This window comes from Netta rufina, assembly GCF_964035555.1.
Source record: "Netta rufina genome assembly, chromosome: 5".
In the NCBI taxonomy this organism is placed as follows: Eukaryota; Metazoa; Chordata; class Aves; order Anseriformes; family Anatidae; genus Netta; species Netta rufina.
This window is the reverse complement of record NC_140128.1, coordinates 9,673,085-9,961,442: the sequence shown is the minus strand read 5'-3', so window position 1 is coordinate 9,961,442 and position 288,358 is coordinate 9,673,085. Positions and strand designations below refer to the sequence as shown.

The 288,358-nt window shown below is 35.6% G+C and overlaps 1 protein-coding gene across 1 annotated transcript; it reads left to right on the top strand.

The window, feature by feature from the left end:
• Positions 1 to 104,298: 104,298 nt before the first annotated feature.
• Positions 104,299 to 288,063, top strand: LUZP2 (leucine zipper protein 2; the record flags this gene model as incomplete). The annotated part of the gene is made up of 12 exons (XM_084287250.1): positions 104,299 to 104,360; positions 185,251 to 185,368; positions 186,858 to 186,928; positions 189,650 to 189,731; positions 198,010 to 198,072; positions 227,130 to 227,192; positions 229,223 to 229,285; positions 243,068 to 243,142; positions 247,193 to 247,363; positions 276,443 to 276,529; positions 287,201 to 287,278; positions 287,956 to 288,063. 12 exons carry the CDS (start codon positions 104,299 to 104,301, stop codon positions 288,061 to 288,063), a joined length of 1,041 nt encoding a protein of 346 aa, XP_084143376.1.
• Between the last annotated feature and the right edge of the window lie 295 nt (positions 288,064 to 288,358).

Sequence of the window (288,358 nt, the reverse complement as noted above, 5' to 3'; positions counted from 1 at the left end):
TAATAATGGATGCACAACAGCGTTAGCATAAGGTTATAGGAAGAAAAGAGAAACTGCTGAAGTATAATAGTAGTTTCTTTCAGAAGACATCACCTTCCTTTGAAGGGAATGGGGGAAAGGGAATGGGAGGGAAATGCATTCCTTCTTATCACTGTTAACAAATTCAAGATGAAATAAATGCAAAGCATTTCATAATATGAGAGCTGGCTACCTTTGTGTTTTGTTTTGCTGGCTAGGGTGAGGTAAAAATACAGCCTTCTCCTAGTAAAACCATACTGCATCCTGAGCCAATTAAGTCTTTCCCGGTCCAGAAGATTCAGGGAAGGAGAATGAATGGGAGAGATAGCTGGAAGAGAAGCATAGAGGGGGGTGGAAAAAGTACCTAACATAGTCGAGATGTTCCCAGATACTAATTCATCCACTGGAGAATGAGTAAGAAAAAGTAGCACTTCCATTGATCCACTGTTTTTTTTACAGTCCCTTATTTTACTAATTTAACACCAAATCTACCCAAAGTGTGTACGATCAATCAGAACCTAAATAACAGGAGAAAAAAAAAAAAAATTCTGTTCTGTGCAGAATGAATCAAATAGTCAATTTTCTATCTGTTTGGAAGAGAATTGAAGTTTTCTTAACTTCATACTTGGACTCAAACTCAGAGAGACCTATCTTAAAACTCTTATGCTTTTGGAGAATACTTAAGTGTTTTCTCTTCACAGAGTTTTTCATGTGAAGTTGAAGCTGTACCATAACACGTTACTATAATTACCCATGTGGGATTTATTCCTAGGACTGGAAATAACTGGAAAATCTCCTGGTACTGCAAGCTAGCTGTGTTTCGTGGTACTTCCAGGAGGGTGGTAGGCAGAATATTAGTATAATAATGTGTTTTTCATAGTAGGGAGAAGATACATTGCTAAATTCAAAATTGCACCAGAAATCATTAATCAGATGCTGAGTTTAAATTGCCAAGTGTTCTGTGTGCTCAGGCTTTAGTTTTGGACCCTTGAAGCTGGGTTCCAAGTACCTGAAACATTTGTAGAAAGTAAAGTAAAACATCTTGGGAAGCCCGTAACTTTAATCTGAAGTTTGTTTTTCTTTCCTTCAAAGAAAAGAAAAAGAAAAGGAAATAGGTGGGTTTTTGTATACTTCTATAGCCCTCAAGAGGTCATATATTTGGATGTCAAGTGTTCTGGATATTTCCTTTTTTTTTTCTTCTTTCTTTTCTTTAAAAAAAAACAAAACAAAAAACAATTTCACATCAAGTAATGTAGTAGGAAGGATTGCTCTTTTATATTACTTTAAACTCCGCTGTGCCATATAAACTGACCTTCAGCTAGCACAGCAGAAAAGATTCTGATATACTCTCCAATTCTAATATTCTCTCCCCCTTCAGGTTACCTCCGGTGGTAATATTTTAGGACTGAGATACAACTTGGTGTTAGTTGCAGTCTCAAAATAAAGCTTTACAGTAGACAAATACTTGATTGAATCAAGTCCTAATGCTTTCATTCATCTTGGACTATATATATATATATATATATATATATATATATATTTAATGAAAAATATCTCTCATTTCAACACAGCCAATTTTAAGTAGAAGTTGGAATATGAGCAGACATAAGTAGTCCTGAGTGAGTCTCCAAAGGATGTCTTAGTGATAGAAATTCTCTTGCAAATCAGTGCCAAAATACTACTTCATAGCCTGTCAACTGTTTAGCCATAATTACAGCTTCTCTATTTGGTCCCTACATGAGAATTTTTCTCTTATAATTTTTAATTTCCCAGGAGCTCTCATTAACGGTTGAAACCATTTGCTTGATTTCCCTTTATTAAATATACTGAAAAGTCAGCTGTCTTGGGAATAAAATACAATTTCATAATTAGGAATACGTGTTTATTCCCTGTGCTGCATTTCTGCTTTATTCTTGTTTACTTCTGTTCTCTAAAGTCCAAGTTTATTTACAATGCTAAATGTTTAAACAAACAATTTTTTTTTTTGCTGGATTTTTCTCCCAATTGTTTTATTTTTTCCAGTGTAGTAGGCATTTTTGTTTGAATTATTTACAAAATTAGCAGGGTAATGAAGTATAAATTTAAAGTATATGGTAATTTTTAGTCTTATATTGAGGGCTATTCATGATGGCAAAAATCTTTTCTTTTTTTTTTCTTCTTTTTTTTTTTTTTTTTCCTTCAGAGTCTAACATAGTCCTTTGTTTTGAAACAGTAAATCCCACCCCACCCCCTCTACCTTTTTTTTTCCCTTGGTCTAAAGAAGATAGAGCATAGCAGTAATGAAATAGCCAACTGAGCAGCAGATTCTCATGATGTATCTTTATTCTTTCTATCGGTATCTTTTATGGAGTTTGAGACTTCTTTCTCCTCTAAGTTAATACTGTTACCACTTCTTATTTATATTCCGGTATCATCCATAAAACCTAATGTAGGCTGTTTGTCCTACTGTGATAATACTGCGTGTGGACAGTGATCCACACCTGGAAATTATAGTACTGAGAACTGAAGTCACTTGTCCAGGGTGACAAATGTAAGTTAAAAAATTAATCTTGCTTAATTACACCTTCATTACACAATATGTCAGACTGTACTGCCTATTCTGGTCAATGACATGCCTTTATTTTGAAGTTCTGTTTTGTTCCAAATATAGCAGTTGTCTTTTAATTGCAAACTCAAAGTTTTACTATTTTCCTGTTGACAGGAATGAATTCCAATTATTCTGATGATCAGTATAGCCTTCATCCCTTTCCCTGCTGCTGCTTTGTGACTTCTTGTATGCAGATCTCTGCCTTCTTCACAGTTAGGCAGTTGCTTTTTTATTTATTCATTCATTGATTCAGTAACACAATAGAGATTTCAAGTGCAGAGATTGTTGTGAGAATGAATAGGAGACCAGAGGCCCTGAGGACAGATGGTTTGTTTTCTTCTTTAGACTTTTGGACTGAGCATGCTTGGAAAGGCGTGACAAAAATGGATCCAAAAACACAAGAGGAGAAAAACTCTAGCACATTAGCCCAGGTTTTAGTTTTATTATTATTGTTACTATATATAAAAACCTAGAAGAGGTCAGTTTGAGACATACATTCAATGCTCTCCTCTGCCTGGTGAAATACCTGGCACAGACTTCTGCACCAGAAGAGACCTCTGCGTGTCTGTGTGATTGAATGCCAAGTCACTTTCTGCAGGAGAAGTCAGTTGGCAGCAGGGAGCTAAAGCAAGTATTGCAGCTTCCATGAGCTCCCTAAAGAAAACCCATGGTGTGGGGCACATGTTACACTTCTTTCTGCCCTGTAATATCTATGAGAAAACTGCAGATTGCCTTGCAGTGGGAGCCTGGAAAAAAGGCTGGGTCCTTCAGGAGCACTTTGTTTGTGTTGCTCCATTAAGAAAGCTGAATTAATTTTCTGTTTCTCTTTGGAAGTTCCCATCTGGTGTGTGGCTGTGAATAGCAGCAATGGGGAGAGCCAGAGGAGCGCTTTGCTAGCCGGCTGAGCAGGAAACCTTGGAGCGCAGGTTATTAAGAGAGGTTGCTGTGCAGCAAGAGCCTTTTTGCCCTCCTTGCCCTGAGCTCGGACAGCTGGAGCAGGGAGCTCTGACGGATCTGCTGGAGGAGGTCTGAGGAAGTTTGTGATAATTAAGTGCTCTTTGGATTCCCTTGGGTCTGGCTTGCAGCACGGAGTCTTTGCCAGCGATATGTGTGGATAGGCTGGGAACAAACGATATGTCAGTAAAAAGGATTGCTGACACTTTCTACAGTCAGTGGACAGATTCCTGGAGATTTTCTCACCAGCTCTGCTATATCATGTGAAGTTCTTCTAAATACATGTACAAATCCCAGTTCTTGTGAAGACAGTTTATCCTTTCCTTTAGCACTCATCATATCCAAATGATAGTTTCGGCATCAGAGATTCAGCATATCTTTCTTTTGGTGAAGCTATTTAAAGCTCTGGATATGACTGTTTTCCTCCTGAGTGAAACCATTCTGTGGTAGAGCTCAGAGTACCCTGCAAACATAAGCTTTTTATGATATTCATTATACCTGTAATTTAGGCAGGGTAAACGATGCATAAAATTTACATGCAATTAAATGAAGGTCAGGAAGTGCTTCAAATGACTCAGATTGGTTGGGAAGAGATCCAAAGCTGCTGTCAATCAAAAAATGAGACAAGTAATTATTATCTGCTGCAATACCTCCATATTGGACACCTGGCAATGGAGTAGACTTGAGAGTTATAACTGAGGTGCCCAAACCCCTTTAGAGAGCGAAGGGGAAAGAAACTAGGGATCCATTCGGAAAACAGTGCTGTGAAGTTCCTGTTCCAGGCTGTTCATCAAGGGGTATAGGATCTGTATCTTCAGGATTTCTCTTTATAATTGGATTTGCAACCTTAAATGAGGACAAATATGTATGAGATCTTCTGAAGACTGTAGCAAAGGAAACTCTATGCTTTTATTTTACTTGTCATCTTTTTAAATAAAATGACTTCCCTCTCATCCTGTCCCTGCCTCACTGCTACCAGGAGGTTGGAGTGGAAGAGGGGGCTCTGCAGTGCCTTTCTGTTACAGGACAGCTTAAGTTGCTTTCTGCTGCATGGCCGTTGTTCACATTTGCCTGAAATCTCCTCATTAAAGCATCTGTGGGAGGTAGATGGCATGTGTTCCCTTTCTGCCAGGCAGAGATCAGCATCTCACAGGCTCAGGGTAAAGCAGACAGGCTTGCCACTGTGTAGTAGGCTGAGGAGATGGCAGTCTCAAAACTGTTGCTGGGTCAGAGATAATTCAATTTGGTTGATTTTTGTTGAGTTCTCTGAAGATGTGTGATGTCCTGATTCCCACAGTGGAAGAAAGCCTGTATTGTGTGTGTATGTATGGTGTTTTTTTTTCGTTTGTTTGTTTCTCCCCCTCTCCATTAAATTTAACCAGTGTTAACCTTAGTGTTAACATTTTCAGCTCTTACTGCTGATGTATCTTGCGTGTTTACACAGCCTTTGTGACTGTATCACCTGCAGAACTGAATTTCAGCAAAGTGAGCTTGCAGTCTCTCGCTTGGGCAGCCTGCCTTGTGATCACTACGTGTTTGGTGTTAGTCACATATAGGCTCTGACCATCAGATACTGCTGCTCGGATGTCCTTTATCTCCTCATCCATAGCCTGAAATTTTCAGTTAAGCTTCTAAAATTAACTTCCTGGGTGGCTAAAAGAAATGCTGACTTCACTGCTTCCAAAACACATCTATATCCCTGCTGTGACTGTCTATTTAATATCCTAAGGGGGCAATGAGATGATAATAAAGCGTATCATTCACTTGAAAAGGTATGAGAAAACACGTGTAATTAGGATCACCAACTTTCCCTTATTACCAATGAAGCATGGCGAAAGTAATAAAAATAGAATTGACTTAACAGATCTTGAGATTTCGCTGGCTTTGGATCTGGAAATCAGATTTTGTGAAGTGCAGAAGTAGAATTGTGTGAATTGATGCAAAGATCATCAATAACAGAAAACTCACAGGATGTACTCTTAATAAGCCTTGTGAAAGCTATAACAATATTTCTCCAGGTGTAGTTAGCACCAGTTACCTGTTCCCCTTATTATTCAGGGGAGTAAAACTGGCTTCGTAAATCACATTAGAGGATGCATCTGCTTTCTACCGCATTTTGCAAAGTAATAAAATAGTTGCTGATTGAGGTTTTAGAGAAAATGTTACTAATAAATGATGCCTAAATTCAGAAAACTAAGACCTCACGAATTCAGACTTAACCTTTATTTGTGTGTCTGGGATGAAGTCGGTCCATAAATCTGTAAGGTCCTGCTCTCATATTCAGTCTGTCTTTTGGAAAGTAAACCTGAAATGAAAACACAACGGTGAGCTTATTTGTGTGTGTGAGAGAGGAGTGTTCTTGAACTTTGTTCTGCTAGTGGTTCTGTCCTGGTTTTGGCTAGGATAGAATAAGTTTTACTCCTACCAGCTGGTCTGGTGCTGTATATTGGTTTTGGGGATGAGAACAACGTTGATAACACGCTGATGCTTTAATTGTTGCAGAGCAGTGCTTACACTAAGCCAAGGACTTTTCAGCTTCTCACTCTGTCCTGCCAGTGGGCAGGCTGGGGATGCAGCAGGAGCTGGGAGGGGACAGACCCAGGACAGCGGACTCAAACTGGCCATTCCATACCTTATGGTGTCATGCTGGACAATTAATATGGGATGGCTGGCTGGGGTGGGGGCACCGGCTGCTCAGGGATAGGCTGGGCATTGTTCAGTGGATGGTGAGCAATTGCATTGTGCATTACTTGTTAGTACACGTTACTAGTAGTAGTATTGTTATCACTATTATTATTATTTTCCTTTTTTTTTTTTTTTTTTTTCTGTTCCGATGAACTGTCTTTATCTCAACCTACATTTCACTTTTTTATTTTTTTTTTTCTTTTTTCTTCCAGTTCTCTTCCCCATGACAGTAAGGGACGTGGGGGGAGAGGGTGAGCAAATGGTTGTGTGGTGCTTAGCTGCCGACCGGGTTAAACCACAACAGGCTCACATCAAGAAGCACTGGATTGCATAAGCAACTGCATTAGAATAGTACTTGTGTGCTGAGAATTGTAAAGGTTTTCCAGTTTTGCACTGCTTTTAACAGGAGTATAGAGACTAGTTTATTTTGATGGAGCACACAGAATGTTTATAATGGAGACAACATCAAATCTTTGGTATCCTGTTGTTATTACAGTGTATTCCTGTTTTGAGGAACTGAATACATGATACATGTGCTTATAACTTTTGCCCTTCAGAAATTCCTGTGAGAAAATGAAAATAAATGCTTTCTCCTTTTATTGTCAGGTATGTGATCAGGCAGAGGCATTGAATCTCCCCCCCTACCCCCCCAAACAAACAAAACAAAACAACAAAAATTTTGTCAATAGAAACTTATGCTAATGATTGCCTGGAAATAAAACAAATATGTATAAACACTCCCTGAATTGGAAGGGAATGTGTGTATGGTCCTAAATATACAAAGCATTGAGGCATAAGATATTGGTTAAATGCTGAAGTAAAGCTGAAACAGCTGATAGCTGCAAAGCTGTTTACTGCTAGACATATTCCAATGCAATGAACATTACACTTGAAAAGATAAAACAGTACAATGTGCTATAACATAAATGAGAAAAAAAAATACATTGTTTTGTTCTCCCATGAGGTTTAACAACTACTGTGTTCCTATTTTGTTAGGCTATTCAGACACTTCACTTGGGGGAGGGGGGGGAAGGATGAATGAGGCTGGATCTCTATACTCCTTACTGCATGAAATTATCCAGCTATCCAGCTGTCCCTTTAGAAATTATCCAACTGTCTCTTTAGATGAACTACAACATCCAGCTCAGTATAGAGACCTATAGCATATCTCCCAGGAAAATGAAAACTAGAAAAATATCTAACTTTGGGACTTATATTTAAATCTTTCTGTTGTTAGTTCCTTCATGTGAAATGTAGAATGAGGAATTTTTTTATTTTTATTTTTTTGGAGTTGGCATTTTAAAAGATAGAAAATATACAGCTGCTGTAGTGCTTTTTAGGTAAAGTATCAGTTCTCAATAGAGAAGTGTTTGAAAGATTACCTCTCTGCAGATCTGCAGCTATTTTGGATGATGGTTGGATGGAGGTCTCCTTTTTCCCAGGGAATGCACCAGCCCATTGAAGGCAGTTCAGACTTGCTCTCATGATTATTTTCCAGCAACCGATGTACAACATCTTCTTGTGCAGTTAAATATTAATACCACCTCTTGGAATGCTTCATACAGTTTCTTGTGTCCACATCAGCATCACATGTATCATTCTTCCAGAGAAATAAAATGTCAAGTGAGAAGTTACTGAGAGCTTTTGTCAAGTGAGAAGTTACTGAGAGCTTTTTGGTACTGGCAATTTATTATTTTCCTTAGATATACCTTCAGTACCTGGGTTAAGAAGTCTTCCTTTTTCATTGATTGAGGAATACAGGTTAGAAGCAAGTCCAGAAAGAGGCATATAATGGGTATTAGAGCAGTGTTTCAATACTGCATGAATCCATAGTATCTATGTGCATTAGGTAAGTGGTCTGAGCAGGTTAGCATTCCGGAATGTGGCATCTGTCATAGCTCAGTCACAGGACCTCTAAAATTGTCTATAATAACTACATATTGCTCACTTCTGGGTTTCATTAGGTGATATTCTTCTGTTACATAGCATAAGAGAACTGTATGCAGGAACCTTGAAAAATGTTCCAATTTTGGGTTTGTACCTTATTAGTGCATTTTAACCCATTCTGATGCTGAACAAGATTAAAAAAAGGTATGAAAAATATTGCAGTGATTACTGAAGCAAGTTTCATGCTGTGGATTATGCTCATTATTCATAATTATCTCTTCACAATTAGTCACCTGAATGATATTGTTTTTCGTCTCCAGTTTGGATGATTAGAACTGTAAGAAAACAGAGTGATAAGTATTAACCAATGGAATTGTGATTCTCCCAAAGAAAGGGATATAGATAGTTTTGGGAGCAGAATCCATTAATCACAGCAGGGTTCAGGAGCTACGCATTATTTTTTCTCCTTTTGAATAGAAGCTTTTGCAAGGAAATAAAAAATTACTCCTTGGGAAAAAAAAAAAAAATAGAGGGAGGTAATTAGAATTCAAACTTAATTCTCTGTATGCTTCTCTATGAACAGAACATAATTTATCTAGCATTAATATAAAGTGAAGGGAGGGAAAGGACATAACAATGTGATGAATCTGATTTTCTAATTAATCTAAATGTTGAGAATCATATTTTTGCACTTCAGACTTGACTTCTGTTAATAGCATAGAATCATAATGGTTCAGTCAGTGAAGAAACTTTTATTTAAAAAGCAGAAGGTATTTTTGGGAAAATAAAAATCAAATAGGTTAAACATGAGGAAAATGGGAAGCTAGTTTATATATATATATATATATATATATATATATATATATATAAGTATTGATATGATCTTTTCCATTACGGGAGAATTTGATATCTAAGACTTTTCACTTATTGTCCCTGCTATTTTTCCCCATCCCATTCTTTGTCTAGAACTATAGTTTCTAGCTCCACAACAGTGAACAAATAAACCTGGGAACAAAAATACAAATGTAGAATTTGCAGCAGCTTTAATGGATGTAACTTCAGAATTATTAGCTGTTGGTATTTTGGAGCATTTACTTTAACCCAAACATTATAATCCTTATCTACAGGCCAGTGTAAAAGCCTCCTGTAAAAGCCCTAACTTTACCCAAAAGCCAGGAGTGTAATCACAGATCCAAATATGTTTCATCTGATTGCAGAGGCAGAACTGAAGTGTTTAGATGGCTCACACCATCTCCATGGTGGTTTCTCGGGCTCACCCTCAGCTCCCAGGAGCTGGTGGCAACTGCCTCATCAGCTGTAAATGCTGTGGTGTTTTCAGCCTTAGGAGATAGAGGTAAGGCAGCAACAGGTCTTTGGCAATTTAAAACCATTTCTTAAGGATTCTTTTAATTAATCACTCTGCATGCAGATACTGGGGCAATCATGGTGCAATGTCAACTTGAACGAAAGCTTAGAAGCATTTACAGAAATCATTGATGATATAAGCATGAGCAAAGTTTGTAGGCTTGCCTTTTCCACCTCCAATAGAGCTATTACAGCCCTGTCATCATATGGTATAAATCTCTCCTTCATATAGCTTTGTCTTTGCAGTTTTATTAGAATTTTTAAATGTGTGGAGTGGTGTGATTGTGTTATATCAGTTCACTGCAGTCTCCATTTTTGGACTATTTGCCGAGTTTCATCTTCATTCTTTGCCTTCACAATGAATACAGCCTGATATTATTACTTCAGTCACGTCTTTCTCCATTAGATCATGGTGACTGTCACTTCTTTTTAATTTGAAGAGCTGTTTTGGACACTGGAAGAGAGTGGCTATTATGTTTCACACAAAACCAATTTGGAATTTGGTTGTGAAAGGATATTTTAGTCAAACAGCGTGATAATGCAGGAAGAAGATGAGGGAGAATGGAAAACTCGGCAAATAAAATAAAATAATGTAGCCCCCAAACCAACATTATGAGAAGAATGTGTAATTGCAATTATGTGGTGTGCAATGTGCTCTGGAAAAAATGAGCAAATAATTTGCAATGAATAATTCATTGTACTAATTTGGCTGTTTATCGCTCTGTGGAATATTTGCAAGCAGGTTGTAGTGTCCTCAAATCTTAACTGCCTGGGAATGAAGTTTCTCAGGGAAAAAAAAAAAAAGATCGAGTTCAACATCAATTGGTTAGAGAACGAAGACAGGTAGGATTTTGTGGGCCCCTTCAGTGAGGCCAATGCATGCTGTTATTGAGACTACTTGAATTTGTTCTTCAGTAAGGAGAGACTGAGGTGATTGTGAGAAATGAATAACTGAAGAGTGTTTCTCCACAATATATATATATTTAAGGTAACTCCTAAGTTCTAAAGCTTAAAAATATATATGTTTAAATAAAAAGGGAAAATACATTGGGCAAGCTACAACAAGGAAGTCTGTTAATTAGCAGCAATAAAAATAACCATGCTTTTCCTTCAAAAGTAATTATATGCAAAAATATAGTTTGTGTACAAAGGAATAATTAACATAGAAAATGTATAATTGCATTACATACACAAGAATAATTAAATCTGAAGACTTAAATGCCTTATGAATGACTTCTACAAGAAATGGCTACATTTTTGGTGCCAGTACGAATAGCAAATTTCATGGTGAAACTATTCATGCTTATCTGCTATTGCTGCTTTCCCTCTTAGAAGAGAAACTGAATCAGGAAATTGTCTGTATGAAGGGATTCAGGCACATTAGCAAGGTTATGTGAGATAAAGATGAGCCAGTGAATGCAGATGGCTTGGTATCTCCTCCAATGTTGTATAAATCTTTCACTTCTTTTAGAAGCTAAACCATGTTAAAATGAAAAGCCAGTGCCAATGGAGCCTACCACCAACTCCACTGCTGTCAATGGGAGTTACATATCAGGTTCCTGTTGAATCTGTTTGAAACTGGAGCTAGGCTTAATCTTTACTAGGCAAAGGCTGCCAGATCCTCGGGAGTGAGATGTCAGCATTGAGACTGCAGGTGGATCTGCTGGGGGTTCAGCCCTGCTCACCTGGAGGAGCAGCCACATGGTTTGCGGTTTGCATCTAGATGTTTTCAGAACCCTGTGCTCATTATGGTGGGCTAAGTCAGCTGATCAGCATTTCACACGATGGAGACTTGTAAGCAAATCTTGAAGCTGGCTTGCTACAGCGAAGTGAAACAGTTCCAGGCAATGGATTATGAACAGTTTCCATACACTAGATTTCACTTGGTTGCTAAAAGTAGCTCTGGAGCGTGCTTTGTACTTCAAATTGCAGAGCAAGATGTGGCATTGCTTGTTAATTTCAACAGGATATTAGCATGAGCAGAAAGAAAGTTTAATCTCTTTGTGAGTGACAGAGAATGACTGATTTAAAAACAAAGCCAAACAAAAGTGGAAAACAACACTTCCCAGCCAAAATTCTTAATGTTCAGGTAAGCCATTCCTGGCAAATATTGACAAATCTAAAAAATATTGACAGATCATAATCTGTTGAAAGATGAAAAATCAGTGGTAGTACTCATAAAATAGATGCCAGTGCAAGGATTTAATTTATTCAATCAGAAAAAAAAATGAGTTTCAGTCTTTGAAGATACTTAGGTAGCCAATATCTTTTGGATTAATGAGAAGTAGAAGCATGAAGTTGATTTAGACATCTTGCAGTATTGGGATGCTTATGAACTTGTGATTTAGTAATCTTTGGATATCCCCAGACAATTTAGTTTAATGGATTTTTTTTCCCTGAATATCTCTGAGTCCTAGAAACATTATTCTATTGAAATTGTTCTTCATCTAAGACTCTGATAGAAAAATAAATGAAAATGTACCTTATGATACACTCTTTAAATCTCTACTATAAGAACGAGTTATTACACAATTTTAAAGCCTACTTTAGTGTGTAAATTATGGGGTTGAATGGTGTTTGTGTGTTTGTAAAGTACTCTGTTCATTGCTTGGTAATCAAAAACTATAGGAAAATAATAGTTCAGAAACAAAAAGAGAAATAGATAAAGTGGAAAAGGCTTCATATTACCTATATGATCTTATGTGATTACAAAAATCTTTCTTTCCAAATAGGTGTATTATTGTTACAGGTAAAAAGGCCACATTAAGGGGAGCTGTAGGCAAACTATAATGTTTTCTTTTACTAATACCTATTTATCCGAATACATTTTATTAAACATTCATGAGGCACAGGCAGTCTGAAACAGCAAATCTGAACTAAAGGTTGCCTTACGGCTCAAACTGACAAGCTGATACAGTTCCTCTTTCTTGTTTAACTATGCAATCATAAGTTTTTCAGATGACTTAACTCAAGATAAACACACAATCTGCATGTTCTCTGTGTTTGAGTTCTATACTTGACAAGTATGCCGTGCTAGCCTAGGACCACCAACAGGAATAGCAGCACTAAAATTGAGGAATTACTGCACAGCAAGGTTGTGATGATTTTGCTTTTGCACTGTTCGTACTGGCATTAATGTTGTTAGATCCAGCCTTAAAATCTTTAGAAATTAGATGAAAAGATATCAAAACAATCTCACATCATACTGTTTCTCAGTGATTTTGCGGGAGGTAGGATATTTATTTTTACCTAGCTAATCAATGCTGAACATTTTAGTTTGTAATTCTGTAAAAGTAATTGCCAGAGCATTGCTGCTGCTGAAACAAGATCCTGAGATGTATATAATATCTTACAAATTTTAGCTAGAAACCTTCAAACCTAGAAAAAGCTCCGATTGTAAAAATATATGGCTGCTGCAAATCAGTGATATTTCCTACAAATACTTAATTTGGATGCTGTGTTTGTGCAAAAAGATTTAGTGGAAGGTCAACTTAATTTCATAAGGTTTTATCTAAAACCCTTGTGTGATCTTCAGCTCCATACATTGTCTATCATTTTAATAGAGTTCAGCTTCTGCAATAAAAATAAATAATAATAAAAAAAAGGAACGGGCTTCTGGGGAATAAATGTGTTGGGAGACTGACAAACAGAAGTGAAGAAACACAGTAAAACTTGTCCCAGGGGGCAGAGGAAGTGGCTAACTTGCTCTCTATTAAAAAGAAAGTGATAATATCAGCAACTGAGGCAGCTAGTGGGGTCGTCTGGGTTATTTTAATGTATATTTGGACAAGACTATAAAATTCAGCACAGATATTCCAAATATTCAATGCAGAATAAATGTTGATCACAAGGATCTTATTGTGGGTGATAAGATCTTATTGGATATTATGATTAAGACTGAAATGCAACTTTGAGAAATAGCACAGACTTCACAGAAGTTTTAGAGAAGTACACTTTAGATACCAGACTTTCAAGCTGTTCTTGCGGTTTAAGAGTATCAAGTTGTTTCAGAAGGCTAACTTACTCTACTAATACTTCAGGTAAATACCTCATTTATAACACTTGGTTCAGGAAAGGACTAAATGCACCCCAGTAGTGCATGGGAGTAGTCTGAATAAATTCTTCAGAATTATTGTGTGTGGAGTGACATAAATAATGAATTCATAGTTTCATAATTCATTTATACATTACTCACTGCACACGGAAACACTGCTGAATCAAAGCTTCAGTTCCTCTTAGTCTGAACCAAAACCCTCTCTGATCTCAATGGTGCAAAATGATAACTTGATGTCCTGCCATACTAACAGCATGTTAGACAGATTGGTTTTGATTTCTTCTTAAATGTTTCATGTTCTAATTGGATGGTGATGGCACATGATTAGTACATTCTTCCTACTGCCCTTTTCATGCTGTCTTCTACTTTTCAGTGCTTTCTTTCAGGGTTAGGCTATCATCCTGAAACTGTCTTTCTTTTGTTGCATGAAGGATCTTGTGCAGTCATTTAATGTTATATGAATCTCCATATCCCCTCACATCTTAGCATATTAACAAATTTGTGCTACAGCCTGTTAAATTCAAAGAAAGTTCATTTACTTTAGTGGATTTCAGGTGACTGAATTGCTCCTTCTGGCCTACCCAGTCATAAGTACTATAGGTGATATGTGGATGGCTGAGACCTTGCTTAGGGTAGAGTTGGTTTGCAAGGATTTATATTTAAATAATTGAACCTGAGGAATGGAGTCAAATATTGCTACTATTTTACACTCGATGATGCTCTAGACCTGCCAGGACAGAAGATGATTGGGTTATTGCCAGCTGGCTTCTGCTCCCCTTCTGTGTCCCCTTGAAAATGCTAGAGGACTTGCCAGTGGTCTTCAAAAATTGGTAGGGATGAAATAGTCATGAAGTACTTAAATAACAAAGCTTTGTGAGAGTTAGCTTTCCACATTGTTGCAGAGTGTTCTTCCAAGTTGTTTTGAAATGGGTGTTTTCCAGCACTCTTGCTTCCTACCCACGTCTGTTGTTAAGCTCAAGATGCAGAGTGTTGTGCAAGTCAGAGGCGTTTACTTTTCTTTCCCATTTAGGCAAGAAAGCAATAAGTGGTAAAATCTGGCAGAAAGATTGGTGGCTTATTCATAACTTTCTTGCAATAGTTGTGAATATTCCTGGAGCCTTGTGAGTCTGTCACCCTTTCATATATATATATTTAATGATTTTTCTTCTGCTGTATTCATTGTAGTACAGTTCTGGTAGCTCCTTTTAAATAGAAGAAATGAAGAAAAGACTGGAAGGTAAAGAAAAGGATGGGTTCCTAAACATATCCTATGTCATAAGAACTCATTTTTCTAGCAAACACCTCCCTGAAGTTTTCCTGATCTTATACTGGGTTTTCTTCCTTCAGACATCAGTTTGTTTTCGTCAAAATAGACTAACCTGTCCTCGTTGTGGGCAACTGTATTTTACTTCATTTTTTCCTGACCTGCTTTTTGGTTTTGATGTTCACTAGAAAGAGAGAAAGAAAGAATGAGTGTACACTGTATGGTCTGAAGTTTAGAGCAAGATGAGTGTGAAAAATGAACCACATCAGGAGTGAGAGATTGCATCCTTAATTTCTGAAGGATTATCTTGTTCAAGAATAGATTAGGAAATGATATTAGACTGACTTAAGCCTTCCCTTTTTTGATATATCTCACTGGATGCAGTATTGATATTACAGCATGTTATTAAATGTCATGTTATTCTTAATAGTTAGTGATAATTACTTCAGAATTTCAGAGTTGAGAACACGCTAACCTTTCAAAAATATTATTTCCTTAAACAACCAGGCAAGCTGCTAGACCTTAAAAGTAAATGAATGCAGTTATAAACCCATACAATTTTGTAGAAACAAATCTAAGATTACCTGTCATAACTGATGAACAATAGCGTTTGAAATCAGACTGGCAGCCCGAAAAGAACAATAGATCTTTAAGATCTCAGACATTTTGCATATTAACGTGATTCAGAAGGTTGTTAACAGGGCAAAGCACTATCAATACAGACAGATGGTGGGTTACATGGACTGCTCCTCTTGGCTGCAAGGCCTGCCTAGGTCTTTCAGATGTGAGAGGCCACTGAAGGGCTTTATTTTTTTTTTATTTTTTATTTTATTTTTTTTTAATAGAGAGCTTTCTATAGGTGATAGAGACTAATAAAAACAGCCCTATTTAAAGCTAAGGAAATTTCTAAGAATTCAGATGGTAATTATCCAAAGGTAGGCTTCAGTGTCTAGTAAAGCACGATCCAGAGAACCCTTGAAGGCATGAAAAAATTTCCTCCAAATGTACCACATGTGAATTCAGTGGTCTATTTCACTGGACATTTAAAGTTTTGTAACAATTGCTTGAAGACCTGTTCTGCATGAACTTACTGAACCAGTCATTTCAGTTGTGTGGCTCAAGTTTAACATGTGCTGAACTTTTCTGCCGAAACCCTAATCCTGCATAACTGTTACTATGGACATCTTATGTAAATCCACCCAACTGAATGAGAGATTCTTAGGACTGAGGTCTGAGAGGAAGATTCCATGTGTTATGTAACATTTCTACTTTAGGAAGCATATTTTATTTAATTGTCCAATCTTACTAAATCATTGAACTGAGCATTAGACAGGTGCATCACTGGGTCAACCACACCTGTAAGGTGAACAGGATTCTCTAATTCTGTATACACGGATATCTGAGTTTCAGAGAAAAACAACAGGAAAAAAATCTATGAATCTAGGATTCTACTGGTAAAATTGTCAATTATTTCATGCTAAAATGTGGTTTCTGGGGGACAGTGAATGGTATAAACTTTTATTTAAGCTATAATTTTGAATTTACCTTCATGTGCCATCGTAACATCTAAATTTACCAAAGAGAAATGCAGTGAGTGTTACAGATAATAAATGCATGCATTTATAACCCTTTTTTTTTTTTTGGCTCTTCATCCACTGAATGTCATCCTGAGATTTGTTAAAACCTCCACGTAAGTATGCATATTTCATTATAGAGCTCATCCAGCTCTGAGCTAAAGACGCTGGCCTGTTTTCTCATTTTTTCCCATTATCCTCCCTCTAATGCTACCAACTTATTTACACGGCTTCTCTTTAAATTATCTCTGAGAGGATACAGAACTTAAAAATGGGATGTAATGTCTGAAACTTCATGTTGTCAACATAATGCCAAATAGCCTGAGAGGCACTTCTGAGAAATGAAGAAACCCATAAAAAAAGATGAAGCTCTTACGAGAAAGAAGAAAGTCACAAGTAATAGCCTAGGTAATTTTCCACATTTTTTATCCATAGATAGGCAAGAAAATCAAGTAATCAAGTATTTAAGTAAAACAAATAAATAAATAAAAATCTAAATTTAATACTGGTTATTGTTGCCGGTTGGAATTATTTAGGAATATAGTTTCTTCATTTTTGTTTAAATGTGTAGTTGCACATTTCTTGCTTTTTCTCTAAAGCTTATATTGTTTCATAATAGGATGCATTATAATAGTTGCAAACATTAAGTGTGACTGGAAACTTTAAGCATATTTATTCTAAAGGCTCTTTTAATTAACTCAGTGACATTGCTGCTAAATATCAACAGTGAGCAATAAAGAATGTCTTATTTTGCTTCTAAAGTTTCCTTGTTTCCTTCTAATAGTATAAATTGAAAGAGGAAGCCAGCTCCAGTATTTGAAAACCAGTTTATGTAGCATCCCACTGAGTTCTGGCCCGTGTGAACAGGATTTTTATGATAACATACAGCAGGTTCAAGAACCCAGGTTCAAAAGAGGTTGAATAAGGTTCAGCTATATTCCAAGCATAGAATTTGGTCCAAAACATTTTGGTCCAAAACTCTGTCTCTTCAGTACCACTTATTTCTGTGGATGAGCTCTAAGAATTGGCAAGGCGTTTGCTTGGCAATGAAACCAATTACAAATGCTTTACTCTTATTGGAGAAAAGCTACTCAGAGAAGTAATTCCTCCAGTTCAAACCCCTTGGGTGAGTTGAATATAGAAGACATTTGCAGTTGAATTATTGGGTGTATGAATACAATATGGCCATCTTTATTGTCCCTCCTTCTGGCAGCATTCATTTCGAGAGCTCAAAACTCCCTCAGATCAGTATGTTGCTGGTGCTCAGCAACTGGTTCTAGTCACATTCTTTTCCAAATTTCCATAGGGCCATTAGCTTTATGAAAGGTCTTCTGGTTCAGCTCAGCTCAGCTGAGGCTTAAACCAAAGGAAGCATTCTTATTTAAAACAGTGATCTGCTGCTTTGTAAAAAGACTTTTAATTAACAGGAATGTAAACTCTCTGGGTCACTTTCTTGAAGGAGGGCTGGTCTTAGTAGCCTCTGTGACAACTGGGAATTGAAAGTAGGAAGTCATTATGTTGCTGTAGTATAGAGATGGTGCCCACTTAGGAATTTGCTCTGGGAGGCTGATGCTCCAGTGCTATACAGCTTCTCCTTCCCATTAAAATAAGATTCACTCAGTCTAGCAGACATTCATTAGCATAAACCTTTGATCAGTGTAATTATCTCTAGGCAAAAAAAATACCTTTTTTTTTTTTTCTTTCATATTAAATAATGAGCAGAATATTGTCATTTCAGTAAATGTACCCCCAACCTCATTTAAAAACTGTACCTAATACATGCTGCAGAGTGCTGACAGAGTAATCCTCTTTTGTAAATCCTCTTTCTGTCATTGATTTGTCACAGGTTTGTTTTCATCAGTCTCATAGCCAAGGTGAACCTTTACTTCAATGATTTTTTTCTTGTTTTATTTAAAATGACTTTTTTTTTTTTTCTCCTTTCTTTTTCCCCTCCCTTCTCCCCCACTCCTAGATTCACCTCTGGAGCAAAGTTAGTGAAGTTATGAATGTTAGATCAGGGACAAACTTGGCATGATGTTGCTTGTATTATTTGATACGAGTCAAAGTGAGCATACAAAAAAAAAAAAAAAAAGAAAAAACAAAATCAACAACGACAAAAAAGACACTTCTCATTGAAGTGTTCAAACCCCTTCAAGCCAACTGTATTGCTTTCGTATGTTGTCATTTTATGCTGCTTGAGAGAAAAGAAAAAAGCAAAAAAGCTGGACTATGGTGGGGCGGTGTCAATGGCAAGACAGTAAATTCTGATTGCTAGAATGTGCAGAGAAGGGAAGAGCTGTACCTTAATCTGGGCTTTAATCTCTGCTTCCAGGGACTACTTGTTCCGCAAAAGAAAAAAGAAGACTTTGTGAGTCTCCTTCTTGCAAGAAAATATGCAATTATTATAATTAAAAGAAAAAAAAAATCATTGACTCTCCCCCTTCCTTTTGTCAGGAAATTTATTTGCACCACTTTACTTGTTTATTTAAGGCAACTCCCGTTTCTTGCGTGTTTCTGAATTGCCTGTATCCTGACAGCATTTATTCATAAAAATCATGAATCGTCTAGGTTGGAAAAGATCTTCAAGATCACCAAGTCCAACCATCAACCTGATTAAGTCAGATCACTAAACAAATTTAATCTTTTTTTTTTTCCTTACCTGCTCAGAGTTGCATACCCCTGCATTCATATCTTGCCTTGTGAGATGTTTCTTATAACTCATGTGCAAGGCTATTGGATTTATTCCCAAGAAAAGTATTGTATATTTTTTAATTTCACCATATGTTTAGGTAAGAGAAATACATGAGTCTTTTTTTATTTATTTTTTTTTTTTTTTGTTCCACTCTCCTGTTGTGATCTAAGAGATCATTCGATTTAAAATATTTCTAGAATTTCTAAAATATTTCACAGCTTCTCTGTGCAACCTGACTCAATGTTTAATTATCCTCATTATTAAGTGTTTTCCCAATATCCAGCTGGAACTTGCTGTCAGCTGTGACTATGGTTTCTAGTTCTGTAGCGTATATTTTCCATGTGTTGCATTATGGAACTTGTGGGTAAATAAGTGTAATGAGCATGATGAATATGTGCTATGACACCGCCAAATTGTTACCCATCCTTCCCCACTCACGTCCCTCAAAGCTTTCTTACATTACTGATGTCAGTTTGGAGCTTTAAGCATCAGTGCTAGAGAGATGTGGAGAGAAGTAGGCTTGTGCCACGGACTGGGGGGGGCAACACACGTGGTGTTTTCAGGCCAAATAAATGTGCTAGCCAGTAACAAGTAAACTCTCTTGAAAGTCTGTCATGCAGAGCCATCATCTAAAAAGAAATTGAGTCACCAATGCACAAGTAATATCAAGGCCAACATTTTCAGGAATGACCAGTATTTATATGTTCTTTGGAATGTTTTTTCATGTATTCATGAAAATGAATACATGCTTTTTTCATGTATTCATTGACAAATTTAGTTCGATGAGTAATTTTGAAAATGCTGTTCTATATTTCTTTTCAGTTTCAGTTGTCTCTGCACATAAAGCATGAGCCATGGCCACTGTTACAACAAATCAGTGGAAGTTAGCCAGAGCAGTGGCCTAGCTGGAGGTCTGACTGAATTAAAAATAAATCAGGAAGCTTTTTATTCAGATGAATGAAAATCTTCAGTAAGCAGAATGTGAGGAATTTGTGAAATGCCTAACTATAGAAATTATGTATAAAAAATAAAAAAGCATGGCAGAATTTATGCTAACCATGCATTTGTGAGTAAACTATCTTAAATTTCCAACTACTTTTAATAATAATAATAATAAAAAAAAGTGAACTAACCAATGAGAATGAAGAACTCCAAAAGGCAATTTTAGTGTCTAGTTTAGAAAAAAGTAATATAGGTTTGGAGCTTCTGGATTTTGAGTTCTGGCCTATTCTGCTCTGTTCTCAAAGGTTGCTTCAATATAGCAGAATCTCATATTTTTCTCAAATACAGATAAAATGAATGAAAAATACAAAAATAAATATTTACACAGTCTCTGATATGTATTTTCTATTTGACTGTAGAAAAACTATGAAGCTATTTTTCTGAAAGAAAGGCTTACATATATTTAAAATGGTGTAGTCTGATTTCATGTTTTAGCATGTAGTTCATGAAATGATTTTGTCTAGGAGATTGTTTTACAGAGACCTGTGGAGATTGGCTCTACACAATATTCTCTACTTTATAAAGAACTTGCTGAAGAGGCAAGAAGAGTTACCAGGGATTCAGTAACCAAAAGCAGTCTAAAATTGTGGCATCAAAACAGAGTTTGTTGTTATATTATCCCCAGAGAGCACTAGGCACAGAAATAAAGGCTGTAATGCAATTCAAGTCTAAACAATGACAACTCTCACTGATTTCAGGGAGTAACTTCTACTTACGCCAGGGCTGTATATGCTTATTTGACGTTGTATTACTGACAGTTACTTTCCTTGAATGTACTTGTCACACAGCAGAGAAAAACACAACTGTAGGGGAGAGAAGATTCCATATTTCTAAATGTTTTTTGTTGTCGTTTTTGTTGTCCTGAGAAAAAATGAGAGGAAATTTCCAGAAAGTTTTTCATATGAATTGGTCTAAAAAAATATTATTTATTTACGTTTAACACACTGATTTCAACAGAATAGGCCTGATTCTGGAAAACATTTAAGAAAATTAATACCTCTAAGCATATACTTCAATCCCATGGTATTTTTGAACACAGATTTTCAGCATCGGTGATGTCAAGGAAGTGTATTATGCTCATTTTCTGTCATTTTCATTAGGTTTGACCAGAAATCCTTCATGAGTTTTTGTGTGGTTTTAGTTTGATCTCCTCTTTTTTGCTGGATGCATTGCTTACGGCCATTCTGAGCGTCGTTTTCCTTTGATCTGTGTGCTGCAGCACAGGCTCTGTGCATCACGCGTAGACAACTCTTATCTTTGCCAAATGCTAATTTACAAACTTGAATTTGTATACAGGAATATCTTAGAGGAAGATCAGAGCTGAGCATATGCAAAGGTGACAGAGAAGAGAGAGGACAGCTTGAATTCTGTCTAGGAAGCAGCAAAATAAATCTATTGCAAGTAGAGACTCCCTCAGTGGTCAAAAGGGTACAGAGCTCAGAGACAAAGACATATCCATATGGAAACTTGATCAAAATATTTATATTGAGGTATAAAGTATCTTCATGCTATTTATTCTCTACGAGAATGGTGTGTACTGATTGAAGAAAATATCATGTAGTTCATATGGGTAGGTTTTTCAAAGGTACTTCACACTGTATTAACCTTGCTTTTGCCTAAGGGATTTTCTCAGAAAATTCTCATAATTGGTGGAAAATTTCCCAAATTTTTGCAGTTGTAATCCTTGTTTATTAGCAAAAACTAGCAGAACTGGAGCGTAACCTCCTTGAACAGAGACTAAATTGGACCCAGTTCCAGTTATATCTTCTGTGAGTTAATCCCATCATGGAAGAAATAAACAAATCAAGTCGAATATGATTATAATAATCATTATGTTTAGTAAATCAAACTAGCCCCACTAATCCAAGAATATAAATAAGAGGGAAAGTCTTTTCTCCTTTGAGGTATTAAATTACAAATATTTGGCTTCTTACACAAAAGCAGATCTATGAATTACTTAATTCAAAGCACTGTGTGCTGACAGTGGGGAAATGGTCATCAGCTCTTTGCTACATTTATTGCTGGAAGTGGTCATCAGCTCTTTGCTACATTTATTGCTGTTCCTGTATAGAGCAAACTATTAGTATTATCACTTTATGTACTATTTTTGACATATATAAATGTGGAGTGTGTTTCTTGGAATTGTGCCCTGCTTTGAAATGTTGCTTTTCAAGTCTTGTCCTTCTGGATATAAGGAAGTACATAAACTTTTATTTATTTATTTTAATGATCATAAAATATTTTGCCCAAACACTTCAATTCTACCTCTTTTTTTTTTTTTTTTTTTTTTTTTTTTTAATAAATATAACATGACCAAAATATAATATGACCAAAAAACCATCCAACCAACCAAAAACCGAACCTACCAATTTTCAAGTGGCATTGCTGAACATTTTCAGGTGAACTGATGACATGCTGGTACTTCTCAGACAGAATGCAAAATTCATGTACTGAAAAGGGGAAGGATTTCCTAAGAACGCTATGTGAAACCAAGAGCACATCCATGCCACCTGTGTAGATTACCTGATTTTGATTTGAAAGGTAGCTGGGCCTTCTCAAGGGCAAAGCTGAAGGTGCTTGAAAACACTTATGATATTATAACTGACATCTAGGTAATATGCTGCACACTTAACCTTTCTTCATCATCCTGTGTAGCAGCCAATATAAAGTAAGCTGTCAAAAGGTCAAAGATGTAAATGCGAGAATTCAATCTGAGTAGATTTTAATTGCCATTTCTGCTAATATCACTTGACATTTGTGATTATTTTTAAAATGTATTATATTGTGAAATTCAGAGAAATAGATGTAACAAGAATTCAGTTCCAACATCATCCTTGCCAAGGGCTCAATTCTCAGCAGGCACTAGTCACACTGTTCTGCTGCCTGCCATAGTGTGGGCTACTCATAACCATGCAGCAGACCTCTACTGTAAGGTACTGAGCAACAGCTTGTGTTTTAAAACTGGCATGATTAATGGTGAAGCAGTTTTGCTAATTGTTGATGAGCATTGCATTGGAAATGGACATTTCCACACATGTGGTAACTCCCAGTTGTAAAATGAAGCATAAGAAAAAACACAGATTTAGTGGCATCAGCTGTGTACAAGTGGAATGAACTGAGAGAGAAACAGAGAGCTCTGAAACCCCATTCTTCTTGCACATGAGGTATTGTCAGTTGACAAATGTTTTGCTGGAGAAGGGATGATCTAATTGCAACTCTCTTTTATTTTTATTTTTTTGTTGGTTTGTGTATACATATATTCTTATTTACACATCTGAATTAATATGTATGACTTCGTGCCATTTCCTCTTTTCCACCCTTCACATATGGATGTGGCTCCCTCTCTGGTTAAGATCAGAAACGTTGCCTCTTGAAGACAGGGCAGTTTACACTTGCTATGAGGGACCTAGAAGAAATTTTGTTACAGGAACTGAAGGAATGTATAATGCACTTGAGTTGTACAAACTTCTTACTGTCGAAAAATTGGTGTTGCTTTTCCTCATCTGAAATTATTGCCAGATGACCCATTCCTACAGTTTATGAAACAAGCTGATATGCCAGCTGACCTCTCCACCTTTCCCCCAGGGGAATGAGATTGCAAGGGAAAAGATGTTGCTCTGTATCATTCTTTCTATAATTAACATATGTGATAATGTGGGTTACTTTCACAGCTGTCATTTGAAGCTGTGAAATTTCCCACTGGAAATGACTAGTCCTTTATCTAGTGAGAAGAGTTCTGCATAAAAATTAACAGCAATGGCCCCGAGATCTCATGAAAGAATTGAACTGTTTCACAGATACTGCTTTATGCAATCTACAGTAAGTGTAACTCCATCATTTTGGACATGTGCACTCAGGCACACGTTACATATGTTAAGTACAAGTATGAAGTTATTTTGGGTCATTTGTCTGATTCATTGCTAATTCCTTATTTCGGGGCCTTTGAGACTGGCTACTTCTGTAAGAGCTCCTTCCTATCGAGTAGTGCATGAAGGAAATCAATTTCCATTCTTAAATTCTTGCTTTCATAAGCAATAATTAATCATGTCAAACTACTGGTATTAAAAATAGATGATGTGTAAAATAACTTCTTAATTTCCCTCCAGGTCTGTTTCTACTTTGCATGGAATTTAACTTAATTTTATGTTACTGGAAATTTCTTTCATGAACTGGTGTGATTACTTCCTCCACAATAATAGTTTAACAGTTTTTGATGCATTTTACAGTTTTTGCTGCACAGCTTCTCCTATTTGCAGTCTTTTATTCCTCCAGGGATGCAATTAGTGTCTCGTTAGACCCAATCCATTCCTTCTCAGTGATGCAAATGGTTCTTTTGAGCTGGGATTTTAGAATTTATCTCACCTAGATCTTCAGATTATGTTCTTGTTCACAGTGGAATTTCAAACGTTGTTGGACTTGGGAATTTCAGTTTAAACTGGTGTTAAAATAGATGCTTCTTAATAATACAGGTATGTAATAAGAATCTTCAAGAATATTTAGAATTGGGTAACTTGGTTTCCAATCACCAGACTGGATTGTTTTCCACATCGATTTTTTTTATCTGGATTAGATTGTGTTAATGATAGGAGCATACCTCAAATTTGTGAAATTCTCTTTTCAATGTTGTTGATTCATCCTGAAATACCTTTTTAGAATTCAATAGTAGGTGATAAAAGGATCGCTCAAAGAACACCTCTGTCTTTTTACAAGCTGAACATTTCAGGATGACTCCAGGAAATCCGCCTTCTCTCTTTTTTCCTCATTTACATTTCCATGAAGGAGTGATGAGCCAGTTGTTAGTTTAATACCTTTACTGAGTTGGCAAGGAAGATTCTTCTGTGGTTATACCCAACAAAAAGGGCACGACAGACCACAAAGCCTGCTATCAGATGCCACTTTTTTCTTTTCCAGTGTTTAGGAAATAGCTGTGTATACATATATGGATCTATATATCTACAGACAAACATAATGAGATTTATGTAACAACTAATTTCAGACTCTTTTCATCATCCTTAATAGATTTTGAGCTGCTCCTTTAGTCTAATGTTGGAAAGAGATTTTATTTTTCTCTATAAATTATATTAGTCAGTACAGGACTTTTTTTATATTTTATTTTATTTTATATTTTATTTTATATTATTTTTTTTTTTTTTTGGGGGGGGGATGCTTTCTGGTTCTTTTTGTTTGTCTTTGAAAAGAGAATTCTGACTGCATGTAAAGCTATAACATTTTTTGAAAATTCTGCTAAATCAGAATTTAGCCAGTGGGTTAATTATCATACACACATAAAACGCTCATGAAACACAAATACATTATAATCCCATTTTATCTGTAATGCTTTGTCCAAAGTGTAGAATGAAGCCTGTCTGTTTTATAGTGCAGTTTTGATCATGCTCTGATCTTGCATATTGAACCATCGATTGTTGGATTCACAAGTTTTTGTATTTTTTTTGGTAATATTTTATGTCAAAATCTATCACATAATGATTTCTACTTTGCTTGAGAAAGGTGTTTTTATTCATTGATATAATCGTGGTGTAAAGTAATTGATCAGTTAGGCTGAATTAAGGACTAATAACTTTTTGCTGTCCTCATCTGTTGAAATGATGCTATTAAGATGTTCTGTTTTGTTCTGTTACTAACCATGAAAGCATGAGCCTTTTCTGCTCTCTGTGACATATGCTGAAACCACATATATATGAGATACGCATTTTCTACATAAAAATGAGCATGCTATTGGTTATAAAATATAATGCTGAAATCTCAAATCAGATTAATATTCTGCTATAAATAACAGTAAGTTGAGGCTATGCCAAGCCTTTCTCTGAAGAACTGGAGAGCAAGTTGTGTGTCTCTTCTGTGTTTTCAGCTTTGCAAGGCACAGGCAGAAATTTGATTTTCAGTATTGATATACTGGGGACTTAAAGTAAGAACAAAACAGAATGTCATGGAAGTTACTTATAGATCATGACTAACTCCTTTTAGCAAAGGAGCACAAGTCAGACTTTGGTCCTCTCTTCCATTTCCTGTAGTGCAGGGGGTTTCCCACTGTTTTCTTTTTCCTGCTTCTGTATTCTGTTAGATGTCACTAAATGATTTCTACCATGTAGTATCTAAGAAGATAGAAGATATATATAATTCATCAAATCATTCCTTTCAAAAATGAATAAAACATTCACATCCAAGTAGGCATCAAAAAGTTTCCTATTCTCTTGAAAAGCTAACAATTACTACCTCTCAAGAGGTCTGTGCAGCAGTATTGGATGGTGAGATTCCTCTTTTGTGTACTATATATTTTGTTCAGCTAGAGACCAAAGAACACTTTTTCCACATTTTCTTATCAAGGAGTAAAAGAATTCCATTAAACAGAATGTTTTTTTTCCTTCCTTCCTTCATTCCTTCCTTCCTTCCTGTGGAGGTTCTGTTTAGAGAACTACTGAAGAGAAAATACAGCAAAAAAAGAGTATAACTACATTTTGTATGATAAATGAACACTATTGATTTTCATATAGGGCTTTTCATAATGATCATCTTAATATAAATAGAGTCGATTAAACATGACATTAAATATAAAGGTTTAAAGATGTTATTTAAATTGACAGATTTCACAGGAAAGACACATAGAAAGCAGCTCAAATTAAAGTGTATCCCCTCCCAGATATGAAGATAGATATAGAAGGCTTAAAAAAAATAAAAGAAATGTAAAGAATCACAGTAAGCAGTCACGATTAGTCAGCAAGTAAAGCCAGGACGTCCCCAATGGTTTGAAAATGTTGTAGGAACTTTTTCACTCAGATTGGTTAGTGGAGAAGTTAGAGGAAGAGAGAATGACAGAGAGCCATGTAGTTTTGTTTTCCTGAAACTCTGAGATAAAACTTTACCTGTTCTACTGCAATGTGGTGGGAAAGATGATGGTAAGAAGCATAAGTACAGTTCTGGGAAGGAACAATTTTCAGTCTATTCAAATAAAGTGTCATAGAGAGAAATAATAAAGGCTGCTAACCTTTGTGTACTATTGGTACTGTAATTATTATAAATGAATACATTATAAGACTTTGTAAGAACACATTCTGGAAAAGAAAACTGCTTATTAATTTCATAAAATAGTTTCCATACTGGTTATTTGAAACACAGCATTAGAGCTTCCTTCTCATTTCTAGAAATAACTTAGGTGCTTTGAAGCCTAAGATTCATTTTTACTTAGGTTTTTGCTTAAGTCACTTTTGAAAGTGAAGCACAGCTTTCATCTTGCCTAGCTTTAATGACAGGAAGAAAAAAAAACAAAAACAAAAACAAAACCTAGTCTAATCTAGTTTTTAGGGTTCTTGTGTAACGATTCGACAAAGAGGGGCCTTTTTATCTCAATTGTTACAAGCCCCTTTCACCCCAAGATCTCTTTATCTTTCTGGTCATATGGGAGAATCCTTTATAATAAGGTTATTATATCTGTCATGTTTTATAGTGGCTGTATAATAATGCTTTGTATATCAGTTCAACACTGCATTCTCTGTGGCTTGCACTCTACGGGAAACTAAAGGCTCTGAATCATGTAGATTTGCAAAGGCTTTCAACATTCATTCTCCCTGGATGATGGTGAAAATTACAGACCTTTTTAATAATTTGCATCATTAAATTCCTACATTTAGAAAATGACAGTAAAAATGTATCTGTGCATCTCTACTTGCACTAACTTCAAGAAATACATATATTTTCCTAAGGAATAGAAATCATGTGCTAAATAATGGGAGTCAGCTTATCCTAGTGGGAAATTTTTCCTGTGTTTAAAATTGCTCAGTCCTTTGGCACATTCACCTGACACATCTGACTGAGGAAACTGAAGAGGAGACTTATCTGACCTGGTACATATGGCAATGGTTGTCTTTTATAATTATTTTATTGTAGCTAACAAGGTTTATGCATTTACATTGCATAACCCTCCTTTGAAGATTTTCTCTGCTTTGGAGGGGAGTCCATCAGTATTTGTAACCATCTCATGTATAATTCTACTTTTTCAACTTCCTATTTGCATATTATATTTAAAAACTTTCTAAGCATACCTATTAATTTAAGTGCCTATGACCTAACTCTGATTAAAGCATTTTAAGAGGTATTTTGTAAACACTTTTTTTTCCCCATTAGCATTTTTTTCCCCATTATTTTTCCCCATATCCTTATAATCTCACTTATAAATAGCTACATGTGTTAAATCTGGATTCATTTGAATTATGCAGTAGAAAGCATTACATTCTTGTTTCTTTAAAATTTTCATTTAGATTTATTTCTGATTGTAAACAACCCCTCGAAGTCCAGGTATGTGATGCACAGCATCTTATTAGTTTTTCATATAGATTAAGGAAGGAAAAAAAGTCTTTTAAAGTATTACTGAGAGATGCACGGATAGTAGATATGTTACTAAGAAGCAATTGGAATGTAATGATTGATGGAGTAAAATAACTAATGCAAAACAGAGAAATTTGGATATAACCCTGTCGCAAACCTTACCCCAAACCTTACTATGTCTGCAAATCCTGCAGCTTTCAACACTTCACAATACCCTCATTTCACTTCTACTTTAGAGAGTTATTGACTCCAGGGTTTTGTAATACAGCTTCAGTAAAAGTTGGCACTTGAAAAACTTTCCAGTTTAAATGAGAAATTTGCAGTCTCTCTAAAAATAGGTATGACTGTAGTAACAGGAGTACAATCTTGCTTGTCAGTATTTTGCAGTGGTTCAGCATTCAGAAGTTAAAATTACAATGAAGCAATGTTAATGGAAGAGTGCACATCCCAGTTTCCACACTCATTTAGTATTAGCTCCTGACAGAGCAGGTGTGCCAGTAATGGCAGTGTTTTCTACATCATGATAAGTATTAGCAGCTCATAAAGAGCTAAATGCCATAGCCAAAGAGTTGTAATCTAAGTTTTTATTTTTTATTTTTTTCTCAATAATTTCACTTATTCTAAGTGAATGATGCAGTTTGGCCAGATCCAGAGATGATTTGAACAGCAGAAGAGGTTTATCTGCCCAGTCTCTCCTGTGATGTGACTGGAGTTAATGCACACCCTCAGTGCAGCTGTATTCAGGTGCCCAGTGCTTTCTAGAAGTGACAAGTGCAGGCAGTGATGCTCTTGCACAACATTCCCTTTGCAGAAAGGATGTAGCTGTCATCTCCCATATTTTCCTTTCCTAGGGAAAGAAATAACCCAAAAATATCCTGCAATTACCATGTCAGGTCTTTTTGTCAGAAGAAGTTACTGTGGCTTGCGCTTAGCAATTGCACAGTAGCTGCAGAATGACTTCTAGATATGACTGCTTTTTCTGGCAGCAGCTGCTTCTTCAGCTGTCATCATACCTGGAGATCTGGGGACATATTTTTGTTCTGCAGCTGGGCACGTGTGAAAAAACATGAAAGTGAACGGGAGATGCCTGTCTCCGGCGTGGACCCCAGGAAATAAGTTTTCCAGGAATGGAATATAGGGCAGGGTTCTTAGAGGTTGAAAATCTCTCCCTGAGGGACATTTTGGAAAGAAGATAGGGACAGCCTCTGTGTCACATAGATTACACCCGTGGGAATTCTACTCTAGAGCATTTAAAACAAAGGTGAAATTGAACCAAAATCTCAGAAATATACTCTGTCCTTTTTTTTTTTTTTACATTATTAGCTCTCTCAGTTTGCCACTCTGGATATTGTAAAAGGTCAGTTGCCTTGTCTGATAACTTTCCAGTATTGCTTTCTTCTTGTCAAGCAGAAAGGAATATTGGCTTTATTCATTCCAGCTATCAACCTTGCAAATATTGCTACAATCTCAAATGATATTATTTACTGATGATTTTTTTTGTCCTTTGAATTGATGAAAGGGGTATTTACAAATGATTCAATTTATTTATTTTAATTTCTAAAGGATGTTCTGGTTCATTCTGCTATGAAATATTTTGAGGGAAAAAATCATACAGTTCATAAGAGTTTATGTATTCCTGCTCTATATCAAAAAGATTCATTTCTATAATCATTTATTTTGAGCAGAAGTGACATGCAAACATTTTTATTTCATATACTAACTAGTTTTCAATAAAAAGTGTAAGAGTTCAAGAGTAATATGAAAGTAAAGGGAATATTATGACACTTCTATCCAGTTCCTCTGAGGAATTTATTCTATTTTTATTCCACTCTTCCTATTGTAACGGGATTCATCTAGTCAGGGGCAGATATATACAGTGTTGCTACTTCTGAGTTATTTGCCTGTATTTCCTTCAGAGTTGATTGAGACAAACTTGTGTTTCCATGGCATGTTATCTTATTTATAAAATCTAAAATAATTCAAACCAGGTTTTTCATATTCTATTTTATGAAGAATGCTAACAGGATTTGTTAGATATCATGGATCTCGAAAATTCCTTAGGTGACAGCTGACTAGCCTAGCAGCCCACCTACACTGCTGTGCACCCAGACTGGAAATCTACTTTCAAAGACAAGTGAATGAACGTTTTGTTCATTTACATGTGAATTCTGTCTTTGTATGCAAAAAGCAAGAAACAGCTTTTCAACTTATTAATGCTGAGAAGCACAAAATTTCACATTTCTAGGAGGAGAAATATCTTCATATGTAATACCTACGTGTATAGGTAGGTGTTCACAACATCCAGCCTAGATATCTGGTATTTCCATTAACAAACTATAATTGCCATAATTTCCTGCAATAAAGATGCCATGGATTATAACATTAAAAATAAATCAGGAGACTGGGAACTTGGTCATTCACATGCTTGTTTTGTTTTCCAGCGTGTCATGATGAGGCTTTAAATTTTATTTGATTTTATTTATATGTGGTTTGTTTTTTTTTTTTAGAAAAAAAAAAAAAAAGGAAAAACAAACAAACAAACACTGTTGCATTCTTAATGGAATACAGGGAAAATATAATCCTACACCAAAAAAAAAAAAAAAAAGAATTCCTATTTCCACTTTGTATCATCAGAATATTTTCTTTAAATTATAGCTTTCAAGCCCTTGATACTGTATTTTCCCAAGAAATATGTATAATACTTTCTTCTTTTAAATGCACTGTATATAGTAAAGCTAGGAATCAAATGAGTCTGTAACTAGCTGAGTGAAAAACATCATTCTAATTTTATTTATTTATTTATTTATTTGCATTTTGAATCATTATCTTATTCACCCTTAAAATAGTTCTTGCAGTGAAGAATAAAACTGGACAATGTAAGAAATATGATTTGATAGTTTATTTCTAAAAAAAAAAAAAAAAAAAAAAAAAAAAAAAAAGAAACAAAAACATATGGTGTAAGAGCAATTTCAACCTATTCATTACATTTAAAATATACTTAAGAATATTACATCAGTATCACACTTCTGGAGATGAATGGCTTCTATTCTTAAAAAGTAAATTAAAAAAAAAAAAAAAAAAAGTCCATTTTGCTGGGTAGGAATTCATGCTATTCCAAATTAGGGGCAGTTTGAGCTGTCTGTGCAGTTTTAATGAGAATCCACCAGATGGCATGGGAAAATGAACCTCATTAACAGACTTTTGTAAATGGTGATATTTCAGGTTTGCTGGCTTACTTTATCAAAAGTCTTGTTTTGAGGCAAAAAAAATAAATCATGTGATACTAAAATGTTTTAAAATCAAGCATTGTCTTAAAAAACGTCACAAAATCTGTTTTTTTCCTGTGTCATCTTGCAATTTTCATTTTTTTTTTTTTTTTTTTTTACTATAATGTCTTTAAAGGCATTTTGTGTCACCAAAGTTCTGTTTAAGTTCTGACTGAATATATTTAAGCATGTTCCTAGCTTTAAGTACTCCAATGTGAAGCTTATGTTTAACAACATTGTTGAACTGGGGACCCAAATGGTAAAATCTTCACATCAGTGAGCTCATAAGTACTGTCTTAGATTTAAGTCATAGATGATGGTCAGAAAAGGGCTGTGGCAGTCATTAACACTTGAGATTATTGTGTTAACTTCAAGACAGATGTAAAGTATTAATATTGAATTGGCATCCTTCCAATGTAACTATAGAAAAGTCTTTAAAAAAAAAAATAAAACAAAATCTTGCAAGAAACCACCTGTATTGATCTTCCATCACTGCATTCAGTGATTTTAGAAAGAAGTGCAAGTGCATAAAATTTCTACTTTTTTTTCTTCATTTTTATTAATTCTTTTAACTTTTTTTTTTTTTTTTTTTTTTCCCTAGAGCTGAGAAAAGCCTATGAAATGGAATTACAGTGAGCTAAATAAGTACAGTAGCCTCAGGAATATATTAATTTTTATCATTAATATATCCCTATAGAAGTCACATTTAATTGTTTCTAAGTTCACTCTACATCATTTTTACTGAAGCTAAATAGGGTCAAGATTTAAATGTATCACTTTTTCAGGTTCATCTGTAATTAAACCTAAAATACTACACTTATGACCACAGTGCAAAAACATTACTCAAAGCTTGATCTCCCTAACCCTAATGTCAAGCAAAAACTCCTTCTGACTTTACATGGAATACTATCAAATATCAACACTCAGCAAAAAATTCTTTGAATTCAATACAACAGTATTGGCCATTCAGGCCATATCTACATGAGCAAATAGAGAAGCACAGTAGGAGGAGATCTCCAAAGCAAAGCAGTTGGTGCTGATGACTCAAAATCCCTAGATTCTGCAGAATAGCTCTGGCTCAGTTCTGTGTGTTCTGGAGCCTTTGACAGGTGGCATGAATTAATCAGTTTTGGTGGTACGTTCTCCACTGGAGTTTTTTCTTCAGTGAGGTTCAGGCCACTTTTAAAGCAAACCTGTTAAGAAAGAACTAACAGGGGACTTGCTTCAGAAATGTACTCTAGAGCTGAACTAAAATGCGGGTGTGAATGAACTGCTTCAGAGGACATTTGGTTTGGGTAAGCAGGACTGACAGAGTTTTCTTTATTTGCCTTACAATGATCTTCCAACTTCGAAAAACAAAAAGAAAACAAAACAGAGCAATCCCCACAGGTGTATTCTGTCTCACCTCTGACTTGTTATGAATATTTTTATGACTCTAAATTTGATAACATAATAAGATTCTCATACACTTTCTTCCCATAGATATTTGTCTGAATATTAAATAAGAAAGGTCAAAATTTTCTGGCATCTTTCCTTTTCTCTTTTTCTGTTTACCTCAGAAGGAGTTGAATATTACAATTGAGGAACTTAGATGGAAGTCCCGATGCATTTTTTAGTTTTACTTCTGAAAGATGTACTCATCTTTGGTTCAATGTAGATAGCTACAGTCATCATTTCTGGAGAAATACAGCCCGAGCTTTTGACCCCCATCTCAATGAAAAATTGATGTTCTCTATGTTCAAACACATTTTCCCATATTCCAACTTAAGTCTGCTGCCTCTCATCCTCCCGCTGTCTATATTTGAGAAGAGCGTGGCTGCATCTTCTTTCAACCCTCCCATTACATTGTTTCAGATAGGGGGAATTCTCTGAGCTAACTTTAACCCAACCCTTCCTCAGGCTGATTGACCCCAGCCCTTTCTACAAGTGCTTCAGCCTCTCACCTTCTTATTAACCCAATAATGCTAACAAGACTGATGTGCTCCATTATTCCATTGCACTGGGGAGACCCAAACTGGATGCAAAGCTCCATATGTGGTCTCAGTTCCAGAAATATTGTCTTTGATTGATTGAGATGATATATATAGAAAAAGCCTTGGGTGATGCACATGCAACTTTCTGTCCGATGACATCTCTGCACTAAGTATTGCAGCTGACTGGAGCCATGATTGTATTTTTTTTTCTGTGAGTGTAGGTATCTCAATGTAACTTAGAGATTGCCTCCTGAAGTTTTGCTGCAGTCCTTTCTCCTTCTGCTCCAGGCAGCTCTACCAACCTTTGTTAAACTAACAAGGATCAGGCCTTGTGGTGATATTATTTATTTTTTTCTATTTTTTTTTTTCTGCTTTCATAAAGAAGACAGCTTGGCTGAACCTCAAAGTTACAGGATGAACAAAAACTCAAGATAATTGCAATTTTAAGAAGACATCTGACAAAGGTTATGGTATGTAGATAAGGATTTCTGAGCCTGAAATAAGTGAGTGGGTTCAGTCACGTCTCTTGTGGATTTTGCATTACTTTGTTGTATTGCTGTTATGACTTTTCAAGGGAAATAAATTACTATGTATGGTTTTTTTGTTTGTTTGTTTGGTTGGTTGGTTTTTTTGAAAGGATCAGTAGGCCCAACAGCAGCTGTGAATGAGTCCCATGGTGTTTCTGTGCACACACGTGCACGTATAGTAGAGTGCCTGCCCTCAGTTTCTTAAAATCTAAATTACCAAGGAAGCTGGCAGGTGGAAAAGGTGAGTGGGGTGCCTTGCATGACCAATGCCAAACTTTGTACCTTACCCTGACTAAAACTACAGCACAGTCTACCTACATATTGGAGAGTCTTCCTCTTAATCATACTTTAACTCTCACATGGATGCAATGACAGCAAGAAGTCAAAAGGTCTACTCAGTTCTGTTAAGCGCATAACAGCTCTTGCTGTGTTGTGAATTCTTCAGGTAAAAAGTTAAATTCAGGATGAATTTTAGTCCTCAGTGCAGGAGAACGTGTAGCAGGATAAACATAGCAAAACAGGCCTACAGAAATAACTCAAATAATCCTATCATCTGATTGTATAAATTAGGGCACACACCAAGTAGGAGATGTTTTTTTGTTTGTTTTGTTTTGTTTTTGATAGTCAGTTTTAGACAGATGAATTTGTCATGATTTGTCATGTGATAATCAGGACACTTTTTTTTTTAATTTAATTTTTATTTTTTTAAGCTATAAAAGTGATTTGTAAGGAATTATTACCAGTTCTTTGCACAGATAAATGCACATATGCATATTTTTTGCAAACAATGACAGTGGCGCAGGTGTATCTTATACATCACTCTTCATCAGCAACAACTGATGAAGGCATCAGCCCACACAGAAAGTTTAAAATGCACATTGAGGGCAAAAAATTAATGTGCAGTAGTAAAAAATATAAATCTCTCAGATCAAAACAAAGTTGTATGTTTCTCTATTTTGATGACCCTTAAAAACAAATACACACACACACACAAACAAAACAAAACATTTTTTTTTTTCTCCCAGTTCTGATTGGGATAAAAATATAAAAGTTTGGAAGTTTGGTGGAATGAGAAAATAACTATTTGGATGATTGTACTTTCCTGATTGTGGCTATCTGTGCTGCAAATTTCAAGTTGAGAATAATTTTCTAAAGCAGAAAAGCAACTTGCTGCTTTAACTAGTTTAAAGATAGATATATTAACTGAAATAGAGCTTTACAATGGGGGAATTCATCATAGTTCAGCAGTGCTTAATGTAATGGTTTTGTTTTTAACCAAAACAGGGAAACCCAACTAATAGGGAAAGCTGCTGATTATAGAAGTGGGACTCTGTTATTGATCACAGATGGAAAGCTCATGACATTCACAATTGCTGATCCTAAATTTAAAGTTGCTAAGATTATTATCAAAGAACAACAAAAAAAGTCAATTTCTACACCGTGTTTCTTCATTTTCAGCTCTTATTTATGATTTTTTGTATTTTCACATCATAGTATTATTTTTTGATGTTTTCTTTGGGCATCTTTCACAAAAGTTCATCAGAAGATGAAATGTTTTTCACCTTTGGAATGGCACAGTAAATTAAAAAATTACTAATACAGTTAATATCAGCAATTTCTAAATGGCACTAATCCAACATTTTGACATCAATTTTCTGTCATGAGTCATGCTGAAAGTTGACATGACAAATAAATCTTTGTTTTCAGTTTTAGCAAATGAGAGCAATGTAAGAACAATGAACTGTGGCACCAAGACTAATCTTTGGTTTAGCTGTCTGTCTCCCAACAGTCTTTAAAGCATCAAACGCATTTCTTCCCAGTTACATGACTAATAGTCAGCTCCTGCAGAGAAAAATTATACTCTGGGACAAATCTACATTTATTTACAGCACTCCAAACAAAAAATAAAAATAACCCCTCCCCCCAGCCCTGTTTCTACATATCACCATTAGAGAAAATAGAGTTTTCCCTACTGAGATTTTTTTTTTTTTTGAAAGAACAGACTGGGATTTGTCTCAAAATTATCATAAGAAACACTAAAAAAATATTCTAAATCACGGTTTAAGTAACTAGGATAGGGTTTTTTTCAAATTTTGTTAAGGAAAGTCAATTCTGATACTGAACCAATTTTGAGGAAGAAAACCCTTCTAATATTAAAATTGCCATTTACCAAAGATAATGAGGCAAATTCTGCTTTCCTTTTATCGGGTTATTTTTCTCTAAATCAGGAGAATTAAGAGAATACTTCCCATCTCAATTTAAAAACCTGATTTTAAAATACAGTGCTAAGAAAAAATTTAATTTTTTTAAATGACTTTTTTTTTTTAATCTTAGTCTAGTATTCACGTCAAAATTTGGAACACAGTAGATCTTTCTTTAGATTTAGAGAGATATTTTCAGATGTGCCTACTCCAAGTAGTTAATTGTGAACAGTTCTTGATTGTCCCTTTCCTAATGTAAACATGTTTCTTTAGTCTTTCGCTTCAAGCGATTATGTCCTGATATGCAGTTGTGTCTGTAGTTCTTTTTTAAACTTTTTCCCATGTATCTAGTTCCTATACCTGAGAGCTGCTTCCCCACACCCCCCCCAGTAACTTCTGATTGCAGAAACTGATAACAGACCTCTCTTTGTCTGTGTGACTAAGCATATTAAACCTATGGTTTATGCTGAAAAATTGGTGAATTCCTGTTCAGTATTCCAAAAATATTGGATGCAATCAGCATATTTTTGCAGTAGTTTAGAATAGCAAAAGCAATTCAAGCAGCGTTAAGAAAAAATAACTTATTTTTTTCTTATGTGACATGGATTTTTATTCTGGTTATTCTACACTATAGTATAGATCATGCTGATCCATAGAAATTTTATGGAAATACTTAGGAATATTTTAGGGGAATGATATTTTCCGGTGTTATCTGATTTCTTTTGTAATCAGACAGTGGCTGAGGACCAGGGCACTTGAAATGTACATTTATAATTTCCTAATTCTCCACTTCCTTTTCTTTCAATCATTTATGCCCAGTAATTATCAGCATATCCTTCTGAAGATTTCCATCTATTCGGTACAAAAAAATGAAACCTTCATCTTGAAGCATTTCTTAAATGTAAATTACTCATTTCTGTCAATAACACCTTAATTTTGTCTTTATTTTAGTTTTAATGCTTTTCATAGCATTACTATTTTCAGCTATTATCTGCCTGTCATATCCGGCTTTCTCCTGTGTAATATTGTAATTGTATGTGTAAACTAAGATTCTTACAAAGCGATTGTTCTGAATATTTAATTATAAATAACGTACAACTTTGCTAGAAGTAGAGTTGACAGGACATAGGAAACGTTGACTGTCCACATATAAGCACTTGTATATCTCTGAAACTTGTTACTGAGTTGTAATTTTAAGAGGAAAGCATGGGTATCTGTGCATCTGGAGACCTGAGTATATTTCAGACATTTCAGAGAACCTTGGCACCAAAGCAAGGTGTATTTTCACTGTGTGCATTCACATCCATTGCCATTTGCTTATAGACACTCTATAATGTATTGTGTGTTATAATAAAGTGATTATTGTATGAAATCACACTTTATCAAGGACATATTCTAATTATGTGCCATAAACTGGTTAAAAATTTATTTTATTTTATTTTTTAATCTGAAGTATATAGTAATGCTCCTACTGACTTGAAAAGACTTTTTTTTTTTTTTTCTATTAATATTATTATATTTTTAGACTACAAAGCTCAGTCTAAAGTCAGTAGCATTATGACACAGCCGCAGAGGATTCAGGTTTTGTAATGCAGAGATTTTACCTGCATCCCTTCAGTGTTTTAATGGTTGTTTTCTCTCACTTTGGTCAATGATATGACTCAGCTCATGTCAAAATTAGTAAGAATTATTGTTTGCATTTAATAAAAAATGTTCTTATTTCTACAACTGTTTTTATTTTCTATATCTCAATAAAGCACTCTGTGGCCACCTTGATACCTGTTAGTAATAGTGAAAATACATAACAACAACAACAAAAAAACACTTTTGTTCTTTACCTATGTTTTTTGAGTTAATCCTGGGTAATCTAATAATTCAGTGATTTAATTTTAATGATAACATTCAGCTTCGGAAAGGACAGATAATTCCAATGACGAGTGCAAAGGATTTTTTTTTTTTTTTACAGATTTGGTCAATGGACTAAGAAATGAATTTTGACAGAACAGAAAACTACAAGACACTCATCAGTCTTCTGATCACTCTGAGTACATTTCTTGTTTTTTGTAAATGAATAGCTCAGGCAATTTGCCTCTGACTTATAAAAATGATACATTAGGCTTAAAAGTAAAAATGTTGTCTTTTTGAAAAGATATTTAATTTATGAGGTTAACTACAATGAAATATAAATATTTGTCTGATAAAAGAACAAGCACTTCCCCATGATAAAGCTATTTGCCACAGGGGCTCATAAAAAGAATACCAAAAACTACTAATAGGTAAGAGCATACATTCCATAAATTAAAGCATACCTGGTCTCTTTTTCTGACAAATGTTCTCGTTAATGCAATCTTTAGAGAGGATTCTCCAGAAACAGTCCAATTTTTGGCACAGTCCACAGAGAAAGAGAGATGCTCTGTGGTTGGAATTCATTCATTTTGTGTCATTTGAACAGTGAAAATTAGGCTGGTAGAACAATCAATCCTTTGCTTAACAGAAAAATGGACAGCAACTTTGACGTAGCTTAATCGCTTTTCTATAATTTGGGCACCCCAGTTTCCTCTGTCAAAAGCCTATCACCCATAATTAAAACGGCGTCATTTCTCTGTTTAATTCATTCTTAATGGAGTAATAGAAATATAATTCCTATAAAAATCAATAGGGCTTGTGTCACCAGACCTCAGTACAAGCTGGATTGTGTCCTTGGTGTTTTCATTAATAAGAATCACTACTTGCTTATGAAAACCACAACATGTTAATAAAATGAAAAAAAAAAAAAAGAATGCAGCAGTTCAAGGTAATTTAGTGTAAGTAAACCTTTTCTTGAATGAGAAATGCATAAACCTTTGCCAGATAAAAAATCTTGCTCTGCTGTGTCATGCTGCAAAGTATATTAAGTTTGGTATCAGGTTCACTTGGAAATTGCTGCAGTCTATGAATGTGAAAGTAAGTATAAACTCTCCATTTGTTTTGATATATTAGCATGTTATTTATTTCAAGGAAAGAAGGACAGGAAAATAAAAGGATGATGAGTACAAGTAGTAACTGTGAGTAAAAAATAAGAAGTGCGTTCACTATCATGTGGGATACCATAGATATTACTCTACATTTCAGTGTATAGGTCAATTAAAAAAAAAAATAAAAAAAAATCACACATTCTGAAATGCCTGTTTATAGTAATATATTTATTCTTTTGCTTAATTATTCATCCTGGAATTTTCACAAAAATTAGCATTTTGGTTTTGGCAATTCTAGTTATTTTTGAATACATACAGTTTCTGAGAGTTGCTTGTTCTTGAATGACTATCAAAATCCCACCTACAGAAATCTGCTGTTATGTTATTAAACTGTTTGTGATGAAGTTTATGTTCTATCTCATTGTCCTTCAAACAAACAAGCCCCCAAAATGCCCAGGTGAATCCATCTAGTTCAGTAGTCTTTCTTTAGCAGTGGAAATAACAGATGTTTTTTTAGACAGAGGATATTTTGCACATAAGGTAGCTCATCTTATTTGATCAGTTGCCCTCTTGCTTTCACCACATTCACTGTTTCGGTATTTACCTGAATGTGTAACCTATAGTTTGTGGGAATAGACTTTGACAGTCTCCTTATCCTGATTTACTCTACACCCATCCGTTGTGTGAACATTACTGTAGATTACATGGTTGCTTATATTTTAAACAAAGCATGAGATTTACCGCCCTTAAGAGAAGCAGTACTTTGCTGCATTCAGAGGAACCCTTATGCAAGTTTCATGTCTTCGGCCTCTCCCATTTGTGAGCTCTGAAATCCTTGCAGAGACCAGGAATATGAAGCTTGATCCCACAAGGAGCAAAGGGTTCACTTCTGGGTGAAATAGAGAGCTTATCGTTAGCTTATTTCACTTCAGTATATTTGATCAGGTTAATGTAACTGTTCACGTATTTAAAGTTAAATATGTGCTAAGGACTTTGCCACACCAGTACTGGAGTGCTGATTAAGCCCCTGATTATCCTGCATACCCAAGCACTGGTCTGAGAAATAAAGTTGAGTTTTTGCAGTGGAAAATTCCACTAACCTGGCACAATCAAAAGTGATTGTGCAAGCATAACAGTTGTAAGTATGTTAAGCAGATAAGGGGAAGGTCCCACTGTCCCAAAATAAGGAGGATAGCTACGAAAAACAAGACGAGCAGCGAGAAATCAGTAAAAACTAACAACCATGGGCCCTCTAGTCATAAGAGAAAAAGAAAAAAAAAAAAAAAAAAAAAAGAGAGAGAGAAATTAACGGTTGATCAAATAAATTTGTACGTATATGGTATAGTAATAAACATTGAGTAGTCTGTGAACCTGTAGTACTCAGCTATTGAGGAAACAGGACAAAATAAGCGTTGGGCAACAAGGAATATAAGGTTATGATATACTTTTGTTCTGTGCTTCTGCTCGCAGGATGCCTGCCATTGCAATTGCAAATAAAAATGCTACTTCACTGAGATCCTTGCCTGTGTTATTGGCTGCAGAGTGCTTTTCACACTGGGGGCACCCAGGCCTGGAGATTCAGCTGAGATAGCAAAGCCAGTTGATCACAAGCAAGATCAACACATTTTCCTTCCTTGCGGTCGCTTTAGTGTCATTCCTTATTTCAGTATAACAATAATTTAAATTATCCTCTGAGGAACTGTGGATATCCTTTCTGGAGCCTGACGTGATGCCACTAGCACTCTCACAGGAAAGGGCTGGCAGCAAAAGGAGTCCCCAGGTGCTATGTGATTTCCTTGTCAGGTTACCTTTTTTACTACTCATTTGATAACCTCTGCTCCCTAGAAGAAGCATCTATAGAATAATAGCATTTGACAGGTAGGGGATAACATTGATACCACCACAGCTGTGTAATTTCTGGTGTTCTTTCAAAACATATTCTTATTTCCTAACTTAGGATTCCTGCTTCCCGCTGCTGCCAGGGCTGGTGTCCCACATGCTGGGCTGCCAGCCATGGTAGGGAAAAATTGGTGGCAGTAGCTGGGCTGCAGTCAGTGATTTGCCTCATTAGGGCTGAGTGATGATCAGAAGGGTGAATGACTGAGGCAGGGGCAGCTGGAGGCCCAGTGCAGGGCAGTGAACAGGCTGAGATGGCAAGCCGCAGGTGGGGCCTTGCCAGCTGGGCTGGCACCACACCTGTGGCACATTTCCACATCAGCTTTTAATGGATCGTCAGAGGCAGGGGGTGTTTCTGCAATTTGTCAGGAGAAAGGAGGATTTTTGTGGGAGAGAGCATATAGGATACTGCTGCAGTCCTCTTTGATGCATTGTTTTCTTTGTTAAAGTAAATCCTCCGTCTCTGGCAGGGCCCTGGAAGGGTGTGCGTGGTCAGCAAACCAGTCAGAGGTAGGTTTCTAAAAAATGTTTTAGTGTTTCTGCTGTAAGGTTGAGAAGAGTAACAAATGACAGAGGGGTATTTTTGAACTAATGAAATGAGGGAGTCATGGACTGTGGTTGTCAGCTCAACAGTGAGCTGCAAAGGTAGCATGAAAAGCCCTTTTTACCTGGGTGTAGCAGTCCTGCCTTGCCTAGTGTATGTGGTCCTCTGTTAGGGCAGGAAGGCCTCAGCTGAGATGCTGCTTTTGTGAAGGGTTTTGGAATACAGCCTGTGTTGCTGGGCTTGCTGGAATCCGTGTAAAATGTGTGTGTTTGGCTCAGAAGGGCTTCTGCTGAGCTAGAGATCAGTCAGCAAGTCCAAGCAATAAGAAAAGGTGTTAAAATATTCTTGAAATCCTTAAAGAAAGAGGTGAAGCCTAGTCACGAAGCATGAATTTTACTGTCTTCAAAAGATAACCAACCTTGTCTTAAGAGCTGAAGGGAATTTCATTAAAGTAGCAGGTTGTTGCTGTTTGCCAACAGCACACAGTATTAGCTGTAAGCAACAAGTAAGGTGGTGCTTCCATCTCAGTAGTTTTGTGTCTGTCTGATGTTTGTCTTAAAGAAACAAACAGTAAGTATCCACAGCACCTACAAATGGGAAGAGAACCACCAGTTTAAGATAAATTCTAACATAAAAGTCTGTGTTCAACGAGCATATAGAAGAATTTATGTTCAGTAACAGTATTCAAGCTCCAATATGGCGTAGATCAAGAATTGTACTGAAGGGAAGATAAATGCTTGAGACTTGGATTAGATGTAGTAATACATATTTATCTTGACTCCCCTTCTGCTTGAATGGGTACCATCCCAGATTAAGTGGGTGAAATCACACTACTGTTCAAGTGTGAGCAGAGTTTTATGTACTTAGAGTAAGGGCAGTGAATATGTGAACTATGTGATGAAGCACCACTTATAAAGGGTGTATATTTTCTCATCAGTAGCTGTCTTCGATATCAAAACCAGCAAGATCTGAACAATAACAAGGGATTTTGAACTGTGAAGAAATAATTGGTATTTTATTACTTATATTGGAACATCTTGAGTATGTGAACAAAAACGAAAGGGCTCATAGAGTGTACTTACATTGAAACGAAACTGAATTAATTTCTCTACACTCACATATCCAGTCAGGATTCAGGTTAGACATGGAGGAGACTAGGAAATACAGTTAACGCAAAACTAAATGTGGAGGAAAATCAGAGAGCATAATCACTCTCAGCAGGTAACCACAAATTTGCTGCAAATGTATTTTCTGGTACAAAATATTAAAATAATATTTTCAAGTATGGAATATTCCAGGAAGTACTACTCCTGTAGATAACTATGTTTCTTCTTACGTAAGATTAAGGACGTTCATTTATTCCTCCCCGCCCCCCCCCCCCCCCCCCCCCAGCTTTGGTGAAGTGCTTGGTAAGGTTTTTCCACTTTTTGTTTTCTTATTCTTTGAAGCACGATAATCCTGACTTTAGAGGGAGTAAATACAGTAGATTGCTAAGGATTGGAAACCTGTTTTTAAGAAAAAATGACAAAACAAAAGCAAAAAGAAAAATTATTAGCATGAGGGTAATAGAGTTGTCTTTGGTGTGGGGGTTCATATGTTCTAATGAACATACAAAAAAAAACCCTGTGTGTACATAGAACACCATAGCTAATTTAAACAACTCAACACAGAAGTGCTGTTAGTTTGAACAACAACAAAAAAAGCACATTGACAAAATCTCATTACAAGCTTTGCCTCTGTAGTTACAGTTGTGCTAAGTTGGACTGCTTAAAAATGTATGGAAATTACAGTGTATTTTGCTAGTACGCTATCCCATAATTATTTCTGTGGTCAATGTTTCTAATGTCTGCAGAATCTGTTTTGAGAGGCATTGCAGCTCTTATCCAAGGTTCAACTGGCTATTGCTCTTGATAAAATCCTGTTGGTTCTTGTGGTGGTTTTACTTTGGTGGGCGGCTGAGCTCTACCACAGCTGCTCTCTCAGTCCTCCTGCTCAAAGATGAAGGGGCAGAAAATACAATGAAAAGGGCTCAAGCATTGAGATATGGACTGGGAGATCGCTCTTTATAGGTACCTCAAGGGAGGCTGTAGCGAGGTGGGGGTTGGCCTGTTCTCCCACGTGCCTGGTGACAGGACGAGGGGGAATGGGCTTAAGTTGAGCCAGGGGAGTTTTAGGTTAGATGTTAGGAAGAACTTCTTCACTGAAAGGGTTGTGAGGCACTGGAACAGGCTGCCCAGGGAAGTGGTGGAGTCACCATCCCTGGAAGTCTTCAAAAGACGTTTAGATGTAGAGCTTAGGGATATGGTTTAGTGGGGACTGTTAATGTTAGGTCAGAGGTTGGACTCGATGATCTTAAGGTCTCTTCCAAGCTAGAAATTCTGTGATTCTGTGATCACACAGTAATTATCGTGACAGGCAAAACAGACTCGGCATAGGGAGATGGTAAGATTTATTGCCTATTACTAACAAGCTAGAGAAGTGAGAAACAAAGGAAAGAAACCAAAAGCACCTTTCCCCTCCCCCCATCCAGCCTCTTCCACCTCCTCCCCTCAAGTGGCACAGGGGAATGGGTGTTATGGTCAGTCTACAGTGCTTCTTCTCTGCCTCTCCTTCTTGGTCACTCTCGCCCCCTGTGCTGCGGGGTCCCTCCCACAGGATGCAGTCCTTGATCTTATGTGGGTTGCCCACAGGCAGCAGCTCTTCAAGCACTGCTCCCACACAGCTCTGTACCACGGGGTCCATCCCTCAGGAACAAACTGCTCCAACCTGGGTCCCCCACAGGCAGCAGCTCCTGCCAGACCCCATGCTCCTGCATGGGCTCCTCTCCACAGGCTACAACTCTAGCCCAGAATCTGCTTTGGCAGGGGTCTTCCACAGGCCACAGCCTCCATTGGTGGAGGCCCACCTGCTCCACTGCAGTCTCCTCCATGGGTTGTGGCGTGGAACCCTGCTCCATGTGGGACCCATGGGCTGCAGGGGGACATCCTGCTTCACCATGGTCCTTGCCACAGGCTGCAGGGGACTTCTGCTCCAGAGCCTGGAGCACCTCTCCCGCTCCTTCTTCACTGACCTTGATGTTTCTCACTCCTCTCACTCTCTGAGCTGCTGTGTGGCACAGTTCCCCCCCCCCCCCCCCCCCCCCGTCATAAACATGTTCTCACACACACAAGTACAACCACCACCACTTATTGGCTTGGCTCTGGTCAGTAGTAGGGCCCTTACCTAACATGGGGCAGCTTCTAGATTCTTCTCACAGAAGCCACCTCTATGGCCCCCTGCTACCAAAACCTTGCCATGTAACCCCACTACAGTTCTGTCTTTAATGTGGCTGCAGCATGGAGCAGTGTGGTTTACTGCAGTTTAAAAAAAAAAAAAAAAGTTGTTTATCTCAGGTATACAGACAAAATATACCCTGAGACTTGATTGCATTAAAATAATTAGTTTGTATTTATGTGGTATTTGCACTTAAATTTCCAAGTTCTGACTACCAGAAGGAAACAGATGTAGTGTAGTCTAACAACTCAAGAAGTAATGTATTTTTTACATTATCACCTACTCCTACAGACAATAAATAAAGGCTTTGAAAGCTAACAATTGTGTAAAGCATTCCTGGTTGAATGGGCTACTGCCTCTCTTGAAGATATACTATAGAGAAAGCTGCTTTTATATCATCTGGTAAAGCCTAATTGCATCAGTTGCATCTCACTCCTGTTCCAGATGGGAAACACCTGACATGCCCATTCCTTGGGTGCATTATTTATTAGGTGGATGGATGGTTAGGAATGGATGAACTAGAGAGTTTTCTCTCTCTTTTTTTTTTTTTTCTCTTTTTTTTTTTTTTTTGCAGTTACACAGGGTTGCTTTTTCTGATGATTATTTTTTGCTTCTCTATTTCTGATGTACTATGGTATGAATAGAACCATCTAACCATCTGTCTATAAAAGAGTGGCTACAGGCTTCTCAATTTTTCCCATGTATTTCAAACTAAAATTTAATCTGAGTCTTTTTTGATCTGTCAGCAGTGCTGAAAAACTTGAGCTGACAGGGTGGTGCAGGCAAAGCTCAAAGAGTTACCAAGTTTTCTACAAACCAGCAGCAGAAACTCTGCTGTTCTTGTCTCCCATTGGGAAAGTAAGTACTCGAAATGCGGTCTTGTTTTAAGATCATGGTGTAAGATGGGAGGAAGTAGCTGACTGTGGTGATCTGAATCACTGTGAGGAAGGCAGAATTCCATGCTTTACATGGATGCTTCAGTCCTCTGTATTTCAGTACGATTCTTTAAGAGTACAGGTTACAGAATGTGGCCATCATGACAAAACCCCAGGAGCTGTTTTAATGGTAACTCATGTTGGAACATGTGAATATTATTTAACAGTGACCCCAAGTAGAGCATATTGTAGTGACAGAACCTAGAGGTCACAAGAGGTGAAGTCATGTCGCAAAATTTGTTCAGAAAGATGTCCAAGAAGTCTTCAATTATCTGGTATTTTTCCATAACTGTGACCTTTGAAAGGAGCATGTGTGGTAATACCATGATAGGTGGCTGTAGCCATTCAGTGAAGCACTACTGTATCCATGATAGAGAACATCAAAGAGTTTCTTGGAGCTTTCAAGGTCTTTGTAGAGCAGATGAGCATTTTCAGGCAGTTTAATAACCTTAGCACATCTTTCACATAATCATTCCTTGTCTGGCTCTTAGCTCTCCTCAATTTAAGGGCACAGCCTTTCATTAAATAGCAAGGCTGCTAGCTGAGGATCTGGAGCTAGCAGGTACGCTGTCCTAATTAGTAAGGGAGCAAATGTATAAAAATTTCATCTCCACTGCATCCAGATGAAACAAGATTATGGCAAATTACTGAGGGAAGAACAGACATCAGCGTGTGTGTATAGGTAGATTATGATGCTTGGGGGAGTGAACTGCTTGTATATGCTGATTTGCCTCTGGCCAACAGTTAATACTTACATTATGCCTTGTACAATTGTATTGTATAACAGCTGATTTTGAGATGTGATTGTAGTCCAAATGTCACTAGTTTATAAGGTAACTTGGATACACAGTGCAGTCATGGCTCTAACTGCATTGTATACTGAGATGAAAGGGGGACTGCTTCACAGTGCTTTCCAGCAGGGTCAGTCATAGTGTTGTTTCTCTCTGAACGTGTCACTTGTATCAGTCTTCTGATGTGATTTATTTTTCCTTGATAAAGAAGAGAATAGCTGAGTGTAAAGTCTTAATATGTTCTTAAATTGAGAATGTTACAGATTACTTAGGAATAGCTCTATCCTTATCTGTGTGCATGCTTAACAAGAAGGAAGAGTTATTTTTATATACAAATATAAATATATGGGGTATTTACTAGTCCCTGTTACCTAGGCAAAGGAAAATATATTCAGACCCATCAGTGCTGGCAAACATCGTTGTCAGTTTAGGGTAGGAACTAATGGCAAAAGAAGCAAGTGGAACGATTGGTTTAATAGAGTCAAAAAAGAGATTGTGAAGAGACCATGCAGTCTTTATATGTATTTACATATATATAAAATTAACCAAGCAAATGTTGCAAACCAAATAATTTAAATCCTCGATTTCCATTTGTTATTTTAAAATGTATATATTTCCTATATTTCCTCCTGTATATATTTCCTCTATATTTCCTGTGTAGTAAATAAAGTGTGTTCATGTAGTGTCACTCTAATATTGTGAAGATACTCTAGGATGATTTGAATGATAGAATGATATGTCTACCATCATAGATCTATCTCATGGTGCCATGGAATAGCATAGTATTGAAGTGTACATGCTGATAAAAAACTTGAAATCAGGGAGAAACTGCTCCACTGTTGATAGGTCTTGGTCAAGTATGCTACATTGTGTTTGGTTAAAATATATCTATTACCCTTATCTTACTGATAAATATAAATGTGTGTATTATTTGGTGAGGTTTAGGCCAATTATTTTGCTTGGAGGGACTTTAAATTGTCTATTTCCTGGTTGTTGAGGAAGCCTAAAGATGCCATATAGGCATTCACAAAGGAAAAAGGTGGGTAATTTTTCAGGAAGTCGAATCATACAATGTACCCTTGCAACAAAGAAGGCTGAATGGTATTGTAGACAGCTTTAGGAGTGTAGCCAGCAGATCAAGGGAGGTGGTCCTTCTCCTCTGCTCAAGGATGTTGAGGATGCAGAGTCTTCCGTTCAGGGTTCCCCACTACAGGAGAAAGGGGCCCCTAGTGAAGGGCCACTGGAATGGTTAAGGGGCTGGAGAAGCTCTTAGGAGAGAGAGCAGGGACTGTTGACTCAAGAGAGAAGATTGGGGGACATCTCACAAACGTACACATATGTGAAGGGACTATATAACAGAAATGGAGCTAGGCTGGTTCTCAGTTTGACAAGGAAACCTGATAGTCAGCTTTTTCAGGTGCTCTTGTGTCTGCTCTAGCTGAAACTTAGCAGTGCCCTGAGATGTGCACTGGTCAAAGGAGGTCACATGATGACTAGTGAAAATGACCAAAAGTTGTTTCTATTACCTGAAAAAGATGTTTACTGGCACCACGGTAGTCATTGGTGTAATCTAGGTAATTGACTAAAAAGTCTCAAAGGGAGTGAGAATGAGACTTTACTGAACAACAAAATGTAATTCAAACAGATTTCCGTATTCTTAGGTTGTGAGATGTGGCAGGATCACACTTTTACCATGTTATTGCATCTGATTCTGATGTATTACTTCTCTATGAAGTGTCTAAGAAGTTTCACTAATGCCTGAAATATCATCTCACCAGCCATCAAGAACAGGTGTAAGCTGAACATAGGTTGCAGGTAAAAACAAGTCACTGGATATTTTTGAACACCGTTTGAGGAAGTTAAGCATTGCTACTTTAGGACTGTTCTTCCAAAAAAAAAAAAAAAAAAAAAAGAAAATCACTTTTGCGAGGTTAACAGATTTTAGAGAACAATGAATGAGAGTGAGTGTATTATTTCATGAAAGAATGAGCTACTGTGTTAAATAAAGCATCAAGTTGTATTGTAATGGTATGTTCTTTCTGTCTCTCAGCAAAAAAAGAGCAATTGGTTGACCTAATGACTAAAAGTAACCAGTGTATCCTGACGAAAAGGAAGACATGTTTTATTTTCCTATTAAAAGATTGTAGATGGTTTCATTCAAGGTGGTGTAAATAGAATGAATGGTGTTTCTGTTCAACAAGTTGGTCTTCCACATGTATATCCTAAGGCTGCTGAAGTACTCTTTTTTTTTTTTTTTTTTTTTTTTTTTTTCAAAACTAAAGAGAAGGGAGAAATATTTTAGGCTTGCAACTTTGCATTGTGTAGTTAAATAAACAATACAACTTATTAATATTACGCTTAGTTTAGAAAACAAGCATGTCACTCTGAAATGCAATTTATAAATATACAGATCTTAAGGAAAATTGCTTTAGTATTCATCAGAAAATAATTTGTTGATACAAAAACTTTTCTGGTAGGTACTTAGTCTAAAAGATACCTTTCCAGTGAAATTCTGATTGAATAACTTTTCAGTGATGCTTACCTTACTAATGCAGAAATATTGCTCGCCATTCTCTTTGTGAGTGGTTCTTGAGACGCTTCCAGCTGTGGTAACGCAACTTTTCACTAGAGTATGTAACCCAAACCTTCAATTTATATTTAGTGTCAAAGTTTATTGTGCTCAACTTATTCAGAAGAATTAACACTTTTTTATTCTTAAGAATTACACTTAAGGAGGGGGCTGAGATTCTGGCCTTTGTCTTCTGTCGTATAAGCTAACAGGAAACCAGAATAAAGGAAGTAATGGATACAGAAAAGATGTGTAATACTGATTTCTTTTAAACAAACATGGGGAAAAAATAGATAAATATTACTTGTGATGTATAGAAATCATTGAGGGGCACTGACTTTTACTAGCACAATACTGAAGTGCTATGCTTATTCCAGGTACTGAAATAGTTCTTAACTGTCAGTGTCACAGGGCAGTAGATCTGAGTGGGTAATTCAGTGACTAAATTATATGCATCTATTTTAAATATCCAAGAGGGAAAAAATATTTGTATATATCGCTTTGTGGTTTTAATTCAGAGAATTTCTTTATTTGTGTTGCTGTTGATATCCTCTGCTGTGTGCTCAAAATTTAGTTTCAAAGGTGTTCGGTGACATGACCTGCTATGGCTGTTGAAATGAATGATGCCTGCCCCTTGTTGTTATGCTTGATGTATATCTTGAATTAGGCTTAGGTTAACAGCAGCAGATCCTGAAGTGAGCACGCTTAAGAACTTGATTGATGAACCATTTAAAAAAACAAATACTCTGAACTATATCGTCAAACCCTATAGGTAAATACACTGGTGTCAGCTAGAGGGCTTTGTTGTAACTTTGGTAGCAGTCGGAAGGTAACTAAGATTTTTCTTTGTGTTGTGATTTAGCCAATATGGTCAGAAAATGATGATTAATACCTGTGTGTGTCGGGGGAAGGGGTCAATGACCTGAGGAAGTATGACTTTTTGACTGCTGCTTTGACTGGGCCTTGGCAAAACATCAGCTTCTATGAAGCAATCCCCGTTGTATCATACAGGCAAGTTCTAATATGGGTATTAAAGTCTACGAGCCCAACTTTTCTATCAGAATGACTTAAGTTCACTTACCATTCAAATGATAAAGGGATAAAAGCTCAGCCAGCATTATTTAACTGTTAAAATGTGATCCAAGGCTTGAAGTGTGCTCTTCTTGGGGAGCAAGGAGGGCATAAAAAGATGTGGGTCTGCTGCTGAACTTTGAAGGATCAAGTCTTGTGAAGTAAATGATCTTGCTGAAGGAATCAAGTCCCTTCATTACCAAAGCTGAGTCTGTTGAGGTAGTGAGTCCCTCTTTCTCTCCTTTTCAGGTTCCTGATCTGATGGTGCCTGGGGGGGATATGCAGTTGATGGTGTGATCCAAAGTGACACTGGTGAGCTCTTAGCTTGCTGCTGTTGGTGGCTGTGTATCTAAAAGCACCTTTTGGATGGGAAGTTTAATCCCTTCCGAACTGTGTTGCTGCCCAAGTGCCAAGGATCATAAGATACAGTGCTCGGGGCTTGGAGGGGAAAAAAAAAAAAAAAAAAAGGGTGGTGGTGGGTGGCTAGGGGTAGGGATGGGTTATTAGCATACAGAGAGAACTACGTTATTGTGTTGAGTAGGGGGCACAGAAATTTTCCTGAAGGCTCTTGAGAAATACATGTTAGTATTACCGTAGATAATGTCAGTTGGTAGCCAAGTACAATGTGGTTTTGAGAGCTAGTTCTTGGTTCCTCAATGTGCAGAAAAAGCACTATGATGCTTGCATTTATTGTTGGTCACATGCTCAGAGTGCTGCCTTTGCCTTGCTTGAACCCTGAATTTCTAGCTATGTATCTGGATTCCTACATATGTACTGGTATGGTAAAACCAGTTGTAGTTCTGGCGTGGTGCGTGTGCTCTGTACTACTCTTATTCAGATCTTGTTTGTTATACAGTATACTTCACTAAAATATGTTAAGAATGATTTTTCTGTTCAAGCGAAGAACCCGTTCTAAAATGAATATCTAAAATATTGAGTTAAGTACATCTTCAGTATTCAACGATGAATTGAAACTACTGAAATGCTACATCTGTCCACCCAAGTGGTAGCTAGAGCTTTTCAGGTATCATTTTATTGCTATGGATTCTTCTATGAATCAATTGGTTTCTTTTAAACGCTTGCTTCAGAAGGCTTGATTGTTAAACATTCCAAAGTACCAGCATATGGAGCCAAAATAAGGATAAAAATTTCTGTTCTTGTAATCAGGTTCATAAATGAGACATCTATTTCTAGAAACCTGCTTATAATTAAGTATTAAAATAGGCATTTTCTGAGATGCAGTGCTGCTTCAGAAAGAGAAAATATTTTTCAAGATCATAGTGTTCAGAAAACAGTCCTATTAGATGGAAATGGAAAAGAACAAATAATTAAGTAGATTTCTTACTAGTTGTTAATCAGTAAGAAAGCTTCAAGATCAGGGAGTTCTGCTGTTTCATTCCAGATAAGAAAGCAGGTCAAGACACCTTCAAAATACCGTTGTTTCATTTTGGCACCTAAAAGAAATTCGTTAGGTATAGCATGCTTATGAAGGTAAGAATACTCAGTAGTTTACACCTTCTGCACGTACATTGAGGTTCTTATCTCTGAAAGTCCTGCTTGCAAGCAGCAATACTCCTGCATTTGCCTCAGGTTGCCACTGGGTATAGAGTTCTCCCTCATTAGTCCTCCTGGGGGCATTCAACTGTGTAGTGGCACTACTGGTGCTTGCCTTAAAGGAAGCTCTACAGGGAATCGTGGTATTTTTGTATTTACATAGTGCATGTGCTTTGCTTGTTGTAAAAAGTCTGGATAGATTTTGTGGTGAATTCTGCTTCATTACCAGTGACTCAGAATGATGCTAAGTGGGATTTGGCATGTGTTATGGTTTTACTCGTTGAACAAATTACTTCAGTCGTGGGAAGGGAAAGAGTTAACCAGTGGATGTTTATTGTGAAGGTTTTCTCCCTACTAGATAGCTCTTCTGTTGCAGACCTTTGTGGGACTTATGAACTGTAGCTTCTCCCTGCCCTGTAGTTGTTTGAGTAGTGGTTTTGTTTTTTTTTGTTTTGTTTTTTTTTTTTGTTTTGTTTTGTTTTTTCATGGCTGATCAAATAGTGATATGAGGGTACTACAGGTTGTGTTCTGTGGTTATAGGCAGCAGAATAACAATCATGGAGTCTCTAGTTGGAAGGGACCTTGAAAGACGATCTGGTTCCAACCACCTGCTATGGGCAGGGACATCTTGTACTAAACCAGGTTGGACTGATCTGTCCGTGAAAACCTCCAGGAATGAGGCACCCACAGCTTTTCTGGGCAACCTGCTCTAGGGCCTCAACTGGTCCTAAAAATAAAAAAAAAAATAAAATAAAAGTAGTAATAATAATAATAATAATAAGGCCAGGATCTCTTTTTGAAGTAGTAGAATAATACTTAGAAAAAAATAATCAGAGTAATCAGAAGTGAGCTTTACAATGCTAAGTAATTTTAAATTGTTTTTGTGTACCTCCTCTTAGCTTGTTGGCAGCTTATGCTACTACAGAAAGTAAGGTCTGGAGTCCAGAGGAAATTAGAAAAAGCTTCATGAGTAGGTCATTTTGTATCATCGGGAAAGGTTATGATAATGTTACTGCTGTAGTTGTATTAGATGGATGATGAAACCATTCCTGTGAAGAACCAACTGAGGACAACTGGGGTATTTAGGAAAGTGGAGGCAGTATCAGAGAAAAAATAGGTGGGGAAAAAAAACACAACACTGCAGTTGCAGACAGTATACTAAAGGATATTCCAGGAGGCTGAGAAGGTAATAGTTTTTCCTGTATGCTATGGCAGCGCTTGAGCTACAATCCTCTTAGTGTTTTTAAATGAAGTTCATCTAAATGTCATTTTCCTTCATTAGGAATGGGGGTGCTGAAGGAATATGTGAAAATGGCTTTGTAGATGACAGAGGAAGGATTTTTCTGGATGGTACTCCTTCACGTTGCTCTTCATTATATGAATGCCTGATATAGAAGGAGCAAGAACTCGTATAGCATGGCAAATATATAATTAGACTTACATACAGAACTTTTTTCTCTGCTTCTGCATTGTCTGAAGCAAAACCTGTAATTCCCTTATGGAAAGGGGAGCTCCTCAGTGGTAAAAAAATAGTTGCTTAGGCTTGAACAGCAGGGAGCTGCATGAAAATCATTAAATGATAATTGGACAAACTGGAAAGGTGGATCACTGGAAAATGGAGGGGGTGGTAATAGAAAGCAAAATAACTATTTGACAGCAGGTGTTCTTCTCCCAACAGGACAGGAGACCAATCTTTGTTTCCCAACAAAAAATAGAATGGAGTGCCAGATCATAAAAATCTAACAAATGAGGTTGTGACGTGTCCTAAATAGATAGAGAACTTCTTCACCATATAGAAGGAACTGGTGTTGTATATTGTACAATTGCAAGTGAAAATCTTGTAGAACTAATCCTTTGCAATAGCTCCATCCATATAACACTGTGTTATTGACCAAACTACATATAAATAGCTTTTGATGTTAATCCAGCTGCTGAAGAAACAGGAACCAATGTGCTTTTTCCTTTTATTCAGTTACGTGGCTGTATACAAGAGTTGGTGCAAAACAATCTGCCAAATCCAAGATGGTGTTTTTTCACAAGAATTCTTCTGTATTAAAATGACTGCAGAACTGTCTTTTGCAGAACGCTACAAACAGTGTTCTGCTTGTGGAACAGTAGCCTTAGGAGGGATTTGTTGCCTTCAGCTCTGGAAGGCCTATTCATTTATGCAAGTAACTTTAATGCAAGCCTCTTGGGGGAAAAAATGGCTAACTTCTTGTGTTTTTTTTTTTCCCCCCCCCCCCCCCCAATGAAATTAGTGTTTCATTGAAGAACAAGAAGGAAAAGAATACATCTTAGGCCCTGATTTACTTGTATGTGTTTCTTGATACTTGTGTTTCAGTTCTGAACATTTTCTATTTAACTGAATTTGTTAGCAATCATATGAAGCAAATAAAGTCCTCAGGTCCTAAGCTTCTGCAGTCGGAATGAATTTCTATCTGTATCGTTTTGCACATGGCATGATGTACTTGTAGGGGAAAAAAAAAAGTAATAATTTGTTTTCTTCTTGGTCTTTATTTTTGCTTTTGTATTCCATCATCAGGAACTTCTAGTGATTGATTGGCTGGTTTATACCAGCCATACATGGTTTTATACAGTATGACTGTATAAATTTGCATGCAGTTTATTTTTAAACATAATAACCTATTTCTCAGATTATCTACGTTAAATAGGTACATTGATCAAGGAATGTATATTGACTTAACTGCAATAGCCACTGGCTAATCTTTGAGATAACTAAGTCTTTTGGTATTTAATACTAATAGGTTCAGTTTTTCTTTATTAGCTCTAAACATGAAATTCCGAGTAATTGAATTCTTGATTTTTAGTAATGCTTAAAGCTACTATTGATGATACGGAGCTTTTATTTCTGTGTATATGTGCTGTGTGTGTTCTAAGTAAATAAGAATTGGAGGGAAAAAGTTGACAGATTACCAGCCATGTTTCAAAACTAAATGAAGGAAAAGTAGCCTGCAGATGAAAAACTAAAAAATTCTTACCGATGTTTTCCCATGTTTAGTTTTAATTACCTTCTGACTCTTATTCTTGTCTGTCCAGCTTGTTGGAATGAAGCTCGCTACCTGTTTTTGCATTGTTGCCCAAGGTGATATGAAATAAAATAGTGCTGACATAATTTTGTCACCACCCCGTCGTGAAATAATACAGGAAGGTTAAGAGAAAAAGAGCTTAGAGGTAATTACTTCTGAAGCTCAGCATGTATTGGGTAACCATTGGTTTTTATGCTTATAGTATGCTGAATATTTTCTGGGCTGAAATGGGTAATCCTTCCAATTCCTCTGATTCCTGCCTTGTTTCTAACAGCTATTTCCATCAAAGAGATGGGATGGAAGGTGAACAATGAAAAGGGGGGAGGGGGAAATTGGTGTGCTATGAATCTTTTATTTTTTTCTACCTCTACTAAAAAACTTTGTAGTGGGAGGAGGGTAAGAGTAAGATAAGGCACTGACAGAGCAAAGAAGAAGAGCTTTGCTACCATTATCATAGGTGAAAAAAGAACTCTCTGACCTGTTCTTCACCCATTAATTTAGACTGCTGCTACTGCAGTACCTAAGGATTTGGCCAGGTTTTCTTAGAACATCTATCTGAAAGTGTAAATTTCATCACACTGCCTTGAGCAAGATTATTTATTGTAAACCATTATATTCCTGTGTACTTTCTAGAATGTGACTTCAGTTCCAATACGCAGTACTTGTACTGGTTATATAAAAACTGAAATAGCAATAGAATGATGAAGGTACCGACTTTCTCAACTATAGAAAAACATTGAAGGGAAGAGAAGCCTCTCAATACAGACATAGAGAAACATGCTGTTATGAACATCCATAGCAATATGTGGAATGGGTCTGCAACTATTTCAACTCATGGGTGTTCTTGTTGTAGTTTTTCTTTTTTTTTTTTGGATGAGCTTCCAGAGCTGTAAAAAATCTTTCCTAGTGAGCTCTTTATGTGGACATTAATGAAATATGCGATAATGAAAGTAAAGCATTATGACCTTTATAATGGGAGACCTTCACAGATATAATGGTAAAAGGCAGAGCAGTATAGCATAATTTTACTAATGAAAATATCTTTTACCTCCTCTTGAAATACACAGTCACGATTTTATTTAGACAATATAAATAAAACTCTGAGAGCACAATGCTATCTCTTGTATGTTCTTGCAAGGCTGGTTATTTCTGAAAATAGCCACTGAAAACTTGGAAATTTAATTCTGCATTATGATCTGTTCCTCTAGACTCAAGGAATCATACAGGTTAATATGCACATCTGAGGAGAGTCTGAAGTTGTTTTAGTTGTTCTTTGCACTCTTCTCCTATCCCAAAGTTTAAGTGCATTCTCTAACTGTCTCCAACTAGCTTTGCATTCAGTCAAGGTCAAATACTGATTACTCTATTGCCAGGAATTTCATGAAAAAAAGCATGAAATAATCCTCGGATAGTGATAGGGATTTGTAATGGAAATGCTATATCAAGTAACAGAATTGATTACAGATATTCTACCATGGAATGAGGAATAATGTGCTAATGTGTATACATCATTTAAATATCAAACTTGGAGGATAGAATAAGCTCTTGTAAATCATAAGACTTCTATAAGCACCCTCAACCCTTATGTAAGAAAAGCTTCCCAAAATGGAAATGTCAGAGTAGTATATTTTGCATAGTTAGCATGTTATTTGATAGCTGTAGTTAATATCCTTAAAGCATATTATGTTCATCTAATAGCTTGGATAAATTTGAAGTTGGTTGATCTGTTTCAAAGGCCTTTAAAAAACAAACAAAAAAAAGTTTGATCTTGTAATAAAAATACTCATCTCCTAATGCATGGAAAGTTTACTAGCCCATGAAACAGATTGACCTCTGATTCAAAAGGTGTTTGGCCAGCCTTGCATGGGCTTGTGTTTTCAAACTTCACAGTTACATTTCAATAGGTGTTTCTGACTGTAGAAATGAAATATTTTGCTGCAGCAATTGTTTCTTTAATACACGATACACTGTTATGGATCATAAAACATAGCTTTTTGTGTTTGTGGTGCTTTTAACTTGCTGAATTCTCAAGTAATTGCTCAACTAATAATAATACGGCATATGTAATCTGAGCTCCTTGTAATTAAAAATACTTTCTGTTTAAGTATGTGTACTCTGCATTTTCAGTTAAGACTGTTAGAGGGATCTCAGCATTTTTATAAGCTATAATGCCGTACCAAAGAAATTTGCTTTGTCAGTTTGAGTGCTGTTGTAATAAATGATTGTTACTTTTTGATCCTTTCTGCTGTAATTAAAAAGCAGCCCATCAAAATACTGACAGTGTAAATGCTCAAACTTAGTAATTATTCAGTAGTAAATGACTGAGCCAGTTTTCAAAGAAGAATACAAAATGTAAATTACATAATGTTCTCAAATTTTTAAAGGCTTTCAAAGCTTGTACTGCAGCAGTGAAGCTGGTTTGAGTTATTAGTTCTCTGAGCTACCACGCTGCAACTGTTGATGGGCTGTGCTGTCTGCACCCAAGTGAACTTGATTCTTCGTGGTTTTTCTGAAGTAGTTAAGATGTGCTGACATAGCTAATTCCTTGAAATGCTCTGTAGCTATAACTTGCAGAAAGAGCAAAAGAAAAAGCAAGAAAGAGTTTTTTCTAGCGTTGTTGTCCAAGAAATCTTGTCAAAGATCTGTGCAAGGATGCATCTCTTAATAACTTATAAACTATTCCCACAAGGTCATTGGACTTGAGAGTGAATCTGTATATGTGCACAGTTATAAAATAGGATAAACCCTGAAGCCCTCCCACTGTCAATAGATGAATTTCATAAATATCAAGTATATTTGATTATTGTGCAGTTTCAAATGTTTTTGCCCCCATATGACAACTGAATTAACAGATAGAATTTAAATGCTGTTTTCAGTTGCTACTGAGATGACTTGAAATTGCTCTGCTTGGTTAATCTATTTAATGCTGCTTTGGCTGTAACCAGACAAGAGATTTTTCAGAAAGGTGGGAGTCTGAGGAGGTTGGGAAAGGGGAAGCAGAGATGTAGATTATCCTTGACCTGAATTTCAGGGTTTGACTGTATAGTAAACCTGCAAGTGTTCTGGCTGAGAATGGGAAAATGGGACCACTTGAACACTTTGTCCTATACTCAGTTTCTCAGAGCCTATAATTTAAGTTCACAAGAACTTGCAAAACCCATCGTTGTAGCTCTTCTTCTTGTTGCTGTTCAGATCTCACCTCTGCTTCATTTCATTTGTCTCCTGTCAAGCACATTTGCTACTTGGATCACCACCTCACAGTTGTGAGGGTAATTCTTCTTGTGACATTTCTTCTTTTTATATCAATAGAGAATTTTACAGCTTCCATAATCTTGCTGCTAATCAGAAATGAACAAGTCAATTGCAAGTGATACAAGGATCGTTCAGTTTAAAGGCATAGGTTGTTGTGTTTTACAAATGATGTTCTGCGGTTCTTACCCTCTCCTAATAACAGAAAGCATGGAGGTACAGAATCTGTATCTGCTTTCTTTTAGCTTGAGAAAATAATGTTTTATTGCTTAATTGGAAACTTTTATGTGGAGGGAAGGAGTAGCAGAAGATATGTCACTGGCTTCTCTTTTTTGCTTCAGGCTGTTTTCAGTTAAAGCAAAATATACCTCTCGGTGATGCAAGAAGAATTACAATTGTAGACTTCCTGTTTCCACTGAGAACTGCTAAGAGGAATAGTGCCTTAAATCTCAATTGCAGGGGTAGAGAGAGCAAAATCGTGAGCTGCAACTTCTGATGCATGGCTGAGATAGTGTAAGTAGAGCTGCAAGTCCTAAATCCCTGATAGCAGAGCTGACTGGGAGACTTTTTCTTAAAGTCCACCCCATTCAGAGTGTGTTCATCTACTGGGGCTTTGCGGAATGCTGAAGTAGCTAAAGATGGAGAAACTACTGGGGAGTTTTCACTCAATCAACAGAGGTTCCTCTCAGGATTTTTCAGCAGCAGAAATTTAGGTTACCATCACACAAATCTGAGGCTGAGGATCTGGTCAAGGGTGTTTCCCTTGGATTTGGCATATTATCAGTTCAGCTAGGATAAGAGTATGACATGAACCCATACTTGACAGATGAGTCAATGACTCCTGCTTCTCAAAGGAACAACAAACTTCCTCTGTTGTTACAAGAAAAGAGAATGGTGTTATGGAGGTTGTAGAAAGTGTGTGATAAATGTGATTTTCCCTCTATGATTTGGTTACCATTTGCAACTGTAGCAGCAACATATATATATCTATATAGGAGCTGGATGAATGTTGAATACCATTAAAATATGTAAAACGTTGAAAAGTCTTGACTGCACAATGGAAGAAGCAGGGTATATAGGAACTTTGAGAGTTTCTTTTTATTATGGTTGGTCAAGGTAAACTTTAGGTATTTCCCTGATCACATGTCAGACAGCAATATTGTACCTAAATACATGGTATAAAATGTCAATGCAGCAAGGAAAGCTGTGTATTGTATGCACCTTCTTATCAAGAGTAATTGGTAACCAAATACAGAAACACACAACCATATTGTATGTTTTTATATAAATATTTTTAACTTTGCTCTATTCTATTGTAGTATCATGCCAAAAGCTGTTTTGTCTGAATATCACACTTAGTCTTTTTAATATCTACATAGATAGATATGGAGTCAAGTGCTTAGTCTTGCGTGCCATCTTAAGTCACCTTATATGTACTCATAAATGTAGCATTTTTTTCATCTTTTCATTTTCACAAATGAAGTTGGGCTTGTTTTAGGCTATCTACTTGCACGTTGGCTGTTGGATTTCATTATGCATGACAAAACTGATTCTCATCCTGCTCTTGCATAGGTGTAGTCTGTTAAAGACCTGATTAAACCCAAGCCCCAAAGAACTTCAGCTGCAGCATGAGGGTTTGTGGCTTTCTTTGGGTTTGGATTCCCCCATGATGTGTACACGTTGTTTTCCAGGAGAATTGTGTGTCTAGATGAATAAATGCTAAGACTCAGCATTCACTTGCAAGAACTGTTGACTATTTGCAAGAAGCAGGACTAAAGTAAAATGAAGTGCCAGAGTTAATTACCTGCCCAAGTTATTCATGCAGGGAGAAGGTTTGCACAGTTAATTAGTTTATTTTTTGAAGAGGCATTTATTGTTTTAGGAGAAGTGTAGAGAGCTGCATTGCTTAGTCCTGAGAATGGGTGGATTAGAATCCTGTTGATTTTGATAAAACTTCATTTATTATATTTAAAGATATATCAAATGACCTTCTCTGATTAGCCCTAACACCATCGCAGAGGAAAAAAAAATAATTATTATTTGTGCCACTGATTAGATGAAGCCCCAGAAAGTAGGGCTCTCCTGAACATACTTTGAACCAGAATTACAGGATGAACAGAAGAAGCTTGTGGATAGGAAAAGCTGTTCAGCAAAATTAAGTAATAGAAGTTATCAACCAACTTCTGGCCTTGGTTTAAAAATAAATAAATAAATGTGAGTTGATTAAAATTACTATAGTACGCTATGTTAATCAATAGAAAGAAGCTGGGCTATGAATATGCAGCAGACTCTAAGGTACTCTACATATGGTTTTGGTGCTCACCAGCAATTATGATGAATAGTTTTAGTGACTGTTAATGAAACAATAGTTCCATACTACTTCATAATACACAAATCTGGCCAGGTTTGGAAGGTCACTCTTTCCACAGCAGCAAACTACTTATACTTCCTGTACACATGGCACACGTCTAATTTACCATCCCCTTCTCTGCAGCATCTCCCTTCAGTCTTGAACTTTTAGAATTCATGAGCTTTGAGTGAGTGATGGCTTCAAAAGTAGGTGAAAAACATCTTGGTTCCAGGCATTGGAGTACCTGTAGCTTTATGCTCCTGGGATATCTAGTTTTTTGTAGTTGAAGTATTCAGTGAGAAGCATAATAACCAATTACTGAATCAAATACACTGTCTCTGCATACTATATGGTAATAGACAGCATGTTTAGATGCTTTTAGAGCAGAGTTCATTGTACAAAATACTGAGACATTTTCTCTCCCGAAGTATTTATAAACCAAACCCATCTCTGTTCCCTTAACAGGGAAAAAGAAGAAAAGAAGAGGTATCTGGTTCCAGCAGAGTGAAATTGATTTTGTTTTGAGGGTCAAAGCCTACAGTCAGTAATCAAACCTTAGTCTGAATTTGTTTTACTATAGTCATCTTCTCCCACTTAATGATATGCTGAAGTTTTTTCTTGAAAGTTATCCCTCTTAGTAACTTTGAAAAGATTTCAAAAAAAAATTAATGTTGCAGGAAAACTTTAATTACTGTTCAATTAAGTCTGGCAATGACCCCTGAAGGCTTGAACAGGCTGTATTTAAATGTGCGTGGCAAATACAGCTCCATCTTCTGCAATTTACACAGGGTCAATGAGTTGGAATAGATGACCTCTATGGGTCTGTTTGAAGCTAAATTATTCTTTGAGACTCTTTTTGGCAAATATTTAAAACATGGCATGAAAATTGTGGCAGTTGATCTCTACCTTTTGATAGTTAGATGATTTACAATTGCCTGCATCAGTCTTTGGGAGAAACTGCGATGTACCACTACGTGCTTTCTAGAAGACCAAATTTACAAAATTGCTTGACTGATTTACTCATTTTCTAATGTAATTTAGACTAAATGGTTTTGTGGTCTATTAATCTTAGTAAATTTTCTTTAGAAGATGTGAGGTCTTTCAGAGCCTTTTCAGGGAACAACTTGGCTTGTGAGCAGATGCATAGATTCGCTAATATTGAAAGCGAGTGTGAGATGGGTGAAGGCTACCCTTCCCCATGGGAAATTTTCTGGCATATTTCACGAGCAAGACTGAACTGAGGAGGACTGTTCAGTGGGAGAACAGGAGGAGCAGAGCATCCTTCAATGTGCAGATATGGCAGATAAAGTTTTTAAATCATAAAGATTCTTTGATAGCTCTGATTATTTTTTTTTTTTTTTGTAGGTCTTGTTAAGCAGGGTTTGCAGTATATCTGATGAATGAAAATGGAGATCTTGCTAAAACTGAAGGGTGAGACTTGTTCTCACTCTGGAAATGGCATTTGATGAAGACAGCTCTGAGCTGGATTTGAACTTGTGGTGCTTAGTGCTGTCTGTCCTAACACTTTTTTTCCTTTTAATGATATAAGCTTCTAAATAGTACTATGTAATATTGAAAACCTGCTGTGGCCCTTGCTCTAACAGCTGTTCCTAGAGCTGTGATTTCTGTGTTTCTTCTGCTGCAAGGTGTTTAGTGGCTGCAGAAGGACATGGGAATGCATGTTAACATACTCTGGAAGTGTCCTACAATTAATTTGCAAAACACTTGCATATCAGATTTTCTGATAAAAGGCTAGCTCTTTGCTGCTTGGCTTCCTGTATGTTGCTAGTCCAGTTGGAAATGACTTGTGTGGCTGAGCAGTAATGAAGGTTTCTTTGATAATCAATGAGCTAATTCAGTTTGCTACCTTCATATTGACTCTCCTTTGAACTTTAGTGCAAAGAAAGAATGATGGTGAGGGATTATTCAGGAAGCAATACAATTTGTGCAACATGTTATTGTAGTGACTACACCTCACCATCAGCAAAGGTTTTGCTCTGACCATGCGTATGCATCATTTGCACTGAGCAAGTGTCTCTGGTTTCTGGCTTTCCTCAGTATTCATGCTTTTCCCAACCCTTGCTTTGCTCGGTCCTCTGCGTTTTTCCCCTGCTGATTAGCCATATCTGCAACAAGGGATGTAAAGACTATGTTTCAGGAGCTTGGACATCTGAACATCTTTTTCAGTATTCTATGGTACCTTTTTTTTTTGTTGAGGCAATATAAATTTGTAATAAGTAAATTGTATGATTAGTACTTTGTCTGTCTTCCAGACAGTTACAGGCACCTCCCATCTTTCACTCTGACAGTTCCAGGAAAAATTCTGATTGTGACTGTTTGTCAGGTAAATAAATAAAAAATCTGAGACTTGGGAAAGTTTGACAGGTGTGGTGTAGATTTGGAAAAAAAATAAAATAAAAAAAGTATCTGTGAGTGCGTATGTTGAGCTGACTTCATCCTTGTGCTTTGTGTAAATTGGGAAGTCTTCTATTGAATTAAAAGTTGGAAGGGGGGTGCAGTTGAAATCCCTTTAGGTAAGGGAATCTTTTATTTAGTGTGGCTGGCTAGCGTGCTTTGTTGGGCCTAGAGATAGTAAGATGCACTTCAGCTTTGACCCTGAGCTTCACCTTCACTGTGTGAGGGTTTTCAGGCTGCAATGCTATCCTGAGCTCAGTAGTGGGATGGAAGAATGGGTGGGGAGCAAGTAGCAGATTTCTCTCAGAAGCCTTAATTAAGGGGGAGGTATATGAACCAAGACGCCCCTAGCGCAGTTGCATTTCCTTTTGTAGAACCTCTTTGTGGAGAGGTATATCTCCCTAGACTCACCAGCTTTATTCTGAGCTCTTGTGAAAGGTTCCTTTGCTCCCTTGTGTGAATTTATTTCCTGGTAGGATGGGATTAAATGAAATACTGAGAGAGGTGTGTGACCAAGGAGGAGGACACTTGGATTAGTATGTGCTGTGGAACAGGGAATAAGAAGTAAAGGAGTGCTTTTTATCTGGATGACAACTTTGTTAGTTTCCCTGAGAAATGGGGGATCGATTTCAGGAATTATAAGTAAGACTGAACAGCTGATATAGGATATTGTATAAAGAGAATTTAAAAATAAGCCTGGTTTAAGTACTTTACCTAGCCAATTCCTGGATTATTTTTTATTACATTTTAAGACACACACATACGTGTGTGTGTATGTATGTATATATATATATATATATATTTGTTGGTTTGTAAATTTAGGGAAAATATGTCCATTTACCCTGCTTCTCAGTCTCAGCTGTGCCCTGTATTTAAATACAGAGTTGAACTCAGTGGTCTGATGATCGTATTTGGAGTATTTGAATAAGTTGAGCAAGGTGCTACTTAACACTGTTGATGTACAAGGATGAATGTCAGGTATGTAGATAGGCAAACATACAGCATGTGTAACTGAGATGGGCTCCAAATAAAAATTCCTCATAAAGTAATGTTTCAGGTGGCTTTGTATGAAGCTGAATGTATTGAGAAGTACAGATGCCCCAGCTGGATCCTTAGCTTGAACCACTGTCAGGCCCTCAGGGCATGCATTTTCAGCAGGTGAGCCACATGTCATTCTTAACTGCCCTCATTGCAGCCTTTTGTGAACCAAACCATATATCCTACTGGTAGCTTTGTTTTTGAGATTGCAGATCCTTCTTATTAAAAATTCTTTTCATCAGCTGAAGACTAAGCTAATTAGAGGAATCCAATAGACTGATACCTGGCTGGGTGGCTGGGGGGAGCAGGATACTGTGAACTTGATCAGCTTCTTTCCTTCTCAGCTGTCTTCATCATAGCTTTAAGTTTTCTTATAAAAATGGTGGATTTTCTGCTCTTAGAAAGCAGAATAAGTACTCAGTATTTAGGGCCATGTATTTTATTGCATTATACATCTCCTGGTATCATAGTCTTAAAAGAAGTCACTTAATATACATAAACAGTATGCAATAGCCCCAAGGTTTGTACTGCTTTTTATAAAGGAAGAAATGAAAATCCCAGTTAAATATTTTTGCAGTTGTTCAAACAGTCATTGTCTCTGTAGTAACTGAACATATGTTGCTGGAATAGCTCATTCTTATCAGGGCAGCTGCAGGAAAGATAAGGGAAAAGGAGTGCACTGTTATCTTTTGGGGGATGGGTTAGATACCCATTCTTGATGGAAAACTAGTCTTGCTACCATTATTACTAACATGCAGAGCATCAGTAAGTTAGACTTGTTTCTCTGAAACATGAATTAAAAATATCTGTAGACCATGTGTAAAATCAGCCCACATTCTTATAGTCCTGACTTAGTTGGTTTTTTTTATGTCCAATTCTGTCAGTCGTAAAAATGGCTTCTACTACGTGGACTAGTTATCTGAGACAGTGTTCAGGTCTGTTGTTGCCTCTCATATAGCACTACACTCAAAGTTGCAGCAGATCAAAAGCTTGTGATTAGGATTTTGGTGTTTTGTATCTGTCCTGGAAGCTTCTTCACATGGCACATAGCTCTTTGGTGGTTTGTGTAAAGGTTTGCTTACAGAAGTTGTGAAGCTTAATGCACTTGTTAGCACCTGGTTGTACAATGGGTTTTTTGGTAGTGAAAACATGGAGCTTAAAAGCTTGTAAACAAGCATAAAACTGATTCTTGTCCTTATGCCTTGGCCAAATGTTCTTCTTTGTCTGTCATTGTTTGTTCTTTCGACCACAGCTATGCAAGTCTTTAGTTCGGTCATTGCTCGGAAGTTCCATCATCTGTGTAAGGCGTGATTAAACCTCTTTTAAAAAGTGTGTGTGTGTAAGGAGCATTAACCTGGAGATCCTTTAGGACCCCAGATTCTAATAGACTGCAATTGAAACTTGAGGTTATGCAACCATTTTCAGAACCTTTCTGTCTTTCGACAGAAATAGGTCAATAATTATTAGAAGTATTAATTCCATTAATATTAGAACAATGCTCAGGATATGTTGGGTATATAGGAAATGAACTTGTATGTAATAGTAGACTGAAGTGTCAACACCAGAACTGATATTCATGCGGAGGGCTAGCACTGTTCTCATTTGCATTGGTTCTACATTTGGACACTTTGAATAATGCTCTGTAACCCATACTCAGTTTGTCATAGATTTTCAACTTTGATATCATACTTGACTGTTCCTTGCTTCTGACCACAGTTAAAGGTACTGAAAAAGAGTTCAGAGGGTTCAGTGTTGGGACATACCAGAATTACTAAACATAAAAGCACCCTTAATGAGAAACAAATTTCAGTTACAATGAAAACACTTTGTCCCTGATTAGCGTGCTGCCATGCTCTGAGCTTTCCAGTTGAACTGAGAAAATAATAAATTAGATGTATATGCATGAGTGCCTGCGCATGCATGTTTAAAGAACAAAACAAAAAACAAATGAAAAATCAAGAGCCAAATTGCTGCTATAAATGACCAACTAGAGAGGACTAAAAATACTACAGAATCAAAAGACTCAAAAGGAGAATAAAAATACAGAAAGCAAAGGTGAAAGATGAAAGGAAAGTTGCAGAGAAGGTTATGGTAAATAATAAGAAATTTATAAGCAACAAAAGGTCAGTGAAGAAGACAGCCAGGCCTCTGTTCGATAGCGGCAGTAATTTATTGACAAAAGAAAGTACAGTGCTAAGAAATTAAATGAATTCTGTTTCACTGCTTGCAACGGAGAATCAGGGTGAGATGCCAGATCTAGTAATAAATTTTCCCAGAGTGTAGAGAAGTAGTGAATAAAATACGGGCTGGGCAAAAATACGTGCTTTAGAAATAAGTGTCTGATCCAGATACTTAACTAGATGGCACAGCTAAAGGTTGAGAGTCTACTTGTGAGCTGTACCTAGCACTGCTAAGGAAACCTTTGCCTTTTTCATGATTTTTTTTCTTTTTCCCTGGGAGGGAGCGCTACTTCGTTAGAGAGAAGGTTCTGTAGGGTCTTCGGTTTCTGTAGAGTTTTTTCCACTCATCTTCCCCTGTTTTCAGCACCCCGTGTCCCAAGTCACTGGTGAATAGTGTCTGGAAGAAAGAAGAAACCAAGTATGGTCACAGAGGCTAGAGATGCTTGTTGCAAATGAGTATTGGCAAATGAGAAAATGAGGAAGACACAGCATTTGGGAAATGCTTTAGATGAATGGCACACTGTACAAAATTTGTGATCTGTTTGAACTTCCTGAGATGAAGCTGAAGGACAAGTAGGCATTACCTTTGCACTCTGTTTCAGCTGGACTTAGCTGCTATGGGAGAAACGCAGATGGCAACTGCAAGTCCATCTTGCAGAAAAAATGGTAACTGCAGGAAGAGGAAGATGATGGTGAGTGAAGCCCTGGTGGTGACAGAACGTGAAAGCTGTCCTCCCTTCAGCAGTTAGTTAACCTCTGCCTTGACCTAGACCTGGAGAGATTAACAACTGAGGGAAGGGTACTTTGGTCCATGTTGTAACTTTGCTCCAGACAGAATTTTTGTAGTTTCCATCTGGATGCCACCAAACAAAAACATTCTGATATTAGGATATTTTATGTGAGAGATGAGCATGTGTTTTTTATTTTTTCCTGTAGTAGTGACTAGTGCCAAAGTGACCTGCCATATGTGGTGGCCTTCTTGGACTTGACGGTAACTAGAACTTCTCTGGGGAAGTGAAGGAAAAATGAACATACATGTCTGTGAGAGAAATGGGAGCAGAAGCTGAAGATCAGAGTAGGGAATGTGAGTGTGTTGAACACGGTAAAAATGAAGTAGAATTTCAGAGAGGTAGAAAATGTATTGATAGTTAGGGGAGGGCAAAAGTTTTCCAGGATGAATGACTTCTGAAGAGGAAGGAGATGATAGGAGCAGATGAAATGCTGCAAGTTCAGAGTCTTTTTGCTACTGTTATTTTTCACCTTTTTTGTTCTTGAACTGTAACAGAGCTGCGCAGGCTTATGAGAGTTTCTTGGCAATCTGAGGCTTTTCATCACTAGCCTTCCAAGCCTTCTGCTTTCCATGACTGGCTGCAGAGAAGTGCTACGAGGCTTTCATTGTTGCCTTCAAAATCGGTGTACTACCAACTGCGAGAGAAAAGAGGTATCGAAGGACTAAATGATTGTTTATGAAGTCTTCATAATTCATTTCCTTTTCTTATGTCAAGTAGTTTTTCAAAGTTATGTGTGCAAACAACCTAAAATACTTTGATCTTTACTTGTTTCCCGTGTGAGTTTGAATATATCTGAATTGACAAGTAACCTGTGATAAAATCTGATAAGCTAAGAGCCGTGCATAACTTGATCTCTGGAGCACAGACAGCTTCGTTACATAAAGCTTATCCATGCTTTGATAAGGTACTTAGAGGGAAAACACCAAAATGATTTAACTATTTCGTGCACTCAGGAGCTTCTAGAATTCCTCTTATAAAACTTGAAGTTACAACCTGCTATGTACAGGATTTGTATCTAATAATACAAAAAAAAAAAATCTTCATGCATCTTTTAAATGTAGTCTGAATTTATTAGATTGATCCCATGGTATCTGATAGCTCTAACAGTGAATTCAAATATATTTGGCTGGGGGGAGCACTTCCTTTTGTTTAGCAAGAGACCTCTGAATTCATTTTAACACTGGAAATGCGAGCTACAGTATATAAAATATTATTCCACATAATGTTAATTAAAACCAAGACTGGACCATCATGATGAGTTTCTCGAGTATGGAGGTGGACCAGGTATACCTGTGGTACTGTTACACACCTGAAGCTGTATCTCTAGCCTGTTTTGTGTAATGTTCCTCACCAGGCCATGCATCGACAATGGCAGCTGAAAAAATTCTGTTATGTTATCCCTGTTAGTATTCAAGTATTCACTTTAATATAATTATGTTTATATACGTGTGTTTATAAAGTAAGTGTAAAGAAGTGTGTACCTGTGTCTTATAGGGCTCTTTTTTAAGAGCAGTGATAGCATAAATCACTGGTCCAACACCTGGGGCAATGTTGGTTCTTACAGCCTATTATCTTGTTAGGTGATAAGAACACTGCTATTCAGTGAATGAAGTGTGACCTTATGTTGGAAAGATGAACTTGATGGGAATGAGACAGGAACTCACTGCTCTGTCTTGTTGATGCTAAACAATTTATTTATTTTAAAGTTGCTGCTTAAACTTCTGACCCTTGCAACGTGCAGAACTAAGTTCATGCCAGTTATCTAGACAGCAGAGTTGGTGCTCTAGGTTTAGGGATGCTATAGAAAATGAGGTGTGTTTGCCTGAGACAGGTTTGTATGCGAGAAATGAAGTTATCTTCCGTGGATGTTTATTTTCCCTGCCAGTATTAATTACAGCAAGGCTTTAGACCCACCTTTTAGATGTTTATGGTGTCTTTACTGTCTCCTTTGAGCTAGGATAAATCTCACAGTAGTTTCCCCTTTTCGGATAAAAGGAATATAGTTTGTTTCTCCATTTAAACTGAGGCTTTTTTAATGACTGCCTTGCTTCACACAGACTGTGTGTCTAATGGTTATTAACTAGGTAAAGAAGATGAGACCAGAGGAGGATTAGCAAGCGGTGGTGTTTTATTATTATTATTATTCCTTGAGTAGCACCCACACATTGAGGGAATTGAGTGAAACTTGTTTTTCTTCACTTTTTTTTTTTTTATTTCTGCGTCTGTCTTGGTTTTCTTCCCTCTGTTCTTTTCTGTCTTTATTCCCTTTTTACCCCCCAACCCTCTTATTACTTTTGCTAGCTGGAACATCTGGAGAGTTATTCTTAATCAGCAAGGAATTGATAAGTAAAATGCAGGCTGTTCTCTGCGAAATCAAAGACATGCATATGTGTATGTGCCATAAAGGAGAATGCTGGGAAGACTGTGGATGCTATTTCAGTCAGTGTTAAATAAATGCAGCTTTGTGTGCAGCTAACGAATGGCTTGCATTTACTTCTGGGCACCAAGAGGAAGGAGACTTAATTGTGCTGTGTTTCTTCCCCCAGGAACAGCTGGAAGACCATAGTATCTAATATTTGAATTTTATCACACGTGCTTAAAAGCTCTTACTTGTTTTAATGTTGTTATGGACACTGTTTTCTGAATGGAAGAATTTATTCAGCCTTTTTTTCTGGTACTTTTTATTTTGGCAACTGGGCATGTAGCTTCAATTTTCTTTTCACAGCATTGATTGGGAAGTTGCTGCCCCTACCACATACTAATGCCTGTCAAACACTCGGTTCATTCTGCAGTCTGAAAAAGTTTGAGCTCTGCTGTCTGCCAGCGTTACCGGAGCGCTGTGGGCTTGCGTTCCAAGGAGCTGTCACGCCGTACATTGCTTACAGCTCTCGTGCATCCAGCCGCTTCCCATGTGATTGTCTCCTTTGAGAGTGAGCTTCCAGTTGGCAGCACCTGGTCCTTAGCACCAGAGGCTCCGCTGGGAGAAAGCTGGCAGGGAAATATTTGCCAAGAGTTTTAAATATGGAAACTGTAACTGAATTAAAGAGTAAACTATGCTCAGATAATGAATAAACCGTTTCATTCCAATGCAAAATGTGTTGCCTTACTCTCATCCCTAAGGAAGGTGGTGGGTGCCAACAAACTCATTTGAATGGAGAATGGTGTATATAACTCCTCTGAAATCAAGAACTGGGAGGAGGGCTGGAACTTCACAGTGTTATTTGCTGTCATGTCTTATGTGCAGCTAGGATAGATAGGCTTGAGGGGTTTTACCTGCAAGAAGGACGAAGTTTGTGTTAGTGTGATGTGAACTTCTCCCTAGAAAAGCAATTTACCCACCTGCAGCTTTTTAATGTTAGTTTATTTTGTGCTGTTAGTGTTTGATTTTGTCAGCTTAGTATATTGTTTCTGTCTTGCCCAACATTTTCAGAGCTTACTGCATTTACTGATGAATAGAATAATCCCTCTAACTTTTTAATCCTTAAAGCTTTTTTTTTTTTTTTTTTGTGAGCTTCAACTTCTTAAGGCCTGATCAACTGCAACAATTAGGATTTTTGCTGATTCAGGTGTTGAGCTATATTAGTGGCTAACTTCCTTAGCCTTTGTAAAATATCTCAATATTACTTTTTCAGTAAAGATATCACAGAAGTGTTAAATATTGCTGCTCAATAGCAGAAATATTTTGTAAAGCTAATCCTGTATTTGAATTCCTCAGTAATGATATTTCTCTACCTATATAGTAAGGGACTTGAAAGCAAGTCCATTTATCTCTAAAACTGTCAATTTAACGACAGTAAGCAGAAGGGTAGAGAAGGAATACTAAGGAAAAAAAGCTCTGCTTGAGACAGGATAGCTAATAAGAGTCTTTTAAAGCTGGTGATAACTACTTCTTTTGTGTAATGATGCCAAACAAGAAAGTGGAGTTACTGATTAACGACTTGGCAAGGTTCTACTGAGTAATACACAGTTCTGGAATTTCATGTGTGCCAGATCCTTTTGAATCCGATTAAAGAACAAGCTTTGATTAATGAACAGTTGTTTTTTTTTTTTTTTTTTTTTTTTTTTATTAATAAATGGTCCCTTCTCTCTCTACCCCTTTTTCTTCAGCAGTTGCTGGCTTTAGTTCTCCTTTGATTGGCACGTTGTGAGCTGATAGCATTGAGTGAGGACAGCAGAGAACTTATGCAGAAGCTATATATCAAAGCTGTCAACGGCTTCTGGATATTCCTTAGGGGGACTTCTTTCCCAAATTACTTTCAGTGTCAAAGAGGGCAGTACTGCTTTTTCTCACAATAGTTTTTGTTGTGTAATGATGTAAATAAGCTACCGAATTCATATACATGGGGCTAAACTGTCTGGTATGAAGTGCTTCCCTATGCCTTTCAAAGTGCTTAAAACATGGCATCATTGGTTTGTTTGATATCTTGGCTAAATTAGGTCTAAAAATACCTCTTATGCTGTCAGGTCATGTCCAAAAGGACATGGATTGGTTTAAAATAGAAAATAAGAAGTTCTGAAAGCTGTTATGAGGTTATGGTAAATTCACTGTGAAAGTCAGGGAAGAACTTCATTAGGTAAAAGTTGGACATTTCAATGTCATTCTGACAGTAGTTTCTGGCTCTGTATAAGGGACTTAAAAGATAGTGTGCTGAGAGTCAAACTGAGCTTAGGTTGTGCTCAGCTTTTCAACACAAATGTGGCAAGAAGTACGTCTTTGGTGTTCATACAGTGAGTCTCAGTGATACTGTAAGTTGTGATGGCTGCTGGCTAATGTGTCAGATGAACTGAGATCCTCACGGTCCTAGATTTAAATGACTTAATTTTAACCCAAATTTGACTATTGGTGTTCCTTTCAAGCTATTTCTAATCTCCATCTATTAGAGAGCTGTATCTTAACCTGGAAGTAGGCCTCTATTTTTTTTATTATTATTTTTTTTTAGTTTTACAGCAACAATGTCAACATGAGTTGAAGTAGAGAGCTTTCTTCAACTAATCATATAGCTTATACTGAAACTATGTGAACATGCAGCTGGCTGGCTGAGCGGCTTGCTCGCTATGTGTAGCTTTTTTCAGGCTCTTCCTCTGTCAGTTTAAAAGCAGTAATGAATTCTAAGAAGATCTGTTGAACAGAGAAGTACTGTGTTGTGCATCCCACATAATAAATATCTAAGTTGTACATTGCCTTCTGGCTTCTTAGACTTGCAATCTTTCCTCGGCAGACCTATCCCAAGTGGTCTAGGACTAGGAATACTAGTATGCTTAGGAGGCATGGTTTGAATAATGAACACTTATTTTGAGTTACTTGTTAGACTTCTTGCCTTGGAGACTGTATTAATTAGCTTAAATGCAGAGGCTCTCCTATCAGTACACAGACAGATTGTGATATTTCAAAAACAAAAATAAGATAAAAAGGATGTTAATCATGTTCAAATAACTAGTGAAAGGATGGCAGATTGTTCAGGATGTTATTCTGCTGGGACATTTTGTTCCACAAAGCTTCTTTGCTGTTATGCGTGGCTCATGTATAAATGGTTACATGTGGTATGGTGTTTGAGGTAAGTGACTTGTGTCATAGAAAGCTGCTGGAAAAACTGGGGTGCACTTGAGATGTCTGGAATTTTCCCAAAGGTGAAACCAGATCTAAATGACTGGACCAAGTCTTAAATCATAATGTAAGTACAGACGTGCAAACCTGACAGTAAGTTCTGAACAGTACCATGCTTTTCAATGTTGTAAGTAGGGTAAAGGTAATCAAAATCCATTCTAGCTGGTAATTTTACTTAATGATTAAAATCAGGGCTGCTTTGGTATTAGACTTGATTGCATTTACTAACTTTGATTATTAAATCTAGTCTCTAGTTCTTCTAAGTAGGACAAAGTTTTTATTCCATGTGGCCTTCTCAGTGCCCTCTTCATATTGAGAGTATGTGTAACTTCAGTACTTTTTTTCTAATGCAGAAGTGAAAATTTGAAGAAATTTTGAAGGGTTCCAGCATTTCTAGTCACCCTACACAATTCTAGGGGCAAACCAGGGCTATTTGAGCAGAGATTCCTGTCAAGCTGATTCCCAGGCATTTACAAGGTGTGTTTCTTTGTATAAGCCTTTATCTTCTAGATTTACCTTGTAGAACAACTCTTCACTGTAACTCTGTTTTATTGGTTTTGTTATACCTACACGTGCAACAAAAAATCTCTGTACAGAATAATCTGTAGTTCACTGCAGCTTGTACATTGCTCAATATTCCCTCAGTCAGTTTTGATTTTTTTAATCTTATCAGTTTTGAACTCCATCAATTAAACTGGCTAAACTGGCACAGCAATTTCAAACACATCCAGTATTGTAGTAGTTGCCAAAATCTTCTTTTTAAAATTTGTTTTTCTTCACTTATATTCATGAAAGAAAACTAATTTAGGTAAGTATGCCAGAAACTTAGGTAAAGTTTCTGGTGAGCTTATAGTTTTTAACTGCAGTTGAGCACCTTCTTTGAAATCCAAGTCTTTGGAAATAATAACATCAGAATTGAAAGCAAAACATTTGTTGCTTTGCACTTGATTAGACTAAAGGAGTTTATCTTTCAAAGAATTATCTTCTGGTTTCATCTCTTTTTGGAGCTGGAAGAAAGCTAAACTGTCAGACTTCTCTTAAGGTGTCATCTACCACCATTCTACCACTAATGCTGTAAAAATAGTACAGTTCTGGCTCTAAGTATAGTTGGAAGAAGTGTAGGGATCTTGTTTCATGTTTTCTTAAATCAGTTGTATTGAGGTGCAGAACATGTGGAAATGTTTTAACAGTCTTTAGGTCACTCTAGAAACTATGCAGTGAAGAAAGAGCCATAAGGCGTTCAAAATTAACCTAAATTTTTCATTACAGATAATAATAATGAAAAGCCCAATGAAACTGGCTTCTGTGTGGAAGAGTACAACTTGATAAACTTCAGAAATGTACTGGTGTTTAATAATAGGCTTTGAATAACACACTGCTTTTAGTCAGGGAGTTGTGATTGCATGTTTTTATTTTGATGAATATTGACATTTTCAGCTCGAGAAATGAGTCATTGAATTATGTCCAACCATGTCTTTTTCAGTTGCTTCTTTTTCCTGAAGTGCATACGTGCTTTTTGCCATGATGTTTAGGTTAGGTGCTAAGAGCTCTGTCAGTATATCCTCTGTGCAGCTTAATAAGCTTCACTTGCCTAAACTTAAGAGTCTAGAAACCCTAGAAACTGAGAGTCAGTCACTGCTCAGATGTGGTTGGGGACATCAACACCCATGTCTGTGTCCTAACAGAAAAATTTAACCCTGTTGAGGTCCTGATTAAAAGTCCATATCCATAGTCAATCTGCAGACTTTGCTGAATGGTGTCTTTTTGTTCTGAGGAATTAGAAAACACTCAAAATCTTTCTGTTATTCAAGCTGCTTTTGAAAACTGTACGTCTGATTTAATTGATTGGTTTGTCTGCTTTGAGGAATATATAGTATTTCTTATTAACTCCTCTGGTAGGTATGGCTGCCTTTTTTAAGGACAAGGGAGAATAGAAAACTGCAGGTATAGCATATAGCATTACGTACATGTCAAGCATTGTGCAAGACCAGGGTTGATTATCAGAATGGGAAGTCTTGCCTATACTGGATTTTTAGGTTATCCTAATGAAAAGGTTTTAATTGGTGCTTTTGTCCTTTGTTCTTCCATCAGTTCTTCAATGCTGAAAAAAATAGCCCCTAACCTTAGAACCGTTGTGCACCTACACTAGATTTTGAATCCTTATTATTACTAATGCTAACTGTGTGGTGCTGACAGGTGCCCGTTGTGAGCACAGTAATGGTTAGGAAGCCTGTATGTGCTGTTTTCACGTTTTCAGGTCTCTCCCAGTGTGTGGAGAGAGGGTGTGAATAATGAGCTGAATTACGTCGTTCTTTTCATTTTGTAGCTTGAATTTTTATCTGCTACAGTTAGGAGGGAGTTGGTGTTAACGTGGACATGTAGGAATACTTGAGGTGAACAATGGCACATTCCTCAAGCTATTTTTTGAAGTGAGCTTTAAAAAAAAGACAACATATGCAAAAACCTTTTAAATTTTAATGTAATTAGTATGAAATAACAGGGGCATAAATGTTTGGTTGGGTTATTGAATTAATTTTCTTCTAAACCTCCAGGTCCCCAGTAATTAATATTGTTGTAGTTATTTGAGAAGACAACCATCTTCTGTTCCCAATTTCCTGGAGTCTTTGCCATCTTGTTAAATTTCTCAGTGTTCCTAAGCTGTGCTGGGTAACAGTGACAGATGCTCACCAGCCTTTGCAGAGTTCATATTGTAACAGGTCAGTTATCCTCAAGTACCGGTGCTACAAGCCGCGTTTTACTTTCATTTGTCTTGGATGTGGTACATTGCCAATGAGAGTCAGATCATTAGTTGGGTTTACGGACCGGCAGCATTTTTAAAGCCAGAATTAAGTTACTTTACTTTCTCTTTTGAAACTTGGTTCCTTTTGAACTGTTGGAGTACGCTCTACTAACACTAACGGTGGAGATGATGGGGCATCATACTTCTGGTTTAACTCTGGGGGTTGTTATTGAAGCAGTAAAAACAGACTGATACCTAAGAAATCATTCCAATATTCCATTGGTAATACGGTAGTTAGAAGTTTAAAAAATAAATAAAATGATGGCAGCTTTCTATGATGTTTAGCACATGCTAATTAAACAAATGACTCATATTTCTTGAAATTGAGCTGAAATTGTCATAAGCACAAATGTTTAAGAAGAGGACCCTTGTTTTCCCCATCTCTAGTCAATACTTGTAACTTACAATAGACCAAAACTTGTCCTTTTAGTAAACAAGTGTTTAGACTACTGGTAGTCCTCCTATAAGGTTGCAGCATTTCCCAGCTATATTTGTAGTTACTTATAAACAAAACCTAATTTTGAAGCCCTGGACTTGGATTAGGTAGTGTGATCAATGTTAGCAGATTCTGAGACCTAAGAAGTGGTAGTCACTGAGTTGATATTCCAACTGTTATTTTAAGAGCCTGTTTAAGAAATGTGTCAGCATCTAGTGCAGTTCTGAAGCATGGGTCACATTCTCCAGCAATCTTAGCAGGCTTCACATTCAGTAACTTGAATTTGTTGTTCACTGTACCTTGCAGTGGCTTTGACAGTACATGTGATTGGCAAAAATTAGAACAACGGAGAACTGTCGATGTGGGTGAATGCTCCAAAACGGAGCTTTTCATGTGTTAAACACAAGTCTGCTACCTTCTTAGTTGCAGCTGGTATGTAGTGGTTGTGAGCTTGGACAGCACTTGATCAACACCTGGTTTCCTAGTAAGACACTTATGGTAAAGTGTGATACAGAGCCACCAGTCAGAGGCTGGCCATGCACTGTGCTTCTTCACATCAGCTACTTTGAGTGGGAAAACCAGGAGGTTGAAGACCCAGATGAAGGAAGTGGCTGGAAGAAAAGCATCTGCAAGTCAGGGAGATAGGGGAAGACACATGGCGGGGGATGCTCAGGGGCCTTAGTTGCTAAGTCCCTGGACTAGTTACTGTACAGTGTGAACCAGTGTGACTTTCTGCCTGACCTTTCTGGTTCTGCAGTAAACAAGTGGGAATGTAATGCTGCAGGGGGAAGAAGTGGGGCACAAGCAAGCTAGTGAGTGTTAAATAGTCTAGTGAAATAGATCTCATCTCCACGACCTTTTAATCAATGCCAGTGGATCACTGTTCTCTGTGTCACCTCTGACAGCAATGCCTAGGCATGTGGAATCTTAGGATGGCATTGCACGTGTTGCAGTAAGGCTCTTGGTGTGAAAAAGGAAAAAATTCATCTTGCCCACTTGTGTGCATGTGTCAGTGGAAGAGCTGAGAACAGAGTCCATAAGGAGTTTTCCTACATGACATGTGCTAGATTATTCCGGTGGTATGTTACTGCAAAGCTGCTTGTTTTAGAAGTTGTCAACAACATAAGCTAGCCCAAAGTCAAAGGAATTCTGAATAAATAGCTGCATACATTAGGCACTGATCTAGCTACATGCAGATGGCAGAGGCTAATGGAGAGATGTTCTGATTATGGATACTGGTTCACAGACAATCTGGATTCATATGCAGTTACCCACAGAGACAAAATTAGGGTTTTCTTAAGTTCAACAGTATGAAGAAGTTTTGTATTTCTTGAAAGACAACAGGTGTACGTGCAAAAAAAAAAAAAAGTAAATTCCACTTGCTGTAGAGGAAAAGCATGGTTGCAATGAGATGTTTGTATGTAATAAGTAGTGACAGTGTTTTGTGGCTGAAACTGTCCAGGCACTGAATTCACAGCTGGTTTCTTAACCCCTGTGCAGCAGGGTGTTGTTAATGCTTTTGAAATGTTGCCTTGGCTAATAATATGTATTACTAAAGTCAAGTTTTGTACGCAAAGGAGTAGGTAGACTTGTGTGATAACTTGGTTTAAATGAAAAGAAGTTAGCCATAGACAGCCTGACAAGCTGCTGGTCTCCTTACAGTCATCGAGGAGAACAGCAATTGTTTTGCTGGCTGTAAGGAAGTTAAGAGACCAGGATTACTATCACTCTTCTGGTTACCTATACATGTAAAGGAAGTGTAAGATGTAGGCATTTAGGTGGCATAACAACATGCATTCTGATAGCTGACAGATCAGAACATGCTGTAAAGTAGTACAGACCTGATACTCATCATCTGATTTGGAAAGCAGATCACGAACTCCTTTAAACACTATTCTCATTTAAAAAACAAACAACAACAACAAAATGTTACTGTAAACAAGATGAGGCTAGAATTGCTACCACCCCCAATTCCCATGACACATTGAGGACTATAACAGCTGTCTTCAGATCACGGTTTACTAAATCATTGAAGTTACAGAAGCTCAAAACCTTGATTTATTTCAAAACATAGCTAAACTGAATATATATGCAAATGTCATCATTATAAAATCTCCATTTTCTGGAGATTTTAAACAGTCAAAAGGAGTTTGAGGCATAATTTTATGATGCATCTTTATTACATAGATGTTATGAACCATGTTACTGACACTGTCATTAACAACAAGTGCACGAAAGCTACTTAGAGCATCAGGTAAAGCAATGCTCCAAGCAATTTTGAGTATCCTTTGATTTCTTCAAAAATTATTTTATTGTTTCTCCAACACTTAAATAACCATATTCCAGTATGGTTGAAGAAGCAAAGCAGGATTAATCTATGTATCCGCTTCACAGATGGATAGTCAGAGTGCTAAAGAGTAGGTGATGTACTGGAAAGCACTGTACAAGCTGGTATCCAAATGAATTCCTGGTTATTATAATTGGGTTGCTAAATATGCTGCATCTGAGGACTAGTTGTTCCTGGAATGGAGTGTGGGTTGGTTTCTTTGCTTTTCGTTTTGGAAATAAGGTCTTGGAGTCTTTCCTAGGTACTTAAAGCAGGATTATACCCTCTAACTTGTTTTTCCCTAGTTATTTACTGTCTATATTAGCTTTTTTTTTTTTTTTTCTTTTTTACTCTAGCTGTCAGTGTCTTCTTTTTCTTTGTAGATAATGTGTTGGAAGTCAGGTATCGTGAGGGGCTGTTATTCCTGTTACTTTTATGCTTTAGCATGTGGCTGACTAGGTGTCATGTGTGCAGTGCTAATTATTTGTTGTTGGCTCTGCATGAAAAACTGAAGTTAGACTCTTCTATTATATACAACTAAACATGCAAGACTACATAAAACTTTGCATGTGGTAAAACCAAGCAATCTGAAAATGACTTTTTTCCTAACAGAAATCCTCAATTAGAGATAAACCTTATCTCATTACTCCTGTGCGTAGTGAAAGAGAAGCAATTATAAAAGGGAATATATAAGAGTGGTTCTGCCAGCACCAAGTCTTCATGTGCTGTGATGTTAGTGCAAGGAAGAACACTAAGAAATGTCCCCCATATAAGTTTGCTCTCAAAAGCAACAAAACGTTTTAAGGGAGCTGTACCACAGAATTGGCTTCTACCAACAGAAATGAAGTTGAGGGGCAAACAAGTAGCATTGAGCAGAAGTCCTGGCTAGAGCTGAAAGAGGTGTAAGGTGGATCCTCTGCCCGACTACTGTGCTGCTTGCCAGCAGCTCTAGCTAACATTCTGTAAGTTGGAAAAAAAAAAAAAAAAAAAAAGGGGGGGGGGAGATGGGAGGATTAATGTTACATTTGTATGCAAGAGAATCAGCTACAAAAATAAATTAGATCAGATACGATCAATGGGTATTGCGTACAAAAGATGAGTTGAGAAACACTATGGGGGTTGACTTGTTTTTGAGCATTTTTTCGTAAAAGTGAACATCAATATCTTTTCACTTCTATTTTTCAAATCTGATCTATTGTATTTGGTTTCAAATACAAGATAAAATTAAATTATGTGAAAAAATGTAAATGACAATTTGTGACTTGTTTCTGGTATAGTAAAGATCGTTGTAACATGCTAATTGTGAAGGGTAGACTTCTAAATTCTGTATTGTTAACACATTTCTAAACTAGATGTACTGAAGTGTATTATTAGTATATTTCTCATAAGTACAAATAAAATAGAGGATGACTAAAGTGACAATTATAGCATTTTAATACATATTTCTCAGTGGTCCACAGAGCAATCTGCTTTGAAGGAAATTAAGGTATAAGAGCAGGGTTTGCTCAAAGAAGAACAGCAAGGATTTTGTCAGATGTTTTTAGTCTCAAGAAATGAAATCTACCGAGTCTCTGAGTGACTGAACTCTGTAAAGGGCTTGATTCTGCACACAGACAGTAACCAGAGTAAGATACCGCGGTCATTTGAATGCAGCCTGGTGCTTGTTCTGAACAAGTCTGCCATTTATGTCATTACACGTGGTGACTCATCTGCACGACATCTGATGATGTACTGATGATGCATGCATCTGACTTCGTCAGATTGCCTGAGTGTTTCCTTTGAGCACCAGTAGTCTTTATATATGTGCTTCCCCCTGTTGAAATTGGGAGTTGCAAATTCCCTAAGCATCCTAATGATAGCTGAAGCAAGTAATACTTGTATTTCCTTTATTTAACTCCATTTGCAATATCTAGTTGGCTGCTATGTGTCACTGGGAGTTGTAAAACAAAACAAGAAAAGCCACAAATGAAACACCCACAAAAATGTAACATCTTTTGCATCACAAGGGTTTTTCTCTTTTTTTTTTTCCTTTTTTTTATTTTTTGTTTTTTGGACAAAAAAAACAACAGCAATACCTTTCCTGAAAACTGGACATGCATGTAATGAAAGATGATACTGCTTCCATCAGCTGTAGTTTTCTCAGGGCAAGATCAGCCTAGCTTTATTTGTCGAGTATTTAGTCAGCAGTTACTTGCATTCGGTATCTGCCACTTACAAGAAATAAAAGATTCCAAATGCCGTAATTGAAGGAAAAAAAAAAGGGGCTCTACTATTCTAGAGAAAGGGAGGGGTTTAAAACTGAGGCCAAGATAATGCATTGAAACTAACACTTAACTGTTTGGTTCTTCACGGGGGGGGGGGGGGGGGGGGTGGGTAACTATTGTACCTTAAGCTCTGCAAACTGCAATCTAAAAGTTGTAGAAGGCTAACGAGGTTTGGACAGGAAGTTAGCAGTGTCACATGTGGTTCACACTTCTGTAAATCAAATTTTTTCTGGTTGTGGTCATCAGTGATTTGATCTAGTACTACTGAAACAAACCGCAAAGCTCCCACGGTAGGTGAAGTGCTTGGGTAGAGCTTAAAAGCATTCTTGTTGGCATTACTTCAGTTTGATCCTGACTGACTTGAATAAAAAACACTGAAACAAAAACCTCTTAAGGAAGTATGAGTTGGGACTGAGTACTCTCTGAGCGTGGAGGCTCTTCTGAATCCCACTTTGTACACCCTCCTGAGTTCTTTTACTATTTTCATAAAGACAGTGATAAATTTCAAGACATGGAAATTCACATGAGCTCATCAACTAATTCTTGGAATATGGATATCCTGAGTAACAACTGCTTTTGCAAGTCTCAAAATACCTGAGTTTTCCTTATGCTCATTACAGTCCAATAACATTTATTTTCTGACTGGGATTGCTACCTCTGAAAAGGGACGCATGGATGTAGAAAGACAAATTGAATGCTTGCAGCAAAAAACTTCTCTGTGGTGTTTTACAATATGTAATAGAGCAAGCAACATGCATTTATTTTCAGGAAGTATAATTGATCTCCCAGACATCCATCCTGAATATTGGGGAATAGATTGAAGTTGACAGTTCGTTCGGGTGAGTTATTCAGTTCTCAGCTGCTCACAGTAGAGGGACAACTGCTGGAATTGCAGAGAGCCAGCTTCTTAATTGCTCAAGGCTGCATTAGAAGAATTCATCACTACCTCCAACAAATTGTTTTTGGAAGAGAAGCTACTTAGGCTTGTGCAACAACATATTAGTAAGAGTAATCAATAGTGAAATACACTGTTAAATAAAACCAATTAGAACCCATTAAACTATCATTTCACAAGGAATATCCTATCAGTATTTAAGCAAGAATTGGAGGCTTCTTTGTGAACTGAAGCATTACTCTTCAGAAGTAACAGAAATGTGTGAACATATTTACTTTAAAGACTTTCAGCCCATGTGCACACAGAGCATTGGTCTGTATTAGAATGAATGAGATGTTCAGTTATACTCACTATCCTGAGAAACTTTTCTGCTCTGCAGATTTTATATTATTTTATAAATGGACCTGTACACTAGTTGGCTTTCCAAGTCTTGCAGAGATCTCAATTTCTGCAGAGCCCTCAGGCTATCTGACTTGCCTGGAAGTACATGCTGTGTAGAGGTTCAGCTAGCTGGGGTAGTGGCTGTGCTTCAGTGTGGCAAAGGAATGCTTCAGGCAGTTTGATGCAAAATGAGGGATTTAGCATAGAGGGACATGCTGCTTAGAGTAGTATGCGCTCCTATAGCGAGACAGATTTTGGAACTAGAGCTCACTTTGATGGGCTGCTCTGCAGGTGGGTATGAACAGATTTAATATTGAACCTGGGTAAAGGTAGACTTCAGATGGTGAAACGTGACTTGTGCTTCTGTTTAATCTAAAAGTCAAACTTCCCACAGATGGTAGAAAACAACAGTTTTAGGAATGGAGTGCCTCTACTGTGATCTAAAGCTAGATGTTTTTGTCAGTCTTCTCAACAATATACAATACTGAGAATGTTTTGTTCAGTTGTAGACAGTGTGCTGTTTGTCTTCTTTTCATGATGAGGACAGTCATAAAAAAAATTGGTCACAGTGACTGTTGTAGTAATTGTACAGCCTAAATGGCTGATGATAATTGCTCCAAGATAAATTAACTCTGTGTGATTGTCTTCTGTGTGTGTTTTTTTTTTTTTTTTTTTTCCCTGAAGAATTCCCTGGGAGTGTTATTCACTGGAAAACAGGGCAATTCTGACCTCGGGATGAAATTCAGCGAGTGGTTTTGTGATGCTGTGGTTCTGTGCTGGCCTGCTCTTGAATACATTAATACCTACAGTTGGAAAATTGAGCACCCTTTTCAGTAAATGAAGGATTTCACTAAACAAAAATAAAGATCCATCTGTGAATAATAATAAATGAAAGCTTATGCCAAATGAATAAGAAGTTTTATTGTCACTTATTTTTCTTGCTGCATATGCACTTTGGTTGAGTGGAGATGTTTCTGTAATGCTTACCTATTCTGACAGGTACAAACTCATTTCCTCTAATGGTATAAATAAATAAATAAAATAATGAGAATACTCTTGCTTTTGTGAACTGCAAAAAAGTACAGGCAACACAATACCAAGTACACCATATGGCAAGATGAAGCACAAGTCACTGAAATAAAATATGTATGTATCTTTTAGGTATATATTGCAAATTATCAAAATTACAAGGCAGATTACTTTTGATAATGGGAGTATTGCTCTCTTTTTATACCATGGAGATCATATTTTTTTTTTTTTGTTATTGTTGTTCCCTTCACCAAAATGGTACCTTGTGTATCTTCATGTTAACAATAGAAAGAATCAATATGGGGGCAGAATTGCTGAAGATCACCCAATTCTGTCTTCAGAACTTTGTGTCAGCTTTACAATAGGTAAATGTTAAAATGCTTAGTCCATCTTGTGATGTCTCTACTTTTCTTGAAGCAGAGTCTTGTTATTGGGGGCAACAAATGAATGTATTCAGATGAATTTATTGGAACAAAATTTTGGTTTCCCATCTACTTGAAGGAGAAGCAGTAAGTTTCAGTCATGCTGACAATATATGCAAGCACAAGATGAGGCCAGGTACTGTTTAAAAGTAACAACTGACATGCTGGAGAAGTATGCATACGTGAAGAATGGAGGAAGAGGAATAGGAGAGGGAAGGAGATGGTGGGTAGAGATAATGTGACATGGAAAACTTGATATGCTTTTAAAAGTAGAGAACGAGTAGAGATGAAGGACTTTGATAAGAATTGAGTAGTTATTTGTAGGTTTAAACTTGTAATTAGAAGAAAAAATATTAAAGGAGGGGGGTTGAAGGTGAGAGCTGGGTTTCTATTTCCAAAATGACTCCAAGATAACAAAAATGAAGTTGTCTGTCCTAGTCAGAGTCCAGATGGACAGTATTACAAGTTGATTATAGTGATTGCTATTTTTCTTTATGAATCACAAGCCATGAGTAATAGCTGTTATGTCACCTTTCCATGCAAGCATGCATAACACTCTTCCATATGCATATATTTCATTTTACCTATAGTCATATATAGTCATATAGGCACATACTGGAAAATTTTGGAAATACCAACTGTCCTTTCCAAAAAAAATATCCCATTTCTTAGGGTTAATGGTCTTGTCTGCGACACTTCAAAGGGAAATGCAAGCTATAGAATAGTTTAATAAACCTATAATATAACAGATAGGTGAGGTTTTGTTTTTTCCATTTTTTTAAATTTAAAGGATAGTTGCAGAGAAAGTACATTAATTGTCAGTGATTGTTGTCATTAGTTTCTGTTAGAATTCTAACTTGTTAAGATATTGCCTAATAATTTTTTAAATTAGCTGCAGAAGGCCAGGCTGTTCATAAAAGAACAGCCCTGACCCAAAAAATTTGGCAATGATAGCTTTGCTTACCAATGACATATTAGACTGAAATACAAAAGAAAATGTAGCTGTGTCACAGGACTTGAAGTAATGAAGATGGGGGAGAGGATACAGAAATGATAGTGTACTGAAACTGAAGCATGACATCAAAAACCCTGTGGTTCATATAGCCATGAAAGAAGCATACTGATTGTTAGAATCCATGCTCCTTCAGGAAAAAATATGATATAGATAACAACTTCCAACTTCCTCGGTAATTATTTGAAGTTGCTTTCCATCTAGTTTTGTCAACTCTATTTGACTTCTGTATGGGCGTTTAGAGAGAAAATGGATCTTTGTTAGTCTGAGATAACTTTGGAACATAGTTCTTCAACAACTTTGCTCATTTCCTCTATGGTCTGTGTGCTTGATCAGCATATTACTTCTGCCTGCTTAGGTGTGTAACAGTGACTTAGTCAATGACAGTATTTAAATTTATGAAGACCCTGGCTCCCAGTAGCTTTTCCCCATTGGGTCTCACAGAAGGCAATGTAAGATTAACATTCACAGGCCCCTTTTGATCCTGTAAGAAAATGCAAATGAAGGACCAAGTAAATTGATGGGGGTAGTACAGACAAAAGGGCTTTTTTAATGCATAACCTTATGAATAGCTACCACAAGGTATTTTTGAGAGTAAGGCTAAACATTTGAAAACCAGAGATTCAGGTTTTCTATTGAGACTTGTTTTTCCCCTGCAATTTCTGTTTGGGATTTGAGCATGAGTTGTCTGTTAATTTCAGTAGGCCGAGGTTCCTAAGAGTGCCTCCTGTTATTTTTAATTATTTACCTGGTTGAGAAAGATAGGACTCACGTTACTATTCTGCTGAAAAACACCCTTTGAGATCCTGGTGTTAATAATTTATTTAAAAAATAATCCCTACCTAAAATTATATTAAAAAAAATCTTGATTAAACACTTGAGAGAGGAACAGTACTGAAATACTGCTATGAAGGATGTTCACCTTTCCTTGGCACTTAATTGTTAAAAGAAATAAAGGCTAAGAGTTGCTGAAAGAAATGAAGGTTGAGTTTTTCAAATGAGATGTAAGATACTGTGCTTAACATAAACTTCAGTATAATTGGAGCAATCACTTCCTTGAAGGTGTCAAAACCATATATGACAGATGAAGACTCTTAAACAAGCCCTCAAAGCCTTCTGTAGACTAGGGCTACAGATTTTCAGGGTTGGCATGAAGCCTGCTAGTTCATGGCACTAGTTCTGTAGAGTGAATAGGGTATTAAGTTGATTAAAAAAAATAAATAAAACACCAAAGTCTGTGTTCTGGAATTGTTTCTTTGTAATAAGTACTGTTCCAGCTACTTTACATGTATCCTTGAAATAAAATCATCTGCTGCTGCACACAGAAGGCTGACTACTTCCACAGCTTCAGGTATCCCCAGAAAATAAGTGGATGCACCTCAAACTGAACCCTGAGATCTAGGTCCAATATAAGGCAGCATGTTCTAGGTATAGTGTCCTTTTCTTCCTCTTAGGAATTCAGAAGTAGGATTTATTGTAGGCATTAATTACTAGTTTGCTTCTTTATCTCTTTCACGTGCATATATTGGGGTTGTCTGCCTGGGTTTCTAACTAGCAGAACATAACTGTTTTTGTAGATATTTGTATGTGTTTTTCTTTTTTATTTTTTTCCCCACCTTCCCTGCTTTATGTCAAATTAAATCTGTGGGAAAAACTTCCTGGGAAAGACTCTTCCAGCCCTCCTGCTTGGAGCAAGATGGTCACACATATAAGAAAGCCCCATCAACTGTAACCAAAGCTGTAGTTTGAATACCTTAAATATTTAACATGCCCTGCATTATGTTCTTGAACAACATGTAATTAATGATCAAACCAAATACAAGGTGTAATGGTCCTGTTTGTAATTCATGGCAAGGATTAAATTAGCATGTGAGTGTGTGAGTCTGCCTGAAAAAATAACCAACTCCTAGAAATAACCAATTAGATTGACTATAACTTTTAGATGAAGCATGTTGAATTAATAACAAAATTAAGCTAATAAAAGAAGGGTGCCTAGTTCAAAAAAAAACAGTGGATGTCTTTCTCTGTAAACCTAAGTCATATTAACCTTGTAATTCACATGCAATAAATTTCCTGATCTTTTGTCCCAGTATGTGGAAATGAGAAAACTATTTCATTTGCTCTTATAATCACTAGAATAACCCAGGAAAAATAGCTTTTCCCATTTCATCACTAGTTAACGTAGCTAGAGAATCAAAGCTATGGAAATGACAAGAGATGAATTCATCCTGCTGTTCTCTTGTTGTATAGCTGGGATTCATGAATACAGATGTGACTTACACCACTGGATCGTTATCTTGTGAAGCTAGAGATCCAGCACTGCTGCAAGTTACTGCAACTTCATGAAATCCTGATGTATGCTTCTATGAACAAGTCTATTAAACTCCAAAGTTGTGTTTTAATTTTCTGAGCGTTTCAGGATCTGAAAATTGGGTATGCTTAATAATTAGTTTCTTTTGTGTTTTCAGGAAGGCATTTGCAAATCTTGATATGACAATTCATTCTGGAACTCAAGGGTGAAATTTTGTATAGTAGTCAGGTTGGGAATTTTTAGGTAGGGTCTAATATTGAGCAGGATCATTCTGAGAAGAAACACCGAACATGCAGAGACAAACTTTATTCATCCTCTTACTCTCTTAGCACCTTACAGCTGATGTGGAGGATGTGGTCACAAGGGTTTGTCCTGTCCTATCATTGAGAAGGACAAATGCAGCAGCCCTCGTTTCTGGTCCTTTAAACTAGGCTGGTGCTCTGCCTAAGCATTAGGAGGTGGTCATTTTCGCCTTCTTCACATGTCCTGGACCATTCTGCACATTGCTCATGATCCACGTATCACTCTACAAAAGTATTTATCTCAATGTCCTAAAAAACTTTTGGTAAAATCACTCTAACTGGCTTTAGGGAGGAGAGAGACTTGACTTGATATGAGTGGTAGGTTACTTTCCTAGATCAAAACAAAGGAAATTGGAAAAAAAGACTAAAAAATGTTGCTTACAGCATGGGAAAATTATTTTCGAGTAGAACTTGGAGCACGATGAAAAACTTACTAATAATTTAGGAAGGAGCATTAATAGGCATTGACAATAGATCCATTGGAAAGAATGGGAAAACCAATGTGGAAAAACAAATAACTGGCAGATTTAGGGTAGATAAATTTAAGAAAATGTTTCTACAATAGAGTTATGTAGACTCATAATTGCTACAACAAAATTCCTGCAGGAAAAGTATTTTATTGCTCTTTTAAGAGAACAGCGAACACCTCAGCTGCTCAACACTCCTTCCCTCCTTCCCACTCCAGCCCCCCCAAAAAGGAAAACCAAACAAAAACACACAAAAAAATAAGTCTACTGAAGTCATTAAAACTACTTTACAAGAATTATAATGGGAGTACACCTATGTAAAGAAGCATCATAGCATAAGAATAGTACACCAGATAAGCTGAAAAATAATTAATTTAACAAGGATGGGGCTTAATACTCATTTAATAATAGTTTTCTTATATAAATTCTTTTAAGGGAACTGATTTGTGCAGAATATCAGATGGTAAGGAGTTAACTAAAATGATTTGTATATGAATGTGACTCTTAGTAGAATAGGCTAAGAGAAATAAAAGTTTTAAAGTTTGTTTTTTTAGACATACATGTAAACTGTAACCCTCAGAAAGGACATTAACTATTAACTGAAGTTAACCTGTACGCAGGAATCCTGAATAGCGGTTATCAAATTACTCCTACGAAATGCCAAAAAAAAAAAAAAAAAAGAATACAAAAATTGTTTTTGTAAAACTGGTATAATGTTTTTTCTATTTTGTAGCTTTGAGAATATATGCAAAAACAAAGCTCTGAAGCATATCACCTTAGTTCATTTTTGAGACTAAGTACATTTCTAACTGTATGCTGTAATATCTATTTTTTTAAATCCTGTTACAGTTTTCAGGTTTGCAAAGACCACATTTCTGTTAACCTGATAGTATAATTACATGAAAAACGTCTGTCAATTATTCAGATGATTTACAATTATTCACTACTTACAATGAGTTTTTTATGCAGCTGACTAGAGACCTATGCGTCTTCCAAGGAAGTTATGAAGCAGTGTTTATTCATCACCACCTGCTGATTTGAGAGCAGCAAGACTCACAAATATAGCTGCTACATGGCTGAAGAATATGAATGCCCAAAAAGGAGAATGGCTAAAGAAAGGCAAATATATATATGTGCATTTATTGATGTATATTGTATATGTATATATTTGTGTATATATATAATATACACAAATACGTATATGTTTGTGTGTATGTATATATATATATACACGTTACACACGCAGTATATCGTCAGTAACATGCCAATTGGATTTGAAAGGTATATTGCCAGGCTGTACAAAAACTATAAGCAGTATCACCTTGTATGAAATTCAAATAAAATTCTGTTTCTTCAATCTATATTTCTATACAGATCTTACTAACTGAAAACAAAAAGTGCTACAATTTTGACTGTTTAGTTTGTAAATGTTTGTTTTCAGATGACGGGTCTCCTCCACAGCTTTATGGACTTATTTTCATCTTATTTCTTTCTCCCAAGTTTTTTGTTATCTATCCCCCAACAAGTAACTTTTAATTTTTCAAAAAGATATTACTCTTATTATTACCAAGAGAGACTGGTCATTCTTCATGAGTCTGATATATGGCATAATCCTGCCAGTTGCTTAGTGTATTTGGCACTTACTCAGCCTTGTCTGCTTCTAGCAAGAGCTGTACTGCAAGGCAGACTGAGTACTTGAAATCCAACAAGGTATTACTCTGTCTAAAATGGAAAATAGACTTTTAAAAATTATAAACTCAAACAAAATGGATGAGTGGTTTCAGAAAGCTGGATGAAAGTATTAGGGATATCAAACCTAAACTCCAAAGGGTTGTTCTCTAAGCCATATTTATCTGCATATGTTCTTCGCTAAGTTCTAGATCACTCATAATTATATGGAGATTTCCAAGTTTCACAAAGTCTAACAGCTCAGGAGATCAAATAGCTCCCAATGGAGCTTAGTTTATTTTATGTATACATTGGTATATTTTTCTTGTTTCCTCAAAAAAAAAAAAAAAAAGTACAAATGTCCAATTTTATTGGAGTGGAATTAAATGCCTCTATAAGTTAAAATAGCACTAAGATAAGGATTCAGTTATTTTGTTTTTAGGGTATTGTAATTACTCCTAGTATGAGTAATTTAAATAGTTGAAGTGGAACGAGTGTTTTGTCTCCAGTTAAATTAAATCCACCACAGTTACCTAAGCTATCTAATCTTATCTTGCTTCAGAATATTTCTGCAATAAGGTTCAGTCAAGCTGCCTGAAATTATGGCTGTAAAGTTTTGAGCAAGGATGGGGAGAAACAGTAACGTGTTACTGAATGTGTAATAATAATGTGGTATAATCTCTAACTGTAGAAATGTGGTTTTAAGACTCTTGTATTGAGTACCGTTGAAGATTCTGCGGTAGGCTGAGTGGTTTATTTTGTGGAAGGATGCCAAGGGCAAGAAGTTGAAGAAACATTAAAAAGTTCAAAGGTTAGTATAGGGATATTAGAAAGATTTTGGTAAAGGAAGGGATCTTCCCTAGATGATGACAAACACAAAATGGGAAATCTACTTCCCTAAGTCCTATAAGTTATGTTTTTTCATCATGTAGTCTGCACATTAACCTTTTGATGGGCTTCATGTGGTTGCTTACAGTGCTCTGACAGATTGTGTAATTAAAGATAATTGTATGCCTGGTTTGTAACCTGGAAAACCTATTCTTTCTGTTAAAATCTGACAGAATGAAGCCCAAATTAAAAAACTACAATAGCAGAGTCCTGAACCATCTAACAGTAAAGGTCATTTAGTATGAAAATATAAAGATCAAAGAAAATACATGAAAGCTTAATATGGAATAAGTTATCAAATCTTTAACAGGAACGAGTAAACTGAAGGAAACTATGAAGTATTAACTTGTATGTTGCAGATACACAGTACTTTCTGAAGTTATTCCTACTGTTTATACAACTTTTCATTGTCACTTTTTTAAAAAGAAAAGAGTTTTGCACATGAATCTTCACTAGATAAAGAAAAGTGATTAACTCAAAGATTGTATTTAAAAAATCAAACAATGATTGTTTGATTGGCAACCTAGATGCGTTCCTTTTCAAACTAGCAGATTTGCAACAATCGTGGTGCTTAATTTTAAGGCTATAGTAACATGATACTTCATCCTTATTCTCCAAGGGTCTCAGCCCACGAATGCTTTAACTGTGGTTTTTAAAAACAACCAAAAAACTTCTGTTATACCTATCATCATAGACAAGTACAAGCCTGAAGAGCAAACAGCAATGTGTCTAAATTGATTTGTAGATAATGTGTTTTCCTATTTAGAGAACAACAACAAAGCCATTTACCTGTTATTGTTTTTTCTCCTTTCCTTAATTTAATTTTCCTATTTAAGTCATTGACTATAGGTCAATCTTCTGCTGGGTATCTTGGCTACAAGAAATAGTCAAGATAGTCTCTCAGTCACTTATTTAAAAATATGAAATGATATGCTGTTTTAAGTGCAGAGGGGTTTGTCTTCTGAGAGACTCAGAATACAACCTTGTAAAGATAGACCTAGAACTACCAGGAAAATGCTTTGGATTTGGTGCTGTATGATTTCAGTTAACATTGAAAATTGAATAAATTAACAAATTTAGGTGAAAATATAGGAGAAGATAGTTCTAAATACATGATTTCATAGTTGTATCTCACATTTAATGTGTGCAGAAGCTGAAATGTGTCTTGAAGCAGGACTTTAGGAAGCTCACTATCAGTGGGCTGAGGAAGGTATTACCACCTACGAGGTACTGTATGAATGTGCTCAGCCCTCATGTCAGACAGAGGGAGCTTAAACAATTCAAGTGGAGGGTAGTGTTCTGAATCATGGTAGGTACTGTAGGTCAATGTATTGTTTTACTCAGCTTAGGCCAGAATGAAGACTCGCTTTTCCTAGTGAATTACACTGTGAAGTGCTTTTCCTGCAGGTCTTTATTGAAATGCAAGTGTGGGCCACATCAGCCTACTTCATGCAGAGTTCAGAAAAATGACTTTTCCACAGAACCTACTGTGGTTAAAAAACGGAATTGGAAAACTGCATAGTAACACAGATAGAAACCATTTTGCACGCTGTTCTTCAATGTCGACCTTTGCATGAGATCATTGTGACCCAGTTTTGCTATGACAAAAAAAAAAATCATATCCCTTCTCCAACCTTCTAACCAGGGGTAATAAAACTGGAATAGTTGTTAGACAGGTAGGCTGTTGCAAGAATTGATGTTCCTTGAAAGAAAACAATGATCCACCCAGCAATAAGGTGACTGTTTGCAGCTTTTCTTTTGTATCTGTGCCCAGATACAGTCCCTTGTATCATTATTGGTTTCTCCAGTGTAGCTTTTCATCTTAATGCTGGTCTATTTTCCTTTTACTTTCACTAATAGAAAACCAGGTTAGGGAGGAAAGATGAGAGTAGACAGGGGATCTGTTGCAATGATGGTTGTTGTGTGCTTGTGTTACTCTTAAGGGATTCACATGTGAATATTTTTTTTCAGATTTTAGGCCAAATATCTGTAAGGACAGTGCATGAATGAGTGCTCACTTTTAATGATGAATGGAAGTAATAAAGCAAAAAAGTTTTTCCTGTAAATAGAAAATAAATCTATCCTGAAGAAAATAACAGAATTGTCTATATATCTAGTTGGTTACACAGCGTTTAGTGTTGCAGTCATTTTAACAACCATTTAAGCATGGGAATTTCAATAAGATTTTGGAGATATCTGAACTCTGTCTTGAGGTATCTTGCCTACACCCCTTGTTTAAACTTTTCCAAAGTAACCATGCATAAGATGGTTTTCCACACTTGGTGTGTGCATTTCCTTTCTGCCCTGCAGCAATCTCAACATGGAAGAAGAGGGCTCACTTGCCTTTTTCACTATGTTCCTCCATATCAGTCTTTTAGATTTTTCAGTTATCTTAAAAACAGGCTTATTCACTATTCTTTCAAAGTTACTACTTTGCAGGATTACTAGCTTTTGTTTTTATGTGAATATAATTTTACATCCTGTTTCATCTAAACAAAGTGTGGACTATGGCTTGGGAACATTTTTGAACTTCTTACTTTATCACAGTAGTTGTAAGGTGAGCTAGAGAAACAGCTTAAGGATTGCAGCTCTATCTTCTGGACTGAGCCAAAATATATTAATTAAATCAAAGTCTAATTGATAATAGACATCTTGGGTGACATATGGTACGTCCTAGGCTTGACCACGTTCTTAACAATGATAAAATGGTGCATTTTATGACATGTAGAAATGACATGAAAAAGTAAGCAGAAAAAGTAATCATAGATGCCACAGCTCTGAAATTTAGTTTTTGTTGGTTTGTATTGTTTAAAGGTGAAGAAATTGTTGTAAGGTAATTAACTAGAAATACTGTGACTTTGGTTTTGATTTGAAAGTCAGGAATGCTGGAGTAAATGAAGAAAGCTCTTGAGCATTATTTTCTCTCTCTCTCTCTCTCTTTTTTTTTTTTTTTTTTTTTTTTTTAAATTTGAGGCATTGCATTAGTTAGTTCCATTGTGGCTCCTACAATGAACCTTTTGAGTATAAACGTTTTGCAGAATGGCAAATGATGACAGGAACTGTGAAACCTAAGCAGCACAAATGGATTACTGTCATTCCGTAATTCATGACTAAGTTAAGGCATTTTTTAAATCTATCTTAGGTGAAAACTATTGAGAATCGTGAAGGTATCAGGACTTCTATTTTCCTAGCCTTTCAAAAACTATTTAATCACTTTAATAATTAACTATTTTCTTTTTGGTGACTACTTTAAGGTCTATTGCAATATCTGTGTAGGACTGCATCATGCTCTTGATGAAATATAACAGGAAAAACAGGGTATCATCTATCAACTTTCTAGACTCACTGAAGGCTCACTGAAGACATGGAAATATGTTAACCTCTTTTATCAACCTGATTAATTCAATTAAACATTTGCATTCACTGAGTAATGTCTTTATTTATTTATTTATTTATTTATTTATTTATTTATTTATTTTGGGGGGGGAAGATGTTGATTGACGATCAAGTTTACATCCAGTATCATTCTCCAGATTGTCAGGACTTCATTTTTGTTTTTAACTAAGGCACATTTACTCATACACTGCCATTAATGGGATTGCAGCTTGATAGCTGATTCTTCTTTCATACAGATTAAGGGGTTGGAAACCAGAATTAGACTCAAAGCTTTGTAACTTAGTACTGTATTAAAAAGCCAAAATACAAGCCAAACAAATCCTTCTCGATATCTAATCAGATGTGAACAGTAACACTCATGAAAGAATTGAAGTCCCAAGTTACTTTGGGTTGGTTTAAGTAAAATGTTATTTTTATTTATTTATTTATTTATTTGGGGGGGGGGGGAGGGGCTTAAGTAAATGTTTTTCAGCAGTATTTTTTATTTTTTTCTTTGGAAAATGTGAACTAAATAAAAAGCTTTCTAAAATAATTTTTAGACTACTTATTCTCTTCCCCCCACGCCCACATCTTTTTTTTTTTTTTTTTTTTTTTTGATGGCATTGAATAATTCAGTGGAAAATTACTAAACGGTCTCAATAATGCTAATTGAAATTAAAAGGTAGTGACACTGTAATTAATCTAGTGTTCAACTTCTTTTTGTACTAGTGCTTTTAATATATGCCTGGTATTTTTAAGTAGATGTCTAATTCTACATACCTACTGGTTTTAATTTGAAACTATAGATGAGTAAAGAAAAAGAATTCCTGTGTTATGAAACCTTTTAGGTCAGATTCTGAGAAAACAGTGATTTAGCTGAATTCAGTAGAACCGTTAAGGTTTTCATGAGCTCAGTATCTTTCTTCTGAGCTTGTATTTTCATTGTCTTTTTCAGTTTTCACTGTAGATAGGATCACAGATGGCTACAGAGAAGTACAGATGCTGTTTTCCTACTGTGGTTTCCAGTACTGCACAGGGAGGCAAATGCAATGACTTAATATCTGATTCTTTTCAGGTAGATCGAACAAAAATGTCCCTGTCATACTCGTTTGGTCTGTTTGACTGATTCTTTATGCTGTTCATTGCCATACATTTGTATGGACTCTGTAAGCTTTAGATGATGAATGATATGTACATAAAATGTATGTACAATTAGTACAACAAATATATTGAATAATGTGGTAGTCTGATATGACTGCTTCAGACGGCTTTTACTTTGTGTTGAAAAGATGGTGCAATTGTTCTGTTATAATGCAGAAACCTGCAAGAGTTTTTAACTATGCAATTATAACATAATATTAGTGTGACAATCTCACTGTTGATGTAATGCAGCAATTTTCTCTGAGTTCCCATTAATTCTGTATTTATGACATATTGATATTATCTTGATAATATAATTCTAATGCATGTTGTATCTAATAAAATTTGATTTAGAGCTGCACTTTTGTTGGCTTTTCAAGAACTATTTATTTCATAGGGTATAACAGAAAACAGTTGGAAATATTAAGAATTTCTCTTTACTTTCCCAAGGAAATTCAGTTATGTGCTAGAGCCTTACACTACTTCTGCTTTATTGAGAAAAGTCATGCAGACTTGTTAAGGAGAGGGTATGGAAAGGTGCATATGTATATCGCTGGTACAAATGAGATCATGCAGTATGTTCTAGTATAACTCTGAAGATAGCATGGAATGTTGTCCTCTACTCACAGTCTCTTACAGTATCCTCTATTTGGTCATAAAAGCACTGCAACTACCTGTATATTATGAAACAACAAAGGAAAGCAAGCAAAATATAGAACAAACTGGAAAACATATTTATGAGCATCATAAATAGCTATAACAGTTGCAGGTTGACACAATAAAGGTACTGTTTATGCATTTTTTCCTACACTAACAGTAATTATACTGCACATTATCTAAATCTCCAGTTATACTTTTTGTTAAGACTGCTCATGATTGTATGTAGCACAAAGTCATAAATATTTTGTGTAACGTGGGATTCCTATTGAGAAGCTTATCAGTCTTAGCTTCTCTGTGATTCCCTCTCTGCTGCCTCCAAAATGACTCAAGTTATTTCACACCATCAGTTCCTAAAAGGTCAACGGTGATCTAATAATATATTATTTTATCAAAAATGCTTACGTACTCTGGGCATATGAGTCTCAGTAGCATGGATATCAACTTTCATACTTGGATCATTGGGATATTTGTCAAGTCCAACACTGAAATAGCCTATTGACTTAGTTGTAAGAAGTTTCTTGGCTCATGTTCAATCTCATTAGAACTGTAGAAGGCCAAATGCTTTACAATAATTGGATTTAATTTCTTTCTCAACTTTTTTTTTTTATTGATAACTGGTGGTGAGTTAGGATTCAAATACAGTACTGGGAGAGGGAATCTCTCCTACATGTAAGTATGGGTGCCCGCCAGCCTTTAATGTTGTAAATTGAGGGGGGAAACAGCAAGCACATTTTAAATGACTAAAAATATTTTGAAGAAAAATATTGGTTTAGCTTTTATAGTGTTCTTTATTCAGTGCTTTAATTTCCGAGAGAAAGCTTTGTAATGCTGTAATGAATTGATGATAAACTACTCGATGCTCTACTGAATTGATGGTAAGTATGATATATTCAGCTTAAGAATTCTTAAAAACAAACAAACAACACTTTCTTACATTGTAAGAACTGTTCTGTTCTCAGACAAGGTCAGCCATACCTAATGTACCAAAGAAACATTAGAGAAGTACTCTCGAACTCAGACTTGAAAAATAATAATAAATACATAAATAAAATATCAAGTTTTTACAGCAAGTTTTAACATGCTTCTGACATACATGTATGTTGAACCTTATACCCAGAGCTAGTCCATCCATTATGGAAGAAGTAGGAATGATTCCTGACCTCTTCATGGCTACTCAAATGTGACTGAAACTTGTTATCCTTGGCTTATTTTGCTGAAAATGCTATTAAACTACTGTTGCCCAGCCTTTTTGGCTTTTAACCCAATTAGTCTCACAAATGGGAAAAAAAACAAAACAATTTTTTTTTGAGAATTGATTTTAATTTTCTCTGGGAGGATTACCAGTAGCTTTTGTTTTAGAGAAGTCAGACTTAAGCAACTTAACATTATGTATTAAGCAAGGGATTATTTCAGATTTAAACAATAAATAGTTTTTTAACTACTTGTGTGTGGATTGTCGTATTGCCTTTGTATGCACGTATTCTTTCTACCTTCGGCATGTAATGCATGTTGACTTCAACTGCATTCAATTTTGGTATGAGATGGCAGATTTGCCCCAAGGTGTCTAGTGGATATAAGAAAACCTGATCCCTGAGATGCTGAAAAAAAAAAAAAAAAAGAAGCTCTAAACTGCTGTCTTGAAACACTGTTTCTGAAGATGTCTTAACTCACTTTTTTCTGACATTGGTTAACCTGGTAGCTTTTGTGATTTAGATTTCAACTAGTCTAGTAATAAAATGAGAAGACTTTGCGAAACCTTGGATTTGATGTGCTTGATAACGCGTTGTCTGAATAACACAAGTGACAGCATCTCCATGTTAGAGGCATAACCTGTTTCAGATATGTGAGGGGCTGTTATATTTATAACAGCTTCTGCTTCACAGGCTTACAAATGAAAAAAAAAAAAAAAAAAAAAAGAAAAGAAAAAAAAAAGAACCTTTTAGGTTTTCTTAATATTAAATAGTGCACTGCAGGTTATTTGTAGATGTTGAGGGCTCATCTAGTTCTTGTACTTGTAGAATTTAGGCATCAAGAAGTAAAGAAGACTGGATTTTCCTAGTGCTGTTTTCTTTCAACTCCTCCATTCTCTCTAGCACATGCGAACTGTGAATTTATAGTGAAGTGATTCAGCACTGCTGACTCAATGGTCAAGAAAGAGAAGTCCAGAAATTCTTTACTAAGTTGGCTTTGATCTTGTTTCCTGCTTCCTAAAATCCTAGAACTTTTGGCCATCAGTAGTGGTTGGATCAAGTCTTGCTGTCACTGCCAGAATTACTGCAGTTGTAATATTACATAAAATGTAGGATTTTGTTGTGTAATAAAGCTAGGCAGCTAAGGTATGTTAAGTATTTAATATATAATCAGTGCTGTTTTGGACAGTGGAAAAGGAAATAGAAGTTTAAACTAATGAAATCAAACACTTTTTTCAATGATCACATGCCTGTGAAATTGCTCGTTTCTCTGCATTTCAACTGCAGACCTCAGTGGGCTGCATGGATTTGCTAAAGGTCCATGGGATAACTTGAGTTGAAAATCTAACCTGCTCAAAGCAAGGGTAATTATTAAGTTAAATGTATTTTTTTATTATTATTTTAATGAGCTTCTGAATTGACTGGTTCTTAGCTACCAGCGAGGAGCTACCTTGAAAGTATTTTAGAAGTTTAAATGACCTTCAAAATAACTTGGCAGCAGCCATTTCTGAACTTTGAAATTTAAGCTGTTATTCCAACACTGATAGGGCATTTTTCTTTTTTGGTATTAAAGTTAGGCACACTTCTTGGGCAGTTGCATCTTTCATTTAGCTGAATACAAATGAAGTATCAATGAATTCTGAGTTCATATTTCCAACTTTGTATTTATTTATTTTTTTATAGGATGGTATTTAAGCTTCTTACTGGAAAATTATTTTAATACTTAGAAAAAAATAAAAGAAATGAGATGAGATGACATCAGGCTTCCTCTAAAGATGCTTGTGCAAGTCCAATGAGTTAGCTGTGATTCTGAATACTTACTATTCCATGTGTGTGCTTGTAAGAGTATTAATAAATATCCTGTCTCACCTGAAACATACTTTTACATGTAAATGAAGGTGGTTTTAAAGAAGAAACTGGTAGAAACTCGCCCATGTTTTACCCACTTTTTTCACTCATGTGCCTTCCTTTCCCATGCAAACAAGTCATTCAGAATGAGGGTATTCCTACAATATTTATAGAAGCACGTGTTGAAATTTTATCTGTGAATCAGTCACTACAAACCTATTATTTCACAAAGTCATTTTTGCTAATGTGTCAGGTCTCAGTCACAAGAGCATTAATACAATTAAAGTATGCAGTTGATGCAGCTGCTTGTGTTTGTGCAAGTTGATATGAAATACTGGGCCCAAGTACTTTCCAATATTTCACCTAAGACTTATGTTTTGCCTTACTGCTTTGGTAAGAACATTTTGCTCTTCAGCATCTTAACACACGTGCTGAGAGTTCAGTTAAATCAAGGAGTACTTCCAAAGGCAGAAACTCGGTCTACTAGGTAAGGGAAGAATGAAAATTTGGAGTCAGGAAAAACAGAAGAAAAAGTTGTAAAATGAATGCTGAACCTATTTTTGAAGCTGTAGTGAAATACTTCTTGAGGGGAGAGAAACGTGAATCCAATCTGAAGACGGAAGGCTGGAGAGCCTTCCTACCCCTCCCTAGGTGTGAAGTAGTTGTTCTTGGTAGTTGAGTAACCACAACAGAGAACTTCTGGCTTACTTTGTAAGAAAGAAAGATTAAGTAGGACTTAGTTTCCATCACCTGCTTTATAAAACTTTATGGTTCTCTTTCCTAACTAGCATTTTGTAAAATAAGATTGTCTTATTACTATTTATTATTATTCAAGTATTTTAGATTGGTTTGCATTTACTGGCTCCTACTCTTCCATCTTTACAGGAGGACTAGTTCTTACAAGCAAGATTCTGGATCACTTATCTACAAAGGTCAGTGGTCCTAAGATATTTTTCAAAAATATGTAAAATGTACCTGATTTAGAACTACTAACACAAGGGGCAGAGAAAGACAAACTCCCATTGGTGATGTTAACCAACCTTTTAACAAGGCTGTGCATGTGGCAGTGTAACAGGAGACAGTTACTTTCTGAGTCATCAGCAAAGAAGAGAAACTGGTTTCTGTAGCTCTTGCCCCGTCTGCTCCTGCTTAACAAGCTTTACCATCTCAGAATTTCACTGGTGACTATTTTGCATCCCTGAAGTCTGCAATATGTCCATTATTTAGCTCATAAGAGCTAGCCTTAAGTATTGATGCCTGCTTTTCTATTTCCTGTTATTTAAATTACATGTTATTTAACTTGCCATTTATCAGACCTCAAAGATTGTTATTACTTGGTAACTCAGTGTCTAGTATTTATCCAACATATTGCAGTTCTATGTCTTACTATAAAAGCATATCAAGTTACTGTTCTAGTTATCTATAATGATGCTACAGTTCAACGAAAATAGATGTATGTGTGCATTTGTGTATCTATGTTTGTATACAAACAAACTAAAATCTGGCATTCTCTGAACTGCAGTAGTGATATAGCATCTAAATTATAATACAGTCTGCTTAATAGAGTACTGGCTATGAAATTGGGATGATTGAGCTCTACCCAAAGCTTTGCTGCAGTCATAGTCTTACACTAATAATAATGACACTAAAAGTATACTGAAGTTAAATGTATTATATTTTCTGAAAAGTTCTGCCATTATTCTTCTGAAAATATTCGGTGTAAACTCTTGTGAAGACTTCCACATTGACAATTTTGTTGTTGTACAAGATATGTTAATGGGCTGCTTCATTAAGTGCATTTATAGAAATTTCTATCAGCACATATGCATTCAAGATAACTGAATATCACATACGGCATTACTTCATGATCCTTTCTTTTTTCTTACTGCTATTTCCAAAGAATGAAAGTAAAATTGGAACCCCTGCTAAAATAGTTACTTTAAAAAAAAAAAAAAAAAAAAGGCATAAGTGAATGTTTTTCTGCTCTGGCAAACGTAAGTTTGTACTGTATTTTGCAAAGGGAGAGAGTACATTTCTCTCCCTAAAACAGGAAAACAGGTTACGATCTTCCCATATTATCAGTGTATTTAGTCAAACTTGCAAGAGTCTGTTTTATGACTACGTGGCACTTCTAAGGAAATGCATAATTTTTCAGTTTCATAATAATCTTTGCATTGTTTTATTCTTATATATATTTCATGTGTAGGTATTTGTACAAGAGCATATATAATCACCTTAATTCTTCTTGCTATGCTAGGAGAGTGATTATATATTCAATAAGACTGTCAGTAAATTTAAAAAGGGAGAAAATTTAATTGTGAGTGAAAATAAAATATTTTTGAGTTGTGTGTGTAATGTTTTTATATGGAAAGTTTCTATCAAAGCTCTTTGAAGTTTGTTATATGTCAATGTGATCTCACACCTTTAAGTATGCATAGCACCAAACATAGGCTTTGTAAAACTAAGAAATTCTACAGTTCTCTCCCATTTTTTTTATATAAATAATTATTTTTGTAAGGTGTACCTCATGCTGTTAGGATAAATCTCTAGAAAAAGTAAAACAACAACAACAAAATGTCTGGAGCTTAAGATCTGGGTCAGTTAGATGTATTGGAGGGCTAAAAGGATGCCTTTTTATGTGTCTTGAGGTGAACAGCTTGAGCACAATCAAGTCTGACAACAGTAGCATTTAAGATGTTAAAGTGCCTTGTCCTTAATTATAGAAGAAGTTTGCCTCTAAAACTCCAGCTTTTCTTATATCTACCTCCATTCACCACTGCGCATTTCCCTTAACAGTAATAAAACTTCATCTGTGCATATTAGGGTTGCACTTCCTGTGATTCTGGGTTAGCCACTGCTGCGATTTAACAGTCTGGTTGTGTACAGGCTGTGCCTAAGCAGACTGAGATTCCCCATTCCCATATTGTGACCTCAGATGGGAAAATTCACCAGAAATACCTTCACACCAAGTCTGATGTGTTCATAGGTTGAAAATGAGCTATGGCATTATATCCTTAAGTATCTTTATAGGATATTCACATGTAAGTATGACTAAAGTAGCAGTGTTGGAAAGCATGGAAAGTTCCTAGTTGTCACTTCTGATCAAGGTGTCGAAATTATGCCAAGAACAGTAAAGTGATGTCTGGATGCTGCCAGACTACTTGTGCTGGTGTCACTCAACTTCACGTTGAATTCCTTTCCCTTATAAGGAATCACAGAATCACAGAATTTCTAGGTTGGAAGAGACCTCAAGATCATCGAGTCCAACCTCTGACCTAAGACTAACAGTCCCCACTAAACCATATCCCTAAGCTCTACATCTAAACGTCTTTTGAAGACTTCCAGGGATGGTGACTCCACCACTTCCCTGGGCAGCCTGTTCCAATGCCTAACAACCCTTTCAGTGAAGAAGTTCTTCCTAACATCTAACCTAAAACTCCCCTGGCGCAACTTAAGCCCATTCCCCCTCGTCCTGTCACCAGGCATGTGGGAGAACAGGCCAACCCCCACCTCGCTACAGCCTCCCTTGAGGTATCTATAGAGAGCGATAAGGTCGCCCTCCTCTTCTCCAGGCTGAACAAGCCCAGCTCCCTCAGCCGCTCCTCGTAGGACTTGTTCTCCAGGCCCCTCACCAGCTTCGTCACCCTTCTCTGGACCCGCTCAAGCACCTCGACGTCCTTCTTGTAGCGAGGGGCCCAAAACTGAACACAGCACTCGAGGTGCGGCCTCACCAGAGCCGAGTACAGGGGGACGATCACCTCCCTAGCCCTGCTGGCCACACTGTTCCTGATACAAGCCAGGATGCCGTTGGCCTTCTTGGCCACCTGAGCACACTGCTGGCTCATATTCAGCTGACTATCCACCATCACTCCCAGGTCCTTCTCTGCCTGGCAGCTCTGCAACCATTCCTCTGCCAGCCTGTAGCTCTGCTTGGGGTTATTGCATCCCAGGTGCAGGACCCGGCACTTGGCCTTGTTGAACTTCATGCAGTTGACCTCAGCCCATCGGTGCAGCCTATCCAGATCCTCCTGCAGAGCTTTCCTACCCTCAAGCAGATCGACACACGCACCTAACTTGGTGTCATCTGCGAACTTACTGAGGGTGCACTCGATGCCCTTGTCCAGATCATCAATGAAGATATTAAAGAGGACCGGCCCCAGCACCGAGCCCTGGGGGACGCCACTAGTGACTGGCCTCCAACTGGACTTGACTCCATTCACCACGACTCTTTGGGCCCGGCTATCCAGCCAGTTTCTAACCCAACGAAGCGTGCGCCAATCCAAGCCAAGAGCAGCCAGTTTCTTGAGGAGAATGCTGTGGGAGACGGTGTCAAAAGCCTTGCTGAAGTCAAGGTAGACCACATCCACAGCCTTTCCCTCGTCCACCCAGCGCGTCACTTTGTCATAGAAGGAGATCAGGTTCGTCAAGCAGGATCTGCCTTTCATAAACAGGAAGGTGAGAACCTTGATCAGAAACCAAGACTTTGGAGAAGGCCTCTTTATTGACCCTAACCCCAAAAAAGAGGCAAAAACTGAGATTAATTCCTGAAGTTGCAAAATTCCATTATGTGTGTTAAGCATGCTTAACTTGAGTCATAAATGATTCTCTTGTGATTCATTTGATGTACTACTGCCTTCTCCTGTTTTTTCCACCCTGTATGCGTGCATGTAAAGGAAAGGTGGAAGAAGTTTTAGCTGCTCATTCATAGGTGCCTGAGAGGTGTCTAGTAGCCTTGGAAAGCTGGCTTTTTCTGGAAGAGAAAATGACAAGCTGACTGCACTTTTTATGACCTTTTTACTGTTCTGTCATAAGTATCCATGGTAACATGACTGTTTCTTTCATGCTGGTATTGTAGCATCAAAATAACAATAAATGCTGATTTCAGTTAATGTGGTTGAATAGAACTTGCTACTATGTGTGCTGGAAAAAATACTATACTTGGGACACAAACAGAAGTTGTCAGACATTTTTTTTTTTCTGTGTACGTTGCCTTTCCCTTTTCATTTCTTTGTTCTCCCTCTCATTTGATCAGGAAGTGTGTGTAATTTAATTTATTAATTCCGTCTCTTCGCCACGTAAGTGCCTTATTAAGGGTCAAACTTTGCTTTGATAAAATCCCAAATTACTCCTCAAAGAGTTGAATGCAATGACACACCAGCTTACACTATGGAAACTTTTATGCAAGTGATGTATAATGTAGTTTTTGCATGCCTTTCATATGACCCCCAAAATACATAGACAGCTAGAACTCCCTCTTATTATGATCAGATATTGTTCACTTGCAGACTTTTTTTTTTTTTTTTTTTTTTTTTAATGTGTGGAAAGTTTATTTTTGTTTAAATGATGTGTTCTCGTATGATTTGCCATCCAGTGAACTTCACTTGTGTTAGGGCAGGGAATACTTCAATTCTGAAAGCATCTTCATTGGAAAATGTCATTTATTTATTTCTTTAATTGGGATTAAGTAAAAACAGACAAAGTGGGAAAAAGAGTCTTAAATGCTCTGAAAGTCTTACGAATTGTTTCTGGTGGGTGAAGGGTTTTAGAGATGACATCAATGTTTCCAAAATATAATTGGAAGCTGTTTGTGTTCTCTGAACTTGATGTGGTAGTGGGGTGAATGAATATGTAATTGAAATATAACTTGTGAACTGTAGCTGCACAGAAGTGATACCTTTCCAGATCTAGTCTGACAGGCTGATTTGTAACTTGACACCTACTTCAAAAAATTCCTGCCTCTGTCTCATGAATCTTGTGTAGATTGACTTCTAACAAATGGAGACTCTGATTATAAAATATTGGTGTTTCTTTAATTGCATTTTCTTTCTCCTTCCAGGAAGAATTCCTAAGATTTGTTCTGCTACTACAACCTTAAAGCAAAATGCTAGCCACTGCGTTCTCATCCCTCCCTGCCTGCCACTTAAACGGCGAGTACTAACAAATCCTTCAGGACGCGACTAGAGCCAGCGTGTTGAATAATCACAGGCGATCAGGCTGTGGGCTTGCAGCAGCAGCTTGCTGCCTCGTGACATCACTCCTGGAGCTCAAATCCCACTCTGAGCTCCCTCCGTTAGACGGTCCGTTGGTCTGTCTGCTCACACAGCTACGGACCTCACACGCCGGGCAGGCAGCTCCCCCAGGCAAGGCTCCGGAGCTGCTGGGAGAGGAGAAGGGGTAAGAGACAGTGTGAAGAGCGATTAGTGGGGAACGGAACAAAACAGCGGAGCTACAGCATGAAATTCATCTGTGCTTATTACTTGCTGCTTCTTTTTCCTGCACTAGTCTTCAGCACTAGGTGAGTACAGAGAGCTATTTTGTGTATAGTTCTCCTGTTTTGTTTGCTGTTTATTCTTTTAAATTCAGTATTCCCAAGAGAAGTAATACATATTTCATCTTGTACTAGAGTAGTAAGTTTAAAGTGCAGTTATTGTTTTTGATTCTTATCTTTCCCCTCACTGATCCTCTGAGAGATACTGAATCTTTTACTTGGCCTTTCTGGGCTTTTTATGATGTAAAAGAGCTGCTCCAATATAAGTTGACCCAGAGCTTATGAGGTGAAGGAAGATAGTCAACAAATATAAGCATCGTATGTATCTATCTATCTATATATATACACACATACACACACGTATATATACAGCAGCAATAGCAAATACGCTGCTTCACAGGCAATAAGGAAGCCAAAGACCTGAAATTGAGAACATGTTAACATTTTCCCCTATTGAGTGCGGAAAAACAAATACTTGAACAATCTCATCTGAGTTGAGGCTTTTGCATCTGAATAGAGACCTAGGGCTTAGCTTCTTTACTGTCAAATACAGGTGAGATGTTGCAGTATTATATCAATGCTAGGAAACGTGTTAAAAAGTTACTGCAGTCTAGAAGCATTCCTTTCTGTGCAAGTATAATATATCACTGAGAAAATATGAACAAAATCTATTGCAGCCTAAAAATAAAAGCTGTTCTGACCGTGCAGTGTTCTGATAAGATAATGCGTATTGCACAGTTGCTCAGAGATGGTATGGTCTCTATGCTGTTGATATAACCTGTTCAGCAAAGGGAAGATAACACCAAAACACTCTATCTCATTGTTTCATTCACAGATGAAGAGTTAATGCCAGGTGTGAAGTAGATATGTCCTAATGACACTGTCCTCAGTTCAGGCTGCTTAGATTCCAGTTGCTTCTCAGAAAATAAGCCTTAATTTTAAGGAAGGTATTTCTCTGCTATGCTAATAATAAGCAACTTATAAGTCAGTAAAGCATATTATCAGAAGATAAAGGCATTTTTCAGGAAATTATCTGTTCCTTTATTCTTGGTCTTTTCTTGTAAAATGTAGAATGCTTATTTGAAGTGTCCCCTAATTCCCCTCCCCTCCCCTCCCCCCCCCCCCCGCCCCCCGCACTTCTTGTTTCAGATCTTAATTGTTTATAGGGTTAAAAAAAAAAAAAAAAAAAAAAAAAAAAAAAAAGTGCCTGCTAAGTACTCAAGGTAAGATGTAACAGGAGCACATCTCTGTATGTCCTCAAACCCAGGAAAGTGATAACCAAAATCTGAGTGGGAAAAGACCTGAATGCAGGGAGAAGTGATATCAAAATGCTTCAGTTATTTTATTATTTCACTCCCTTGGGGGGTATAATTTTTCTGTAACACTTGTGATTTAAAGACTGCAGTGCCAGTCAGTATGAACAACTCCAATGCTCTTTGAAATACAAAACTCAGAGGAGAATTGTAACATACAGTGATTCAATAACTTTCCTTTCTGATTTAATAAGCAGTCTAAGCACTATTCACTAGCAGCCAAGTGTGAAACTTCTTGTGAATTCGTATTAATAGTTCTACTCATTTGAAAGTAGTATTTTCTTCTCTGAATTATGCCACAGTTTAAAAGAAGCGGGTGGGTGGGGTACCAAGCCACTTTTTGCAAATGCAAGTTTGCATCTTGCATGGTTTTGTATAGACTAAAATCTAGTGAAGAGATGTGGAAAATTAATATAATTTTTTATACTTTATAGGTTTTGTAAAATGCCAAGTAAATGACTTCAATGTACAGGGGACTGAACTGCGACAAGACGTCTAGTGTAAAACCCCAAAACAAGTACCTCTTATCTTTATGAGGAAAACATTTTTCTGTATGAAAACAAAAAATCATAAAAAATTGTAGTTCAGTTTTTCAATTTTAGTCATATTTTCCCCCTCCAAAAGAAAAAAAAGAAAAAAAGAGTTGGGCAGAATATGAAGGAATATGAAGAATATGAAGTTGTCACGTGAATGTTAATTATGAACAGTATGAGTTGGAGTGTATATATTCTTAAGAGTATAACTTTGTGACACATGATGATTTGTATTCTTATCAAAGTGAGGGATGGAAATGATCAGAGAAATTCCATTTAAAATGCCCCTTGAGTATAGTATGTGTTGTAATGTGAAGTTTTGCTTTTGATACTAGATTGATCACTGTGTTCTAAAGGATATTGGCACTCTACCATAGTACTGGTGATTTACAGAAGTCTGGAGGCAGTGGACTGTCCTGGTCAGCAGCTGCCATCAGTTGCCTGATTTTTAACTGAGTTAGTTTTTCAACAGCACGTGTTAGAAGCTTAAAAATGATACGGTGCTATCAATATGCCATCTACTGGAAAGAGATTATGTTTTAATTTGCTCTGGTGGAAGACAGTTCAGTTAGCATTTCTTGGGAACGTACAGTTAAAGCATTCGTTGGACCCAAACATAGCAGGTTTTCAGGAGCAATTGAGTTAGAAAAAAGCAGGGTCTAATATCCTGCTGTGTAAAATGCTTAGCTAAGGAAAAGCATTAGCCTCATGGGGCAAAAAGTTTTCCATTTTGAGATTTTGTTGCATAAGTTTCTAGAGAAGCAGAGTATCCCTATTTAAAGCATTGGTGTTGAAACCACTGAGCGCAGTAGTTGATGCAGAAGTGTACAGCAGCTTTTTCTTCTTTGTCACGCAGTGAAGCTATCGTCTTTTGCATCATGACATGATTTTATAGTTTTAGAAGACCACAGCACATCTTCAAGACTAATTATAAACAAATAAGATTAGATGAGTTGAATGATGTTAACACTCATGTTGACTTTTCTTTATTTACTTGTCTTAATTTACAGTATTGTTAAAAAGTGGAATACACAGCTATTGCTCTAAAGATTGTGTCATTTCTGATTTTCAGAGCTGTATGTAACTAATAGCTTGGCATAGCCTAAAGCCATATGCATGAACTAAATGTTAAATTGCTGGAAGTTTGTATTCTTGAAATGGACACTTTTCTATACTAGTGATTACTTTTAATCATATTTCAAGTTTGTTCGTAGTGCCAAAGAACAAACGAGATTAAGGTATATTGGTCCAGTTAACAGTGTGTTTAGATGGAAGGAGTAAAAGTCACTGCTCTGAAGCCCACAAAATGTTAAAGGGACTAAATTTGTAAAGGTGAAATTATTTTGGTACAAACTATCCTGAAGCTTGTGTTTCCTTATCCAGTTTTCTATTTCCTTGGACTGTTTGGTTTGGGCAGATGTAATGTGATGATGGCGCATGTGTTACTTTTTTATACTATGCTGAAGTCTATAAGTCTGACTGCATCAAGTGCTCAGTAAATTGACATGGCATAAAAGAGGTTAAGGCTCTGATATTTGCCTGTGTGCTTTTGTGGATGTAGATGCCTAAACCTTCAGGCTGGGTAAAAAATTATTTGTAGAAGGGAGTATCTGCATGAAATTACTTGTTTGGGTCAGTAACAGATCTGCAGTAAAGGTAATCTTGTATAATGAGACATGTCCTTTTTTAGCTAGAAGGGCCTTTTTCTGCATATTAATTAAACTTCACCATTGGAAGGCCAGATATTTAAATTCTTGATTGCCAACTTTTTTTTTGTCCAAATGACAAATATCTGACTCTTCAGAAGAGGCTTGGTGTGAAATAACATTCCTTTTTATCTAGGACAGTAATGAAGACATGGACTCTCCTGTCCACACATGAAATTTGACAGATGCAAAGTACTTAAAAAATTTGAGGTAGAATTTTACAGTTGAGAATAGGCCTATAAACCCAACAAGATGCACTTTAATAGCAATTTTAATACTAATACAACAGCGTGTTAAGTGGATATACAAATAGCATGGCTACAAAAGTCAGATCCTGTATTATTTTAATGGCAGTGAAATGGCTGGTGCTATTTTTTTCCTAATAGCTCAGTTCAATGATAGTCTGAAGAAACTGATGTTATAAAGCAATCTAGAATTCAGTGGCTTCAGAAGAAATGCTACCTTTTGTTTTACTTTGGGATAACAGCAGTGTACCAATTTCTGCTTGATAGATGATGCTTAATGAAGGTATGGGTTTTGATCTATGTACGCATGTTGTTGGAAGTCATGCAAATATCTTCAGTTCACTTACCTTATGAAATATGAGAACCTGACTCAAATGCTAGCTTTTTCCCTGTAATGAGTTTTTGAGGTCAGATATTTCCTTTACAGTGTTTGTTGGTTTGGGGAACTTGTATAAAAGAACATGAAAACACAAATATCTTTAGCTTCTGTCAGATAAAGTTTTATGAAGAACTCAGTCTGAGACTTGAAGATGAGTAAAGGGGAATGACTTTGGCTTTTTACTGGGGTGTGTCTGTATTTAAAATCCTTAAATCCTTATTTTCTAGTTCTTCACCTTTCCCAACTTAAACACCCTTTGGACTATAGCCAGATGTTCAAAGTGACCTTTTCATTTAGACTTACATGAAAGTAGGGAGAACCCTACCCCTTGCTAGATTACGAGGTAGAAGACTCAGACTTACTGCGTGCTGATATCCTTGACTATAGCCGCTCCACTGCAATGTGTCTTAGCCAATGACTAAAAGCAACTTTACTCAGAGGTCTCAGGCTGAGGTCCAGCAGTGTCCGTTCTTTTCCTTGTGACTCAAAGTGAACTGTGCATAATGGTAATGTGTTGTAGACTGTTTTAGCAGAGAAGAATGTGGGTTTTTGCTGTAAGCTTCACGGATAACGAAGACTGTTTTAATATTGTGCTTTCCGTATTCTTCTTGAAATGTAGGGGTGTTGACTCTACAATGTGTCTCCAGCTCAGAATTCCTTTCACCCTTATTTCAGCCATCTGAATTTTCTAGACTGCAAACGTGTTTTGCTTTTTATCAGTCTTGGATGGTTACGCGTCTTGGGTTAACTGTTTGTAAGTACTTCGGTTGCAGAAGTGGCATTCAGTATATGACTCTCAACCTTTCTATACATGGAGAAAGCATGCTCCTTGCTGTGGACTGTGTTTAAAAGTAATGGAACACATTTTCCTGTGGTACAAAGCCATTATTTCAAGGAATGCACTTAGCTCATTATCTATTGATGTATAAATGAGGACCTAATACAGCCAACTGCTTGGTTTCACTACTTGATGAAACAAAATCTCTTCCTTCTTCTAGGAGAGGTTTTGAACTTCAGTGGTATTAAAAAGAAAAAGAAAAAACCTGAAATCAATAAATAAAAGCTAAACCAGGCTGCGGTATAATGCAGGCATTTTCAAGGTAGTTTTTAAACAAGGTAGTTTGGTTACATCTATATTTAATAAAAAAGCATGCCAGAAACTGCTGTAGGTTGACTTCTTGGCATCAGAATGAAATTGCTTAAGGCTAGTTTGGGAATACCTGTAGTTTTACTACAGTTTACTATGTAGATGCATGTAATCTTAATGCTTGCCTTATGTAGTATACACCAGAGCAATCGCACATTTATTCTACCTTTCTCCTACTTGGGGTGGGGGAGTAGTAGATTCTTGTCAAAAGGTTTTAATTTTATGGGATTTTCTGCTATGATGGTGAGGCTAGTTTCTGGTTAAGAATGATGACCTTGGAATTGGTATACTTTAAATGTTTTATCCCAGGCCATAAGATTACATAGCAAAATGCTCCACAAATTTGAGCCTGCCAACGTAAATTAAAAGTTCAGAAATCAAGTCTTTATCGGTTTGGCCAGAAATACTACAAAATAAATTTTGTAATACTTTGTTTCTAACAGACAAATCTGGAAGGAAAAAGAGGGAAAACAAGTAAGGGAAGAAAGGACACTGCTTCAGGAAAAAAAAAAAAAAAAAAAAAAAAAGTAGCTTTCAGGAAAGACTTACTGTAGATTTGATCTAATCTACAGTTAAAATTTTCTTGAAGTTCCATGTAATATCAGGTAAATCTCGAGGATCTCTAGAATTCAGTTTTAAAGATGTAATCAAATGTTTGGACTTCTGCTTGTTATGCTATGTATAAATATATTTCAGCTCAGGTGGCTTGCAGTGGATCTACTTTTGACATTTTAAATACATTCTCTGTGTTCAGAGAAATTATAATGCTGATACTTCCCTATTTCTTTCTCATTTATTAATTCAGACAGGGATGAATTTAAGGATACCAAACTAAATTTGAAATCCCTCTTTTGGTAAGAATGTGGATTTGATATTGTTTCTATATTTAACAGAAACCTGTTCCCAGACAGTAATCGTTGTGATGTACCAATCTGTAGACAAATAAATCTCATTTATGCAACTTGTCAGAAAACATTTTCTCCTCATTGTCAAGTTTTGCACAATGGGTGTACAAGCTGCTTTGCAAGGGTCAGATCTGTAAATGTTCTCTGTATAGAAGACAAATAATGTATCTGTCAGAAAGAATGAAGACACTTCATACTATCCTTCAATCTTAATATTTTTCAAAGGTTTAAGAAGTGTATTGTTATGTTTGCAATTTCAACATTTCAGAGTGGCAAGTACTTTTTAGAAATTTTAAAATTTGGCATTGCATTAAATAGCAGTTCATGGTACTCTATATTTTTTTTTTTTTTTTACCTTTGCTTCTTGAGCTGTTAATTGCCCACCTTCTCCCTTTACATCAATTCACTCCCACGTTTAATAATCTTTATTTTTTTATGTGTACTATCTTAGAGGGAACACAAAAAAATTCATTGTTGTTTGCTCTGCTAGATTTGCTGAAAAAAACTGTTTCAGTGAATCACGAGAGAAATCAGTGGATACGGGTTTTGAGCTGAAGAAATAAGTCTGTGGAATTTCTCAATATTTTATTTGCTAATATTGATTGATTCTTTCTATGGAAAGCAGTATAGTGTAACGTCAAAATTCTGATGTGTTTTGTTTCCACGTGCTGTCTTAAGAAGATAAGACTATTATGCTGCCAGTTGGTCTATTTTTACCAAAACAACTAATTTTTCTAGCCATTCACATACTTTCATTGCTGTTTATTATGAATACTCATGTTTTGCCAATTTATGTTCTCAACTTCAATGTGGGGTGTAGATAGGCTTGTTACTCACTTGCAGAGTAGGATAGTAGAAAGTGGTTAGAAGACAGACTTACTCAGTTTTAGAGAAGTTGCAGCATTTAGGAAACTGCAGAACAGACACCTTTCACGTTTACTTGGACACAGAGCTGCGGCAGAACCTTACTCTATGCAAACTTCTCCCCGGCTACCACACTTCTACCAAACATTGTGCTGTCTCTGGCTTAGCTAATAATCTCACCTACAGACCATCAAAATACCTTCTAATTAAGGAGAGGTGTTTATTATACAGTACAGTCTTTGCAATCTTGTAGTATAACCCTTTAACGTTTTTGCAGTAGCCATTAGGGATCTTTGAAAAACTTGGTTCAATAGTGTAAGAGGCCAGGAGAGAGACAAGTTGCCTAGTATTATTTGGGGTATACAATGTTCTTGTTTGCTGGTACCACATGTGTGGATTCACAGTATGATAGTTCTTTTCAAGGGCTTTCGTCCCATTGTTGATGTGAGTGATAACAGAAGGAAGTAATGAAACTTGATCTTGGAATTGGTGAACAGGAGGATCTAGAATGATGGTAACCACAGTAATATACTGTGACCATGTTACTAAGCACCTTATGCTAAGACTTTTTTTCTAGTCCTCATCGCATTTGAATGATTTTGCATTTGTGCTTATTTCAGACTAGCCTGTGGTAGCAAGCTAGAGGGAAAAAAAAAAAAAAAAAGTGAGATTTTACTGAAATGTAGATGAGAAAAAGTGTGAAAATCAAATTGGCGTGACGCTGAAAAGCAGATGTGCTCTGGGTGACATTAGATTGGCTGTTGAGGAAGATTCTTCCTACTGATGCAGCATAATGTGTGTGCTCAGTGTGCAAAGAGAATGTCTCTCTTGAAAATGGAGAAATAAAATCAATTCTACTAGTACCTAACTTAGAGATTTTTTTCTAGAAAAAATATTTTTCAGGATAGGGTGAACCCTCGGCCAGGGTACAAATCAAACACTGAATAGCTCAAACCTTTGAGCTGTTTTGCTGAAACTAATTGGTTCGTGATTAATTCTAATTTTCTGTGCTAAAATACCCAAGATATCCATTGTATTCTCACCACTTCTTAGTGACTGGCTGAGTCTACAACTGTAGTCTACAACTGTAGGTCTACCCCTCTATTCTGTAGAGTACACAAGTTCCTGGCATGCTCTCCATAGAAGATATGCACTGTAGCTTTTTTTTTTTTTTTTTTTGGTTTTGTTTTCTTCTTTCTGTGTATATGAAGGAATCCAAGTTCTGCCTAGGGACCAGACATTTTAGAAAGACTTAAAGTCCACTACAGATTATATTCTTTAAATGTGTGGAATGAGTCTAATCTTGATGCCTTTTGAATTTCAAAAGGGGGGAAGCATGTTGGCTGTACTAACCTTGTGAACATAAATGAGAGAGCTATGTACTTTGAAACTTAGATTGTTATTTAGCTGTTGAGGTGTATAGTGGATACCAAATAGTCATGATGGTTAGAAATCAATCCTAACCCCTTTCAGAAAGCCTAGCCTTGCAGCTAGCTTTGTTTCACTCAGAGTGAGGAATAAGGTTATTTGGCTTAATGCAGAGGTTAAGGCTTGGGAAATGATGCTGTAACCATGGTGCCCAGATGACAATAGAGCAAGGGGGCTCTTAGAACCCATGGTATCCTTGCTGCTTTCCTTGGGTTTTCTTCATTTAGTGTCTCTAACTTCGCAATTAATGCAGCCTGTACTGTTTAACTTGGTGAAAAAACAGCCTGAGATACTGCTTTCTGTGAAAGCTCTGCATTCATACTTGAATGATGTATGAAAAAAATACTCAAGTGCATAGAGAGTGAAAAGAGACTTCTTTGCAGTTGCTTTTTTATTTACTTGCAAAACAACTGTCTGCTGTTCAGTATGCACAGATGTGTTCTGTTTGGCTAAGAAAAGCTTATGAAAGCAGACAATTTAATATTTTTCTTTAACTTGTGCCTTTCTCTTTGTCCCTGTTTCAGTCATCCTACTTCCTTCGCTAATTTCTACCCAGCTGGAGCCCTTTTTGCTCAAGGGAGGAGTGCTATCAATTCCTGGAAGGGGAAAGAAATGTTGGTTTTTCTGAGTCCATTTGAAGAACTGATTAATATTTCTTGAAAACAAGCTTTTTTTATTCAGTTTTTACAGCAATTTAATTCTGTCTGTTTGAAGTGATAGTATATGGCATTACACATTTCATATGTGCCGAAGACAACATTTAAATAGCTTTTGAAATTGCTAGGAAGAAATACAAGATGGTGTGTACGCTAGAAGGAAGTGCATAAGGAATACAGGATTCTTTTGTCAAAGATGAATCCCACAGGACTGGTTTATAAAATTTAATCTGAAAGACTTAGATTATCTGCATCAAATAGATGATGTACAGAAGCTGATACTGCAGTTGGGATTAAATATAATTTCAATACGTTCACCCTTTCCTCTAAGAGCATCGTATGGTTCTTTTGCTGCTTAAACTTGATTATATCACATGTTAAAGTGGTATCTTTATATGTAATAGAAAACCTTTCCCAGTAATATTTAGTTAATACAGGAACATTTTTTTTTTTTTTTTTGACTGGATTAAACCTGTGGAACAGTGTAGTGTTGATGAGAGTGGTTGCTACCCAAGGAAGGTGAAAAATCTTGAAGGAAGCAGGATGAAATAATTTCCATCTGCCTTAAATGTCTCCTACTTCTAGGGAATTAAAGGATCCTTAACGTAGTTTGAACTATTCCTGTAGAAGAATATTCAAACCGGTACCAAGGTCTTTGTTATTTTGAATACTTGCAAAAGAGCAATTTGGAGAAATAAGGAGATAAGTTTTCAGCATTTAAATTGGTAACTAAACTGGAAACAAGTACACTCAAACAAGCAATCCCCCAACCACCTAACTTGCAGGGAAGTTGTCAGGAAGTTTCTCTATATGGTGTCAGAAGTGAGAAATCACCATAGCTGTTGTAGGACCTAGTAGGATGAAGATACAATATCAAAGGGTTGGTAGTGGGAAAATTCTTTTTAATGCCTGCTAGAAGGAAGTAGATAAAAAGCAATATTAAGTGATGAATGACTGAGCTGGAGTATTGATATGAATCTGGAGACTGTCTTTTTACCTTTGTCTTAACAAAACCCAGCTACATCAAGCTTCTGTTTATAATACAGAAATGAGTAATGTTACATATGTAAGATGTGCATAAAACTTTGAGAAGCTTGGGAGTGTGGAGGAAAGGAGACTTGGTCATGACTTAAATTCTGGTATTGGTCTAGGTGTAATTCTTTAAAGCTTAACAAGTTTTAGAAAAACGTTCTGTACGCTTCTTCAGACTTGATAAGTGACATATACCGAATGTTCACTTTAGGATGTATCTTTCACTTGTCAACAGATAACACTAAGAATCTTCTTAGCTGTTGTTACATTACATGTGTTAATGAGGATGGAGAGAATTCTTACCTGTTCCTTCTTAATTTAATGGAAAAGAGGAGCAGCAGGAAAATTCCCTGATCCGAATTAGATGCAAAGTCATCATAGTGGTTACTGACAAAAATAAACTAGAGATTGCGCAATTTGATACAGTTCCACTAGTGTGTTTTTCAAATGTAAAAAGATCTTTTGCTTCAGGAAAAATAAATAAATATGTATAGTATATGCGCATGTGTGTAAAGGATTTCTAGTTGTAGACACATAACGAAGTATGAAAAATTGATCTTTGGCCATCTTTTCTCAGTGGCTTGAGTTAGATGTGTGCTTCTACTCATATACAGTTAACTGTTTCAGAATAGCTGAATATTTTTTTGCCTTTTAAAAAAACAAACAAACAGCTAAGGCATCAAATTTGCACACATCTTTTGCAGTCAAAAGTATCAAATGATTTCTACAAATAACATTAGATTTTAATTATTTTTTAATATTCTACTACTTCCTTCAACTGCAAGAAGTTACACTGGAGGTTTCTACATGGTTTCTAGCAGGTACCATAATAATTCAACATTAATCTAACTTCTAATATTGCAGTATTTCAGTTGAACAGTTTTGCACTTAGTATAAAAAAAAAAAAAAACACTATTGAAATGCAGGGAATTTACAGATCTTTTTAATGTTGATACTGACATTAGTTGTTGCCATAATGGAATTGGCGTAGCACTCCTGAAAAAGTAATGTGAGAAATTGCAGTTGCTTCCTCCACAATATGTTTTCTGTGTCATTTTTTTCACTGTGTTGGGTTATCACTGTAATCTTCTGTTGCATCTTGACACTTTATGAAGGCTCTTCCAAACCATCCCCATGATGTATGTGGATGGTCTTGTCTCAACTGGTCTTGAAGCTTTCATGGTCTTGACATTTGTATGCTACAAAACTCCAGAGAAAGATCTGAGTCCATTTGGGTCTCAATTTTTTACTTTATTTATTTATTTTTTTTTTAATGAACTGAGTGCATTTAATATAACACCTAAGTGTATGCTAAAAATATGTTCCAATTTTACAACCCAGTCATTTTCTAAAGTGTATTTCAAGCATCATTGAATTAATAGGTGAGATGAGCAGAATCCTGCATCTCTTTTTGAGTAATAATAAAAAGAACTGATGCAATAAATAAAATAAAATATACAATAAATAAATAAAAACACCATGATACTTGTGGTATGCCACAATTAAAAATAAATAAATAAAATATTTATAATAGTCTGGTCAGAAGGGACCTTCAAAAATCATCTAGTCCAACTGCCTGACAACTTCAAGATTAATAAGAAGTTCAAGCATATTACTGAGGGCATTATTCAAATGCCTCGTGAACATTGACAGGCCTGGGGTATCAGATGCCTCCTCCCTAGGAACCCTGTTCCATTATGTTGCAGTGTTTGACCATCCTCATGGTAATTTTTTTTTTCCAAATATCCAATCCGAACCTCCCTGATGCAGCTTTGTGCCATTCCACACATCCTGTCACCAGTTGCCAGTCTGAAGAGACCGGCACCTTGTTGTCTGCTTCACCTTCTCAGGTGAAGATAGTAGTGAGGTCACCTTTCTGCATCTTCTTCTCCAGACTGGGCAACACAAGCCTCCTCAACCTGTCATCACAGGACATGCTTACCAGCTCTTGTGTCAGCTTTGTTGACCTCCTCTGGACATTTTCCAGGTTCTTAAGGTTCTTAACATCCTTTGTGTGTTGTGGAGCCCAGAACTATACACCGTATTCAACGTGAGGCTGCATAATGACCTCCTGTGATTAACATGTGTATATTTATGCCGGTGTACAATGGCTGAGGATTTAACACTCCCTTTGGATGTTAGAATGATTGTTTTCTGCTTCCAGTAGTTCAGGCTTTTGCCCTATGTTACTGTAAACTGTTCTTAAAGGGGGGGTAGGGGTGGGGGGGAAGCTTACAGTCAGTCGGTGATTTAGGATATATACTTACAGAAACCACTGGGACTAAAAGCTGTTGATCTACAGACTTTTATCAAACAATATTACTATTGTTTGATAAAAGTCTGTAGATCAACAGCTTTTAGTTTAGAATTTAGTTTAGAATTTTAGTTTAGAATTTACCAATTCTGCAAGACAGATGACTGAAGCCAAGAACATTGTTTATTCTTTCACCATTATTACTGTGCCTTGCAGCATCACTTGGAATAAAGGTAACTCTGAATGAAGTGTTCAGTGTTGTGGTTCTAATTTTTGAGAGGAGGAGAAAAGTGGGAAGACTTCCTTCTATTTCCTCTTAATTTTTTTTTTTTCTTCAAAAACATTATGGAAACAAGAGTTTGGTTTAAGTATAAAATGAATTAAATCCTGCGTTCATAAAAAAAAAAAAAAAAAAAAAAAGATTTTTTTGACATTGTTGTGGTCACTGCTAGTTGATTTGTTTTAGTTTTTCAGCTTGCTGCTAGTCCAAGGATCATGCTAATAAGTTCTTGTAAATATCTGCTTGAAAGAGTTGAAAGATGCGGATTTACACTGCAGCTCAATTTGGAGTATGGGGGAAAAAAAGAAAAATATAATAAAAACAGGATAATTTGTGGGGTTTGGTACAGTTCTACCTAGTAGATTTGATGGAAATTCTCCCTGGTTAAACTATAATGAAGAGTAGTAGTTGCTGTGACCAGTGTATAATGAGTAGAGGACTGTTGTGAATTGTAGTCAGTCATCTTCCATATACTGAAACACAGGAAAATAGGAAATAAGTCTTTCATTATAATATATAGGAATATATATGTGACACATCAAAATGCAGTCTTTTAAAGATCAATAGTAAATGAAAATATCTTCAAAAAAGAAAATGACGACTTAGATTCTGTTTGGTTAGAGATGCATTCTGAAAGCTTAATCCGTTAATGTTTTTCAGTGAATGTTATCTCTCTCTACAATCTCTCCTATAAGTTACTGAAAGACATTGTAATTAGTGTCTGTATACAAGAAAGCTCTTACTTTTACAAGTGAATTTGTTGCTTTGAAAAAAAGCAATGAGAATTAAAAATAAAAATAAAAAATCTGCCTCACCCTTAATGTTTTCTTAACGATTGCTTAGACAACTTTGAAACTTCAGGCCGTGTAAAAAAAACAAAAAACATTTTATTCACAACTATAGACCTGATGCCATGTGATACTTCACTGAAAGAGACTTCAGATCAAATAAACTTTTAGCCATAAATGAATCCATTTATAGACCCTCACACTGCATGAGTCCTTTGCCTACTTCTGGTTTGAATTACTATCTTTGTGATTCTGAGTAAAAGGTTTCTTCTTATATACAAAAATATATTTAAAGCATTTACAGTACCACTATTACAGTGCATGTAAGGCTGCATTTTTTAATACCTGGTTTCAAACTACAAGTGGAATGAACTGTCTGGAAGTTTCTCCTTAGTAAGAAATAGACTTGAGTGACTCTGTCACAATGATGGAGGAAAGTGGCCTACTAAAATATGTTAGCTGTAAAAAGATCCTGATGGTTTTCTAAGCTCCATGTGTCAAGGTTATAGTTCTCCATGGGTCAAGGTCATAGAAATGTGCCTTGTTCACGTGACATGTAACCCTGAGAATATTAATTGTCTTGGCAGGATTCTACCGGAGTAAAAGCTGTAGCTTTAAATGAATTATTTGATCATCTTCAGTAATAGCTAGAAAAAAATGCCCATTTAACAGCTTTGGAGTCATAGTGCCATCCACCGAGTTGACCAAATTGCCGTGACTCTTAAACTAATATAATGTTCCCAGTGAAATCCTTATAGCCTTGATGTGAGGAAAAAAGATAAATTGGTATCCGGTATAACAAAGATAGAATGAAGGCAGCATTGGAAGACTTTGGATAGAGAATTCTTTTCTTACAGGGGAGATGGTTCCAAAGTAGTTTTCAGATTGGCCTTTGATACTTAATTCTATTTTCTCCAGCTGGAAAATCTCTCTGGGATAATGCTTCTAGTGTGAAGGACAGTTGGTTTTTTAACCCTTGTTCAACTATTCCCTGCTAGAAGAACCTAAGTGTGATTTTTTTTACTTATTTGCTTTGTGATTTAGATCCTCAAAATTCTGACCTATATTGAATTTCTGACCTACTTTTATTTCTCTTGTAAACCTTTTTCCCCTTACACATATCTGATTTACCACTCCCTTTAGTAAGCAGCCAAGCACAGTAAAGATGGAATGAATAGTACACAGATCATTTTCCCTTTTTGTTCAAAAAGTTTCTTATTTTTACAGCCTACTGACATTTACTGTGCTGGTTTTGGTACAGAGAATTGGGAGACAATGTGAGATTTTTTTGTCTTGTTTACTTGATTTTGGGACTATGAGGAGACAAGACAGATTCCTGATGCAGATCAGAGTGACTGTCATTTGTGTTATGCGAGTAATCTTTTGGTCTTTGCCCAATCCTCTTTTTATTTTTGACATGTGTGGTATCCACATGTATGGATATTGTGCTTCAAGAAGTTAAATTTTATAACTTCAGATTTGAACAAAAAGTACAGAAATTAACCTTGTGTTCTCACTGTCCCAACCTCATGGAATCTTGTTGCCAAATGTACGACAGCTATCACGTATGTTAAGCAATCTAACTTAACTTTCCTTTCTGTTTCTGAGTCGTCTGATTCCATGAGGTATGAAGCATACTCCTTTTGAGTCTTTGGAGTTTGTTTTTTATTTCTTGAGTGATATCTATGGTGATCTGAAATATTTGTTCCTGATGAATAGTGAATGAATGCTGTACGTAATTGTTGTGAAAAGTCTACCAAATACACAGCATCCTAAATACACCCATAACAGTTTCAGTTCATTTGTCATTTTAAGGCTTTCTTTGACCTAAACATTGTTTTGCTGTTCTTAACTGCTACTGAGAGTTGTTCACGAGGTATTGTTAGATACCTGCATAACGTGAAAAGTGAAACCAATAATTGAGAGAATGTTTACTTGATCAGTACTAATTTAATGAGTACTGAGACAATGTGGCTTTTAATATGTAAAAATTAAGAACACAAGCATTACATAGGCTGTACTTCAATTTATCTGAGAATTCAATAGGGAATTCAAAGGAATAAAGTGAGTATCTGTAAGTAATTGGACATTGCGCAGTGACAGGAAGAGCTGTCTATCACAGCTGAAGGATGGCTCTGTTGAAAACAGGATCTGGTTATTCTAGTGCTTAAGTTGTGGCTGGATCTGTGCCACCAAGAAAAGAAGAAAACAACACTCTCCATTTAAGACCCTCTCTCTGAGGTCATTGACTACGCTGCAATGTGAGAATCTCTGTAGTCCATTCCAACACATAAAGAGGAGATGCGGTACTGTGTTTCAGAGTGGAATTGGCTCAGATCATCAGCTGGCATCTGCAACTTTATTCCTGCTATAGATCTGGCCGTGCACCAAATGGAGACATCTTTTAATTGTAAGCATTGTATCTTTGCCAATTCAATGATCACTTTCTATATTTTTATTCAAATCGGTATTTGAGACATGATTCTTAAGCTGAGCTGTTAAAGAACAACCCCTGCTTAACATAGAACAAGAAAACCAATAATGTTAGATCCCATCTTGTTTCCAAAACAAAACTAGCCTCTTTGAGGAAACTGCAATATATAAAACAGGGCTCCCTCCAGACTCTTCGTGTGGGAACATGCTGCAAACTTCATGCAGTTCTCCATTTCAGACTATATTTGCTTTGTGTCTGTATTCGCTGTGCAGTCTAATGCTTACCTGCATTCTTACTCATCTGCACAATTACTTTCAAAATGCTCCTTGTTTGCTCTGTACCAAGCAGAAGACATGGGAATGGACAAGACAAAACCATGTGTTTATGTGGGGTATAATGGTGCATAACACATCTGTCTCCTATCACTCACCCTCTTTCACTAATAGAGAAAATCAGACCTTGTTAAGAGCAGAATCTTAGTTGAAGTGAACTGTAATAACTGAGTTTACTTTTGTGGATGACACTTTCCTTTTCCTTCTACCTGCTTTAATTGACAAGCTTAAATATTCAATAAATTGGGAAATAAGATTAGGCTATCAGAAATATTCCCAATAAGTGCTAGGCAGTTCCGTTATATGTTTCAAGTGTATGGATCTTGGAAAGATATGGGATAGAAATATGTTATAAAATTATCTTACACTTAGGGAACTGAGTTGAAAACGCCTGCTTCAGCTTTCATTATGGGATGAAAGGAACAGGGACAGAAAATCAGTTCAAATTGAAGAAAGAGAAATAAGGTCTGGTAATGGGGTGAGAGAGATGGAGCTTGAAATCCGATTTCTTTCCCTCAGTGCTCTGATACTCAGTGATGTCATGTATAAAATACTAGTGTCAGGAAAGATTCACGTGGTTTCACCAAATGACTAGCATATGCTGGACACACCACAGTGAGAGAGAGAGCTAATAAATGTTTTCTATGTGAATGCAAGACTATAACTATGGATTTTAATTCCTTCACGAGCTGAAGCATGAATTGTTGAAGAACTTGCTAAATGAAACAGAACTGAAACAATGGGGCTGCAAAGGAATATGTCCTTTTGCTCTCCTGTGTTCTCAGTGTGATGGTTTATGCAGCTGTGAAGAGAGGCAATGTGTCTGGGGCCTGTGTTTGGACAGTCTGACAGGTGGAGGTGAAAGATTTGCTCAGCGGTTGCCTGGAGAAGGAATTGCTGCTGAAAACCTAACTTGCAGGAATACAGCTGTCATCAGGCAGTGGAATTATTTCCAACAGGTAACAAAGTGCACTTCTGGAGGAACTGATAAGTAGGGAAGGATGAAGAGGAACATTGCTCGACAGAAACAGATCTGGAAACAAGGGACTTGTAAAAGACTGAGCTATAGCACTGGAATTTCCTTTGAGACTGACTGTAAAATTTATAGGAAGAGTTACAGAAATAAGACAGACGATAAAATTAAACATGCAATCATATGCATGCATTTCTCTAATTTAAACAATGACTCATTATGAAAGCCTCGCTGTTTTCAAGTAAAATGGCTGAAGAGACAGTTTTGCCCTTTTTTTTTTGTACTGTACTAGGTCAGAAATGTCTTTGCTTTGTCTTTGCAATAGAACTTTGTCTGGATGGATTTCAACACAGGACCAGGGTCATGCAACTGTAACCAAGGGAATTGCATCTCACGCACATATACTTGTTTTACTGTGTACAGCAGTTTGGCAGATGGTCTCAAATTTTTCTGCACCAGAATCCCTGTTATTCTTGTGACATCTTTCCTCCAAAGAATCTTATGGGAAGAGGACAAGGGAGAGGCTTTAAATGAGCAGAATGTGCAATAGGAAGGATAGGCTTTATCTTAAAAATGATGAGGGACATATGCTGATGAAAATGCATCTTTTTTCTCCTTCCCTCTTGAACTATTCCACTGGCATGAGGAAACAAGCTTTCTAAATGTATTTTGGTAAATCTTGACAGAAGAATCTGAACAGTTTCACTAGAGCTGTGCTTTGACAATAATGAGTAGAAAATATAGGACTTCTAGAGAGTGCGACATCAGAAGTTATTCTGTTCAGACGCAGATAACTTTCTTCAGGAGAGGAAGAAAAAAAAAAACAAACAACACAACTATGTCTTTGTCTTCTGAGAGAAAAACATAGGGGAGATAGGATTTGCAGAACTGGGGAGCAGAGAAATGCTATGTTTTAAATGGTCTTTGAATCAAAGCTACACTAACTGGTGGCAGTTGTTACGCTGTGATACTTTCAACAGTTGGCAGGAAGATTCAAGTAATGCCTGCATGGATGAAACATTAAAATTAATAGGTCATTTGCTTTCCTAAATGTGTTCCATGTGCATTTGCCTGCCTACCGTATTTTTCAGTATTATCTATGGCCAAGACAAAACCCACTCCAACTGCAGTCACACCTCCAACCCAAATCCAGCTCAATCAGAATCCCACTGACAAAACATGAAGGAAGCTGTTGCACTTGAATTACTTCATAATGAAAACCCGTGTTATAATTGAAGGACTTAGTTTTACCATGGTTGCAGTCTATCTCAGCTTTTGCAGCTCTTGAGTCAGTATTTGTAGCAGAGAGTTGTAGGGAAAAGGGTACTGCTGAGATGGTGCCTTTCAAGTACTGATAAACTAATTGGAAATACTTCCAAGCAAAACCATTGCTCTGTTTTTATAATGCCTTGACTTGGCTCAACTAAAATAATGTAAAATATTGTTGTTGATGTTAACAGCAGTACAATCAGCTACTTGGTGCTTTTCAAGGACCTTCCAGTTGAAGAGCAGAACACATTGAAGTTAATGCTTGAGTTATATAAAGGAAGTAATTGCAGACACTGAAAGCAAGCTGTGGTGTTCAACCAATAAAAGTTTAAATGCTTATTCTTGGGGGGGGTGATATTGTTAATGTAGAAATCTTACACTACTAAGAACTTGTTATTTTGTGCATAGAAAATGTAACATGAAAATATTTTTTAACTATTCCTTTAAAAACAACATCCTTCAAGGGAAGATTTCATTTGAATGCCAAAGGGGAATTGTAGGAGAGAATTGAAATAAGTTTTGAATTACCCTTTTTCTTCCCAAAGATCGTTAGTAGGCTTATGATGGAAATGATGTGGTTCTTATTGGAATATTCTGCTTAGCTTATCTTTGTTTTTCTTTCATTTTATGTAGGCATGGCAGTGTAATATCTGAAGCTTTGGTTTGGAATTTATGTTTCAGAATTATGTTTAACTCTGAATAACCAGAGTTTTGTATAATGAAAAACTGGTTAGGCATTTCAGATTTTGATAATTTGATTCCACCTAAGTATACGGTAGTGAAACAGCATCTGTTTTATGTTTCAAAACAAAATACTTTTTTTTTTCTTTCTGCCTTAAGGATTTTTATCTCTTGAGTTATTTATTTTTGGAACATCAGTAGGAAGATGAAGCATAAAAGCATACAGTGTCTTAAAACCTGTTATAAGAGCTAGAAAGGGCCAGAACCTGCCTCTTCTAATCAATCACAAATGTTTGATTGATCACTAATTAATTGCTGGGGCTTCCAGTTCAAATTATTGAATGGAAATATGTCTTAAAATACTAATGCACCAAATATTTTATTAGAAACCCAGTTTCTGATAAAATTTGTTACTGGTTAATGCATTCTTTAATGGAAAAAATAGCATTAAATTGCTTACAAAGGAAGCTATTTTGTGTTACTTAATATGCAGAGATGAAATGTAAGTTTTCTGCACCTCATCAGTTGGAAATTTGAGATTTCTAATTTAATGTAATTTTCAGGACCCAAACTGTTGTGTTAGAAAAAAATCTGTTGTGAACAGAAATGTCAAAATTATTTCTAATATTCTATATAAATAATTTCTAAAATATTTCTTGGTGTATTTGTAGATTGGTAATGTATTAGCTGCTGCTTATGTTATTTCAAAATCATATTTCTTTAAACTTTTATGAAGCCATGTCAAGTCACTGTAGTCAACTATTAAAAATTCAGTATTTCATTAGAGATGTATATCTTTAATGTGTTTTCATGACTTTTTACATGTTTTAGAATAGAAAAAGTATGAAAATGTCTGTGGGGTGATTCCTTAAACAATTATGTAATAATGGAGAAATAGAGTAGATTGAAATTACAGGAAGTTTGACCTGATCCTGTATCAAATATGGCTTTGTTGATCTTTGTTAAAAATGACTTGTTTGTACTTTCAAACTAAGGCGTTGCAGTTTTGCTACATCTTTTCATTTTATCTTTATAGGTCCTCTGGTAAAACTTATGTTGTTACTACAGGAAGAGAAGATTATGATCTCTGTAACTCTTGTGTTGGTGCAACTTCTGGGGCTTCATGAATTGTTTCTTTTCTGTTGTATAATTACTTGGCAATGATGGATACAGTATTTTCTGGAAAAAAAAAAAAAAAAAAGAAAACTGAGCAGGAAAAATTTGAAACAGTGGTAACTAGTAATGTTTAGACCTTGGCAGGTAAATAACTTCTTGAGAGATTCTTAAGCCTGTATAAGCCCATGTAAACATTTAAGTAGAAATGGCAAAAATAACAAAAACATACTTTAATAATATTACTTAGTTTTTGTGTTTCATTTACTGTACATGGGTCTGGCTTGAAATCAGAAGGAAACCATGCTTTTTACTTTATTGAAATCAGTAGCTGTACGTACCATCAAGAGCTGTAAACAGTTACTGGATGAAATCCTCCTGACAACAGTTGAGTATAATAGCAACATAGAAGTTTGTTTCCAGTTTTCTTGAGGATAAAACAAGATTGCAGTTTTCTTCTGTGATCAAGTTACTTTTCAGTTACATACATTTTTCAATGGATCAATATCTAGATGTTACAGAAAGTTGGTGTTGTATACATAAGTAATTTCTAAGGAGCATTCAGATGCATTTTTAAATGTCCTTTCAAAAACAACAAGGTAAGGTAATGTTTAATGTTAACAAAAGAGGCAAGAAGTTCAGTGCTCCTATATAAATCAATGCCTAGCTGCACTCAATTGCAAGTCGAAAGGAAAGTTGAAATATAAACTTGACCTAAGAGTCCTAACACAAGAAATCGGTTATGGTAGCAGAGTTGAAAACTGAAGAATACTTGCATCCACACTTAGTGGGGAAAAAAGAATAACCCATTATTGCTATTGAGTTCAGGCAGCCTGGTGACCCTCAAGTGCGAATGATGTTAAAAGGTGCCATCTGTCTTGCTAACCCCTGATGTGAGGTATGAGGTTACCAGCAAAGTATGATTCTAGTTAATGTATACTATCATTCTACTGACTCAAAACGAGAGGTATAGCAGGTCTTGTAATTCAAATTGCTTGTATTACTTGTACCTTAAACTAGTACAAGGAAGAGTTAGGCTTAGCTCAAAGGTCTGTAGTGGCCCTTAGGTTCTCCTGCTATATTTAGCTCAAGAAATAGTTTCTGAAGGTGATGGCACCCAGAGAAATAATGTCTCTTTCTAGTCTTTTGTTTTGTTTTGGTTTGTTTTTTTTGTCTACTAGTTGTCCAAGCAGATAGAGATCAAATTGGCAAAAATGTAAGTTGAGGCTTATTATTTCTCATTTTATTGAGAAATAGCTTTCTCCAATTAAGGAGAATGTTCTGCTCTTTTCTGTTCTGGCTATATTACGTAATAACCTGTTAATGTTTCCAGAGACATTTCCTGCTAAAAATGCCAACCAGATTGTTCTTAAGATATTCTGCCTATGACTGCAGACACATTTGGCTGCTTTGTTCCTCATTTTTTTAGCAGTAGAATGATGGTGGGAAATAACTTTATTTCTCTGTACCTTTTAATTCATAAATACTATATCTAAAACTCTTTGGAAACTGGTGTTTATTCTGGTTACATACTGGCGAGGTCAAGAACTATGATATTATGGATAATTCTGTACACTGTAGATTGAAGTGAAATACATTTGTGAAGTGTCATTCCTTTAGAAAGCTTATAGCTTAAAAAAAAAAAAAAAAAAAAAAAGCTTTTCAGCTTTAACTGCATACTTGGAAGCCAAGACAAATTGTTGATGATTCTATGGTATGGCCTTTATGACATAATACGTGTCTACCTCTGGTAGAAACAGAAAATTAATTGTAGTCTTTTATACATGTAACCTCTACCATGTTGTAGTTTGGCTACAAATCTTTTCTAAATATATTAAAAAAAAATAAAATAAAAAAAAAAGAATGAAAGAGTACGTATGACTCAGAAATAATTTTTAGGTGTTACTGTTTTAAAGTAACTTAAAAAAAACAAACGCACTATTAAAATCTGCAGGTGTGATAATCACATTTATGCATATAGACTGTATAATTTTTCATTAATGGTATAGATTTAGACTGGTGAATTTGCTACAGATGTCAAGATGAGGGGAAAAAAATGATCACAAATCAGTCAAGCTCCTATTGTGCTGTGCATTTAACCTGCACAGAATTCATGCTGTAATGAGGATAGTGTAGGCCTTTTAAGTGAATTCACCATAGAAGACTCTGTCTTTTAACATCACAAATCCAACAGTTCTTAAATCACCTACTCTTCTGGTTGACTTTAATGCAGATACATCCCAGCAAAATAGCCAGTAGTCAGAATGGAGACGCTTTCAAGTTTAATTACTATTAATATTGCATATCCAACAGCACCAATTTAAACAGCTTCCCCTGCTACAAGAAAATAGAAAAACTGATTGACAAAAGCAGAATTGCACAATGAATTTTCAGGCTGCTGTCATACAGAGGAGTAGTTCAGACATGCTTTCTCCAGTTTTCAGTGTTAATTAGGAGCCCTTTGGTTGTGGACTGGGTGTATGGTTAATGATCTTTGATGTTAGCTAATTAGCTTTGAATTTTCAGTACACAGTGCAAGTAATTGGAATATTTTGTTCAAATGAATGGAATAATTCCTTTTCCTATAAAAATAAAAACATGACATAGCAGTCCATCCAACAGAAATAAAGGAATGGCTAAATACAAGTCATTTCTTCTTTATTAATTCCTAATGTCATATTATAGCTATTTTAAGTTAAAGCTGTAGCTAATTTGCCTTGGGGGGGGGGGGGGGGGGGGGGGGGGGAGTAAAATGTGTTTGTATTTCCTTGACAAAAATGTCATTAGACCAACAAGTTATATTTGTTCAGTAGAAAGATATAGTCGCTGTTGAAAGGACTGTGTGAATCAGACTTTCTTGTTGTTTTAAATGATCCCATACCTGTGATAGCTCGCTTGGTTTTATCTGCTGGAAAAGACTGACTTCAATGAAGACCAGCTAGTGAATGGTAAATGACCTTAAAATAAATTTCAAGTCCTAAGCAAAGTCCTTCATGTCTTGATGAATTTTGTGACAACACAGCAGTGTTAACATGCAGTTAAGGAAGAGATGCTTGTGTCATGCTTGGAAGAAGTGTTTGGACTGTGCACCTAGATATATGGTCTCAATTTTTGGGTAGACGTGTGATTCCAGGAGTTGGATTTGATGATCCTTATGGTTCCCTTCCAATTCAGGATATTCTATGATTCTTTTTTCCCATGCGTTATTCTCTGCAGCTTCTTCTGCTGACAGCTGAAGCATTATGTGGACTTTTTCTGAGCTATGACAGAAAAACCATGTATGTTATGGTCAGAGGTGTCCGTATCATCTTGGAGAAACTGATTTGGCCTCGAACATTTGAGTACGAGATTCACATGGTATGGGAAATCACACAGTAGAGGGATATCCAACTTGATTTCAGCTTTCAGTAGGAGAACTGAGATGGCAGCTGAAATACATCACACAAGAATACTTCTTAACATCAATAAGAAGAAATAAATAACTTAGCAATAGGATTTTTACTTTGTCTTCCTGTATTTCTGTTTATGGAAGGACAGACTAAAAGCACATAAATAATCGTGACTTGTAAATGAATTTACCTTGGTCATAATTATTGATGACCACTTTTTTTTTTTTTTTTTTTTTGACTTATTATTTTGTAGAACTATTTTATTCAAACTAATGCTTATGTAAAGTAAAATTAACATTTGAATATGCAGACATAAGAATTGATGGCAAAATTCTTTCTGCATGGATATTTGCAGCAAAAATTCTGAAGAATAAGAATTACCCTAATGTGGACAGAATGAAAAACACCTTAATGTGAATGGCTTTAACATGTCCGAACTGTAAATTTTTCTGTGCATTTATTTGCATGCAGAAAAGTGGATAGATGGTAGTGTGTTAAATAAATGGGTCTGACTATCTCTGAGAAATAAATAGATATAGTGAAATAGGCTTCCAGCTCTGCCTCAGGGTCCTCTCATGCACCTGCAACTCTGAAGGAGCGTGGGAAAAGTGAGAGTAGCTGGCACGTGTGGGACCATGGAACTTTTTGACACCATGGTAGGTTGTTAGGATGCCTTTAAAGGCATCCCTTGTGACCTGAAATTGGCTGGACACTTTTCTAGTTCATGGAGAACGCTAGTCTAGGAAGTCAGGAAAATAGCTTTGTTGCTTATGTTGTACCTTCTTTCCTGTGGCCCATGATTCTTAAAAATTCATCACAGATTCCTTCAAGGTAGTTATGAGTTAGCTACATTTCAAGTTCTACATTGCAAAATTTAGAACATATACCAGCATGCAACAAAGCAAACTAACTTCTATTAACAAGGAATAATGGTGGTGTCACCCTTTTCAGGTAGGAACATAATAATAGCAAAAAAATCTCATGAATAGATATATTTCCTGTATTGTAAGCTGCAGTAGATGTAATTGTGATGTGATTGTTGATAGGGTTTTGTAATACCCTAGCGATATACTAGTACTTATGTAGTGGTTAAGTCTAATGTTGCGACTGTTATTCACATCAGATAGTTTTCTGGAGATGATTGTAGTATATGTATATAGGAACTGTTTAAAGAGAGGCAGTTGTGGATGAATAAATGACAATGGAAGAATTGACTATTAGTACACAAACAAAATTTGTTCTTGGAATTATAGATTTTTTTACAGTTCTTTAAGTTGTACTTCACAAAAAAAGTTTTATCTTGAAAGGAACAACAACAATATACTACAATATTGAATCAGTATACATTGGATTTGTAGGAACTTTATATGTGAAATTTCTTTCTTTTTTTTTTTTTTTTTTAATCTATGAAAAGATTCTTCTTTATAAGCATATCATGAAGTGTTGGGTTTATTTGTTTTTGTTTTATTTATTTATTTATTTATTTATTTATTTCTCCCTGTATATAATAGGCTGTAGTGATCTTGGGACATGTTCTTATAGATGAACGTTTTCCTCTGACTTGGATGTTATTGTGAGAACCTCTTGGTGTTTCTGTACTTTGTAGTTTTCTCTTTAAAAAAGAAATGTTTTGTATATTAAAAAAAAAAAAAAGTATTAAAAAAAAATGCTCGCACAGTAACTAGCATTAAGCACTTGAAGGATCCTTTTGAGATTTTTTTCCCCCTAACATTTATAGCTTTGCTCTTATTGTTTCAGGGTCTGAGAAACACCCCAGTAATATAAGCAACATGCAGACAAAATGTCTGCATATTTAGATTAGGTTGCTAATGCGTGCATGTAGGTGCTGGCTGTAGCTGGGTCTAGCTGGGAATGGAGTTTATTTTCTACATAGCGGTGCATATTGTGCTGTGTTTAGGATGTAGCTAAACTAGTGCTAATTACCCACAGATGTTTTCACTTCTGCTGAATGGTACTTGCACAGCATCAAGGTTTTTTACTTTCCCACCGTGCCCCCCCATGCAGCAACTAGGCTGGGATGGGCGAGAGGCTGGAAAATGACACAGCCAGGACTGCTGAGCTGAATGGCCCAGGGAGATATTCCTTGCCATGTAACGCGTGCTGATGTTGGTCCAATCCATCACCACAACGGTGCGTGTCTGTGTGTCATAATGAGCAATAATGGTGCAGAAGACATGGAGGAATGTTTTCTTCCAGGGTGGCTGTTTTTTGGAGGCTGGGTATGGATCTGCTTGTGGAAGGTAGTGCATCACTTGCCTTTGTATCACTCGTTAACTGTTTGTTTTTTGTTTGCTTGCTTGCTTGTTTGTTCATTTGTTTTTTGTCCCCTTTCCTTCACCTTTTAAACTGTCTCTATCTTGACCCATAGATTTCTCACTTCAGCTTTTCCTGTTCTCCCTGCTGTTCTGCTGGGACTGAGGCAGGAAGGAAGGGCTGTGTTGGGTGCATATCTGATGGCTGGGGGTAACACACACCAGTAGTGTAAGGGTTGCCTAGTCAAAACATTTGCAGACAGAGTACTGTAAGATGATATTTTGAGACACACATACACACATTTAAGGTTCCTTATAAAATGTGTCTTATAGGCAACCAGGCCTGAAATGCAACTTTTGCTTTTTAGCTTTTCTGAAGAGCCTGGAATTCTATTTCTTTTCTAAGAGCTTGGAAAATATTGATTTGAGAGGAATATATGGTCATCTGTGCACTAAAAGACAAATATGAGGAAAGAGAAATGGCATGAGCTGGTTTTCTAATCATTCAGGAGATTGCATATCTCTTGATACTTACGTGCTATAGCAGTCTACTCTCTAATACTATTCTTTGTGTTCTATGCAGTATTAAGTAAAGTAAAGTTTTTGATCTTATTAAGAATCATTTTAATGTCTTAAAGTTAGATTTGTTCTTAAAGTCTGTACTCCATGGACTTTAAAAAAAAAAAAAAAAAAAAACACAAAACAAGGGTATTTCTGTAAGCTGTTTCATGGGGGGTGGGGTCTGGGTATTCTTTGTTTACTAAAGGCTTTTTATGTTTAAGACAAAGCAAAGTCTTTGTCATTTGTTTTCTGAAGAATTCAAGCTTTGGTGTCAGAGGCTGTCTTTTTGATTTGTGCAAAATACTAAATTATTCTTACGATAACTTGTTGTTTCTTTGTAGTTGCTCAGTGGCCTTCCTAAGAGCAGCATGCTCTTGTGATCTCTTAGGGTAGACCCAATGTTCCTTGTAACTTCCTGCTGACTGGGAATCAGTAAGAGAAAGCCAGCTATTCACATTGTAGGTTAAGTTTACTTCAGGGTTTGTGTGCATATTTCAAACAGAAATTGGAAAGCAGTGCTTGGAAAGGCAATTATTGTTTGGAAAAATGTTTCCAGGTTATAATAATTAGGTTCTACCTTAGTATTTGAAGACTCTTCATACCATAGGATGTTAGAATCAAGTAGATTTTGTTGAAGCAGATTGTTTTTTCAATTTCTTCTTAGCTGCCTCATTTCTCATTTGTCTTTGCTAGCTCACAAGTGGTGCAGTGTTGAGGGGTTTGAGTACAGAAAATGCAATGTACAAAACCACCTTTGGATAAAGAAAATCCAGACAAATGTTTTTATCTTAGTCAGATCGTGTTCTACTCATGTCAACTTTTTAATTTGTAGGGTTATATTTTTGATGGAAGACCTCACATGTGCTTTAAATTTAATCTGCTGAGGAAATATATAACCATTTAATTTGAGTTAGATATGATTCTCGTCTGGAAAAGTCCTTTGTTGTTGTCGTTGTTGTCACTCTAAATGGGAGTACTGTGATACAGAATGTAACATGAGTAATTCAGCTGGATAAAAGCTTCTAACACAATGACTTTGTAAGTCACCACATGAAATTTGTAACAGCCTGTGGTTTCTGTATTTGTTAAATGGGAAAACTGTTTAATTGCTTCCATCACAAATAATTCTAGAAGAGAATATGTTTAAGTATTTTAAATATGGAAAATGTTAATCTGGTATTCACAGTTGGGGTTTGGAAATGTTCACACCTTTATTTTAAAATTTCATTTCAAGCTATTACTATATTCATGATAGTCTAGCTGCAACTTTCTTAGTAACACTATACACATGGGAAGTTTTCATACATATGCACTGTACTTTAGCTTTTGTATTGCACAAAGATAACTTGAACACCTGTGATCCCTTTAAGCTTTATAGTATGATTCTATGATAATCAGAGAAAAAAAAAAATAGTGGCTTGAACTCTGACACTCCATTCACAAAATGGTTTAGGGACAGTTAGATCAGATAGCAAAATGAAAAGCAACAGTGTTCTGTTGCAGCACTAGCATGTGAAGAAACTGGTATTTCAGAGTGGAGTAATCATTTTTCTCTTCCATTTATATTCCATTTTATTGGAAGCCAAGGTTTGCACTGAAATATTCAACTGTAATGAGCATATAGTCTCATTCTGGCACTCCGCAGAATCATTGATCTACTCACAGCTCACCTTGCAATAGGGCTATTGCAGCAAATAATGCTTATGGTACTGATCCTATTGAAAACATGCTAGTTTTGCTAACAGTAGTCTAAAATTGCATGCAAGTCAGCTGGGCCACTGTGTCATTGCAAATGGTGTCTTGGATTTGGCTAAAACAGCATAATTTTTCTGTGTATAAGGTTTTAGTTCTGTCTAAAATTTTTGAAAATTACTGCACCTGTAATGTGGTAATTGGTAAAAGACATGGAGGCAAAATAGTAGTGTACTGTGACACACTGAATTTCTGCTGATATGTTGCTAATGCATGGACTGTCTACTTTGCTGTAGTGGTCCATCTCTGATGGTTTTGAATCAATAACAGGACTTGTATCTCAAATTTTCCATTATAGTATGTTATTATCAAAATAACATACTAGTTACTATCAAAAATAATAAGTAGTAGAATAAGATAAAGAATAAGTAGAAGATAAAGTGAGAATTAGGAATAATCTTGCTAAAAAAATGATCAGATATTGGTTGAAAAGGTAAAGCTCTTGCTACTCTAAAGTGGGGCTGCTATCAATATAAAAGCTACCTTTTTCTGTATTTAATGTCAAAGATGTGAACTGTAATTGTAGAACAACAAAATGTATTAAAATCTATTTATAGTCTTGGGTGATGTATAACTCGATATAACTGCTGTAATTGTAGCTGAGAAGATTTTTTTTTTTTTAATTTTTTTTAATGTACACATTGAATTGTTTTGGACTTGTGTTCAGTTCATTCTGTTGTATAGGAGTCACGTGCGATATGCATCTGTAATTCCTCTAAACTGCTAAAAATAAATACATTTACTAAAAGACTGGGGGGGGGGGGGGGAGGGAGGAGTAGGAAGCAGCCAAGTGCAACAAGAGATGGCTTATGCTCCACAAGAGGAAAGCGCTTCTTTCCATTAAGGATGTTTTAGGATCTTTTAGGATCCTTTTTAGATATTATCTGATAATTGGGAAATTCTTTAAAGAGTTAGTAGTGTTTATTTTATTGAAGTTTAAAACAACTTGAAGCTTCCCGTAGGTCCATTCTCATATAAATATACCCTGTAGTTTATTTATTCTGTAGCAATATTATAAAAGTCTGCCTCTCTCAGTAGCTGTGGCATCTTCCTTCAGCCCTGCTTGCTGCCTCTCACCTACAGTTGTTATTTACTGAGTACTGGCAGTCACCTAAATGTTAGGCAAGGGTAGCCTGTGACTCAATATATGACCGAAAGCATCAAATAATTTAGTTTGCTTTCTATTAGAAATTTTAACCACCAAAAAGCCCAGTAGAACGAATGTTCAGAACATTAATATGTGTTTATCTTGGTGCCATTTAATATAGAACATAATTATTTCACCTTATGTGCACAAGACATATAAACACAATATAAACAAATAAAGACATAAAGACAATATAAACAAATCCTCAAGGTTAGTTGCATTGTTGCAACGTTAGGTTTGGTATTGACGAAGGGGTTACTTTGCCTGCTTCTTCAGCATGAAGCAGAAGTAACTTGCCAGAATTAGTTATATATATTTCAGACAAGTTGTGTTTAATAAATTGAGTTGTTAAGCAATATTCAGTATTGTTGCCTTTAAGCATATTAAGAGTCTGACTTACTTGGAAACTTGATTTAGACTGGCAGACCCATATTTATGAAGTCCTAGAAAGACTCTCCCATACCATTTTCACAGTACACTGCTCTTGTGTCAGAGGCCAGGGAAGACAACAGATGACTTTAGTGATTTAGCAAATTATGCTTCTAGAAATGTATTTATATACAAAAAAAAGAAAGTATTAAATGTATGTAAAATCTTGGAGAGAGTAAGGAGTACATAATAGCTGGAGAGAGAAAATATAAATAATATAAAATGATCTGAAGTTCTGTTGCTGTTGGATGCTTTGGTTGTTTTGGTCAGTATTTCATTTGTCAAAGCATTAGTCCTTCTGCACTGCAGTAGATTTGTACAATTTCTTTAATAATCTTTGGGATGGGGGTGGGGGTGTTGTATTTTTTTTGTGCTTTGGAATAAAAACAATTGTTCTATGGAAGCCTTCATACTGAAACATTTGTATTGAAAATAATATAGATATAGTTTGAACTGTTGATAAATGTATTGATTAGCTCCTTTTGTAAATTTTGTTAATGCTTCCATTTATAATGGAAGTAGAGCTATTGAACTGAAAGCAAGGATAGATGAGAAGGGATTTTATATGCATTAGGAAGCATTTTCATAAATCGTATTAATGAGAGTATTAACTTTTAATGGGTGCTTGGTATTCTTTGCATACTCTTCTAAGTAGGTAATGCAGATTATGGTTGCCACAGTGTAGCAATGTATCAGGGCTGGCCGCAATTTTCCTATCAAAGTTACAGAACAGATTGGGTCTTGCAAATAATATATATCATATTCATCTGTTTCTGCATCTTTTAAGTAAACAGTTTTGCAAGGGGAGCAGGAAAAAAAAAAGGGCTCAGCTGTCAAACAACTGTTTCTAGTTATGTTGTACAAAGCTATTAAGAGTTTCAATGGAGAACCTGACAAGGTATGAGAGGCATGATGTAGAACAAGAGCTTTTTTCACCATGTTTGCCTCCTTTCACTTGGGGCTTAATCATTGTGCTGGCTGTATTGTTTCATTGCAAAGTGTTGTAGGGTTTTTTTTTAACCTTTGGAGGAGGGAGGAGGTTGTATATTTTTGAGCTTGTTTAGGGGGGTTGCTTGGAGGAAGCTTTTCAGCCATATTGTAGGATAGTTTGCTATCTGATGAGGGATGAGGGGACATTTTTATTATTATTATTATTTTTACTGGAGGGTTTTTGTTGTTGCTCAGGGAACTCTTAGGAATTAAAGGGTTAAAGATAATGATCCCTGAAAGCTGAATCATTTTTCTCATCTTCAGAGTTAACAACATAAGTGGCTTCTGGAAGTCATATAATTCATTGAAAGAACGTTTTTGAATTCGTATAATGCCTGTATATTACAGGCCATTGCTGAAAGCTTAAGCACCTTGACTCTTCTGAATCTGTGAAATTATGCAAGAGAATTGAACTGAACCATTCAGGTGCTTGTGTTGTTCTAGTACCTTGGAAATACTGGAAGTGTGCAGCACTATACCTGTAGTGGTTCTTTGGAGGCACCTACTGTTCTTCACTTCAGCCTTTCATGCGGGATTTTACTTTGGTTTTGTCTTCTACCTTAGCTTTAATTTTACTGTTAGAATGCTCTATTAATATTACTTGTTATTAATATTTACTTGGGTTTTAAAATTCATATATAAGAAAAATAGACCAGCCAGCTAGTTTTGCTCTTATGTATATTTTTCTGTATGGTTTTGTTCTGCATTTCCTTTCAGAAAACAACACTGGATAAAATTGACTTCATGAAGTACCGTAAGCATTTTAAGGAAAAATATCGAATACCATGCAAATGATGATTTTTTTTTAAAGTAAGATTTATTCCCACATCTTTATTTTTTCTGTGAATTTCGTAATATCACTTCTATGTTTGTCATCTTCTTGTCCTCCTTTCTTCACTTCTTTAGACTATGCTACTGAATAATGCTTCAATGTTTTTCAATGTTTGATGTTATTAGTAGACCAGTCAAAGTGCTTTACAGAGAAGACGACATACACTTTTTGGAGGTAGAATTTGAGCTTAGTGGGACAGTTGAAAATTGAGCTATCAGAATATCTGATCTCTTGTCAGCTAATTGGAGAACTAGAGTCAAGCTACTCTTTAGTTGAGGAGTAAGCCTGAAGTCCTTATGTAGCGTTGAAGGAAAATAGTAATTACTGATGCATAATCCATTCACAGCACTGCTAGAATAGTGTTTGGATAGAAATAATAGTGAGAACATAGCATACCTGAGCAGAATGGTTAGCCATTGCCTTCATACACAATGACATAAGAAAGCAAATGCCAAGAGGCTTCATGGTGATTTCTATGCACAAATACCACCTTGCATATGAACTCAGGTGAGCAGTTTATTTAAAAAATAAGACCAAAGTATTTCATAAATAATGCTTTTTAACATTCATTAAAACCATTGCTGAGCAAGTGGTATTATATTCAGACTTAGTCAGTTCAAACTGTATTCAGACCTTATTTTAAACCTGTTCAAAATTTCAGTTTTGGAAACTGAAGGGATTTTGGTTAGACATGAAACGTGAAGTTTAAGTTTTGTTATAATTAATCTTAGTAGTAAATTTATTTATTTATGCATTCTCTGGGTAGCATTCAACACCATACAGCAGTCTGTTTACTTTGTATACTTATATTGTGTATGCACAAGATAAAGGAAAATAACAAATCTCCAGATACTTATTTCACTCTATCTATAACAGCTGATGCCAAGTCATTTTGCATTAGTAAACATACATGACAACTCTAAATTTCAAACCTGAAGTAAGAAAGACATTGGATTATTTTTTTTTTAAACTGACATATTGAGTACAAATCTGTGGAAACATATGCAGTGTTGAAGCAAAACAAAAAGAAACAAACAAATCTGTCCTTTACCATTGTCTTAGAGGATTATGAAGTTATTAAAATGATGTACCCCAGGATGAAGTTTCCTGTCACTAAAGATGCCACTAAAGCTGTCACGGCTGGTGTCTGTTTGCAGGAATTTATCTTGGCACTATTGTTAACCAATGCGTGCGGTTGGGAGATTAAGACAGAATGAGGAGACATGAAGATGATCAATACAGTCAGCACAAGAGTAATAACTGTATCCTCAGTTTTAAGATAAATCCTGTGTCCTTGAAGCAGTTACAAGCTATTTCTAACCATTTACAATTCTGGACAAGCCATTTCAAGTTCCTGATGATGATTTGTTGAAACTACGTTTACATTAGAAATATTTAAATATGGGATGATACTGCTTTTGAAACCAATGGATATCGCTAAGCCATCAAATGAAACGTGCATGTTGCAAGCTTGCTTCCACAGCTCTACTTGTTGAAGGATATTTAAATAGTTTTTATGTTAAATGAGTAATGTATCCCCTGTGCTAGGAAAAATGCAGAAGTATGGTTAAAATAATCAGAGATAACAGTCATGGGGGTAAAAGACAACCACAGAAAACTTCTTGCATGGTTGTTGCTGTTGGTAGTCTTAATGAAATGGAACAGACTATTTCCTAAACTCTTCTCAAATAGCGTAAATTCTGTATTATTGAGTCAAACAAGTATGTCAGAAATTAGAAGAATAAGATTTATGTTGCAATATTTGACAATGACTTTGTATGAAGCACAAAAGAATATGAAGTGTAAAGCTATGACATTGACAGTTTGTGGGAAGAAAGCTGCTATCTAAAATCAATAATGCAACAGACTTTTTTCATTTATTAATGAGTGTGTCATGCCAGATGGCATGAGTAATGACTACAAATGTAAAGCAACTTGTATTGGTAAGAGACATGCTAAATTAGAGACATTCACCTTGAATGTTTTGTTTGATTATGATTTTTAAAAGTGGAACTACTGTGATGTCTAAAATTTGGTGCACACTTGAGATTTTTGACAGAAGAAAACAGCAAACAAGGCTAAAAACAAACATTGACTTAAAATGTTGAGAATGTGTACTGTGGAACGTGGTGTCATTTGAATGTTTATCTTTAGAGATGTGAATAATTAAAAGAAAAAAAAAGAAAAAAAAGAAAAATAACAAAAATCCATTGTTTCAGTGGTTGAATTCCTGCTTTGTTTCACAATGCAGCTTGACAATTTCACATTATGAAACCTAAGCTAATCAGAAAAATGGATTGATGTCAAATTTAAAAGAAACTAAGAAAACTTGTTTTGCAAAAGCGGTATTCAAAATATTGCAGTCTGGTGATTTTGAACGTTTCATCTGTAGGAAAGACATCTTTTATATACTTTACGAAGTGTTAATTTTTCATTCTTTTTCTCCACCTAGAAGTTCTCAGATATCATAGATGTACTTAATAGCTCGTATTAGTGTATCAAGAAGTTTAAGGAGAACCATATATATATATATATATATATGCACATGTGTATACATGTGTATATGTATATATATACATATACACAGGATGGGATTGTGATTAAAAGTACCTGTACTGGTTTCCAGCTCCTTATCCAGCTACTTATGGCTTTGGAGGTTCAGTTTAGTAGTGAGGTATATTGCGTGGCTTATAAAGAGGCCATATAGTGTGTGTATTACCTAGTTTTTTGGCTATGTAATGTCTCAAATGAGAAGGATGTACAGATCACAGAATTGATTTAAAAAAAAAAAAAAGAAAGAAAAAGAAAAAGAAAAATCTATCTAATCTTGGAATTTCCTGTGCTTGTTTTTTTTCCTGTGTAAGAGCAGAAGAGAGTAGTGAACATTGAAGTTTTCAAAGTAAATCATATTCAAGTGTTTGCCTGGTGAGCATTCTACCCTTATTTTGTGATCAATACCTGCAAATTGTGTGACCTTGTGCAGTTAGAAACATGAAATATCCAAATTATATTGGATCTTACAGCAAAACATTCCTGCATGAGAAGTAGTTGGTGTTTTTTATCCTTGTCAACCAATGTAGGTAGCCCTTTAAACTAAGTTAAGCAAAACTTGTCAGGAAAGAACTGAGTGTGGGTGGCCACCTGAATACACAAGAAATGCTCCATGGTAGCTGTTTCTACAGAGAGATGTGGAGTCATAGAAATACTGTAAATGCAGATCACACACTTTTCTATGACTTTGCAGCTATAAGCAAATGGGGACTGTAAACTTGCAAAAATTCTATCATACTTGTCCACTAACACATCTCAAATAATGCTTTTGTCTTCACACTGATAGAGGCTGCTAGGGGTTACAGCATTAGTACTCTATATTTTTAGTAAATGAAATTGTATCCTGGTCCTAACAATGCTACATAGAGAACTGTAAGTGCTTTGCATTCAAATAACTCCATAGCACACAAAAAAGCACATGTCACAGAAACTGGCAAACAAATGGTAGAAAAATTCACAAGAGCAGTCAACATGGTTAGCCCTGCTCTGTAGGAGCTACTAATGCAGGCATTTGACATAATCAACCAGGTTCCTAAATAATCTGATTTTTAGGAAAGGATACAAAACAAACATGGAAAAGAGAAACAAAGCTTAAACAGTAGTTGTGCAGCAGTTCATACCAAGTGGTTTTTATCTTCAAAGAAGTCTGCACTGTTTTTTGTATACCACTTAATTTTTTGGAGCTTGCTGTTCTCTGTCTGACGTCCTCAAAGGAAAAGATACTCTGTAGTGAGAAATTTGTGAACTGTGATTAACAAACATGAGCCTGTAATTAAGTAGGACTGAAAATATTTTCCATAGTACTGTAAAAGACAACGTACGCGTGAACATAGTTGATGCAGTATAGTTTATGTAACATGTTTTGGGGCTGTTTTAGAAGGATAGTCAGTGGCCTGGAAGTCATTATATGCGGGTCATTTTTCTAATGCAAACTTCCATATAAGATTTGGGGTAGGCTGTTTAATCTTCATGCCTGTGCTTGCTGAGGTTGCTTCTTTTTCTGTGTAATTTGATCTAAAGAATTAGCAATATTGTACTGTATATATTGAATCCCTGATCCAGGGCTTAGCATGCAAGATTTCAATAAGCATCAATAGTAATATGTGGGGGTGAGAGACAGAATATCTGTACAAAGAACTTGTCTTGCCTCGATAAGTATTTATTTTTCTTTATAATTGACTTGCACTCAGAGGAGGATGTACCTTTCCTTTATAACACTAAAGTCTAATTCATACAAACCATCCAAATAAAAGATCTGGGACGTAGCAGAAAATCGATTTTCTTATAAAAACACTTTTTTTGAAGATTGCTAATAGAGAAGACACCACCCCATAGTTTCACGACCCAGCCAATGCTGGATAGGAATCCATTTGTACCTATGTGTTATGTACACTACGCATAAAATAATAAAGTATTTCACAGCTTTAAATTCTCTTATGAAGAAGTGGGACATATTTTTTTTGTTGTTCTTCAAATAGAAGGGAAGTACAGAACTGCATATTATGAAGTGGAATGTGGTCTATGGTGGTATGACAGAACTGTAAGACAATGGGTTTGTATGTAGCCATAATACAAATCAAAATTTCTGTGTGCAGCTGGAAACCTGAAAGTTCATTTAGAATCTGTTCTGGTCTAATAATTTTATATGAGAAGATGTCAGTTGCTTGATAGCTTATTTCTGTTTGAGGGTTCTTAGGTAGACCACAGGTATTAAACATTTTCTGTCTGTCTTTCTGTCTATCTTTCTTTTATCTGGTACAAATGAAGGTCTTTCTTATGTTTTGAATTGCTATTTCAGTCAGGTAATGTCCTCTACTGAAAAGTACAAGGAATGCTAGTTTGTCAAAGAGATGTCCCCTATGGTACTAGTAAAGAGGAAGACAACAATTCTGAGACTTCAGGAGCTTGGAAAAACTGTCTTTAATGGACTGGGATGAGACGGATTACAAACTCTGATGCTGAAATCTGTAGTATGGCCTTCTAGCTGTTTTATATTATTCACTTTCCTTATTGGTATCTTCTGTCTGTTTTGGTACTTTCGCTGTCCAAGGTTACAAATTCATGGTCTTCTTCAGTAATTTTACTTTACAAGTGAATGAAATTTCATATACAAGGGCCTAGACTGACTTATCTGATATCTCAGTATATTTGCATCAATTTTGTAAAAATAGAATATTTTAAGTTTATTAAATTGAAAGAAGTTGTGTAATTTCTGTACCTGTTATATGAAAAAGAAGACTTCTTGTCTAGTGGAGCTGTCATTACTCCATCACTTTATATAGACTGCAGAAAGAATGATCACTAATTTTAAGCAGACTGTTGAAATTTTTATCTACAAACGCACAAAAAATATCATTATAAAAAGGGCATATCCTTTTGTGTTACACTTGAACAGCTTATTTTAGTAAATTAAGGTAGTCCAGTCAATATCAAGAGACTTAATTATTATTGTTAGCTCTGCCATGGACCTTCTAATCTGATCTCGAGCATGTTTTGCACTTGTGCATTTCTCTGTTGCCTCACTTGTAATTTGTGACTTGTCTGTTAGGTATAAGCAACGCATGGTAGAAATAGTTTGCTTTAATAGTATTTTGATTGTGCCTTTCTTGTAAGGACCTTAATATCAAGGTCAGTATTTTGATCCTCTGTCATGACTGTTGCACAAAAAATAGCAAATCATAATTCAATTTTAGTTAATAAAGCAGAAAATATCTGAACTGTTAGTTTTTTAGCAATGAATCATAATTGAGCCTTTATCTTGCTTTTGTCCATATTAAAAACTGCTTTCTTCTACTTGTTTATCTGCAAACCTTGATTATTGGGCAAGCAATCAGAAACTAATGGCTTTAATCTCTAAAGCTGGAAAATAGCAATATATTTATTAATGGGACACCTCATTCTATTGATGTTTGCACTACATTTATCCAATTAAATTTTGCTTATCTTTTAAAACATTATAAAATTGTTGATCTTAAATCATAGGCAAGACAAGCTCAGCTGTAATTATAACTGCTTCCTTTTTTAAACAGTATGGAACATGAAAATTCATTAGGAGATTAAAACTCAGAATAGGTTTTTGGCACAGGCAGGATATTCTCTTGTGTTTTGTGTCCTCAAAACATAATACTAAAAAATGTTTGGCTTGTAGCGTGCACTTGTTCTAGATACAATCTGGTAAGACGAATGCAGAGATGATAATGTCAAGTAGTTAGCCATGGTATTTCCTTAGTAAAATGTTTGTATAGACTTCGCGTACTATACAAATTCATGTGACTTCTTTTCCACCATCTTTCCAATTAATGTGACATGTAAGATCCACCTCTGGTTTTCTGGTGTCTAAATGTTTGAGTGTTACAGCAGCTATTGCTTCCAAATACTGATTAATACTGATTCAATCAAATTTATACATAAGAAACAAATTGAGTTTTATAGGTGTATAATAATGGAGAATTGTAAATCTTCCTAAAACTCGAGTCTGTCCTATTTCTTCTTCTACTGCAACTTCTATGATGCCTACTTCAAATTATTCATACAAAAATTCCTTAAAAATCAAAAAGCTATTGTTTTCTCCTATTTCATAAAAACAGAAACAAAGGAGTGAGTGGAGGTCTGAGGTGCTCTGTAATATGTTTTGTCTTTCTACAGCATGTCAATTACCACACAGCTCCTGTATGAGCACACCAAATCTGAGAAGTCTTTGGTTACATTGTTCCTCATGTCAGAGAGTGAGAGCAGAGTGAAATAATATACACAAAATAGAGGCCATGTGGTGATGAAGAGTATATATCTGTGCTACCTATCAGCTAGGTGACAGAAAACTTGTGAATCCAGTTCAAGTAAGAAAGCCATGCACACAGAGAAAGTAGGTTGTCATTGATGAGCAAGGTGATCGTTCTAATAGGTGTCTGACACTGTTTTATGATTTTTATCCAGCATGGATTTTAAAAGCAATAAACCTGTCCACAGATAAGTGTAACAAGGAAAATACCCTCACTACCACCTCCAAATAGGTCTTTTTACTGATTACCTGGTGGTTTACTCATGTGAATAAAAGTTAGACAACAGCTACTTGAATCTCAAAATACCAATGAAGATGGGAAGTTAAAACCAGTACTCTGAGTAGCAAAGGTGAAGAAAGGAAACAGATAGGGAGTGTTCAGAATACAGTTTCATAGAAAAAATGAGTAGTTAATAAACACAAAGAAAAATCCTACCTGAGGAAGTCATGATGCTGACAGAATACTGCATCTAGAAGGAGACATGCCAAGTGACAAAAATTCAGGAGTTAAATTGCATTAGCCTTCTGAAGAAAACGTCTGAAGATAGTAAAATTTCTATAATATACCATTTTTTTTTATTTTAAATTCATGATGGGGAGAAAAAAAAAAAGGCAGTCTCATCCACCTGTTGTTAAGGGCACCTTGCTCATGAATGATAACACTTTCTTCATGTGCATAGGTTTTATGCTTTATTGATGTTCATCTCAAGTTTTCTGTCACCCAAGTGATGGGTGGCATGGTCTTAGACTCAGCAGCAATTTGCATTCATGTGCAGTTAACGTCTGGTAGGTATTGATGGAGTTCATTTTGAAATGAGTGGAGGACTGATCTGGTTGGAAGATATTTTCACTAGTGAATATGATTTTGAGGTATTGTCCAGATGGTAACATTAAGAATAATTGTCATAAGGTAAAGAATAAGTAAGAATAATTGTTATAAGGTAAATCTATTAACCGAGACAATAGTTTTAAGTATTTTTAAGCCTGAAAACTAGGCAGGCAGCAGTTCCTCTCTAGTTATTTGTTTAACACAGTATGAATTCTTGAGTCTAGACCACTAACATATTTGGATTTTCAACATGAGTCAGGCCTGACCTGTCTCTTAACTCCACGGTACATTACCCAAAAAACTTTTTTTGTAACTCAAAACTTTTTTGGAACTCATAAATATACATGCAATTATTCTACCTTCCTCCTGATAGCTCTTTTCACAGTGTATTGGGAACACTTAATGTTAATGCTAGGAGATATTTTACATAAATTCCTCTTTAATTTTAAGGTTTAATAATTCCAAAACACACAGCTTCCTGGATTGACTGTATGTGCAGCTGAATGTGTTAGTGTCAGATTATACTTACCATCAGAATCATTAAATATAGGCAAATTTCAAAGGTCAAATAGCATTCCTTTCAGACACCGTTTCTTAATTTTTTTTAGTCTTATTATATGATATTAATATCCTTAGGGATTGTCATTATCAATCTAAAAAACACTGTTGGGCTTGTGGTGTTGTTTTGTTTTTTTTTTTTCCTGTCATTTGGAAGGAGAAAGAGAGAATTTATAAATGTTCAGAGGTTTTTTGTTTATTTTTTTAATTTGTTGTTTGTTTTAATTTGTTGTTTGATCTGATCTTTTTCTGATGAGAGGAAGAGTTGATTTGTTGAGTGAAAGGACAGATTTTGATTGAAATTACTTATAGGTGGTAGCAGTGCTACTCTTTTGAGTCAGCAAGTTTGTGAGCAGATGAAGTGCTGGCTGCTATCACAATAGTGTCAGGCCTCTCCTGGTTTTGGTTTTGCATTTCTTTATATATGCATTGGTAGATGTGTACTCACTTATTGAGACATATCAAGAAATTCGTCCTGGATTCTTCCTGAAACTGTATCCAAACCCTGATCTTTTATCTGTGACTGATGGTGCGTAATCAGTGTTGCTGGCGTGAACAAGGAGATAGGGTCAGGTGGTGACAGTCTGTCTTAAACTTACTGTGCAGGGAAAAGGAAAGGAAAAGATTCTCCTTGCTGTTGTCACTCAGCTCACCAACTTGACATTAATGTCCACACATGGACCTGGCAACTCAATTCCTACAGTACTACTAGTGCTACACATGCAGTGTATTTTACTGGGACTAGGAGAGGCAAAAGCTTTCAGGGTAGGCTTAGGGTTGTTGTTGCTGCTAGCCACATTTGTGCGTAGCATGACATTATTCCTTTCTGTACCTGCAGCTGTGGTGGTACATGGAGTCTCTGCACAGTAGTGCAACACCTACTGTGGGTGAGCCCTGCAGAGTTAGTGCTCTGCATCTACGCGCGCACAGCCAATCTGAAATCCAGTCTGTGCTGTTGGATACTGTTTGCATGTGGCCATAGCAAAGCTGTGCTGCTGAGCTGGCATCCTGGTCATGTAATGTTAATGAGCTCCTCATTAACTGTGGCTGTGTTGAAATACACTAAGGGGTGTTGGCAGTCTGCACTGATGCAGCAGCTTTACTTTCTTAGGTCTGTCTCTGCTTGGGATTTGGAGCTCCAGTGACAAAATGTAAGTAGAATTTCTAGACCTTTATTTTGAAATGACATAATTTTTCGCATTTATAACTTTGAAAACAAAACGGTAAAGGCATTTGGGCAGTGGAAATAAACTTGGCAAACTAAACGAACTTGCAAAAAAATATATATCATTTTGTACACATTATCATCTCGATGGTGGTACTTAGTATAATGTCCAGTTAATAGCTTGATTCATTAATAGGTAATGTTCCATGTAAATATTATATGGCCAGTTTCCTTAGTTTCATTAACACTCACTGGTCAACAGTTTCTAAACTTGATCAGATTTTTCTCTGGATTGATACTGTCAGATTAGCAAAGTATTAGTGGAGGGTTTTATTCTACTTTTATTTCAGACTGAAAACAACGTTATTAAAACCCTTTCCAATTGTTCATAAATCTGTAAAGCTACAATGAATAGTAAAAGAGCTGTGTAACTATTACATACAATACGGTAGAGATTCATTTTTCTCCTCCATTATCTGTCTGTTCAAATGAACAGCCTGTGAGTTAATCTATGATAAATGCACTATATTTAATGCAATGGGACAGTCCCTTAATTTGAGCACCTAGCATGGTGTCAGCCTAAATCTCCTTCAGCTGATTTAATTAACAAAGCTCCATGTTAATCAATTTGCAATTAAACTTTTTCAGACTTGTTCTAGGAAAAAAAGAATCCCTTCACAAAACAAAAATTAGAATTAGCTTGGTGATAAGAGTAATTTACATGTTGTTTTTTTTTTTTTTTTAGTAAATGTGTTAAATGGTTGATGAATTATTCAACACTTAGTGTCTGTAGCAGATTTACAGATTTTAATGAGCTTTCTTAATTTGACTTCCCATACTACATTGTACTATTTTTGCATATTTATTAGTGGAAAAGGATTCATAAGCAAAATATATTCATTGATATGTTATCTCTTAGTAATAACAGCAATATTTTTTTCCATCCATAATTATTTATTACTTCAGCAGTGCAGAAAGAAATTTATTTCCTATGGGTTAAAATTATGTGACTTGTTAGCTAGTTTCCTGATGAGGAGTAAGAGTGAACTTCTTTTGACTGCTGGTTTCAAAGTTCTCATCCAGATGCATTTGGTCTTCAGGTGCTTCTTAGTTGCAGCTTGTCCAGCATGAAGATACTGATTTCTGTATTGCTGTGTTGAATGATAACTTTGGAGGGGACAGAAATCATTTCCTGGTATGTTACATTCTTGACCTATAAGTCCACCTTCTCAAAACCTGCTTTTACTTTTTCAGCAAGATTCTGTGGGCCTTTTTTCTTTTCTTTTCTTTTCCTACTCTTAATTCCAATCTCTTCACAAATGTATCCATTTATCCATAGCTGCTTGTTGTTGTTTGTTTGTTGAAATATATACTGCTTGACTTGAATATGTCCTGGCTGAAGTGTGCAAATCTCACTTGAAAATCATTACATGGCATTTTCAGAGATTTTTTTTTTCTCTTTAAAAATGTAGTAAATGTCATATGTTCACATATTAAAAGTTGTCCATTTTAGCGTAAATGATTTGTGATGTTGGAAACTGAGAAATCAAGTAAATTTTAGCTGACTTTAATCACTGTAAAATAAGTTCCTTAGCTTCTATAAGTTTCAATACAGATAATTCCAGAACCTTCATCCCACCAGTACCTCTAAGAGAAGACAAATGGCAAGTCCTAATGTAGCATGTAATTGCACTTGTTTGTGGAAAGATGAAATATCAAATGGATTTCAGTAACTCAAAGTAGCTTTCTTAAATTGCGCTTTGATGTTCCTGTTTAAGAAGTCAACATCTGAAATAATCCAGCCAATATATTACAGCATAAATTGGTCTCAGGAAGTTAGTTTCATTTTGTTAGCACTCCATGTGTTCATAAATATGTGAGAGAAAAAAAAAAAAAAAAAAAAAAAAAAAAAGATAAATGAAAGAAAGTAACTCATGGACAGTAGTAGAAAAAGATGGGAACAGAACCTAATTTCTCTGACTGTAATGACTACGTGCCTTCCACCTGCTGTAGCCTGTCTAGGTGAGCATGTGTTCCTCTAACATCAGGGCAGTCATAACTACAAGGATGTGCTATGTAGAAGATTTGAATTAATGTAAGCTTTGTGCATGCAAAGAGCCCTGGTGTTTGCAAGAGCACAACTAACCATGTGCTAAACTGGGATGTTGCAGCAGACTAACCATATGTTTATCATTTTGCTGATCTGAGATTCAGTGTGAATTGTTTAATTGAGGATTTGAATATAACATAGTTTACAGTCAAAATAAATCCACTCCAGTTTAAAAACTCCATGTACACAGGTACCAGAACAGGATTTTGATTTCTATAAAAGACTGACTTTGTTTATATTTATCTGAAATGTGAAGAAGCAGTCTAAGTGTATACAGGTGTCAAAACAGGATAATTTGTGTAGCTCATACAGCTGTATTTGCTCAGCTTCCTTTGATTTCTTGTGGTGTATAGAAATCACATTAGGAGCTTGCTTGAGAATCAGTGGTGAGAATCAAAAGCAAATGAAATCTTATTGCTAAGATTTCCTGTCATCTCACAGTTCACTACAACACTTGAATAAACTGATGACTTCGTCGTTTGGGCTTTATAGGGTTTATTTCTGTTTTGGGGTTGTTCTGAATTCAGTGTTATTTGCATAATATTTCATTGTTGGTTTCTGTGATCTTTCTCCCTTTCTGTAGACATTTGTTTTGGCTGTGGAGCAGACAGGGAGGTCTTGGACATGGTAATCTGCCAGTAATCTTGAGCAATACCTTAACAATAATTTATTCATTTGACTTCAGGGAAAATGAACAAGAGGTCAACAGTTTTCTGAAGAGTAAAGATTCTCTGCTGATAAACTCTATTATAGCCTCTAGAGCCACACAGATGTCTCAGGTTAACTGCACACAATACTACCCCCACCACCACCACACCAGCCAAATCCTTCAGTCGATCATCACATACCTATTTATCTTAAAGGGAATTTTAATATTTTGCAAAATACTTTCCTTGTGATCTGTTTCTTTTTGGATTTTTATGGTTTAAAAACAACAACAACAAAAAAAAGTTGATGGGGAAGGGGAAAAGTAGGCTAAGTAATTATTTCACTAATTAAGGTACTGTTGGGAGCAAATTCTTGAATTTGAACCTGCATTTTTTCTTTATTGACTTTAATCATTTTTATCTGATTTATCTGAAATTATTGTAGTTCTTGTAAATATCTTAAATCTAACAGGGCTGTTGAAGTTCTTGATCCCATTTATACAGCATGAGACGACATGTCTTCACTGAACATCTAACTTGAATGTTGGTTGTAAAAACCAATGATTTCCTGTCTTTTTACTATTTTTTTTTTAAGACACAAACCTATTCTAGAAAGTTCTTATTGATTTGCTTTATGCCCAGTATTGTACCTGAAGTTCAGGGGTCATGTTAGGTATATTACAGACACTTCTTAAATGTTCCCAAACCATTCCTAATTCTCTTCAGCAAAGGGACATTATGTATTCATAGAATCATTCACATATATTTTGTTACATGTGCAATGAACATCAACAGTCTCAGTGCTGAGCTCTTATCTCTTAAGAAATGGATCTACTTGCCCATTGTAGAACATTTAGGAGTGTTAGGACTTTGTATTTTCTTCTTGTGTTCTGTCTTTTACTGTTTGTGTCATGGCTTATTTAAACCATATGGGTTTTGTTCCCAGACAGCATGGTGTCTTGAGGACAAAAGATTAGAATAATTAACAGTTATTATGAACATAATTTTCTATAAAAATGTTGAGAAGTGAAAAACTGTTTCAAAATCATGTTGGATTTCAGAAAAAAATTGCTCTTCAGAAATATTTGTACGTGTTGCCTCCAGGATGAAACACAAGCTGAATATAAAGCAGTGCCTACTTCAGCAAAACATGAAGATCTGCTGGATCTTCTGGAAACAGCCAAAGATAGTCTTGGGCAGTTTGAGATAAAATCACGGGATGAAAACAGATGAGACATCAGACCCATTTCTCCTAAATGTATCATTCAGATGGCACCATTATTTCTTTTTTGCACTTGAATTTATTCTTGCCTATTTATTTTGCTTGCAAGCCATCAGACATATAGAAATAAAAAAAAAAAAAAAAAAAATTCAGATTCTAGGGCTCCCAGGAGAATAACATTTTTTGAAGATGAAAACCACTAACTTCTGAGTAAACCTTCTGCAGCCCACAGGCATGCGAAACAATAATGTGAAAAATGAATGTCTGGAAATCAGAATATAAAATAGTTCTTAATGATGAAACTGTGTCCAGTTCAGTTCTGAGACCACCAGTACAGAAGTTCTGCTGTACATAATTTGTATCTAGTGTGAAGAGGACACAGGGAACTTCCAGTCTCCCCTTTGTTCTCTTCAGAATTTAGAACACATGCTGGAGCATCTCTTATTCCTAATGCTCTTTAAATGTGAACTTTATAGGAGAAGCCTGTGGATTTGATTCAAGTCATCACAGTTCAGTGGTTAGAATAGTTTTTTGCCTATATTATGTGTAATGTGAACAAAAATTAGTCACCCATGCCAGTTCTCCATTTTCTTCGGCACCGCACAGTTTTCTCAGTCAGTTTTTCAGAAGAGCTCAGAACTACCTGCCTGTTCAGTAATACTTGGTATCCAGCAGCTACAATTATAGAGAAAGAAAGCTGTTGGATACTGAAAATTAAATAAATGAAAAATCCCCAAATACTGATGCTGAGACATTGTGGTGGTTAGGAAGGTGTGCTTCTTCCTGTGGTTGGCTCACAAGCTAAACTAAAAGTACTGATTATATTCTTTTGTGTATTCCATTCATAAAAATGATAGTGTATTTATTTCTTTTTTCAAAATCATTTGTTGCACGTAAACCCTGAGCTGAAGTTTACTTGTAAACAGTTTTTTTTTTCTGTTGTTTTCAAAAACAAACAAAAAATATGACTATTTTATAGTGCGTATCATACACTGCAGAAAATGCATCATTTTATTACCAACGCTGAAAATAGAAGATGATGGCTGGAAGCACTGTGTGCGACCTTCTGGCCATATATCTGGCATGTTCATAGCATGCACAAGAAAGGAAAGCAGCAAACTAGGAAGGTTTGATACCATCTATTTTTCACTTTTTCGTTTTACAACAGCCTGTGCTGTGACTCAGAGCACTATGCACTGAGATATGTCCGTTATTATTGGAGTAGTTTGAGGTAGTATGCTTCTATACTTAATGTTTTATCTTAATAATGCTGTTCTTGTTCAAATGCTGATGAGATCAAGGTCAGAATAAAGTGTAATTTGTGCTAACTACTGTGCAAACACCAAGTGTAGTATCGGCTTCATTTGTCTATTATGAAAAGACAAGGGGAGGGGGGGAAAAGCTAAGAGAGGTGTAACAGCTAGCAAAATATTAATATAATGACAAAAAGTAGTTCCACTATTTTCCTGGGGGAGGAAGGATGGCTTAGATAAGTCAAAAAGATAGTGTACTGCAGAAGACAGGAGTGGTAGAGATTATGTTGGAAATCTAGAGATGTTTTATTTGGGATTCTGTACAAATGATTATGGATAACAACAGAAGCTTCAACAGTTCTTTGTGAAGAAAAAAAAAAAAGTCAGCACAGTTCTAGCAATCAGGAAATTCAAGAATTTTTAATAGGTTTAGGAGAGTTTGTGGTACTGTTGGAATGTCATGCCTGTGTGTGTATATATTTATATATATTACATTAATTTCAAGTAAAACAAAGTCTGAACCCTGCTACTTATGTTTGTATGAATACTTACATATACATAAAGTGGCAAATGATAATCAGATATTTATCTCACTTGCCTTGCTTTTAACTTTATTTTGAGATATTGGAACATAGAGAAGGAGGTCCTGGACTGAGGATATTTTCTATCTACAGAGCTGTATCAAGGCAGTAAGAATGTCCTGGAAAGAGTAGTTAGCATGCTATGCTTAGATGTTAATTCGCAAGAGTGCTGAGAAAGTCTTCCTAATTGTTTACATCTACCAGGTAGTACCAAATTGCAGATATTAGCTTCCTGACCCTTGCTGTGATTTGAAACAATTTTAATAAGAAGGAAAACCATTTTACTCTCCTAAACCTTGCCCTGATATTTCTGCCATTTTTTTTTTTTCTTCTTGAAACTGTAACTTCTGTGAACTGGAATCTTTTCGTGAAACAAAATGCAGTGTGTGGTGGCAAAGCAACCCACCTAGTAGAAAATAATCAAGAGAACAGGAGAAAGAATTGATGCACATATTTTCTACATGATAAAATAGTACTGAGATTTCTGGGAAAAATTTGGAACCAGCTGTGTGTGGGGCAGGGCCGCTGACTAGGGTGTAGTGCTTTAGGAACCAGTGTCCCTATACTTGCATTGTGTGGCATGCTGTTGTACAAGATGTGTTTTCAGAGTTAATTTGACTGTAGGATTCTAGACAAGCTTTTTGAAGTCTTGTGTGTCATATGTTAGTCACTTGGCCCTGTGCTCAGAGACTGCTGTATTCTCCTCAAAGTGCAAGTGAGTTTGTGCTTCATTGTAGGAAGATGTGCTTGGGTTGATCTTAGGGTGCCAGAATCCAGTGTTGTCTGATCAGGTTCTTTTAGCAGTATAATGAAATCAGAATACAAGTCTAAGTAACACTTAGCGAAATGTAGTAATTAGAATATACAGTTCACTCACAATACCAATGTGGTCCCATTATTACCTGGCTGTGTAATATGATTGTTGTCACAGTGCTGAGCTTCTGCAGCTGCTGGGGAGGAATACGTGGACTGAAGTTAGCTCAAGCCCATTGCTGTCCTCCAGTCTGTTGTTAATTGTTCAAGTTTTTTACTCTGTGGTGGCCTGAGCCACATATTCACTAGCCCCATGCTGGTCTGGCAAATTCAGGGAGGCATTCACACTCTCTTAATGAAATAAAGTATTTGAGTGTAAGACTGACTTCACAACACTCTGACACTACTCATTTTTAAACACTTGTGGTAAGTAGCACTGGGGTAAACACTAGAGGGGATTGCTATGGTTGTTGTAGCTTTTATGTTTTAGGACAACTTTGTGCAGAGGAAACAATGTCTGTCCCTTCCAAGCAGATTGTGTGTAAGAAAGGAGCCTAGCTTTCCTGAAGGTTCGTGCATTTTGGGGAGTTTGCCAGCAGTATGTGGAGACCAGCATCTCAAGTAGGCCATTTCTGAGCCAACTTTCCCATTCTTATTCCCTTTTGCACTGCTTTGTGGTCGTGTATGACATCTGAATTAAACAGATTTTATTATCTGTGTTCTTCTTTGTATAACTTGGAAATGTAGATCGAAACATATTATGTTGGGTTAAAGACTCAGTATAATTACCAGCACTGCTAAAGCCATTGCCGTAGAACAGCAAGTTGCCCAAATGGTATACTAATAGACAAACTTTTTTTTGTGTGTGTGTGTGTGTGCCTGGCCCCATTCTCTTTATTTTAAACCCCTTTTCCTTTTTTCCTTTTCCTCATGAAGATTTGATCTTTTTGAATCATTCTTCTGTTCCTTTGATTTTTTTTTTTTCTGTTGTATTTGAGGCCAGTTATGTTAGTAGCATCCTAATTGGTTTTAATAATCAAAAATGTCACGTAAGTAGTAAGTGAAGAACAGTACTGCACATTTCTCTCTGGAAAAAAGAATACTTTGCAGTATTTTTGGGATGCTTAAGACCTCTGTGAACTGTTTTTCTTCTTCTTTTTTTTTGTCCTCTCCCCCCCACCTCCTTTTTTTTTCGTAAGTTAGTATCTATGGCAAAATGTAACCAATTGAAGTCCACTGTTTGTGCCAATTTCTACTGAAAATCACTGTACAGAAATGTGAATAACTTAATGCCTTTATTTTGGCATGTGCAGTAATTTTTCATTCTCTGGAGTCTTCCTACTCTTTTGTTACCTCCAAGTCTTCTCTCCGATGAAAGTTGCTTTACTTCTATAGGGACATGTAGGTTGTGCTTCTCTACAGTATGATGCTCTGTATTCCCATGACCTGGGCATCCTTCTGCACATAACTGGATACCACATGGGCTGTGCCCAAGCATTCATCTTGGCAATTTTTCAGACACACACCCAGATTGGTATCCAACTCACAAGTCAGAACGCTTGGAAAATCCTGTTGCAGAGCAATGTAATCAAATTGCTGTTCCTTTCATACAGTGGTTTTTAATGGGCATGCATAGATTTATATATTGATTGCTGCAGAAAGCATTATATAAATATGGAAGTGGGGATAAAAGGCCTGAGCTTGAGAAGAACATGGAGTTGTCCCCCTGTTTTCAGTATTTTTATTCACGTTAATCGAACACAAACCATTGAAATCTGTCAACTTGCCAGATACCGCACAAAACAGTAGTTATTTAGTATGAACAAAGGGAGAAAAATCAAACCTTTATTTTGTTTATTTAGCTCTAAAACATATGAATGTTTATTGTTCATGTAGCTTAAACAGTGGGTTTAAAGCCCAGAATCTGTATATATTGCACAGTTCAATATGAGCTAAAATGCTCGTTTTAGCATTTTTTTTGCTCCAACCTGTAACTAATAAATCTGGAATTGTTCAGAGCAGTACAGTGAATTAGTTGTCTCATTTTATCTTTTGACACTGCTATTACACTTCAGATGTTGTTTTCTGGAGGAGACCATGGTTATTGTTTCAATTTTAACTAAATCGGAGAAAAATGTCCATCATTTATAGCAACTCTGTTCTATGTTGCTCCACTGCCCTGCATGAATGAATTCTATATGGAAAGAAGAAAGGAGGGTCAAGGTATAGGTCAGATGTAATACATGATAGGCTGTGTGTTGGAAGAAATTCAATGCTGCTATGGTTGGTCAAACATGGTTCTGCCCTGTTCTGAGATAAAGTTGCAGTTATGAACTCTTCAGGTAAGAAATTACTGTAAAGATCTTATCTAGATGACAGATGATTGTAATAAGCTTCTTTTATACCACATGGTGGTATGTTGCTAGAAGGAGTAATGATAAACAGAGCTCTATAGAAAAAGAACCAGTACTTCAGGAAAGAGGTTTTTCATTTATGTGGTGCAATAAGGAGAGAATACAATAGAGAAAAAACATCTACACCTTGAGTTACTTGAAAAACTTGGATCTTTGTTTTTATGTTAGATGTTTATTACTGATTTTTTTTTTTTTTTTTTTTGAGTCGTATTTTCTTCAATACAATGAAAGCACTCAATCAAATGAACGTATGGAAAAGACGATGTTGCACCTGTGGCCAATAGGATTTACATATGACAGTATTAGCCAAAGCTCTTGGGCTTTGTTAGCTCAAAGTATAACTCCAGTCTGCTTAAAGAAGTCTGTAAAATCTTGTTCAGGTGTGCAACTGTGTTCACAGTACATTAGCATAAGTATTCATGCAGTGTTTTAAGATCATTGGCTGAGGGCTATTGTATGGGCATACTCATACTACAAAACCAATATCCAACTTTTAATTTAAAAAGCCTTAACAAGAGCTCTTTGCATAGCAGTGTTTTCATTATTCTGTCTCTTAGATGTCCATCAGTGTGTCAATAATGGACAGGCAAATTACTTGTGTGACCAATAGACTTATTTTTACAAGGAGTAATGTCTGATTAATGTTCGTGGTAGACATGTCACCAGAAGGGAGACGTCTTCTCTGTAAGATGTTATTTCTGCCCTGTTGTTATTGAAGTTGCATTGCTACCAACATGAGAAGACTAAGATATGTCACGGCAGTAATTGATTGCATTAGTGCTTCTGAAATCGTATCATGCACAACCTGACATAAATCTGGTGTGACTAGATGCAGAGCTAGACCTTACGCTACAAAAATTCAGAGATGTAGACATGAATCTAGACACATTTATAAGATCACTGGGCAGCTTGCTATAGGTCTTCACTGAAGCAAAGAATCGATAAAAAGGTTTCTTTTCTGTCCAGAGGTAGCAAACATATTCTGTCCATGGGATTTTTGGGTAACCAGAGTTTGCAGTTTAGTGTTCACTTTGAAATGGACATTGTTTGAAAACATGGACAATTTATACCAAAACACCTTCCCATAATTGTGATATTCACGATATTTAAAAAAAAAAAATCAGAATAGTATCATGATAGCATCATCTATTTATGGATTTAAAAGATTGGTGTTTGCATTTTCTTTTCTTTTTTAAAAATTTTATATTAAATTATATTTAGTATAGAAAATACACATTAAAAATAGGCATGTTGTTAAGGCATTGAGAGCATTTTCCCACTTAAAACCCACATACTTATTCAAGAGTCATCTGCGTCATATCTTTGGAGACTCTTTCAGAGTGGGAGAAGGCTGGGAAACTAGAAACAAGTTTACAGGCCATACAGTCTGTACGTGGAACTGTGTGTGCTTATGTGTTTTAAGATAATCAACTTTAGAGTGAAATTCCGAATGTCCTTTGTCTCATAACATTTTAAGTATTTTTTAAAATAATAAGTGTATCATTTTTTCATTTATACTATGGTTTCAGTTGGAATTAGTGTGAGTTTATACAACTCCTTAAAAGATAAGGGAATGCTGTGTTCATATCTGTTTATCATGGATTGTGGACTTTTAGGACAACAGAGTGTTCAATTGACTTTGGCTATTTCCTTGATGAGAGGCAACAACCAGCTCCAAATAACCTTGGCACTGAACTTGAGAGCTTCCTATAGGTCAGAAATGTTCTTGATGAACATCCTAGGAAAGAATTACAGTTTATAAATAGCTGCCAATGAAATCAGCACACCTTTGCATCTCTAAGCGGGGGATGTAGAAGCAGTGCAAAGCACTATCTCTGGCTGCATGGTTTAGGGCTTGGTCTGCTGAGGCTATTACTAGTCCATTGTTGAAAAAGAAGTTTTGAAATTGTGTACAATTATTGTCCTATATATTATGTCTTTTGAGACTTGTGAGGACAGAAAGTTTGAGTAGCTGCACTGAAGTGTGTGAGCATGTAGACTACTAACTCTAGGGGGTGGAAATAGATCTCTGTATGAGCTTTCTTTTTAAAAAAAAAAAAAAAAAAAGTTTGTGGTGTCAACTTACTTGCACATTTTGATTTAGTCACTTTATTTTCTGTTGCATTTCTTTGTCTTTTTATACAAATGGTTTTGTTGTTGAAAGGAGTTTTGTTTGTTCTTAACCTTGGTTTAGGTTTTCATGATTCAGAACTCACTTGAAACATGGTGATGTTGTCACCAATTTTTCACAGTCCTTTTTCTTTCACTTTGTTTGAGCAAGTCCTCTAAAATTTGGAAAACTGTGAAATCCACCTCTCTGATCAAGTCTGAAATGTCAAGTATGACTTCATAAATCACACTTCTAAAGGACTAAAAAGGGGAGACAAATCTGAAGAAATCAGTAACTGTCGCTGTATATTTGCAATTTGTTTCTCCACTTACTGTTAAAAATTCCTGAGGATTTCTGAGACTATTATCACCGGTTATAAATGTTCCATGTATAGAAGTCTTTCTTGCTCCTAGTCCCATTATTATTTATTTATTTTTAAACGCTGTTAAAGAGACTAAGTAGCATGCATCTGCAGAAAGGCTGGGTACAGCACAAAAGCGCTGATTTGGCAGTACAGTTTTTGCTTATTTTGCTTGAGGGGTTTGAATAGATAGAATGATATTTGCCATGAACACTGTGCTTTTCTTAGACCCTTTGGCAAAGCCAAAACAGACCTCTTTCAATGTTTCCTTAAAGTATTTTGGTGCTCATTTTTTTCTAGGGGACAAGCAAAATCATTTGAAGCATTCACAAAATTTCTGACTTCTTAAAAGTCAACCATCTGTTTTAAGTGAGTTAAAATGTAGTGTAATAGGAAAAAATCTCCAAAGAATTATGAAAATGTAGTTATTGTAACGGTGTCACAAAGAAAGCCTATTGTCATTATTGTCCGAGTAATATGCAATTAATTAGCATATCGGTTTAAAAGAGTGTGTGTATTATAGCTGATAACTGCAGGCAATTATATGAGTAGGTTGGCTTACATCTACAGTAAAGTAAGCCATTGATGGAAAATCACTTTTAAATGACCCAAGCCTGGCATTTCTCTATTTTTTGGCTTCTGCCAAGTGTTTCATGAAGATTAACGTATCCTTTATTAACTAAAGAGTCAGATTCAAGAAGCGGTGTTACTTTTTTCCTCTCCAAATGAGGAAGGATTTTTTTCATGCCAAGGACTTTTTACAACTTTATCTGCAATAACATTTTTTTCCTTGCAGTTTGCAAGGATGCTTGCAGCTTTTTCAGCTTCTCATAAGTCAGAGAGTGATCCTTTGCTGAAACGTGCTCGAGGACATCCATGTCACTCTTGTATTGGGGAGCCCAGAACTGGACCCAGCACTTCAGCTGTCTCTCGCAAGTGCTGAATAAAGGGGAAGCTTCCTTTCCCCCAGCCTGCTGGTGACACCTTTTTTAATGCAGCCCATGACCCCCTAAGCCACCTTTGCCTCAAAGGTATGTCGGTGGCTCATGATCACCTTGGGATTTGTCTTGACTCCTAGATCTTTCTCTTCACAACTTCTGTCCAGCAGCCTACTTTCCAGCTTCCTTCATTAAAATAATAATAATAAAAATGAGGTCCTAAAATTCTTATGTTCCTTTTTAATGTTTTGTTTCCTTTACTTTTGTTAAAGATAACATGACTATGCTGTGAGGTTAAAATGTGATAGAAACACTTCAGATTAACCTCAAGTTAATGCCTATTTCTCCATTTAGAGCCACACATGCCTGGGTTCTTCAGCACAGATGCCTTTGCAGAACTGATGACTTGAATTAACCCTAAATGCCACTTCTTAAAATTAACTTCCTGACTAAAACAATGGAAATATTAAATTTATTAGCCAGTCTTAGAAGTCAGAAATTATGAACGGATGTTGAAGTTTTATTACATTATTTCTAATATTAAGCATGCTGGCTGAATTTCTGGATTATTTTAATTATAATAAATCTGGCTGATCCTTGTATTGTAGGAAACTCACTTTTGAAATATTTTCTGAAATCTCTCCTCAAAACAATTATTATTCCATTTCTTATTGTAAGTGCCATATAGTTGCTGACCTGTGTTCTTCCTAGTGAGCCAAAAATGATTCCTGCAGTCAGCTTAGAGGGCTGAAGATACTAAATCTCATTTTAGTTAGTGCTAATAAATGTGGGTTTTGTGATGTACTTTGCAGAGGTGTATTTTTTAATACAGCATCTGGGGACTGCCTAATTATGATTACTTCCTTGAGAGGGTCCTGTATACTTATCCTGTAGCTGTGAGTCTGAAGTAATTGTCTTTACGCTTTTAAGCCTGCTTCCAGCTTGTGTGCTATACTATGTCTTGTGTCAGTTTTCTATTTCCATGTATTTTATTTTTCTAAAAATTTAAGATGATTGAATCCAAATTTTCATCTGCCACTTCTAACCCTCCCCCCCCTTTTTTTTTTTCTGAATGCCAATGAGGTATGTTTATGCATCATTGCGTTTATGATAATGTATTTTAAAAATAATTGTGATTTTTATCCAGGTATCACAATTGCATTAGATACTTTAATTTATAGAACTTTCTTTAGGGAATGTAAATATTAAGTAGTGTGTTTCATTTCTTAGATGAATGAGAAATTGCATTAGACACCAGCAAATCAGTTGTTCTTTGAAAAATAGCAAAGCTTGTCTTGTAAATTCTTGACCTTTTCTGAGTTTATTGCAACTATCGCAAAGTTACCACTGCAGTGACACTGATGATGAGCGTTATGTATTGACATATCAGGAAGTGTTAATTGTGTTAATTTTTAATCAGTGGAATAATTATACCCTCAATCTAGAGCTGATTGAGAGATACATATAGGCAATACAAAACAATTCTGGATCTGAGCATCTGCTCAAGCATCACCTTGCAGTCTCTTCTAAAATTTTGGCCAAAGGCCCAGCTGCTTCTGTACCCTTATTAACATAAAAAAGTTGATGTGGCCACCTTGTAGCCATATAGAGATATGTCTGGTCAGTCCTTTATTCTCAGTGGTGGCTACTTCAGAGGAAGAAGGAAGCTCTCCCTCATAAATCTCAGTGTGAATCAAGACACCACAGGGGTACATTTTATCTAGGCCTAGGCCATGATGATGTGATGTTGTCAAGTATTATTACATGTTTTAATTGTACAGCTACATAATAAGACAATTATAATCCACCAGTATTTTGAGTTCAGACTGTATTCTAATCCATATCCATATATTTATCTGTGTCTAAGCCACTCACTAAAATTTTAGGAACACTGTAAAATGTGAAAGAAAATGTTCAGTAAAACGTGAAATTAAAGATATTTATGGCAGCTGGATACAGTATGGATGGATGAACACAAAACATATTTTTCAATTTATGTTGTTGACTTGTTATTTTTATAATTACTGTTCTCTATAAAGCAAGTCAAACTTTCTGAAAGCCAGTTCAGTAAATAAAGGCAGCATTAAGGTTGTTAGCTGCAGGTATCAAAATATGACTGTAAGCTGTGATACAAAGGCTTGTTCTGAATAACTGGACAGTTAGCTTGTCTATTTTTATCTCAATGGGATTTAACTTCATAAGTTCTTGGTCAAAGAAGCAATTCATATGGAAATTTACTTCACAATTGCCTTTTTGTCCTTACAGCACTGTCTTTGGCAATTTTTGAAAAGAAAAAAAAAGGGGGGGGGGGATCTGTAGTGAAAGGATACCTGTAAAGGTTTTTTTGGTAGCAGGACTTAAATCTGAAATTAATTACTTGTTGGTCAGAAATTCACTTGTCTGTTACCACATTGCGTAATGTTTGGGCCAAAGTGTATGATCACTTAAGAATTATTGTAGAAGTGGTTTGATTGTATTCCATACTTCATTCGATATCCTGAATGCAGCCACCCACCCTAGGGCAGGGGCAGTCCCCAGGAGATGGCAGTCCACAGGTCACCCATGCCAGAGCAGGGATGCTTTGGAGGAGCTCCACTGGGGACTGGTGCTTGAGCCCTGAACAGCAGTAAGAAACAAAGAGCAGCAGGCAACTTCTGAGCACCACCCCCGCCTGCCTGAAATGTAACTTGTTGTGTGCGTAAGGAAAGCTGAAATGAGGAGTGGGGTTTGGGAAGGTAGGTGTATGGTGTAGGGTAAATGTGGGGAAGAGTGAGGAAAGGCATTGACTGAAGTAGTTGCTTGATTGTTCATCAGATCCTTTATTTTCCATACCCAAATCAATGGTTAAATGTTGCTCTTAGTTAGCAATAAAGTAAGTAGAAATTGCCTGGGTTGTGAGAATCGTCTGTGACGGCCACAGAAAAAGAAGAAATAAGGAAAAAAAAAAAAGCCACTCTGATTCACGTAGTTCAGAATTGGAGTTTCCAGGGTCTCTGCTGAGTATCTAGGTATTCCTGACTCAAACTTGTATTTAAGCAAAACAATTACTTATACTATGGTACCTTTGAGAGATGTAGAAATGAAAAGCCAACTTCAAGGTCAAGCTTTCAGTTCAATTTCTGATTCAATTTATTTATTTAACCTGAAGAAAACTCATGAGATGTAAAACATTTGACTTCTAACATGATTCTTGAAAGAGGCGATAAATTTATACTTGTACAAAAACATTCAATATAAAGGGCAGCTGTCAAAAAGCTTTTGTACTATATAATGAAATGAGGTTTTAAAAAAATATGCTGAGTTCAAATCCAAGATCCCAGTCAAGTTAAATGATTAAATGGTGAATATTTTTGAAATCAATAGCCTTTTCAGTCAAGGTGCCTTTCTGGAAGTTCTCTTTAATTTGCATGATGAAACTCAAATGTGAGAAGTGATGCACAAAAATACAGAAAGAAGTATGTGCAAGTCAATTTTTTTTTTTCATTATGTGTTAATGCAGTACTTTTAGATCTTGTGTGCCTTTTTTCCTTGCACTACAGTAACTTCCTTCCAATAATGGTAGCTCAATCAAAAGCACTAGTTTGTTGTTGTTTTTAATTTATTGGAAGACATGGAGCAGCTGGAAGAAATACTTGTAGCTAATAGTGAAATTCGTTTTTTTCAAAATATCTCTTTTGCAAGTTACATTGTTCTGTCTTTTTTCAGTCTAGGTATTTGCTCAGTGTTTCCCCCTATTATAGCACTTCAGCATCTTTTATGGCAAATGTTAAGAAACAGATTTCACTTAAATGGGTAACATCAGTTGAAAATTTAGTCCATTGCTTGTTTCTGTCCTTGGTACAAGATTCATAATCTAAGCAATGCTTTACAAATCATGTTTTCAAGGAAGAAGTGAGTCATTGGTGCTTGTGAGAGCATAGTTTTGTGCATGAAGAGGTTCGTATATGTCTGAAGTAACAAATGTCCACATGGAAATTGCTTTAATGTAAGCAAATGCTGAATAGCTCCTGTCTGGAAGCTGCCAATATGGTGGTTTCTCTCTATACATTTTTAAGCTGTAAATATATGTACAGGAATAATAAGGTTATAGAAAAAAAACATTAGCAGTGCTTAATCTTCTTTGGCAGAAGGCGAAGAACTAATTTTTCTGTTATCTGCAGGCACACAACTCAAGTGTTTTTTGCTTTGACTTGGTTATATGTTAAGGAGGATGAAATGTTTCCTCAAATACTGCAGTGCATTTTGTTCCCTATTAAATGCAGAATGAGTGCTTAAAAGCCAGGGCTTATATTTCTGTCAGCACAATCTGAACTGAGAATGCTCATGAGGTCAGCTGCTGAGCAGCAACTGAAACCATCAGAACTTTATGAAAGCTAATTTGGTAAAAATACAAAAAGCTCCAAGAAATTCTGTGATATGCTTAAAAAAAATAAATCAGAAACAAGAAAAAATATTTGAAGTAGAGTTTGACAAGAAGTTTGTGGTAGCAACAGCTGCACTTCAAAAATATGTAAAAATCTTTTGACGTAAGTGTATGTGTTCATGCTGTTATCTGTGTGGCTGTATCTCTGGGTATTTGAATTTGTATATATGCAGTTCCAATAACACTTCCAAGAACACTTGTTTGAGGGCCATTCTTTGACTTGTGAAGGTGATTACCTTTGCTTTTTTAGTGCCCTGTTAAATTTTTTCTGTTGAAATTATTAGTCGAGGTATTGAGTGGTTACACATTTATACCTAGTCCAGTCTTTAAACACTTGGCAACTTTCTTCGGTACATGTTTTTGGGACTGCCTTTGAGCGAGGGATTGCAGTGTGTGGAGGAGTCACAAGGGGGTGAATGCTGGAGGCAGGTTTGTCTTAGTGACTCCAGCAGGGTCTTGGAATTTTATGGCATACCAGCATCTTCGGCTATTCCTTCTGTGGCAGAAAAAGAGCTGGATGTGATTTTCTTTATTAGGTATTTGATGTTACATTTAATAACAGCAAGTGCCATTGTCATTTTATATTTCGGCTTTTATCAGGAACACATTTCCTACTTGAAGAAAATATCTATCACTTCAAGCTTTATTTCAGTTAAAATCCAATCCTAGCTGAAGTGTAACTGTCACAAATACACTCCGGTGCCTGTACATATATCAGTCTTAGTAGCCCCATGAAATTCAGTCAAGGTAAATCACAGTTCCGTGGAGTTCGGGGGTCTATTGCCGTGAAAAAAGCTAAGTGCCTGTAACATGGCAAAAACACAGTTGATGCTTGACAGCAGCAAGTACTGGCATCCAACATGTGGAACAAAGTGATTCCAATCAGAATTCTGGAAAAGTTACAGTATTTTAACTCACATATCATTCTGACCTATGTTTGCAGTGATAACTCTGTTTCAGCTGTTTAAGAAATGTAGATGATAGTTGCTTTTGAGAAGCCCTTGCATTTTATACAGTGCTACTAAGCTGAGTGCAAGGGCTGCTTTTCTGAAGGCTTGTTTAAGAATGGTGAGAAGTTTGTGTTAACATCTCTAATGATGTTCTCTGATTTTTTTTTTTTATCTTGTTTTGTTTTTGTCCTAAATTGTGTAAGTGCCATTAAGTAGTGGTAAACGATGGAGTGCACAACTCCACAAGAAAAATGGAAATTCTAGGGGTAGAGTAAAAATAAAACAGTGAATCTGTAATTTCATGTTTAGTGAACACATTAGGGGCTTTTCAGAATTACTACCATTATAAATTAGTTATTACCTATGCTTCAGTCTAATCTAAGTCCATAAACTTTTGGCTGAAGTATAATTTCAAAGTTTAATAAAGCCATTATTTATTAGTATATGTATTTTTCCTATGCTATGCTGAAGGACACCTTTCCTAGATGTTGGGAAAGTGTGATCATGTTAAATTCAGATTGTCAGTATGCCCGCAAGACACAAAAATAAGCAAGACAGACTGAATACTTGAAAGATTTTCAGTGGAAAATGAGAATATCAATAAGCAGAGTATTCTGTTGTTCTAGCTAACAGAAAAACAGCAACTGTTTTATGCGTATCCAACTGTTAGATTCAAGAGTGAAAATAAGCGTAAGTGCACTTAATTACTTCTGAAAATGTTTTTGTAATTGAATGAGCATGTTTCTTCTGCAGTGTATTCTTGAATTGTCCAAAAAGGCTTCAGTTTTCACATGGCTGTGTGAAGGTCAGTTTTCTTTGGGCATTTTTTTTGTTCAGGCTAGATTCTTTAATAATCTGTCCGGTAGATCTAGGTCAACTTTATAGCTCATGAGTCTATGAGCTATTTTCAGGAAAGGTATTGCTGTTGAACTTATGGTCAGGTCCATAACATTCCCTTACTGTTTCAGACTTCTAGAAGAATGGCTGTGTAGGAAAAGTTTCTGTTCACAAACATTTAATTTGATATTATGCCAGGAAGAGAAAGGGTGGAGCATGGTATAATATTTTAGTGGTAATGAAGTTATGCCTGGGATGTCTTTGGTACTCAAATTCAATGTAAAAGTATAGTGAAAAGAGTTTGCAGTCTGGTTCTTATATGTTGAGTTTAGCATGATGAATAAAAAGTTATTTATTTATTTAGTAGCTCGCAATTTTAGTTGTCAGAGTAAACGTGTATTGGTTTACATAGCTTTGTAGGATAAGCCTTCCAGTGGTGATTTGGTGTGCTTAACGTTGGTTCTGATTATCTCATACATGAGTTATATTCTGGTTCATGCTCGCTAACTTTATAGTCACTGTTGTTTCATTCTAGCATAAGACAGAGCAGAGTAAGGATATTTTTTTCATACATAGCTATCGATAGGAGCGTACTATCAATGGGTTGTCATTTGCAGCAGATTGTCAGTTCTTGAATGTGGTGCATGATTGAGCACCGTTCTGACTATTTGAGGAGGTAAAAAACAAAACAAAAAAAAAAAACATAATGCACATGATCAAAAATGGGTAAAAGGAGCAAATATTTGTTGACTTTGCCACTTTGTTCTAAGTTTTTCTTAAAGGCATCTTGTAGCCTCACTAACTGAGACTAGCTGGAAAAATAAGTGACATCACATGGATATTATAATCATGTAATTGATTTCAACGTGGTAAATGTTAGGAAAACAAATGAATAGCGTTTGGGTGTTTTTGTTTTATTTTGCTTTTTTTTTTTTTTTTTTAATAGGTGAAAAGGGAAAAATGTGGTAGTAGGAGAGGGGAACTACTATCATTTTACTTAAAACAGATGAATATACTTACCCCAAACTCATTAAATGAAACTTGAGATATCTCTGTTCTGTAATATTTCTGGACCAACTGAGTTAGAATCTAATGAAGATCTGTTCATTTTTTTCTACCTGTTCCAGTGCAGCCCCTGAGGGCTGGGAGGCATGGGACAGAGCAGAGTTCTGGATGTCAGACTTGGTATGCTTCATCTGACATTCTCTGTATTTTATCTTAACACTGATAATGAGATCTACTCATTAAGAGTAGAAAAGGTAGGTAGGATTTGGAGAACAACAACGACAAAAAAAAAACCTGTTTTCTGTCAATGCAGTTTTTAGTGTGGTATCTCTCAATGCTTTGAAGATATTGTTGTGATAGGCTGCATCATCTAATTCTAACAAGCTTCTTGAGGCAACTAACTAAACCTGAATGTGCTTTGTCTTGTGGTTTACAGTGTTTTCTTCTTCAGTCTGGTGCATCTGTTTCAGATTTTCCTGCCTTTCTTCTTCATGTGAATTCCTCCCTCATGAATTTTAGGGTCTCATGCCAGATTGAAGGGTGTGCAAGGAAAGCCTGACAGCAGGCAACAGAGTGTCTGAGAAGTTTATTGTACCACTGCCCATAGTTTCCTTAGGTCTGTTTTGTGCTTGGTGTTAATAAATGACAGTTTCCTCTCATGTTGAAATATGAGGAGGAAGATACAATAAATGATGGGCATAGTTATACTCTGTTTAAAATATGCTCCAGCTAGGGAACTTTGCAATGACATGCAACAATTTGTGGGGAGATGAAACATTTTTCCTTTCAACTAGACATTAAAGCTCTTATTCTGCCTTCTCTTTCAAGTTTAGATTCTTTTGACTACCTGACAGATGCTGTTCCTCTTTGCAGTTTGCATGTTTGGTATGTAGTAGAAAATAAAGATGAGATTGAAAGATAGTTAGTAATCGTTAATAAATGTTTCTAGGTCAGTACTGGAATGGAGGTGTGTTGTTCCCCCCTCAACACACAGAGAGGTTACAGATACTAAAATTGAGAGTAATTAAACAAATGTATTCTAATGAGTACAGAGTTTTGGGTTGCCTTAAGAATCTGCTATATTTCAGTAAAAATTGTGTTTTCCTCAAGTGTAATAGCACTGTTGGACTGTTATTTTCATTGTGCTTGTTATCTTTGAAAATCTTTTCATTTTGGAAACAAACATGTTACTCCATTGTTCTTGGAGACGGAAGTAATAATGTTTGTGCTTCTTCCTGCTGACAATTCATAGTTTTCTTAACTTGAAAAAAATACATATATAATGATGTAATATTATAGATTCATAATTTGTATAGTATCATATTGTTCTCCTTGGTCATCCTTGATGGTCTTCTGAAAGAATGACTTGTTAGTTTGGAAAGGACAACATTGCTTTCAAGCTAATTGCTGTACAGAACAAAAATAAGTTCCTTGAGGTTTAAATTGCACATATAATTCATAGCAGACTGCAGTCTGTTTGCTAAATATACCTGGAATACTAATTATAACCCTAATAAAAATGGTCTCTTCAGACCTTACGATGAGCTGCTTTGACAGTTGGGAACCTGCAGGGTGAGACTGTCTGCAGTAGTTCTGTGTACCGAGTGTTAGAGGGCTCAAGTCTGATTCATTAACTAACAGATTACAACAAACATTAATCTTTGTGCCTTCCAGCATAAAGCTAATGATAGCAAATTCCTAGTCTGTGTATTTGTGCTTTCAGTTTGGCTGCGGGAACTCCAAGGATGACTTAGTTCTATATACATTGCTCATTAGTGCTATGTACCTGACTGAGTAGGCCACAGATAGTGAAGCATGCTTATAAACTGAATTCAACATCACCAGAAAATGTACAACACCTGCTTAGCATAATGCTGGATGATGTCAGTCTTTAAAGGTGTCTTTGGGATAGATAGCAGCATTGTACCCTGATTATAAGCAAAAAGGACTATGCTTGCTAAAAAGAGCCAGAAGTTGCACTGCTTTTTTAAAATGAGGATTCATTTTGTTGTTTCTTCCATAGTGTTTACATCAGGGATTTGCCTGGGAATTCACAGTTCTGCTCCACTGGTGTGTGAAGAAAGGAGCTGCTAAAAGGCCCCCGGGCCTTAGTGTGCTTTCTCTGTCGTCCTTCTCTGTAGTTTAAATATGATGCCTTTCTTACCACTTGGCAGTTCATGACTTTGAGAGGAAGCATTTGAAAGGAGGAGGGTGGGAAAGCACTGTGGGTGGACTTCGTTGACACAGCCTGCTTCACTGCTGAACCTGGACGTGGATTTGGACTGCTGTGGAAGTTAAATATTGTAGGAAAAAAAATGCAATTGTAAGCTTAAGAAAATAATACAGGATCAAGTTTGGGTTGTTCCTTGCATCAGATATCTCAATATGACTGATCAGGGGAAGCTTGTACTTTGAGGCTGTTTCACTAAACAAAAGTAATTTCCTTGGGAGAGACTCTGCATTAAGATTTCATCATTAAAGCCATCAGATTCATTTTTTTTCCCAGTTTTATAAATTTAATGTAAATATTTTTCATGGTTCTCTGATTAAAAAAAAAAAAATGCTCTCCGTAACACAGACAGCTTTGTCAAAGGTAGCTTATGCATGCTTAAGTTGTAAACAGGCATTACACAATAAAAGTTCAGTGTGTAGAGGATACTGCAGTTATCAGGGAGAATTTCAGTTAACTAGACAGCTAACTTGGGTTTGGCTAAAAACAGAACTTAAATACAGCCCTTGTTCTCCCCCCCCCCCCCAATGTACATGCTCTAACTTTTGCATTATCTTCCTTTTCTCCGAACCATGTTTGCTGAAGAACATTAGTTTCACAGCCTGTTTCAGATTATGCAAAAGAAAATTAACTGTATATGATGAGTTAGACATGGATTTTTGAATGCCTACAGTCTGCTGATCATAATTTCCTTACTTTGGCTACATTAAAAATAGAAACATAAAAATACTTCACTTAGAATATATGAACTTAATTCTGGACTTTTAAAAGCAGACAATGTGAATGATAATGGATCAGAATTTAATATATCCTTAGAAAGTGGCACTGGGGAATCACTCAAAGATCTCTCAGGGAAGCACATAAGCTTTCTTGAATACAGCGATAAAGAAAAGGTTGTAAAACTTCAGGGAAAAAAGTACACAGGAAGCTAAAAGAGAAATCCCTCCCTTACAGTTGTTGTTCTCCTAAAACCGAAACATTCTTCCTCACATCTTTGCTAATCCCTGGATGTGTGAAACTAGCTAAAGGTGCCTTTAAAGTGTTAAGCTGTTAAAATTTGTGGCAGGGAATCATTTCTGCACTGTCTGTATTGAAAAATACTCATATGTCCCCAAGAGCAGAGTACTTTGACAGAATAAGTGTCAGCCCTTCCTTTCCTGAAGAAGTCTTTGGGCGATGCCAGTTTATATCCTGTATAAATTATGTTAGAGAAGTTCTCCAAGACAACCAATATGAGAGGAGACATTCAATATCTTCCTCAGGAGGTGAAGGTTACCATTTTAGGGCCGTTTCTGATCCATACCAAAGTTCAGATTGCTGATTTTATGATAAATGTCAGCATCTAATACTGCTCTCCTGTAGCTATTTTTGAATGAAATAGAGCAATTTTCTTTCTAATTTGCAAATCTGAGTATAAAATAGTGCCTTTTGAGCTTAAACACTTCATTTTTTGGAGGTAGGAGAGGGATGTATTTCCCTGTGAAGCTCAAAGAGGCTGGAGGTGCTCTACAACTGAAATGCAGATGTTGAGAATCCTGGTTTATTTTCGTCTTGTTCCCTGAATCCCCTCCTCTGCCAGGGGCAAATGCATGCCTGCAATATCTACAGTATGGAGCTCTTCTGTACCTCCAAACTACAGAACAAATAAAATAATTACATAAAAATGTTGAACAGAAGGGGGACAGAAAAATCATTATCACATAAAATTTTGTTATCCTTATATGACGGTTTTGAAAAGGGTTGTCATAGTAATGATGGGTAATAAGAAACCTTTGCAAGTGACCTAATAGAAGCAATGTGTCCTAAGAAATGAGCTACAGTTAGCTCAAGGAAGAATCCTTGCTTCAGGCTCAAACATAGACATGCATTAGGCTGCAAACACAAAGTAATTGACTGCTCCTGTTCCACCTGTTTTTTCTCCTTCTTAGCCTTCTGTAGCTAAGCAGCAAAGGTGAATTCATTTGGAAATAATTTTAAAAAGAAAAAAGAGACTTGTCTTCAACAAAGAACTTCTTGTCACATTGGTTATTTAACTGCTCACTGTGCTGGCATGCATGTTTTTTGCTGGAGCTGAGCAGAGATGGGCTTAAGCTTCTATAATGAGATTGGTGCGGAACTTCCACAGACTCCAGTCTCATAGAAAGTTGCTTGTGTTCTAATGTTGGTTTGCTTTGTCAACCAAAAAAGTGCCATGCATTTTTCATATCGTAAATATACATTGAACTGTTGGTTTTACCATATGCGTTAAATTGAACATGACAGAAACAAAGCAAACAACCTCAAGGGTCAGAAATGAAATGATGTATTCTGGCTTCTTTCTAGGGTTAGTTTTTTGGTTGTTTGCTTTACAGGCAATAAACTGTACTAAGCATCCTGTACTTTTAGACGTAAGCTTGTTAATACATTTTAGAGATGGCAGGGTAGAAATAATTAGTTTTGGTTCAATAGCAAACAGACAAAGTTCAAACAAAATATTTCTGTTTTCATAACACCCCTACTCCCACCCCCCAGGATTGGAAACTGATCTGTTCAGCTCCTTGAAGTGTTCTTTGTATTACACAGCTGTGGATTTGTTCTGCCTTTGAAGTCTTATATGGGAAATATGAAGCTAATTAGTTACTCTGAAAGGTGAGATGATGAAGAACCTATGAATCCAATTTATTTACAGCTGTTTTACTTTGTACAGAATAGAATGATTGAGAATGGCTTTGATTTTTTTTTTTTCTTTTGGAGGAATCATTCACATAAGGAATAGTATTGTTGTACTCCTACCATCATGAATGTTTCTCTTTAAAGGGAGAAGACCATCAGCAAAGCATGCCAACAATTATCAACTCTTAGTGATCTAAAACGTTGTTAAGTGACATTGTCTGAGATGAGAGCTAAATTAGTGGAAAATGGGATCCTAAATCTCCTAGGTACTAATAACTAACTTGTTAGATATAGAGAATGTACGAGCTTCTTTCTTTGATTCTGTGGGTTCATTACTACTTTTTTTTTCCTTCCAGCAAGAGTTCCTTGCTAAATCAGGCCAAACAGGAATACCTCTGAAATTATTACAACTGCATCAATTAGCATTGCCATGTCCCTCCTGTCAGGTTTTTCCATTTTGAGGTAAAATCTAGGTATCTTCAGAAGATAATCTGTCAAGTGCAGTATTCAGTTCTCTTTGGCAAATTTTTAGTGGCCCAACATTAATGAATGTTCCATCAATCCCTGGTACACACAACATACAACAATTGCATGCACACACAACTCTAACAGTGAGACCAGCTTCAGTAATAAAAGGACTACTCAATCATAAATGGTTAGAAATTAATAGTTTTCCTTTTAATAATGGACAATGCATTTTAGGTAAAAGTACGTTGGTCTAACAGGCTAAGTAAGAAAAGCAAATGAAAAGCCTTGAAATTTGGGGGTAAGGGAAATTAATCAAGTGTAGTTGCTGAAGTAGGGCAGTTTCCTAATGACTATTTCATGTCATGAAATGACAAGAGAGAAAAGTGCATGAATAGTAAAATCGCTACTGTTTTCTCCTCTTCGCTTCATGAAATTAATCACAGAACAAGCAAAAGCATAAGAATTCCCAAGTATTGTTTATAATATAAACAACAGACAGTAAGATTAACAGGCAATCCCTATGTAGCTCTTGGTAAATTTGCTACTAAGCTTATACTGCAAACAATAAATGTTATATCACCAAACATTTGGAACTGTTTTCTTGAAGTAGATTTCAGAAGATACTATCCTTTGAAGTGTACACGTTGTTTTTTAAGATTCAATATGCCTAGGGTGTGTTATTTATTTATTTATTACTGGAGAATGTTACTGGAAAAACACAGGGTTTGTACACAGCATTATTTCTATAGAATTCCATTAAAACATTGAGAATTTTATTGCTTGTATAATGTGCGGAATTATCTGTTTTATTCACTACTAGAAAGGATACTCGAGTCATTTTGAAGGGTCTTCACTACAATGGTAGCTACACAATATTTATGACAAGGATGTAGTGTCCAAACAACTTTGCTCTTAAAACCTTTCAATATTAACTATTAAAGACTCTTAGCATTTAAGAAAACAACAAAATGATGTGTATGTAATGATTCATCCAAACAGGAAAACATAGTTTGTTATGGATTTCCTCACCCAGGTTCCAATTAGGTCCGTATCAACCGCTCCCATTAACATAATAGTGAAGTTGGCCTCTTTTCTATAATTCATGTGTTGCAATTGCATCTACTATTTGTGTGTTTGTGTTGTCTTTGAAAACCTACACCTGACCATATGAAAAATAATGTATTTTGCACAGGGAAAAATAATCTGTCTGTTCAGAGAATAGTCTTAGATGGTCAGCCACCTCACTTTCCTACTGTTGTACTTCAATTATTTTATTTTATAACAGCCTTCAGTAATTGAACTGTCATAAATAAGCTGTTGTGTGCGTGCAATGATCGTTTCCTGAAAATTGTGGATATTAGCCAAGACTTGCAACAAGAATAGGGAACAAAAAATGCAGGCGAAAGATGTTTGTCTCTGAGCAAACCTGTAATTTTGTTTTTCAAGTTTTGATATAAGATGATGCCGTTGAGTTCAAGAGTACACCCTGCCACAGAGTATGCTGCCTAACTCTGGCATCTCTGCACACATAAGAAGGCAGAATTGTGCTGGGTCTCGTTTGTAGCATAAGCGGATGTGTGAAATGTACAAGTTTGAAGGATGATTAGCAAAACACTTTTATCACAACATCATTTTTTATTTCTGAGCTACACAGGAGTGTGTAACTGTATGTGTGCAGGATTTTTTTCTAAATTCTCCCAACTGGGAGTATATGAATATATCATCAAGGCTCTACAGCACCTCTGCTGCTCTGCAGTTAATGAAATAAATATAAGATTCTACCTACGATAATGAATAGCATATATAACTAGCAAAGGCTGCGGGTATTTTTCAAGACTTGAAGTGCTTTCAATTTGATCCTCAAGAGAAAGGAATATAGAGGAAAATACCTTGTGTTTTGGTTAGATGTGTTTTTAGATATAAATATGTACGCATGAATGTACAAAGCATTTCATTTCCCTTGGGTACAATTCCTTTCTGGGTTTCATGTGAAGAGGTGCACCAGGTGGTGCACCTCTTCAGACCAGAAATTGGTCTGAAAATACATCTGTTATTTTTTACTTTTGTTAGAAGAGTGAACTATTCACGGGGAGGGAGCGAACAATGATAGAATTATCAGGAAGTCAATACACCAGATCTTATTGCCTGTACAATTCATGACGTGGGATATGTTAAATACAGCTTTCACCCTGTAAGTAGCTAATCCTTTCTCATAGCTAAGAATACCAGTATATAATTGAGTATAATTGAAATCCTTCATGCATATTTGTTGTAGTTAAACATCTGGGTGTAAATAAAACAAGGTAAAATACATCACTCTGAAAGACTGGACTTGTCCTTGGTAAGTGATCTCATATTGTAATTCCCCCTGAGAAAACCATTCTCAAGTTCAGGTACAAGCTAAATCAATAAACCCTTTAAATTGCTGCTGGCTTATATAGGTTGTACGCATTTTCTAACCTTCTTGGAAAGTGTAGTGGTAAATAGAAGTGCCTCCTTTACAGCCTCCTGAAAGACTGACTACTGTTCACTTTGATGTGGGAATTTGTAACTAGTCTGTGCTAAAGCTTGGATTGTTTCTCACAGTCAGGCTACTCCTCAGTACTACATCCAAGTGCAGTAGGAAAGGTGTTTAAAACTAAGTGTTTACAGCAGGGGATAAGATCTTCCCCAGGCCTTTGCCTGTGATATTTGAGGTCCAACAACAGCAAAAAAGCTTAGTTGTCTGTGGCACTCAGTGTTTCCAGAGAAGTGGAAGCTCCTCAAGATTGAACTCCCTGAAGAGTAAGCCATATCAGAGAGAAGTTGAGTATAAGGTAAAGCTAACTGATGTAATTTATTTAACTGGTGCAAGATATTTAAGTGCCTTTTGACCTTCACTTCTTCCTTATGTAGCTAAGTGCTTGCACGACTCTGTGCAGGAGGGCAGATTTAAGACAGGAGAATACATACACACTAGCTGGACCTGATATTTCCATGACCTTTATTTTTCTTGAGAGGGGAATTACAGAGGAGGTTTTTTAAGTTGTGTATAGAGTTGATCAAATTTGTATTCCTGAACAATCTTTAACAAAACTCTTTATTGGATTTTGTTGTTATAGGAAAAAAAAAAAAAAAAAAGAACGATCTGAATGAAATGATGAAATCTGGCATGTCAGGTGTTGAGGAAAATGTAAATACAGTACTATCTGTAGACTGTAAGTTGGAGAGTGTACTGATATTAGTATGCTCATAACTAGGGAAATCTCTCCAGCAAATGTAAAAAATGACATCATTGAAGCATTGCTAGAACCAATTTTTCCATAGTTATTTTGAGCTCATTTGAGTGACAGCCACAAAAGACGATACACAAGTTAATAATAAAAATAAAAAGTTGTGGAAGTCACAATAAGAAAAATTATAAATGTTGACAATTGTATTAAGTCATGTCTGGCTTCTGGCTGAGTTAAAATAGGCTGGAGCTGAAGGAAGCTCTTCCTTTTGGGGAGAGAAGTTGTGGTGGTTTTACTCAGGTGGGCAGCCGAGCTCCACCACAACCGCTCTCTCACTCACAAAAAAGTGACGGCCAGTATATTGAACCAGCCTCCTTAGTTTGCACATATGGTGAATTTCAGGCACGTTCATGTGCCATTCTCTGAAACAAACCTTTGATCTCACAAAGTGCATTGACAAAGAAGTTCGCTATGTAGCATTTGCTTCCATTGATCCTGAAAATCTATGCAATGGAAATGTCATTCAAAGCAGATATGGAATGAAAAGGGAAACAAATGTATGTTCACAGCTGTTCTGTGTCAATTAGATACTCTCCAAGCAAACTTGGTTCACATAGCTCTTGATGTAGCTGAAGAAGAGCTTATATTGCTGTGAACCTGATAAAAACTTTAAAGTGAAGTTAAGAGGTAGATTTTGTTCCATCTACAAGATGTACCAGGTGCTAGTTGCTGATGAAGGAGGCATATGTTGAGGGAAGCGTTAGTGCATGAGAAAAGGAAAGTCTGTAGGAAGTGAGATGGGCATTTGCTTTTGGTGTTTGCTTCTTATGTATATGTATTTTACACATAGCTGCATTTCACCAATCCAGAAGGATTTTCTCAACAGCAAATACTTATTTGCATGAAACTTGTTAACAATGTTTTTCTTTAGCACTTGTTTTACACTCTGTACCTGGTAAATTTAGCTGTTTCCCTTCTGATCCCATCCCTTGTATTTCTCATTTTGATGTATGCAGAAAATAAGTATTTTTTAAAATTTAAAAAAGAAAAATTAGTCAAAACTGTTAGGAATACTTATATTTGCACTTGGTAATGTTTTGCACTATAATTTATGCTGTGACCTTTGAAAAACCTCTCAGATATCTGTAGTTCTCACAGTCTCTCTAAAAAGCAGGAAAAGTTATAAAAGTAGAGTGATATACTGCTGTTGCTAAAGTGAGTTAACAATGAAGCTGCTATGGAATCAGTGTCGAACTGTCAGAATGGTATATTCTTGTAGTTTTAGTTTCTTATTGCTCCGTGTCACAGGAGCATCATGGTCTTGCCTTGAACGAGAGCTGTGTGTCAGGGCTTAGCAAGCCCTGTCTAAGAGGAGGATGCGAGCAAGAACAGGGTGGCGAGACTCGGTATAGGCTATGAATCATCAAATGAGAGCAGAGTAGTAGCTGAAACTGCTGGAATGCATACCACGGTGCCAGGGAGGGCTGATCTGACAATAGGCTTGTATTAACAGCTGGCTGTAAAGGTATGTGTTTGCCCCAAGCTCAAGTGTACCCAACACATGAGTGGCTAGCAGGGAGCATCTTAAGCAACTGTATTCAGTTGGGTGTATGTACGGCTTTGATTGTGAAGCTTGTCCTGACGCAGCCTGTCCCTTGCCTAATCCATTTAATAAACTGAGGCTACTAATGTCTTGTGTTCCTTTTCCCCTTGTGATACTCTGTGTTCACTAAGGATGTTCACTCTCATGAAAAAATGATCCAGTTGTGATTGAGTCATTTGGATAATAAAGCGATAGATGCTATGGGAAATCCAAGGTCAAAACAAACAAACATTGTTTATAAAGTGCTTTAGTCACTGAACAAGTAAAAACAGTGGGAACACTAATGTCAAGAAGGGAGCAGATCTCCTGAATACTCTGTCATAGACTTCAAGGGAAAACCATAAAAGACTTGATTTAAGGAGTGCTCCGAATCTCACCTACAAACCAGTAACGTGAGTTTCAGAATGGATGGATGACATGGTAATTAATAGTTTCCACTAACCTAGAATTTCCATCATGAAGAAAAAAAAATTTTACCCGGATTTTTGGAAATATAAAATCTGTCTTAGGAGAAAATACATGAAGTAAACCTAAAGTAAAGAATGAAAACATATCTGTTTTGCTGTTTCGTTCTATTGTGTCATTTTTTGGAGTCTATCGATTCACACATTATTCTGTTATTTCAGATCTATTACTGATGAATTGCCAAGCTATAAATATTACACACAGATTTTATTAAGTACATATTTTATTAAGCTTAACTATGTGAAGACTAATTGTGTACAGTCTTGATAAAGGGAAAAATCAATATCAGTCCAATGGCAATATCAGTTACTTAACTTCCGTATCACTTTTCTTTTTGTGCAACTTCTGATTCGGTAAATTTTTGAGTGGAATAAGAAAGGAGCACTGTACAAGAAAAAGGAGTAATGAATTAATATACATTGCTCTATATATCTTTTACAAGGAAAACCACAAAGTAGACAAGGCAATGTTTTTTGCATGTACCTTTTTCTGGATAGATTTCTATGCCTGGATTAGAGAGGATTATACCTCTGACATATAAATTTGCAATATTTTGGCAAATGTTAGATACAGAAATACTTTTCATTTATTTTGCATTTATAATTCTTTAAAATCTATTTAAATAACTTATTTATTTATTTTCAGCATTTCTCTTTTTCATGTTTCAGAAGTTGACATGTTTTTGAAATTGCCAGTTCTTAGCTTTCTGGGTAGAATTTTTTGTTCCTGATAATTTGTGTTCACTAGTTTTAGACTTAGTTATTCCAGGTTTCCCTCACATAACTTCTGCTGAAAACAGACCTCTCAGAATTTTGTTGTTTAGGAGTCAGAGACAGCAGCGGTCCTTAGTTGCTTGCTTAGTTGTTTGCTTAGCTCTCCCAATTGCTATCAAGGACTTCTTAGTACTTTTAAGCTGCTCAGGTATTTGTCTTTTGTTTAGATTTCAGCCTGCTGCTCAGAATTTCATATTTATTTTGTGCTGCTTCTATGTCTTCTTTGGCACTCTGACTTTTTTAATCCTGTTACATTTTATGCAACCCATGATCATTCCTATGGTACTGTACCTTGATGCTTAACAGGTACCGCAGTATTTGAATCGCCTTTCCTTTCTCTTTACTTGCCCTATTGGAAAAGAAAGAGAACCTGATGATCGCATCATGTTGAAAATCAGTAAAGTAACATCATGGCTAAAGTCAAGATAACAGTTTTGATTGTTTGGCCAATATATGACCCTAACAAGAAATGCTTTTTGGAATTTATATTGTATTAGAAATAGAACTGTATCATATCTAAACAATTCAATTCCAAACAAATGTGTGCTATATCAGCAACAAGTTCAATAGTTCTCAATGCAATAGAGGTCCCCTTAAGTAAAGATTTATAAGAACATGGATGTTTATACAGAACAGCAATTAAATACATAATTAGGTTGTGTGCATATTTTAAGCAAGTGTTTGAAGTTTATTGAGGACGCTGTTCAAGAAGTGGCGAATAATTTGCAATAAATCAATTGCAAATGAAACAGGTATCATGGATGTGTGACTGCATCATTGCTGTGCCAATATGAAGAAAAAAGCAACATTTTAAAAAACTCTCTTTGAATATATTAGGGATCTTGAAATAATGTTTCAAGTACTCCAAATCAACAGCATTGCAGAACACGCAGTCCTCTGTTTAGTGCAAGCTCAAAGGATATATTATTTTGAGAAAAACTGTTTTCACTGTGGACTGAACAAAGTTAAAAGTGGCTGGATACCATAAAGACAAATTTAATGTTAAATTGATCAAAGTTGTCCTTTCTGGTAGAAAATGAACTATACAATTGTTTCTGTCTCTTCTGTTTATTGTTCTGGTGCTGCTGTTAACAGGGTGAAGAGCAGGTACAAGGACAGAACTGCTGGCAGAATTGCTGAGCAGGTAACTTACGCATTACAAGGAGATAGTTAACTTTTTTTTTTCATTTCATGACAGATTCTGTAAAACAAATCTTTAGATAAATAGAACAGAATATTCTTACTCTTATTCCTTCAGGAAAGAAGCCTCCTGAAGTGTTTTGTGGAGTGTTTCTTGGGTATAATTATCTATCAGATAGATTAAAAACAAAACTAATGAAGCAACAAAAACAAAATCATAGAATGGCTTGGGTTGGAAGATGACCTAGTTCCAACACCCTTGCCATAAGCAGGGACACCACCCACTAGATCAGGTTGCTCATCTAACCTGGTCTTGAATGCCTCCAGGGATAGGGCGTCCACAACCTCTCTGGGCAACCTGTTCCAGTGCCTCACCACCCTCTGAGTGAAGAACTTCCTCCTAACCTCTAATCTCCCCTCTTTCAATTTAAAACCTTTTCTGTGCATCCTGTGAATATCTGTTTGAGCAAAGAGGTGCTTTCCATCTCTTTTAGAAGTCTTCACTTACTGAGTGCAGGCAAATGACATGTGATACCAAGCGGGTAGCTCAACATTAAGACAAGTCATGTTTAGTTTTAAAAATTGAGTGGATAAAATTGATTCAAATTAGTTAACCTTGTACTGTGTTGCTAGCCTTTGTACAGCCAGCGCAAATGTTGAATGGACTTTGGTAAATCCAGATCTGAAGAAAATACTGCTTGGTGATCATAACACATCTTGGTATGATTATAGGATTCCAGCTTGCATTTAAAGCAAATATTCCTTGAGACATGTGTCTGTCTAGAAATAATTATCCATGATAGCCATAGGTCTTGTGTATGTTTACAATTGTATGTGTCTTGGAGTGTGTATATACGGACTTGTGTATGTAGAATCAAATGATCTGTGACTAATTTCTCATCTTGTTGCCTCTGTTATTAAAAAATATATATATATAAGTTTTAGAACTTTGATTTCTAGAACTGTCATCTGATTAGAGATGACCGGTGACCTTTTCTAAACTAAGTTGCTGAACAGTGAAACAGATTTTCATACTATCCACATTGACTTTTTTGCTAAGTGACATAGTATTATCTAAATTTTATCTTTATTGAGATAACAGCTTAGACAGAAAAAGAGTGGGAGGTTTCCTATAGATGTCAATATGCTGCTAAGTCTATTTTTATTAACAGCAGAACTAAATGTAAAATTCTAAACCAAGCAAGAGAAGAAATTATATAGCTAGCTGTGACAGAAATGCTAGCCTGACTATTGTCAGAGATGTTGGAAGAAAACATTGTTCATTATCTCTTGAGAATACTACAAGAGTACTGAATTGAAGGGTAGTAACATTGAGGTCATAGTCAAAAGTTTTAAATTTGCAGCAGGAAATCTGAGCAGAGGAAATATTATAGATAAAAATGATGAAGAATATCAGAACTGAAACATAATTATGTTAACTATCCAGAAGAGAATGTTTTTTGAATGAATGTTTTTTCTATTACAGACTAAACCATGTAGAACTGATATGAAAAGTATCAGTTCACATGCAGTAGACAAGTCTATAGTTATACAGTCTGTACTTGAACAGTTGTAGTGAGTTTGATAACTTAGAGAAGATTTAAGTGTCTGTTCCATTTTATATCAGTATGGATTTATGGATTCAGTAAAGATTCATTGCTATAGGTAAAGTGCCTGCTGAATGTTGGATTAAAGAAAAAAAGGCTTGGTCCACCTTTCTATGTTTGGAAGGGGAACACTTCTTTAGCATGTAGTCACAGGGTTCTATACAGTCCTTCATGAAGTTTACTCTACTTTTGTGGTCTAAGCAGTTTTCAGTAGATCAATAGAAGTGTGTTTGTTTGTTTGTTTTAATGAAGTTACACAGGACAGGTCAACTTGTTGTTTCGTTTCTTGTGGCCATGTATCTAAGCCAACTACAAGTTTTCAGAAGTTCTCCTTCGGTATCATTAGTCACTGACGGGAACCGACATTTGCATGTTTTCCCTGGTGGGTCATGGATTCTACAGAGTCAAGAGTCTGCCAAAAAGATGCGAGGTTATTTTTGTTTTGTTTTGTTTTACAATCAGTGCATGCTTAGTAGTCATGTAAGTATTGACAAAGTGGTTTTTATTGGAACTGCTAATAAAACAAGCCTGGACCACATGCTTATTTATTAGTCTTAGTAGGTGGGGTGAAATATTCCAACCAAATATTTTGATGCACAAACTATGGAGGTCAGATAAATAATTTGCCTTGGCTTTCCCTAAATCCACAACTTTTTGGTTTCGTTTAATTTATTTTCTCAGTTTCAAACACAATGTTCAGATAATTCCCAAATACAAAACATATAACATAGATACTATTTGAGTGCGGAGAATTTTTGTATCTGACAAAGACTGGATTTCAGCAAGGACTTATCTACTGTTCATTTTAAAGCTTATGGGATTTTGTTTTCCAATTGTCATTTTCATTCATAATTGACTGACATCAGATTAATATACTATAATATTATTATAGTATAATATTATAATATTAATATACTTTTATTATTTTTATTAACTATTATTATATTATAATATTAATATAATATTATAATATCAATATACTATAATATACTATAATATAATAACTGAGTCTAGACGGTATTATATCTATAATATATATTATAGATATAGTACATATTGCCTACTTCATTTAGGTAACTGGATGATTTTGTTTGTTGGCTAATAATGACTTCCCTCACACTGAATTGCTATATCAAAAATACTCATTTATGAAGCGAAAAAGCAAGTGTGGTGTCCTGTTATCATTAACAGTGATTTCCATCTCAATTTTGCTTATTTTTACAAATTTAGAGATCCTTATCTTCAACTTCCAGGTATGTTGATTCAGAATTGTGATGAGTCTTTCTCACTTGAATACAAACTGCATCCACGTATACCCATCTGCCCTCAAGAATCTCTCTTAAGTGATTGTTTTAGAAACACCTGGGCCATCCTGCACTTGGCAAGTGTACTTTGTAAACAATATTGTTGTTTATGATGCATGGAAAAGAATGCAGTCTACTATTTTCAGAACTATCGGTGCTTTAAAACAAACAAAAATGCCTAACACATTAGAGCTGTGTCCTTTTCATAATCTTACCTCACTTTATTTGAATTTACAGTAGGATGTCGTCAACTGTTAATTGTAAGTAGAGCAGAAAAATGAAAAATAGAGAAAGCGTCTTTTATAAGTGACAACAGATTACAAGTGAATAAGAATATGTGACAACGGATTTGCTGAAAGATGCATCCATCTAAGTTTCTTGTCTTAAACTGGAGGTTTACAGTTGTTTTAAATGTCTCTGACTGCAATGAAAGCTTGTGTACCATAAGTAATTGAAATCTGTATAAAAGTTGTCATTTCAAAGAAAAGCTTTGTAAACAGTCAGAAAACAAAATCAATTTTCCTTTGTCCTGCTATTCTATCTAATATTCAGTGAGAAACTTGATACATATTTTGAAGACTAAAAGCTGCACTTCTGATGTTTAAGGAAATAACAGTCAGACATGGAGTGATGGAAAGGTGGAGTTGCTACACATTAGTCTCTTGCATGCTAAAACTTAGAATCCATTGAAATGTTTTCTATGATACATTCAGTTGTGTCAGTAAGAGTAATAGAAGAGTCAAAACAGCTGACTAAGCTTAGAACTATAAGGGAATGTTATTCACTGAAAACAAATGATATCGGGATTTACACTGACACTACGTCAATAGTCTGGTGATATATATGCGAAACAGCTTGCCATTACAGTATTGCAGATTACCTTAACATGCAAAGTATTTCTAAATTATTCTGTTTTATAATATACATTTTAAAAAACATATTCTTAATAAAATGTTTAATATTTGTTCTAGTCTTAGGTAAGTATGCTGATAATGACAATTTTGCAGAATGATGTAACTGGTGTAACCTACTACTCAGAGAACAGATTTAATCTCTGTATAATTAACTAGTGAAGCTCCTAGAAATAGGTTTAAACTTATTTTCCCCATGTGTAGTTTACTGCAAAAGAAGTACAAAACTCAGACAGTTTTTAAGTTTGGACGGTTTCTGAAATTTGCTGGAATTTTGCAGTGTTTATGGCATACTATGGAGCCACACTGATTGAGTCAACTTCTTCCCAATCTGTCCTGGCACCCAAGTTGGGCATAAGCCTATCATTCAGTTGAGAGCTTGTTTTTCTGGTTGCAAGAATCCATTCTCTCTTCACACTCCCATAACACCTCATCAAGTCTGAACATTTGCCTATAAGCCTCATAATTTTACTTATTTTTCTTTCTCCTCAATGATGAGGGATGATGGCATTCTTCTTAAAGAGCTGTATGATTCAGATACCTAGATAGAGCTTAGATTTCCCTTCTATACAAATCAGAGGAATTACTCTGTTTAAGTCTGGTCGAATTGCTTTACGTCTTATGACTTTTTTTTGTTTGTTTTTTTTTTAATTAAATAACTATCTTGTTAATCACATTCAGAGGAGTTTGATATTTGTCAGAACCAAATTCTGTATTTCTTATATTTATGGACTTCTTAGCTTGTGATTTAGAGGATTTCACATAACAAATACTGCTACTTTGTCATGATGGGAACAATTCATTTTTTAATATGAATTTCAGAAAATAACAGCACAGCTACAGGATATGGATATGCTGTTGTGGAAAAGTGACTTCTAGAATTGTCTGTCTGTCCATATTTAAAATTATACTGCATATGTGTGTAAGACAAAGAGAGTTCATCAAATGAGAGGGAGACTGAATTTCAGTTACTCATAATTCAAGAAGGGAGGAATAAGAAAAACAATTGATTGCTTAAGTCTTTGTTTTATCTTTGCTTAAACTCAGTCCTGGGAATACTTTTTTTTATTAAAGTGCAAAAGTGAAGATATATTTAATTTTTTGAAATAATGAGAGTCCTTGAGTAGTTGAATAATCTAAGTGATTCATGACTCAAAATATAGTATACCATATAAATACAAAATACTATTTTGTATTGACGAATTCACCTTTTTTTTTTTTTTTTAATTTTATTTTTCACTTAAATTGCTCTTGGTTGGTCTAAATGACCTAACTTTTCAATGTAGAAATTGCAGTTGTATTATAAATAGCCATGTGCAAAGTTGAATTTTACTGTCATCAGATACATGAACACTGTCCATGGACACAGTGCTAAAAGCCAAAGATTGATATCAGGAGTAATATTGTCAACAATTTAAGGAACAATTAAATTAACAATTCTTTAGCAATTGTCAAAGAACAAGCAATTTAAAGTCCTGGACAGGGCTTTAATTTGAAGTGATTATTTAAGACAGTGTTACCACCTGGTTGTTTTTTTAATGCAGGGTTTCACTTTAAACAAAAGCATGACATTTTAGTGGCAAAAGGCTAATACATGTTTTGTGCTTCTTAAAGAAGAATGGAAATGGTGACCATACTGAAACTACCTGACCATTTTAGCAGGAGGAAATCTGTGCTTGACCTCTGTTCATTATCAAATTAAAATAGGAGTATTCTCTGAAGCTTGTCAGGCTGATTACACTTAATATTGTTCCTGGCACCGAGGTGAGCCAGCTCATTTACTGTGATGTATGCCTCATTAAAAATCACATATAGCTGGGGTGGTGACAAAAGCTGTAGGTGTTCATAAAGCTTAATGCAGGAGATTTTATATTTGTTGCATGTAACAACTAAAAGGTTATCAAGAGTTCTATTATTGGCTAGATTTAGTTCAGTAAAAGTAAAGTTTAGTAACGTAACAGTAGGTTGTCATGCAACTTGAGAGAAACATCTGAAGCAAAATGTGGGTTGTAAATAATGCTGAATTGTGGCAGGTTCAAATTCTTGGAATATGGATTTTCCTTGTAAACCTGTGACATGACTGACTTGTGTTTGATCACATACTTCTGATAACATTAGTAATTATATATCAAGGACAACCAGATTGACTGCTGTTGAGTTACTATATAGGTTACAAGTAATCGAGTCCTGACATAATCTCCTTGCATGGACTTTGCCCTAAGTGTTCATAAAGCTGTTCTCAGAGGCACTTCTTATTCCCCAACAATATTTCCAATTTTTCCTTTTATGTGGTAGATGAACAGAACAGAAATGATATGAAACCACCATTTCTTCTAATAAAGTTCATTCACAAATTGAGAGGAAAAGCAAAACATATCAAGAGGACAAAATAACTTGCTGAAAGCTGAGTACTTTATTTATCAGGTAAAGGAAGCATTACGTTTTAGTTTGTGTTTTTCCATCCTGGGAAAACTTAAGATATTTTGTTACTGGGGGGTGGGGAAAGCCCTCTCTCCTCTCTTCTTCTTCAGCTGTCCTCTAAAATAAAACTTCTACTGAAAAATGAAAAATTCAACCTAGTGTGTGCTGATGATCTTCACTGAAAGTATTGGATATTACGCTGCAGGCCAAAACATCCCTGTTCTTATTTTTGCAGCAGTGAGAAAGTGGAGATATTTGTGTGTCATTAGAAAAATGCAAACTCAAACAGCTCCATGCTTTTTGATCTGCCACATTCTGGCAGTGTGAGCAGAATATAATTATTGGTCAAACTTAAAACTTCTATATAAAGTAAAGATACTTTGCGATAAAAGGAAGATATCTATGGTGATTAGGTAGCATATTAGTGACTTGCGCTGCTTAAGAGTATACTCAAAATCCATTAAAAGAATGTTAAGATCACCATTTAACTTCAAGATCCTAGGTCTGATCAGAAAATAGCACCAGTGTTGCAGAGTTGAGGTTCTTCGTTCCCCTTCTTTCTTAGAGACACTAAGAATTACTTGCAAGTAGAGTTACTGCAAGGTCAGTGGAAAAAAAGACTTCCTACTGCACTTGTACAAGGAATGGATGTTTACTCATCAGTCTTCTTCAAAACTGTGGTTTTAAATGAAAAAAAAAAAAAAAAAAAAAGTTGTTTTATAATTATCTGAGATGTCTGCTTTTTAAATGAAATGGCATGTGAGGGTTGGATCCGTATTTCATTGAACCTAAACCAATTTATCAGATGGATTTCACTGGGGATTTTACAGAAAACTTTAAAAACTATAATTACTTTCTAAATAAAAATTACCATTTTAAAAAGGAATAGGCGAAATATTTTGACTTACTAATTAATTCATATTTAAGTTTTATTCCTCTTAGCATATTTTTGATTCTAGTTTGTACTGCAGGGAGGTTTCAGTCGGGGAAAATTTTTATATGAAATTGTCTTTACAAAGTTCAGACAGCACTGAATCATTCTTTCCCCAAATTACTGGGTGTCATGAAGCTTCATACTGTGAAAGTTTTGCTTGGCTTCGTGTGTGGAATATCTTTCAAAACAAGAAAAATCTCACACTATGCCATCATTCCTGTTAAACACATCCTTTCTTTCTCTTTTTCAACACAAACAATACACAATGCCAGTGTTTTGGTCTGGTTTATATATTCAGATGCAGCACATGAGGTTAACATTTAATGCATCTGTTTATCTAAATTGGGAGAAGGCAAGTTGTTATAAGGGTAGGTGGAGGGGGGGACTTTCCCAACATACCAGTTTGGGATCTTGCTGGAGTTAATTAAATTTGGATGAACTAAGACTGTTTTCAAATACATTGAGGAATGTTGCAAGAGGATCTCATGCTTTTGTTTTCTGTGTTAGACAGGGCTATGAAGAACTGGAGAGACAGCTGAAGGAAGTCTTTAAGGAAAGGAGCAATATCCTTCGTCAATTGTTGAAGACTTCTAAAGAACTTGAGGGAATTAAAGTAAACCTCCAGGTTAGGTTACGTCTGGGTTTTTGTAACATAGGATTGCCGTATTTACTTGAAAAATTTGTTGTTGTTGATCTTTATATGCAAATAATAATTTTGTTGATTTGCACTGAAATTAAAATGGATATTTTCAAGGAAAATGCAATCTGAATGAATCTGAAATCGCTCTGACTCAGTAAATAAAATAAAATATAGTACAGTAGAACAAAAAGAGGAACAGAACCAGAATAAGCTGTCTTAGTGGGCTTACCCTGCACATTTACCCTGGCAGCTACTAGGAAGGGATTTCCTTTACTGTTGTAGGCTGCATCTTTGCTGACAAATTGCATATACACAGCCTAGTGTAGCTGCTGACTTTACCTTGCTGATATGCCATCTACGCAGAGTCACTGGATTTACTGCAGGGGATTACTTTACAAGTTCAACTGATAAATTGTATTAGATGAGCTGGCAGTCAGCCAACTAGAGCTGAGACACTTCTGCATTTAACCTGGGAGATTTTGGGGGTATTGTACATAAACTGAAAGGACAATAGTCAGATTAAGTTCACAGTCAAATCAGCACATCAGAGTGAAAAGTAGAGTAAAGATCCTGCTCTGGATCCAAAGTACTGAAATCACCAGATTTCAGTACAAACTCAAGAGCTTGTTTGTCTTTGACTGATACGGTGTGCTGGTCTAGTGAAAACATTCAGGCTCCCTTTAAGTTGAGATTTTTCCCTGTATTACATGCCTTTTTAATGGATGGTATTTTTCTGACATTGCATATTTACCTTTATAATGTTTATAATATTTATAATATTTACCTGGTATAAGCTTGCTGGGAAAAAATGTATGGTGTAGCATCCTGCTGTCTGTTCACAGAAAAAATGGGTACTGTGTGTCAGTAATATACTATAGTACATTATTGTGTTATATCATCTTACAAGATTTCTCTGGTTCTAATTAACGTGAACTGTTACTTATAGAACATTTTCTTACTCCCCCTCCCTTGTCCCTTGCTGCCTTAAGTACTTTACCAATCCTTCTTTTATTGTACTTTTTTTTTTTCTTATTTGTTATAGAAATGTGATTCACCATGAAGCTACTTTATTTTAGAATGGGATTTTTTAATGCAGCAAAGTTGAAGGTAGTACTCAGCAAAATTATACAGTGAGGTATTTTAGACTTAATGCTTCAGAGATGCAAAGAGGTCTCTGGTGTTATATTTTGTACTCACACTAGTATTTGTCTTGCCTTCTTAATGGTTTTTTTTTGTTGGCTTCTAAACTTATATTATGTGATCATTTCTCACCTAATACTTGAGACACAACAGGTGTTCAGTTAGCAGTGCTGAGTTAGGCTGAAAAGTCAGGCTATTTCTCCTTTTGTAACCTTGTCTCATTAATACCTGTAATTCACTGGGAATGTTTTATGAAAGAGGTCCCAATTAATCATTTCACAAATGAAAAGCATTCAAGATCTCTTTGGTAATTTGTTTCTTGCTTTGTTACCAGTCTCTGAAAAGTGATGAAGCATCAGCCAGAGGTGATGTGCAGAAACTTCTGGAATTGGGCCAAAAGCAAAGGTAGGACACACCTTCTTCCTTTTCTTTCCTTTCTAGACAAAAAGATGTAAGATTACGAAGGCCATCTGTCTTTCTGCCTTAAATTATAGACGCTAATGTAGTCTGGGTGCTGCTGATCACAAGAGTAACAGTAAAATAGAAGCAAGGAATGTTATTCTGGGAAATTTTGAAAACAAATAACATATAAGCTGATATTGGACATATACGAGGAAAAGGCATTAATGCTTAATAGGCATAAATGCTACAGTGAGATATCTGCTAATGAAAAGGGTTTTGACCCTTCTACATGACACTTTCTATTTGTTAGTACTGTTATTTCTCAGCACTCTGTGACCTAATTCTCTTAAATATTGGAATTCAAACATAACTAATATAGAGAGCTGTCACTTCATCTGAAACAATGTTTCTCAATGTCTAGAGAGAAAGACATATATTAAAAACTTAATGAAGTACAGTGCCTACTGCCTTCATTGATAGAAATGCAATACTTAAATTCTTTATTCCTTTTTTTGCTGATACTGCATTTAGTAGAAGTACATACAAAATTACACTGTTGTATAGAAGGCTTGTAGTACAAGTAACCTTCAGTTACTTCAGAAGTAACCTTCAGTTCTTCAATACAAAACAAATTGAAGCCATAATGAAATACCACAGAACTTTGTATTTTTACTTCCATGGAGAAGGATCACATACATCAGAATCTTTCAGATATTCCAGATGAATCTATTAAATGATTAATACATTTAGCTCAGCTATTATCTTATTTAAACACTTATATGACTTTGATACAACTGAAAGGTATATTTCTCAGCACCATAGCTGCCCTTGCCATGGGCTCTATCCTTCATACATAATTGTGTTTTTGCAGTGGTTTGACTGTTGTGCAACTCTTATAAAGTAGTGACATTAATTTATTTACAAGTATTAAGACTACTCAGTGAATAGATGTTCTGAGTTGCTGATAGGAAAATCCAGTGGGCTAAGGGAAAACTGAATACATTAGTCATATACTCCAAGTTATTTTCGTAATAACTGTCTTAAATCTCCCCTTGGTCCCTAAGTCCATCCAAAAGGAAATGTGGACTTGTGCTTCTAAGGGTATCAACTACTGAGTATACCACTGCGCAGCAGCAATTCCCAGAGACAGACTGGGAATCAGTGCAACATGCAGGATGCTACTGAGCAACCCTCACTCACCTACAGTAAAGAAAAGGCTTTTAATATATGCTTCAAGAAAATGCCTTGGAACTATTGTGGGTACTTGAAAACTGTTTACAAGCTCACTGTACTTTACTATGAGAGCTATGGAAGTCCAATATAAGAAGCAACTGTTAACAATGTTCAAAGGAATCCCCCTCACAGAATTTAACAAATGGTCACAGTTTATTTGCCAAGAAACTCAGGCAAAACTTCTGCAGTAAGTCAAGAACAGTGAACATAGGGTTCCACTTAAATGTGCTGTATTTGAATCACAATCCAAAATATATTACAATATTAATCTTACGATCAACTTGGTTTGGACAAATGTGAGCTCTGTCTGGTCTGTGGGCACTGCTTTGATTATTTCCTGTGGTGATGGATGATACAGTAAAGTTTGGAGTGCTAAAATCTTGGCCTGTGCTAGCTCTGCTGACTTCACACTAGAATTTTTTTCATTCCTTTTGTGTGAGCTCTTCAGTACTTCTCAAGTTGCAAGTAAAATTTGGTCACTTACTACGGTGTCTCCAGTCTTGTTATTGTTGTACACCATCAACATTTTGGAATGATCACATCTGTTTATACAATAAACAGAGCTGTACTGTGCTGATGATACATTGGTTTCATGCTGCTCAGTCACTATCTCAATCAAATCTGTTTGTACCAACCTTCCCAAAATTGCAAAAGTAATAGAGGTGTCAGCTAAGAAACAGCAGCTCACAAATTCTGTTCTTGTCTGAAGCCTTCCACTCCAATTTACTTTTCATTGGGTTTAATTATCAGCTGTATATAAAACCAGTTCTATGTTATATAAACCCAGTTCTATGTTGGTCAATATTCCTGGAGGTTTATCCATGCAAGCAGCAGCACTGATAATGCTCTGCAGCTGTTTGGAAATATGTCACTCTGGTACTTTGTAACAGCTCCAAAATGTGTCATGTAGGTACAAAGAGATGGCCAGCAGAGGATCTCAGCTTGCTGCAATCATCTTTGGAGACATTTTCTGATTAAATCAGTAATTCAAAGCTTTTTTGATTCAAATAAACAGTCCAAACAGTTATTTTTTTCTCTTGTTCAGTTGTATGCCAGAATCTTCTACTGAATTTCCTCTTGTTTCTCTCTAGAAAGAGCCAAGTGAAAGCTGAATTATATCAGAGTATTTTTTTTATTACTTTTTTTAACAAGTTGTTGATATTAGTGTGGTGCCAGTTCAGTGTATTTTTAGTATCCTGCTTTTCTTGCTCTTATTGTGCCAATCTCTTGCTAGAAATTATGCAGTGGCAGATGTTTTGCACAGCGTGCTGCTTGGTAGATGTGAAAGGTGTAGACAGTTTCCATCGTAGCTAATTTGTCTTGCATTGGTATTACAGTTCATGGGGTCATTGTAGTGTTATTAGCAACACCTGTAGATACAGCACATCTGTCCATTACTCTGAATAATTAAAGGTGTCTTTTCTTGAAAGTGAATAATTTCTTAATGGATAATTGTGATGAAGTTTGTGTTCTGTCTTTTCAACAAACTAGGGAAGAAATGAAGTCTCTCCAGGAGGCCTTTCAAAAGCAGCTTAATGAGGCAGCTGAGAAAGCAGAAAAGCAGCAAGCTACCGTGAGTGATTCCCTGTCCCTCTTCCGTTATTTCTTTCTTCTGTCTTTTTTAAACCTCCTGCCTCAAGAGTTTGTTGTAATCTCAAATATGTTTGCACATTAAAAAATTAAAAAAAAATATCTTATGTTTCAAGTATGTTAGTACTCTATAAGCTTCAGAAGAAAGGATGTGGTGAAAGTCAAACCCTAAGATATTCATCTTCACTAATTTCTGTAGGATTTAGGTGCATGTACCTCCTCTCAGAGGTTTGGAACTAAGTCCTTACACTTATGAGGTTACCTTTATGGACCTTCATGTCTCATCTATACCAATTTATGTTGTCATACAGTCGTTGATTTTTTTTGAATTGCTACAGATTTTCAGCAAGAAAATAAACAGCAGAAAGTTTGATTTTGACCACAGTAGATATAATCCTCACTACACTGAGGTAGTAAGTCCCATTAAGATTTCGTGCTTTAATTCATAAGCATGATAATTCATAAGCATAATACATAAATAGTAGGATTAGTTGGATTTGTGTATAGCACTGTAATGCTATGGGACATACATGTAAGTAGCCAGACTTTGCTATCATGGGAAAAAAATAAAAACTATCTTTGCTTAATGCTTACCTATAAGTAGGTGAATATTGTTAGGTTCATCAGTAGTATTGCTATAACATCAAGATCACCAAGCATAAGTTGACTAAGTAACTTCCAGATGTTCCTTCAGACATCGTGTTCTGTGATTCTTGTTCTGGGCCTACAAACAAGCTGCTAGAAGGTTTTCTAGAGCTATTTTTAGTTTCATATTGTATAATTGCTAATTTATTTGGTAATATTTTACTGGCTTTCGGGCTCATGAAACAGCGGTGTGTCGTGGTTTAACCAGGACAGGTTTGAACAGAATTAAATAATTTAACAAATATTTAAAAATTCCTTCCTTCGCCTTAATTTGTTTTCTATGGGGCTTTATGTCCTTGGTGAACAAGATATGAATTTATTATTTTAATTATTTAATTATTTAAGAACTAATGATACTCCCACTGAAGCTAATGGATAGGCCTACAATGTTTTTACTTGAAAAAGAGATCTTTGGTCCAGTTCAGTAATTGACCCAGGGTGGGTAGTCATATGAGGTCTACATGTTAGATGTAAAGTGGCATACTTTGGATTCTTAGTTTAAGGCAGCTGGATCGAAAGCACAACTCCCATTTTCAGGCTCATGCAAGTAGGATATGAGTTCCTAGTAGACACTAGGATCTGGAGTTTTGTGTAATGTACCTTTTGATATGCAGTTGGGATGCAACAAGGACCTGCCATAGATGCTACAGCTGGGAAGGCACATGCAAGTCCTTCACTATAGAGTTAAGCATTTATAACATCAATGCTTAACCTGAATTTCCATATAGTTTTGGATTGTCATTTATATGGGTCATGCTGTATTTTGGTTTTAAATATATAGTATGTGTTTATAATATATAATAGTTTTACATGCTCCCTTCTAATTAGAAAGAAGGTAGATTTTGAGGTAAGTATTTCTCTTGCAGGTTTTTTCAGTTGAGATAATTATTGAAAGTGGCTACCCTCCCCCCCCTTTTATGCTTGGAAGTCAGAAGGGTAAAGATACTGTTTTACCTGTTCCTTCATGCCCCACAACATATAATTACTGGATTGCTGACACTTGTAGGCTTCTACAGAGAAAAAATCCCCCCTCTGTTCTTGATCAGGAGAAAATCAGTAAACCGAATGCTGAATTGAACCTTGAAAAGAGCATCTTGGATCTTTCTTGGTAATCAGGGAAGACTATATGCATGTGTATATACATAATATATATATATTAATAATATATATAATAATATATGTATATATATTATATATACATATATAATATATATGTATATATTATATATACAATTATATATATATTATAATATATATATATATATTGTGTATAAATCTCTCTATATATTGTATATAAATCTGTGCTTCTTTTAAGATTTTTAACTAAGGCAAGATATATTGTCCTGAAATAAGAAATTAGAACTTAATCCTCTCTGATAAGTATGTAAAACATGCTTTTCCAAAGTTGTCTTTTCCAGATGCACTGACACTTTGGTGGCAGAGCAAATTCTAGCCCTACAAATTAAGAGTGGAAAACTTTTTTTTGTTTTTTTTTGAGTCTCTATATTGGATTTTGATATTGAAAATTAATCCTCCTGTGTTAAATAAATCTCAGCTGTAGTGAATGGATTATTGGCTCTGTTTTTCTATGATGTAATGCTATCTTTTTACCTTGAGCAACAGTGCCTTGCATAAACTCAGCCTCCAGCACAGAACTTGGGAAGAGCACAAATCCATTGCAGGAAAACAAACAAACAAACAAACGAAATAACAACAATGAAAACACACACACGCACACACACACACACAAAAAAAATACACTTCCTGAATTGATAATAGAAATGAACTTGGACTTGTCAGATGGTTAGAGAAACTGAACTCTTGAGCTGTATTCTAAAACTTGCCAATAACAGAGTATTAAATCTGGCATCGATTTTAAGGAAAGCAGTGCTGGCTCCTTGGTTTGTGACATTTATTTCTTTATGCCACAGGGTACGATGTACATAATGAAACTCACCCATACAGTGAGACTGAATGAATATTCAAAAAGTGCTTCAGGGTCCTCAGATGAAAGCTGCAATAGAAATGGAAATAAATATTATTACTGTCACAGAGTGTTCAGATGGTTTCTCTGTTTCCTGTATTTTTGAAAGCAATATGACTGCTTTGAAAGAAAGTCTAGGTACTTCAAGGCAAGCCTAGCTGGAGGATGGGAGCTTGAATTTAATTCTAATTCAATGAATCGTGAGTCTTGTTTCTAATCAAACTTAAGCACATTTTATTCTACAGGACTCGGTGAACTACATATTGATTTTTATCTGAGTAAATAAGAATGGAAGTACGTTTCTCAAAGCCTTCTGCATTAAACACTGGAGAAAACAATGGTTGTTTATATATATATATTCATTTTCTGCTCTTTTTGAGGAGACATAATACAATGCTTACAGTATGTTAATTGTTTGTATATGTTCGGTGGGGAACGTATGATCTGTGTGATGGTAATGACTGTCTCAATTATGTAAATCCAGAAGTGTATGCAAGAATTTAGAAGGATTACATCAGTCAAATTACATGAAAAATAACCTGGAAAGTATTGAAGGGGTTGGAGGAAACTAAATGAAAAAAGATGTTACAGCAATGCATTGAACTTTAGAACCAAATCTTGTGCAACACACAGCAACACTTTTCACTACCATTTGCACAAATGATTTGTCAGCAACAGTTATAAAGGATAGCACAAATGTAATGAAATTTGTTGTGCATGTTTAGCTTGTTATCTATTTATTTATTTATTTATTAACTATTGAGGATTAGAGAAGCCAAGCATGTTAGGGCATGCTTTTTTTTTCTTTTTTTTTTTATTTTCTATAAATTATATGGCAGAATTAGGTTCAATTAATTTAATTATCCAGGATAATTAAATGTGCAGAGGAAAAGTGTTGTGGTGGGGTTAGTTAAAAATTTCAAATAGTCCTGTGTTGCAAAGTTCAAGGTCAAATGCAGTCTTACAGAATGTTTTGTGTTGTGAGGAGCTTCTCTTGCCTACCAGCCAGTTCACAACATAACTATCGATTTTTCTCTCAAAATTCATTTCTAAAATTGTTTGTTAAGAGCATTCTGCCAGATTTAGGTGTACAATACATATACAAAATGTCCTGTCTGTATAGGACATACCCATATAACCTGTTGGCCTCTTTAGCCAACTAGTAGAAGGCTGATAGAGCATTTTGGTATGCATTTAATAATTACCAATGCAGTTTAGAATAGGTTTTAGTGCAGTTAATAAAGTCAAATTATGTGTTAATGAGAGGTGGAATTACTTCTTCAAGAAATATAATTAGGGAGCACGGACCAGTTTTAGCTTTTGTTAACAGAAAGAGAGGACAAATGACACATATATGTAACTTACAAGTTACAGTGAACAGTTTTTCATTGAACTTGAATACATAGGTTTGTAGTGATTCTGTATCTCTGCACTAGGTTAACAAGCTCTTGAGAACTTTTTGTACAAGGGCTCTTCACTTGACTGTGCTTCATACTAACTATTAGTATTCTTGATGATACAGTTAATTTTTAGTAAGAAAAAAAAATTTCAAAGCTGCTTTCCATTAACTTCAAAGTCTACAAAATGAGATAGACTGTTCTTGATGAGTGAGAAAGTAAAAAATGAAACAGGAAAATGACACTGAGGATGGGAAGAAAAAAAAAAAAAAAAAAACAGTTAAGGTAGTACACACCTTCTGGTAGAACAGTAGGTAGATGAAGCATTTTTAATTTTGTTCCTGCTGCTATTTTATATCATGGTAACAATTTTTAAAAAGACATGGTGACGGACTTGTTTGACAATACAATTGTCATACAGTCTGTCAAAATAAAGCACAAAATATGTCAGCATAAAATCTTTTTTTTCCAGCTTCTCAGTCTTCACTATGAAAAATTAGAATTAGGTAATAGATTGTGCCTGACTTACAAAAAATAAACAATGATATGGTTAATTTGATATCAGTAGGATGTTCTTAGTAGTAAAATACAAATAGAACATGCAAAATGGATTTCAGAGAGATTCACTGACAAACAAGAATCTTTAAAGCTATCTTCAACTCATGCTTACAATGCTTTTCATAAGAAGATAAGACATCCATTTCACCTGAATGTGTTTTGTTCACTAACAGTTCTTATGACAGGTCCAAGTCCTAAATGTCTCTGACAAAAATGTTTCTTGATTAAAATACAGCTTACAACTTAAAAGTTACATTCACTGAAGAAATTCTAATAGGCAAAAAAAAAAAAAAAGTATGTTTAGTTTTGCTTTCAGAAGAATTTAACACTTTGCCAAACACTTTTTTCCAAAGGTGGGATTTTTATTTTTTATTTTTTTTTAAATGTAATAGTGTAATCCATTCTCTCTGGCTTTTGGAATCAATTCCTACAGTAATTTGAAAATAAGATGATGAAAATGAATAATGAGTATACTAGGGCTATGAAGTATTACTGAAGTAGTTAAGTATTGGTGTATTTCAGTCTTATCTTAAATGTTCAGGTCTTAGTCCTGAACACTGTACAAGATGTCTGGAGGTAAGCGAGTAAGTGTACAGCTGAGCTTTGACTGTGCAGTAATGACTTTATATTGGTATTCCTTCATCCTTCGTCTGTAGTGAATAACTAACTATTGTCTGACTCTTAGAATTAGATCACTGCCATCTGCTAAAGCATTCTGTATTTCGATAGGGGAAAATTTAATTTGAACGTTTCAAGGTCACAGACTGCTGTGAGTAAAGGCTACTGGATGGAAGCTGCTGCCTTTAATAAACATAATGAGCTCTGAAGCACACAAAGCTCTGAGTACCTTGGATGTCTGTCTCCAGGAGACAGAAGCAGTGTCCTTGCTTAATATTGCAAAGTTCAGCCTTAGAACGCCAATCCATTTTCATTATGTATTTTCATAATTACAGCTAGATAGTAATTAAAGACAGCCAACATTAAGAAAGAGCTGAATGTCAAGCAAGAAACAAGAGCAGGTAGGAAGTGGAAAAGATGTAGCTTTAAATAAGGGTAGATTTAGGTTAGATATTAGGAATAAATTATTTCCTATGAGGGTGGTGTGGCCCTGGAACAGGTTGCCCAGAGAAGCTGTTGATGCCCCATCTCTGGAAGTATTCCAAGCCAGGTTGGATGGGGTTTTGGTCTGTTGGGAGGTGTCCCTGTTCATGGCAGCAGGGTTGAAACTAGGGGATCCTGAAGGGTCGCTTCCAACCCATTCTGTGACTCTATGTAGAAAGTTTCATAGTTTTTTTGTTGTTTTTTTTTTTTTTTTTTTTTTTCAGTTTGTGTATGTTTACGTTAAAGCTGAGCTTAAAAACTTATTAATGTGTATTATGCTATCAAGATTTGGAGACTGAAAGCCAAATTTTAAACTTGTTCTTGAAAAGCAGTTTGCGCACTGTAATTTGCCCCTAAACTGTACATTATGACTTCAGATTCTGAAGCAAAATTATTATTCCCTGTCCTTGGGACTGACTAAAAGCATCATGCAGATAATCTGGTACAGCCTCATCTGCCTTAAAGCATGAAATTATAGACATAGATGTACTTAAATGGATAGATAGATTATCTCTGTAGTAGTTCTAGTAGCCATGCCATATAAATCCCTCCTATATAGCTCTCTACCAATATACATTATGACTAAGTGGCTCTTCAGCTGTTAGAGATTTAGTAGAAGAGCTCTAAAAATGCTGCTGTGATATGCAAGCAGAAATGAATGGTTGCATAATTAATGCTGCTTAATAATAATTTAAAAAAAAAAAAAAAGTTTAATAAAGCTTTGAAAAAAAAGAGTGTTCTTAGAGTTTTAGCTTACTTGACTAATGAAAATGTGTAAGTTAGAACTATTTAAAATGTCTGTAAAAGTGATATCAGATGCATGTATATGTGAGGAGCAATTAACGTAAATTACTGGTTTAACTTGCTAGTTAAATTAACAGTTTGGGGGTGTCATAGATATCTTTTCACTGGAAGAACCGAACTTATATTTACAGGCTATGTACAGAGAGCACAGTCAGTAAGTCCATTACCATATCTTTTCTGCTTTTTCATATATATTCATATTTAGATAGAAGTGATATGCTCTGAAGGAATATTAGCATTCCCTTGAGAATTAGGGTGAAGAAAAAGAACGCTCTTTAACAGAGCAATATATTTTTGTAAGCATCAAATGGTAGTTCACAAATCTTTTAAACAGCAGAAAATGTATCGTGTGAATAGTTAATTTCTTATTTTTTCAGTTAATCCTGACCTCATCCTTAGACTATGACTTCTATTGTTGTGCAAAAACTTGTTATTTATTATACATTGTACATAGACCAAATTTCATTATTTGCAGACATAATCGCTAGAGAAGTACCAAATCTTCTGTTAAAACATGATAGTCACTGATATCTGTACATAGTGTTTCCATAACCTACCTAATTATTTAGACAACATTTGGGAAGCACTTAAAAAAGAAGCTCTGTTATGTGTGTCAGTCTCATGTACCCCCCACTGACTTTTCTCTCTTAAGTGATAGTGTTCTCTAACTTCTCTTTTGATATTGATAAGAGTGATATCAAGCCCAGTGATGGCTAAATTACTGACATCTACCTGCTTGAGTGTGGACATGAACAACTGACAGATTGCACAGATTGACTGTCATTTTTGATCTGCATCATATTCAAAACTTTGTTCCGTGTCAGCTTATTTGTAGCCTAACTCAACATTTGAAGTAATTTTTTTTCAGAGATTTTGTTTTTCTTAAGTTTCTTGCAGTGGCAGATGTGCTGTGGTTTCCCAGGAATGTAGGTAGAGCATTGGATCAATGGTGGAGAGAATAATGAATGGGGTATTGAGTATAAAAGCATGAGAATTGTGCAAAATGAAGGAAGATGCTTGTGGATACCTTACAGTAAAGAGACCGTGTTGATTTAATCCTATAATCACTATCTCCTTTTTCCCATTATGTTCTTTAAGTCCAGAGGAAAGTCCATTCTTAAGAGAAACTTCGGCTGATTTGTAAACTCTTTGATAAACTGAGATTGAAAGTTTTACCTCCCAAGACAAATGTTTGAAATAAAAAAGGACAAAGGACCAAATTAAAACACTTTATATAAACAAATTACACGTTATTCCACATATCAGTCTGATGGGAATTGAGAACTTCATCTTGTTAGGGCCAGTAGCATAGCATTTGAATCAAGTAACTGTTAGAAACCTGCTGTTATAAATGTGGTGTTCTTAGATGGTTAAAATATTATAGACTACAATGTCAGATAATATTTTTATTAAAATCTTTAATTTTCTTAAGATCACCTGGGACTTCACTGCAAAAGACAAATACTATATCTACTGGTACAAAGCCTTATTATGGAGTTATTTTCTTATTTTCATTATTTTCATTATATGTTTCATAGTACATATGATAGTGTGTGATAGATTATCAGTAATAACTGTGACCTATTTGACTGTGACAATTTGATTGACTGACAATTTTCTAAGATACTAGAACACTATTTGTTAGGGCCAGATTTAATTGTATTTTTTTAAGCCATTAATAAGGTCAAAAAAAAAAAAAAAAAAAAAAAAACTTTGAGATGATGTTTACCTACATTTCAAAAACTTACTCAGAATTTTTTTAAAACTTCTAGATTAACTTTTTGAAGACTGAAATGGAAAGGAAAAGCAAAATGATCCGTGACCTCCAAAATGAGGTAAGAGGAACATGGAATTGTCAACAATAGATGCAAGAAGATATTTGAAAATAAGTTTCAGGTTTTGACCGTTATTGAATATGTTTAAGATTTAACTCAAATATTCAACAGAGAAAGCAATGAAATGTATCAGTATTTATCCTACTCTTGCATTAGAATTGTGGAATGATGGAAGTTTCAGTACTTACTGTGATCAGCCTCTGCAGAATATCAAGCAATAAGTACTATATTTCATCACAGAAATTAATTTTACTTACAACATTGTGGTATTTTAAGAGTGTAAAAAAATAAGTTTAGACTGAATGATCTAATAAAATGAATTATAATGATTTCCATCTTATTTTCTAATACAGTTTTTTAATTCATACCATACATATATCTGCTTATTAGCTGAGGATGAAAAATAGTGGATGATGATTTTCTCTTTTAATCCACATCTAAATGAAAGGTTGGTTTTGACTTGGGGTAGCTGTTTTTCAAAAGCATGCTATGAGTGCTAAACTTACCCAAGGATAGTATCTAAGCTTTTATCATATTTGTATAAATTCAAAAGCACTGCATGAGCCTAAAAATAAACTTCTTGACAGTAAAGGTGGAAAGATAAAACAGGAAACAATGAATGTTATTTAGATTAGTGACTGATGCTGTAGCCTATGAAGTATCCTGGAGTACCCTATCCATAGGTATTTTTCCTCTGATCAAGTTGAAATGAGAATGGGGTTCTTCTCATTAGTTTGGTAGAGAAACTGCTGGGCTTAATCTCTACAATAGGAATATAGTCCTGAATGGCTATTTATTTTTTTTTGTCTTTTAATTGTTTTTATTGTCTTTTTGTTTTACTAATTTGCATGGGTAGAAAAGCTTTTATCGGAGGAAATAAAATAATAGAACATAAGAAACTTATTAAGTTTCTGTTTTGTTTATTTCCACGTAATAGAGACATCAACATTTTCTATTCTAAACTTGAGTCACATGACGCCTGCTTTGTGGAAAGCAGCTCATAGCACATGTGCTACCTAAATCTGTTGCTATATAAGCATTACAAATAGAGTATACATGTACGTAGTTTCATTATGCACATTGTACAAATTTTACTGTCCTCTAGATACTAAAAAGAGAAAAGAGCTAATATGGATGATGCTGATGATGCGGGAGGGGGGAAAGGGATGGAATGGAGAAGCAGAAAAAAAGTGATTAAGTACACAAGTATATATATATATATATATATATATATATATGATTGTACAGCAATGAGACTAATTTGCTGAATTATGATTTTTCTGCACTTGCACTTCTTTCAAAGCAAAGATGGCAACATACAGTTCAACTTTATGTTGGCTTATATTTGTTTGGTGATCTTTGTCAGCCACTGGCACTTCTATGAAGACTTCATTTTCAAGCTGCATGTGAACAACTCTTTCTAGGAAATAGTACTAAAATATTTCCCAGGGACTGTATCACATATACATACTTTTAAAACACTTTATGTGGAAAAATGAATACTTGAAACAAGTAAAGAAGTACGATTGTGCCATTCTTGTAGGACAATATTTGTAATCTTAACTGAATGTGGAAAAATATCATATGATTTCTGGACGGTTGTCACTTAAAATTCTTCTTTAGGTTCACATCCTGAATATTGACACATTTAAATACATATTTTCTCTACTTCAAAATGCTAAACTTTATAAATGAAGAAAAAAAAAAAAAGTATGCTGCTTGGAAAGTACTTCTTGCACTAAGACAGCGTTATTGAATTTATTTTTTTCAATTTAAGGGTCACAAGGGAAATTGTAGCATGGCTTGCACAATATTCGTAAGAGAGAATCCGAACATGAGTAATGAACCCACATCTGGTGTAGCTCCAGTTATGAATAGAGAGTCTGCATAATGTGCACCAACTAAAGGAAAACTTTTGACTCTCTAATAGGACATTCATAAAAGGAAGTTAATGTCTAGTTAAAATTCACCTAGCATAGATGGTACCACCTTGGCAAGATTGTTTGATGATCAGAATTCAGTCTTGAGGTTTAGTAAGTATTTTCTGATAATAAAATTGCATGAGAAGTTATCAAGTGTTATTTTTAGGCTTTTGCAAGGCTTTTATATGCCTGTATATTTTGGAAAAGCAATGAGCTGAAACTGGAAAAGAAGAGGGCTGGATGAAGAGGAGGGTGGGAGAGGTGAAGGTTAATGTAAATACTGATTGTATTTCCATTCAGGTATAGTATATGCATTCTATCCAAACACTTTCACATAGATAAATACTGGAAAAGTCTGCATAAGTTATATGCTTTTTGTTTGTTTTTAATTTATTCAAACTATCTGAAATATTTTCATTTTTTATGTTGTCATCTTATTAGATGTTCTAACAACTGTAGGAAAAGATTGTAGGCATTGTTTATTTTGCATATATTTTAGGAGGAAATACAGAACAGTATTTGTGATTAAAGAAGTGATATGATCCTAGAGTGGCCTGGAAATCAGAAGCTCCAGAATGCTTCTGATTGAATCATAGAATCATTCAAGTCTGAAAAGAGCTCTAAGATCATCTATTCCAATCTTTTAACCTAGTACTGAAGTCCGCCACTAAACCATGCTACTGAGTTTTAAATCTACATGTTTCTTGAAGACCTCCAGAGATGGTGACTATATCACTTCCAAAGACAGCCTATTCCAATGCCACACAGCCTTTTCAGTAAAGAAATTTCTTCTAATATCCAACATAAGTTGACTTAATCAATAAACTTGCCATGAGATAGATTTGATTTGAGAGGATTGCTTAGTCCTGTGCTGTAGCCTGGTGTGTGGAGAAGGAACTAATAGCTATGCCTATTTAATGTTTTTTTATTAAAACTTCTATAGTATGTTGTCAGTTGCCTAAAAGTCCACTAACAACAGATTTTTTCTGGAATTTCAATTATTGTTTATTGAACACTTCACTAAGGACCTCACATTTTGATGGAGTTGGACAAAATAAATAGTATGATTTTGAGGAAACTGTTTATCTAAGCCCTGCCTCCAGTCACTGAATATACAGTATGCTTTTAAGAAACCTGTTAGTAATATTAACTATGCTGTATATTTAATTAATAGATTGTATTTTATATACAATTAAAATACAGTTCTGTCTGCATACAAATGGACAGAGACAATAAAAATGGAATTCCTTTCATTGCTACTGTTGCCCTTCTTTCAAATATTGCATTTACTGTCTATTTATATTGGCATATTTTTAATTCAGCAATCTCAGACTCACCCATGACTGTAAAAATTCCCCATTTAGTTCTGGTGTTTCAGCACATTCACCTACTGTCATTCAACTCTGCAATTCATAGATAGGAACAGACAACAGCAGCATTGTAACTGAATGCAGAAGCTGTGCTGTAGCATATGAGGAGAGGACAATGTACAGAAAGGTAATTTTCAGGCTGCTCAAAGTTTTGTAAAAACAGTTGGCAACAAAAATTGCCCCTGGTGTGGAGGGGAAAAAGTGCTGTATACAGTACATAGTAATTGTGTCTAAAAATTCCTCTTTGAGTTCTCTCAGTGCTTCCTACAACACTTGAAAAAATCTGTAAGTCCTCCAGCTGATAAACATTTTTGTGTAATTTCCTTGAGATAAGCAAGTTAGGAATTCCTCCCAAAATTTAATAAATGCTATCATTACCAATATTCTGTATGGAGAGCTAGTGAAACGTTATTCAGCTTTGTTACATGGATGTCATCATTGCCTCACATTGTATTTAAGTATAACTCTGTATTAAAATAATAATAAAAAAGCTCTAATGTAAATCATTTTATTGCATGTGATTAGATGTGATATGATGGTATATTTTCTCATTATCTGTGGGGAAGGTGTTTCTATCTATCTCTGTGTATACCTATATTAACGTATGTTAATCTCTTTACACACTCTACTTAAAACTATCTTAACTATCTACTTAAAGCAATCACATGTTTTTATTAAGTTGGTATAGCATTTTATATCAGGCAATAGCTTTCTTTGCTGTTTAGGCTGCAGCAGAACTTTGAAGAACATGAATTACATGAAAGACACATAGTAATACAGGCAATACAAAGTAAACCAGGAGTGGAAAATGGATTTGGCTGTAGCTCCCAGTAATGTGTTCTTTCTGCTTAGAAGCATAGTTTTAAATAACTACCTTGTAAACAATACGTTTGTTCTATTCATGTATAAATTGTGCTTATAGCTTTAGTGTCAAGTAAATCATCCTAAAACAGAATTTCCTTCAATCTCTCTGTGCTTAGCTGCACTAATAAAAGGCAAAGTCATAGCAGTTTAAAGTCCCACCTGATCTATCGGGAATTTCATGCCCTGCAGGGTGAATTCAATCGAATTGCATTGAATTATGGTGGAAAAAAAATGAACTCCCTTAGTGAAGCAGAAATGAAATTTTAAGGCTTTGAAACTTCATCCCGACACTATCCTATGAAGGAGGACATTGTAATTCTTCGCTCTTTGTACTCAGTATATAAAATTAACTGTGAGTTTTCTAAGTATAAAACTCTGTCACCATGCAGGAAAAAAAGTTGGGTAAAGTTCTGCTCCCTCTTTGGATATTGCATTGGTTCTACGTTTCAAAAAAAAATTAAAAAAAAAAAAATAATAAAAATTATTAAGTATTAGAGGGTGTGTCACTGTCAAAGAAACATTAAATAAACAACAAGAGTATTATTGCAGTTTCCAGTAGCATAGTCTGCTAAGTATCTTTAAATTTAATATTGCTTCTTGCCTTATTGCAGCTTCATTTGAACTTAAGAAAAAAAAAAAAAATCTAATGAAATGATGTTTAAAATTATTTCAGTATGATTTGTCCTGAAAATGATGGTGAAAAGCTGGAAATGCAGTGTAATCAAGTGAGGATGTCTCTTAGGACAGTACTTGAGATCATAAATAAACAAATCCTGCTGTATCCAGATTCTTAGTGAGATATACTTGTAGCAACGTGATAGCAGCTGCAGCTACAGTGAATGTTAGAATAAGCTTTTGTTTTTAAAGGTCAGTTTTCCTGACCTTGTATACCCAAGAAAATAGGATGTGCTTTTTCAGATTCTGTTGAAGGATAATCAGAAAATCAATTAAGGTATTTTAATGGATAAGTCTGAACCTCTCTCTGTCCTAGGAACTGCCACATTTCTGCCACATCATTTTCAGGCATCTAATTCACAGCCAGGAGCTACAAGAAATTGCAGTAGACATTAAAATATGAACGTTTAGATAAAATACATTCTTAATGGATGAGAAGATTTTAAATGAAATGTGTACCTATTAGGCATCTATTTTCATCCAGTGCTTAACCACAACGTCTTGGCTGTCTCATTTGATTTTGTGCAATATTGTTTGTATGTTGACTTCTCAATTAATGTTGAAGGTCATAGCAGTGTTCTTTTGTGATCTTTCTGAAATCATTCTGATATCTTGATTCATCAAGTGTTTTTCAAGCACTCTTCAAGCACCCTACTAAATTCTTATTTCTGTCATCCTCATTCATTAAGTCCAAAATTGCAAAATGTCTGCATTCCTTATTTTGTCATACTTGTCTAGTCTCAAAACTGTGTAACACCTTTTGATCCCAATTTAGGCAGTTGTCATTTGTAGCAAAACATCATCTGCAGAGAAAAACGTCATTTCCAGTCTGTGCTTCCAATACCCATTTCCTATGGAAGGAAATGAAAATTAGAGATCCTGGGTACTGGTGCTATGTAATGTGAGCTTCTATAAAAGTGTTGAAGATCAGATTGTTTGGGTCTTTGGTACTGGGGAGATACAAGAGTTGTCTGATACTCTGTTTTGTCTTATTTCTATGTCAATTTGGCCAGTATATTTGAAGGTAAAGGAAAAGAGTAGTAAGTCCTAGTAGTTTCTTCACTTTATGCTATTTCAAAAAGGCTGCCTGGTTGAAATTTTATAATCAATGTAAAACTTCCCCTGAAGCTAGTGTCAATTTTGCCAAACAGGAAAAGTTCTGATCTAATTTATTCATGTAATACAGACAGGTGGAATAGCTGGTTGTTGATACCAAGATGTTGAAATTACCTAGCGGGAAGACCACTTAAAAGAGGGTAACATATATATAAAATATATATTATATATATATATAACATATATATAATTTATATATATATAAAAATTAATACTTTAACATCTTGAGTAGACAGTATTGATTTTTATCCTTAGATGACGTAATAAAAGAGTATTTAATGATTAAATTTTCAGAGTTCATAAAGAGAAGGTGAAATTGATACAATTTCATCATTACAAATAATGCTTTCAAATACCAATGGTTGTCACTTCAGATTAAGAAAAAGGGATGAGCCCTGAGAAGCTCTGTTATCCTAATTTAGTGTCAGACTATTCTTTGCCTCTGAAAACACCACACAATAGCATAAGAATTTTCAAAGGTATATATGGCATAAAAAACGTACGTTTTATTTATTTAAAACATTGCTTGAGAAAGTTATATTGCACTTGGAATACAACAATGCTGTTGTGGGCTGACAGCTCTCTTGATGTTATAAGTAGATTTCAATGGAAGCCAATAAGAAATTAGAGAAAAAAGAAGCCCCAGCTGATCATGTTATAGTACTCTATACAAAACTTCCGTTGTTTTCAAGAGAGAAGGTGTAGTGTTTGCATTTTCTTTATGATCATTCTCTTGAATATAAATGAGGTTATTTGCTGAGTTCAGTGGGAGCAGAAAGTGATTTAGAAAATATTTTTTCTTCTATGTTCTTCAGAGGTTTAAATTAAACTGGACTGCTGGGGTTTTTAGTAGCTTTAAATCTTAATCAAGATGAGGTATAGCTTGAAAAGTTTAACTTTATATAATGAAGCATTTTTAGACTGAGGTTTGTTATTCTGTGACTTTTAAAGAGACTTTAGTTCCCTCCTTTGGTTCATTAATTTGATCAAACTACGTGCAATATTTGGACTGATAATTCTAATTGATATATAGATATTTATGGAAGATGAAATGATAAAAATAACAACATATTTAACTGTAATTTATGACAGAACTATTCTAGAATAAAACTTCTAATGGAATTCCTGAGTTATCAGTCATGTTGTCACGAGTTGAAGCATCTATCAGGCTTTTCATTGAATGCAAAGCCCTACCAGCTGTTTGACTGTAATGCAACTCCACAATGTCATTCTTAAAGTGGTAGAATCATAGGAAATTATTTTTTCCTGACAGTAAAATGAATTGGTTTCAGCTACTGCGCATTTCATTTCAGCTTAAAACCCTGGGATATTTGTAAATACAGGCATTTTTGTCTCTGTAAAAATAAACTATTTAACTAAAAAATGCAGTGTTTTGAGGAGGGCTGTTCAGTTTGTTTAGCTCACACTTAAGTATCCACTTTCTTAATGAACATCTCAGCCTTGTCGTGGAATTGCTAGCCTTACAAACGTGGAAGCATTGATGGTTCATTGCAGTGGGAACAGAATGTTTTACAGTCAGATTGGCCACTTCCTACACAGCCACTCCAGTAAGTCCACGTATATTATGTTACTGGTAAGAAACAGTTCGCCTTCAGTGTCCAGTGAACCTTCCACTGAGTCTCAAAAGTAGAAATTGTGCTATTCTGGGGGAAAATTGGTCATTTTCTGTTATCCAGAGCATTTTAAACCACTTTGTTGTGGAATCTTTTCTCCCACACTACTCCCTTCAGAACATCGTTCCACAGTATATGAGGCTGCAGATGCTATTGGAGAAGGAAATATTAAATAGATCACTTGATTTGTCTGTAATTTAAACTGTAATAACTTGAGTGACTTGCATGGTTTTTATTGAGTTGTCATTTAAGTATTGATATTAAGATAATTTGTTTATAGCTATATTGTAATTTATAAAAATAATTTTATTAGACACCTCGAAGTGGCTTTGCCATAGCTGTTGTAATAATTATGCTCACTTATCAAGTTTGCCTATAGAAATCTTCCCATGCACTGTCTTCAGTTTCTGCAGAAGCTGCTCTGTGATTTTCATAGCTGAAAATATTTAAAACAACAGCCAATAATACTTGAACTATTCACATTTTTAATTATCTAGGGTATTGTAAACAATGTAAAACATGCAAAATTTAGTAGATGTGGAAATGTTTCTTGGGCGTTATGATAAGAGCTTAAACAAACAGGTGATGCTGAAAGTATTCTGTAAGATGCTATCTTCTCTAATCTCAGTTTGTGTTTGTGAATAAGGATGTCTGAGTAATATTTTGTTTTTATCAGACAGATACCTGAGCTCAGGTAGAACCTACATAGAGTAAAACAAAAAATAACAATTAAAAAAAGGCAACACGCCTGTCAGATTTCTATGGTTCATCAGCAACCTGAGCTGTCTTTTTTTTAATGTTTTATGTTTACCTTTTCACATATAGAATAGTTACTCTGTGTAAGGCTGTAAGTGTACTTCTGTAAATTTGAACTAGGTGTTCACTTCCTGATTATGTGTATATGTATTTGTCAGTATATTTAAATTAAAATCCTTTGCATATAGGTTCAGATACATATTTGTGTATCTGAATATATGTGTGTATAAGAATATACTGTGACCTTCAATTGCTTAAAGGCATCAAAAGATTTACAGTTGATACACTTGAAACTGTATTGGCTAAGTTTGCCCAGGAAACTTTCTTCTTTCTGGTATTCTGGCTACTTCTCTAAAGCCTTTAGCACCTCCTGCCCTCCTTCTGTGCTGACCTTGGGATCTGCAGGGCTGTTTCTCACTCCAGCTGCTGTTGAGCAACAGGTTTTTTTTCCTTTTCTTAAATCTGCTTTCATAGAGGCACAAACAACATGTCTTATTGTCTTGGCTCTGGGCAGCAGCAGGTCCCTTTGGAGCCAGCTGAAACAGGCCCTTACCTAACGTGGGGCAGCTTCTGGCCTGTTCTCACAGAGGCCAATCCTGCAGCTCCCTGCTTCCCAAACCTTGCCACATAAACCCAATACACATACAAAGCCAGGAAAGCAGATGCATTTGACCATGCTTTTTTCCTCGTAGTATAATTTGTGCTTGCTGTGCATTTGTGCATTGCAACCAGAAGATTCACTGTATTTGTGTTAGCCAATGGCAAGCTCTGAGTATTTAAACTGTAGATTTTCTGCTGCTGACCTTTGAGTCTTAGGAGAAAAGAAGTGAAGATCTGCAACCTGAGAGTTAGTTAGTCCCTCCTCCCTCATCTGCCCAAAATGGGCCTAATGAGATCAAGGAAACTCTACCACCTAGGAATGGAATTTATATCCTGTACCTGTTCACTGGAAAATTTTTGTGTATTTTTAGTGTTGACGTATTTGTAACCAATACTTCCTTGCTGTAGTGATGTCTGTCTGTCATGTTGAAATAGGATGGACCTTCACTAAGGTGTCTAATGGGGTAGCATTTATTATTATAAAATATATATTTTTAAACTCACTTTTAATTTCATAAGAAGGTAAAATCTGGCATATGTATTCAATGTGAAGAGCACGTTATTTTTAGCAGAAATGTAAATAAAATGATTTGGGAAAGAATCGGTCAAATCTGGAACTGCCAAGGCAGTTGTAAGTACCTATTGAAAGCTTTTTGTGAGCTGGTTCTGCATAGTTCCCCTACCTGTATGCCTCTTTGGTATACTCTACAGAATCTGATTTTCTAAAATCTATTTTATTTTTTAAGATTCATGCTACTCCTTTAAGCATAATTTTGTGAATGCACAAGAATTGGCTCACTCAGTTGGCTCATTTCATTATAGTTAATTGCATCCTTTCTGTGTTAGAGGGTGACACTTTTTCTTTAGTTGCACAAGGAAAAATAAAATTTCTTGAGCTTTCTGCCATTGCAACAAGCAAAAGCACCTCTAGCTTGATACTCAAAATATGCAGAGTTGAACAAAAAGCTTTATTATTGCATTCCACCAAAATGTTTGCTTAGGTAGAAAATACATTTTAAATCTTTTTGTCTTGATGCATATTCCCAGTGACTGCTGCCAACTCTTGTTTTTGTCATTTGGGGGAAAAAAAGCAAGTAATTTACATTTGAAAGAGGCAAGCATGTATGTGCAGTTTGTAGTATTTGCACTGCATTGCTTCCTTCTGCTTAAATTCTCTGCACAGATCATACACTGTGTGAGAAACAATCAGTTCAGTAGCACTTGGTGTGCTAAAGATTTCATGGTCACTGTGTTATAAAATAATACTCAATTTTTATGGTGGTTTAAGCTCAATGAATGATGTAGAAATTACTCAGTAATTTGAAGTTAATTATTTATAATCATTAAGTGTCCCACATTTTTCTCCTTTGGAAAATGTTTGATTTCCCTTTAGTCATTCTGGCCTTTTTAATCATTAGAAATGGACCTGCAAGCAATAGGAGAAAGGGAATGAAAATTTAACTTCACTCTAACCTTTGGTTTTGTTTTCTGTTATTGTTACTGATGCTTTTTATATTTTAACTTTTTAAGTTTGATTTTGTATATATTTCTATAGCTAAAATATTTGGTTTCATTTATTTAAGGTTGACCTTGAAATAGTGTTCGATATTTTTCATATTTTACGTCTTAATTCCATAGGTGAGCAGGGGAGTCAGATACAACACTCAAATTCTGCAGTGTGAAGTAGTTTGTCTTTGCAAGTTTATATGCAGGGCTACATATTTATGGAGAGAACTCAAGACCCATGAGTGTTAAATGTAAATGCTTAGTTTACATCGTTCTTTTTATTTATTTAATTTTTAATCATAAATCTCAGGAAATGAGATTTGTGTTGTTGCAAACACTGTCTACAAACACTGATTTTAAACAAGTGATTTTAACAATCTGTATCTGTATAACTCTTGTGTATTCAAGCCTTGGCAGAGATGATTTGTCTATCTCATAATTCCCAATAGAAGTTTATGAAGGATTTGGACAGTTAGATTCAATTGAATTTGTTGAGCTTTGTTTGCATCAGGCTCTCTCAAGTACATAAGTGTTTTCTAATTCTCTAACCTGATAAAGCCATGATATCAGTGTTACCTCTGAGACGGATCCCTGGATGCCTTTGCTGAAGCTTGGATGGTGATGGCTGTCAGCTGTTCCTCTTCACTGGGCCCTAACCTGGCTGCTGATTGTTCTGTGTCTTATTTTCCCCTTTCATTACTTCCAAATACATTTTTATCTCTGGTTAATCAATTATGCCAAATAACAGTCCATAGGGCCACTTCTTCTTCACAGAGTAAAATGAGCTATTATCAGTTAAATAGAATAATTATATTAAATATGTTAAATACAACACATATGCATAGAATACATATAAATATATGTATTCTCGTAAAAGAGAACAGGACCACGTACCTGCCTGGCTTGGCAGATCTGAAGTCTACATCACCATTACACAGTCATTTTTAGAACTCCCAAATGTGATAGCCAACTTACTTAAGTTAAACAATATTTATGACCAAAGAAAACTTAGTCTAAATTTTACTGACAATTTTTAGGATTTATAATTGTGGACAGTAGATAAAGATGAATATCCCCTTTGTTTTGAGGAATATAATAGCATTTTTGATAACACGAAACACAAAATGGAAAGAGAATGGCATTTTATTTAAACCAGGAGACAGGAATGGCATAATAAAACAGTGTTTTAGCAGTACCTTTTTCTGTTCAGTTGAGAAAATTATGAGGATAATCAGGTATGAGTTTTACTATGTTGTTGGGCTCCACGGGTAAGTAATTGTTGAACTAGTTTTGTAATAGCTGTCATAAATAAGCCTATAAAATATACAACGAAGGTTAATTTATAGCAACAATCCCAAGTGACAGTGCGAAACATAGAGCTGTAATCTGAATGGCACAATTCAAGAGGGGAGAGGACAAATGTGACTTCTCACCTGGTCTGAAAAGGTTTATACTTTGCCAATTCAAAAGGAGCAGTGCTTTCTATACCAGTAGGAACAGGACCTCAGAATATCTAACACTATGACTGCAGATGATGACTATGCCAATATATGTCAGATGAAAAAGAGCACTGTAGCAGGTGTGCTCCTACAGCAACAAAGATACCTACTAAAAATAAACTGTGTTTGTTATTGCTTCTATGTAATGTATTGCAAGAAGCAAAGGTTGTAACAGTGGAGTTTTTCATATTCTTGTCTTTATGTAACATTTATCTTCTCTTCATCCATACTGATAGACTCTGTGCATTTAGCTGTCAAAAAGAAACAAAATATTTCTTCCAGGAAAATGATAGTAAGCATAATCAGTTTTCAAGATGACTAGCAGTGGCTTTCCTTTTGTCTAACCAGGAAACTAAAAATGATTGCCATCTTACCAGACTCTAGAGGAGATAAGATAATCAGGCAGACACTAGCTAAGTCACTTCACATGCCTGTGTTATAAGAAGCCACAGAAAGCAAAGGCAATGGTGTGTTTTGGTGGTGTAGTTCATTGTGGTGGAACAAAACCATCTGAACTACACCTCGACTTTGTAACAAACTACCGATAAAGCCAGAATTCACAATGACAATGGGCATGACAAGATTTCATCCAGCCAATATCTCGAACCAGGAGAGTAAACATACATTTATTCCCTTGCAGTTATCACCAGTTCTTAGTTAAAGTACAATTAGCAGTTTCCACAGTGACCCTTCTAAAAAGATGAAACTTATCCACAGAAATGATCAAATATGAATGTCTTAGAGTAGATTGATGTAAATGTGTTTTATTCATTTATTTATTATTCTTATTTCTATTGTATGTGGCTCCATCCGTTCCTTCCCACACCAGCTACTGTTGGCTTTGACAGAATCTCCATTTACCATTAAGTATTGAGGTAAATTTTCAGCAGGAAAAATGTGTTGCAGCTGTTACTAAGCTGTGAAGCATGCTGTTAGGAAGGGACTGGTAAAAATGGTGGAATTACTTTGGCCCATACTAGAGGCAGCATGAGAATTAGACTGGGGATATTCTAGATTATGCTTGCTATGATTTTGAGGCAGCTGGCTCTCAAACCAAATTATATTTCCATTTTAACCCTCTGACCCTGTAATAACCACAGCATTTAGACAAGCACCAGCTAAGCAGAAAGGAGTTTTTAAAAACTTTAGAAAGGTTTTACATTTCTGCCTTCCTTCTTTGCTTGATTTACTGTGGTTTTAATACAGTTGATTCATTCTCACCACCACCACCCAGTTTTCCCTTTTTGAGAAATATATTATCTTAATTCTTTGCTTCTGAAGCCTTGAAAACTTTGCACATTTATTTTTACAGGCCCTAAACTCTGTATAAATAATGAGTCCTGATCCTGCTAGATTGCTTTGTAGGCTAATGCAATATTTTATTTAGTCCCATGAATAATTATTCCCAGAGACTGTGATTTTCAACTACTTGATCAAAGGCAATAACTCTCTTCTGTTCACATCTCAGAAATCTGTGTTTGGATTTTCTTTGTTTAGAACATAAGGCTAAAATGATGGTTCATATTCATGTGTGTACTCCCAACCATTTCCCTCAGCCATGGTCTCAGTTTAGGCTACCTGAAAGTCATCTTAATCCTAATTTGACCTCTAGACCATACATGGAGATAGTGTTTCTCTTCTAAAAAACAAAACAAACAAACAAAAAAAAACCACTATATATATACCTTAATAAAGTAAGGGATTTCTCTTGATGCCAGCTTTGATTATAGTATTTTTCTCATCATTGTATTATTTTCATTGTTTCTCTGAAATGGGGATCAAAAACAGCTAAAAGGCCTTCGCAGCCTCCTTTACATGAAGCAAGGGTCCAGAATACTTTATGAAATAAACTGGTGTTTAGATTTTTGCATAAATTGTTAGCAGATCAACCAAGATCTACTTATACTGAAAAGGAGGATGTGATAAGAATGAAGACACAGACAAAGGCACCCTCTTGTTTTTCCATGCTTGAGGAAATATTGGTTGTTATTATTTCAAAACACAGTCAGTCGTGCTTGCCAGAAATTGGAGTCTATCAGTCTATGAATTTAGATCCCGAACGTGTGGGAATTTGAAACTACACAGCTTTATTGTGGGTATGTTACTTGGGTTTTGAGAAATAATTATGGGTTGCAGAACATGCAGGTGTTGAGCAGGAAGTTCATTAAAAGACTGCTCTTATGAAAACCTGTCTGAGTTCAGAAATACTGAAATATATTTTGCAGATAAAATCATACCCCTGTTAAACAAATACTATGCTTAGCCAACTGTAGCTTCAAGAAGCATTCATAAGAACTACACGTTGTATGACCTCAAGCTAGATCTCTAAGATATTTCTGAGAAGTATGTGAGTATGAAAGTTATTAAATTTACCGGGCAGATATGTTGCTTAGATTACCTGCCTATGACTGACAGACCAATATTTTACTTGATATCATTGGAATGGGTAAATTACATTTTTACATCCTTTCTTTTTCAGGACAATCTGAAAGTCTGCTCACCGTGAAGTTTGTTCTCTTGTCCAAAGTTCTGAATGTTCAGTTTCAACTAAGATAAAAAAAAAAAAAAAAAAAAAAAAAAGAATTGAGATAGAAAGCAGAACTGAATTAATAAATAATCAGAAATTAATCCTACACAGGTTTTTGTGGGTACTCTTAAGAATAGGTGTCCCAAAAGCTGACATATTTTGTAAAAAAAAAAAAAAAAAAAAAAAAAAAAAAAAATGAAATCACAGCCCTAAAGTAGCAAAAATTCAGAAATTAGAGCATCTCTTTGAAAAGATGGATGTTGGATCCATAGTCAGCAAGAATGGAATCAAGCCTTAGATGGTCAGCAATCTGGATGAGAAGGCAACGCAACAGCTCTAATTTCCTCATCCTGAAGGAGATCTGAGCTGCTGAGCTTGTGAATACTGACTAGACCAAGGCCTGCCCCGAAGCATGGTATTAGTCATGTGAGACTTTAACACTGGATTGAAGGGCTAGGGAGCAAAAAGAGAGACCAGATGAACAAGCATTTATGTATTTCAAGTATTTGCCTGTGTGGTTAGAGTTTCTTGTGTGTGACCTGCTTGCAACTTGGATTTTATACAACAGTGGTAAACATAAACATGAATAAGACTAGTTGTCTGGCACTCACTTAGAACTAATTGGTGTAATTCAGTTAGCTAATTTCAGTTAAGCTACCACCGTTCACAGCAGCTGACTATTTTAATACATATTCAACAAAATGTTGTAGTCTCTTGCACCGTTTTTGTGCTTATTGTTGTTCTTGACTCTTACTAGCTTATTTCCATGTTCATGTCACTCTAAAATCTGCACCTAATATGCACACAGCTGACATGCTTGGCCTTTCACTTTTGATGTAAGCTTTTTCTCTCCTTCTGAGAGCAGTAAACAACACTGGACAGTTCTATGTTTATTATCTCTCTGTCTTGGTAGAGGAGGAATTATTCTTTCTGTGTGTGAATGCGTGGATGTTTTTAATGTATTATAGGGACAAATAATGTGCATTTGTCACTTATTTTGCTTTATGTTTTAAGGTATTTTGATGAGAGAGCAGGCCTCTTTAGGCGTTTGAAGCTTTGGATATTGGGGAAACACCACAAAAACGTTTTCTGTTATTATAGCTGCATTTGCCAGCTCCCAGCATTAAAATCTCAGGCTGAGTCATAAATTGTATACAGCTGCATGAAATTTTCTGTGTTTAGTAATTCAAGTAATTCATAGGAGTGATGAACTGGTGCGTGATGTTCTTAAATCACCATAGAAACTAATTGCTTCCTCACCTTATTTTTATTTTGTATTATGCATAGCTTTGTTATCACATACCTTGCTAGTGTGTACATGATGTGGTTAGCCAGCACTGCTAACTGGTGTCTGGGGGGGGAAGTGAGCTCACGGCTGACATGACACAAACTGTGATTCTATATGGATGTATTCCTGGAGGGACAATACCTGGCAGAGTTTCTGCTGCTTTTCCTGATGTTAGTAGATGAAGGTAGATTTCTCTTCATCATTTCATTTTGGGATGTGCACCATTTTAGTCCTAACAAGATGAAGTTTTTAAAGCACTCATTGTAGTTCTTCAGATATATAATCCCTCTTTATTATTTCTACTCCATTAGCATGTAGTATTTTCCCGTTTTAGCTCTGAACCAGGAAGGAATCCAGAGGAAATGCACCTATACATTAATTCTGATGCAATTCTACACATCATTTATCACACACTGCAAAATGTTTTGCGTCACAATAATCTCAAGCAGGAGCAAAATGTAAAAGTTCCTTAGGTACATTCATAGTCTACTGAATATCTGTCATGATGAAGTCGAGGTGGGAGAAGCGAAGAAGAGCTTTGCTGTTGTGCAGATTTTTGTGTCTAATTCTAGCATGAAAGATCCCATGAATCAATATAAAAATAATTGTTATTATGCCTATATTCTATATGTTAATATAATTAATGTGCCTATGTTCTATCCAGGAACATCATAAATCTAGGAAATGTGAAATCTCTGTTTCTCATAAAGCATGTTTCCAGTCCTAAAAATACCTACTAATATATATAGGTGGCACTTCCTTAAGCTGCAGGAAACACAGCCAAACATCATCTGCGAATATCATTTACCAAACAATAAATTGAATACAATTTTGAGTGATAATTTATTGACAATTGATACTGATTTTTCTGCAAAGATTACAGTAAGAAAAGCAGACAAAGATTCTAAATGCAAACCCACTCTCCTCTGCTTAAAGAAAGAGCAGTCTCTAAACTGGAAGGTAGGAGCATAGCACCTTTTTAATTCCTGTGTTGTTACACAAAGTAAGCATTTTGTGCTAAACATTTTAAACTGTGATGCTCTTCGTGGACAGATGTAAAAAGCTGCATTTCCTTTCAAGTATATCCAGGGAATATCTGAAATATGTTGCTAATAATGCTTTCGAGGTCAAGCCTCAAAAGCAATGTCTTTTCGTTGCTACCTGATTTAGAAGGAATAATTCCTGTCCTGCATTGCAGGTGCCGGCAGTGGTCAGGAGGTGACCTGCATGTTCTGAGCTCTTTGAGGTTTGGTGGAAGTTCTGGTATCAAGCTGTCTGGAACTTTTGTTGCAGAGATGAGATGGAGCTAAATGTAAAGTTCATCAAAAATAATAGAATATTTTTGGCATTGTAAGTGTCCCCAATACTTTCTGAGGCAAATTAAGTTTTGCCATTTGCACATAAGTGCAGCTATTAAGAGAACATTATCAATAATAGTTGATATTTGAAATGTGTACAAAAGCAGGATAACCATAAAGAATATCAGTGTGGTTACAGTGGAAGAGATTTCTTTTGAATACTACATTACTTTACAGTGTATATATAAGATATTTCAAAATACTAATAATACATTTTTTCTGAAAAAAAAGGAATTGTGTTTTTCTTTTGTAAGGCACAGCTGACTCTTTGTGAAATTTTGAAGGCATGTCTTTTCAAATGTTATAGCCAGAGATTGAGTTGGGGGGGGTTATCTTTTTTAATGCATTCAGAAATGTGTTGGTCCAAGTGACTTCAAGGTTACACAATACAACCTCTACCGTTTAATCACATATTGTCTGAGGTAACTGGTCAACACATCCCCTTTGACCTTAGTTAAACATCAACACTGAATCAAGCCATCAATATGAAAAAAATGCAAGAGTTAATCTACAAAGAGAAATATGTTTTGTGGTAATAATTTCCAAGAACATTTTGTTGTCATTCCCCATGTGTCAGATCAGCTACTTCTAAAAATGGATGTTGTCCTAAGAAAATGTTATTTTAAAATATGAACTTGTTAGCATTTTAGTACATGACCCCAGATTCTGCTGAAACCCTACCTTGACTTGGAGATATTCACTCAATGGCATATTCATTAGCAGATGACCAGGCAGATGTTTGTTTCAAGTCTTCTTAGAGGAATGATGTCTAAATCCTAATGTTGACTGAATAGGTTTTCTTATGAGTACTAAGAAATGTCTTTTATCTTTTTCTCTTTCTTGCAACTGTCATGATGTTTTTAACTTTTTAAGGTCAGAATTACTTTGAAATATTTATTGTTGTTTTCTGAAAATATTTTGTTTATACATTGTAACTTGCTCCCAGAAACCAACAAAGTTTAAGCTGTAGTCAGATCCCCTTTTTATTCTTCTCATAAAAACCTTTAGCAGCCCAGTATGAAGTATCTGTACCCTATGTTTCTGTACTGAGCTAAATAAGGGGAAACTTTTTCGGACTTTTCAATACTCAGAAAAAGTAGTTCAGTTTTAATTACAAACTGAACAGTAGTTCAGTTTAAATTACAATATACTTATTTCCTCCTCCCTGGCCAAGATGCAACCTTTGCATTTTAAAAAGTGTATTTTCACATGATGATTCATTAAGGAATATTATTAATAGCTCACAAAGTGTCAGTCGCATCCTCTGAATTAGATCCTACATTAGACTTTACATCTCACTGAATGAATTTTAGGAAATAATTAGAGTTTAATGGAGATTTGACTAGAGTTCTGTGCCAGTGGAGTAAGAATATCCCTAAGAATATCTGTCTATGCAAACTTTTCTGTGCCTATGTTTGCATTAAGTGAATTGTTCACAGATGTAGTCCACACTGTCTATAGCCAGCAGTCACCCTGGTAATGTAACCTGGCCATTTCAAGGCTAAAGAGATCTCGTGCCTTGCTAGCCTGAGGCGCAGGTAGTGCTTGTGTTGCTGCCTGCACCTGATGAGGCTGCCGGTGTGGTTACACCTCTGATGCATTGAAGATATATGGGTGTGCTTTATGTTTTTGCTATAGATAACTAACTATGGCAAATTGCTACCATGAGTTTCACAGCAAGGGAATGTGAATTCAGTTCTATCTCATCTGACAAAGGTGTTGGATCCACCATTGCTTTGCTTCCTGAAATGAACTGTGCCCCTACAGAAAGTATCACCTTTCAGCCTTGTAGTACTAGTGATAATGTCTGCATAGCATGTCTGAATTCAAAATAGTATTTTAGAAAATACTGTAATATCCCGACATGAGAATTATTATACTTCTAGAAATCACTGCAAGTGGGCATAGACTGTATCAGGACAGAGGCAAGAAGGTATTGTCTATTATCTCTTATGTAGGCACTTTATCCCCAAGTATATTGAGTGAGCACAGCATGGTAGAAGTAGTTTTTATTGTGTGGATCAATTCAGTAGAACGGCCGTAGGGATATCTGTTTCCTGATTGAAAGATACTGTAGTAAGTTCTCCAAAACAACAGATGTATGCTTTAGATGTTTTTAGATTCTACTTGTGGAACTGCTACGTTTAAAAATTAAATACATTGGCTGAAAAGTTCTGTAACAACAAATACCAGTGCACTGCTACTGAGAGAATTCCTGAGACAGAGCCTATTAATATTAAAGCAAACCTGAGTGATATGACTCCACAGAGAGCAGCGTAAGTGTATTCCTTAGTCATTTTCTGCCCCTCTCCTTTCAGATCTATGTCATTTATGTTTCAAGACACATGTTGACAATTCTGGGATGCAAATGTAAAAGGATTTAAAATGTGCTTAATGCAGCATTTCATCCCCTGCTGCTGCTATAGAAGAAAACGGGAAGATGCAGAGCTGAGTGTAACCAGTATGACCCTTCACATTTCTAATGGCAGAGGAGCTTGTTTCTCTCAAAGATAGAAACGTATTTAGTTTCTTTGTGCATTTGGTCACATTCAAAATTTTCTTTTAATTTCTGACCTTAGTAGAGTAGTCCACTTTTTTTTTTTTTTTTTTTTTTTTTTTTTAGCCTAACCTCTAGCTTGTAGCAGTAGTAGCTTCTGCCACCATTTTGTTCACAAATGCCAAACATATAAAAAGAAGAAGCTTCGGGGTACCATCTACCTAACTAGGTGCTCTGCTTTACTGAGTCCACACACTGTCCCTGGGGCACTCAGCTACCTCTACCAAAGGGAAAGATCAAAGAATTGTCAGGTTTCTTCTCTAGATAATCCTGCATGGCATAGGCAATTATGTCTTGTATCAGTTAGAAATTCTGTTACAGGATGTTCTATATTTAATACGCTGCTATATTTTTAATTAGAACATCTAAAATAGAAAGAATTAGAAATGGCATTTTCTTTCCTGTAACAAAGTTCACTCGAATGGCTGGAAAAGTGTAATTGGAGAATTACCTTAGTTCATATTTTTCTGTATCATTCTCTCATCACGAGCTGTCTTTACTCAGAGATAACAAAAATAAATGGCCCCAATCCCTTGAAATACAAAATCAGAAATCACCTTGAAAAAAAACACTTTGGCCAGTACACTGATTCATTGCTATAACAAAAGAAATCATTCTCTGAATGATTAGAGATTGAGAACTTTTTTTTCATTTAACTATTTAAAATATAATCATAAAAGACTGCATGTACCAAAGTTTCATATTTCATCATAACCTTAAAAATAACAACAGTCATTCAGGAACCTGATTTTCTCTAAAAACAAGTGAGAGTTGTGTTTTTTTCTTTTTTCTTTTTTTTTTTTTCCTGAAGAAGTGCATATTTGCAATCTGTCTGAATATTAATATTTAGGTGTGTGTTTCAGTGAATCTAAGAAGTCATAAAATTTCACTTCTTTTAAGTTAAAAGAAAACCTTTGGAATACAGAAGGGTGAAACAAGTTTCTAGGTATTAGATAAGTAGTAGTGTACCATGAACTTTTACAGTTGAGATCTCTTTCCAGACTTATTTATTTGTTTATTTTCTGCACATGAAGGTGAGAGCAGAGAGAGATTGAGATGCTTACAGGTCACATTGAAGACTAAACCCTACTTGACAAACACCAGGAACAAGTGCATCTCCCTAATGACTGTCTCCATTAATAAATCATGGCATTCTGGGCTAGCATCATTCTGAGTGATTTTAATTTTAAGGATTGAACAGGAAATATGTCTCACCTTAGATGATAGCTGTAAAGAGCAATACCTGTTGTCACTTACAGGCATGCAATTTAAAATACAGGCTAAAAAAAGATGAAAAAACATATCCCATGTCTTTAAATGTAGCACAAAAAGTAGTTTACATATTAGTACAATATGTAAACTACAATTAGATACTACAATTAGTATCACTGCTCAGAACTTCTAGAGATTTTCAGCTATTTGTTTACCTGAAGAAGAGCTAGTCCCAGAGATTGCTAGATAGCTGTTCTTTGCAGCTGAGTAATTGTGTCACAAATTTCACTTGAATTAGATTTTAGCTTTGTGAACTTCAGAGCATGAGAACTTGTGGTAATTTATGAATGATTGAGACCTAATGACTTGACTCCTTAGATACCATTGTCCATTTTTAGTATAAAAGACTGTTATGGAGAATCAGCATCTTAACTCATTGTTTAATAATGTTAGTTTTAAAACACAAGATCAGTTTTCTAATCATGGTTTGAATGTTAATGATTTGTCAGTGAATAGGAAGAGAGGACATGTGAAATAAAAGTGCCTTAAACACTTCATCTTGGGAAGGGAAGAAGATTGTCATGCTAGTCTCCAACGCATGCAATACTCCTGTGGTTAGCTATGTTCTGAATCAAGCCTGGTGCTACATATCAGTGAATAACTGGGGTTTGGTCTGCAACTAGTTATCTAGATAATTCAGTGATGCAAATACTAGCAGTAATAATTATGGCAACTGAATCTTCCTATGAGATCATTAAGTGATCATCTGCACTTTGAGTGATCAATGATACGCTCTTTAGAGACACAAATGCCACTTAAAAGATTAATCTTTTTAGGAATAAGCTTTTAAGGAGAAGCCAGAACTTGGATTTTGTGTGGAAACATTAGAATGTCAAATATATTGGAAGATTCTGAGAAAACAGCACGTATATGGGCAGGCCATCACGGAAGTACTTTGTAATTGTATAACAATATTGTTATGAAATAAATGAAATGCATTTTTTTTTAGCCTACAGCAAAACTTCTACCTTGACTCTAAACTCCTGTTTCCCATTGAATGGTGGGCAAGCTCACACGTACACACTGCACTGTTGCATAGTTGCGATGGAATCAAATCTCAACAAGTGCTACAATTATTTTCTGACTTTTGAAAGTTGTTTTTTTACATAATCTGGTGAAAATGTGACTAAAAAAAACACAACTATATAATGGATCCAATCCAAGATGTTGCCATCTGATAGCTTATGAATATAAATGTATACCCATATATTTACCTTCACTCGTATATGCATAGAGAAAGAGATTTAAAAAAGGCAAAATTCCAGATAATTCTAAATGTATAATTTTTTGAAATCAGTCTATATCTATATCATTATCTATGTAAATTATTCTATATCTCCTTCAGTATCTGTTCCTTATTCTGATTCATTTTACACTGTGCTATCATCGTTATAATAAGCGTTTTATGATGCTGCAAAACTGTGATTGTAGCCATGGCTGAGATGTCTTCAGAGTGTTATTCTACCTCATTAATGCAAAACAAACATAAATACATTGATGGAGATATTTGGAGGTGATTCACAGCAATGGTAGAAAATACCCACAACAAAACTCGCATAATGAAGGACTTGAGTTGCAGTAGTGCATATAGAAGTTGTTGCCTAAATTTATCAATGTTCTGAACTGGTCAATGTTTGATAGCTGATCAAGTACAGATAGGGGGTAATGAGATTACATTTTGGTTTTACACATTGGGATGGTATAGGACACAGCTGCAGGAAATGGAGTGTCTCAGGCGTGAGGAATTGCTTATTTGGTAGAGAGGATATTTTTGTGTAATGTTAGGCTATTGCTACATGTACTTGTCATATGAGCACAAAGATGAAGGGATGCAAACAAAATGGTATTTTTCTCAGGAAGAAGCTTCATGTGTCCGGGTATGTTTGCTGACTCTGTGCTTTCTTTTCTCTGTCTGCTTCCTTGGAGTGCAATTTATTCCAGATTAGTGTTTGGAAGAAGCTGTAGACACAATACTTCTCAAATAGGCAAGGAAACTCTTTGCTCATTTCACTAGAAGATTTGGTATCTTAATTCTCCTATGTGCCTGGGCATTTGTGGAAATAGTGCACTTCTAAGTAACTGTACTTGCATCTCATGCTGCCCAACACAAAATTCTTGCTAAATGCTCATATAGGCAATTTTCATGTGTTGTATATCAAGTTCTTCAGTTGAGCTGGGCTACCTGAAATTCTGGAGGAAAAAAATAGCAGCCTCTAGCGTTGGAAAGGGTAGATACACACAGTGCAATATATACGGTATGTTTCGGGAAGCTTGCTCTTATGTGCCTTTATTTTGAACATAACCTCATTATTTTACAAAGCAAAATAAATAAAAGTAAATAAATAAATAAATTAGAAGATTAAAAGTTGAGATACACCTACCTAACTTTATGAGGAGCAGCATGACTTTTACTTGGGGATTACCTAGTCTGTTTGTCAGCTGTTGGGTGCACTTGCATTAGACATACTGCACAGACAGTGTCAGAGGACATTTGTGGGCACTGAGAGGCTGTAGCCTGGCCATGGTCAAAGTGGGCTTTTCCCAGGAATTCAGAGCTAGATGGACAGCGGTGGTGCTTTCTGAGTTTAGATCAAGACAGATCTGGAAAACATGCTCTTCATATCTGCCTGGTCCTAAAATACCCCCTGGTGGGGAAGAGCTCTTTGGCTGTTTGGCTCACTGACCACTGAGAAACTGAGGGAGAGAGAGAGACCCAAACATCCTCAAGAATATTAAGGCAAATATATCCTGAGGGGAAAAAAAAAACTCACCACATCTTCACTGCCAGAAAAGAAAATGTAGAATTTCATTTTACAAGGTCTTACCTGAAAACCCTCACACAGTAGAGTGCAGGAAACTCGATCTATCTGTCTTAGAAAGATGAATGGCTGAGTCAACCCTGATGGGATTAAAGCTCTTACACTGTTTCCTGCTATATAAAACATATTTTCATCATCCTGAAATATAAAGGTAATATCCAAAGCAGAGTGAGTACTGGTACACTGTGGCACCAAATAAATCCAGGTATTTGATTCTGGACCATTGGTGTCTTCTGATTTTACCTCCTAAGGGCTCAGTGAGCAGCCTTTGTTTAACAGAAAATGGGAAACAGTTTTCATTTTGGCAATTGGCCCTGACATTCTTGCTGAGTAAAGTCCAAGGATTTTTGTTGTTTTGGTGTATTTTTGTTTTCATTTTGTTGTGTTTTGTTGTTGTTGTTATTGTTGTTGGGTTTTTTGTTTGTTTTTTATAGTATGTCCGTAAGAGAGAAATGTTGCAATGATGAGTGGGAGCCCAGTATGGTTTGACTTGTGCTAGTCAATAAGGGGGGGCAGAGCTAAATTTATCTTGTATACAGCATAAAACTGCTGTCAGACCTCAGATAAAATGTTTGAAGTGAAGTTGATTGCTGGGAATAATTTTCTAAGAGAGTGTGATTTTCTTTGAACATAGTCTGTGTCCTCATGCTTTGAAAGGCTAGCAGGTGAAGTAAACTGGCCTTCTACTGATGATGTCTATGTTGTATAGTTTTGTTCATCCATGGTTGAGATGAACAGGTTTGTTCACCGTTGCTATTTCAAAGAGGTAATATAGATATTAGGAATTATGAAACATCAGCATCAGAATATTAAACCACTCATCTATGTGGCTAGAGGTCAACATAACCTGATTTCAAGAACAGACTCTAAAAATTTATGTGTTTTCCATAGGTGGTGTAATTTCACCCTTCTGTAAATTGAGTACAGTTTATATCAGATAACTGTTAATCTCCATAACTTCATACATGATATGGTGATAAATCCCTTGAAACAGGACCCAGAGGTAGTTTGTCACAATTAGGACACCTCAACTCATGCTTCATGACGTGTTTTTTGTATATATTGAATGAGGAGAGGATATTATGAAAAATACAAAATATATCTATATAATGATTTTAATAATATAAGTTGGCAGAAGAGGAAAGAACGAAAACTGCAGCTGTTCACACACTTCTGTTGAGCTTTTAAGTGCTTAGTTTGTGCTTTTCTTTTTATATCTCAAGTCTTCTAATAGAAAGATGGGAATTAAAGATAAGAAAATAAAACGTACCGAAAAACCCTATCATGCCTTTGACCTGTTATGCATTGATACTGTAGGGTGAAGGTAGTGATGAGTGGGAAGGAGACCTGAATGTTATTGACATACAAGATGGTAAAATTCTCTAACAGCATGGAAAGAAATAACCATCGACATCATAGTTCCTTCATTTTCTAAGGCTTCTTGGACATGGAATATCTTGCTAATTTTCTTCCCTCTCTCTCTCTTCTTTGTAGAGGTGATGTGTTGGTAAAGGTTATTTTGGTGTACTGCAGAAACTTTATTCAAGAGAATAAATGACAGAAATGAAAGAGTTATTTTCAGAAGTTTGAAATAAAGAGACATCAGTTAGTGATGGGACTTCGTAGATCAGGTTGGCAGTTGGATTTAATGATGTTGAAGGTCTTGTTCAACCTAGATGGTTCTGTGATTTTGATTCTATACACTCCTCCAGCCAGAGCACAAGATTATTTTTTCCTGCAGCTTCCAAAGGCATGCTGGCAGAACAGCTGTCCCTACAGCTTCTTCTATCTGCCTTCACATCAGTGTCCTTGTGGGGAGGTGTTTAGGCAACCTTAAGATAGAGAGTTACTTTCAATATTCATATAAAGAAGTCAGTTCTCTTTAAGCTTGGTCTCATGTTTTGAATATAAGATCACAACCCAAACAAAATATGTGAATGTTATGTCGCTATTGGAGGAAATGAAAAAACATGCACTGAGACTGAAAAAATTACCCCAGAATGAGGCAGAAAGCTTAGGTTCAACATGGAAGTTCTGCAAAGAAAATGTTAACGAATCTGATAAACTGTCCTTGAGAGCTTTCATGTTTCTGAAAGATGATGATACACAGTTCTCACATGTGGTTCTGCTTGTTTTGGAGTGCACGTACGTTCAGCTGTGTGAATGGACAACAGGAGTCCTGTGCACATGGCAGCAATTTTCTGCACCAGAATTTAGCAGTGAACTGGAAGTATTGGTGCAAAATTAGTAAATGAAAGATTAAATACTACAGTAACTTGGCTTAATGATGACATGCAAATGTTTCAGCTAACAGTTTGTGCTATACGCTTTTCAAGATGTTCCAATACATTAAGCTACCTATTTAGTTTGAGTATAATGGTATTCTTTTTGTAAATCTAAAAGCCTATCTCTAATTAAAATCATTCCTGTATATCATTTTAAGAGACACTGTTAAGGACATGTTTACAGACAATTAATTCTTGAAATGTGTTGTTTTTTAAACTGGAAACATCTATGACTTTTCTGTTAAAGTACTTCAAAACAAGTAAGATACTTGAAACAAACTGTACAATGATAAACTTTTTGTTGTTGTTGTTCTTTGAAGGATATGTAGTTGAAGAATAAGAGCCATCATCTTGAATCATTAACAGAGACATAAGAGTGAGAAGTTCTGTCCTGAATTTCTAAGCATTTATAACCCAATAATCTGATTAATTGATCTGTTTTTCAATAAACCCATTCTAGCAAATTTACAGAACATGTACCTGAGAAGATGTTTCATTTCGTATTATTTAAGTCAGAATCCTGATGAAATGAGGCTCTGGTATACTATATGTGTTTTTAGTGGTATACTTCACATTATTCATATTATCCAGAGTCACATTATTCATATTATTCAGAATGCAATCCTGTATTTAACAGTGACATGTAATTTGCTAAGTACCAAAAAAACACTCCAACTTGAAGCAGGAGGTTGTCAGTTGCCTCTGACAAGCACCTACTTGTTACGCTCTTGATAACCATAACCTTCAAATGCTTGCTCTCCTTTCTAAAAATATTAACAAGTGCGGATTAAATCACAGGTGTTTTGTGGTAACCCCGATTTCTGTTTACTTGCTTTAGGCTAGACAGGATTGACAAATCCTTGTAGGCCTAGGTAAAGCTCCAAAATTATGTCCATCTAACTTAAAATATTTTCACAAAGTTTTGTTTTTGACTACATTTTCCTAATCGTATTTTTCTGTTAGACTACTTTGGCATGACACGTGAAAATTGTGATGGTCATCTGCTACAACATATGTCCTTTTGGGGTGGTAGGCATTCAGTTCTTCATGTCTTGGGTTACTGCAAGGCCTCCACAAAACAGTTCATGTGGAAGTTAATTTTGAGCTGTTACTGTGTTGATAGAAGTATTTCTTAAAATAGCTCTCACTTGGCAAAAGGAAGAAGAATGAGTAAAAATGTAAAGATGACAACTCACTCTTACTTTGGTTCTTAAGTAACAGAATCTGCTACCTTAAACTGACCATTGTCAGACTATAGGGAATCTGGAGGGTAATGAACCTAGTTAGTCAAGACAAAATGATGATTTAACATCCTGGGTTAATTAAGTGCAATTTCCTAATGAGACAGTGCCTTTGGCACATCTGGTTGGCTATCAACCTGAGAGGTGATGCTGATCTTTTGTGAAAAAACAGTGACATCCAACAAGTGATCACAGTACAATAAAGATCTTTAGACATACCCCTGGTGAGTAATAGATTTGCTGGGTGTGCTTCATCTCTTTGTTGGGAATTAATTTTTTTTTTCGTTTACCTTTGATCCCCTTGTAACTGCTACCTAACTCCCTTTGTGCAGTCTCGTTCTGTTTCTGCAGTGGTTAGCACTCATAAAGTACTCATCTGTGACTGGAGCCACCACATCATTTTCAAAGAATAAAACGTAATCAACCATGAGACTTGAGAACAACATGTGTTCTCTTTCCTTTCACATCCAGCCCTTTGTAAATCACATTTTGTGCGAGGCAGAATCTGTTGTATTATTCGAAGTAATATCCCAGTTGCTTTTTTTTTTTTTTTTTTTTTTTTGCATTAGAGAATGGTGTCAGCTTGAAGTGATTTATTGTTTCTGCAGCAATATGTATAAGTGCAGAGTAGACAGCAACAGTGAAATGTGTGAAACAAGATGTCATATCTTTTCATTATTTTGGAATTGTGCAAAGGATGTTTCAATTGTTAGTTTCTTTACCTTGGATTTAAATAGAAACTTATTTCAAGAAAACCTCCAAGCTACTAATTCTGGAAACAAAATGTCCAGTGTTTCAGTGGAATACTAAACTAAATTTCAATTGATATCCTGAATTAAATTATCATTTTTTTTCCTAACACCAGCATATGCTTGTGCAAAATATTCACAAAAGCTACTGCTGTACAATAATAAATATAAATTTCTGAAATGTGGTGGGCTGGATTTCTGCATGGATGTTTACAGTCTGTTAGCACAGGAGAAGTTATGTTTTGTGTGTTTCAATTTTTATTTTTTTTTTTTGTACGTTAGCATTTGAAGATCTACCTATCAAATATTTAAGTTTCGGAACGGTTTTTACAGGTGTTCACACTGCAGAGAAATCTTACACTTGACTGTCAATTATAGGATAATGTGAGTGAAGAATGCAGAAGAAATTACAGAACTATTACAAATGCATTTTTATAAAATTATATATGTATTTTTCCCCTGAAAATGAGAAATATTTACAACTTGCACATGAAAAGGAGTACCAAGTGGTTAAAATGCTATCAGCTAGCTAGTGTTTTAAACATTTTGATTACTTACTGTTTTAAATTTTGAAATTTAATGAAAAGTTACAATGCATTTGATCATCAGGGCTAAATGTTAAGATCCTTGGACCTATTACTCAGTTGTTATAATGATTTATTGAAAATGATATTGAGCTATGCCCTTGACATCAGGTTAGGATTAGAGGGTTTTTTTCTTGTTTTTATCTCATATATACAGCCTAAATTGCTTGCTATTGCTTGAGAGTATTGGAAGGTTTCTTGTGCATTCCTCTTTCTATGAAAGCATGTTTTAGTGCCAAGTTATAGACTTGCAGAATTTTGTCAGAGAGAATATTGTGCCATGATGCAGCTATTTTATCTTCTTATTTGTGTCTTTTTCAGTGACTTGAAATGTTAGTGATGTATAAACAAAACTGGTATGATGAAATATTTAAAAGATCCCTTAAAATTTCAGTAACTCTCAGTAATAAAACTTTTTTTTTTTTTTTCCCTCAGAACAAAAGCCTCAAAAACAAGCTTCTGTCAGGAAACAAGCTTTGTGGTATTCATGCAGAAGAGGTAAGGTTGCTTTCTATTCTAAACTGAGTATACCCAAAAGAAGCTTGTATCTAAGTCTCTTGTGCTGAGTTCTTGTGCAGAGATTATATATTACGCATGTGTGACGACTGTTTATCTCAACTTCCTGTGGCTTTGCTACATGCAACTCAAATATATTAGCAAGCTGCAAACTTAAGTTTTAGGCAAGTACGGTAAAGTTTGTGCATAGTCCTTAAAAGTATATATAGCTCTTTAAGGGCTATATTATACATCTATAATACATATAAAACTAATTTTCTTTCCAAGATCTCCATGCCTACAATAGCACAGGAATTATGTTTTTTTTTTTTCTTGCTCTTTTTTAGTTCCTTTTTAAAGTAACAGAAACAGCCAAGATCTATTACTATCAGTCTTTCTGATGGTTCATAATTTCAAAGATGAAGTGTCATATTACAAAATATTCTCTCTATAGAAGTGTTAAGACAGCTGATGATAAAAAAGCCTATTTTTTTCAAATATGTAAATGTAAAAGTAACTGTATTCATTGGAGCAGTCCCTTCAGCTATTTGCCTTTTTATGAGTGTTTATTAGTATAAACACTCATAAAATCAGTATACATTAACATGGTTTACTCATTTGTATCAGTTATTTCATGGGGTTTTCTCTGCACATATAACTTCTGTAAAAGTAATTTCACCTTCCTAGAACTGAACAGAAGCGTAACACTTATATTCTTGACTAAAATTTTATATATTAAGGTTGAAATACCACATTTCTTTATCAAAGACTCTACTTTTAAACTTAGGCAACAAAATTTACGAGTTCCAAGCAGTGATTTTGAGTTATATTAGGTATTTAGTCTAACTGACAATCTGCAACCACAGTTTCTGAGAAATCCTCAGCAGTAGGAAATAATGATTTTTTGTTTCCAGATTGTCATAATCTGGTGTCTTCCTATGTCATCATTGTTGTTTTCAAACATGCCAGAGTATTTGAGTATAAATATATAGTCTTCCCTTGTTTACTGCTTAAAAAAAAAATAAAAAAATGGCAGTGAGCAACATAGCATTCTGCTTTCCCTTCTTGTTCACATTTTTTGTTCCTAGCTGTATAACATAAATGTACATATAATAATAACATATAAAATAAATAATAAAAAAAAAACTAAAATAACATAAACGTTATACAGCTAGGAACAAAATGTTTTTAATGTTGGGTAATTGATTTGATTAATATTTGCTGCACAAATGTCTTTAAATCTGAGGGTGAAGTCTAAAATGAAATTAAGGTTATTGTAGTATGACAAGCTTTGTTGTCCAAGAATTTCAGGAAACCAAACCAAAGCTAACCACCACTCAAGGCAGTGGATTGTGAATGTATTTTAAACCTTAGGAAAATCAGGCTTGATGAATTATCCTGGCAAATGTGTGGTTTTTAAGTGATTAGTGCCACTCAAACAAACCAAGATTATAAGATTTCAGGAGCATCCTTCTTAGCTGTTGTTGTTTTGCCAGTTAGGTGGTGTAGACCACAAAAATGCCATGTATTTTCTGTTCTTTAATTAGGTACTATACTTACCAAGCATAATAACTATGTACCATTAGTACATAGTACAATTAGTATTCTTTTAATAATTAGATCAAACACCCTTTACGGATAGAACTGTCTAACAGGAAGCTCACACTTCATTCTGCTCTCGCAGGCTGCGTACAAACAGTCTCAGTGTGCCCTGGAGATGTTTTTGAAGGTGATGCCTCCAGACATCTTTTCCTGGAAAGTACTAAACATCTCATGTCTGAAATATATAAACCAAACAGCTATTCATAATAGTGCGTATACATGCTTTAGCTCAGTACCATTTTTCTTTTTCCCTTGATTCATTTGTCTGGTTTAGACATGTTATCCTGGAAAAGCAACTGGCTTTCATGTTGGTTACTTCTCTGCATTTTAAAGCTGATCTCGTTTCTGTTGTTGTCAGATCTTGCCACAGTTTTTTCAGGTCTTAAAAGTTTGAAAGGAAAAACACTGACTTTTATTGTCCTTCCTTTCAGTCAAAAAAGATTCAAGCCCAGCTGAAAGAACTTCGATATGGGAAAAAAGATTTGATTTTTAAGGTGCGTTTTCTTCAACATAACTTTGCTAAGATATTGGAATTGCTGTAATGTTGAAGTAATCTGGGAGTATAATACCTGCCTTGATTACTGTAGGTCTAAGGAATCAGTTGTTTCCTTCTCAACATACTAAAAAGAGCTCAAAACACCAAAGGCAGACATAAAAACATAATGTAATTTCAGAACTGCTACCTATTTCAGTTGATTTTTTTGCAAACCACTCTAACAGAGTTAGAATGCTTTTTATTAATTGTTTTCTGGGGTAAAGAAGAGAAGATTTAAAGCCTAAATGATTCTGCTATCTTTGTTTTTAAATAGACAAAAGAAGTGGTAAATATTAAGTTTGTTTACATGTTCAGATAAAACAATGTTCTAGTTCCTTTCTGGTTACCAAAATCTATTGCCCTATTTTATAGATTGTGTAGGGAGAAGTTTGTTCCCTGTTAAAGAGGGACAAGAGGATACATTCTAATCTTCTGTAAGTTATTCTCTACTGTCACAGGGAAATACTGTCTGGGGAATAGTTCCGTGTCTGGGATATAGTTCCTTTTATCGTAGGAATAGTGGCCTATGTTTGGCCATGTAAATTATGCTTTAAACTACTTAACCTGTATTGAGTAGACATCGTTTCTGATTATGAAGGAATACTTGAGCCTCCAGCTCAAAAGTAGGTTAGAAATTAGGTAGGGCAGATTCTGATCTAAATGCACTTACTTGAAAAATACAGAAAATGTTTATTTACCTTTTGGGGGAAACTATGAATTAATATAATTAAAAGCACTTTGAGAACCTTAGATGTTAACAAATTGTGAAAAGGATGCTGAAGTCCTGTGTACTGAGAAGTCCATATGCAAATACCTGAAATATCTCTTCACTGTTAAGTTGATCGTGGACAGAACTGCTGGTTTGTTAATTTGATATATCCTTTATGTAGTCTTTGTCAGTCTTTTTCCTGAGTAAAGTAAAATTGTTTTTGAAGAAAACGGAATTCCAAATTTCTGCTATCCTCCTAGATAGTCATGTGGGATGTAGGAAACAGTAGGTTCGATGTGCTGATCTGTATGTATTTCATGTCTGAAGACATTCAGTAGAGTAGAAGCTGTTTGGTACAGGGTGGAAAGCTTTTTAAGTACCTGTCTGGTCTGATTTGGCTGCTAGATGTGGACAACGCTAGATATTTTATCATTTCATTTCTATTTGCTTTGATACCAACAACTAGACAGATTCCAGGCTATCATTGCTGTTGAAGCTGTTTTGTGAAGCTCTGATTCTTTTTGATAAAAGATCAAAATGGTGCATGAGTAGTCTTCTGCCAGTGTCGAGAGTAACCAGTGTGTGTGATGATCTCCTGGATGCTAGTTATTGTCATACTATAGGATTTACACTGCTTCCCCTTACCACTGCATTCCCACACCATTCAACCTTATATTTTCTGCCTGCCTTATTGAGGGCTTTAGGGAATTGTATTTCCTGTATAGATGTGATTGTTGCAAGCTTCTCATAGCTGTTCGCTGGAAGGATGTACACTTGAGTCTAAGATTTTTACAGGGCATGAGGGAGCTCTGCAGTCTGTGCCCATTAAGCTATTGCTTTCTCTGGTGGAATTAATAATGAAGAACCCTAAGAGGGTTTTTTGGTTGTGATTTTTTGGTTTTGTTTTTCATAATCAACATTGAGAAACAGGTTCTTAATGAGCTTTAAATTGCTAACTGTTTTATAACTTCTTAAAATTTAAACTGGTAACTCTTATTGTCAATGAAGCTACTGATTAGAGGTTTGGGGAATAAGTGACCAAAACTTAACAAGTGGTAGTAAATAAAACATTACGTCTTAATTTTTGGCATGTGTTTACTCTCGTGTTTTCAAAGCGTTTTATAATCTTTGTTATGTTGCAAGGATGCATGTATATCTTCCTACCTATCTATCTGTATGATAAAGTGCCATGTGACTGATAAGCAGGGGGAGTCACTAAAGTTAAGTTATGTTCTCAAGGCTGTGTAGTTGTCATCTCTATTGACATTAGAATTTGAGTTCCTTTCTCTGTCAGTGCTCAGTCCCTTAAAACATGCAGTGCAATAACCTTAAAGATCTGACAGAATTGGAAATTTGCTACGTGTCTGAGCAAGGAAAATAAGGAATGATTAATACTAAATTTTCAGCCAAGAGTTTTGATTTTATAGCTCTCTTTTTAAGTAGGTACCTGCTAGTCCTGAATGAGTCCACTCTTAATTAGAATAGTTTAATTATTAATAGTTTAATAGTTAATGTAATATGCTGATTCATTACCGTATACTTAAGTTTCAATACTTTGCTAAGTTAAAATCAATGTTTGTTTCTGGCATTCATAACAACTTGTTTCCAAAAGTACTCCTCCACCATTCCCTGTCTTCACGTCGTTTTGTTACATTGTCCTAGAAACCTCATGGTTCACTAAAATAGAGAAGAATTGAAAATATGTTTTGGTATTCTTGAAACACAAGCATATGCGTGTCTGATATGAATACGACATGTAGAAAAATATAGCCAGCATTTACTTTCACTATCACCTTACACAAGTCTCTTGCATATTTGAAACCTTTGTTCTTTTAAATGTACAAGGTGCAAACAGTTAATTGTTATGGCTTGAATAAATGTTTGTTTATTGCTTTGTTATGAATTCCTAAGGATTGTGTTTGAGTTTCAGAAACATCAATTCTATCTACCATTTAATGTTTTCTTCTTTGGTCATTTAAATTTTGAGGCAAAATACACTGTTCACCACATTTTTAGGATGACAATCTAAATATTATGCCCTAATAAGCTCATCATCAATTACTTTAGTAGGTGCATGTCAACCATTGTTATCCAATGATATTGTGAACATACGTAGTTCATTTCCTTTGATCATTAATAATTATTTTAATTAATCCTCAACTGAAAGTGCAGATACAGTCCTAGAAAATCAAGTTGAACTGTGAGCAACAGCTAAATAAGCCTATTCTACTGATGTACACCATCTTCGTTCCATAGTATAATCTAAATAAGTAAGTAAATAGCATCAGCTGTATAATAAATTAGGTAACTGCTAATAAATACTCCATATCTGGTCTTACCATGAGCAAGGTAATGTATAATTATGCACCCTCTACTGAGGAGCAAATTGCCTTTGTTCCAGTTGGGTACATGCACATGGCCCACTATTGAAGTGTAGGTGCTAAATATGCATCGTAAATACATACCTGACTGTTTGCCTGTGGCCCTAGGGGGTCCTTAGAACGCTTCGCAATTTTAGAGGTGCCCAAGCGATAGCGGTAAAGAACCAACTGTGAAACTGGTTCCAAGAAGACAAATGCAGGGGGTAGGTTATGGGGGGCATGTGGCAGAAGCAAAGAATGAGGTGCTCAAACAGGGAAAGGTGGGGAAGTTAGTGGAGGTGACCAGGAGAAAGGAACAGGATGGGAAGAGGAAGGAATGAAAGAAACAAGAGGAGAATCTTACTCCCTGATGTTGATAGGCTCTGCTGCTCCTCACAGTGATCTAGCTTGTTTCTGCAGTGTAGCCTTGAACCCATACATTTGCATGAACTGCGACATCATGTGTTTAAAGAGAGATGATCACTTACCTTCAGTTTTCTCTTTTGCTTCTAAATAGTGCTTCAGGTACTTGAGTGCTCAATACCTCTAAAAGACTAAACCATACAATATTATCTTCTCAAACTTGGTCTTGTTTCATAATTACCAGCGGAGGCCTGTATGAGAAATGGTAGTTTAAATATAATGTTTTTCTTTCAGGAACTTATTTGAAGAAAGTATCATGGTCTAGGAAAAACCCAAACACACTTTCTATGGAAGGGGCAAAGGTTGTGTTTAAAAGACTTACCTAACCTGTACTTTTGCCCATGAATTGCATCTGCTTTTGTTAATATTATCAACTAGAGAATTCAGTTGGGTTTGTGTATTTGAAAAATGAGGCCATTCATACATTTTAAAGGTTTCTTTGCTATATTGAGAGTATCATAAAATTCATTTTTTCCCCTGAAAAATGCTTTTTTGGAGGGGAAAAAAATAAAAAGCATCATTGTTTTCCTTCAACTTTACATATACATTGATTTATTCAGCACAAAAGCAGTGCTCTTGTCTTGTTGGTGCTTTCACGTTGCCCTGTAATACTAAATGAAGGTGATAAAAGAAGGTGATAGACTGAGGACAATTTCATACGGACCTGTCACATCAACTTTTCTGAGAGAATGCTGCAGCTCTTTTCACTTTCAGACGGAATCTCTAGCCTGCAGTGTGCTTGTTCATCTCACTTGTTTCCTCAGCCTCTGAATCTTCTGTGACTTCCCTGGGGAAATTGAGCAGTGCTGCTTAGGACAAACAAAACAAACAATTATAAAATATCTGTTATAAACATAGCATAATACAAAATAATTAGAGGTGATTTTTTTTGTTTGTTTGTTTTTTCCTCAAAGGGATTTTTAAACTGGTGACGTTATTAGGGATATGTTGTATAAGCTACAGACTGACAACATCACATAGCAAAACAATCAAGTAGAATCCGGAAGAGGAAATCTCTCAAAGAAATTTTGCTTTTTAAATTAATACATGTAGACTTTTTTCCTTGGTTCTTCTTCCCAGTAACTCTTTGCACACCATTACTGCCTGATGTTATTCTGATCGTAACTTGTTTCTTTTGGTCTGTGTCCATTTACAGTGACATTTGCAAGTAGACACAAAAGTCCAGCTGGGCATTTCATCCATACATTTTTTGTAGTCTGTACCCACAGTGTTCTTTGCTTCTTTTACAAATACTATCACACGCTCAGCAGTGATATCATCTTGAGTCATTTATCCCTACTGTCCTATATTCTGTGTTTGCTTCAGTGATTATTCCTGTCTGTATTTTACACTTTTACACTTGTCTTTAGGGAATGTCATCTTATTTTCTCCAGTTTGTCAAGATAACTTTAGAAAAAAAACATTCTCCTATGACATGTAGAGTTCTGGTTTGATGTCACCAGAATATGTGATGAGTGTAAGTTTAATTCATGGTTCAGTTCATGAATGATATATAACAGATAAAACTCTGTCCCTTAGAGAGCTAGTTTGATTATTCTTTTCAGTATTTTACCAAAAATAATTGTTGTAGTATCTGTAAGTTATAATCTCTTCTTCTTTCCTCTTCCAAACATGGGTATCGTTTCCTCTTTTCCATTCTTCAGGATCATTAAGATTATTTTTATTCATCTTTTATTCATCTACTCTTGGCTGAGCCAGTGAGGGGCTAGGGTCCTAGAGCCACATCATAGCATACCACATCATACAGCAATAGAAATGATGATGTACAAATGTGACTAATAGAAGACGGCCAAGTGAAAAGTCTTAATTACTCAGAGTCGTATTCAAAAAAAAAAAAAAAAAAATCTTTGTCTAAAACCATTTGTCTAAAAATGTTAGGACAAGAACTAAAAATAAATGTAATTTACCAGGTACTGTGTAGCGTACAATTTAAATTTGGCTGAAAAGTGAAGAAAAAAATCAGCACACAGAACGGAGTTGAAAAGAATTTGGAAGACAAAGGCTTAAGCTACACTGTGTAAAAGATATCCTTTGAAATCTGCCCCAGACCTTGAGAACTACTACTACTACTAATTACTAAAAATAATTACTCAAAATATTGCTGCTGCAAGTAGTAATTATTTCAAACTATGGTTTGTTCTCTTGCAGTGAGGGTCTTTGTAGAAGAAAGCATTGTGACTACAAGTGTTGCAGAATGTTGCTCTTCATCTTGAGCTATGGAACAATTGTCTTTATCTAGTATTGCTAAAGGTTTGTGAGTAATGGATCCAGTGATACAGCGGTTATACAAGCAGATCAGGATCTCAGCAAGCTCAGAACTTATGAAGTGCTTTGCGTTTCATGCTCTAGTTCCATTTGTATACATTGGTTTATGTAGAGCCAGGAAGTAAGATTGATGACCCTTCTCCTTTTGAAGCATTTGCAATACAAATTGCGCTAAGTGCTGCACTTAGTCTCCATGGTTTAGGATCCCCATAGCTCTTGTTGCAGGCAGTAGTTCAGTCTTTGAAGCTGCTAGATGTTTTTTCTTTCAAGTGATGAGGCTTATGATAATTTTATTACAATGCTTCTGTTAATTATTCACATACTTTTCATGAAGTCAGAGCTTTTGTACACTTCTAGATGTGTAGTTGGATGCTACCCAGTACTGGAAATAAAATTCTCCTTTCAAGCTTATCCACTATTTGTGATTGGATCTGGCTACATATTGGGTGTAGGAAAACACTTCGAGACAGGATATTATTTGTTTTTCTCAGTAGTCCAGCACTTTGAGATAGGAAATTTAGATTGGCTAAATTGATTTTTGTGAAATACATTAGCTCTATTGCATACATACCTGTGGCTGAGATAAAAGGTGGCGAGTGGTGGCTTGATTACTTTTCAGATAACTCTCTTGTTGAGACAGTATACCTAGCATGGGGATAGTTTTGTCATCTATTACTGTGAGTGAATACCTGATTTCATGAAGTGCAAGATTTTTTTTCATCTTGTTTTAGTTGCCTTTCTTTTGAAGTAGGTCAAAAAACATTGAGTACTTGTGTTTTGTTTTTTTTTTGTTTGTTTGTTTGTTTTTGTTTTGTTTGTTTGTTTGGTTTTTATTTCCCTGAATGGTGGAGTGGTGGTATAATTTACTAACAAAACTTAGAAAAATATATGTAGAAAGTCTTATCTAGACACCTTTTTTTTTTTTTTTTTTTTTTTTTGCTTAGGGGCTATTTCACAGATTAAATTAACATTTCTTTGCTGTCCCATTTTTTCTATTTCAAATACCATATCTTATTTTTTTGTATACTGGTTCCGTAATGTTACAATCATTCATAATGTGTTAATGTTAGCTGCACAGTAGGAGACTAAAAATGCAGGCTGAATTGGTTGTGGAAAAATACTTAGAATGCTATTTGAAGAAAATTGAAAAAAAAATATATATATATATGTAATGAGATGTGGGATACAAGAAAGTACAGGGGTGTCACCATGTGTATTTCTGTGTAAGGATGTTGGTTTATGTATTTGTAACATAATTTATTATTGTCTTTATTGAAAAAAATCTCCTTCTGTAATTTTATTAATAGCTTCATGCAATTCCAGAGAACAGGTTTATGAAATGTGAAATACTGTTGCAGTGATTAGTAAGTCAAGTCTATTAGTTTATTGTTAGCGATTTTTTTTTTATGGCATAGTTTTGAGCATTAAAATGTGTTGAATTTTTTAATGAACTGAAAAATCAAATTTAAAGTTTCTGTATGGCCGTGAAGATGTAGCCTTAACAATATGGATTTGCATTACAAGTTAATGTGGTCTTAAATAGCTAGTCTGAGTTACTGTGAGATACAAGACTATTCAATGGCCAGCATGAGCTAAAGTTACTTAAAACTAGCAGCAGTAGCTTTACGTTTAACTGGCAGCATTCAGCTATTCAATCAATTTGCATACTTGGTCCAGCTCCCACCAAAATGAGCAGAGTTCTACAATCGATATCAAATTGAAATGGATTGGGACTTTGACTGACATGTTCTAAATAGCTTAATTCTAATAATGATTTTGAGTGTGCCCAGTAAAGGTGAAAATTTTAAAAATGTTGTCATGTAAAGTATTGAAAAAGTTCAAACTGCCCAAAGGTCAGAGAGAAAATAGGTCTGAGGGAAAGAAATATACCAAGCTGAAAGATGACTTAAAGCCTCAAACATGTACAGATACAAACATGTATTAGGAGAAAGAGGGAACATTTCCCATGAAAGCCATGAATGTGGATCCAGGTGTTCTATATGTCAAAAAGGGACAGGCTTCTGGATGAATAATGCCAGGGTCAGACTTACACCGTCATTTTTCTTCCATGTTTAAACTTCTGCAGTGGTAGATACTGTATAAATTCCTGAGGAAAAAATGTGTTTTTGTGGAAATATTAGAACTGAAGACTTGTTATGCTGAGAATACTGGGATGAGACAAGCTGTCAGCCTCCATGCAGCAAGGGAGGGAATGGTCTGGCAGAGGCACAACAAATTGTGAACAGGAAAACCAGGCACTCACAGCAGTACACACAGTGGAGAAAGCCCCCTTCACCCTCCAGCACTCACTGCAAGCTTTACGCCTGGCTCAGGGCACATGCCATGGAACATGTTGGCCTTCCCTGTTAGTGGAGAGGCTGGAGGAACAGCCAAGGTGGTGTGTCCTGAACACCACATCCCTGTTGGCACCTGGCACTTGTGGGTCTCCAGATCCAGCCGCTATCCCAGCCCTGGGGCTCCACACCAAACCGTGCTGTGGGGTGATGGCTGTGAGATGGCCTGGCTTTGGGCGTGTCCCACATTAGGTGTTCTTCCCAGCAGAGCCAACGTGGAACAAATGCTGAGGCATTCAAAATCAGATACATAAAAATTCTCAAAATAATTGGAGCATGTCACTTAGTCTCCTTCTGCTTGTTCCTGTTTTCTGGGTTGTTGCTGACAGCAAACAGCCACCTATACAATGATCTGCAGTATAAAATTCTCAAAATGAATGCAATAAATTTAATATTCATTTTGGGTAGGATTTTTGAAAATTGTGTTACAATTTGTTAACTGATTGGAACCACTTTAATTATTTATGAATACGCTGGTGTTAACGATGACTGTATATGTTGGATGGTTTGGGCTCCTCTTTGTTTCTCAGCTGAATATGAAGTGCTATTTTAGAAAATGCAAGCTTTGAGATAGCTATCTCATGAAAGGCACTTCTAAGTTAAGTGACATTGCCAGAAATACTAGGTCTATTTTCTTTCATATTTTCCTGGCTGAACTGTACTCTTGACTAGAAAGGTCAGATCTTAGAAGGAAGCCTCAAACCCAAAGAGGTAAAGTTTCTGGCAAGACTTGAACCTCTTTCAAGAAAAAGGAAGTAAATATTCATAACACGCTACTGAAAAAAGACCCAGAGCATACCGGTATGCCTAAAACGCATTTTAAAATGCTTACTTCCTCAAAGCGGGTGTCCTTACTACCTAAATTAATAATATAATTGTTTAAAGAAGGTTGACAGGAAAAAGAAAGAACAGCAGGTTGTTTTATTCATGTTGATTGGTTAGCAATGGGCAATAACATTTAATGCTAAACCATAATGTGCTCTGGCCTGAGCCAATGGAAGACCAGGCACAAATGTTAGTGTTGTGGCTTCCTGTGTATTGTCTGAGTGTGTTTCCACAGGTAAACAGCTAGTTAGTTTAGAGCTTGAGTACTTTTGTACAACCCCAGAAAAAATGCCATCTTGCTTTCAATGTAAATGGTTTTAATGTGAAAGAAAAGTGTGCAGGCCAGGGAACTCGAAGTGAAACTTCCACTATAAAACCCACAAAGGTCTTATTTCCTTTTTCGTGTATACTCAATGCAGTCACAAATAAGAGAGAAAAGCATGGTGGCAGCAACAGGAATCAAGAAAACTTAGAATTTTACAGAAATGATGCTTCTAACTGACTTTTACTGCTGTTGGAAGTGCTTTAAGTGCAACTGAGATGTTTCTGAACATCTGGCTGTAGGTGTACACCTGATTAACAGTAATCACTGCCAAAAAGTTTTATTCTCAGTTATATTTTACATACTCTGCATACAGCTACATACTCTTTGAACAGTAGAATTCAGAAGCATGAGTCTATGTTTTTCTAAGATACAAATAATGCTTACAGAATAAGCACAGAAAATTTCTATTTACTGGGTAATTTATTCAAGTTTAGTAGTTGTCCCAGTTTTCAGTTAAATGGTTTCCAATTAAAAAGTTGTCCTAGTTAGACAATATAATGAATTATGAAATAAAATGTTGTACACTAAATATTTTATCATTTTTCAAAGTATTTGTTTAATGACCATTTTTAAAAAAAAAAGTTCAAAATTTAACGTGATAAAACATCACTTAGTGTTCTTTATTAAAGCATTATCTGTGATAACTTTATCTTCAATAACCAACAATTCTTGGTATGTGTAAAAAAAAAATAAGGTTAAAATGTTTTATAATAAACAGCCAAATTAAAACATATCTTAATCATCCCCTGAAGAAAATTCATAAAGAGACTAGAAATAGTTACGGTTATTTTAAGCAGTTAGAAGTTAAAAACAAAAACAAATAAAAACAATAAAAAAGCCATCACCATTTGCATTTTATTTAATATTAAATGAATTTGAACGTGTTGCATACACTTTCTGTGGAAAAAATGCTAAAAGCTTTTAAAAATATTTTTAGGCTGTTCTAATGGTTGTTTAGTATTTTTAATAGCCATGTCTCCCTTTTTTTTATTTTTATTTTTGTACTTATGCTTGGAAAAATTTAAATATGGCCATTCTGTGTTGTGTAATTCACAGTGAGTAAGGGTACGTATATTTGTATGTGGATTTGATCTAGAAAAGTGTACTTTATGGATAAAAATTGCTCAGTGCATTCTTTCAGAGGATGAAAAATTGACTTATCTCGGGTTTGTCTGTAAGACCTGACTCTGTGAAAATGCCGAAGGGAAACAACATTTTTGTTTTCCCAGACCATGCTTTGCAAGGGTCTTTTCCTCCCTATCAAAACTTGCCTTGTGTAGTTCTATTGGTATTTTGTATTTGTTCTACATTCAGTCTCTAAGGCACATTAACTGAATTGGGGTCCTTATCAATCTTTTTAATTGAAATAGCAGTGAAGCTATTGTGATAAGAATCCAAGCTTGATAGATAAAATTTTCAGAAAAAAAAATATATATATTTATAATAAAAAAACTCATTCTGCCATTCGTGGATTTTTAAGTAAATAATCAGTATTTCTAAGTGAGTAGTTGATTAGAGGGAAAAAAAAAAAAAAAAAAAAAAAAAAGAAACATTTGGATGGTTATATGACCATCTGGCTCAATATCAATATTTTGATATCAATATTGAGCCAGATTATCAATATTGGCTCAGTAATCTGTGAAATAAAACCAGTATATGTGAAAGATACAGTTAAAATTTGCCCATCATAATACTATGATATTACCAAAAATAAGAATGAGGATAAATGAGGATATGTGCATCATAAATGATGCACATAGACAAACTTTACTAATAAATATTAGCCTGTCCTTTGGAAGAATACCTTTTCACTGTAAACTGAAAATATTTTACTTGATATGAGTTGTGTTACCACTATGTGTTAGATTAATTAATTCTTTTTAATGACAGGTACCAATTAAATTAAATTCTTTTCTTCCAAGTTGATTTTAATATGACTGCAGTTTCATTGAGAACAATGAATTATATAGTATTAGGCATTCTTCTGAAAAGAAAGAAAGAAACAGCTGTCACCTGTAACTACAGTTACCTGCTTTCTATTAACTACCCAGCTTTTCAGTCACCTGAATAATTTACATATCTAAGAAAACCAGACACCTTGAAATGTGTAAATCTATTCCACTGATTTAAACTTCAACACAGATGGTGCTGAATAGAAAAGTAGTCTAATTGTCTGGCCCACAACAAGTGGCAATCCATCATCCTCTTTGTAATCTTAATCCTTAGCAACACACACCATCAGAGATGCCATTGTGGCCTCTCACCATATAAACACTATTTTGTATAATTTCATTTTTAATGATAAGTGGAATTATATATACTCCTTTTCAAATGTTACTCATATTTTAATATGTATTAATTTGTTTAACTAGTGTAGAGTATTTTAATAAGTAACAATAACTAAAATGTTAATGATGTGAGAAATTACTTGGTCTAGTTCTAGTATCTAATGAGAACTGTCTCTGACAGAACCAAATTTAATTTCAGTCTTTAAAACATAGAAATGTGCTTATTGTCTGTGTTATGTACTATCTTTAGTAACAACTGCTGATGTTGCTGAACTTTAGGTAAATTCTTGTATGTTAATACACATTTTCCTCTCATAAAGTCTAGTTAAATTATGCAAAATCTAATGAAATCGAGATTCATTCTGTATTGCCTGCTCTGTCATGCTGATGAGCTGAACCACTTGTCTGATCTCTGGTGTGCATGTGACAGTGACTAGTACCAGCTCGACGAAATGTGATGCAGTGGAAATGATGGAATGTGGTCACGAGAGACTTCCCTGCATTTGAGCAAGAGGTTGACTTCTGCTTTGAAGCAAGATTGCCTAATCGTACATGTTTTTGACTAATGAAACTGTAGCTGCTCTGATAAATCCACAGATAAATGTCTAATCCTGTTTTAAAATGTGACTAAGTAGTTGTTTACATGATCAGGGAAATAAAAATGTCAGGCTTTCGTCTTTTTATCAGCCAGTACAGCCTATGCCTAATGCTAACAGACATCTCCTGAGGTATCTGCTAACAACCACAGGCCTGTCAAAGCTATACGTATCACCTACAGTATGTGCTGCAAGTAGTCATTGCACCAACATGTAAACCAAGTTAAATGTGCTTTGTGGAGTGTAGGCTAAAACAGCATTTATGTTGTGTGGCTACACATAAAGCTGTGGTACAGTCAGTAAAGTATGTCTGATCTTGAAAAGTCTGTCAAGAAAACAGTGTCTGTCTGGGTTAAACCTGTGAAACCTAGTAGGTGAGGGGTGGCAGTAAAGAAAGCATGATTACAAATACTTGGTCAAAATTGAAATGTGTTGCTCTTCCTAAAAGAGAAATGAGCAACGTATACGATTACTCTCCGTGCACAAAATGTGCACTACCTAGTCAGAATTTCAGAGAGAAGAAAACCTGATAGTCTAATACCTGTTTGCTCTTCCCTTCATAAACTGGGAAAACAAGAAGTAGGCTGTTATTGCAAAAGTAATAGGGAAAAAAAAAAAAAAAAAAAAAAAGGAAAAGAAAACTGTACCATCTTCCTTCTGGTTACATAGTAATGTGCTGTTAATGACAGAGCTGAGAACTGCGGGAATCTGGGAGCTCCTACTGCCCCAAAGTGGGAAGCTCCTGCAGAGAATGAGTTTCTCTGAAATGAGAAGCCTGTTCAACTGTGTCTCGTTCCCAGGGAAGGAAAGAGGAGAGAAAATCATTGTATTTATTTACTGAGTTTTTAAAGTACCTCCTAAATGTCTGCATTCAATATATTGCATATACTTTGTAGAAAGCTAGATCTCCTCCCAAAGGACTCGGCAGGCAAATAATGTGCAAGGTAAAAAGCAAACAGGCCTTCTGAACAGGGTGCAGACTGGGTGCCTGAATCTGACTTCAAGTATGGATCTCCCCAAATGCTTTCTTCCTATGTATTGCATAACTAGCTATTCCTGTGAATTTTCCTTTCATATCTCAAGGGAATGGAGATGAAGAAACAAATCTGAAGTTAACCCCTTGCCTACCAGCAGATAGTAGCATCTCATAAGGAGTCCACATGCGTGAATATTTGGATGCTTCCTAATTCCTGTGTTGATTCCTAGTTATGTTACTGTTAATAAGCCCATGTTTAAAAGTACAAAATCCTGTGTTGAATTACAAACAGAAGTAAGATAAATGAACAAAATAATGAAACCTGTTTGAACACTTGTGTTTTTCAGAAGGATACTATGGAACAATCATAAATATAGTATGAAATATCTTTTACTGCTGACATTGAAATTAAAGAGTAAACTTGCGTTCACAGATTCTGCAGATTTGAGCCCTGTTCCCACATAAAAATACATGTTCTCAAGGAAAAAAAATATATATCCCTCGAGGCCTTGTCTTTTGGCAACCAATTCTGACCCAATTCATTAAAATAAATAAATAAATTGTAGATTATATCAGCTTTTTCTTCTTTATTCCCACAGGCACAACAGCTAACAGATCTGGAGCAGAAACTAGCAGTTGCAAAGGATCAATTGGAAAAGGCAGCACTTGACAAAGTAAGAAGTGTAACGTGATGTAAGCACGTTTGTCAGCTGTGAATGTTTCAGTGTAATTTGACAAAAACAAATGGAACTATTGCAAAAATTCAGATGCATGTTTAATTGCACGTACCTGGGAGTTACCTTATTGAAGTCAGTGGAACTAATTACTATGTGTGAAGTTAAATTCAGCTGCAAGTTATTTAAGAGGAGGGAAATCAAGTTAGAAATAAGATCTCAAAGACCCACTGAAAGCAGAATGCTCTTTATGCATTCAAATGCACTAATGAGAATATGCCTGTTAACTGATATAATTTTATCTGAGGTTTAGTCTGGATAGAAATGTCTGTCGCTTGTCGGGATTGACTGATGTGACAGAGTGAGCTCTTCAGAGGGCAGAAGAGCACTCTCAGCACAGGAGGCCATGAGAAATCCTTAGGGAAGCAGTTTATCAGACAAGAAAACACTTCAATATACCTCTGAAGACTATTCTTTTAAGTGTTTGTATGTACATATATAAATTGTTTTTAATAGTTTTCTACTATTTTCAAGTTCCATTAAGCATGAAGAAAGTATGCCCCTTGCACGAAAGCATTTTTTGTTGGTTATCAGTATTACAATAATTGAAATTGTCCTTTTGATGAAGGATTTACCTCCAGCACTTCAAAATGTCTTCTATATAAGCAATGATCACAGTAGCACTATCCAAACCTGAGTGTGTTTCTGATATATCAGGTATTTTTTACTTGTACACTGAACTGAACTTGTACACCTACTCCACATATTAATTGAAAAATGTATACATATACTCAGGCATGCTCCCTCACTAGCGCTGTCTGTGGCAATGACAAGAGGACAGTGCTTGTAGGAAACATATTCTAAATGCAGTTATTATAATGCAGACGTATCTGAAGGAGAAAGTAAAGAAAGTTTGACATCAGGAACTTCTAATGAGAATGCTATTAAGAAATTCAATCTGCAAATTAAAAGGGGATTTGCAGCACACTAAGCTGACTTATCTGACCCTATGTTTCATTCTTATGAAATATTATAGAATTTTAATTTCGGGCTAGACTTACTAGAAGCCTGCTGTTGTCTTCTGGTAAATAATCACTGAGAAAGTCTTTGGGATGGCATCATTGCTCAAATGCTGTGCAAGTGCAGTGGAAATGAAGCAGGTAAACAGGAGTTAAACAGCAGTGCAAACGAAGGAAAAGGATGAAGTTCACATCAGTGAAATTGCGAACAGCAATATGAGACTAGAAATAGCCATGCTTGACTAGTTCTAACAGCAAAGTAATAAGACTATTTAAGCTTCAGGCACCTTTTTGCCCAGGTCGCAAGCTTTCTTGCTGAACTAAAAATAGTTAGAGATGTCCAATCATCCATCCATGTCTTCAGTGAAGACTTGGCCATAACCGTTTTGAGAATGTTAGCACATGTAGTTTCTGCTAAAGGAATGGAAAAGGTGTAGAAAGCAGAACACATTTTTGGAGCATGAGCTATATTGGAAATGAATAATTGAATGATTGAGTCTCAAACTGTGCCTATAAATAGGCATAAAATTGTATTTTTCCTTTGGGAGGATATCAAAATTCTCTTCTAAATATTTGTTTTAAATAATTTTTGCACTGATGGTAGACTTAGTGTTGCTCAGCAGTGTATTTATAATGCAGCATTTTTCTAGTTCCTGTGAAGGATCCTTGGAAAATTGACATTTTTTGCATTACCACAACCCAAAGTATTCTGTACTGCATTCAACCACATACCAAGAGTATAAACAGGTCTAGTAAATATAAAAAAAAAAAACATGCATTGTCTTTTGACGGTGTTTTTGACAGGCAGACAGTCTATTTGACCCACGATTGGGTATATCCAATGTCACCGAGAACTTTGTCAAATGACATCTTTGGTTCCGATGTTTTTTCCTTAAGTTGTACTCTTGTGCTGCATTTATAAAGCTATTATCTGCAAAGTCAAAATTGAATTTTGCTACCCTCAGGATGAAAACAAAACAGATTATTATGCTTTTACATCTGTAACGACAAAATGGCTGGCTGTAGCCAAGACAAAGTAAGCATTGACGAACAGCAGAGTGAGGTGAGAGGATGATAAATTAACAAGAGCATTTTAGGGATCAAGAGGCTACTTTCCCCTCAGAATCAAGAGGAGTCCATGTTTATTACCCTGAACGTGTTTGCTGATGTTTAATGGTGGTGCATCAGGTGCCCAGGCATACACATGCAGGGCATAGGAAGCATTCAGGGTCACGTAGTGCTATAATGCTTGAGTCCATATCTTCAGGCCAAATTAGACAGCCTGCTACTTCTGCCAATTTAGCTGATTTAGGCTATGTCAAATGGCAATTTCTGTTCTCTGTGTAGTCTGTTCTTGAAAAGGCAGATAAAAAGATATATAACAGAAAATAAGAGTGCTCAGATTTTCTCTTGTCACTTAAAAATTAAAAGATCCCAAGTCAGATGGATGAAGTAATCCTTACTGTTTTACACTGCCATTAGGTCAAAGATTTACCATCCTGGCTCAAGGTTCATACATTTTAATTAGTTGCTCATACAAAACACTGGCCTCTTTGATGATAATCTAGCTTTCCTTCTCACTGCACACATCTTAAGTGAAAGACACTCCATTTTGTCTGTTTGCAAACAAATGAACACCTTTCGATCTCCTGTTTCTTTGATTTTCCTTACTGAGCTCTGTACGAACAGTTTTTTGTGGCTGTCTTTTGTCCTGCCAACTGAAGTGTTCCCTGCTGACTCTTGTTTATTTACTCCTTTTTTTTTCTTTTTTTTTTTTTTTTTTTTTTTTTTAATAAATGGTGATTATTTCTTTCAGACTGTCTCAGTTATGTGATAAAGTCCCTAGCTGAATTTCAATGGAAGTTATCTGACATAAAACAAAAATATTAGCCAGGATCTAAGACTAGTTGTTCAGCAAATGAACGAAACCAAAATGATGTATGCTAAATCCCATTGCTTAAGATACTTATTCATACAACTGTGAAATATTTTTATATCATACATATAACATTTGACACGTAGTATGTTATATTTTACACATCTATTTCCCATCAGTTTTTGCCACAGTATACTTCATGATCCTTTATGCATCTCTTTATGTATCTGCTAAAAAATCTTTGAAGGACAAAATGCGTGGATGTATTCTGTATTTCTAGGTGTAATTTTAATACAAACACTAAAAGCGAGATTTTTTTTAACACCAAATGCTGCGTAACTCCCCCTGAAATAAGTATAATAAAGTTATTTCAATAACTAAGGTTTGACTTAAGTGATTTGCAATGATAGAACAAAGATTTAAAAAGAGATTTCTCCAGTACAATAGTTATCTTACTGTTCATACTGCCTCCATTTATTTCAGTGACAGACTGTTGTTTTGATTAATATATCTATCTGTATTTTTATGAGCAAAATAGCAGTATTCTTTCTCAAGTTACCAGCACTGTCTTGTAATTATGGGAATAGCAGTGTATTCTCCAATTGAAAGGTTAAAGCACAATAATGGTATGGACAATCATATTCTTAACAGATTTGAAATGCCTGTGGCCTATTATATGGCGCAGTAACATAATATGCACATGTATGTACATGAGGGAAGTCATACTTGTGTTGGATTAAAATCAATCTTTATAACATGAAAATTACTAATTATTCTGAATATTATAAACAAAATTCCATGAAAGGCTTGTCTTTGCAATACTTGTGTAATTTGATTCTTTCTATTATATGTGAAAATATATTTGTTGTATTTTTGTTCCTTTAAATATAAAATATTTAATAAGTATTTGCAATAAACGATATGGATAAAATGCATGGATGAAAGGAAAGAGTTCCATGACTTTTTAAAGTTTCATGTTTAATAAACAATAAGTTTATCTATTTAAAAACTGCATTAAACAGCCTTAATTTTTCCTGTTAATAAGAAAAAAGAGCAGCTGGTTCTAAATGTGGTGTTTAATGTAGAGAGAGAAAGCAAGCAATTGTGTTCATTATAACACATCTTGGAGAACTGGTGATTTCTTATTTTCCCCAGGAGTCACAGCTGAAAGCTCTGAAGGAAACTGTGCAGCTTTGCCTGTCTTCTGTTCTGCACAATCAGCCTCCTGCTATGAATCGAATGCCTACAAAACCAGCTGCGAAGCTGACACCCCTGGCTACAAAGGGCTCAAAAGTTCCATTTCAAATGACAAGCACCAGCACCAAGGTATGGTTTCTCCCTCACTTTTTTTTTTTTTTTTTTTTTTTTTTTTTAAGCATCTTTGAGAGTTTTTCCTTTAGGATCATCAAACTGGAACTAAGGAGGATTTAAAATTCATTGAAAGATTAGGATGAATTTGGAAGATAATTCTAAGCCTGTTTCCGATGTCAATAAACTTTTACAAAGTTGGGAACTGGGTACTTTTATTTGCTGAAGAACAAAATTCTATCACTTGCTAAATGGACCATGTTTGCATAACAAATTTACGAGGAAGATGGATTTACATCAAAAACAAGTGAGAATGCTAATTCATAAGATTATTTACCTGCCAGACATTGATAATGTGTTTGTGGCATTACAGCACTCAACAGTGACACCGTTTGTGTTTTTCATAAAAAAAGTCTAATATAAAACCAGAAAACAAACTGGGAAACCCAAACAGAATTTGCCAAAAGGGATCTTTGACTCACACATGTCCAGGAAATGGGAACAGAGTTTAGGAGAAAGTATAATTTTAAAATAAATCTTTAATGCAAAGTGTTTTGAGTAAATAGATTAAGACATTTTAATGCAGTCAAGGTTTAACAGTGATTGACAGCTATCCTGACAATTTTCATCTCCAGGGTTACATTTTGCTTCTGTGTTCAACTGGCTCAATAAATCTAGCACAAGCCTGTGATTTCAATTACAAAAGGAAATGTTACAGAAGGATGATGGATGGACAATTTAATATCCACCTTAAATTTCCATACTCTTTCCTCAAATAAAAATGGGAATTGCCAATTCATAGTCAATTTGTAATTTTTATATAGCAGCTGTTAATAAACACTATTAGTACAGTGGTTGGAGCCAAAAATTAGTAATCTTTCAGGGTGTAATGAAAATTGAAATATAATTTCAGACATCAGAATATGATTATAAAACTGGATCTCATGTTGCTAGTCTTAAAATAATTATTGGAGGTTCCTTAACTGTTTTACAGGAAGAAAACTTCACTTCAAAAAAAAATCATTAACTCTTGAAACAAAGCAGTGTATTAATAGCAACCCATGGGAATATCAATGCCTATTTAGATTAAGATTACTGGTTCTTTACAGATCTAATCTACAGATTTTAATCTACATATTAAGATTACTGCAGCAATGTGGGCTCTTCTCATGGGACTTGCAGGCTGAGCTTCACCCTGGGATCCCTGGAGCACATTTTTCCTAATGAGTGTGTCCGTAGAATGGTCTGCTTTCTTCTTATTGTCTTTTTCATCTGGTTGCGAATGTTTGCGCCTGTCATGAAAGCATAGGTGCACTGAAAGATAAGGCCAAAAAAGTCACTGTGCCTGTGTTTAATATTGATATAGGGTCAGAGGCTTTGAAGTATTTGAATTCTCTTTGGTTTTGCAGGTATTATTGTAGTGCAAAAAAGGAAATGTGAATACAATGTAGAGATTAAAATTGCATTTTTTGACATTTGATTGAAACACAAAATATTCTTCATTCTCTTTCCATAATCAAATAGATTTTGTGTTTAATGTTCCTGTTTATAAAATGTAGCAGTATTTCCATGCTGCAGTCTAAGTCCGCTCTATCCCACGAGTGCTTAAATAAGTTATACTGTCTCTTTAATAGACATTGCTCACATTTCTCTGCACATGGCATATGCCATGAAAATGTCTGCAAAAATAATGGTTTCCAGTCCTGCTCTTCCACACATTGACACCTCATTATTATAAATCTGTGCATTATCTGTGATTTTAAAACCATTGAAATCTGCTACTGTGAAATAGGTTGTCAAGTAATCATAGTCAGTCCAGAATTATACTCTCTACATCTGTGCTGTATTATGAAAGGCTTCTTTTTTATGACACCCATTCTTATGCATCTTTTCCTTGGCTTTATTTTACTCTTAAACCAAGTAAATCTAACTACAGGTGTATCGTTTTCTCTATTACATTTGCATAAACATTTTAATATAACAGGATAGTATTTATGTGAATGTAAATGTGTTTGATTACTTTAAATAAGTTTTCCTATGTCAAAATAGGAACTTCAGATGAGCGGTACTTAAGCGTCTTGTCATGTCTGATAAGCAGCAGTTTAACCTTCAGGAAAGAAATGATCATTTGTGTGGCAAAAATCTTATTTCAAAGATATTCTCATCCAGCCTAAAAAGTGTTTTCCAGAAGCGTCAAACTTATTTTAAATCTGTGAAAGGGTAGATCATATGATGTATGACATCAGTATCATTTCGGAACAGTCATCTACAAGATTGGGCTGCTTCTCATAAAAAACAATTTGGATATGAAAGTTGTATTTCTGTAGAGAAGATGCTTAAAACAACAACATGGTATAGATAGGATAATTAGAAATTAAATTGACAGATTTCTTATGAAAGGTTCATTTTAAAAAGATGATTTGCTAAGGAGTTATTTGGGTCTTTCAGGAAGCTAATATGAAGAAATCTAAAGTAAGTTTAAAAAAATCAATGTAAATCTGTAAGAAAAAAAAGTGCATAAATCAGGGGGAAATATGTTGATCTGGATAGCTCAGGAATTTGGAATAGTGAGTGGTAATGGGAAATTCTTACATTTAAATCATAGATAGAGTTTGCTTAAATTGATCAGAAGCAGTATCAGTCTGATGCACATTTTGCTATATTTTAAATGAGTTAATATGTAAAATTTACTACAGTGTAAAATACAGGATTGGCAGTAATATTTCAGACCAAACCCACTTGAGCCATCATTTACCCATCATAACACAGATGTCAGTGGTGAAAGTATTTACCATTATAAATGGATTGAAGACTGTGTGTGAGTTCAATGGCACTAACACCTCCAAGGAAACCACACACAATCAGAAAGTTGGCCATTAATCTTGATCTATGAGGTCTTTAACTTTCTAGATCATGACAATTCTTTTTATTATACAGTTTCTTTTTGCACTATCATGTCCCAGCAAGTAACCATTCTGTATTCTGGAAATGGAAAATCTTCCCAAGTGAGTTTAGAGTTGCCAGAGCTGGCTTCAGTGGCAGCAATTTCCTTGCCTCATTCCCATGAACAGAGGCCATGAGGAAAGGGAAAAATTATGATGATGAGGAGGGCTAAAACTCCACTTTGCTCTCCCTTTAAATCTCTAAATGAGTGCCTAAGGACATGGAATTTCATAGGCATTTAGGTACTGGAAGAGTGTATTGTTAATGGATAGATATTATAACATTGACTAGATTACCCACCACGGGAAATGTGGTTTGGGGTAATTTGTGAATTGTGTACTGGTTCTGCCTTCCTGTTGAGGCCTTTTCTGCACTAACTGTAGCTTGGCAAAAAAACAACTCAGAAGTTGTAGAGCTCTTCTCAAATATGTGGAGTTATTAGGTGGAATGCATTCTTACTCAGTTTGCTTTAATTCCCCTTTCTGAAAAAAAAGCTAACATTACACTTAATAAATATTTTATTTAATAGATATCATTCAAATATATTTGGCTGTGGAGTGTAAAGATACCTGTACCTAGAATGGAAGCAAATAAGATTCAGTAATTTGGAATATTAATGGTATACCAAAATCAGAAGTGAAACAGAGAAAAAGTTTCTATTTGCAGTGGTGAGGTTGAATACAGAAATAATGGACCATACGGTGACAAGGATACCAGAATAATCACATTGCTCCGGGGTGTTTTTGCCTAACTTTGTTTCACATATTCCCCAAATGAATTCTTTCATTATAAATGCCCTGTGGGTTTTTTGTATTTTGTGAACTGCACTATTTTAAGAGTAGAAATATCCAAGAATTTCGAACTGTGAAGAAAATAACACCCCCTTCCCATACAGTGCATAATTTGAAAGAACATATTAAATGCCACTTCAGTGTCCTAGTCTTGATAGAGAATATATAGACTGAGTATGAATGAGAACTATCCTGTAGAAAAGTAGGGAAACGGCTATTCCAGTGTGAATGCATTGAATGCATTTTTAAAAGATAGCAAAATCTCACAAAAAAATTACACTTTCCTCCTGGCAACTGCTGCAAGGAGCTCTTGCCTCTGTATTGGATATTCTGACTATTGTGTATTCCAGCATACGTGGATCAATGTAAAAATCCAGAAAATTTGAAGTACTGTTGGCTATCATCCTTTCTCCCAGAAATAAATATACTTCATGTGCTATCTAAATGAGTTTCAGGAAATTAATACTAGCTTTAAGCTTAGGAAAGTGTTCTTCTGGGCCTCAGCTTGTGAAACTGTTCAAGGAAGGTACATGTCTGGATATTTGGTCAGAATAGGCCAGACAGAAAAGCATTTTGGAATGGCCATGTAGAGCCCGAGCCCAAGTTTTCTGTGTTGGCACTTCCATGTATTTAGGTTAAATTTAGGCTTGCAATTATTTTGAAGGCATAATGAGCATCTGCTAAAGACACTGACCAGGGCTGCTGAAAATATGAGATGCCTTTACTGTGAGGAATTTAAGTTTCCTGACTTAACTTTTTCAGGGTTTGGTGGTGGTTGTTGCTGTTGTTTGTATGTGTGTTTTTTAACCTAGAAAAAGGTTATGATTCATCTAGTGAAACAGAACATTTCTTAGGCTCTAGACCCTTAAACATGTCATTCTACAAAACTAGAAATGATTGATATAAATATTTTATATGAAATAATGATAGAGTAGTTAATTACTTGTACTGAATATTAGTTATAGAAAATTGTGTATCATATTACTGATAAGACTAGGATATTATAGTGATAATTGACTAGAAATTTGAAAGGAACTGTAATTACATGTGTAGATTTCTTCAAAATATGCATAAACATTTTGAAAGACTGAAGAAACATTTGGGATGTGTAGGTTGGGTCCGTCCATGTTTATGAAGGATGAACAATTTTTTTTTATTTTCATATTTATTTGTAGATCATTGAAAACTAATATAATAGCTTTAGATTAAAGAAAATATAACCAGCTGAGTGTAGCAATATATCATCTCATCCTTTTCCCTTTGTAGGTCAGAACACAAACTTAGAACAAATTACTAAAGGAAATAATTTCTGTTTTCTAAAAGTGGAACTATTACTGATCAGATAATGTGTTGTAAGATTCCAGTACTCCAATATTACAATATATTATATTGTAATATAAATGAAGGTTCTGACTCCTGAACAAAGCAGCTGAAAATTTGTTGCTCAAGAAACTATGAAAAAAAAAACTTGAATAAAATTGTGGATTTACTTGTGTCATAAGTCTCTAAAAGCTTTTCAAGTACATCTGATTATTTTTACTTAGGGGTGACCTCTGTTGCTACAACATGCTGAAAAAATAACTAGGAAATTATTTCTCTTTAGGTAGTAAATTTCAATCTGACTTGTATTGTGTCAGGAAGCATTCCAAATTTTGTTGGTAATAACCCCGCTTCAGAGATCAAATGACAAGTCAAAGGTGTTCTTTTGAAAAATACAAGATGTTAGGCTGAATTTAAAAAAAATGCTAGTGTAAGGGATTGGATACTTGACATTCACAATATGCATATGCTTTTTGGTTACATAGTCTCTCTTTCACGGGAGAAAACCAAAGCTCTATAAAGTAAAATATTTATGACTGTTCTTTTCCAATTTTCTATTGATTTTGCTGAGTACTTCCTTGCTGTTGCCCAAATCACTTTGATCACATTCTGCATCTACTTGGTATTTTGTACCACGAGGGCAGAGTAGCTCAAGGTTTTCCTCTTTTCCCCCACCTTTCATTTTTCCCTTCCTTGTTTCTAAGTAGTCATGATCATTTCTCCTAACATACCACTTTTGAGCATTTTTCTCTCATTCTGCCTAGCTAAATATTCCTCTCTGAGTCTCCTATTCCTTCCCCAAACTTAATAAATTACATGACACAGTTTTTCTATAAAATGAATATTCAGGCCTCAGGGTCCGGTGTTGTCTGAGGCAGGTTTGTTAAAGGGTCTGTTTCAAAAAGATAATAAAATAAAAGCTTAGACCTGAAACTGTGATGGATTTTTAGCCTGTTTAGTTAGCTGTGGTGGTAAGTGAAAACTCCATGTGTTTTTTACAATTACATTGAGCAAAACTTCTTTGATGTAAAATTGAACTCCGGGATAATACAAACCAATACAGATGTAGCCATGTGTGTTTGAATCTCTTCAGAAATTCTCTGTTTTAACAACAGAGGAGAAAAATAAATAAATGTGTGCCCACCTTTACCAGAGGAAACAGGGTTTAAGCTAAGGGCAAAAAATACAACATGTGTGGCCAACTATGAGTAAACAGAAAAAACGTCAAGGACAGCCTTAGGACGGCTGCTTCTGTGGTAGCTCACTGCTTTTCTACATTTGTTTCCTCCACTTTTATTTCTGACAGAGTTAATGAGATATCACTGGCACCTGCAATTTCAGTGACCTGTAGTTCATTGCATTCAGCACAGGGATTGGGAAACGGTAATTAAAAAAAGAAAAAGGTTATTAATAAATGCAGAGTCAGCCGTATGTGTAATATGCAGTAGTGACATCCAATCATATAACCCTTTCCTAACACACAAACATTATGAAAGTAAAATAGCATTGAAAAATGACATCTTCCTTTGGTTTAGAATTTAATTTCAGAGTAAGGAATACATGTGCCCTTCTAAGGTACTTACATTACAGAGCTCAGGTACTAAAAGTATCTTTAAGCCTAATGTAGTAAGAGATTTGTTTTTAGAAAGATGAAAAGTAATCTAATTGCAGAAGCATGACTAGCATAAACTATTCACTCATGAAGGTCTCTCCTGTTCAGTTTTTATAGCTCTCTGTAGGCTTATAGACTTTTATTATCATTTTGATCAACTAGATACCAACCATAGTCTTGTATTAGTTTTGCTTTAATGATGATTCATAAGAGAACATCAACAGGTTCTCACACCTTTTATTTCCTGAATTTGTTTCAGATTGAATGTTTTTCATATTTCCTGAGAAAGCTTCCACATAACTTTTTCTAGAGTCCTTTTTCTTCAGTGACTAATTTTTAATAAAATTTTATTATATGCAGGAAAACATTTAACACCAGATATCGTTAAAATGAAAGCTGAAGCTGTTTGATTTTATTGCTTACATTTAAGAAGTCTTCATTATTAGAACATTATCTTGACAGTAAGTTAGTTTTAGAGATTTTTTTTTATTATTTTTTATTTGTTAACTAAGTACAATCAAGGGAAGCTGGAGGGGGAAAAAAGCACCTGGCATCTCTTATGTAGCCCGTATCCCAGAACTACATCACTCTCATTGAAGTTGCTGACATGATCTTTATAATTACCCTCATTTCATAGATTAAGTGTTTGACCTCTCTCCTTCTTGTAATCGGGTATAAGTAGCTGAACTGGACCATTACCCGAGGGATCCTATGACTCTGAAATTAGCAGAGGGCTAATGGGTTGAGGGCTAATTTGTGACTACTGCTCTTTCTCTGGCTGTTAAATGCAGTTGTTTGCCTGTGTATGAGGAAATGTCTCTGAAGAATGTCTTTTGTTTTTTTTTTTGTTTTTTTTTTTTTTTTAGATTCATGTTTTATTTCTATAAAGTCTCCCACAATACTGTGGACTACTATTTGACAGTGGCACAAAAATTGATGGGAGCATGGAGCATGTCGTGTTTAAATTTCCTAAGGAATGTGTAAAATACTACCAAAGTAAAAAAAAAAAAGTCATTAGGTATAGCTAATGGTCTTGCATGGACCTGGGGTAATCTGGGATAAGCAAACAATTTACATCCATCTTCTCAAATTCTGCTCCAGTCTAAAACCAGGCCTCAGTGCTAGAGCAGCCTCAGGCTGCCTGTGAAGATAAATAGCTTTCTGGAAAAGCTTATTATTCTTTTTCTTTAGCAGAGGGAGAGGAGATCCCCTTAATTTCATATCAGGTATATTTTTAGTGATTCCTGTCCTCTCCTACTGAAGTGATGGACTTTTTCAACATGTTTGTTTGTTTGTTTGTAGTCTCCCCTGTTGACAGTAGAGATGATTGGGTACAAACAGAGTATTTTTAATTTTAGTTCACATTCCAATTAGCAGAGAGCTGGTAACACATTGCTTTATCTTACGACTTTATGAGCTGATGCGCTTGTTACATGTTCCATTAGAAACCATGGATATGTAGAAAGGCTGTCTATTGTAATTCTTCATTTTTTGATGACAGCAATGAAAAAGAAACAGAACTTTTTCAATTCCATATTAGTAAACTGGTTTTAAAATTTGTTAGTATTAATGCTTTTTTCTAACTATGTTCTGTGTAAAAAGATATAAAGTGTGCAGAAGATCTAATTAATCATTTTAAAAGGCTTACAAGCTTGAATGTAATTGTGAAAGTACTCCCAAGGGGTATCCAAGGGGTAACCCAAGGGGTACCCAAGGGGTAACCCTTGTTACCCAAGGATGAACAAAGCTTTACGTTATAATTATTAATGTGGTTATCCTGTATAAAAAATCTATTAATCTACTGTTGCAAATTTTCACTTAATAGGCGGAGCCAAGAGAGGTGCATTGGAGATACCTGTGTTCTCTTATTTGAGCAAAGACATGATTTGGAAAACATTCAAGGATGTATCAATACTTGAAAATTGGATATTTGGGCCATTAATACTGAATTTTCTAATAATTTGTTTAAAACCATTGTGCTGAACCATCAAGGATAAAAAATGCAGAATAGACTGGTGGCAAACCTAAGACAATCAAGTTCTATTCAGTTTTGAGTAATTTAAGAAATCACGTACTGGGCTGAAACTGAAATCTTATTCCCTAATTCTTAAGCTGTCCCCCATTCCAAATTTATTGTTGTTTAAATCTCAAATGTTACTTTATTTTTCTAAGAAAGTAGTATTTTAAAGGAATGTGCTCTCCGTTCATGAAAAAGGTAACGTTCAATTAAAGGAAAAAAAAAAAAAAAAAAAAAAAAGGCTTTTAGTATCAAGCCTAAACTTGTTCAGCTCTTAAAATTAAATAGGTAGTGTTTAAATTGAGTGTTTGAAATGATAAAAAATGGGGTTGTAAAGTTAATATTTAATTCTTTCATTAATAATTTTTGTGATGGTGTATGGATTATGTATAGACTCCTATTTTCTACTATTTTTAAAAAATATTTCTCGTTTCTGTTAATATAACTGTGGTCATGATGACAGTAGTGTTGTCAGGGACTTTTTTATGATGATATGATGATAGCTGTTTTTGTAAGATGAGCTTAAAGAAAAAGATGATTGGAAGGAAACAGTTTATCTTTGAAAAGCTCCCTTTAGCAGGATTCCTGCTTTTTCTTAAATCAATAAAGGGCCTCTTTTGAGGCATGCTTGGGGAAAAATACCCCAGTCTTGAAACGAAAAGCATTCCTGTTAACTCGGTTCTGTAACTTAGCTCCTGCTTCAGAAGGGTTCCAACTTCACTGAGCCTGTCGTCCTGTGGTCTGTGAGTCCTCTGGAACCTTGAAAATGCAAATGCTCATGTTTGTGACTGTAGCTTCAGTAGCTGCTTACGTTCATCTGGGAGGCTGTAATTGCCTATAAAGCATATTCTGACACAATGTATTATTTCTGCTCTGAAATGTAAGAAGTGTTATACAGTGTTCATTATCCCCCAGCTAATTGCTTTTTCCTTGGTAAAGGATGTAGAAAATCAAGGTACTTATTAAAGCAACATGTTGATTTAGTTGCTTCAGTTTCTTAAGTATTAACAAGTAAAACAGCAATAAATGAATAAATAAAACAAAACCAACAACAACCACAAAAAAACATCTTAAGATGTTTAGGTACGATAAAAGTTGTGTAAAATAAAATTTTGAAGTTTTTTTTCTGCCTCGAAGAACAGCCTGTTTGAAAACTTGAGAAGTTGTAGAAAAGTGAAAAGAATTAGATAAAGGAGTTTGTACTTGTGTTAAAATCAAAGAAGCAAAATGGTGCAGAGCTCCCTTTGTCCTTGTCCAAGGGAAGTTTCCAGCTGCCTGAAGGGGGGGGGGGGGGGGGGGGGGGGGGCAGTGGTGGTGGCCCCCTTGTGCTGTGGAGAGCTTCCAGCTCCCTGTAGCATGGATTGTGATGGGGTAGAGAGATGGTGTGCTGTGGCAAGATCACTTTGCCCATGGTTATTGGGAGCCTCCACCTTCCTCTAGGGACATGATGCAGTTAAGTTTGTGACTGTGTGTATTTTATTATCATAGGCCAATGTAGATCCAGACTCTCTGCCCTGCCTGGCCCTTCCCTGCTCTCCCTTTTCTGCCGTTGCTCACCTGGTTGCTCATCTGCTAGCCTGGTCTGGTGCAGCATTGTAATATTTGTCTGGCTTTGACAAGGCGTCCCCAACACCAGTGTGGTGCCAGGAGTCTGGTGGCTGCATGCTGTGGCATAGCCCTACCATCACCAGGGCTGGTGCATTGCTGGGATATGGCTAATCCAGGGAAAAAAAAAAAAAAAAAAAAAAAAAAATAATAATAATAATAATAATGAACAACTGATAAAGTGAGGGAATTAAATCAGGTAGCTCTAGAAGCATTTGAAAGAGCAGCAGCTCAGCAGAGGTTAAGAGAGAATTAAAAGCAGAAGGTTCTATCCACTACCCAATTTTAAGAACTTGTGTTGCTACTTGCTGCTGAAATTTGTGGGTTTGAAGGTTAAATTCTGGAAGAAAAAGGATTGTCAAATTGACTGGTTTCTACACCTTTTGAATTAAGACATGTCCAGTATCAAATCCTGCATCCATGAGTTGCTGATGACACAGAGGATGTCTCAGAGAGAACAGCAAGACTTGTGTCTTGCTCTTCCTGACAAGAATTAGAGATTTTGCTAGGGACTGTCATGTGCCTCTGTGTGCTTGTCACTTCGATCAAACACTGGAACAAAACACATTTATTAAGTTCTATCTCCTTAGTTCACTGCAAACTATTACATTTTCTGTAAGTGTCAGGACAAGAGGCAGTGGGCACAAATTAGGACATGGGAGTTTTCCTCTGACCATCAGGAAACACTTGAGCACTGTGCGGGTGGCAGAGCACTAGCACAGGTTGCCCAGAGAGGCAATGGGATTTCCCTCCTTGGAGATCTTTAAATGCCGCCTGGATGTAGCCCTAGGCAAGTGGCTTTGGGTGACCCTGCTTGAGCAGGGGGGTTGGATCAGGTGGCTTCCAAAGGCCCCTTCCAACTTCAACATTTCAGTGATTCCGTGAAAATGTTTCATAAAGAGTTAAGAATATACAAATAAAGGTCCGTGTGAGAAAGTCATTCAGTGCAATAGGATAGAACAAAAAGTACTCTCAGATGGGAGTTATTTTTTTTATATGTATGTATATACTAATGTTCTAATTGAATTGATTTGTTATTTTGAGGCAAGATAGGTTGACTGGGCATAGTGATTAGTAGAACAATGAGCACCAGCAGATGATGGTGAACAGTGCCCAACAAGTGGAAGAATAAGATCAAGCTGACTTTTCTCATAACAAGTTAGTGATGGTAAGGGACTACTGATCTACATGCCTTTCGTCTAGTAAGGGAGATTGATCTAGGAATTGATTAAGCATTTTGAAAATTTTAAGAAATGAAAGCTCATTGAAATTACCATTTTCTCTGAAAATAAAAGTTATAGCATTGTCTTTGAATTTCATGTACAGCAGCAATTCAAGTCAGGAAGTCCAAATCAGGAGTCTGGTAAGAGTATTGAAATGATGCACGAAGTACAAAAAATAATTTAAATGACATCTGTAGCAGTAGTATTAGAGATTTTTCTTTAATTTTCAGACAACCGAAATGCAGCATACTGTTTGAATAGGATGACTCGAACTTTTCAGTAATCAAAAGCATATTATTTTAAAAGTAAATTTAAAAGAGTTGTAAAAGCTAATCTAAAGAGGGGAGAGAGAAGGTTTATTTATATATACATAAAATGCATTTATTTGTACCCATGAGTATCTACCTCCTTCTCTAGCCATCCTCAAATTTTGCATAGTACAAAATGTTAGGTACTCCAACTTGCCCAATCTACAAGAAAGCAGATGATAAAGTTTAATAATGATAAAGAGAATGAAAAATTCTAGGTTTAAACCATAAATACATGTGATCAGCATTTATAACTATATTAACAAGTTTTTCTCTAATAACGCTTTCTCTATAATTATATATATGATGGTTGAAGGAATATTTGTTCTATTTTTCAAATCTAGTCAAGTCTACTTCCTTTTCCCGTTGTTTTGGCTGCACACAAATTTGCAGTAAACATCTAGAACTGTTGCTAAACAAATGATTATTAGAAGAAATATAAAGTGAAATATGCCATATCAATTGTACTAATTGCATTCTGAAACTAGACATAGGTGCTCACAAGTAATTGGGCTAGTCAAAAATAAAATTGTACCTATATACTCATGGCTTCTGATATCTGTTGGAATAATATTTTGGTATCAGTGAATATTGGCATCTGCTATGAATTATTTATACTGAGAATAGAAAAAAACATGCGGACCAAAAAAAAAAAAAAAAGAAAAAAAGAATGCGGACATATAATCTCAGCTGGCATATTTGCCACAGAAGTTTTCTATAAAGAATTTGTTGTATACCTTAAGATATTTAATGTACCAGTATATCATTTGTATAAAAACTCCTTTAAATTAATGTTTTCATTCATGTTCTCAGCACCAGAAATTTGGAAAGAAAAAAAAAAAAAAAGTTATTAATATGCTGTGATCCGGTTAAATTATTTAAATCCAGATTCTGTCTGTTCACTGGAAAAACAGACTAGGCAACTTTCTCTCTTTCTCCTATCATCCATAGTTCATCTAGGCAGAATTAAAACCACCCTCAGTTCTCTATTACCCTTAAGCACTTTTTGGTTTTCAGATATTAGAAGAGCTGAACAGACAAAATCTAGACCAAGACAATACATTTCTTTACTTGATAATTTAACATCTGACATTGTGTCATCATTACTGAGTGTTCCTGGAAGCATTCTAATGCCTAGAAGAAAATGCCACCTGAAAATGCCACCTGAAGCTCTAGGACTTTGCTGTCCAGTCCATTGTTATTTATTAATTTAAATTGCCTAATGTGAGTTAAGCTCTTTCCAAACACTTGGAAAGGCACATTTTGTAGTTTTAAGAGCCTACAGGAAAAACTCTTTCCCTGTCAAGCTAATATATCACAACTGACTCCAGTGCAGTGCTGGCAAATTACATAGTGGCATGTCATCCCAGCAAGAGCCCAAAATAATGAAGAAAAAGGACATAGATAAGCACATGACGTATTACTAAGTCAAAAGTTACTAAGAGGAAATGTGATGAAAGAAATGATGTGGAAACAAATTCATGCATTAGTGAGCAGTATGTCTAATGCTGTCTTTTTCCCTTGTAAGCCCTGCCTGTTCTCTATTATGGAGATTGACACTATCTTGATGAAACTTGGTTTTAGACTACTTTTCATTATTCTAAATTATTTACAATAGGAATCGTTAAGCATGGGATCAAGGATAATGGTAAACTTTGAAAGGAAGAGATGTTAAATATTAAGCTCTTCCAATTATACTCATCCTATGGTTCTTGAGTTTCCTTTTTTATTTTCAAATTTAACAATGACAATTATCTGTTCAATGTTTCACCAATCATTTAATGGAAAGGTTCTATAAGTTACAGATGATGGTATTCGTCAGGTCTAAATTTATGTACAAATACTGCTGTGCTGTTTATTTGGTCATCATACTAACATGACCAACAGTCAGCTTGGAAATAAGTGATGGCATTCTAGCAGGAATTCATTTTCTAGTTTTAGTACCCTTCAAATACTGAGTAGAAGGGGACTGAAATCTATGATTCTTAGTGCAACGGTATAACTGAAGAGAGAAGCAGGGTGTTTGTAATTGATATTTTTCTTTTCATAAGCTTACATTCCCATTACAGTAGTGAAGTGAAAACAATAACCCCAGCTGTCTTTAATTGAACTATCCTGAGGATCCAGAGCAGTCTAGCTTCAGCTGGCAGTGCATACAAAAGGCAGCAGGGAAAGCTGAAGAAGAAAGGAGGACTATCAGCCTTGTTGGTTAAAGCTAGCTGTGTCAAGCCCAAGTGACATGCGACAGTATTTTCCTATTCTTCCTGCTTTTTAGGCAGATTCTTCAGTATTTGCTACTGTGCAAACACTGCTGAGTTTGTAGTGTTGACATAGAATCTCTGTTGTTTGTTGGTGTCGTTTTCTCCCCGGGACTATTTTAGAGCTTTCCATTTGTTGGTTACTTGATTAGAAAAATTCTCAGCAGGAAAGTAGATGAATGTTTGTGATAGCAGACCTGTGAGGGATACACAACCACATTTGGCAGGAGCACATAATAAACTATGCCTGTAAGTACAGCTAATAGCTCAAACAGTAAAGGGATGAATTCATTTTATAAAGGAAAGCTTTCTAATATTTTAATCAAACAAAGTAATAAAAAGAAAAAACTCAATGCATTTCTAAAATGCACGTCCTTCAATAGAAGCACACATGTATTGAGCAGACCCAGCAGTTATATTGCAAAAAATAACAGCATAATATCTTGATCCTGTGTTTGCCCCACTATTTGCCGTTTCTTTCTTTCTCTTTCTTTTTTTCTATTTTTTTCCTTTGTATTGCTGAGAGTGTTGTTACTGATTCTTGTAAAGAACTTAAATCAAAATACAACCACAAAGTGCCTCTGCAACCTCTGTACCAACCTCGCACATAATTTCTCTAAATCTCTGTGGAGAATTTGAGATTTTTTCTAATGTCTTTACTTCCTTTGGTCTGTTTTACTGTGAGAGCACTGTGAGTGCATGTTGTGTGGGCTTATTTAATTATTTGAACTTTTTATTCATCTTATCTGCTGTATTGTAGCACGTGATATGAATTTAAGAATATACCACATTTCTTTCTTTTTTAACCTTGAAAATGTCTCAGAATATTTTCTGCTTCAGTTTCTTTCCAAAAAAAATTCTGCCATGAAGGAACTTCTTCAATTGAAAAATAAACGACTAGGTTAAACCTAAATTATACTTTGAACAGGATGCTTATTCACATTTTTGTATTGGTCCAAAATAAAGATTGTCTAGTCAGTGAGTTACCAGATCTTTCACTGAACAAGTACAATTAGAATGAAAATATCAATGGTTATATGTATATTTATACTTACATAGACATATATATATAAGCTTATATGTTCATTTATCTATATACATTTATCTGTAGCATTTTCTATATCACTTTCTCTTTTCTCATGAAATGGTTGCCTTTCAATAACCAGTGAAAGTTAATAGTCCATTTCTTTCTGCACTCATATACAGTGTGTTCTTCTAAGTTTATAAAGTAAATATCAGTGACCCATGTACATCAAGAACAAAATCTGTTCCACGGTCAACAACATACTTGTCATGCGTTGTTGATTATAGCTTAACTGGGAGAAAAGGTGAATAAGAGGAAAATGTATTTGATCACTAATTCTCGTATTGTGAAACAGTGTTAATGGATTAATGTCAGAGGTGCCTCATCTCTGCATCAGAATTCCATTAGCTGCCCATGGGATCCAATACAGAAGAGCAAAAAAATAAATTTGCAAATACGATGGCTTTTATACAGGTAATTGCTCAAATTTATTAGATAACCTGAAGGAAAATTACTTTAGTAGTTAGCAGACAGTCACAACAAATAGGTGATAAATACAAACAGATATACAGATTGAATTTCATCTGACTTATATAAACTTTGGTTTAATATTATTTTCTGGGGGGGGCAAGGGGGGGGGATGAAACAACACCCTGTGGTGAATAATGAATGGATGGGTGACTCAGGAAAGAAGAAAGGAGAAAGAAAGTGTGAAGTAGTGAAATAATCTTGATAATTTAACACCAGAGAGAAACTTCTTAGCTTTATGATGCCTTTGAATTCAGACGGCTAAGAGCTGTGCATAAATCAGAAGAAAGCTTATCTGAAAATTTGAGTTTATTATTTCTAAGCTATTTTGCATATGAAACCATAGATATAGGGCTGTGGAATACCTCACTATTAAAGAACTATGAATAAGAAAACCACAGTTGTACTAGTTAAAAACTTTATCGGAATTGTTGCTGATCCAGAGTGGAAGTAGTATTATTTGTAGAGAAAAAAAGAGCTATTCTTCCCTTCTGTGTTGTGTTGCAAGGTGTGCATCCTTGCTATTCAGTGCTACTAAGGGAGGGCTGATAATGAAAGAAACATGTTCCCCCTCTCTTCTCGCAGGTGAAGGAAAATAAAAAGGTTAGTTCTTTCTTAAATTCAGTACTTTTATTCTGTCCAATATTCACAGAATATTGATGGAGAAACATTGGTGCAGACATTTATATGTGAATTATGTAGCTTTCTAATGCTGTTTCTCTAACCACTGCCCCTCTATGCTTTGTGCCTTAGGGTGTGCAATACTAATATGAACAGCTCTGGAAACCTTTTGAATTAAACCAAATTTAACAATGCGGGAATTCACTGCTTGCATCTTTATACATCTATTAAAGATTTTCCTTTGAAAAGTGTTACTAAAATCCACTCTTCTTAAATTTCAGGGTCATTGTTCTTCACTCAAAAGTTTTCCCCTGGAGGAAGAATATGGCCGTCATATGTTTTTTTTGAAGTCCAAGTCATGACCGAGTTAGTTGCTGAGTTAGTTACTGAGACAATCTAAAAAAATTGATTACAGCCCTCCAGATTTCTTTTCCTGTAGAGAAAACTATTTGCAACACACCTTTTTTCATGTTCTTCAAGACCCTTTGAAAAAGTCAGTGATTTCTGGAGGGGTTTACACATGCAAAGAGAAATAGCCTGCCATTTAGAAGCATCTTATACACAATTAAAAACTGCAGATGTGTTCTATCCAGATGGAAACTTTACCTTGCTGATATGTTAGTGTTTTCTTTTAAAGGACAGTGAGATTTCTTGTTGTTTTAGAATAGCTACAATTGTTTGGATCTTATATTGTGGTTTTTGATAACTTACTGATTTTAGAATCTTTCTGAAGATGCCTTGGAACTGCACACCCCTTGAACCTTGTCCTTTCTTGATAGTGCAACCTACAGGAACACAGTCCAGCCTCTCAGCTGGTATGTCTCAATATCTATGCTGAGTTGTATCAGTATTCTTCTGTATAGGTGACTGGTTATGTCTTTATTAACATCTAGTATCCCAGTGAGAATATCTTGTGCTTCTAACTCTCGAGGAATTGTGCAGGCTCAGTTTTTTTATTAGGAAATGAGTGTGAAAACAATGTTTCCAGTACTTGTCAACTAAAAATGTGGGTACAGAAGAAGCAATTCTTGATTTGTCTCTACCTAAGAGGACTTCATACCTGCTGCTGTTTTACCTTTAAGGTTTAAAAGGAGATATTCAGTATCTTTAGTGGTATATCATAGTTATGAATTTTTGCAGTTTAGAAAATTCTTTTCAATTGCTTATGCATTTTAAGTTGCTGTATGACAGAATGAATACCAAAGGTACATAGGAGTATGGTACAGAGTAATTATTAAGAATAGAAGATGACATAGTTCAATTGGAAGTGACCTTCAGACATCATCTAGTCCAACTGTTCGATCACTTAACAACTGACTGTTTACATGTTGGCATCCTCTGATGACCACAAAATTACAGATGCTAGAGTACAGGGGAATACTCTGACACAGAGTACTTCTTTGTCAGTACTTGGGCTAGAACTTGAACTGAGTTTTGCAAATGGAGAGAAGGTAGTGCCACCTCAATTTCCATTTGTGAAACTAAAATCATAGGTTGGGCTATCGTGAAGCATAGTATAGCTGTTCTGCTGTTGAGACGCATGAAAAAAAACCAAATGTATTTTCGTGATTCATCTTGATGTGGTTCATCTTGATGTTTCTGTCAAGACATGACAGTGTAGTGGCCTAGAGAAGTGCAAAGATGGAAAAGTTTCATGTAATTCCCAATGCAGACTGAGTGGAAGAAAACTGTGAAAGCAGAATATCTCAAATGCACAATTTTAAGATTAGACTAGCCTCGGTAGAGTGGCATCAAATTGTTTCAATATTAATTTAGAGACAAAAATAGCAGAAGCAGATCAGCCAGCTTTTGTGTGAAGTAGTCCATACAACAAAGTTACTGACTTGTGTCAAAAATTCTGTTGAAAAGCAATAAGGTGGTGATAGAAGTGCCATAAGCAATTCAACTTAGTCAAGGTGACCCTTTCTCAAGCAACGATGTTGTGCCTAGATATTTACAGATATTATATACCTTTTATATACCTAGATATTATATACCTTTTACCATTCACAAACCCATTATTTCTCAAGTTGCCCCCAATTCTTTTGGTTGACTTATGGAAACAGAAAAGTTGAAGTTTATAGTTGAAACACAAACAATTAATGATATGAATGCTGCAATTCTATTAGTAAGTCCTTCAGCAGTACAGTAATTCAAGAAATTATTTATGTGCTACATGATACATACAGTCTTATTTTTAGGCCAACTACTGAGAAGTTTCAGATAATAAATGTAATTCTTTTCTTGTCCAATATAGAGGTTGTTCTACTTTTCCTTTTATGTCAGTGATGTTGGTTTCAGTGTGCTGGGTGCAATAAAATGCCTTGGAAGTAGTTTAATAATGATATTTTTATACTCTTAAATGTAAGTCACTCAGTGACTTACACACACCTTTGTGATATAAATAAGGATTTAAGGACCCACTTCAGAGAAATTTATGGAACAGCTGTTTGTGGAGTTAAGAATACACTGTAGGATGAATTATAAAAATGTCTTTAGCGCAACTTTGTTGTAAGCCAGTGACCAGACCGTAGTGCCATGAGATCCTGATAGATCCTTTCCTACAGACTGAAATCCTGTAGTGCTACATAAGCATTTTCTTGAAAATCTGTGACAGAACAGGAAATTAATCAAAGGGAATTCTCTGTCCAGAAAGTTCATGCAAATAGTTTGCATACGGGGATTAAAAAACCAAAGGCAAAGGACTTCATAGTAACTATACCCTTTTTTGTAAGGCACTGAGATTTCTCAGCTTGCCCTGAAATTGCTCCACTGGTGCCTAGGATTTTGCAGAAGCGAACCCATAATGTGTTATCAACTGCTTTCCACAGCAGTCAGCTGTCCTCAGAATATTCACGCTTCACTACATCATTAGAGGCTGTGCTAACCTTCATGACATGTTTGTATCATTAGCCCGGCTGACTTGAAAGAAGGGCAATTGTATAGCAACAGAACATTTCTGTCACCTATAAAAGTCAGGATTAACATTGCTAGGTCTGCAAATGGAGTAGAGTAGATCTAACGAGACTTTTTCTGACTGGATTGTACAAAGTATAATTTTGTTTTTTAAGGCACAAAATTTCATCTGTTGGATGAAATTCTCACAATAAAGGAGATGCCTTTCAGAAGGAGATGTCTTTTTGTTTTTCTCCTCTTTACATATCAGCCAAATGATTAAAGAGAGGCAGAAAATGTAGACAGCTGTGGGAACACCTACCTGCTTACACACAAAATCCCAACATATAAGCATACAAAGCAATTATTTTAGCATTTCCACTGGCTTTTCATACAGAATTCAGTGTCACTTACTGACGTGATAATACTGAGATCTCTCATTGCTTTTTACTGATAAGATGTTCTTTCTAATGGGCTTATTGTATAGGTTTTTAAATATACAAAAAATTATCTTGATGTTTATATTAGAATAATTTAAGTTTATGAATAATAATCATAGAATCACAGAACTTAGAATATGAATGTGAAAAGCATGTTGGGATATTTTTTTAGCAAAGAAAAAGACCTGATTATGTTTAGCAGACTATGAGAAGTGTCCTTTAAATTCACTTCACAATTACGTCCTCTGCTAAAGAGGGAAACAAACAATAGGCTAACCTACCACTGGCAGTAAATGAGAAATTATCTCAGTGCTAAATTTCAATGCTAAAAGTTACATTTTTCATTGGATTAGCATTCAGTAACTGGGCACAGGTGTTTTTGTAATTAGGATTCATTTGGAAAATTTTACAGTGGTCAGTGACCCTCAAAGTTAAATAGCTTTTTTTGTTGTTGTTTTTGTGATGTTATTGCGATGCAGTGCCATTTCGAGTAATATCAGAATACCATCTGTCCTCAAATATTTCGTCTAGATTTTTACACTGCAGATTTCTTCATGTATTTAGTTCTCAGTTCTGTTATCTGCAGAAGACTAAAAATATCTTTTTTAATTAAGAATCTTTCCTCTAACTGCACAAGTTTTTATCACCCAAAAGTGTATGGCAGCAAATTGTTCTGTACACCGTATGTGCCTGATTGTCCTCCACAGTTATATATTAAATTTCTTACTAATACAGGTTAGTTCTCTTATCACTAAGGTCAAGCTGCACTTTAAATGACTGTTTTTGTTTAGTTTGGTCTTTATTCATAAGGAGATATACTGTAGAAAAGCACAGGCAAGGAAAAAATGTGGCATCCTGAATGATTTTGCAGAGCAAATTTAGCTTGTCAAAATGTACCCAGACTGAAATTTTGCTGGGTTATTATTAGGTATTATATAGATCTAATGGGAGTGAATGAAAATATCTGTGGTAGTAAGAGCCTTAAGAAAATGCTGTCTGACTGTTTTTGGACTTCAGGCTATTCTTGGGTTGTGGTTTTATTTATTTATTTATTTATTTTAATGTGAAAAAGAGGTAAAATTAGTCCAAGTCACCATAAGCTGTTTAGGACAAGCAACTGGGGGGTTATTGTATAGAGGTATCCATGGTTTTACAGGTAGTAGCAGGTATACACTGTAACTCACCATATTATTCTAGGCTAAAATATTGTTATTTTAGGTTAAAATGTTTTGACTTTTTATTTTCATTCACAAATGATAGTGATAGTGGGAAGTCTGAAGACTAAAACAATAGAAGATAGAATTGCTACAGTGAGCCAGTAGAGACGAAAGCAGCTGTGGTTAATCAGCTTTCAGTGCTTTGCATTCAGTTTATTACACATTTATACAGACTCAAAAAGTATCAGTGGCAAACCTTTTGTTCCACCTTCTGCAAAAAGGGGAGTAGATGTCATGCTTGATGTATTTCTGCTTCAAGTGCTTGATAGCCTGGACATTATACACATTTACTTCAAAAACTACTGCAATGGCATGTATAACTTGAGAAGAACAGAAAAAGTAGCTCACAATCAAGAGTTTGGTTAATTTAGCTCTTTTTTTTCCTATATGCTGAATCATTCATGAGTGTTTGCTAGCATTTTTTATCTTGCTGCTGTTATTAGTGTTACGAAATATTCTAAGACAAAAGGACTATTAAACTCCTGTTAAAAACACAAACAACAACAGGAAATTGCTTCCTTACTTTCCTCTGTGCAAATGAACATCTACTCTGCTAACCACAGAGTACATGAAAATATAAATTGGGTGCTGTCACAAATAAAAAGAAAAAGAATAATTCATGCTTCTGAGAACTTGCAGTGACCTTCAAATCTAAAGATATCAGCAAGTATAATAACATTTCGTTCAACAATAACTGTGTCTGCTAGAGGAAAACTTGGGAAGCACATAAAAAAAGAAAAAAAAAAAAAAAAGAACAAACCCATCACTGCCTCTAACTCTGCTGAAACTGTCACCTTGTCAGACTTATAAAATGATCAGATTGTTTTTGCCATCAGAAATAATGGAAATGTTTTTTCAGTATCTCCTTAAGTGCATATGGCTATTAACATGCACACAACTTTCAACACAAGACACAAGTGTGTGTTTTTATAGCCTATATCTAAACAGTATGCAGAGTGCCAAGTGCTCCAGAGAAGAGGGTGGATAGCAGTATTACAGTTATGCTAAACTGTAAGTTTTCTTTGAAATGCTTTTAACAGTTCCATTCTCTGTTACTTGAGTGTGTAATGCAAAATTTCATTGCATCAGTGTTTATTGAATTTTCTTTTTATCTTGCAAGTTAGAAAGAATAAGAACCAGGGCATTATCATATCCTGTTTAGAGGAAAAAAAAAGTAAATTAGTAACTACACTGATAGCATTTGCTCTTAATGTTGTGTTCTGTTTCACACTTGAGTACATACATATAAAAATGCACTAAATTATATCTAAATGAATATATTATATAGGATGAAATATGATCTTTGTATATAATATGTAAATGTGGATGCACAAGCAGGGTGTGTGTACGCTAATTAGATTATTATGATGGTCATTATCCATTAAAATGTAATTTCAGAGGAAAATATTTAGGTTCACCAGAGTCCAAAACTTTGTTTTATGGGGTTCTCTTAGCACTATGTTTTCCTGAACAGCCAACCTAACCACCGTCTCCAATAATTTCAGTATTTTTAATTATCAGATATTTCATACAAGCATGTTCCTTGTATGATAAGGAGATGATATTTTGTCTTCAGCTTAATGCACATTATTATTTGTGGATTTCACCAGGTCAATATGAGGAGCAGTATTTCTGTGTGTTTTTTGTTTTTTGTTTTTTCAGATAATTCATGTAATTCTAACTCTTTTTCTCCATTTGTCTCTCTGGATTTTTGTTTATTTTTGCTTAATCTCATTAAAGCACATGACTTAAGTATTCTCTATCATGAGTCCTTGTTTGCAGGGAAATGGTAAATGCATCTTTTTGACTGCGTTGAAAACTGAGGTAGAGTAGATCATTACAGAAGCCTTCGTATTGATCCCGAAAAAACTGATCACATATGTTTTCATGGTCTCTTTTTTCATGGAAATGCAAAGAAAAAAATGCACTTGTTACAAGGAAGTCAGGCAACTGAAAATGTTGGTTTAATGTTCTACAGAAATCGTATTTAAGTTATGTGAAATACATAGTGCTTTCAAAATAAGCTGTATTAGAGAAAAAAAAAATAGAATTTAGAGCATAATAATAAATAGATGTGGTTTCTTTTATTTGTGCATAGCTAGGAATTTGGGAAATTGCTTTGAATAGGCATCCATTACTTATTAAGAAGCAATAGAATAGCTGTCCAGTTGTTTCTGTACAAGTATGTTGCTTTGCCACAAGTCTTATCTCCTTCACCAGCTCCTTGTGGTTGTCTCTGAGGCAGTTGGACATAAATACTACATGCTTTGTGCATAGGTAATGGAGTTTGACTCCATATTGAAAATGCAACTGTATCTTGTATTACCAGAGGAAGATAAACTGTCACTACTTTCATCTTCTGCACCTCTTTCACATCTTTAATATAACCACTTTTGTGAGTTGGCTACACATAGTGCTTGGTTTCCCTAGAGAGGGAGAGGGTGCTTTGCACCTGTGTCTGAGAGTAGACTTATCTTCCAGCAGTCTGGTGTTCAAGGAGCACAATACTAGCTCTAGCTTCCTCTAGAAAGGTTGTTAGAGTCATTTCCCCTTGTTTTGAGGTGTTTAAGTAAATACATTGTTTTGTTTTGTTTTGTTTTTAATTATTATTATTTATTTTTATTTTTATTTTTTTATCTCCTAGGGAGACGCACTTTAACTGGGAGACTTCTGATGTAGAAGCAAATGCTACAAACAGTGCTAGAAATCATCTACATACTTTACCTGTCTCTTTTCAATGTGACTGTATGAGTTCTTATATATTTATTTATTTCCCTCCATCTATTTTTTTTATTATATTATTTTCAAGAGAGGAAGAATCCTGGAACAATTAACAAAGAAACATGTTAAAACTTTAATACCCATATTAATGTCCAGTATAATATACCACTGAGAGGCAAGCCCACGTGTGAGGGAAAAATATGCATTTAGTAATGTTATGATAAGGATGATTCAGGAAATTATCTTCTAAATATAGTATCTCTCATCTCAAAGATCTTTTTGAAAGAAGAAATCCTTTCCTTTTGATGGATGTTCAGCCATTTGAGCTTATCATGAATGTTCATCTCAGAGAAATTTCATTACAAGCAACACAAATCCACGTGAAATGAGAAATGCATTCTTTCGGCATCCATGCTAAAGATGTCCTAACAATTTTCAGTTTTAATGGGGAGTGAGGTTGCCCCAGATTATTTGTCAAGCTTCTGATGTTGTGCTCAATGCTCAGCATCAGCATAATGTACCAGAAAACAGCTATTTTCTGCCTTAAAGATGTCTGAATATAGTGCAAATGAAAAATTGAGGGGAGTTTTGTTTGCTTAAGAAGCAATATGTAGAAATGTAAAGATCTGGTACACTGTAGGATTTGCAGTCCTTCGAGATGAATTGCCATTTGTTAATGTAACTCTGTAGATATGGATTAAATAGGAAAAAAAAAAAAAAAAAAAAAAAAAAAGCTTATCTCCTCCCACTTACTTTTGAATACTGACAGTGTAGTAAAGTTAGTTCTGTTGTATACACCTACACATATACAATGACCATCACTGTCATAGAAATACAGATGATGATGTACTGTTATTAGTATTGGACTTGTCATTTATTTTTATGTGTTGGTTATGCTGTGAAAGATTTTCAAGTCAGGATGTAAAGAAACGTGGTACAATGGTTTGCCTTATATTCTCTGCAGGTAGTCATGCATATTTAACTGTGATTTCTGTTGTGGAGAGCTACAGCAGAAACATCTGAAATGTAAAGGCATAGAAGAGCAGGTTAAAAAGTCTATTGTACAATCCAAAAATAACAATACTTTTGCAATTACAAATAGCGCAACTAAAAAGAGAGGGGGAAGGGAAAGATCGTAGGATTGATGCCTTTTTCTTGAACAAAATGAAGGCATTATGTTGCAGTTGGCCTGTGTGCGGTGTGCAGACCAAGTCCCTGGTTTCCAGGAGCAGTCAAACAGAACTGATTTTGGAAAGGAGATATTTTTGGCTCTTGTACTACATACTTTGCCCAGAAAAGTCTGACAACTTCATCCACCTGCTACACATAAATGTGCTGTAGGTTTTTACATTTAGTGCTGCAACTCCTTGAGCAATTTTGGATTTCTTAGGTATGACAATAAATCATATCTATCCCAAAGGAGTAAGACATCTCCCAAAAGAGTACAAATTCCTGAGTGCACTGGAAAGAGGGGACAACTTCGGCTTTAGGTATAGTTTAGGTTAATCAGAGCTCTTTGTAGTCCCTTTTGAAGACAGTGGTTAGCAATCCCTCTGAAGGCAGGTGAATAGAAGCCCGCCCAGCCCAGGGGGGACTCTCATGCTTACCTTGCTCAACATGACACACAGATGTCACAAAGTACAGCCAGAGGGACCAGGCATGCCAACTAGCTAGCAAGTCTTTGCCATAGGTAGTTTTGAATGTTTGGAGAGTGGGCCGGTAAACAAGTGTTTCTGGGCAAACTCCAATGATTTCAGCACTTAAAATTTATCAAAACACTCTATGAATATGCTTATCATAATGACAGTGTCTGTCACTGGGGAAAAATTATCTTAGATCTCATTCAAAGTGCCATGCAATCCTCTTATTAGATCCGTATGAGTATCCTTAATTAAAATAAAATTCCTCTTTTAATATGGAAATTGAATACCACCAGAAATCCTTAGTGTAGAAAACATTAACCTGTGATGGCCTAAATGACAGGAAGTAAATGTCCTAATTTATGCTGGCAAATCATCCAGCAAGCAGGCCTGACAGTCTGACATCTAACATCAACAAACGTTGACCAGAGAAAGTAAGAGTTATTCAGTCGCGCCAAAAAGCCACGTGGGAAGAACAAAGATCTGATAAGATTATGTCTAAGATAGTAAAGAATTGAACTGTGTATCAAAGTCAAAAGAGATAATGAAAGGTGGAATTCAGTTGATCTAACTTTGTAGGATTTTAGCAGTGATTAGAAGACATTATGATAAAAATGAATGCATTGAGAGGAAAGTTGGTAGCATGTTAAAAGTGAAAAATATATGAAGTATATGTGAAGGAAATTTCAAAGGCATGCAGCTCTGGGTGGGCTCAGAGGTGGGCTCTGTCATTTCTTCTAATACAGACTTTGGAAGAGAACGGAAAGAAATAATGAGTTTGGCTTGCTTTCCTGTCATAAGTATTCTGGAATTTTGGCTGCAAGCAAAGCACACACCAACTGATTTAATCAGCAAGTGTATGTGCTAAGTGCATTGTAAAAGATGTGCTTACTTGAAATATCTGAAATTTAAAGCTCACTTCTTAGTCATATTTGTAATGTCACACCAGGAGATACTGCAATTGCTAAAATACTTCAATGAAAAATGGTTATAATAAAATATTCACATGTGAAATCTTGGATTTAAAAGCTTTGAGGAGAGTTCTGAAGTCTTCAGGCAAATTGGGAAGGAATTCAGAAACTGTTTCCAAAACAGTTTCCAGAACAATTTGCTGCAGAATATTTGGTGGATTTTTTATTAGGTAACCTGTTTTTTAGTAAACAGGCTTAATCCAGGCAAAGTAGCATATTCATTTTTTATTAGGAGAAATAACTTTTAATAACAAAGATTCTTGTTGGCAAAGTCTACCTCAAAGACTTCCACATCATCGGCAAGCAGATAAGCCTTCAAAAATATTGATTTATCTATATCAACTTATTTTCTCTCTGGTTTCATGTAAGATGTCAGTCTTAGTGTCAAAGCATTATAGATTAAATCTACCTTCATAAAATACAGGAACGCCATATGTGATTCTGGAAGTAAGCACAGAACTTAAAGCTCCAGGAATCAGCCAGAGCCTGGCAAGACATGTTCCTGTCTTCTGTCCTTCTGCCACCTGGTCTTCCTGGTTCTGGTATACTTCTTGGACCACTGCAAGACCATGGCATTTCAATCTAGAAGACGTACAGATGCAGTCAGCTTAGGGTAACCGTATGAAACATAATTGAAGATGATGGTTGTGCAATAGCAGAGGTGTGGCAGAGGATAGCAGAGACTTGATGACTGTCAAGTAGGCACCAGGCACCAAATGAATCAGACCTGTTGCCATTACCGACTTTTGGCTGGTGTCTGAGTAGTGCCCGCTGCTCAAGTGGTTAAGCAGTTGCATGAAAACTGAAAAACATTGTAATTTATTTGTGGAGAGAAAAAAGGTGATAATTTTAGGATGGAGTGCTACACTCAAATATTTTGAATATTAAAGAGGATAAGAATGGGAAATTTTGTTTTCATTTTTCTGGAAGTAGTATTTGAAAACAAGACACTGGGAAAATGCTTCCTTGATGATAGTCTCACCTAAATAACTCACATTTCCCCTTGTTCTGTGGAAATTAGTTCAACATGCTGAGAAAACTATGTCTATACAAAGACATATATTTTCTTCTGTTAATAAGGGTTCGAATTGGCTGATTTTTCTGGCCTCCTATGTGGATGTAAAGATGCAGGTAGTCAACAAGTCAGGTTAATCTGTGTACTATATGTACTGTGAATCATTCACTGTGCATGCTCCTTTCATTTTCGTTAGGAGGAAATTTAGATTTGCAGAACTGTAATTACTGCAGTCCAAACAGGCAAATAACTCAATACGGATAAAAGATCAGACATTAGATTATATTCATTATTTCACAAAACAATTTTTGTATTTATCTGTTTTGTCTGTTCATCTCATGATCATTTTTCTGATAGTCATCTGTTCTATAAAACTAACAATTCCTCACTGAAGAGCTGATAAGCAAAGAAATATTACAAACAGTAACCTGTGCATTTTTTTTCTCCTGTTCTGCAACACTTTTAAAAGTTCTATAGTCATTAGTAATTCAATACAGTATAAGGGAACATGAGAAAGGATGGCTCAGCATTCCAAAACTCATGTCTGAAATTCAAACTTTTCACAGAGAAATTATTTTGATATGTTCCTTGCTCCCATCCCATATCTGAAACTTAATAAAAACAAACACCAACAAAAACAGAGGATCGTCCATGTTGCTTTTGGAATTTAAGTATTTTCTTGGAATACATTCTAGCAGAATTTTCTGAAAGAACAAGTCATAGAGTTGTGAGGGTTTTCTTTAGCAAATATATTTTTGGGAAATTCTTCTAAATCTCTGCTAAGTCATGTACATTACTATTGTGAGTTCCAGTGGACTTTGAATTAGACCTCTAAATGCAGATAGAAGAGAAAGAGCTTGTGAAAAAAAAACTGTCAGTATCACTATAAGATGAATACTTTCTAAACAAGTAATTCTGCCAAACTAATAGTAGGGTGCTGATACTGATCATCTCATGAAATTATGGTTCATCCAGCTATTTTACTTAGTTTCAGCAGAATATACAAGCATTCATACGCACATTAGAATTTCCAGTTAGTGCAAGTGATATATTTTTCAGATTTTTAGGGATCATTTCTAATTGAAAGAATTCCTTATCATGCTATACCATACTCTACTATTTAAGGCCACAAGATTGTGAAGCTCTCAAGGTAATTAAAAACTACTGAGGTACAAATTTAGTAAAAGCTCTCTAGAAAATGCAGTGCATATTTTTCTCATTTGTGCCTCTTTGAACCTTAGAAGTTGCAGCAAATGTGGAAAATCAAACGTAAAACATCTAGTATTTCAGTGGAAGGAAATTTGCTGCTTATATGAAGCAATAGCCTAGACTGTAGAGTAACTGCTCCATATAGAAGTCCATTTTGAGTTTAAGGAGGTAAATGAAAGGCATGAAATGGAGAACATTTTGCCAACTCACACTGACATGAGGTCCCAGCAGGCAGAGACTGTAGGCAGCAGAAATAATCTAAAGCAGTTCATAAAATGCTTAGACTCAATGCCTAAATGTGTCCCGGAATCCGCAAGAGGCAGAGAAATATGAGTTTTCAAAATTCTTTTCTTCTTTAACCCCCTTCCAAATCTTTGTACAAAAAAAAAAAAAAAAAAAAAAAAAGTAATTTCACTTGTACTGCGTTATTAAGCATTGATCTTCCTTAATAAAATACAAAACAATATACCACCAAGTCATTTCTTGTGTGGTCAGCTTTCAGATAGAAAGTCCTGACATTTATTTATGCAGAAGTAATCCTTTATAAAACAATGATTTAATAAGAATGCATGTTAAAGCATTTTTTTTTAATAAAACTTGCTGAAAACGCAGTATATGAAGTAGTTAACAATTTGCAATATCTGATTTTCGTGGTTCTCCTGATTTTCTAATGTGACTTCTATGAAGTTTTATCTATAATAACTGTTTATTTAATTTTATTTTTATTTCTTATGTCTAGCAAAATGCCTCATCAGAGAAAGAGAATCTTCACATGACCTCAAGAAAGGAAGAAAATCAGAGCATCCAGGAGTGCGATTCTCGAGATGTAAGCCAATTTATCCTAGAAATCAGGTTTTAATCCAGATTGTATGAAAACATGAAAACCTTAGATGATTAGCAATGTGCTTTATTTTTCCTAACCAAGCTGACACATATATCATAAGCCAGCTATTTTCTACTTTAAAGCACAGAGGAGTGAATTGTCCTTGTGGTCAATCCATGCAGGTATACTCTCTGGATTTCTGTTAAAGATTACTTAAAAGGACTTGTAGAGCTTTTCAGGGAAGAAAAGAAGTGGGAAAATATGTGATTTGTTCATGCAGCTCTGTAGTTGATGAGTTGCTGCAGCACAGCAAGATGCATAACATTGTTTATGCAACATTTCCAAAAATAGTTGGGTACAGTTGTCACAGATGCTACATTTAATTAGGGAAGGAAAGGAAAAGAAAGGAAAATAAGAACTTTCAGGGAGACATTTAGCTTGAACACCAAGAGATGACAATATAATATTGAAAGTAGGTAAGCGCTACCAGTCTAGGCAAGCCACAAGCTTTATTCTTCTCATGACACATCTGACAGAAAGCTAAGTCTTCTGCTTTTAGCAAGTCAAAAATCTCATCCATGCAGCATGGTGAGAGCTGGAACATAAATCCCAATTGCATTTACTATGGCTGCAAATAGAACAATACAAATAAGACAAAACAGGAAGGAAAATAAAACAGAAAAATGAGAGAGAGAATTTATGCTCAGAGTATATTTTCAGTAAAGTAGTTGAAAAAATATTGCACTGCCATGACTAATTTGAAGGTGCAATATAAAAAATAGGGAAAAAATAAGACAGTCGTAATGGTTCTTGAATGAACTACTGAGCACATTGCCTTCCTCCAAACACAACAAACTTCTGTGGAGGTAACTGGGTAGCTTGCTGATAGCAATCATACTAGCATATAGCAGCATGAAGAAATGTTTGGAAAACAGATCTAGGTGATTGACCTACCCACTTTGTTGCTAGCACCCAACAAATTGTAAAAAGCTATTCTTATTACCCATTTATTGCAAGCATTAATAATTTATTCAATCATAATTGAGCTCCCCTCTGCCACAACCTCTAGAGGGGGCAGAGGCAAAGAAATTGCATATCCAGAAGAGTGCATAATTTGATGCTACAGCTTTCTTTATATTTAAAGATGAAGAAAATGTCCCTACCTACTAAAATCTGAAGAAGGATATGAAAGAATAAGATTTAAAATTCTGAAGCTGGAGCTAACTCCAAATGGAGGTTGGTTACTGCTTGGGAAAGTTAGGAAACATTTGATGGAATCCAATTTAGTTTAGGTAGAGCTTTGCAGACTGTTTGTGGAAGGAGGTTCAATAATCTTTTTACTGAAGTGAATACTTTAAAACAGCAAAAACGAGAAATTAAAACATTGCTCAACGTGAGAAAGTGCCAAATTTCTATGTCAAACCATGCAATGAAAGACACAGAAAAGATGCACTTCTCCATATAAGTGGGGATTTAATTATTTTGACTTGGGGGAGAGGGTGTAATTTTTTTGCTGCTACCAGCTAGTATATTTAGCCATTTAGTCAGTATGGCTCAAATTAGTATTTTGAGAAAACGAGAAGAGAGAAAGCAGAGGAAGACTCCAACTGGAGTTAGAGGTCTTGAGGAGTTGAACTATTTGTCATGACTGAAGATAAATTAAACCTTAACCCTATTCCCTTTGTCCTTCTAAGTGCATTATAATTCACGGATAAAGAAAGTAGGCTGTATTTCTAAACTTGATTAATAAGATTAAGATTTATATCATTTAATCTCTCAATAATTATTATATTTTAAGACCAATTCTATGTTCTGTGGGACTCACATTTCCATTACATTTTAAATTTCTGAGGTGTGTTAAATCTGTGTTTGACAAAATCTCCTCTTTGTAGAAATAGCTGTAAAATTAGAGAAAGAATACCATAGGGGCATATAAATTCACTGTGCCTTGCTGGGTAATACTCCTTATTGGAAAATTAAGCTAGAAATAGTTTTGTCAGTCTTGTCTTGCCTTTAATTGTGTAGCTATTTTTCCAACTGAAAAATAGGTATACTATGTAATATTAATAGTTTTATTCTGTTCACATAAGAAGTAAGATTGACACTAATATGCAAAAAGCTGTCTATGAAGTTTCACCATGCTGTGCTTCTAGTGTCTGTTGAAGGAATAGCCCTGAGAGATGAGTTACAAAATCAATTGTTAGGATAGCCACACCTGCAAGCAAGGAAACTGTAATCAGTGTGATATTTATCCCTAGTAGAAACAGATCTTGCAGTACAATTTTTAAAAGTCACAGGAAGAAATTTGTTTGTGGCTTGAGCTTAGAAGAAAAAAGAGGGTTTATAATCTTTGGAAAAGAGGGTGGGCCACACTGTAAGAATGGAGTGGACTATAAGGACTATAAGGATGTTGCGAGGCTGTGCAGGGACAAAATTAGAAAGGCCAAAGCTCATCTGGAGCTCAAACTGGCTACTGCCATTAAAGATAACAAAAAATGTTTTTATAAATACATCAACACAAAAAGGAGGTCTAAGGAGAATCTCCATCCTTTACTGGATGCGGGGGGAAACTTAGTTACAAGAGATGAGGAAAAGGCTGAGGTGCTTAATGCCTTCTTTTCCTCAGTCTTTAGTGGCAAGAGCAGTTGTTCCCTGGATACCCAGCACCCTGAGCTGGTGGAAGGGGATGGGGAGCAGAATGTGGCCCTCATAATCCACCGGGAAATGGCTGGCAACCTGCTACAGCACTTGGATGTACACAGGTCGATGGGGCCGGATGGGATCCACCTGAGGGTACTGAGAGAACTGGCGGAGGAGCTGGCCAAGCCACTTTCCATCATTTATCGGCAGTCCTGGCTATCAGGGGAGGTCCCAGTCAACTGGCAGCTAGCAAATGTGACACCCATCTACAAGAAGGGCCGGAGGGTAGACCCAGGGAACTATACACCTGTTAGTTTGACCTCAGTGCCAGGGAAGCTCATGGAGCAGATTATCTTGAGTGTCATCACGTGACATTTGCAGGGCAACCAGGCAATGAGGCCTAGTCAGCATGGGTTTGTGAAAGGCAGGTCTTGCTTGAGAAACCTGATCTCCTTCTGTGACAAAGTGACATGCTGGGTGGATGAGGAAAAGGCTGTGAAGGCTGTTCTTGGCTGCAAAGCCAAGAACACGGCACAAGTTCTCATGTACCATTTGTTAGAAAAAGATATTGGGAAGGGAAAAAGAAAAAAATGGGAGCTTAAATGAATATGCTTAAAAATCAGATATTGCTTAGAAACCTAATATTTCTACAATATTTTCTCAGAGCTTTACAAAGAGCCTCTAATTGTCTCTCTGGTAGAAAAAAAAAAAACAAAAAACAAAAAAAAAAAAAAAAACAAAAAACAAAACAAAAAAAAACAACAACAAAAAACGTGATTTCTGTCTTGGAAGAGTTACTGTAGTAAAGACTAACTAGAGAAGAACATGCAATATTTCAGTTTTTAAGACAAAAGATGAAGGGAAATGGCAAGTTGTTGGTCTCAAGCAATATTTCATGGTCTGTATGGCTAACCTTTCCTGTAGGTGTTTAAAATTGGCAGTTATGAATATATGTCAATTTTTCTTGTATGCATGTTCAATCTAATTAATATAGTATACATTGGAATGAATACAGAGGAAATGTTGTTTACAAATAGGAAACAGACAGGACAAATGAAACGAGCTGATTTTTAGTTTAGACACTGCCAACACCTTTGTTGTCATGAAATTTGACATGACTTTTCTTAGCCAGAAGTAGGTAGGATATCCTGTAGTACATCTTGATTATTTCAAATCATCTTAGGTTTGTTCAAGACCATGAAATGGTAACTTCAGTTTTATTAAAAATAAAAATAAAAGCAAATAAAAATCTGTTAGATAATTATTATATTTGTTTCTTGGCCTCGCCCAGGTATGTTTTCCCTGTGACTGGCTCCTGAAAGTCTCTGTACAGAACCAGAGTTCTGCAGAGCTCTTTTCCGTGTATCATTTCCCAAAAGCTCTTGTGTTTGTGTTGGGTTTTTTTGTTGTTGTTTGTTTGGTTTGGGTTGGGTTTTTGTTTGTTTGTTTGTTTTTCTTTTTTTTTTCTCCCAAAGGCCAACTACTTGTACGTAAGAATGTACTTTGTCTCTTTTTCACATCAAATACTTCTAATGCATGTCGTTTCAAACCTTCTTTTTGTAGTGCTGAATCCAAACAAGAAATATAAACTATTTCTTGGTTCTCTGTTCTCATCGTAGATTTCTTGCTCTGTGCCCTTGTAGACTTCCCTGATAAATAAAAGCGGTAGTGCTTTTATTTACTGCCTTAATTTCCTGCAGTAAATAAACATTGCATGTTCATTAATCATTCAGTGACAAAGGACACTGAGTATTGGACCAAAACTTATACGTTTCTAAGCAACCACAGAGTTTACCTTCATTTTTCTCTGTCTGTTTCAATTGCAGAGCTCTGATCGCATTGTGCTTTCCCATCACTATCCCAAGGGAGTAATGACAGAGAAAAAAGAAATCACTACTGTAGCAAAACTTCAATTATAGAATTCTTGAAACGAATTCAGTAAGTTTGTACCCTAAATGAAGACTATGCAGGTCATAAAAAGTTACATCAATTTATTTTAATCATTCACTAAGTACATTGTGCACTAAAATAGGAGAGGGGTATGAAAAGCTGCACAACTGTATTATGAACACACATGAATACTCTTCATAAATACCATACACCGCATCTTCTAAACAATGTGGGTTAAAAAAGATTGAAATACGTATTTATTATAAATTCATGAACAGATCTTATAAAAGGTGTCCTAGAATAAAATGGAATCCTAACTTTCCTAATAAAATTATTTCCACAGCAGAATGGCATTTTAATAGAACATCATCTATTCTGAGTATATGCAAATTGTTAATGTTCAACTTCACAAATTGGAAAAGTTGTATTATTATGAGAAAGAAAAAAAAAAAAAAAAAAAAAGTAGAAGTAAAAATATCCATTCAGTTTCAGAAGAAATAAAATATGTCAAAGAAGTATTTACTTCATGTTGTAGAAAGCTAAAATCTTGTGACCCAAAAAAATTCAGTCTGAGGTGCACAGAGTATAAAATTGTTATATGAACAAGTAGACCTTTAAGAGGCATGCAGCACATGTGTGGTAGACCAATGAGCATATGTGGTTATTGACAATTCATGTGGTTATTAACAATTAACAAAATATGTGGTTATTAACAATTCAAACATCCAAGTAATTACAACATTTGATAGAATTTGTACTTCTTGTCTAATGAGGAAATATAGCCTTTTCTTATTTTTAACGTATATTATTTGTTTTGTTTTCTTTTCACTTTTAATTACCCTTAGTGGGAAAACTTAGCTACTTTTAGCCAAGTTTGTCTTTTAAAGGTTTCAGGTCATTTGAACCAATAATACAAAACATACAGAAAGATCTGTAGACAGTAATTTATCTAGCTAGTTCTAGTGAGATATCTCATCTAAGCATAGTCAAAATTCAATGATGTTAAGCGTGTTTTCTTCCCGTGTAGATTATGCTGGTTAAAGCTAATCTGTACCATCCTAACTAAACAATTCCTCATGCTCCTTCAGCCTATATCCCAGATGGCACTTTGCTGATGGTATTGACAGTAGGAATGATACAGCTGAGCAGCACCTTCATTATGTTTCTCAGCTGACCTGGCCACGGTATCTGGATTTCTTTGTATAGAACTAGCTGATGACTTTCTCCTCTCTCATGCTCTGCAAGCACATCCCGCTTTAACACCTGCTGAAGCTAGCAGGGGGTATGGTGATGTGAAGGAATGCTGGAGCTGAAGTGTTTGGTCTGCTCAGTCTGTACATTAGTTAGTGATACCCTTTAGCAGTGGTAGAAATATTTACTTGATTTCCTGCCCACTTGTGGTAAGTGGCATATGAGCAACAAAAAGAATTCTTATTCGCTGTGTCGATACAGTAGGATACCCTTCCAGTTACATTGTTCAGCAGTTTGCAGATGAAATTGCATAGTTTAATAGCCTAGGGACATGCTGAATTTTAACAGGCTTTCAGAAATTTCTTTTTAAATGAAGATGCACACTTGGCTGATCCACCTTTATAATTTATACATCCAGCTGTGAACCTCTCCTGCTCAGCTGTACAATTCACTCGGTAAGCTGAATACCATCACTTCTGAAATTTTGCATACTTTACTGATCAAGCTGCATATTTTATAACCAGAATTTCATATAAATTCACTTAGCTAATAAAATCGTGTAGTAAACTGATCAAGATGGAACAATATTCCCAGGCATATGCCCCACCCGAATTATCATATCTTGTTTAATCTCTCATATTGCTGTTGCAGATACTTTTTCCTGTTGCATACACAAAATGTATTGCTTAAGGCAGAATGCAGTTGTAGTTAGTGTTGTTCAGAATTCTTGCTGCTGTATGTTAGAGCTTTTAATATTAAGTGTTCAAACATTAGTTTTTTCCTTATGTCTCATGATAAAAATACAGCATGTGTAATATAATGAATATTTGTCTTCAGAATAAGCCCATAATTATAAATCATTTGGCAGATATACTTGAAAAATCAGTGACAGCAATTTAATGTCAAGGCAAATAATATTTCCACACATAAAATATAAAGATTGCTGTGTAATTGATTCATGAGTGAAATTCTGAGATCTGTCACTAATGGTTATATACGACATATTAACTGTGACTATTTTTTATTAAAATAAAGCAATATAAGGGAATTGGTAGAAAAAAAAATAAAAATAGAGAGAAAATGTCTCAGTAAGCTTCAAAGGAATGTATATATTTTTTGTTTGTTTCATTGCTCTTCGATGTATAAAATTATTTCAAGATTTAGCCATAATTTACTTAATAATGATATACTTGAATAAGTACTGGCTATGATTACAAGCAATGAAAGTTTTCTTCCTGAATCTAGAAAGAGGCAATTGTTTCTGTGTGCACTTGCTAGGGAAACTAGGATTAAATGTCCTTGATTGAAAAGTTTTCAGGTACTGAAGAAAATAGATAGAGCACAATCCCTCTTCATCCGATGAACCTCTGATGACAGTCATGATTAAAACTTTAATAAACATTGAATATAGCTGGATGAGGAAAACAATAAAATGGCTCCTTTCAGCTAGGTGATGTATGCACAACTGATATGCTGAAATCTTGATGCAAAGCATGGCAAAGTCACAGTATCTATCTTAAAAAAAATAAAAAATAAATCTAAAATCTCATCTTCAGAAAATAAAAAAACACACTGACAACATTTCAACACTTTTCCTTTCTGAAAGCAATTACTGTTTGGTTTGTGTTAGTTTCTACCACATCAAACTATTATTCTATAATACTGTAATTAGAGTTACCTCTCAAATGTGATGGAAAGAGATGTGCAGATGGGACAGCAAACAAACAAAATCTTCATAATATTCAGCATACAGAAAACTAATCCTCCTGCCCCCTCCCCCCCCCCCCCCCAAAAAAAAAAAAAAGTATTGTTATTATTATTATTATTTTAATCTATATATCACTCATAGCTGTGAAAGATATTCTAATAACTTGGTTTATTATTTTCTAATTTGTTTGAGGTGGACTTTATATGCAATAGAGATTGTGTATGTATTTATATTTGTGTTTGTGTATGCATACAGGTATATACGTATATATATACGCACATATATACAGGTATATATGTGCGTGTATATTCATGTGTGTGAATATGTGTGGTGGTGTATGGAATATCTGTTAGGCTGTTTTTAACTCAGTTTATGGTTATGATGGGAGATGCTGTCTCAACTTTTGGAACTCAAGACTTCAAACTGAGAGTCGGGGCTTACACAGCTCATCCGTAGTGACTGGTTACAGTCCTGGCTATTGTGTTGCTGTTGACAGATGGTGTATTGAAGGTTATTACGATGCTCAATCTGTAATGAATTTGTTAATAATATGCAAGTTTTCACAATTCAAGGAATCAACAATTAATGTTTTGTATTTTAACAACAGAAAGATATAGTACTTGCTTTACTTAGAAAACCATTTCAGTCTACTATCTTTCCAACAGTGATCCATACGGTGGGTTACTCAAAAGGAAAACACTTGTGAGTGGAAAAATGTGAGATACTAGAAACATGAATCTCCTCTTCTTGTTTCCTACCAAGAAGGTCCTTGTTACCTGGCCTATGAAAAGAATCCGAAGGATTAGTCATTAGGAAATATTCTTTTTAACATTAGTGGTTTGGTTTTTGGTTGGTTGGTTGTTTTGGGGGGGGGGGGGGGTGCGTAAAGCAATCTTTATTTCTTTATGTCTTAAATGTTTTTCCTCCCCTATTTTTAATAATTTAGGCAGTTTTTCTATATCCTATGTATAGGATACAGATTTTCTATATCCTATATCCTATGTACTGTCTTGGTGAAATAAGTTACCTGATAATTTTTAGTATATAAAGTTAGAGTGAATTATGGATTAGTAAAGGACTGTATATTTCCTTAGTGTTATTTATGTGCTCTTTACACAGACTGAACTGCTGTTCCTTTTTTGACCTGCAACATCTTTTACCCTCAGACTGTTCACCTGCAAGTCTCTGGAACCTTCACATTTTTCTAAATGTGACTAAGCTGAAAATGTTTTTATCTAGCTCACTAGTAAATATAGCAAATACATGTTTTGCCAAGACCACACATTTAAGATTTTGAAATGTTAAAAGCTTACTAAGACTTTCTATTCTGTCATCTCACTCTTTAACCTTTATCTAGAATATAAGCTACCTGTTAGTATTTTATTTTATTTTATAAAAGGAGTAGATGCTTTATCAAGATATTTTATCAATACTACCTGATTATTCCCTGTTCTGCGATGTTCATCCTACTGTTATTAGCTGTTGTGTATAGTGGGGAAAAATATGAAAAAGTACCACCACCATAAATCACTTCGATTGCATCATCTCCAAGGCTCACTTTAGTAGCTTAAACTTGACTAAAAACACCCTGAAGTACTGTGAAGTCTTTGACAAAATCAGTCTCTTCACAAGGTTTTGGGAGTGAGGCATCTAATTCCCCTCCAAGTAGTTTTCTTAATAATACGTTTCATGTTCATATTCACACCTGTTTGTAGATCAACTTCGTTAGAGGCAAGGGACTATCAGAATTTCTCAAGTGAAAAAACATAATGAATTTTCCTCCCCCTTGTCAATCTCTTACTTTTTAATTAACTTCAATCTAATGTCATTTGTACTGAAAGGATATTTATACAATTTCTTGATATTTAATTTGCATGATAGGGTATTTATTTTCAGTGTTCTCTGCTGAATGAGATAATTTTTATCCTGCTGTGATTTACACTGCTATAGGATGAATTCAGACTTATTTCCCTTTTTCTGAAGAAAAACTGTCCAAGTAAAAAGTCTTGAAAAACATATCATGTAGAGACGTTTTTTTGTTGTTGTTTTTATTTGGTTTTTTTTGCTCTTCTGAACACACAGGGCTTATTCTATCCTAGATTAATATTATCAACCATAATCTCAGAAAATACGTATATAAAAGAAATTGCTGAAATGTCATTAAGCTATATTACTGGTGAATTTGATGCCTTTTTTCAACAATACATCTGAATATGTCTGATGTGTAAAAATATTCAAATTTGACCTAGCTTCAAAAATTTTCCATTTATGCTAAAAAGGAACCATTGCAGGGGAAAACCTGCTAAAGTTTGAAATAAGCAAAATCACTGATACGTTGTAAAGAGTCTTGATGACTTTATTTTTTATTTTTTTTTAATTTTCACTATGTTTGATTGGATAATTTTTTATTACCAAGTATAAATTTTCCAATCTGAGCATTGCACATTGGAACTGTGTTCTAAAAACTGCAATTTTAAAGGAATGACCAAAAATTATCCATATTTTACTGTATTTCCATTTTAATTTCTTCACCTATAGTGTCATTAATCCCAGTCCTGAAGGACTTGAATTTAATTTCAGTAGAATTTTCAGCACTAATAAGACTTAAGTCTTATAATGAAGATTTACCTAAAACTTATAATTCTCTTTGGTTTGCAATCTACTGTGTAATACTTCAAGCTTTTTATTTATATTGTTCAAATCCTTTTTCCCTCATATTAAAAAGCATATTGGCAAAGAAAATGACATTCTGGTTGGAATAAAACAGTGATGAATCTGACAAGCCTTTCTATACCTTAAGAGTTCTCTGACTTCCCCATTCAATAAGCTCAACGTGTGATGTATGCAAGAGATGCAGCAGTTCAGACAAAAGAACAGTAATAGAGGAGTCCTGAAGTCTAATGCTCTTGTTCAGTTCTTGGTTACTTTTTCCTCACTTACAATAGAAAATTGTAATTACTAACCTGTTTTAAGGGACCACTGTGGAATAAACTTCGCTACTGATGAGATTTAAACATGAGGAAAAAGAGCTATCTAAGCGTTAAATTACTAAACTTTTACAGCCACATAAGACTATGTAGAGATGATAGGAGAAAGGGATTCACTTGGCTACGATAACTTTTTGTTCTATTTCATCTACTAGGCTACAAACAAACAACAACAACAAAACCCACTGTGAATGTTCTAAGAAAACACAATTTTAGGAAAAAATCCAAAGTAATTATCTGTGACATCTGTATTGACAGGTTGGCAAGACATGTTTGGGGAATCACAATAATTCAACATCTCGTTTGAAGACAGCTGAAACAGAGAGAAGCTTTCAGGTATTCTGTTTCTGAGAAGTTCTTGTGTTTGTATTAAAAGGTCTTGTAAAGCATACAGTTACTTGTAGTATATATGCACATTCTACTCCAATGCTTCTGAGATAGATTTGTTTACTCAGTTCACAGACTTTAACTCTGACAGATTTCCATTCATTTGTTCAAAATGGCTCCTGGATATTAACAGTTTGCAAAACTATTTAATACTCGAAGAACTGAACTAGCTTAGTAGTCAACTGACATTTCAATAATGTGATGTCCACAGCACTGGGAAGGGGACGTTATCAAAACAGTGCTACATCTGCAATTATGTGAAGATGTACTCAGAAATCTTACCAATGCAAAAGTCTTATGTGAGTTGTACTCCTGTGCTCTTCATTTGATAGACCAAGGGGGAGGAAAAAAAAATAAATCTCATGATTATAGTGCAGCATCAGATTGGTATTGTCAAAAATTGTATTCTTCATTGTCAAAAATTAAGTATACTTTCTTAGTAGAGATCAGAATTCTTCTCTAGACACTAGCAAAGAATATCATATTCTGTTGTGTTTGATATATCAATTTAACAGAAATACAGCTTTGTGCAAAATTGTTATTGATTTTAAATGTCCTGTTTTATTTGCTTATCTGTGTTCATTTTGCATGTGCAATGCTTACACTGATGCTATTTTCACCTTCAGCAGAAGTTGCACAGCCCTCCGTGGACTAAACCTGAAGATAAAAAATCATCTGAGAGAAATGAGAAAAAAAATGAAGAATCAGTTAGTACAAAAGAAAGAAAAATTTAAATGCTACTAATATACATGTAATAATGCTCATTACTTGCTTTCATGTTCATATTATTTTTAGTCCAGAGGCATGAATAGTACCAGGTTTATAAAGCATGCATTTTTCACTATTTTATGAATGTTTGTAAATTAGTCTAGAATAGACCAATTAGTACCTTTCAGCAATAATCCAAAATGGATATTTGAAGAAATGCTTTGTAATACAGTCCAGTTTTTGAACTATTATTCTACTTGATTAGTAATTGCATATTATAAATTAGTTTCTTTGTAAAAAGAAATTACCATTCTCAAGTAT